Source organism: Ascidiella aspersa, chromosome 2, assembly GCF_963924565.1.
Source record: "Ascidiella aspersa chromosome 2, kaAscAspe10.2, whole genome shotgun sequence".
In the NCBI taxonomy this organism is placed as follows: Eukaryota; Metazoa; Chordata; class Ascidiacea; order Phlebobranchia; family Ascidiidae; genus Ascidiella; species Ascidiella aspersa.
This window is the reverse complement of record NC_139448.1, coordinates 20,372,399-20,605,931: the sequence shown is the minus strand read 5'-3', so window position 1 is coordinate 20,605,931 and position 233,533 is coordinate 20,372,399. Positions and strand designations below refer to the sequence as shown.

Here is a 233,533-nt window from a genome sequence, read left to right as displayed (position 1 = left end):
GGATTTTCGTTTTACAACGTTTGAAATTGAAGTCACTTCAACTAATAAAGCATAAATTTAATATTTTTTAGCTTAACTAAACAGGGGGGTTTCACCCCTAGGGGTTGTGCAAAGGATTAGCAAGGGGCGCAAAAGAATCACTTGGAAGGCCTGACCTGCAATCTACCACCAGTCCAACATGTTTATTTACCCTAAGTCAGTGGTTCTCAACCGGGGGTCCGCAAAACGTTTTCAGGGGGTCCGCAAAAACTTCTTAATATACCTTTAGTAAAATCATTAACGCTGGGAAACATGCCTAAACACAATTTTGGTAAATGATAAAATCACGCTGTAAAAATGTTGTAAATCGCATTGTGACGTAACAAATCGCATTGAGTGTGACGTAACACTTCCATTGTAATGTAACACAAATAGATTGTTAAATTAATGGCAGGATTATTACAGTTTCCATGTACTGGATTTGGAAAAGATGATATGCATTTATCTATTCTAGCATTATCGAAAACACAACCACGCATTTAAAGACTGCCTCGGAGATGCAGCAGCAGAAATCACATTAAAATAAACGTGTTATAAAGTAATTTGGTGTTGTCTGTTAATTTATTCAACATAAGGTACACTATAGACGGATATACTGAATTATTAAAATTATTAAGAACTATAAACGCAGATATTCCACCATAAAAATGTACGGGGTCCGCGACCATTTGAAAGCATCAAAAAGGGGCACGGGTACAAAAAGGTTGAGAACCACTGCCCTAAGTTTATTAGGATGATATTTGGGAAAAATGTTATCTTGCCTTTAGATAGGTGATGTATTAGTTTATTTCTGTCAACCTGTTATACACAATAACCTATTTAATGTTTTATTAGGCTAGTTTTTACTCACTTAAGCACATTACAAATTGCGACATACTGGAAGAGTACTTTTTAATGCAGCCGGAGTACAAATTATGACCTGCATTAATTACGGGCAGACAAAAAAAATTATTTTTGAGTGACAAAAATATTTATGGTTTCTGGTCAATTTTGGGTCACTGAATCCGAAAATAACATCCGGTTCTTTGAATTGGCTGTAGGTTTTAAGATACCGATTTTTCTCATTTTGGCTAGAGAAAACATTTTCTAACTTTAACATCTGCTAAAAAATATGAAAGCAACTATCAGTAACATTAATATTGTAAATGTTCCTTAACTAGTATGCCTTCTTAATTCGCAACCAGATACTCCAAACAGCTTCCATATTTTTGCCTAAAAGATGAATTTTGTTGTTAACTACAAAGACATAAGGGCTTTTGTTGAAAATGGAAGTGTCACAAAAAGTAGCTCAAGAATGACGCTTGTTTATGGACACAAATTGTTCTTGCGCCACATTTAAAGTGAGTTGGAGAATAATGTGATATAAGGGTGGCCACCTACAGATTACATGAGAGTTGGTGAAGCTAACATCATCAGTTAAGCTTTAGTTGCGAGAGAGAAAATAAACAGTCAATGACTGCACAACCAACTTGGTTTGATAAAGCAGTTTGTGAAAGCCTTAACTACAACTCGGGACTGCCTCATTATAAGCTCAAAGCAGGCATTTCTGATGGCCCTCAGATCCGCAAACTCACAAAAGATGTTTTGTGCAGACAGGCAAGGACTCTGCTGCTTGGCAATCGCTTTATTTAGTCAAACACGCAATTATTGGAAACATAAAAGCTAAAAATTACAAAGTATTGACGGAAGATATGCTTTCAAAGATTATGTGTGAAGCTGACTGTAAAGCTTACCATCTCTGCAGCCACTTAGATAAAAAAAGAATCTAAGTGAAGAGCACGCAGAAAGGTTCATTAAGGTCATGGAAGAGCGGTCAGGGACAGATGGAATGCCCACCTGATGGCTGACTTCTGTAGCAGTCTTCAAGTTACTGCCTGACCACATCACTTATAGTCTTACCAAAGAAATGTTTAAACATCCACTAATATTTTCGCACTATATTATTAAACATTCATACGTGTGTGTACAACTGTGACCACGCCCCCCATCCGAAATCAGTTGAACAATGAATAATTTTCCGGCAAGCAAGGACAGGCTGGAAAAACAACTATAGCCTGTGGTAAGGTTCGAACTCACGGCCGCAACCTTAGCAGGGCCGTCGCTCTATCATCTGTGCTAATCAGACCCACGGGGAGTAAGTCTAGAAACAATTAGAGAACCATTGCCTGCTGTATCCTGTTTGAACGGCCGAGGTCGTGAGTTCGCCACAGACTAGTTTGTTGCCTGCAGGAAAATCCGAAGTTAATCAACTGAATAACTCACTGCGTTAACGATTCGATATTTTATAGATTCGCATCAAAAATATACTAAGCTATAAACGCACTGGAAAAGTCAGATAAAGACTCATGAAAGTTGCAGCATTAAGAGAATATAAATAACAATATTTTCATATATTTGGCACATTTTGGAGCAAAATTAAGGAATATCTTAACAGTTAGACCAGGGGTGCCCAACCTTTTAGCTCTTGACGGCCGCATTGACAGTCTTTTTCTCACGGCCGCTAGTTGAATTTTTTAGGGATGACTCAAGAAGTTGTCAAATCGTGACGTCATAAGATAATTAATCTTAAAAATACGTTTTGTTGTCTAACGAACTCTTGGGAAAATATGGAACCGAAATGCAGATTCATCGCGCGAAGCGCGACAAAAATGCGTTTATTAGGTTTAGATTTGGCAAAACTTTTAATTCAATCTAAATGGGCTTAGGCACATAACAGAATCGCATATTGTTATAAACACAGGCATTTATGTTCTTAAACAAACAAAAAAATCGGATTTTATTTGTAATGCGGCGCAATATGCCATGATATACATAGCACCTTTGATATTAACATATTTATTTCAAAGGGACTAAAACAAAATAAATAAAACAGATAGAAGTTCGCACAAAAAAAAAGTATTTGCATAGAATTTTGCCAAAAAAAAAATTTTTAGGGGGCATGGCCAGGTGCTACCTCTAGTTTCAAAACAAAAACAAAAAACCTTCTAATTTTAGACCTGTCTCAAAATTCCAATTTCAGCATGAGGTGAAACGCAAGTTTGTATCAATGTATGGCCCCCAGCTACTGTCTGTGGTTTATGATTAGGGATGTTCAAAGTAGAATACCATGGTATTTTAGAATAATAGGTTTCGAATCTAGAATAACGAATCCAGAATATCGAATCCAGAATATCGAATCCAGAATATCGAATCCAGAATATCGAATCCAGAATATCGAATCCTAGTATAATTTTATTAAATTATTTAACCTCGATTTTGTTTGGGGAAGGGATTTTTTGCTAACATGTGTACATTATAATAAAAAAATCTCCCATATGTTTAACATTCTTAACAACTGTCATTTGAAGCAGTTGTGTAAACTGTAATACGTCCACTGTCCAGGTTGTTGCCAAAACTTATATTTTTGCCAATAGTGAGTACAATGCAACACCGAACACAGAACTCTTTAGCAATTCGGCCCTGTTTTTTCAAGCAATGTTGGGTTTTTGTGTTCTTTTTTTGACTAAAATGATCTGTTATGCAGTCAAATAATGTACTGCAAAGAATAAGTTACTATTGACATAACGAATACTTCACAATTACGCTGTGCATTACTGTATAACCTCGCTGAATATTGGCCTAAAGTTGACCTTAAGTAACCCTATTATCGCGAGACGCGGTAATTGGTCGCCCGAAAAAACGCTGACGCTACACTAACTGGTTACATTTAAAGCAATCACTATAAATTGGCGCCGCAGCGACAGGCCAACTTACCACACTTTTTGTACAATTAGGCGCGACGGTTGGCGGTAAAACGTTAAATTATATCGGTTCCAATTACCCGAAATAAACGGCAGAATTGGATTCGAATCCAAGGATTCGATATTCTACTTTGAACATCCCTATTTATGATTTATGATTTTTGTTTTTTGGTATTAACAAAATACAGAAATAATTTTGTGTGTGTGTGGCCATTTAATCCTCCATGTATTCTCTCTCAATTTGATCAATAACAGTTGAAGATGGACTTACACAATCTTATTCGTTTAAACATGGCTTTATATGACTACCTCTCAATCTGTCCCACAGTTTTGCCATAATTCCGTTCAAAAATTCGCATACCAAATGCCTGCTCTGTCGTTAAATATGTATCATCATTTCTTATTTCTTCTTTATGTGGCATCACCATTCAGATTGTTACACATATCATAGACTGATTTTTTAGTGGATCAATCAATCAAGGAAATCAAGTTTGATTTTAGCGCATAAGAAATCTGTTCACTGAGAATGTAGCGAAAGAACTTAGCTCACTGGTTTAACTGCACTCCCTACAATCCTAAAAAAATCTAATTTGCATTTAGCATATCAACCATTAACGCATGCCAGCACGGACAAGGCCGCCAACACAAGCTTATTAAAATATGTGTCAACGGCCGAACGATTATTCATCGACGGCCGCAGGTTGGACACCGTTGAGTTAGAGCCAAGGTCATTTTCCGATTCAGTGGCATCAAAATATCCCAAAACCGTTCCGTTGAAACCTTCTTGGCACCAACATGTGAGTTGACCAGTGTTATACCTCACCGGGAGCTTTCACCAGATTAGTCGACCAATGATGCAAGCAAGACAGGCTAGACAAACAACTAGCCTGGGTCGAGGTGTGAACTCGCGACCTACAGCCATACTGGGACTGTCGTTCTACCAACAAAGTTACACAGGCTCATAGGCTAGATAGTCGAGAAATCACCATTACACCTTTGCGTACTGCATATATAACACAAACAAATCTTATATTGAACCATATTAAGCCAATAAAATATACATAAACCTACGTGTACACTGTACAACAACTGTTATTTGGCACTTCTGAAGTGGTTTACGTGAAGTACACCACGAGCCTCCAACTGACTAACCAAATCAGTCGATCAATGATGCAAGAAAAGCAACTAGCTTGCGGTAGGATTCGAACTCACGACCTCCGCCTATCTCGAAACCGTCTCACTACCCACTGAGCTCGACAGGCTAAAAGGGGAGCAAGTCGAGTTCGTATATTATCAAAAAGGTGCGCAAGATGAATAAGGCACAGATCAAGATTGTCAGATAAGGAAGAGATGACGAGGGTTTTTTCACGCCGAACCGAGGTCGTGGCGAGGGTGTAAATAAGACCAAGAAAATTAAAAAAAAAACAGCAAACTTTGAATCGTAGAACGCAAACGTTCACCTGCAACAATGAAAATCTAAAGTTAAAAGTTCGCGACACTCAAACTATCCCACGTTCCAACAATTTCACACCCCAACCTAGGCCAACTATGCAGATTACTGGATGGAATAATCCAACTGAAGGTCGAATACCTCAAGCAAAATTCGATAACCCAACAGATCAGGAACCACAGACTCACTTTCATGGTGAACTAATTAGGACAATTCCAGCAACTACGCCTGCAAGCACGTCGGCTACATAAAGGAAGACTGTCCCGACAATATTCTTACATTTAAAGACAAATTTGAATGTTTATTAAAAAGCTAACAATATAGAAAATGGTCATTCGGGAATGTTTACTGCAAAAAATGATATTTTTAATTAACAACAGCGTATCCAGCCAAACTAAAAAAAACCTTACTTTGAACTGTCAGGTGTCTAACACATGCCATTACAAGCACAGAAAGAATTTGCTGAGTTATTAAGTGTTTTTTAGGATAAAAGCAAGAAAGGAGTACCCAACCAATTCTGAACTAGTTGTTAGGAAATGAAAATTTTGCGCAACATATTTGTGTGAAGCGACCCTCTTAAGATCGACAATCATCAAGTCGAAATGCCGTTTCCCTCTAAAACTGTGAAAGATGTTCTTTGTCCAGCAGTCAGGGGCGTATCCATAAATCCAAAAAGGGGTCCCAAATTTTTAATTTAGGAAGTTCCCCGTTTTTTCGTCAGAGGTTAATGAATAATGACTAGGGATGTTCAAAGTAGAATCCCAAGGTATTCTAGAATAATAGGTTTCGAATCTAGAATAACGAATCCAGAATAGCGAATCCTAGTATATTTTTATTAAATTATTTATCCTCAATTTTGTTTGGGGAAGGGATTAATCTTAAGCTACCCTACAGGGCCCACAATCACAGCAATAAATCGCCCAAACAATTTGCCAACATGTGTACATTATAAAAAATCTCCCATATGTTTAGCATTCTTAACAACTGTCATCTGAAGCCGTTCTGTAAACTGTAATATTTAAACTGTCCAGGTTGTTGCCAAAACTTTTTGCCAATAGTGAGTACAATGCAACACTGCACACAGAAGTCTTAAGCAATTCGGTCCTGTTTTTGAAAGGATTGTTGAGTCTTCTTAGTGCTTCTCTTTTGACTAGTCAAATGATGTACTGCAAAGAATACAAAGTTACTATTGATATAACGAATTCTTGACAATTACGTTGTGCATAACTGCATAACTTCGCTGAATATTGGCCTAAAGTTGACCTTAAGTAACCCCATAGCGCATTTTGTGGGCGGCCAGCACGTTTTGCAACGTAATATTACTTTTGCAACTTAACACATTTAGGGAATTTGCGAACTCCACACCAGACATTACATGTTAGCCTCTCGCCCAATAACGCTTGATTGACACTTAATTATTAGACGAACGTTATCGCGAGACGCGGTAATTGGTCGCCCAAAAAACGCTGACACTGCACTACCAGGTTACATTTAAAGCAAGCACTATAAATTGGTCGCCGCAGCGACAGGCCAACTTACCACACGCGTTTGTACAATTAGGCGCGACGGTCGGCGGTAAAACGTTAAATTATATCGGTTCCAATTACCCGAAATAAACGGCAGAATTGGATTCGAATTTCATCTGGATTCGAATCCAAGGATTCGATATTCTACTTTGAGCATCCCTAATAATGACGTCATAAAACAGTGACTGAAACAGTCAATAGCTAACACGTTCGTTGCGGGCATTCCTGCCAGGCACAAGTAGCATACCCGCTTAGTCTGCAATCGTTAACTTCAAGGGGAAACACTACACCAAGACCGTGAAAATGTGGTATTGATTTTGGTCGAATCGTGTTTTGACAACTAGCAGCGCAGTTTCTTATGTTCATGTACTGGAGTACGCTAAATTACAAGCACGTCCTACACCTGCAGTGGTCGGCAAACGTTTTTTGTCGCGGCCCAAAGTACTCTTTTCAGAGTTAATGAAGGCCGGCTACGATAACAGGGCGGATCCAAGATACTTGTTCTGAGTTGGAGGCATTAGAATGACGTTACAAAGTTACGTCATAAAACAATTGTTCTAAGAAAAACACTTGTTGTTCTCGAAGGAACTCGTGGAAGTTTTATAAATGTTACTCACAATACAATAGCAATACCATAATGTTAAATAAAAAAATACACTAACTAAATATATTTTGCTAAACAATGCATTTTGTAGGGAATCTAAGTCCACACAGCGCAAAAAAGGTGAAATACTACACGGCAAAACACAAGCTTGACAAGCACTCACAGGGCCACATTTGGCACGGGGAACTGAATCACGCTGAGACAATATAAAAGTTCTAAGCCCGACGAACTTATACAATACAATATATGCACAGCATTCAAGCGGCCAACAACTACACGATAAAACTGAATTAGTAACAGCCCATTAAAAATAGCTCTGCGCTCACGGTTTGCGACCACTGTCTTACACCCACGCTCGCATTGGCGTTTGTGTGCAAAATCACAACACTGAAAATAGTAATTGATTTTGTAATTCAGATTTTAATTGGTTTACAATATTTGAGAAAAAATTCGTTTTTGTTAATAGATATTACAACATCTATACGTTAGGTGATTTACTTGATTAAATATAACATATAATTTTGTATTTAGTTACAAAAAATGTGGTGGTACTGTTCAAGTAATACAATTTTATTTATTTATTTATATACTGAACACATACGTTGTTTCTCAGCTTCGGCTTGTTGCATATTCCGTCCGTGCCATCTTTCTGATGTGTTATTGTTTATCAATATCTCTGACCGCTTCATTGAGTTTAACTGGCGTTGCAATCGCCGTTTTTCTAATAGAAATAAGATAAATTAATTTTAAAATATAATAGAATAAATAAATAAATGTATTATTTCATTTTGAAAATAAGTGATTTTATTTCATTGAGTTTTAGTGGAGCAAATCATTTTTTTGTAAGCATAATTACTGACAAACAGGAAATTATTTTGAAAATAAATTTCGTCCATTAAATATTTTGTAATAAATTCATTCAAAAGAATGGTTGCTGGTATTTCCGCTAAATGCATTCTGTATCGAAACGCAAACAAATTTTAGGCACAGATTACTAGGCTGAAAAAAGTAAAAGACACCTCGAAACAGTCTTCTGCAGAGTTAAAAAATGCCACCTTTAGTGGAACAGTACCACCTTATTTGGATAACTTTATGTTTGATTATTTGGGCACTTTGTGCTTGTTCAAGCCAAAACTGCTGCACATCTTTGAACGAAATTAGTTAAAGCTATTTATCAGAGCTGATAATTGCATAACTATTAACTACAAATACAAATACAAATGAAACCTAAAAAAGTAACAGGCTTTTCTTTCCCAAAAAACTTTTCCTGTCTAGCCATTACCTAAGCTCGAGGGTCGCAACCATTTGGGTGAGTGAAAGATTTTAGGTATTCCACGAATTCATTATTTTCCCTACCTTAACAGTTTTATCCCTCACCCAAAAGTAGGTAAATGGAATACAAGACAACTCACATATATTAGTCAATTTATGAATACATTTTTATTTTACATTAACCTTTATGTAGTGACATTTTTAGGTTATTTAATATTAAAAGCAAGGGGTCTATTTTGTAGAATTATTTTACGTTGTTAAACCACTGCAAAGATATAGAATAGAATAACACCTGCTAGTAAACTGTTGGTACCTTACTGAATAATATTGGCAATGGATTGTTACCTTGCAACATAAAATCATTTAATAAACTAGAACAATATCTGCACCTGACATATGTCAATCACATGCACAATAACATTAAATTGACTCTTAAAAAAGATTATAAAGTGCATTGCAGTCAACAAGCAATAAATTGCCCCACAAAATACGTCAACCAATGTAATTAAACAATTTAAGTAAGAACTGTAAAAATAAATTTTAGAGGTTCTTATCTGATATAAATGGCAGATTCGTAAGGTATTTTTTTATCCTTGGTATTTGATTCTTAACAAACATGTCCTTTTACACTATTATATAACATAAACGAAAAACCCAACAGGATATATAATATTTAGGAGCTCAATTTTTTCAAGTTTCAATGTCTTAAAAAAATTTTGCTTATTTTAAGTAGAATTACTTTAAAAATTGTATTCACAGTATAGACATAAGACGACTTTTAAAAATATGTATTAAGAATTTTAAACAGAACAATAGATAATTTCCCTTATCTAGCATCAATTATTTATTATTAAAATGCATACCCCTGTTGACTAACTGGCAACCTTCATCAATTAGGTCAGTTGCCATATCATCAGATCCATCAATAAATCGTTGGAACCCAACGGCAGAAAGGCATCGCTGACCAACATGAAAATACGTCACAATGCACAACACACATACAAGAATTGGAAAATAAATGTTAAAACCATCAGATACGAAGGATATCACATCCAGGTGTCCCATAATCTGCAAATTAATTCAGTGGGATTATTATTGGTTTTTAAATCCAACTATTTACATCTTTTATAATAAATATAAAGTTTGCCCGCCAGACGATTGAAGCAATATGTTTTCCGGTCGGTCGATTGCATGACTGTGGTCTTAAAGACAGCTCCCTTTTAAGCTAGAAGCCAGCCGATAGGGTGCGGTCACAAAACGGTCACAGGTAAGCAATTTTTTTCTCTTTTTTAAGGTTTTTTTCTTACGTATATGATGCAGTTTGATGCCAGGATTATTTACTTGAATATTACACAAGTCGTAACAATTGCAGTTACAACATTTTTATGTTTGTTAGTAATTCTCGGCTGATAAGTGTCACAGGTTTTTGTCACTTAAAACTTGTGTGACACGCTTAGCCAAGTGTTGTGTGTAATCGTCGAGAACTCTTATGTAAGTAAAATTCAGTAGTGCTACCTAAGTTTACATAATACATAACTTGGAAAACTGGTTCCATAGCAGGGATTTATAAACAAAACAAATAGTATTAACATTGCCATGAAATGCAGAGATTGTTTTTACCAGCTAGATAACAGTTTGCTCACTTATAACTGCCTTAAATTTATGAAAGGCAAAAGTGAAGTAGTGTTTTGATTCAGTTAAATTCAACATTAACATATGTTGGTGAGGACAGTAACTTTTTTTATGTTTTTTTTTTATCTACGCATTTGGGATAACCACTGACAATTAGTTTAGTCTAATAAAAACTGTTATAGAATCATTGGATGCTTAAACAAGAATTTTAGCTAATTGTACATACTTTTGGTGTAAATCCGGACATTTTAGCCAAATTTTGAAACAATTTGTCAAGAAGGTTAACTTTTTTAATCCAATATACCCTTATGCTTTATACACCAAAGCAAAATTTGGGGTCGTATGAAAAGTAGGTTGTAACAACAAAAAGTTTAAAAACACTGTGTTAACACATAAAATGTTACTCACTTGGGTATATGAAGTTTCAACATCTAATCCTTGATTGATGTGGTTATCTAGATGGATAAGTCCGAGAAAATTCAAACACAAGGGAGCAGTAAGGCGGCATAACATCCTACACATAAAATGTTATTAAATGACCAGTTAGTAGGTAAATTTAAATATTTGTCTATCATCTACACTAGATAATCTGTATATAAGGTCAACTATGCAACGTACTTACATTCCAACAAACATAAGGCTTGTTTCATCAGTCTGATGGTGGCCAGCAATGTAGTAGTAATTAAAAAACTTAATTTGGAAAACAGTATAGTAGGCACACACACATAGGTAAGATATTGTTAAACAACAGACAAGCTGAAAAAAAAAATATTATTTATAGGTTAATTTTTTAGTTATTCAATCATCATTTTAAACTTTCTAATAAAATGAAAGCAAAATGTGTTTAATATTTTTTTGCATCAAGTATCTGATTTTTAAAATAAAATATTATTAAAACTTTCAAGGGTCAAGTAAACAAACTTTAATCAAGAGCATTTACATAACTGACATTCTTATAGTGGTCACTGGAATAATACATATCAAAAATTATAATCCAACTTGGACAATTCCTAAAAAAGTAATTTTAGGTAGAAATCATAGTTTAATAACATTCAACACTGGGGTACATAATCAGCTGTGGCATCAAGCAAATCACTCCTTGCATCGGTATAGATTTGTTCCTTGTTTATTAGTATTTTATCTAGCGCTAAAGTAGTGTGTATTGTGGCCCTGGGTATAATTTTGTGGTGTTGGAAGTCAACAATTTAAGAAAACTACAGTTGAAAATGGACCAATTCTGCATACAGGTATAGGTGTGCTGTGTTACTAAATCACAACTGAAACCACATAATGATGAAATTGTTATTCCAAAAGTTGATACCTATAGTTTCATGTGTCCAATAATTACATCAAGTTATGATTTAGATCACTTTGATAATAATTATCATTTCGAAACAGAGTAATAATATTTCCTTTAAACTTGAGTTATTTCTACCAATACAATATTTTATTTTTTTTTCTTATAGCTTTATACAAGAACTTAATCAAGTAAATAACAATTATGGTTAAGTTAACCTTAACACAAAATATTGATGAAACAGAGTCTTCTTGTAACAAAGCCCTTTTCATTAAACAGCCAAGTACAAATCAAGTTGTTTAGACTGCAAAATTAAATTCATGACACATGATGTTAACCAATATTAACACTATCTCAGGAGCTAAACAAGCCATCGTATAGACTTAACCTCTAAAAATGTGGTGTCACATCTGGTGAGCGCAGCTAGACCGACATTTTTAGGGTATAGTTGCATTGCTTGCAGTTTGTATTACATAGGCCTCATTGTTGCTTTTATCTAAGTAAGTGGCTATTAATTTAAATATGATGATTTAATATGTATAAAGTTGAACAAAAGTTTACCTCAATGTAAAAGTAGTCATGATTGTGTTTTGCCAAATTTACAAATATAGCAAAAAGAGATAAAACCGGATTTTGGTTAAAAAATGTGCATTCTGACCAAACTACCATCAGTGAAAACAAAGCTAAACAAACAGCGACAATCTTTTGAAGGAATGGTTGTATCTTACAATACCAATGCCATTCTATAAAACAAAAAAAGGAAAAGTAGTTATTATTAGATTTTCATTGCAATGTATGTTATATGATTAGGCCACTCACTCAATGCCCTACTTTTGCTGAAGCAGTTTTCACCATCATTTGGTGGAAACTCATCTTTCCACAGTCTAGAAAAAATAAATATATCAAAATATTAAAATGGAGAACCAAAACATTGGATAATGATTTATTTTTTTGGCTGTCATTTAACTTTTTTTACAAGTTATCTACCCTTCAATTTGATTTAAGTTTTTAGCAATTGTTTCCAAATGAAGTGCTCTTTCCATCAAAATCCTCCATTGCACATTAGTTCTGATTTTTGTATGTACAGCACGGATGACTTGCCTGAAAAAAAATGGAATTCAGATTTTGTAAATGAGCTGTTGGCCGAAAAAAATATTGTACATGATTGATGCGCAAACCTGTGGATTCTTACAAGAACTTTCTCAGATGGAAGATCACTTCTACTGCATCCATTTCCATATTCTTCAAAGTCATCCATACCTTGAACAACCCGCTCTTGAAAGTCATCTGGGCACTGATATTAAAACAAAGTGATTACAATTTTTTTTTTTTTTTAACCATTAGGACTTACCTTTGAAATAATAATATTGACATACTTTCTGGATGAATGATTGTATCTTACTATTTCAGAAATCTTTTTAACCTCCTATAAAATAAAATGTTATGTAAAAACAAATAATATTTTTTTAGTTTTGACAGTCTTGTCAAAGCATAAAAGACAGAAAATAAATGCAAATTGGTATATTCCAAAGTAATGTAAAATAAAAAGATAGTTGAACTCTGCATTGGAATTAGATAGGTCATATAAAAACATTGTGCTAAGGTGAACTCTAGGAAATTTTAAGAGACTGCAGCAATTTTATCTGCAAATATTTAAAAAAGACTAACTGCTAATTTTAAGGTGTGGTTACAGAAATAGGCTATAGTACGAAAAACAGTTTGCTTTACTTCCAAAAGATTTTGTAAAATACTGTGTGTGATGTATTTAAAGTAGAATAAACAAGTACATGGACAGCCTATTCAAGGCTGCTAATACAAAATATTGATTAGTAATTAATTTTTATTGTCCTCCTAAACTCAACAGACTTAAATATAAAGAACTTTTAATGAAATTGAAATTAGGTTAGAAAAAGAAGTCTGAAAAAATTGATTTTAAACTTTTGAGTCTCAATTGTCTTTTAAAATACTGTGCAATGTGTTTGTCATTGGATCATTCAAATTAACAAAATGTTTGGAGGTTGTGCTCTGGAATAAGGGTTAGGGTTAAGATCTTGCACTCGCCTGCTCGAAAACTGCGAATTGGAATATCATTTTATAGCAAGGCATTCTCAATATATTGACAAACAAGGTACCTTTGTTTTGGCCAATTACAAAACGAATTGTCAGATGAAAATAAAAGCATGAAAATGTACCCTCACAAATCTCAAAAATCTGTTGGCTTAACACACTCCATGCTAGTACTGATATCATCCAGATTATGTATAGGGATTGCTTTGCACTTAAACGAATCTACTGATGTGACCAGTTTAGCCCAGTTTATTGTATTAGTTACGTATATATCTAATGAAAAACCTTAGGAAGGTTTACTTATGCATGCGTCACTAAAAATACATGTGGGAGGAATGCAATTTTTTGCAAAAAGTGTTGCAAATTTGCCTCTTTCATTCATTTTTCCCAATGCATTATTTACAAAGAAATATTGTCTGCAAAATTAAACAATGTCTTCTTTCCAGCTGTAAAAATTGTGAAGTCAAAACATCCCCAGACTATGTGCCATTCTTGTTTATATGGAAGTGAGACGGCTATCAAGAAAGAATTATTACCTGCTTATCTACTAACATGGTATACCTGCTCCTCACAAAAAAAACTTCAAACTTGCTGCTCATCTAACAGACCCTGACTGGTTAACACCTTAAGCTATTGTACAAGATTAAAGTTTATAAAAAATAAGATTTAACATTGTGTCTGTCTAGTGCAGGGGTGACGAACCTATTTGCTGTTGCGGGCCACTTTGTCAATTACCGCTGAGTAAGCAGGCCGGACAACTTTTTACTCATACTATAAAACCTGTTAAAATCAAAGGCAAGCTGAGCTTGCACTCAACTAGTTACTACTGCATTGTACTGAAACAGCAACAGGCTCGTGGTGTTAAACTATTATTAGTTTATTTTATAACCCAACAATGAATAAAGAGTTGAATCCCGAATTGATGGTTACTGTATGGATTTACACTACAGTTTCCAGGGTTGCCAGATGGCAAAAGTAAAAAAAGCCAAACTTACCTAAAAAAAGACAAATCTACTACAAACTCTAACAAGCCTATGCTTTTCCTTAAATTAATAAAAAAATGAAACAAATAGTCTTGCTTGTAGATTGAACTTCTCTTTTTGAGGCAATTTTACTCAATTTTTTGTTCCTTTTTGTAAAATTTTCTTGAAAATGTTTTTTCTTTTTGTAAAGTTTTTTGGCAATTTTTGTCTTTCTTTTTTATGTTAGTTTGATCCCTTCTTAACATAACAATTATCATATTTTTGAATAAAACAAAAAAGCCTAAGCCAAATTTCATTTGGATTTTTTTTTTTAAATAAAATCCAAAGAGGTTCAAAAAAGCCTAAATATTTTAATTGGGCTTTAAAAAATCCTACCTGGCAACCCTGACAGTTTATACGATTCCTGCATAATATACGCGTTATTTAAACCGGCTATCAGCTTTAGATATCGCATCGCAAAGAGTAGAAGCGGGTCAAAGAAACTTCAAGATTGCCGTGGTCTCACCCGAATGCTTCGCAGGCCACACAAAATTCTTTCAATGGCCCGCGGGCCACGTGTTCGTCACCCCTGGTCTAGTGGAAAGCAGAAGTTGAACAGATTTGTTTTTAAAGCTGAATGACTATTTGAAATAAATGAGTTTCATTAAAAAGACCTTGGTAATAATTTCACTATACATCACCTTTCAAATGGTTTGATAAATACTTTCCAGAAAACACTGCAGCGAAGCGACACAACAGGATATTATAACCCTTTACTGTATTAAATACTACACATCTCTCATTAGAGTTTAGTAAAGCATTGAATAATTGGTTCAAGTAATTGACGTTTTAAAATGGCCTTTAAAACTAAAAACTTTGGCAGAGTTTTGGATTTCAGTTGAAAATATTATCCGCAGTTGTCAGCAGTTACAATATATGCTCTTTTGCCATTTGGAAAAAACTGCTTGTGTATGGTTACATTTTCGCCACTTGCATTTAAAATTAAAGCAAATACAGGTCTACAGTATGGCAGAATGCTGGTATACATATCATAATTTCAAGCTATATATATTAAAAATTTTTCCCAATTTAACCGATGAATTTTTTGCACGTTTTTCAATCTGATTTTCAGCTACATGTTTGCACACAAGTTAGCCCCAAAACAGCTTACCTATGTAACAGTGTTAGAGTAACAAAAGCAGACAAGTGTACCCCAGGCCCTAGTTTGTACTTTAGCATGCTTCTTATGTATTTGTTTATGTCCCAAAAATGTTGTGCTACAGTGCAACTTTTTGTTAATTCATTTACTTGTTAATACCCTTGTTTATCATATTGTTGTTTGAAGTACAGTACTGCATAAATGTCTTGGTGACGTTAACCAAACAGTTTTGATGTTTTTTGATTACCGGTTGAACACAAATTAGTTATATTTCGGGTTTATGCAAAACTCATCAAAATGCTTAGTTAATATTTTGTCATTTCGAAAAGAAAGACAACTACTAAAATGGCAAAGAAAAACAAGACGCTGGTTATTTAAAAAAAATGATGTGTAAATAGTTGAAATTCAACGTAATAACAATTGTAGAAAATAAACAAAGACCTAGTATATTATTGAAATAAAAAATGGGATAATTGCATATCACAAGTGAAAAAATACAGCAAATATTGTTCAATATGAAATGTTGACTTTTTTTGACAAGTCAAAAAATAATCGCCCACAAGAATTTTTTGTAAACAACTTTTTGACTACAACAAAGGCGCAATGTTCAAGTAAGATTTTGATACTGGATAGCAAAAACTTAAGGAATCATTAAGTTTTGAATAACTGCTGCAATTATCGTCGAAGTTATGTACTGTACATCGTATATGTGTGACTTTTTAATGTCTTGTCATATCTGCACAGACCACCTGTGCAGTCATCGCGGACCATAGTTTGGGAAACCCTGATCTATTGTGTACTAAATATCGAGCTCACTCTATTCACAATAAAAAATGAATCACAAGAACCAAAAAAACACTATTTTAGAGCTTTAACACATTATATTTTTTGGGTTGCGGTCAAAATAATTTGCACACCCTGGACTATAAAACTACACCTTTAGAAAGCGCATGTATAGAATTTTTTTCTATGTGTGGCGTATGGGGGTGGGTACATCATAAGATACACATTACTGTTGCAATCTTAGAAAAAATACATTGTGAGCTGTCTTTATTGACAATAGCAAATGTGCCATAAAAGGTACTGCAGAAAGTATTTATTTAAATAAAAATTAAATAATTCCATTTTATACAAAAAAATATTGATATAAAATACTGGTGTTTTATAAGCAAAAATATAATAATTTCCAACCTAATAAAACTGCAGTTAATATTACAGGTAAAAAGATTTACTACAGGATTGAATAATTTCTCATAAGAAAGAGTACTTGGGGAATTTTACGCCTGACATTAGAGTACACCGAAAGCCATCGAAGACTAATGATACTTAAGCATTAAGCAGTAATCGTTGGTCAAAAAGCAGTTTCAGAAGGGCAAAATCAGTTGTTAACACACATCTGTGTGTGCATTAATATTATTGACACTTAAAAAAAAAATGCTATGTAAATACAATTTCGCGCGAACTACCTATCTTTATTGTGTTTTAGTCCCTTTGGGGTAAATCCGCTAATATCGAAGGAACTATGTAAATTATAGCATGTTGCGCCTAATTTTTTGTTAAATTAGTACATAAATGCTGGTGTTTTAATTTTTTTTATGTGACAAGGCCATTTTGTTGAAATTTAAAATTTTGCCGAATTTAAACCCAATAAACGCATTTTTTAGACTCGTTTTAGTTCCATATTTTATGTCTTTCTAAGGATTCAATATTCTACTTTAAACATCCCTAGTATCCACCTAATTAAATCATTCAGTTGTCAATAATTTTTCGCACAATGATTAAGATTCCGACCATAGTTTTTACTTTTTTAATATATGAACCTAGAATTTACAAATTTACAGACATTCTATTTACTAGCAGCTTAATTATTACAAAATTTGAATACTTATGTGTGTTTTTCTATTGCAATCGCATAAAAATGTCACACTTTTTGTTTAACAGTTAGAAATAAATAAAATAACTTAACAATATGTACCTCTAAAACATCTTCAAGATCTTCAATGGCTTCCTGCTTTTCAGTGCTAAGTTTAGCAAGTTTAAAATAGGTGCTTGCTGTGGATCGTGTCAAGTTGGATGCATACCACATTCTTCGTGGAACCTCAACAAGGCCATATCCCAGAAGTAGCACAAGTAGAAACAAACCCCAGGTATTAGAGGCAGTAATAAGTATGACTTTTAGCTGAGCACTACAAATGACAATTTAGGCAGTAAATCGATAGTATTACATGATAGATAACCTATTGAGAATATTTGTAATATTGTACAAACATGAAAGTTGCCTTGGATAAAACAAAATGACAAACTAAGAGTAGTTTATTGAATCTTTAGGATAAAATCCGCAAGTATTAAACCTAAATCTTTAGTTCATATTGAGTGGAACTGCAAAGGGGTTTTCCCAAAACAAATCAAGCTCCATAGTTGTATAATATTAAGTAACAATAAAACATAATTGAGCAAAAAGGGAAATGACCTTATAGTATAATAGTGGGAATCGACAATTTCACAAAATATTAAAAATATAAATGTGATACTAACAAAGGTGAATCACCTTATAAAACATTACTTAAAAATTGGAGAAATTATTCAGAAAATAATGACTTAACCCCAAGTAACTTTGGAAGCAATAAGATCCCATGAAGTTACAAATATGGCCAACAGTAGATAGAAAGAAAACACCTAAATTTAAAAAAAAATTGTAACTAACAAATAAGCTATTCTATATATCCAGTTGTAAATTCAGTTTAAATTGAAAATACTTTGTTTTGTTACAAAACCTGTTTGTCGCTAGTATATTCAAGGGATTTTTTGAGTTTTAAATAATACTAACCAACCTAAAAAACTTTGTTTTGAGTGCTAAAGATATTTCAACAGATTCTCATAATTTTTTGGGCACTGAAATATAACATTCATTTCTTTGAATTAGCTCTAGTTTTGAGATATTGATATTTTTGAATTTAGGCTTTGCAAAATTTGTCACTTTTAACATCTCCAAAAAATGAAACAAAACTATCAGTAAAATGCATAATGTTGCATATTTTTAATCTTTCTTAACCAGTATGCATTCTTTATTTGCAACCAGATGCTCCAATACGTTTAATTGTAAGTGTTGAATCCCATTTATTTATGAATAAGGTAATGAAAACACACATTATTTAGTGCAGCCTGTATGGGTAGTTGTACTGCATTAAGTTTATCTTTGCGAGAGATATAATTTCCTCAGCTTTCTGTAAACTGTGCACCATCAAACAGTAAACCAGATGATGCGAGTGCAGTTGTAAGTCTTATTATTCTGATAAACAAGTCTTCAACTATCATCTGTCATCAATATCATATTTTGTAGCTATGTGTTAGTACACTAAAGAAAAAGACAGTAATCATAGTTTAATATGACAGTCTTTAGCCAGGAAAAAGAATAGCAGGAGGATCATTTGAGGTTATAACTACATTGAATATGATGAGTTACAAAGCTCTGCAAGTTTGTTTACAGTAGTCCTACTATTCATAGAGTAGTTCAGCTAAGACACGAAGGAGTGATATTTAAACAAAAGGAGTGATAACTGATATCATTAGGGATCTCAACTATTCAAAACAGCAGAAAGTTTGGCCTGACTTGACAAAAAGTTCTTGGAACTGGAGTTTCCAAAACATCAGACCGCTCAAGATAAAAAGTGCGGTTAGATGAGCAATTTGTGGTGCCTTGCCTAGAACTTGGGTCTGCTTCATTAAAGCTAGAAGCAGGCATTTTTAATGGCCAGGAGATCCCCAAACTTAGAAAAAATGGTTGTTTCATGCAGTCTATGACAGGCAAGGAGTCTACTGTTTGTTAATCATTTGTATTAGTCACACAAAAGTTTCTTGGAAACATAAAAGCTGATAAAACAAGAATTGGTAGAAAACATGCTTTTCAAGATCAAAGATTTGTGTGTTAAGATGACTATTTCAGACACTTTAATGTTTTTAGAAAAATGACTTGCCTGTAGTAAGGTTAAAACTAAGGACCTCCATAGCATATCAAAACTAACAGCAGGCTATAAAATAGTTGTATTTCAAGTCTTGCCTTACTTGCACAAAAATCCTTAATTTAATTAATTGATTTGGTTAGCCCCTTTTAAGGCTCACTGTATACACTACTTTAATATATGAAATGTAGTGCAATTGTTACTAAACGCAGTGTTCGCTTTTTGGGGCAAAAATGAGCCAAATTTAAAAAAACCAAGGTCATTTTCAGATTCAGTGGCATTAAAATAACCCAAAAGCTTTTTTAGCACCAAAATGTGTTGACCTGTGTAATCATTCTAAAGTTTAGAATCTAAACTAAATAAAATACAGAATGTGAACACTGATGTATAAAATTCAGAGAAATGCTAACAAGCGAAAAAATACTGCAAATACTGTTCAATACATTTGTTCTGTATCAGAGACACACAACTATATAAAGCAAAAACAAAGTTTGAGCTGAACCTTATGCAATAAACTAGTCCTGGGTGGTTAATTCTGTCGGCTCATGCCAACCGTATTGTTCTACTGAAGATCTAACTCAGTTAACATGTTGTTAAATATAATTCAAACTTAAATTTTTAACTGAACAGCAATTTCAAAAAGCTGACTATAAATGTTTTTTTTAATTTTGTAAACCATTTGTGAACATTTTCAATAGCTTTTGAATTAAACTAATTTGGAAAAATTTGGAACTAACATGTAAATTTTGACAAAAGTTTAACTTTTTTTGACAAGTAAAACATAATTGCCCTACTAATGACCCATAAAAGTTTGGCTACATCTCATTTTACCTGCTAAAGCGGGTACAAAAAAAAAACTAATACAAATTGGATTAACCACAATGACAAATACATAGTCAAGTGAAGGCCTTAAGCTAAAATTTACCAGCATTGTCCTGGCTTTAAAAAAAACCTATTACATGAAAAGATATGGCAAATATTTATATGTTTTTGTGTATGAAAGAATTTACATTTACTTAGGACAGGGACATCAATATGGCAGAATTCTGGCAACTTGGCGAATATGTCGGACAAAAAATCAGCCAGAAAACAGACATTGGAGCAAAAAAATGTAAAATTTACTCTTTTTTTGAAAGATCCATTTCACAAAAAAAAACTTGTTGTTCTTACACATTTTTTTAAGCATGAACAGAAAGAAACACTACAGTTGGCGGAAAGTGATTTTGTTGTGCCATTCTTAAAATCCCCCCGATACACTTGCACCCCACTTAAACAATGCTTAATGTCACAAAAAATTTTGCTTCTGCGGCGCAACACTTCAGTAACTATTTTTCCTGTTAAATACCTTGTTTATGCATAAACATGGCAAACTGAATACATTCGATAGGCTAACACAGCATTTAACTTCAGAGACGACACCAAAATTCAAAGAATTTTGGCCCAAAATGCTTGTCACCAGAAGGATGGCAGAGATTCTGAGAGATTTTGCCAGCCTGGTGGGCATTGTTTAACACTAAAGGTAGTTTCAATCACCCTTATTTTATTAGGCCCAAATAGGCTTACAGAAACTGAGTATTCTGATATAGGATATTTTAATTTAACCTTAAATATAAGCCCTGTAGCATTATAGTATTGTTAAAGGGATAAACCTCTGATATTATTAGACATCCCAAGTTATATGGTTATAAAAGTAGGATAGGTGTTACTCACAATTAAGGCAATTATTTTAACCTAAATATCGAAATTAACCCTGATGAGGTTAGCTGGAATCTGCTGCCGAAACATTGGTTTATACTGGGTTGACACCAGAAGAGCGATTTCTATCTATAGAAATAGGAGAGTTGCAAATTACGGCCTGGCAAAATCAAACACTGCTCAATACATTTGTCCAAAACATAGGTGCACAACTTTCTAAGGAAATAACAAAGTTCAAAATAAACGTATTGCAATAAACCAGGCCTGTGTGGGTAACTCTGCCACCTCGTGTATATATTATATTGTTCAAATGAAGACATAATACAGTTAAAATATAGTTGAATGTAATCTAAACCTAAATTTTGATAAAATTTTAAACAGAAGGATAGTTTTAAAAGGCCCAATATAGTTTTTATTGATTTAGTAAATGATTTAGGCTTCCAAAATTTTTGACAAATTTTGACCTAATGTGTAAATTAAAAAAATGAATTGCCCTACTCATAATAAAATGGCAATTTTGCAAAGACGTTACAAATTTGACCAAACACCAAAAATTTAAATTTGTCAGGTTGCATTTTCTATGAAATATGGGTCCACATAACGCTAGGCTGTGACATATTAAAAAGATGAAAATATTGCCTGGTGACTTTAGGGTAAAAATACCCTTTTGGCAAAACAAAGCATATTAGTAAAGATCTGTGAATTCAGGAAAATTAGTAATATTTAATTAGTAAAGTTTTGTATTTTAGCTAGTTAAAAGAAGCGAAAAATGTAGTTTGGGGATGATTATGGCATTGAGGTCTTTTTGCAGTATTAAACTTAGAGGTAAAATAATAATCTGTAAAATAATGATTTTCTTGAGTAATAGTTTTCTGATTTTAAATAGTTGTGTGAATCTGCCAATCTCATATATGAGACTCGGTGACCAACAAATTTTTTAGAATTTATTTTTGTGGATCTAAACAACATGACAATTGTTTTTGAATCCCCACTTTTGTTCACTCAAAGATTCATTTCGATTCATTCAATTTGTAACTCTGTTAGTCAAAACTTTAGTTATGTTGCCCAATGAGTTGCTTTCTTGTTGCATTCTTTCTCTATTAAATTATGTTTGGACATCCTAATTTAAATTTGTCTGAATGTCTTATTTTACTTAATGCTGTGCATGACTTCTCTTCTTCATTTTTTAGCTAATTTTTCTATATTCATATATTCTGCACCTATCCACATGTGCAGTATTTTTATCATTTTTTAAATTTTTCACAAGCTTTCTAACGTTTTTTTTTTTTTATTTCCATCAGTTCCATTTAGAGACAAAGACAGCTATGATATTCATCCGTTAGCTCTTATCCAAACTAAGGCTTGTCTTTAAACATATTTTTGCAATGTAACAAGTCGTGTTGCAATGCATTGTTTCATAAAAGCTTGACACATTGCTTCCCCACATGAATCTTAGCCAATCTGAAAACCAGAAACTGACGTCTGATGTGTGCCTGCCTATACAATAAATATGCTCTGAAGTTTACATCAACATACAAAGTAGTTTGTATCAACATACGAACAGCCGCAGGTTGTGCATGTTGTGTCCATCAGAATAGCCTGTTAGCTAGAGGTTTGTTAACTTTAATAACAGCTTTGTGAGTGTTGTAAGCAATATTTTTATACATGATTTTTGGAGCGAATGGTAAATCTATGCATTTACAGCTTGCTGATTAGTCATACAAAAAACAACTTTTTTCTCTTTCCTCCTTGGATTTAAAAAAAGATCTAGCACGCTTAGTGCTAGATCTTATTTGTAATAAATACAAAGTTTATGCCAGATAAAAAAGTAAAACTATAGAACTGTTAAAAAATGCAGAGTTACAATAAGTTAACTTACATGTCTAAGTTTAATTTTGGAGATGCAGCAACATAAATTAGAAGTCCACCAAAAATAAAAAGATAGGAACCATAGTAAAAGGCGTTTTCAAAAATAGCACGTTTCATTTTGCCGAGTGGAGTAAAATCACCAGCACAAACATATGATTGCATGAAAGGCAGCACAAGCCTAAACAAACAAGAAAAGCATTAAATAAGTGATGTTAACAGGGCTGGAGAGCCACAGTAAAACAACATTAGGTCCGGCTTCAGTACCGAAGCCACCAAACAAATATACAATGGCTCCAGCTCCAGAGCCACCAAATAGTCCATGCTCCCACTATGTCAGTTGTTCTCAACCTTTTTGTTCTCGCGACCCCCTTTAAGTTTTCGAACTTGCGCGACCCCCCAATTATAGTGTATGACAAATAAACCTGAGTAAATGAAAAACACATTTTAAAATTGGCAAAATTCAAAAGGGAAAAAATCTAGTTTAGAATTGGATCAAAATTTGGCAAAAATGTGCTATGAACAACAAGCTAAAGTTGCGGTTTGGGCCAGGGTAGCCAGAGATTAACATTTTAGGTCAAATAATATTTAGCATGAACCTAGTGCGAGACTAAAGGTAATAATCAATGGAGGTAACTGTCTTGGTGAGCAGCCAAAATTCCTTACAAATTTACAAAACGGTTAGTCGTTAACAGCAGTGCAATAAAAAAACTGTCTGTAAATTCTATTTCTCTTTCCCAAAACGGCAAGACCAAAATTCTATTACCGGTATTTTGTGGATGTTCCGGAAAAGGCTATTTAAAATGTTATGTACCGCTGAAAAGTAGAAATACTTTGCCTGTAAACTATTGTAAACCTAGCACAACTTTTATTGCTACTTGGCCTAAATTTCAATTTGGAACTAAAGCGCCCTATACTACACCTAACGCTTTAGTACTGCAGAAAATTATTGCAGAAATACGCATCAAAATCGAGCGAAGCGCGAACAATTAATCAATTCACGTTGTTAAAGTTGGTATAAACAAAGTTTGTAGGCCTTGTGAGCCCGTAGTTTTACTTCATCCCACAATGTTTCAATAAAAAATGAGGCCAAATTAGGACAGAAAGCTTACTGTCCTAATGATTTGCAAACAGTCGGACACAGCAGTTAAATTAGAACAATTTATTGTTTTTGGTTCAAAATTTTAGGCCTTCTGACAATCCTGGTTTTGAGCATCCATTCATTTTTATTAGACATCGTTTGACTGAAGCTAGGCTTGATTCATTAATTGAAAAGTGTAATGGTGACATTATAAACGCGACAGGTTCACTGCAGCCAAATCCGCACAAAGACAAATGTTAGACTGGCGGTTCTTTTGCACCTTCTATAGTGCTAAACTGTTAGTCCATATTGCCTAATTCTTATGATTATTTTCTTAATGAAATGGTACATGGCGACCCCCCAGACAGCCCTTTGCGATGACCAGGTTGAGAACCACTGCACTATGTAGATGTATTTTTTTAAGTTGCTTGAACATAGGCTTATTATATAAGTTACATTTGCCACATTGAACTGTTTAGTTTTCATTTGAGCAACTTAAAATTCTTTTGAGTTAGAGCAGATGAAATTTAATTGCATTGCTCTAGTCCTACACGTTTAAAAAATGGCTCCCACTGCATGAAAATATTAAAAATGGCTTCGGTTTAATAAAATTGGCCCCAGTTCTAGCTCCAGCAAAAATGCTTGGCTTCGAAGATTGGGGCCCCAACCCTTGATGTAAAACCATATTGAGATCAAATATTCCTTACCAAGTGAGAATTTGTGATGTCCAGTACACAATGTGCCACATAACTGGTAGAGTACTATTGGGCACATAACTCCATGGTTTCTCACACTCAACATCTTTACCTATAAATTATACCAATAGAACCTTGGTTAAAGAGAAGTTTAAGCAGGTTGTAAGTTTATTTCTTCAGTAGGGTATAAATTAAACTAAAATTTGCACACACTAATTTTGCAAAATTAGCCATTTCCCAAGTTAAATAACACTCGCAAAAATTGATTCCGATTTCATTGAATCCTAAGTCCCGCTCCAGACCGAACGTCCGGACCTTGTCCGGACCCCTCCTTTTGATTAGTGATATTATCATTTTTTGTTTGTTTTTGTCAGTTTTACTCACCGTCCGAAGCTGCATGTTTTTAAATGAAATTGGGTCACGCGTCTTAAGCTAATGCGAAACCAAAATCAAAACGCTGTTTTTCGTCTTTTGTTTGGTCGACCGTAAACGTTAGATAGTTTTTCTCTTTCGCCTTTCGTTATTCGTTCGGGTTGGCTAATCAGCAAGTGTGTGTTCGACAATTAATAATATAAATCAAGCGGTTTCAGTTTTTTTTTTCCCTCTGAAAATGTCGAGTTAGACGGTGCTGATGTTTCTCACTGTTAATTGTCTGCGTTAATATCAGATGTTGGTGTAAGACTAGGGTCGGCAACCTACTGTAATTCATCGGGCCCGTCGGCTCTTTGACAAACTATACACGAGTTCATTTCAAATACTTTTTGACTATTTTAACTACGTAAGTGCGAAAAATTTTGATCTTACTACGTCCGGCTTTTGTTAACGTTTTGATGCTGTATTTTGAACTAGAGATCAGCGCTTCTTTACCGTTGCGCCTAGGAAAGCTGCCAAGTGCGTAACATTTTTTATTTTCGGCAATGTAATAAAAACTTGCAAGAAATTTAAAAGAAATACCGTTATACAAAAAAAAATCGAGTTCGCTTCCCTCGCCAGGTGCGCCCAAACTTTAAACGGTTATTAAAAGCTGAACTAAATTAACTAACTATTAAAGTTATACCGTTTCTTCGAAGTAGTTTTATATGTCGCGCTAATCGAAAACACCCGGAAAAAAGGATCTCTGTAGTATTGCAGGTGGCGACAGACGTGCTTGTAATTTAGCCTAGTCCCGTACATGGATCTACCAAAATCAATCACACACATTTCACGGTCTTGATTTAGTTTTTCGCCTGAAGTTAACGATTGCACACTAAGCGGTTTCGCAGCTGGCGCCTGGCAGGATTGTCGATAACGCACTTGTTCGCTTTGCGTCAAAATGTTCGCTTTTGCTGGATGTTAATTGGCTGTTTCGGATGATTTTTTCTTGTTTATGATGTCATTACCATCGCTATTTTATGACGTCATATCCGTCACTATTTTATGACTTCATTAACGTTAGACGAAAAGTTGAAAATTCAGAACCCCCCCTTTTTGAATTTCTGGATACGCCCCTGGTTGTGTGTGATTGTTTTTATGACGTCATTATAAATCACTATTTTATGACGTCATACCCGTCACTAGTTTATGACGTCATTATTCATTAACGTTAGACAAAAAATAGGGAAATTCCCTAAGTTGAAAATTCATGACCCCCTTTTTGATTTTGTGGATACGCCCCTGGGTGGATACACAGCAATCCAACAAAATACATGTCATATAAATAATCCACACACAATATGTAGGTATACAATATTATATTGAACGTATTTCACCAATGCTATTCTACCTTTGCAAATTACGGTTTGCAGTCTTATTATTCTAGGGCAGTGGTTCTCAATGTGAGCGATTTGGCTCCCTTAGGGAGGAATTTTTAAATTTAGGGAGGAAATTAGTTCCAGGGAGGAATTGGGGAGAATAAATGGTTAAAAAAAAGAAGTTATTTAATCGATTATATCAGGGGTGTCCAACTCACACATGCCGGCGTGCCAATTTTTATCTTATAACTTCTTCCCGTGCCAAAGTTTCGTAACCAAACCAATTCTTTTTAATCATAAAAGCGCTTTTTTACCAAAAATAAGAACGTTTATTTAAACTTGAAAAAAACTGTGGTGTAGAAATGCGCATCACTACATCACAGTGTCTCTCGGTGATCTGACTTTTGTTTCTTCACACCAAGCTATATAAGTTATAGGAATGCTAGCCTTCACACAGTATAATGTTACAATATTGGTTGTTGTGATTTGGCAAAATAACAATTATAGTTTTTTGGGGGAAGGCCTTGCATGCCATTTTTTATTACGTCGCATGCAACATTTGGCATGCGTGCCGCTTGTTGGACACCCCTGGGTTATATGCAATAAGTAACGATTGGTATTGTTTAAGTCGGTTAGGCCCTTAATAGTATAAGTCTATTGTTTCTTCACAGATACATATTAGTATATTGTTTCGTCACAGTTACAACTATTTAAAAAATATAAACTAATGCAGGCATTTTTTCATAGTTTTAAAAATAATTCCTACGATATGTGTTTAAACAAACTTAACTTTTAAACGGTTAACGCAAACAAATTTTGTAACAAGTCTTAGCTTTTGGCACAGATTGTCTATTGTAGTTTAAATAAATTTTTTTCAAATGGTGGTCTTTTTTCTGTAGGTTTGTTTTTTGAATGTTTTGTCAGCAGGGTGCGCCAAAGTAATAAATGAAAAGGTAGTTAACTTTGTGTTTTATGCTGGGGAGGAATTGACAGTGTTCTTGCAAGGAAGGAATATGAAAAAAACTTTGAGAACCACTGGCATAGGGCATGTTGACCTCTGGACTCAAACTCCAGCCTCAAATCCAACTCTGAGTGCTTCGAGTCACAGATTAAAATCTCCACAGGTCTTAGAATTTAACATTTTGAGTTGGGTTTGATTTTTAGGGGTTATAAATCCCATTAGACTATATCGCAACTTCAACCTTATTATGTGGAAGTAGCACAACTGTTCTTCTTGTTGTAGCCATTTTACTAAATGTGAGTTAAACAGGGCTGTTATACACTCTATAATCTTTGGATTATTTGACAATTAAATGGCATATATTAACTAAAATATCTACACTCAAGAAACAAATATTTTAAAACACGGAAGGAATGACAATATTTTGGCCAGAAAAAAATTAAAAAACAACCCTACCATTGAATAAAAGCAGTGTTGTGGAGGTAATTTGTGTTGTGTTTACAGTATGATCTATAATACCACTGAAATTCCCAAACTCGTAACCATTAGATTGGTTACTCAAAATGCTACCAAGCGTTGAATTTACAGACTCCATATCTAAAACAAACATTATGTCTTGGCTATTTATTATTAAAATATAAGCAACTACAGGAGGAATGCATTATATGCATATACTCATAATTACCATTCTCTGTAACAGGTGCGAATGTTGCTGAACTTGTTTCATTGACACTAAAGTTTGATAAATTACCTTCTTCAGTAGCAGCAACTTGAATGGTTGTTATGCATTGTCTGTAAAATGTCTAAAAACTGGTTTGAAATTTATCAAAGAAACTTTCATGACTTAAATTACAGAAAGATAAAATATAAATATTTGTGTGTATACATATATAATATGTATATAGTCAAATAGGCTAATGCAAACTTTTTAGAATTAAATGCAGACCATCACCTATATATTACAATCAATAAACCATCCTCTTCAAACTAACTATTTAATCAAGGCTGGGGATGATTGAAGTAGCAAGTAAGATGTTTTAGGACAGGGGTACACAAATAGAGAGTGGCGACCAGTGGTGGGATTCAATTTTTTTGTCAAAAAAATAAGTCTATCACAAAAGTCATATTTTTCAGCCGGTTCTAACGTCAAATATTTCCAAATGGCAACCTGATTGTCATCAATTTCTTTATCTAACTTTTTTTTTCCTGCTGTCATCAGCAGAGTGGTTTCTTCTAAGCCATTTCTTGACCGATGGAGTGGCCTCCCATGAGCTAAACGGGAGACCAATTAGATTAATTTATCATAAGATTAGCTACATTCTCAACAGTAAGACGACTTCTTTTACCGGAATATATGATATTCATTTTTGAAAACCCTCTTTTTGCCCCTGCAGAACTAACCGCAATAGTACTGATAATATTTTTAGCTTTCTGTACACTTATAGGCCACCCGATCCGTCAGAAATCAGTGCAGTTCTAAGCAAAAAGGTCTACGACAATCAGTGCATTCAAAGGATCAAAAAGTCCGACTTTTAGACTTTGAGGTCTTGGACAATGCACTAATTTGCATTAACAAATGTGCATAAGAAGATTAAGTTTAACAATACTTGACCCAATCAAACCCAAACGCTAACCAGCGCCCTAACCCAAATAATGTGCGATAATTTAATACTTATAACGCTTCAGGCCCCAATACCTCAATTTGTGACGTAATAATCTTAAATACAATGGACGAGAAACCATCCGAGTTTGGGCTTTTTTCCCCAGCATTTAAAGAATTATTAAAATAACGCACATTATTTGGGTTAGGATTCGGGTTAGCGTTAGGGTTTAGGTGGGTCAAGTGTTATTAATCCTATCTCACATTTTTTGTTATCTTTTCTGATCTTTTAATGAATATTTTTAATTTATCTTCGCCGGGAGTTTACCTAAAGGTCTAAATCAGTGCATTGCCAGAACCTCAAGGTCTAAAAGTCTAGACTTTTCTGCCATTGGATGCCCTGATTGTCGTAGACCTTTTTACTTAGAAATGCACTGATTTCCAACGGATCGGGTGTATAGGCACCTCAGCCTTTTCGAGGTTGCTACAATTTTGCAAGACATTTTCCACAGTCTCGAAATTCATTAATACTGATTTCATGGTGAAAAAGTTTACTAAATTCTCTCAACTTTTCTTCCGCAGATAACCAAGGTACAACTACCTCCTTAATATACCAAGGATTGGGATCAAGAAAATTAATCAGATCATGAAATATATCATCTTGTTCATTGTTTTTTATATTAAGTTGTTGTAGTTCATCAGCCTCTTTTTCACATTTTCTGTTACTGCTTTAAGTTACTCTTGACGAGGAAGGCTAACAACAACTTTGTTATTTTCAACAAAATGAGGGCCGAATGCACCAACATGGATCAGATCAAACTAGGATCAGATCAAACTAAGATCAACTGATCCAAGTTTGATCCTTTGACGCACTTGGCATGCACCAAACTACGATCAGTTGAGCCGCGCTTGATCCGATCAAAGTGAATTATGGAAACGAGATTTCGGTGCTTTCCCCGTAGAATTTTTTTCTTACATCTTGTCAGCTAACAAAGTTAAAGTAAATATGCCCAGCTCAACAAATTTTAACGACTTCGAAAAGAATTTACTCATCCAACTAATTGACAATTATAAAAATGTCATAGAATGCAAAAAACTGACTGTGTAACAGCTGCTGCAAAAACTATGGCGTGGGAAAAACGTAGCGAGACCTTTAATGCCGAATCAACCAATACAAAACGGAATATAGGGCAGCTTCAGGTCCTCTGGAAAAACTTTAAATTGAGGGCTAAAAAGGAATCGGCTTTAGTCAGAAGAGAGCGATTCCTCACAGGTGGAGGGCCACCGCCCGCTGAAGATGCTCAGTTGCAAAAAGTTGAAGGTATGGTGATATTTTATATTAAAAGGCAACTTCAACCAAACACACCATTATACTATTTGTAGTGTTGAAGTTAGGGTATCTTATGATACAAAAACTTTCTGTTTAAATTAGGAAACTCTAAGCAAGATATATTATACTTTGTTGTAACAATATTGTTTAACTACAATATTTGAATTATTGGCCAACAATGAAGTATACTTATTTTACAAATAAAATTAACTATCAATTTGTTTTGTATTTGGCAGCAATGATATCAGGTCAAATTAGTCCTTCGAAAAACCAATTTAATGATGATTCAATACTCGATCTTACAGCGACAGACACTGAAGAACCATTAACTGTTCTTTACGTAGATCAAGGTATAAACTGCTTCACAAATTTTAGTTTGATATATTTTAGCTACAAGTCAAAAATACAGATTTTAGTGTGTTGTTAAGTTTTATTTTATTGCTAATAATAATTAGCTTTGTTTTGGATTAGATATACAGCAAAGCAGTTCAACATCAGTACAAGGCAGTCCACCAGTAAAAAGAGTGAAACAGTCAAAAAATATTATCGCTCAGAATGATATCAATGTACTAAAAAAGGAATTTTTAGAAACAGTTCTAAAACAAAAACAAGAAAGGCATCCTATGAAGATGAAAATTTTACAGCTAAAACTTGAAAGGAAACTCAGAAATCAAGCAGATGAGACTAAAGACCATTAGGATTTGAACATTTATGCGGAACTTTGGAATTAGTTACTAGTAAACATTTAAATTAACTCACCATTAAAATTTTGGTTATATGTAAAATATTTATGGTACTCTTGTTTGTAAGGTGTAACCACAACTTGATAGTCATTATTCACACAATACAGGGCAATGACTGTAAATTGTCGCCATAGCTAACAGGTAATGTGGATGATTCACTCAACTGATTTCATTTGTTAGCTATGGCCACAATTTACAGTTATGCCCTGCATTGTTCTATCATATTGTGGTCACAGCTTACAAATAAGAATACCATAAATATTTTACATAACAGAAATGTTAATATTGTCTAATTGCATGTTGCATTTTACCATTCGTCATGTTTTTAATATGTTTGCAGTTACTAGTAAAATATTACAAAAAATTGTCAATTATTTGTTGTCGAATAATATTTCCTGATACACTTGAGGCTTCATCAGTAAGGTCATTGTTGGGCAGATCATAGATTTCATCATTAGACAGGCCTACGTCCCCTCTTCTACGACAATAATTATGCAGACAAGCTGTTGCGATAATTATTGGTAAAGAATTCTCTAGTTTTGTGTGAACTGGTATTGTTAAACAACAAAATCGTTGCTTCCACACTACAAACATCCTTTCAAATATGTTTCTGGTTTTTATGTGTGCTTTATTATATAGTTTTCTTTATTACTAACAGGATTGCGCAATGGAGTCATCATGTAAGCGCGGCAAGGATAACCACCATCACCAAGCAAAAGTCCTTTAAATATATTATGTTCGAGTTGATAACAGATTGAGCTGTTGTCAAAAATTCTACTGTCATGTGTGGAGCCTGGCCATCTACATACAATGTTAGTAAACAACATATTCGGATCACAAATAGCTTGAAGATTTATACAAAAATAACCCTTTTGATTTCTGTAAACTTCTCCTCCAGGTGAAACTATGGGAATATGTGTGCAATCTATACAACCAATTACTCCTGGAAATCCTGCAACTTCCTTAAAACTACATTTTACTTGGTTTAAGCTCTCTAGTTCAAGTGAAATAAAGTTCCTTTTTCTGGAAGCTAAAGCAATTGACACCCTGTGTATGATACGGCATGTAGTAGACTGGTGAATTCCTACAAGATCACCATCACATCTCTGAAAGTGTCCAGTAGCATAATATCTTAAAGTGACCAGTAGCTGCAACATAGGGGGAATAAAACTGTTTCTTTTTGAATGATGCTCGAGGTCTAACGATATCGTAGCCAATAGGTCTACCACTGATTCTTTACTCAGCTGGTACCTATTGTAAAACTGAATACTGTCATATTCTTCAAATGGGTTGGACCTGTCAAGTATAACACGTTGTAGTGGTCTTTCTATTTCCTCTATTCTATAACATCAATTGCATTCATATTTAGTACTTTCTACAACAACTATTTCTGTAAATAAATAAACCTGTCACGTTTTAGGTCTGAATTCGTGTTTTGTTTAGAGGTTTTGTGATTTTTTGTAAAGGTTGGTGTATTTTCAAAGTTACTTACATATTTTACTAGGTCCGCAATTCAAATGATTTAGGTGTCTAATGTCGATGAATAAAAAACGTAAAAATCATTTTATATGTTTCATAAATGACAGTTTAGTGTTAGTTTACTGTTTAAAAGTTTAGTACTTGTGATTAGATTTCAAAAATACATTATTAGTCAATGTTAAGTCATTTGATCCTGCACTTAAACCTGCACCACCGAAGGTTTAACTTTCGGATCAAATACGCGTGTTTGATCGTGGTTTGATCGGCGATCAGGTTTGGTGCATACCAAAATAAAGATGATCCTAGTTTGATCGCTGACTCAGCAATATTTGATCTGATTGGGCTTTGATCCGGGTTGGTGCATTCGGCCCTGAATCTCCTTAAAATACTCTTGAGGCAACAATATCATTGATTTTTTTTTTCATAGGTTGCCTTGCTTTCTTTAAGCATTTCAAATACCTTAATGGTCCTTTTTATTAGTTGCTCAGCTTTTGTCAGTGTTAAATTTCTGGTTTGAAGAGCATCAGATAGTAAGGAAATTTCTTGAAGTCTATCTATCATTAGTGCCAAATTCTCAAAGAAATGCCTGTTGCAAAGACGTGCAGCCATGCCTGAAAATTTTGCTTCACTAGAAAAGTATTTGTACAATGCTGGATATGCACGCCACATGGCAAGCGCAGATCTTAAGACTGCAAGCAGCCCACCTTGGTCCTAGAACTCTACCTATCTTCACAATTTGTTGCCCAAGCATATTTTTAAAATAATTTAAAAAGTTGCATTTGTTTTTTGTTTGATTGGTGAAAAATCGTGTAGATTTTATCCATAAATATTTTGAAATGATTCACCTGTTTTATATCATTGACAGAATCTTCCAAAATAAGTTGCAAACAATGATTTAAGCAATGCCAAAGGATTGTGTTGGGATAATCATTTTAAAGTCTAGTGCCCACCCCGGAATTGCGACCAAGCATTACACTAGCTCCACCCCATCATGCAAACTCTTTAACAGAGACGCATAGATTTCTTCAGCTCCTTGTAATTCCAATTTGACCAAATCCAAGAAAATTATAGGTTGTGACCTCGCAATCTTCAATCTTCAAGAAAATTATAAGAACTGGTTTATTAGATATGGTTGATGCTACATCTCTGATGACACAAATTTTTAGGTTTTGTTTCATGATTTTGGTAAATATTTCACTTTTGATATACTTTGCTATGTGATCAACTATTTTACTGCAGTTTTCCTAGAATGAAGTCCAATACCCATATCAATCCATTTTTTATTTGAAGTTCAACCTCATCTTTAATATCAGAAAATGGCCTACATCTTTTGGCCAAACTGTAGACTGTATTAAAATCTCTGCAAGTCGAAGCAATATATCTCTCATTCATTTTATCAATGCTTTTCGAAATTGCATCACATACATAATACTCTTCTTGCTTTAAACATAGCTTAAATGTGCCTTTGATAAAAAGTGTTCCTTCATTTTTTTTCCGAGAGACGCTTGCATAATGGTTGTAGTCTTTCCTGAGGCTTCGACTCTGTAGTTTGCCCATTCAGTTGAAACTCAAATTCCTGTTATGTTCATACAGTCACATTTGGCACAATATTCACAACCAAGTTTCTTGTTACGAGCAATCAATCCATCATATTTCTTTAGAAAATTCTTGTATTGAATTGTATTCCAGCAGCCTGGCAGAGATGCTGCTGCCTCTGCATGATCTCTAGGTGATAGAGTAGTTGCATCTGTCTGATCTGCAGGTGACACAGTATCAACAGACATATCAGAAGCAACTGAGATTGCATTAGCATTATTCACAAAAAATAAATGTATAACATCTATTGCAATATCAGTCGCTTTTTCCACCGAGCTTTCAGTTCTTAGGATTTTACGCACGAAATTTAGTATATTTCTTTGTCTTTTCATTTTAGGGCTGTATCTATAAAAAACGTAGCTAGCGCATTTATCCTAACAACTAATGCTGAAATGTATTTTTTTAGGAAAAGGTTCTCTCACTCCAGGACTTGCTGACAACAGCTTCTTTCAGTATCACATTCTTTAAAACCAAACTATCTAACAACCTATTCTTGAGATTAAAGTAGTTGCAAGATTAGAATGCAATACCGGTTTCAGCGAATGTTGCGAACTGTGAACCGGCTGAATCCCATCACTGCTAACAGCCACACTAAAAAGCAGCAGGCGTCTCATGACTTACCAATGATGCAACAATTCAATTTTCAGACTAACAATCACATAAGGAAAATTGCTACAATTCCAAAAATTAACACAATGTATAACTGTTATACATGCGAACTTGACCATTGCATATTGAAAAAAAACATCAGCTACTTACCGTATTTTACGGACATAAGGCACAGTTTAAATCCTTTTTTTCCTCATAAATTGATCGTGCGCCTTATAAGCCGGTGCGCCTAATGTAAGAATCAAGCAGTGCTTTATTACCTACACTTAAAACCAGTACCGATAGACAAAAAAGAGGAGCGCGGAGAAAAAGTGGGAGGAGTATAAGAAAGAGCGGAGCGGTTTACCACGCGGCTGAAGTCTCGGCTTTTTTGTGGAGGCCTCAGGATGTTGCAGACGCCCGGGCACTTTGGATAAATTGATCGTGCACATTATAGCCTGGTGCGCCTTATATGTATGAACAAAAATCAAATCACAGCAATTTATTGACAGTGCGCCTTATGGTCCGTAAAATACGGTAGAATCAATGTTTTAGATAAGATGCAAAAATCCATTGATCAGTGACCAGTAGTGCTAACCGCTTCGCTGATCTCATAAAATTACGTGACACGATTCTATAGAACCTGTGCGAACTGGCTGAATCCCACCACTCGTAGCGACCCAAATTCGGAAGACGCAGTATTTTTGTCAATATTTGTTATAACGTCACATTGTGGTGACCATAAGTCATAATAAACTTGCTCGCGAAATTATTGAGAGCCACCTGAGTTTTAGGACCCCTAGATGATTTGGGTTGCTAATCATGTGACACCCCCTTTGAAACTATCCTGCTACGTGCCTCAGTACATTACAATACATACTAAACTAGTTAATCAAACATTTTTGGTCTTGAAAAGCATAATTCTTGTTACCAAATTAATTACCCTTGTTTGTTGAATATATAGGAAAAGGCTATTTGCCCAGCAACAAGGTTACAAACTTCAAGATTTGAAGTCACGGTACACATTCCATTTTCCAAAAAAAAGTCATCATGGACCCGAATTTAAAAATTTAAGTTTGATACATAGCGATAGCATAAGTTTTCAATTGAAAGTATATATATATCATTGTTTTAAGCCTAAGATCAAAACCATATCTTCCAATAGTATATAGCAATTGAAAAATGATCACTGGTAAGTAGACCCCCAAAGTACAAATACTGGTCATCATGTGACCATAGAATAGTGGAATACTAAATTTATGATATATAATCTTAAAAATAACTAAAGATAGACCTATATATCGGTTCACCGATAATATCGGCCGATATTTGGCTTCTACCGATATATCGGTATCGGTAAATGTAAGCCGATACTTTGGCCGATATTTAGTATGAAAATATGATATAAATTTTCCTGTAAAGCAAACAAACTACACATTTTTTAATGAAAAAAAATTGGGTTTTAGCATCACACCAAGTTAATATGCAAAATATTAGTTTAATAATTAATAAAGGTATATAATCTTAAACGTTAGTTGGATTTTATTTTCAATTAATTCAAATTTTGAACATTTATTTGGTATATAAAAAAATCAGTATCGGGTATCGGTTGACAAAGATGTAAAAAATCGGGTATCGGTATCGGTCCAAAAAAGTGATATCGGTCGACCCCTAAAAATAACCCATACCCAAATAATTTGCATTGATTTATTATTTATTTAAAACCTGAGGTAAAGCTTAAACTCGGATTGGCATAAAAGAAAGCACAGTTAGAAAGTACTACAAGAGTAGTTTTTCTTTCTAAGAGAGCTGATATGTCTACCTTTCCAATCATCAAAAAAAAATTCTAATTTTATTGTTTAATAAAAAAAACTATCTTATATTTTTTTTACTTTTTAATAAAACAATGTGGGGATGTAAAACAATAATATGGATCTTTTAATTAGTGGGCTACCCAATGGCAACCTAAAATAATATGCTGGTTGCTCCTTTTTATGAAGAAAATTCATCTCAACAGAAGTTCCCTTTATTTTACGCTCATTATAAAAAAAAATTTTCACCGCTTTTTGAACAGGTCTAAAATACTTGCCCAAGTCTACTTTTGTGGTCTGCCCTTGTTAGGTTCGAGGACACCTATTTTTTATAAAAAAAAAACATTTTCAGATGATATTTCAGCAGATATTTTGCCCATTTATAACTCTTTTTCCTGTTGGTTTACTAATTTTTTCTTGTATTTTTCTTGCAAAACCTGCATGTGATTTTATTTACCCAATATCCAGGTGTTTCTTTAAAGTGCTACTATTTGATGGCCTGCCTCATGACAACAGATGTAACATAATATCAGCTTGGAACTTTTTAATATACAAATTAAACTCCTGTTACCTCAAGTGACTAAAGCGTAGTATTACGACGAACAACATAATAAAGTAAAATATACAGTAATATTTACAACGGGATAAGACTGGACTGTTTGGTGTTAGGGATGCATAATGGATGGGGTTAAAATTTGGGTTAGGGCTGAAATTATTATAGGGGGTTAGGGATGAGTTAGTGGTTAAATATTAAGGTTTAACTGAAGCTATATAACTAAGAAAACTAAATTTCATAACATTAAGTCCGTTTCAATCCGATCTCAATTTTCTGCTGATGGTTAACGCAAATATTGTGTGGTATTTACAAAAATCTAGTTGGGGAATGCTTTATTTGTTTTAATTATTCCCAACCCAATATCACGCTTTGAAAGTCACACAGCTGAGAGTGTTTTTGAAAGTCACACAACTGAGACACTTTAAGGTGATCTGATTTCACTATATTGGTCTTTTAAAAAATATTAACTATTTTTTGTTTGTTTTTTACGGTACTTACTGAAAGGTAAGTTTTACTTACCGAAGATACATCCAGTGGTAATATAAAAACAATTATTAGACTGAAATACCATGCCACCAGGGTTGCCAAGGTGACTAATGGGTGTTGTTTAGAAATTCTTCCATAATGATGTAGTAACAACAAAGCAACAGTAAATACTATTATCAGTTCCAACGTTAGTGGTCCAACACTCATATTAGTAATTTTAAAAGCGTGTTAAACTATAAACTTTAAGCAAACAAATTTGCAAAAACAAAGTTAGCAAACAGAACTTTTTGCAAAATAATGGATCATGGCAATCTTGGTGCTGGTCCAGAATCCTACCACATTTTTGCCCAGGCGTTTATATTGCCAACATTATTTGGGTTAGGGTGCAATAAAAACTGCCCAAATTAGTGCCACAAAACAACAATTTCAAATATTTGCACCGTGGTCATTCTTGCGTTACCAACAACATATGCTGATATAAGGTGACCTTTGACCCCGTGACATATGGTGGAAAACAACTGGACAAAAATTTATGAACATGAAACAATTAAAGCGAGGCGTATTTACAATTTGAGGTTTTCATGAGAAAGCATAATAAAGCGGTTAAAGCTCACCTGAGTCAACTTTGTTCGACAAACGATTCTACTAAATAATTTAAAATAAATAAAGGCATTCACTGATTTAATCGTTTTTATATATAAATATTTGTAAATACTAGGGATGCTCAAAGTAGAATATCGAATCTTTGGATTCGAATCCAGATGGGATTCGAATCCAATTCTGCCGTTTATTTCGGGTAATTGGAACCGATATAATTTAATGTTTTACCGTCGATTGTTTGCGCCTAATTGTACAAACACGTGCGGTAAGTTGGCATGTCGCTGCGGCAACCAATTTATAGTGCTTGCTTTAATGTAACCTGGTAGTGCAGTGTCAGCGTTTTTTTCGGGCGACCAATTACTTCGCGTCTCGCGATAACATTCGACTAATAATTAAGTGTCAATCAAGCATTATTGGGCGAACGACTAACGTGTAATGTCAGGAGTGGAGTTCGCAATTTCCCTAAATACGTTAAGTTGCAAAAGTAACACGTGCTGACCATCGAGAAAATGCGCTATAGGGTTACTTAAGGTCAACTTTAGGCCAATATTCAGCGAGGTTATGCAGTTATGCCCAGCGTAAATTGTCAAGTATTTGTTATGTCAATAGTAACTTTGTATTCTTTGCAGTACATTATTTGACTGCATAACAGATCAATTAGTCAAAAAAGAAGCACTAAGACCCAACAATGCTTTTAAAAACTGTACCGAATTGCTAAAGAGTTCTGTGTGCAGTGTTGCATTGTACTCACTATTGGCAAAAATATAAGTTTTGGCAACAACCTGAACAGTGGACATGTATTACAGTTTACACAACTGCTTTCAATGACAGTTGTTAAGAATGTAAAACATTTTTTATTATAATGTACACATGTTAGCAAATTGTTTGGGCAATTTATTGCTGTGATTGTAGGCCCTGTAGGGTAGAAAAAGTTTAATCCATTCCCCAAACAAAATTGAGGTTAAATAATTTCATCAAAATATACTAGGATTCGTTATTCTGGATTTGTTATTCTAGATTCAAACCTATTATTCTAGAATACCTTGGTAGGCGCTGGTCTAGAATCCTACCACAACGCACATTATGTGGGTTAGGGTGCAGGTTAGCGTTTGGGTTAGGGTGGGTCAAGTTTTATTATTAAATAAAGACTATAATAATACTTGACCCACCCACACCCAAACTCTAACTCGCATCCTAACCCAAATATTGTGGGTTGATTTCATAACTGTGGTAGGATTCTAGACCAGCGCCCCTTGGTATTCTACTTTGAACACCCCTAGTAAATACCGCAAAAATACTGTCAGCCAAATATTAGGTTAATGATTAATTTCGCTGTTCCCATAACATTTTTGTGTTTAGAATAACACAGTTTTGCGAATTATGCATTTACCTGGTATGCGGAATAAGGTCTAAATAGGAATTTTAAAAACTCGTTTCATTACTGTAAAAAACAAGTGCTGGGATTCTAGACCAGCGCCCAGTTTTTCTCGATTTATTATTCGTGCACTCTGTCAAACAGATTGTGTGGCATAGTCAAAGAAAAGTATAACCGCTTTACACAAAGAAGAGTAAGGACATCCAACCAGACTTGGACAATTAGATAATTCTAGTTTCTCACTCAATGAGCAAAATGCGGTTAATTCTAATCTAGTTTGTGAATTGCTTGTGTGATACCAAGAGCTAGCCAACCTACAAAATCTTGCCCTATCTCATCCTACAATTTCAAAGGCAAAATAAACATATTTTTTCAGGATCTAGAAAAAAAAAAATTTACAACCACACTAATACAGGTCTATATTTTAGGAATATCAAAAAAAAAATATTAATATTCGCCGAATATTAAAATATAAAAATATTTGCCGACCGTTTAACCAACAAATTGGGGTAGACCTTATCACACCTATCCAACGATACTACACACGATGATACTGATATGGGGGATAAGGGTTAAAATCGACGATAACCGATATTTATATTTGGATTGGCTAGCTCTTTGTTTGTGTGATCTAATTTTAGTTTAATTTAATTCAGATTTTACCAAAAATGATACTTTGTCCAACACAATATTTAGTCTCTTAAGTCAAAACTAAAGAATTTAAATTAAACATACTGATAAAGAATAAATTGCGATTTAAACTTAATTGATTGTGAATAATTAAATGTAATTGTACTTCGAATTCTTGTTCAAAGAGGAATTCAGTATTCTAATCTAGTTTTGAAAAACTGAAACGATTTCATTTTAAAAAGGTAAATAGATCTAGTTGTTCAAGTCTGCGCATGCATTATCCACAACTGCATTCTGAAAACGAAAATTTAACCCCTATGCCAAACTAAGGCAGAAAATAAATGGGCGCTCTTTCACTATTGTACGTAAAAATTAATAAAAAAAAAATTTTCTTCAAATGCCGCATACCACAACACATATTGTTTGGGTTAGGGTGCGGGTTAGCGTTTCGTTGAGGGTGGGTCAAGTTATTATTAATAACAAACATAATATTACTTGGCCCACCCTCACCCAAACACTAACCCGCACCCTAACCCAAAAATTATGCGTTGTGGTATGCGGTATTATTATTTTTTTTTTTTTTTGCATAACTTTTCACGTACAATAGTGAAAGAGCGCCAAAAAATGTAACAAAATGTTCATCTACATTTTTCGTGTTAATTCCACTGATTTCAAAAGTACGACTTACAAAAAGTCTGACATAGTCTAGACAGGTACACCTACCCGTAACCTAGCGCTATCCAGCTAACAATTTCCCGACACGTAAACAAACAACCACTTTCATCCTGGCTGGAAGGAATTTTTTCATTTTTTGTTTTTTTTAAACTATTTGTGTTTAATGTTTCCCAATATTTTTTAAAATATTGAATGATGATGTAATAAGAACAATACAAACATTATATTTGTAAACCGATTTAATGATGTAATATATATAAATTATAAGGAATAATTCCAAACCAAGCAGTTTTTCAAGGTTTTGGCATGGCTAGTAGACATTCTCAACGTTTGTTCGGGACCTATTTCCTATTTTTGTAAGAAACTACTTTTCAGCAAAAAAATATAAATGTCAAAACTTTCCAAAAAATAGGTTTTTTGCTTTCGGCAGTTCTAGAAGAAATGTTTGCTAACCAAACGGCAAAGTGAAAAAAGTGACCCCACATTTGGTTACCCCAACATATAGAATTGTTCGGGACCATTGCAATTTCGGCGAAATAATTGTTTTGAAATTTTTTTTGACTTTACCGCTTGATCAACGAACATTTCTTCAAGAACTGCTGAAAGTTAAAAAAAATCTATTGTACAGAAAGTTTTCAAAAATTGCCTTCTTTATACGCAAAAATCGTATCTCGCCTCAAAATCGCCATATAAATCATTATATGGGCCGAAAATTTGATTTCGGGACACATCTTGTTTTTGTGCTGTTGTTATATGGGCCGAAAATTTATTTTCGGGACATATCTTGTTTTTCCCCGTCCGAAGCTTTGTAGAAAAAGTATACATCGTAGAATTCTCAAAATTTCAGACAAGACATAGAGTGGTATGTAGGTGTGCATAAAAGGTTTATGAGTCTATACCCCTAAGCACCTTCGATTAGGGGACAAAAAACCTAAAATACTGTGACGTCATCGTTCTAGCTCTCTGTAGCTATCGACTCCCATCTAGCGGTATAAAAACTCAATACAGAATTCGCTTATAGTGGCTTGCTTTGTTTAGCTCGCGAAGCGACAAGACGCCTGCTGCGCTTTATTGTCCCGCGGTGCGTCTTTCATTGAGCGCAGTGGCTCGTCTTAGTAAGTCATTGGCAAAAGTATAGTGTACCATAGGCGTTAAACCACTCGTCAAATTTGAATTTATTGTCGAAGTATTATATTGAATAGACAAGGCCATTTACTAAAGTTTCACCCATCGTAGAATGCAGAGAAGCATTGCGAGAAGCTACATTTATGTGGCGTTCATGAACTATGTCGCCAGATTGAATCATACGAACAAAAACTCGAAAGTTTTCACAAAGGTAAAGTTTTTAGGCGGAAAGTGCCTTTTTGTCCCTGTTTCTAGGAACGGGATTTTCATTTTGAGGCGGCGAAAAAGAAATTAAATGCAATGAGAATATTTTGTTAAAGTGAAATTTCCATATAATCTTTGCTAAACTTACGTAAATGAAAATGACGTAAATGAACAATTAGTAAAATAACTTATTGCTCCTACAAAACCACATATTTTAACGCCACGAAGTTAAATGCGAAATCTTGAGGTAGTGTAGACCTCTCTGTTAGCACATCTTTCTCATGTTGCTGCAACCAAACATATCAACACCTGGCCTGCACAACCTAAAATTGTTCAAGGGCGAAGCAAGCAAAAATAAAATTTCGCGGGCCGCATACTGAAGTTAAATTCTTTTCAAGGGATGGCTAAACAAATTAAAAAAAAAGTAAAAAATTACTTAATAATATTTAAAAGTCACCCTGGTAAATAAGCTATTTATCAAAACGCACTAACACTTAAAAAAATAATATGAACTAAAATAAAATAAAGTAAATACTGGGCCCTGAAAATATATTTGATCTCCGAAAAAATATACAACGACCTCACACCTGTCTAGTTCTTTTTTGGTTTCCTATGGCATGTTTCAGACCGATTTTTCAACACCAGGCCTACACAACTTAAAATTGTGTGTTGATATGTTGGATTGGAGTAACATACAAAACAGGTGCAAATAGCAAATATTCTCCAAATACGATTTTTTCAAATATTCTCCAAATCACATTTCATCGTATTGCCGCGGTAATACACAAATAGGTAAGGCCGTGAATAAACTTTCACCCCCGTGCAATTAACACAGGGAAGCATTGCGAGTAGGGATGTTCAAAGCAGAATATCGGCGACACTTTAAATGCGGCATCAGCGTTTTTTCGGGCGACCAATTACTTTGCGATAAGCTAGGTTGTATTTACCGCCGCAAATTTAAATGCGAAATCTTGAGGGAGTACACGCCTCTCTGTTAGCACCTGTTGTGCATGTTGCTCCAACCAACATACCAACATCAGGCCTAAACAACTAGCAAAACTTACGATTTAATAGTTTGCGTATTAGGCACATAACAGTGTTTTTCATATTGTTTAAATCTGCAGATTGATCGACAGATTCGGCGAGTCTGCGATGGCTTTTCGGTGTACTATTGATACGGAAGCCGTAATCGTTGGTCATAAAGCAACTTCCGAGGGGCTAGATCACAGATGTTAATAAACACATATGTTTGTGTGTGTCTTTCATTGATCGATACGGACTGATGATCCCCCAGTGTGAAGTTGCTTGTACTAAAAAAATGTACAAGTATTGGTGCATGGTTGTTTCTCGACTCGCTCCTCTCTGAGCCTGCATAGCTCAGTTGGTAGAGCGACGGTCCCGGCTTGACCGGAGGTCGTGAGTTCGAATCTCACTGCAGGCCAGTTGTTTTTCTGGCTTGCTCTGCTTGCATCATAGATCGACAGATTCGGCGAGTCTGCGATGGCTTTTCGGTGTACTATTAATTTGTTAAAGTTCGCCCCAAGGGATATGGTTTGGTGAAACCTTGTTGTCAGTTATGGACATGTTACTAGGTTCATTCAAGTCCCATTCTCCAGGGATAGCCGAAATTAGTTTTAAATATTCTAAATAATCCTTATTGTTGGTGGGAAAACTGTAATATTGTGCAAGGTTATCGTAGGACATATGGTGTCCTGCGTTGTTGATAAGATGCGCGTAATCCAATATACCAGCATTAATCATAGTTTTTATAAAAAAGGTATGTTTACGGTATCGAACCTGGTCGTTAATCAACAACGGTCTGCCGTTCTCTAGATTTGTAAACATTATAGCCTATTATTCAAATATTTGCAGTCCGCAATTGTTTTTCTGATAGTATGCAGTGGGATCAGTTTTCGGGCTTTTTAAGAGAGGCTTCCGCGAAGCCAACATTCTATTTCATTGTTGCTTTTACTATTTCTTTCCAGCCTTTTCCAATTTTTTTCCCTTATAACCAGGGTTGCCATCGACATGTACCCAAAAATAAGGGCAACCGAAAAATTAGATTAGCATTTAAAAAACGCTTTTGGAAATTCACTGTATTTATACGAGCCGTGTCATAACACATTCCATACTTTTTGCCAGAAACAATATGCTCCAGCAATTTATCAGGATTTATGGTTTGGTTTTTGGTCTACTCCTGCTAATGTTGCTTGAAGAACGCTATTTTAAGAATCTGACTTAAACGCGATCCACCAGGTGAAATGTGGCGATCGAACGATAGATCACGATCGAATTGTTGGCCACCCCATCTCATAGCTTTACTGATTTAACCACAGTGTCGACTGCACTGTATCCATTTCCCCATTACCAACAACTTCGCAAAAAATGCTGCCTTCGTCGCACTCTATACTGCTGTAGCCTAAACAGTAGTAACCTATCAAAGTCTTCAAATCTGCTGTATCACTGCCCTACCTATCTCACCACTAGTAAAATCCTGAGACATGTACGCCACGGGAGTACCTATCTTTTCATTTATGATGTCATAAAATCATTCCCAGTCTGGCGTTCGTGGAGTGCGGAGCGAAAAATGGCAAGCAGAGCAAGTTACGCTCAGGCAGTGAATAAAAATGCGGCCAGCTTTAAGGGGCCGAATTGCCTTAGTATGAGGACAGTTAATCAATTGAAAAGAGACGAAATTCTGGATCTTATAAAAAGTATGGATTATCCGCTGAAGAAATTGGTTGGGATTGCAGAAATGCGAGGCCAAAACGTTGACATAACTTGCACCAATAGACAAAATGTCTTGGAACTTTACACGAAGCTCTGCACAGCAGAATCAGTGAAATTTGTTAAACTATACGAAAATGACAAGATTGACATTGCAGTTGGCTGGGTGCCAATTCCTTTCCCCATTGAACTTATAGCAGAGGAAATATCGGCAAAATATGGAAAAGTTGAAAAGGTGACACACAGGATGTGATATATCATGGGCAAGTGTTTACCTGCAAGTATTGTGACGAGAAAGGTCACAAACAAGCAAATTGTTCCAAACGTCAAAAAGATTTTCCTAGGTTAGTCAAAAGACAAGAAGAGCCCAAGCAAGACAATGTACACGGACAGACAAACGATAAGGCAGTTGCACCCCAATCTAGCGCTGGCGCTAACAACGCTGATAGATCCACACTGTACAACAGCCGTAAGCAGCATTCTAAACGATGCTGAGAAGAACTCGCCGGACTTCAACTCTGAATCTAACGCCAACATCAAGTCAAGCACACCGAAGCTTATCAACAACTGGTCAAGGAAAAGTCTTCAACGAAGTCCGGACGAGCTTCCTAACAGCAAATCTATAAGCCTATGTGCGACCAGAATCTCGCTGACATGCCCTGGCTGCCAAGCTGAAGCTTTGGTTTCGGCTCAATCGAAAACTTTCGTTTGCTGGAGTTGTTCCAATAAGTATTCCGTAGCAATGAAGTGCTGCACGGACGAGTTATTTCTGGTAGAAGAGGGTAAAGAAACATGTCAATGTCCTTCATGCGAAGGGATATTGAGACGGATGCCGTGCTGCGAGGAGCTCCAGCCAGAATACAAGACGAAGGAAGATGTGCTTGAGTGCATACAATGCCAGAGGTACTCTGTTGTCTGTAATTGTTTTATTGTTAACCCGCTACCTAAGGTAACGATGTGTAAAGCGTGCAGTAATACCCATTGCAAGTATAAGAAAGTTAACTGTAGTTGCGGGAAGAAGCATTCCTGTCTTATGGGTCCCAATAAAGCGTTTAGATGTGATTGTGGCATGGAGTAGTGGGACATTGATATTGGTGTTGAACGCGTTTAAATACTATTTTTATGTCTTTAAATATTGTTTCACACAACGTTCGAGGTTTAAACATTGCGATGAAAAGAAAGTCGATTTTTTATTTTTTTACGTCGTAAAAAGTGTCACGTTGCCTTTTTGCAGGAAACTCCCAGTAGTGCTAAGCACGAAAAGTTATGGGGTATGGAAGCTTTTTGGGCGCACGGCACCTCAAGCAGTAGAGGGGTGGCCATACTAATTGACAAAAAAAGTCTTATACCATCTCAGGCACACAGGTAGACCAAGAAAGTCGATAGTACTTGTTAACGTTTACGCGCCGAACAAGGACGATCCAGATTTTTTTGCCAATTTATTCGCTGTACTTGACAGGTTTTCCGACGCCCCCATAATCATGGGAGGTGACTTTAATCTAGTTTTGTACAATGTCCTAGACCAAAACGGAAGTAAAAAACATCGTAACCGAAAACCAAGAGAAAGTCTTTTGCAATGACATATTACAAACTTACAGACATTTTTCGCCACAAATTTCCAACTGTTAAAAAGTTCTCAAGAATTCAAAAACTACCAGCGGCATCATCGCGTTTAGATTTTTTTTACTTGGCAGAACTCTCGTCGAAAACGTTACAAGTGTAGACGTAGTTCCCGGCATAATGTCCGACCACAATATGGTAGCTCTAGGAACTGACATTAACCAAGCACCACGCGGCAGAGGCTACTGGAAATTTAATACATCACTATTAAATGACCAGCGTTACAAGGATAAAATAAGAAAGGTAATCACTTATTATAAAGAAGAAAACCATATAGACGAAACCGATCCTCACGTTAGATGGGACGCCTTGAAAGCAGTGGTTCGGGGGGAAACTATAAGATACTCGGCCGAACTAAAACGAAGGTCAAATATTAAGCAAAACGATTTGGAAAAACTGATTGGGGAGACGCAAGACGCTATTTAAAAAAATTATAAAACAGAATTAGGCACCTTGCACGAAAAATTGTCCAAATTTAAATCGGAACTTGACCAACTAATGCTGCGCCAAACCAAAAGCGCTGTAACGCGAACCCATTGAACACAAAACGTTTTTAATATATTTTTCAAATCGTCTTAAACTCGCACTCGTCTTGGTCTTATTTTGGTCTCAAGAAGGTCTAAAATCGTAACGGTAATAAACGTGTGTTGAAAGACGTTTAATAAACGTATTTGAAAAAAACGCATTTAAGCAGCGACATAAACGTCTTTAAAACATCTTTGAATCGTCTAAAACTTATTTTCGCCTTGTTCTTCTTTACGTCTTTATAAAATCGTTAAGGTAAAACACGTTTAGAAAACGGTTTAGATAAGATGTCTTTTTGAGGGCTTACTGTTTAACTGGTCTAAAACTAAACGGTAACAAACGTCTATTAAAACATGTTTAGTAGACGTTCTAGAAAATACCTTCTCAAGCGGCTACAAAACATCTTGGTTGTCTTAAATTCGTTAATGTCATGTACTTGTTTACTGGCCTGTATAGATAGTTTAGAAACAAGTGTAATGAGCATAATTTATAAAACATTGTCTACAATAACTGCCCGAAAAACAAGTAGTACAGTTAAGTTTTAGGAGTTCAGCGGGTAAATGAGAACACGGGCCATTGGAAACAAAAAATATTAGGACCTGAAGATGTTTTGCAGCCAAGTGAAAAGGTGTATTTCCAAACGATATACTAAAGTGTTTCAAAAACGTTTTTTACAGTCTGTCGATGCTGAAGTTTTCTCAAATTCAACTAATAAAGGACATTTTCAGTATATTGCATGCTTTCACCGTACACACCAAACTATAAAGCAACTAGAAAATAAAACAAAAAATTGAAAATATTAAGGTTCAGTTTTATTTTTTAAATCACTTTTTACAGTTGTATTTTAAAGTATGTGTTCTTCGTGAAGGGCAACTGAATGACTTGATCAATATTTCCGTAAGTAGTAGATGAAGAGCTTGTGGAAACTGTAAAGATATAGAAAACTTAAATGTCTTTCTAAAAAAAAAAACATTTTCTTAAATAATTATAAGACAGAAAAAAAGTTAAGGACGGAAACAGTATGAAATATAACCTACTTCTATAACTACAGAAGAGAATTAGTAGTTTTTTGTAAGGGTGTCATTATGATTATCCTGAATTTCTTACCTCTCACCAATTTTTATGATGGGATATAATTTAAAATGTTTTCAACGGAGGGACTAAAAGCATGTATAAACCTATTTTAATAAAGGATGTGGATCAGTATTTAAATGCCTCTAGATATATATGTTATAAATAAACACAATGTTTTGGTCTAAATTAATATTTTTTATCTATGATGAGATTATATACCAAAATTAGTTATTGCGAGGAAGTCCTAAAATCGAGCCAGACTTGTAGTGATTTTTGTAATTTAAAATTAGAAAAAAAAACAGATGATTCGATTTCTGCTGTCCAGCCATGTAAACAAAAGATTGAGCCAAACAGAGGCCTAGTATTGTTTTGGAACATTTTAGTAAGTGTGCTACCAATTTTTCAACACATCCAATCAAATTGTTTATACCACTGTGTTTATTTCTGTGCTGCTTTCGAACAGTTGGTTTCTCGGGGTCACTTGTTTTACGTATTCAAGATTTTCTTTTTGACTAATCTGTCTCAAAATATATGTTTCTCATGTGGACCCCTGTTCAAAATAATTGCCACCCCTGCTATATCCAAACCAATGAAAAGTTTCAGGTAGAGAAGGGCCAGGCACTTTTTACTAAGCTATTATCATTTTGTCTGGGCTAATAGAAGTAAACCTGTTTAAAAATATAATTTAATTCTTGTTTTATTTGAATTTATATGAATCAATTTATTACCAATTGCTACATTGCCCTTTAGTGTTAATGATTTTCAAGTTTTGATTGTAAAGTAAATTGTGTGCTATGCTAATTGCTTTACTACCATCTACCATGCCTTATTAAATGCCCTTTTTTACTAAAAAGTAGGCCACAAGGTAAAAAAGGTCAGGGTGAAATTTGGTTATTCAAAAGTTGCCGCAACCTTTAAAAAAGGTTGACAAGCACTGTTGTGTTAGGTACCAGGCAAATTAAAAAATTGTGGTTAGGACTAGGGGTGTTCAAAATAAAATATTGAATCCTTGTATTTAAATCCAAATGGGATCCGTGTGTAGTTCTGCTGTTTATTTTGGGTAATTGAAACTGATATAATAAATGTTTTACCGCTGATGGTTGCCCCTTGCCCCTAATTGTATATACGCAAGTGGCAAGTTTAGACAAAGACCTGTCGCTTCTGGCGACCAATTCCTTTGCGTCTCGAAATAACCTACACCTAATAGTTAAGCGTCAATCAAGCGAAATTTGGCAAGCGACTAACGTGTGGGAGTTCGCAATTTCCTTAACTATGTTAAGTTGCAAAAGTAATATTTCATTATAAAACATGCTGGGCTTGGACAAAATGAGCTACAGGGTTAAATATGGCAGAATGTTTGAGACTTGACGACTATGTCGGCCGAAGAATGAACCAGAAAACCAAAGAAAATCAAGCAAAAATTTTTATTAAAAAAATAGATCCATTTCACAAAAAAAAAATTATTAACTAAAAACTTATTCACATTTTTAACCGCATATATTTTCGAAATGCTGAACATGTAGGAACATTATGCACTACAATTGGCAGGAATTAATTTTGTTGTGCCATTCTTAAGAAGGGCGAATCACATTGTTTAGTCATGAAAAGCTTGTGTTAGGCATACTTTAAAAAGTACTCAATTTCGATTATGATTGCAGTTTTACTTTGATTTGACAAGTATATACACCTATATTCAGGTAAAAATACAATAAAGTTGTTATTCCCATTAAATAGACAGAAGACATTAACATGGGGGATGTACATGTAGTACAGTTTACACAACTGCTTGAAAATGAAAGTTGTTAAAAATGTTAAACATTTCAGAGATTATATTTTTTTCATTAGAATATACACATGTTAGTAGGGATGTTCAAAGTAAAATCCAAAGATATTCTAGAATAATATATTTCGAATCTAGAATGATGAATCCAGAATATGAAATCCTAGTATATTTTTAATTAACTATTTACCTTCTATTTTTTTTGGTGGAATATTCCTAAATATATATATATATATACTCCTTAATGAAAAACAGCACTTCAGGTTCCATAGGCGCCGAACGTGGGTGTGCAGAGCGTTTTTAGTTGCCCTGGATTTCAGCCAAGGTGTCAACACGCCCTGGAATTTGACCAAGTTGGACTTGTAAATAGTGTGCAATTTCAACTTTAAAAAAATTTTAATGAAGAATTTAAGATACGCCATACCAGTTACACAGTTTAGGTTCACCAAAATAATGTGCGAAACTTACAGCGTGGTCGTTTGGTCCTATGACCATTACCTGTATATTTTTTAGGTATTTCAACAACGTAAATGCATTTTTTGATCCTTGCGCAAGTTTTATTAATGCATCTGCATACCCTGATACTACAGTCTACTCTACAACCACCTAAGTTTTGACAACTTTGAATATCTTATTGAATTCAACGGATTATTCTTATTTTAATTTGACCAACTTTAATCAGTTAGTTAAAATTACTATGGGGCCGCCAAGACATTTTAGGTTTAGAATTGACACAAATCTAGAAAAATATTGCCAACACACTGATTTGTGTGATAACACACAAAAAAAAAAACTTGCAGGCAATTAAAAAATAATACAGGTAGACCACAAAAGTTTTGCAGGCGTTTTGCTCGCCACTTTTTAGGTATTTAACTTACTACAAACGTGATCTATCAATAAGCCGGTCAAATAATATGCTCCAAAGAATACAAAGTAACTACATTAGTAGCCGCTCGCCTAATAGCATTTGATTGAAACCTAATGAATAAAGCGAAAGTTATCAGCAAGAATTTGGATGCCTGAAAAAACGCTGACGCCGGGTTACATTTAAAGCAAGCACAATAGTTCTTTCACCACCGCTACATGCCCTAATCCAAACTGACCACTCGCAGTTGTACAATTAGGTGCGATCTTCCGCGGTAAAACAAAAAATTATATCGGTTTTCACTACCCGATATAAATGTCAAAATTACATAGAAAAATGTCAAAATTACATAGGATCCATGATTCTACTTTGAACAATGTTCAATGAACATCCCTACCTACATGTTAGAAAGTTAGCAAATTGTTTTGGGATTTGTTGCTGTAACTGTAGGCCCTGTACGGTACATTAGATTAATCTCTCCCCCAAACAAAATCAAAGTTAAATAATTTAAAAAATATATACTAGGATATTCTGGATTCATAAACCTTAACTTCTAAAATCCCCTGTGATTCTACTTTGAACTCTCCTAATAAGGACTAAAATTGGCTAGAATCCTACCACATTAAAATAATAATTTAATTTAAATCAACTAACATTATTCCGGAACTAGCATTTGGGTAAAGTAGGTCAAAGTATTATTAGATTTATTCTCTCAGTTTGCAATTTCAATTTTGATGACTAACAGTACCTAAAAATGTGGTAGGATCCTAGACCAGCGCCCTAAAATCAAACATAATAAAGGTTTATAACGGCCACAGAAAAGACATGTAACTTACCAGTCATGGTTTCTCAGGAAGCATTTACCATCATTGGCAAATTAACAGATGAACAACATTTCTAGAAAAACATAATCCATTACGAGAAAAAAGAAATCATTTTAAATTAGACGATAATAAATAAATAATAACTTACATTTTTTGTTAGAGTTGTTTTAAACAAGGATTTGGATTTTTCCTGCAACAGTTTGAGAAAGTTAACTAACGCCCAGGCCCAGGGTTGCCAGCAACAATTTATAGAAAAACCTAGACAATCATTCAAAAAAACCTAGATTTTGCAAAATAAACCTATAAAAGTTATATTTAGTACTCTATCATGAAGTTTTTCTCCCTTCTTAGCTTTCCAATGTTAACTATGAAGTAATTACCGTACATCATTTATTCATCACCACTGGCTTTATGTACATACATTAATTAGCTTCCAGACATAACACAGCTAAATAAATATGCTGTTGCTACCAGGCATAGTATATTTAAAATAGGTTCCTCTGGCATTATTATTTAATTATAATAATATGCTTAACCAATCCAAACCCAAACGCTGACTGGCACTGCTGTTTTGAATAAAAACCAGGGCTGCCACTCTCAAAATTAAAAAAACACTAGATTGGACCATAAAAAAACACTAGATCCGGAGAAAAACCACTAGATTGTTATCGCGACAACATATTGCCATTTTTATGTTGATTTAACATCTCCAGACGTTTAATCAATGTAAAAACAGACTATTTTTCAAGTCTATGTGCCATAATTGCGTTATTAAAGCTACTATTTGCTAATTATACACAACAAAAGCTCTGCTTTTTTTACTGTTTTTTGTTGAATATTAAGGCACCTACTTAAAAAAATGTAGCAACAGTGGTTTTGAGTTTGGCAGTATTATCCTTTTATGCTTAACAATGTCTTTGTACGGTACATTAAACGCCACTTGTGTTTGGTTGTTTTAACTTTATATAGCAAGCTTGGCATATTGCTGTATATCTATCAGTCTTGTCCGGTTTCAGTCAGGCTTTAAATTGTCATTATTCAACTAATTCACGGTAAAACATTTGGCGATAAAAACTTGTTTTTTCGTGGCGAAGTTACGTCACACTCCGACTATGATATCAATTGATCTGTAAAGTACAATAAAAGGGCCAATCGCAAAGATTGGGTTTGCCCTTTGCCCTGGGGGTGGTTCTATTCACTATAAATGAATATAACTGACCCTGGGGGTCCTAGCCAGTGATTGCCAAAAAATCCTCCCTAGTGGTCGACTTTTTGAAAAAGGAATTTTAATTTGCCAGCTAATTTATCAGCTTTACCTATATACCCTACCTAGACCTGCTCCTTCCTCTCACTCCCCTCTTCTCCCTTTAGCACCTTTGGTTGGCAAGCGGTGATTAAATAGGCCCAGACCCTACAGTGCAGCACTACAGCTGTACAAACTTATAAATATAGTCTGCTGCCCGACACTAACAGTAATCAGTATAGAAACTTGTTATTAACAAGCATCGAACCATCGACGATCACCAAACATGATCAGGCTTTTACATTTGATTTAAAAAAGGGAATTTTTCATTCACTTTACCATTTTAACAATGGAAGCCGGGAAATAACTTAAAGTTTATTACTCCATTTCAAGGTTATAAAAACCACCAGATTCTCCAAGAAAACCACTAAACCACTAGATTATTTCAAAAACCACTAGGAGTGGCAGCCCTGATAAAAACTGACTGATTTTTTTGAATAAAAAGCGCAAAATCCGTCAAAACAAATTACGTGTTGCGTGACGGATTTTATTAGTTTAAGGACTAAACCAAAGATATTTAAACCAACTAAAGTTTCACGAAACCTTTTAAAAAAGATAGGCTACTGCTGTTATTATATTGCTTCATATTGGCAATGTGTACGCCTCTTGTCAAGATTTTTTTAGGATGTTAATTTAAAATTTTAATTTTGGTTTATGAAAATCTTTACATTTTGCCTACGTTAAAAGTTTTAAATTACAAGTTTTACATTAGTTTGAAAACGAATGTTTGAAACTAGTTGTCTTGAAACGTTTATTAAAAATAGAGACGTGTACTTGGTTTCTAAACCACGTTTGTAGTTTAAATTTATACGTTTTTAAAATTTCGTTTTCAACACGCTTAAATAACGTTTTAGAAAGGCAAAGCGAAAACCCTTTTTCTCCAAACAAATACGTTTTAAAAATGGTTTAAACAAAACGTTTTTGAGACGTTGTTTTTTTAACGTTTAATCAACTTTTTTTCGATGCTATATGGAAACCTCTTTATTTAGGTTGCATTTACTCGTTTTTTACCGGTTTTATAAAAAAACGTTTTGTAGGTAAACGAATATTATACAACGTGTAGACATCTTCTTGAGACCAAGAAATATTTCAAATTTTCTGCATTTTTAAAGACGACGCAAAACGTTTTAAAGACGTCAAATTCAAACCAAAAACGTGATTTCCAGTTTCAAACCAAAATAAAACGTCTTTCTGCCAAGACGTGTTCAATGGGGTAGGGCTCGCTGGGCCGAGGAGGGCAAGAAAAATACAAAATACTTTTTAAACTTAGAAAAAAGACATTGCGAAAAGAAGGGTATTAACAGACTGTTGGTCGACAATAAAATGATAACTGACCAAAACAACATTTTGGGCGACCTAGTCGGATTTTACAAGCAACTCTATAAACAAAACGGAAATTTATTAAACAAAACCTCAATCGCTTCAAAATTAAAAACACCAGATCTCCCAAAAATTAAGGCAGAACAATCAAAAATATTAGAAGCGGAAACAACAGAAGCGGAATTCTTCACTGCTCTCTGCAACATGGGTAAAAATAAACCCCCTGGGCTAGACGGTTTTCCAGCATAGTTCTATATAAAATTTTGGGACAATATCAAATGCCTCTATTTGGCAGCTTGGCGACATACTGTAAATACGGGTAGACTGTCACCTTCGCAGTCAGAAGCAGTAGTAACTTTACTTCCAAAAGCTAATAAAGACCATCTTGAACCGGGAAATTTTAGACCAATAACGTAATTAAATGTACAAAATTGCATCAAAAGTAGTTAACACCCGAGTCCGAAGTGTATTAAACGACATTATCTCGCCTGCGCAAAATGGTTTTATTCCGAAACGATACATAGGCACTAATATTCGTCTTTTGTTCGATATTATCGACTGCGCCGACCATTACAATATACCTGGCGCGATACTGTCCTTAGATATGTTCAAGGCCTTTGACACGGTGAATTGGGACTTCATATATGCAGCCTTAGCTGCTTTCGGGTTCGGTCATGAGATTATTAAATTAATCGAATGTTTTTATCAAAATCCGTCGTGCGTAATTGTCAATAACAACTTTCTATCACAATCGTTCAACGTTGAACGTGGCGTACGCCAGGGAGATCCTCTCTCTCCAACTTTATTTGTTCTGTGCATTGAATGCCTTGCCGCTGCTTTAAGACAGGGCCTTAACAACGGCATCACGATAAATGGCAAAGAATTTAAAGTGTCCCTATTTGCTGACGACACCACAGTTTTTTAATCGGGTAGTGATCACGATTTTACAGAAGTCTTTAGGATAATCGAAGACTTCGGCGAAATGTCAGGCTGCAAAGTAAATATGTCTAAATCAAATGCGTTTTTCATCGGGACAAATCGTAAAAAACAGTCACAAACCCATGGAACAAAGGGGGCCATTAGGCACTATCAAATACTTAGGCGTTGAAATTCCCACTGGCCCGAGTAACGACGCCGATCTAATTGAAAAAACTTCACACCACTTCTGAAAAAAATTCAAATAGTATCAAATATTTGGTCCGCAAGGGGTCTCTCGCTCCTCGGAAAAACAACAGTTATTAAGAGCTTCATGATCCCAATTTTAACCTTTAAAATCAGTGTTGTCCCGGTTAGTGTACCCAAATGCTTTATCTTCCAAGTTAAACGAATCCTCTTTACATTTTTATGGGGGTCCAAATGGGAGAGGGTGAAAAGAGAGACTTTGAGTGTGAGTATTGCAAATGGGGGGACAGGCATGATCAATATAGATAATTACTTGTTAGCCTTACATACAAAATGGATCTATACACTACTCGACGAAAACGCGGAAGCGGATTGGAAACAAATCGAAGGCCCCTTTATCCAAGGCAACAGATTGGAAGCGCTTCTGAATGGGAACATAGGAACAAACAATGCAATTACAAGGCTTATACTCCCCATGCGAACATTACGTTGCGCAATAACGGCGTGCAAACAACTCCTGGAAATCATAGATACAAAGTCAAACAGCCGTCCGCTTTGGCTAAACAAAAAAGTAAAGTACCACTCAAATGTTTTTTTCATGCCATCACTTATAGATTCCAATATAATTTTTCACCAGGATTTATTTATTATAAACGGACAATACCTACAATATGACGCATTGGTAAATAAATTTAACTTTACTCCTAACAACACAGATTTGGCCAATTCATAAAATTAATATCGAGTCTCCCGGAAGACTGGGATTCGGGTAGCGCAACAACGTCCCGATCGTATAGAACCCAAACATTAAAAGTATTTATCCAGCAGTATAACTCCACCAAATCGGTTTACGAAAAAATACAAACATCAATCCTCTTTCCTCCAAAAGCTGAATTAGAATGGCACCGGACCTTAAGTTGCGGGAGTGCACGTCTGCCATGGGAAAAAAATTACCGCAACCTCTACAATTCAACAATCGAAAACAAACTAAGAAGCTTTCAGATAAAGTTTAACTTGGGCGCAATTGTTACAAATGACTCCCTTTATTCGTTTGGTAAAACCGAATCTAACCAATGTACTTTTTGCAAAAAGGCAACGGAAACCCTGTACCACTTGTTTTATTTGTGTCCTGTTACGTGTCTATACTGGGAAAACATGAGTGCGTGGTTAAGTACTAAACTACGAATATCGTGTGTTTTTTCCCGCGAGCAATTACTCTTTAGAGTGCACAAAAATGAACCGTGCAAAACATTTGTGAATTTTGTCCTTTTATGCCCGCGATATGTTATTTATCAATGTAAATATGCCGAAGCTGTCCCGACTATGTTACGCTTTCTTATGATGTTGTCTTCTGTGCGAACTTCCGAGCGATATTCGGCTTTAAAAAGAGGAAGTATGACAAAACACAAAAGTAAATGGTCGTTAGCTGCTTGAGAGCTTTACTATTTTGATTTGTTTTTCTTGTCCGTTTTTTTCGCTATTTATTTTCTTAATAAAAAAAAAAAAAAAAAAAAAATGATGTCATAAAATCTCAGCGCAAAAGCATGATTTTAGAATATTATTCACACCGGTTACCAGAGAAGAACGATCGAATTTCTGTAGTTGTTAAAATTAAGGCAAAATAATGACGCAAGTCGAAAATAAGGACATTTCTTAAAAATAAGGACATTTAGGTTGTAAGACCTGGCCCTTCAAAATAAGACCAAATCTTAGAAATAAGGACGGTATGGCAACCCTGCTTATAACTGTCATCGAATAGTTTTCTTACCCATTTCATTCCTAGCTCAAGGATGTAGGCATCCACATCGATCATGTTTGCGCCACCTTGACCAACGCCAGCGCACAATTTTGTTCGTTTTATCCTCTCGCATTTAGAGCCCCAAATAAATTAAAACAGTTTTGTTTTAAGTTTGCGCAGGAAGTTTTCTGGAAGATTGATCGGGATGACGCTCACCTTATAAATTAGTGTTTGGATAACCAAGCTTTGAAGGATACACATTCGTCCTAGAAGGGTGAGCCCTCGTGACGACCATACATTTAGTATTGTACCTATATTGCTTGAAAAAGTGCTCCAATTTGCCTGGCAAACAGAATGTACTTGCACGAATGTTAAGCTTACGTGTGCTGGTAGACGCTATATACAAGGCGGAGTGAACAAAAGAAGGGAAAAATTTAAAAGGCACTGGCCTAGAATCCTACTCAGCGTTGAGACAATTATTAAAGCAATGCACAAGTGTACAAGCTGTACTGATCTATCTGCATATGTTTCTTATTTTCCGGCATTTTTTTAACCAATTCTTGTATTGTATAATTTTGGTTCTTGAGACTCTCTTTTCAGCTGCAGATAATATTGTTTATTTCTTCCCACATTGCCATCGATTTTAAATAGTTTAATTTTCCTCAATTAGATTTAAAAGCAGGTCTAGAATCCTACCACAGCGTTGAGACAGTTATTAAGGCAACGTACACTATTTGGGTGAGGGTGGGTATTACTATTTAATAACATTGCTTAACCTACCTAAACCCACCCTAACCCAAATAATGTTTTCTGCGGTAGGATTCTAGAAGCGCCTTCATTTTCCTTACGATAAAAATAAGACTAACAACCACACTAGATATACTTTGGCAGCCTAATCAGTGCAAGATTTGCTGTTCTCCCCTCAAACACTAGCAACTACATTTCACTTCGGAAATACTAAAGGTATACTTCACACTTTGCTGTGGTAACTGTTAAAGTTAAACTTCTTGCTCAATTTAGGCCGTCAGAAAAATATACAGATTAAGCGGCGAACGGATTGAAAACCACTTCTTTTGACGGATTAAGAAACGAGAACTTGATCCAAATGGATTCGAATCCGGCCTAAACGTGCATATAAACAGGCATTATTATTGCGTGTTCATCTGGACGAGATTTAACGACATTACTGCTGACCGCTTTGCAAAACGTGGCAACCGCAAACCGTGATTTGTAAATTTCAACACATCTTCGTTGCGTTGTTATTAATTGTTATAGAATTAAAATCAGGTAAAATTTTTTTTCAGGAATTCAAAAATCGCAACCTCCTCCTGGATCCGACCCTCCCTAACAGCCCAGTGACACCGCCTTAATTACCCGTAGCATCTGTTATCTGTACAACCAGATAAATTTTATTTAATTATACTAAGCCTAACAGTGGCGTAGCCAGCCGAAAATTTTTGGGGGGGCCAAAAAGTTGGAATGTTTTGTTTAGCTTTTGCCATTGTGTTAACTGCCATAACGAACACAAGTATAACATTGTTAGCAAACCGTTTCGAGCAGCAACTGACTGAGTGTTAACGCCAATGCTTTGGAGTCGGTTAAAAATAACCCGAGTCCGACTCCGGCCAAAAAAATAAACCCGAGTCCGACTCCCGAGTCCCGAGTCCGACTCCGGTCAAATGTGCGATTTTGTCGAGCCCCGAGTCCGGCCCGGGACTCTACAGCCTGTATTTCACCAATTTACGTAACTAAAATAACGCGGATATTCAGAAAACTACTTAATGGAAAATATTCCACCATATGCTATTTCGCCTTTACAATTTTCATTTGGCGACCGCTTCAGTTTTAAAATTCGGTACTGCGCATGCGCATTTCGGACTCGGGACTCGGGTAGTTTTGTAACGTCTTTCTCGAGTCCTGAGTCCGACTCCAGCAAAAACAAACCGACTCCTCGAGTCCCGAGTCCGACTCCGCAGCCCTGGTTAACGCAATACTCAAAAAACAGCCAAAGAGTAAAAACTGTCTAAAAGTAGTAAAACTACATTATTGTATAACAAACGTTATATTAACTGCATCGTTTGGCACGTAACAATGTACGACAACTAAAGGTATGGCATGCCAGTGATCGACTGTTGTGGTACCGTATTTTTCATAAATGCTAAAAAAAACAAGTTATCAACGGTAAAATATTTATAAATTTTTTTGGGGGGGGCAATGGCCCCTCAGCAAAAATCCGGTAGCAAAAGAGCGGCGCCGGTCAGACTAGGGCAGTGGTTCTCAACCTTTTTGTACCCGTGGCCCCTTTTTGATGCCGTCAAATAGTCGCGGACCCCTTACATTTTCTGGTGTAATGTGTGCGTTTAGTTCTTTTCAATAGTTCAGTATATCTGTGTAGGGCACCGTATGTTGCGTAAAGAAACAGAAAACATCAGATTGCTTTAATATGACACGTTTATTTCAATATGATCTTTGCGAACGATAGCATAAAGTTAAACCGAAGTCTAGTGCATGTGAACTGTTGGAATGCTGCCGTTCATTTTACAATCTATTTGTGTTCAGTGGTTCTCAACCGCTGGTCCGAGTCAACTTTCCTACAGGTCCGCCAAATAAATTACAATTTTATATCTCAATTGCAAAATGCAAGATTTTGAAAGCTGCTTGTCCATTAAATTTAGAACTTCGCCAGTTCCGTATTGTGCACCATTGTGACGTAACATAGAGTTATATGACTATATTAAGCTTTATCGTACGCCACAATGCTGCAAGAGTTGTGCTAAACTATTTAAAAGTAGGCAACTCGTTTAAGTCTTAAACTTTAAGACCAGTTGTATGTGAAAAACTTTAAAAGAACCACGTTTAACACGTAAGTCGTAAGATATCAAAAAGACGGCAGCAAACAGCTCACTATTTGAAGTTTCCGTTATTTTCATTTAAGTTGCATACTTTGTCCTAATTACATTTTGAGTTGATTCTGATTATTGAAGGTCCATCGGTCCGCACAATTTGTTTTCAAATTTTTAAGCTAAAAAAAGTTGAGAACCACTGTGTTAGATCACAATCGAAGTGTTACGTCATACTCAATACGCTTTACAACATGTTATAATGTGATTTTATCACTTACCAAGAACGTGATTAAGCACATATCCCAGCTTTAATTAACAAGATGTATTTTGAAGTTTTTGCGGACCCCCTGAAATCGTTTTGTGGACCACCAGGGGTCCGTGGACCCCCGGTTGAGAACCACTGAACTAGGGTGTCCAAACGTATAGTCACCAAAACGGCCGATGCCAGACCGATGTCCCCGATCTTCCTATACCCTCTACCGACAGGTTCGGGCGTTCTTTTGCTTTAGTTATTGTTGCTTTTTAGGTCTTATTGTGTTTTCCCCAGCCGTCTCCTATTCTGCTTGAAGGACGTTATGAAAATTCGGAGAAAAAAATTAAATCGTAACAACCGTGCTAAGAAATACCAGCTTAAATATATCGGCAAGACTGAAACCGTCATAAAAAGAGCCACATCTGGCTCACGATCCATAGGTTTCCCCATCCTAAAACATAGTAAATTTCTAAACGGCACCTACCACCACCAGCGTAACACAGGATATACTTAACAGAAGCACATGTTTAGCCCTCCTAAAAGAATTGCTTATTGGCATAATCCAGAAGTTAAAATCCTATGCGTATTTCATGGACTTGGACTTCGCATTTTAGTACAGGGCCTTTGTATTCTAAAGTGTTTATAATGTTACGGACAAAATAACAATGTTTATAAAGGTTTTCTATATTTCCCATAAGTTAATTTCCTTGTGTATTTTGACGTGGCTTTGGCACAGCCAGCCGAAATTTTTTTGGGGTAGGAAAAAGTTTAAACTATTTTGTTTAGCTTTTGCCATTGTATTAACTGCCGTAACGAACACAAATACCAATGCTAACAAACCGTTTCGAGCAGCAACTCACTGAGTGTTAACGCAATACTCAAAAACCATTCAAAGAGCAAAAACTGACTAAAAGTAGTAAAGTATAGCAAACGTAATATTAACTATATCGTTTGTGATGTAACAATGCTTGACAATTGAAGGTGTGACATGCCTGTGATCGACTGTTGTGGTAATGCTCATAAATGCTACAAAAAAATTAGTAAAATACTATAAATTCTTTTTTAAGGGGGCATGGCCCCTGTGGCCACGCCTATGTTAGCATCGGCTCAGTCTAGTACTCTAGTTGTTTATAATTGTGCTAGTAGTGTTAGCTAATTGGAATTAAGTTGATTTCTAGTTACGGTAAGTGTTTTAGTTACATTTTGTTTGTTGTTATTCTTTAAATGTTTAGAGTTTTAGTCGATTAAACCAACACCGTAATGCTAAATACCTAGGTACCGTGAACTTCAGAAATCTCAACGAGTCCTCAACTGTAAACTCTTGTAAGCCTATGCGTGACTACTTGTAAATTTTTGGACGTCAGATGTAAATCAAACTTCCATTATTTAGGAACACTAAACACGGATCTGTTCATAACCTTCAGTAGAAAGAGAGTGGCCCAAATAATAGATAAAAGATTCATTCTTTTATTTCCATACGTTTCGGCAAGTGCTTATGCCATCTTCAGTGCGGTAATATAAGGCTGAGATAAAAGCGAATCATTATATAGAGTAGACCAGAGTGGTCCAAACCCAGGCCCATTTGGTTGTGGCCCACGAAGCACTGTTGAATTATTGGAATACGTACCGTTGAGGGTTTATTCAAAGAAAGCTAAACAACGAACAGTAAGCATACTGCAATTGTTTGGTTATGATTACATTTTTCCGGTTATACCATGTAAAACAGTTTCCTATCGCTCACCAAATTCGGATCCAGGGTGTGGCAAGAACGCTTAATTTTTGGTATGTGTTATAGACCGGTTTGAGAGAAGCCGCAGTGTGTCCTAGTAACTTCTAAAGTGATGTTTTGCGAACTTATAAGTTATATTTGCGTTTTAAAGTAAATGTACGATAAAATATATCGCTCTGCTCGAAAGTATTGTTTTACAGATTTTCACTGTTACTTTAGGCTAAACGCCCTGACCCTTTCCAAGATGCAATTTAAACCAAATCGAAGTGGTTAATAAAACCTTTTTGCGCAAAACGATAACGTCTTTGTAATTTAGCGATTGTGTAGTATGCAACATATCTCTCTCAAAATTTTAGTGAGATACGCACAAGGTTTACTTACGCGAACATTTTACGCTTATAAAATGCAGTCTTCTAAATAAATTTTTTTGTTAAATACGTAAATTTTTCGCGCTTCGCGCGCAGCATTTTCCCCAGTCTCATAACATTCGATTTCATTTGCGCACAACTTTGACGATAGAAGCAAGTTTCTTGAGTTTATATGTCTTTCAAAGTTTTACTTTGTGACGTCATTTTTAAACTTTTTATGCCACGGCCAAACGGAAATCGTTGATCCGCTCCTGGCACACATGTAGCCTACTTTATGTGGCCCGCAAAGAATATGCAATAAATATCGTGACCTGCGATGCAGTCAACCTTGAACCACCCTGATATAGACGATCGGGCGTTTTTTGTTTGTTTTTCCTTTAATCAACAAGAAGCGTATGTGAAGATCAAGAAAAGAACAATGCTAATTGAGGTAATTAAAATAAACTGACGCAATGCAAAACTAAGGAGACAGAGAGTCAATATTTTTATATTCAACAGTTCGAAGATATGTGAACTGGATTTCTATGGATTGAAACCACAAATTTAAGTTGCATACACGAATCTAGCATAAACAAAAGATTAGTAAAATAAATATTCTCATCGTTGCGTAACAAATATTATAAGTCTAATTGTTTCTCGTTATACTGGATTAAGTAATGCAACATCTTTTTTTAACTAGAATTGATCAACTCCCAGAGACTATCCATCATGTATTTCGGAAGATCAAAGTACACCTTATCCGCCGGAAAACTTTTGTAAATTTCGTAGAGTTCATTGGATGTCAAATTCTCTGGTGTTGGGGAGCTATGCCAAACCGTCAAAGAATACCTTTTCAGCATACAAAATGTTGTTTTAGGATATTACTTTTTGTTACAGGTTCGCTGTTCAAATAAAAGTGGATACGTTAAAATCTTCAAGGTTTGACAAATGTCACAAACTTAACGTTATACTGTCGGTGCCATATTATGTTATCACAAAGATTTTATTCCTAGGCTCTTAGTACAGTAGATTCAGTTAAAGTCATAAGCATGTGTTATTGATACAATAATACCTGTTTGATTTTGATAACAGCCATTGGAGAGCTGAAACGGAAGCCTTTGCAATTGAGGCTCTCACTGGAAAAGTTATAGCCTGGCGAAGAGGTAGACAATAATAATACATTTCCTCCACCATGGTTTGCGTATATTGCTGATTACCACCAGGTACGTAAGCTAAACCAAATATTAATTTACTTGGTTACCGTAAATAGCAAAAACAATTCGATATATATCAGAAACAATAACTATATACACCAGTAAATTTATGCGACATGCCAATATAAAACATTTATATAAAGTTCAGCTTTGATTGTATTTTAACAACGATATATTGGCCTATAAAACATCTTAAACAATAAAAAAAATAAAATGAACTCCAAATATCTCAGTAATCAGTGGCGGGTCCAGATGGTTGAGTACTTTCGAAAAATGTTCAGCTCAAAGATGTACGTATCATAGCACTTAGCGCCTTGCCAGCTTAACCTAATTTTTTCACGCGAAAGTTTGCCATCTTGGAGATATAAACATGGTATTGGCAGTATAATGGATCTATTCGAACTCTATATTTTTCCATTTTTGAGCAATATATGAAAGTTCGTATGGCCACACTACAACCCTTTTCAATATACATTAAATGAGCGATTTTATTTGGCATTTCGCGCAACCTTTAGTGAGTTCTCTTTAATTTAATTCGATGTAGTTTCAGTTGCCGATTCGGGCACATTTTTTACCGGCCACTGCAGGTTACCTATTCTATGCCGTCGTTATGTCTTGGCCCCGTATCGGAAAGAAGAATACTAGACCCACCATGGTTAGTTTATCATACATATAAGCTACCAGTAGTCCACCCTGGCGAGAGCGTTGCATGTGGAAAGTGACTTGTGACAGAAGAAAAGAAACGCGTAGCATTTACAGGAGTTTGTCCAAATGAACCGGGACCAGATAGCACATCTGCATTAAGCCATATTGGGAAGTCAAGAAAGCTCTTCATGTTATTCAAAACGATCATAGATGCAATAGCGACATCAATAGACTTAAAATCGAGCTTCACCCCCTTTGATTTGTTGCTCGTAACTACCTGCAAATAGGATATAAAATAAATAGGTAGTTTAAATAGTTTATTTTGTAAATACGTTTTTATGGTAGCGTTTTCTTCGTTTTTACTTGCTACTTTATCTTTATATAGCAATTTAGTGATATTGGCTGTGAAATGTTATTTATGTTTGCTGCAACGCAACACATTTTGCACTTTTTGAGTAACGAGCAATTTACAAAATTGGACGTCAAACTGCGACATACAAATCACTTTAGTGAGGTTCGTACGTCCAGTTAAATAGCAAAATATACTTTCGTTAAGCTGAATGTATTTTGTCGTTTCTAGGACCTAGGTTAAGTTTGCAAATACTGTAATTTCAAGAAATGTCACGGGTTTTCGTTACCGTAATTACATGTGACACGCTTAGCCAAGTGTTGTATGCTATAGTTGAGTATTAGGTTCATAGGTTGTACCATTTCAGAAACAACACACAACATTGCAATTCGGTTGCATGTTAAAACTGCCACAACTGTTCTAAATTTTTTGGATGTTTCACAGTCACGCAGATAAATGCGTTAATTTGTAACACGCCATCCATTAAATCAGTGGTCGGCAAACTGTGGGCCGTAGAGCCATTTTTAGTGGGCCGCGACCTACTTTTGAATTAATTAGTGTAATCATGTAGTTGTGGGCCGCGTGATAGCCGTACATTCATTGCACTTTATTTTAAAATTTTGCGTGGCAGAGAAATTTTAAATTAGTTTAGCTTGGAAAGGCCCACGTGCCAAATATGGTACCTGAAAACCTATAAAACTATATATTTTCCAACTTTAACTATATGAGAACGCGTATGTTCTTTGTTTTATAGTAGGCTATGTTTTACATTATGGTATGCAAGAGTTTTGGGCATCAAAGGCGCCGTGTACTACTTCAAATAAAATATTCTCTATTCGACACTGTTTTGTAGTGTTTTTACGTAGTGGGCCTTTGATAGCTATGAAAAGGGTACTTTTGGGCCGCGACAAAAAAAGTTTGCCGACCACTGCATTAAATGCTGCTTCCACACAAGTTAAAAATGTCACCCCATTTGTGGGAAAGCATTTAGTTAACCCATTTCAGGCACAATAAGCAAAAAAATAGTCAAGGGACGACCAACATATATGCTAACAATTAACGATTAAAGAAAAATGTTTTATTTCAAAAAATTGAAATGTTTACCACTTTACACACTATTTAGAACTCAAGCCAGGATACTACGCTATCCGTAACATGTTACCTTTTTAAATCATCGGCAATAACACGCGGCTCAAGCAAATTACGCAAAGTACAACATAATATGGCACAGTTTTAATGGGCCAGCTTGATGGAATCTTACATTTTGTTTAAGCTATGCTTGAGAATGATTGGGTCCGGGGAATACGAATTTGTTATGGACACAGCGCCTTTGCCAACATGTACGGCCTAAAATTGTTGCTGCTTTCACGAGGGCCGCATCCTACTTTAATCTTAGAGGGTATTTACCCGACTCATTTTTTTATGTATTCCGTCTTTCATGGTAAACATCAATAAATATAAAAGAAATAGGTTTTATTTTATTTGTACCCAATGTGTCACGTATCCTTGTAAATGAAAACATTTTCTAATTGTAACCAAATACAAGCATTATTTTTGCGCTACGTGCCTCGCCAATTATTTGAGTACAATTTGACCCAATTAAAATACCATGAAACATTTAAGTGCGCACCCGATGAAGAGTAATAAATGCTTGAAAGCCACGCGTTTTTATTTTAAAATTGTTAGTGGAAATTTATTACGGCCCGCCGAAAGCTTCCTGGGTTTGGTTTGGCCCGCGACAAGGAAAAGGTTGCCGACCCCTGACTTAGACAAATCACCCTTAAAAATATAGTGCCCTGAAAAACACCACCTGACAAAATATAAAACAACCGCAACCCCGCTAATTTAATTAGTTGCATTAAATTGTTTTGTATCAGGTCTACATTAAGTTTATTTGCAGTGTTAAATATGCGTCACGGATTGACGTTTCTAAAAAATGGCAAGCCTAGCCATAGCCTACATGTTTTGTCGCACACGACAACACTTTCATTGCACAGCAAACATACTGCTTTCTTGCCGACTTGAATGAAAAAGTACCGGTTCTTGGGCATCCAATCCTTGTTAAATTTGCAACTTACGTTTCTTGGCAAAATCCAAGGGAAAATGTTAATTGCAAATTTTTTTTTAAAAGCCTGAAACTGTAAGAACAAGGTATGGGACGATCCGGGCCATGGGATGGCATCGGCCGTTTTGGTGTCGATTTTTGGGCGTACTAGTTTGAAGGGCGCCGCTTTGGCCTCTGATTTTCTGGCCCTGTTTGGTTTTATTGGTGGGTAAGGGTTGACAATGACATTATTAGGAAAGTCAGTGATGTACTTAGGGATGGGGCTTAGGGTTAGGAAAAACGTTTTATAGGCCTGATTCTGGTCATTTAGGTCTTATTCCGACGGATTTATAACTTATTTCGATTTAGACGGCATTAGGCTACGACTATTAGGTATTAGTCCTATTTTGATCTTATTTAGAACTGGGTTTTAGTTTTATTTCCGAACTGCGTGACGTTAATGTTATTTCGATCTTACGGCTGGAGTCCTCTAATTTTAACCCGAAACAAATAACCAAAAAATATCTAACAATCACTACTATTTGACGTACGTAGTGAGAAAGCAGTGGGGGATTGCGGCAGACTGTTGCCGCGGGCCACATTATCACGTAACACCGGAAACTGTCTGCGGGCCGCTCAAAATCCCATCGCGGGCCGGAACCGTTGCCCGCCCCTGGTGTAAAGCAAGGGTCGGCAAACTACGGCCCGCCAATTTAATTGATCCGGCCCGCCGCCTCTTTGACAAACTATACACGAGTCCATTTTAAAAACTTTTTGAATATTTTAACTACGTAAGTGCGAAAATGTTATTTTAGCTACGTAAGTGCGAAAAATTTTCGCGCTTTGCGCAAATGATCTTTCTACGTCCGGTTCGTTTACGTTTTGAGGCTGTCTTTTCAACTAGATCAGCGTTTCTTTACTGTTGCGCCATGGAATGTTGCCAAGTGCGTCGCGGACAAACGGAAAACGTATTCAAAAATATTGGGCATATTAACCTTTTTCTAATTTTTATTTTCGGCAATGTAATAAAAACTTGAAATGCCGGTATAACAAAAAAAACTCGCGCTCGCTTTCGGACATAAAAGGTTAATAAACACTAAACTAGATTAACTATTAAGGTTATCGCGTTTCCTCAAAGTAGTTTTATTACAGTTTTCATTAGTATATGGATTAAAACGTCTGAACTCAAATTTTACCCAAACAAAGGCTTTTTTCGCTTTGTGCAAACACTTTACTGCCTCCTTAAATGTAATTAAACACATTTTTAGGTAAAATAAAAGATCCGAGTTCCACCTGATTAAAATTTTTTCTAACATTTTAATACCACAATTCTTAGTTAATATTTTGTGCGGCCCGCAGAGACCTTTCTGATTTTGGTTTTGGCCCGCGACTAGAAAAAGGTTGCCGACTCCTGGTTTAAGACTATTGTTACCATAAGAAAAAATAGATTGTGATGAAATTGGGTTTACGTAAACTTCAGGGACGTGCAGTCAAGAAAAGCAGGTGAGACAAAACATCTCGCAAGCAAGAGTTACACCAAAGGGTTGGCTAACACAGAATAAATCTTATTTGCTAAAGTAGTAAACATTACACGTATTTAGGTACCTTAATCTATACGAACAATATTTTTATAAAATGAACATCACAAAAAGTCGTTACAGGTCAAAGGCTAACAGACGAAAATCTTAGTATGCAGTTGAGAGTTGCCATATCGACAGTTCGTCCTATTATCAAGCGCTTAGTAAAACAAAAATGTTTCCCCATTTCTCATTGAGTAAAAAATTTCATTAAATGTTTATTTGTTATTTTTTATTATTTCATAATACAATATTGCGTTAAATAATTTCAGCTGTATGGTTCAAATGGATTTTGATTAGTTTCTTTTGATGAACAATTGTTTATGATTTTAACTGGTTTTATAGTGTGAGTAACAAGTTGAGCGGCCTGTTACTCAGCAGTAACCAACAAATTGGCCGGCGAAAGCAAATAGGTTCGTCACCACTGCTCATGGTGATTCAATCCTGCGCAAACGAACTTTTTTATTTTCTTTTTAAATATTTTCAATTCAACCATATGTAACTGAATTACTGCATGATAAGGTTTTCACGTGGCTTCAACCATGGATTATTTCATCATAACCTGGATTATTTCATCATAAGTGGTTTTATGAACGTTTTGATGGCAGCCAGCTACATAGCCATAGCCAACTACAGTAGCTGCTAAGACTGGTGCAAGCTTTTAGTCATCAAACAATAAAGCCACGCTGTTATAAAGGAAAAAATTCAGTTTCACCAATCACACTAAAATCAATCAATCATTGTTTTATAGAACTGTGTACTACATCTGGTTGTCTGTGTCTTTTTCTATTTCATGCATATCAGAAAAAGTACAATGTTTGAGGGAAAACTCAGATTTGGGTCGCGCTTAAAAAAGTGTGAGAACCACTACCCTAAGAAGCATTGATTGAAATACCTCTCCTCGCGAAAAGGGTCTTCGTGCATTGTTTAATTTAGTATCTAAGCCAGGGATGTCCAACCTTTTAGCAGAATGGCCACTTTAAAAATTTCGATGGGCCGCAAAATCTCTCAAATTAAAGGGGTGACGTCATAAGTTGCGTCATACCGTGACGTCATAAAACAACCTAACTTATAAACTCCCGTTCTTCGAGAGTGAACTTATGCGCAAATATGCGAAAATTTAAGTTTTCACGTGTTTGGGCTGACATATTTCCTTAAAACGGTCCGGAAAAACACACATTCAGAAAATCAAACATCTTAATTAGCAATGACGGGTGCACAAAGTGCTCGATGGATGTTGAAATGCGACATTAGACTCGATTATAAAAAAACACAAGATTATGCCTACATCAAATACTGCGCGATCTTCACGTTTTGATGATATTCGAAACAACTGTTTTTAATAAAGGTTACTGAAAGTGAGAATTAGTGGTGGGCCGCACGTAAATATCAGACGGGCCGCAATTCGGCCCGCGGGCCGCAGGTTGGACATCCCTGATCTAAGCTGAGAGATTTTGTAAAACTAAACTTTTAATCTAAATTTGAAGTCATAAATAAACGCAGACCTGTTCCAGATTTAAAAGGTTTGCATCAGACGACTGGACCAAAAAAAAATAACACAAAACTCTCAAAGAGCCCCCACTCAAAATTTATAAATTAAATACTCATAATAATACTCAAATAATAATTTGTTTTGTAGAATAATTATGTGCAGTACAACAACAGTGGATCACGGGCATGGCACACCTTCAATTGTCATGCACAGTTACGTCGTAAACGATGCATTACGTTTGCTGAACTTATTCATGTAGTTCGATACGGCAGTTCATACAATGGCAAAAGCTGAACAAAAAAAAGTTCAAACTTTTTGACCCCCAGAATTTTATGATGGCTACGCTACTGGTGGCTGTGGTTAAAAAAAATCGCCTTTTCTACTTTTCCTGTTTCTTGTTTTCAATTTTCTAATGAACGTGAAAGCATGCTGTTATTTTTTTATTTTTATGAGTAGGCTACGATACCGTTTTTGTGTTTGTTTTTTAAGAAAGATGACAAACGTGACTTGAAAATATTAGTGCCTCAACATCTAGAAACCTCACCGCACGTCCCTGTATATTGCAGATGATTTATTTTGAATTAGAATATGGGTTATTTTAGAATACATTTTTACAAACATGGATTTTTTGCGTCTTATAAAAGTTCTACCTAAACCAAGGGTCAAATTTTGCTTTGTATTGTATTTTAGTCCGGTTCGAGAGATTATTTTAGCATTAAGTCAAACGTTTGATATTATTCTCTTATAAAGTATTACATATACTTAATCTAAATAAACTCATTTTTTGAATGTGGTTTTCTGTCTGTTAAATATCGAAATAAAACCTCTTCAAATGTATTCAAATTGCCATTTTAGGCGCGTTTAGTCTCCCAAAATGCAATATTTAGCCATACAGCTATTGGGTTGTTTGTACGCAATATATACAACTATATGTGCGATTTCGTTGTTTGTTTTATGCTTAACGCAGTCCGCAGCCTGTATGCCGTGAGACCATCTGTGCCATGAGACCAAGGCGGTGTTCCCGCAGTTTTATAATTGTTGTGTTTTACGGTAAGTTTTAATTAAAATAAGTAGGACAAAAACATACACCAAAGCAGGGGTTTGAAACTTTGAATGTATGCAATAATTTATAAACATGATGTTTAAAACCTATTTTAACCTAGGCTACGTTCATGCCGAAAGCCATATGTCGACTCCAAGGCGATTTATAGCACGTTTAACCTTTACAAGAAATGTTTGAAATATGTATACTTGGGCGTAAACAGAAACTATTCATCTATGAACCATTGTAAAATTATTCAAGTTTTTGTCCTTTTGTTTAACCTCTTTTCGCATTGCATAAATTACACGGTCTGACATTTTTGTTTGTTTCTAGGTTTTACTAAATATTTTCTGATCTATTCTATGACTAGATAATTTTGAAAATCACATTTTTTAACTTTGCTTTTGTGGTTAAGAGAATGAATTCTTTGAATTGCGTAGTTTCTTTGATAATCTAGTAAAATCGCACTTTAAGTTTTGTTCTCGAAGGGTTGCAATTATTCTGCAAATTTATTGTGCTTTGTCTTTGGGCAAAACCGTTAGCATGTGTGAAACAACGAAAGCATGTGTGAAACAACGAAAGTATATATTGTCATGCCAGTTGGCGCAGATGGAGAGAAGCATCTTTATCGATTGTTCAGTTGAGAACAGTGAGATATAAAGTTTGCTAAAAGAAGAAAAGGCAGAAACCATCAATCATCAATGAATTTTGCAACTGCTCTGCTTGACAGATCCATCTAAACATTATTCCAAAAAATGTGTATCCAGGCATTACTTCTTGAAATAGTAAATTGCCATCCTTCTCTTGGTTGTCTGTAATTACAGCCCCTATTCAAGGACATCAGATTGTGAAGATAACTTACAGTTTAATTAGAGCAAAAAAAAACTATTTTCCCATATAGAAATAATGATTTGATTGGGTTGGGATGTTGATCTTTGTTCTTCAAAAATGTCACCCTTCTATTAACTTTAAAGTAGTGTCAGTTCTACAGGTAAATTCTCATAAAAAATACGGTTGATTGTTGATCAGTCTCCAGGCTGGATTTACTAAATTTTCACGTTACCTCTGCCTTTGGAATAGTAGGGAAAATTGCACACTACCATAAACGAATTTGGCCAAAACGAATCAAAAAAGCTATAAATGGGACCTATATTTATCCCATCAACATTTGATGCCGCTGTTGCACATAAAAAGTGATTTCTCTAACAATTTGTTAAAGAACTGGAAAAGAATTTGTATGCATTGCAAATTTATTTCTTAAGATTGTTGCAGCAAACACAAAGGGTTTTTGATGGCCCACCGTTAAAAAAACATACTGAATTGCAGGGCCGGATTAACCATTAGGCTACTAAGGCTATAGCCTTAGGCAATGTAAAAATTCGTCCCTCAATTTTTTTTAAGGTTAAATTTTTGTAGGGCTTTTGCTAACTGTAAGGCGTGAAAAATGTATTTTTAAATATACATTGTAACACACTATGAGTCTATGATACCTAATGGAACCGGGGAAAATGCTATTTGTCGAGTTTTACAAAATATTTTTGGATGATTAGGGTAGCAACCGAAAGGGCTTACTGAAAGTTACTCCTATGCTAAAAAAGCAACTGAAAGAAGAAGCATAGGCCTACCTTCCGAGTAATGTAACAGTTTTAGACGATTTTTGCACGAGACAAAATGGACCCCACTAATAAAAGATAATTTAATTGCCTTGTTGTGTGGAAATGCAGGATCAAGGATTTTTGTTAAATCAGCGCATAAAAAAAGAGATATTGTCACAAGTTGCGTCACAATGTGACGTTGTATTTCCGTCAATTGTATATATGGCGCCTCATAGGTTGCAAGTATTTTTTATAAAATTAGGCCAAAACACAAACCCAAAAAAGCATTATGCGTAAGTTGCATTGCATCAATATGTAAGTTACATGGTTAGTCAGTGTTCACTCCAAGGTGCACAACTGCGCAATTACGCAGCCACATCAGACAAATTGCGCAGTAAAATTTTCCGTTTGTGCACTTACATCATTCTCAAATTAAAACCAACATATCTTCACTTTTCTGTCACAACAGTTTAAGCATTTTCATTTTTTGTTGATGTTTGTAGCTAAAAGCAAGTAAACAAATCAAATCCGCATTGACGGTTGTGACGTAATACATGTTTTGCTGTAAATTCCTTTGTCTAATCGTTTTTTATTATCCATGTTGTTTATTTTTTATCTCACGTGGAATTAAATGTCTACCGAGGAAAACTAAGCTAAAATGAAAAAAAGAGTTTAGAAGAGTGCTGAACAGAGCAGTGGAGTTTTGGCAATAATTCGGGATCATGAAACCGAAATGCATTTTTGGGGACGTATATTTTTAACACAACCGCAATTTTCACGTGTTTTCTGTGCAGATACAGCGGTGGGGTCGGTCAATGGACCTCACAAATTGACAAAATCATCTTGATAAATACAAATGGGCAAATATTTCGCGATTCTTGATTGTGTGCTAAAGGCATCACATATCCTATATCTTGTTAAATTGGACGTTTTATCAATTTAACCCAATAATCGAATACATACTATTTCGCGATATATCCTTGAAATTTTTCGCGCGAAGCGGTTCACTCCAGCATGACGTCACAACTCGTATTTTACATAGTTGAGTTATACAATCGTCGAGATTTTTATGAAAAAAATTAACATTTTGTAAATAAAACGTTGCTTTCAATTTTTTTTGATACTTTAATAATGGACTACTTGTTTTTAATGCGTCACGAAACTTAGATTTATTACGAGTTACAATTTAATAATTATTCTCTATATTTGATGACCAACATTTTTAGGTTGAACGGAACTATTATTGTATCCGAACCGGAACGTTATAAACCGGTTTTGAAAATAAATATAGTCGAACAGGAGCTGAACCGGCACTTTTTAATTGCTCCGAACCGAAACCGGAACTGAACCAGATTCCGAAAAAATCTTTGAACCCGAACCGAACCTGAGCCGGAAAAGTCAAACAGTTCGACTCCCTGATTTAAACCCAATTCCAGTTGTACATTCAAGTTTCTTGAGAATATTTGTTTCATGACGTCACGTTTTGTGACGTCATCTCTATAGTTTTCACGAATCGCCCACATACAAAAGCATTGATCTGCAGCGGGCCCCTGCCAACCCAGCCTCAAAATATTATTGAGCAGTAGGCACAACAAAAACTAATTGCGCAGTAGAAAATTTCTTAAAGGGAACACTGTAAATAGGCCGTTCACAAACAGCCTTTTATTTCCCTTATGCCCTCAACTCCAGTATTAAAACAAATTTCCATCGATTTTTTTTACAACAGATCTTGCCATCATTGTGTGGCCTTCCTGCAAAACTGATCTAAACATAAATAATGATATATCAGGTAATTTTATTACATTTCCAAACTGTCATACTATGCATCGCATGAAAACCGATTTTTTTTAAACTAGAAACTTGAAAAGTCCAACTGTTTCAGATGAATAAACAGGCTCGTAACTGCAAGTATTTTAGCAAAAAAGGTAACTTCGCATTTACTGGAAATTTAGAACAAACAAATAGATTTACTGTGTTATCCTTATATCAACATCCCTAAAACACATTTTCTCCTCTCCCTGGTTTGTCCAAAATCGAATCTGCCTAATTTTTGGCCGCAAACGTTTTTTAAGACGACAGTAACAGTTCAGTAAACAAATATTGGCGCTGGTAATTTTGGTTAACGAAAAAAGTGAGGGGTCAGTTTTGCCCCGCTTTACCCTAGTTACATTTAATACATGTTTTTATGTTATATTTGTGTTATTTTGCAGTAAACATTTTTAATTTTTCATGTATGTATTCTTATTACTTTTTGTAGTTTGGTTTGTAAAATTAGGCCCTTCTCTAGTAATCAGTTTTAGGCCTACAGTACCCTTAATCCGGACCTGCTGACATGCAGAAAGTTAGATTACACATTTTCGCACTAAATCTGCGTTTTGAACAATTTATTCTTGAATCACAAAAGAAAAAGTTATATGTAATTACACTGGTTTTCTACAGTTTTTAGACCAACCAATCAGGAAATGACACTTAAAAGCTGGGACAAAAATGTGTTACACAGTGTTATTCTTCGCTGCTGCGTTTCTAGAATAAAGGCTAAATAATACAAAAACAAATTATTAGGTTTTATATTCTAAATCAGTTAAAAGCCCCAAGTAATCCTCTCTACATGAGCGTGTTAGCTGACCCGTGTCAGAAAGCGCGCGAATGTCTACAAAAGCGCGGGAAAAGGCATTGATCTACATGAAGCACATTATGCGAGTAAACTTCAAAATGGCGGAAACCCAGCGAAGTTTAATCCATGTTAATCTTGAACTCCTAGGCACCAATTATCAGATTTTGTTGTTATTCATCATTAATCTGTAGCGATATGTCTATTTTTGTAATTACATCTTCAAGGATACTTTATTATGCAGTACTATTTTCAATAAACCTAATTCAAATGGTCAAATTGTGTGGATAACTGTTAATTATTTTCTGCAAATAATATTAATAATACCCATTACCTAATGTGTCCAATGTCCATATACCTATTATAGCCTAATATGTATATATAGCCTATATATTGAAATATTGGTGAAAATATATTTAATAGATAACTGTATATAAGTAGGATGAAATGAATTATAATTTTAACAACAAATCGCAAAGTAAACGCCAACCCAAGAGATAGAAATTTTCCTAACACACTTATTAAGCGACTAACCTACCTCTTAAGGGCTCTGCACACCAGACGCGGTTGACGGTGACGGCTGGCGATAAGCGGCGGCAACGGTTGATCGCGTTTCTTCCGCGCAACGTTTGACGCAAAAACGGCGTTCACACCAGCTGTGCGTTTGGCGACGCGGCGACGAAGTGTTTTTGTCTTGCAACACCCCATCCGTCAGAAATCAGTGCAGTTTTAAGCAAAAAGGTCTACGACAATCAGTGCATTCAAAGGATCAAAAAGTCCGACTTCTATACTTTGAGGTCTTGGACAATGCACTAATTTGCATTAACAAATATGCATAAGAAGATTAAGTTTAACAATACTTGACCCAACCAAACCCAAACGCTAACCCAGCATTTAAAGAATTATTAAAATAACGCACATTATTTGGGTTAGGATTCGGGTTAGCGTTAGGGTTTAGGTGGGTCAAGTGTTATTAATCCTGTCTCATATTTTTTGTTATCTTTTCTGAACTTTTAATGAATATTTTTAATTTATCTTCGCCGGGAGTTTACCTAAAGGTCCAAATCAGTGCATTGCCAGGACCTCAAGGTCTAAAAGTCTTTTTCTGCCATTGGATGCCCTTGATTGTCGTAGACCTTTTTGCTTAGAAATGCACTGATTTCAAACGGATCGGGTGCTTGCAAACACAGCGGGATAGGAAATGGATCATCTTGTACCGAACAAAGGCTTTGCCAAAGTCAAAAGGGCACGAAAAGTAACGGCTCATAAGGCAAAATGCTGTTATCCACAGAATGTAAATGATGCATAATGTTTGTGTTATATTTTTCTTGTTCTGCATTACCTTTGCTACATATGAACCTAGTTCTTTTCATTCACTGTTTTGTTAAATTTGTTTTTGTACTTATTCAATAAAACAAACAAAGCTTTTGCACATTTTCATGTTTGATAAGCCAGAAACAGCATAAACATTGGCTAATAATACAGAACAAAAAATATAATGAGGTAACAGAACACCATGAGTACACACAATTAACACTTGGAATATAAAAAAAGTACAAAAAAAGCAAATACAAATACAAGACACTATACATTGCACAAAAATGTTTGATACAGGATAGAAAAGAGAAAATACAAAGAGGTAACAAAACACCAGGAGTATATGAAATTGAAAACAACTAGACTGTACAAAAGTGCACATAAGCATACAAAAAGTGCAAGGCAATTGAAGCATAAGCTTTTTCTTCAGGCAACTTTCTAAGGCTTGATGCCACAAATTGTCCAAAGTGAACTCCTCATTTTGTTGCCCTGTATTTGCTGCTCGGATTTCCCCTCTGATTTCTCCCATGGTTGTATATGTTAAGTTGAATTGATTGAAACCAAACAAATATAAAAATACCATCTTCTGGTGTAGCTTCATCTTGTGTTAAATCAATAATTGGACTGGAGGTTTGGGGAAAGTTGCCAACACTAACAGTCCTATGAGAAACCACAGTTGTTAACAGAGCACATTTAAAAAAATTCTATTAATTTAAAAACTCACTCACACTTTATGCCTCAAATGCTCTTGCAAAAATTTAAGAGCCTCATAGTGCTCCAACACTGGTAGATTTGCAGCAGCAGCACCACTTTTTTGTGCATTTTTATTCTTCCTCTTTTCTTTAGCAAAGCGGTCTCTCAAACTCTTAAAAGTTTATTTAAACAAAAGTCTACAACACAACACCAAAATAATTAAATCAAACCAACATTATTGCACCTTTCATCGTGTCTTTCATTCTTTTTGCGACACTTTTTTAAAAAAAATATTAGGGAAAGACAAACTGTACCCTTACCATAAATAAATATTACATAAACCTTCTATCCTCAAGCAAACTAACTTAAAACTACGAAATTGTCAGGTTCTGCACACAGCTCAAGTCTGCAAGTAGTGCGGCTGACGGAAAAGTTAAATCTGATTTAACTTTGCCGTCAGCCGTATCAAGCGAAAAAATCACGCCGTCACGGCATGACGCCGTCTGGTGTGAATACCCCGTCGCTTGCCGTCGAACGCAAAAACGCGCCACTTACCGCCAACCGCGTCTGGTGTGAATCTTGCTTTACGAGCGTGCTAGACTTAGCGTGCTAGACTTAGCGCGCTTTAGCACGATAAAAAACAGTCAAGCGAGGCGACGTCGCCGTGCGTCATTTTAAGTGTGTCAGACAAGCGCGCTAGCTCACTTATTTTGCTCATGTAGAGAGGCCTAATGTCTTCTAACCCGCTATCACAGGAAAGTTAATCTTTCGACTTTGAGCGGCTTAAGGTATTTTAGGTGGGCCTACAGCAAAAAAGGGGTAAAGGACTGTAATACGCCATTTTTTGCGCCTTTGGCACATTCAATCATGAAACGTTCTTGACTTAGGCTGCCTTGTATATTTGCTCTTGTGTCCATGGTCAATTCACAGATGTTTAGTGAGTGTGCTGCCGAACTTTTTTTATATCTGTCAGTGTGCTGCAAGTAAAAAAGGTATCGCACTGACTTTAAGCCTCGTTCTTAATTCAAAGTTTGGCGATTAATTCAGTGTTTTCGACACTAGCAAAGTTTTGGCCTTTTGAGAACGGTTTACTGTCTGTCCCAAGAATAATGTAAACCAGTGCTCGAGTATGCAATAATTGATTTTTGAATTGTTTAAGACAGTGGTTATCAACCTTTTTCTTCTCATGGACCCTTTTAACTTCTATTTAAAAATCAATTATCCCCCTAAGAACATAATCACCTGCAAATATACTTTTAAATATTTTAACAAGATAATTAATCTATTTAAAATTGCAAGATTTTGATTCGCTATATTAGGTCAAAATTATTAGTAATAAACTTAGCTGAATGATATTTAGGAGAAAATAATGTAAGCTATAGCAGTAAATAACATACAATAGAGGAGCACACATTGCAATAAAAAAACTGTATATACTTTAGTCATGGGTGTTTTCTCGTTTCAAAAAAGGCCTGTACTGTTTAGTTTTGTAGTGGGCTCTGCTTTATTTTTGGTTATATTGTATGGCTTCGCACATCTTGATTTAGAAGGCAACATGACGTATTGGGCAAAAAGATAAGCCCGCTGCTTGATAGAATGAATAATTTGACAACTTTAAGATGATTTCAAACAAGTTGTAAGAGTATTGATACGGCAGAGCCACAGCTGTTGGAAATTTTAGTTTGGCCAAAAGGTCAAGCTAAATGACATTGGCATTGTGCATGAAAACACACACAATCGTGCTTGCCCCAATATTTTTTTACAAAACAGAAAAAAAAAAAAAAAAAAAAAAACACAAATATACTATTTTATACACAAATATAAAATTTCCCCCTTGAAACCATAAAATTGTACCTAGGGTCCCCCAGTTGAACAACTCTGTCGTAATTGTTAAAAAGCGAAACAAAAATGTAAAGTGATTAGTCTATATTTGGAAACCTATTTTTCAATTTGGCATGCTTAGTTTAATAAATGTAAGTAAAAGCAATTGAAAGCACCATTCAAATGCATATTGCGATTTCACTGTGTTTTGTAATGGGGTAGGCCTATATATCAAAGATGCTTATTTATAAGGTGACAGCGTTCGGCAATCCTATACTGTGTATATTTTCTTTGTTGCAGTCTTTAGGTTAAATGTCAAAATTGTGGTGTTAATTAAAGATTAAAATAACTTTGTAACCTTGTGTATGACATATGTCTATCATTTTTTTAGATTTAATATTTTACTATTAATTTTAATTAAATCTACTCAAATCATATAAAACTGTCATTCCCTTGGTACTAACTATTTGTTTGAGAAAAAAAATTTATCATTTACATTTTCTTTAAGAGTCCTAGTAACATTTTTTTTTTACATTTTTAGTTCCAACGCAAAAAAGTTCAAAACAACATGAACCTAAATAGTTATTTACTTCAGACAACAACGGCATGTACCTAAATAATTATTTGTTTGAGCGTCATGACAAAAATAATAATAATTAAAACAATTAGGTGCAAACCAAATTTGGGCAACATATTATACATATATATAAATATATATATATATGTCCATATTCTTAAACGTTACAATATATTTTCAGAATTTGTAAGAGGTTTTATATGCTTTGCAACAGAAAAAAATGTGAAAAGTACTTGCCATTGTTAACCAATCTTCTAAGGTCAAATTGCTGGAATAGGCCTCTAAAACGTCATGTGCCATTACAGGATAAGTTGCATTGATATCTGAAGTAGATTCTTGATAGAGTCTTACATCAGCTTCCAACATATTAATCTCATCATCTAAATGTACAGTAAAGTGCATTTTTTTCTGGAAAACTTTCTGTAACCATGGCTATTTGTCAACAGCCTTAATATATAAATTGTTTTAAAAATAACATAAAAAAACGTAAAAGTCCTCTGCTGAGATCTCTTTCACGTAAAAGTCCTTTGCTGAGATCTCTTTCGCTTTATTTTTTTAAACTATAGTGAAAAAATGTATCAGGTGTCTGAATGTAAACTTATAAGCGAGATGAGACTTGTCTGGTAAGAACAGCGTAGTTATAGGCCCTTAAACAATAGAATTAAAAAACGTTAGGAAACACTGGACTACACAATAAATTCAATAACAAAACTATTTGAAAACATATCACAACACCAGTACTTTCCAATTTATTTGTTGTCGCATCCCCTATTCAGTTTTTAAAACCCTACACAACATCCCAATTTTGTGTATTACACACAATCCAGAATAGAAGCAGATTTAATTTGGAAAAATATTCACATTTCTAGACAAACTTAGCAAGAATGTGTGGATTTACACCATAAGCGTGCAAATAGTTAAAAGTTACGTCAAACCGAAAATACATTGTGCACTTCCAGGGGCGTATCCAGAAAGTCAAAAAGAGGTTCCCGAATTTTGAACTTCCCCTTTTTTTTCCGTCTGACGTTAAGAACAAGGAGGCCATAAAATAGTGACGGGAAGTGTTTTTTTTAAGGTGTTTTGGGGGACCGAAACGGCCGCCCAAATTTCTCCAGTGGATTCCCAAAATTTGGACTTAAAAGTAATGGTTGTTTCTCGCTATGTCTTGTCGATAATACGAATATAGCCTACGATCAATAGTTCATGTCCGGAAAAAAGAATAAGTGGAGGTACAGCTAACAGATTCAGATTCAATTTATTTTTGTGCATGTTTGCAAACATCGAAAAAACAAAATAACAGCTGAATCAAAGAGTTATTCACAAAAGAAGTGCAACTCGATACTCGTCAATGTTTATTTCTGATTTATGGCGCATAATGATCAGTTTTACGTGTGGAAACATAACAAGCAGAAGCCAACAAGCACACTTTGTTTGATTGTGCAGCAAACTTGTTTGGCGGCCGTGTTGGGCAGGCTGTTTGGTCGCTGTCACAATCATTTAAGCTGTGCCTTGTCGAATAATTCATTTTATGTTGCGTTGATTGTATGTAGTTTAAATGCCTAGGTTTGTACTGCATCTTTAGAGATTAATGTTTGTCCTAAAGTAACCTTTGAAATCAGAAATAACATAATAATTGCTTTTCTTGCGAAACCTAGATTCAAGTTAATTCAATTCCTTCTGGACTCTTCTCTGGCTTAAACTGAATATTATGAAGCTTATGATGTCATAAACGTATTTACTCAACCTGACGTTTAGTTTTAACAATTGTTTGTGACGTAACTTAACCGAAGCTTCTCGTAGGTGGGAGAATATTTTTGGCATTATATAAGGCGGCATATTTTGAGTATAAAAGAGAGGAAGGACAGAAATTAAGAAATACATTGAAGTGCTGACAGTTGCTATCAAATTTTAATGCGTTATTTGCAAGTGTTATTGTAGATTACAATGCCCTTTTTGCCAGTTCTCTGAAGATTTTGATCAGCGATCTCAGAAGTAGAACTATTCAGTAGTTAATTGATTAGCGATCTCTTTCCTGGTAAAAGAAAAGGAAGACCTGACAGTCGCTATCTTAAGCATTTTTGAGATAGAAAGATTGTTTTTGCGATTAAATTTAGAATAGGCTATTTCTTAAATACTCTTTAAGTTTTTGTGAGTTATTTCAGGTGAAAATGTCGCAGCGTAAATGCTTATCCTCTGATAAACCTAACAATCGAAGTATAAAGCAGTTCTTTTCTGGTAAACCGAAAACACGTACTGCTGCTCTAACCCCCGAAATCGCATCTGCCATCAGCACCACTAGTTCTGATTGTGTTTTACTTAATGACCGCAATTCTGCTGAAAATGTTCAAGAGCAGTCGACTCTTCCTGTTGCATCGTCAACGACTGTTCCAGCTGCACCATCCAACAAGATATTTCAATCGTGGATTAAACTGAAAGGTTTTGATGATGCTCTATGAATGAACGTGTTCACCCTCCATGCTGAGGGAGGCATAATATGTTTGCTTTGGGCCAAGGTAAGTTTGCTGATGTTTACACCAGCGTACCCGCCAGACCTCAGCGTCCCTCTCGTCTGGATATGCATCTGAGCTCGAAGCAACACCAGCAAGCAGTTAAACTGGAACAGAACCAACGTGTCTCGCTCTTTCACACAAAGTATCAAGATTGTGTATTAACTAAATCCAAAACAGTGGCTGAGAGAGTACACCTAATTTACTGGGTACTGAAAGAGGAAGTAGCGAATCGAAAAGTTGCTTCCTTGCAAACACTGGTTGACCGCATTGGTCACAATGACCGGCTTTGTGACCGGCGACATACCAGTTCAACAGCAGTGACGGAGTTTATTTTGCTCATCTCCGACCATCTGACTGATCGCATCGTTGCTGATGTCAAGCAAAGCCTATGCTGGACTACCATGGTCGACGAGACAACCGATATTGCTACTTTGCAGCAATATATTACATTTGTTCAGTACGTCAATAAAAAGGGATGCCAGGCAACTCAATTTTTGGATATCCGTTGGATAGACACTCACGGGGCAATTGCTGCCAACCTATTCCGACTCTGGAAAGATATCGCTGCTGACTACAGTCTTTATGTGGGTAAACATGTCACTATTGCATGCGACGGAGCTGCTGCAATGATAGGCTGCCGAAATTCCCTCTCACAGAAATTGACTGCACAAAATCCGATTACCTACACAGTGCACTGCCATGCGCATTGCTTAGCCTTGGCATGTATGGACACAGTAAAGGAGCTACAACACATCCAGGATTGCGAACGTGGCTTAGTCCAGACATGGAAGTCAATTTTGCCGCTCAAGACCGCAAAACTACAAGAAATGCAAACTGTTGATGTTGATTCGTCTGCGCAAAAATTAGTTAAAGCCTGCCGTACTCGCTGGCTATCTCATGGTCAGGCTGTAATCGCAATGAAAGCAGAACTGCCTGCTGTACATGCTACACTCCCATATTTTGCTACCGAGAAGAAAGATTGCACAGCAGTTGGTATTCTTCATTTAATTTGCTCCAAAGCTTTCTTTTCTCCCTTTACTTGCTGAATGCTGCTTTGGTCCATCTCAACAAGTTATCGTTGTTGTTTCAAAAAGGTAGTTTTCACTTTTCTCACATACAGTCGGCACTTTCAATATGCAAAAAAGAGATTAGGAGCATTGCCAATTCAGATCAGGTTTTAAACAGATTAATGTTGCATTTGCAGATATTGCAGTGTGCGAAATACTCGCCCTTTAAGCTTCGTTTGATTCCTTTGAATTCCCTCTCATTATCGTCACGAAAAACGTTTTTACGCTTGCTCATTTTAACTTATCAGAATCTAAAACTATTCGTGTAATGTAATTCAGATAAATTTATTTATCATTTATAGCTTTGCTGCTTAATCTAGGTGTCGATCGACTACACTGCCTTGCACTCATTTCCCCATTAACAACTGTCACAAATTAGTATCTAACGCTGGTATTTAACGTGGTTGTTTATGACTAACTGTCCGTATTACATCACAATGCCCCAAAAGTGGAGTGATGTTTTCTGTGTTAAAGCAGAGCTTTCGATATAAAAAGGTGACAAGGTTAAAAATAAGACAAAATAAGGACGCAAGTCGAAAATAAGGACATTTCTTATAAATAAGGACATTTAAGTTTTCTAAGATCTGTCCCTTCAAAATAAGGACAAATCTTATAAATAAGGACGGTATGTCAACCCTGTCTATGGTGTAAGATTAAATAAAAAAACACATAAAAAGTTCGCGCAAAGGCAAAAATAAAAAAATTTTTTGTGCAATTTTGGGAATAACCTAATTGCATTACAAATATATATGGAGTCAAGCATGAGTGAATTGAATACACACTGACACTTTTCATGAAAAAATGATAATATTAGGATATCTCATCGTTGTTTTAACTGTTATAAAGATTGTATAGTAACGAAAAGTTAAAGAATGCCGCGATTTTTTAAATTATTTTATTAGTGTGAAGCAAGCTAAAAAGCTTGGGAACACTGCCTTACACGCATAGACGTCTAGTCGTCTATTCATAAATAAATCTAGAGAGGTGTTTGTCAGAAAATTTAGCGCTCTGTCTACACCTCACGCTAAATTAAAAGCAATTCTATTCCAGGCCACAAGTGGCACCAAATTATATTTTCTATATACAGATGTAAAGTCATGTTTTTGCCTGTTACTTCGCTTGGTGTATCAAAAATAAGAGACCGAAAAAAAATCATAAGGATAGATCATAGATGTTGTACGCTACACGTATGTATAATTGTGTATGTATCTTTCATACTTAAAAATATGAACAACTTTTATTCAGTATGTTTACAACTTTATCAAAGGCGAAGAGTTTAATTACTTAATCAAAGCTGATGATAACGGTCAATAAAGTTCTACAAGCAATTAGGCAACTGACAACATGCATGTTTATGTTGGAGTAGTGTTAACAATCCACAAAGTGTTCCTTCTTTTATGTGAAAAATGTACCACATGACCTTACCTGGTTTTATAAATATGATTCAAATAAGCATGTAAAGCTAGCACCAAGGTATATGTCTAGTCCAGTAAGTCCCAACATGAGTTTAGTTTTAGACTGAAAAACTGAAATAAATCAATCCAGAATTATTTATAATGCTTTGTTAAAGTTATATCACGAATTAATGGGATGTCAATATGCCATTGTTGCATCTTAAGCGCACGATACCATTTTTGTTTGTCATAAAAAAGTCTTAATGTCGCAAATAAACCTTTAACCATAACTTAGTTAAGTACTTGTTCTTTCTTTTGGCGTAAATCCGGGCATTTTTGCCAAATTGTATATGATTGAAATCTGGTTTATATGTAGCACCCCAAAATTTGGCGGGTCTCATAAACTGGGAGGGGATCGTGACAACACAAAGGTTGGGAACCACTGGTCTATCTTTAACATAGGACTATTTAGGAAGCGGAAACTGTATTTTGCTTCTTAAATGTAGCTATTTACCTGCCTTTGTAGCTCATTTAGTAGAGTGACGTTCGTGTTTGGCCAAACGTGTGTTTTCGAACCTTATCGCATATAAATTTTACTACTTATTTTAACATTTTTTTACTACTTATTTTTAACCTTTTACAAGTTTATTTAATAAAACTGTCCGAAGACTGTCTAAGAGAAACAACAGAGAAAGAATTACCATTTAGGGCTCCGTTTAGGATATCGACGTCATTAACTCGATGAGCCCATTTTACTTGTATGGCTTCTCTCTGGTAAATTCTGAAGTAATCCAACACATTTCCGCCAGTATAGAATGTTTTGGGATAGGTATTCAATTCTAAAATAAAATTTACATTAATTGCAGGAATCAGATAATTTTTAGTTATATTAAAATCCCATTAATATACTACCAATTATAGCAAATTTTGGACCAGTTATAACAATTTAGAGAATCAGGTTTGACTTAAATTGAAGTATATAGACTAAAAGTACTTCTCCAAAAGCATTACGACACACAAATTTTCATAAATAAATTAATTTTAAAGAACAGTTGAGTAATGAAATATTTTTTGTGGTTACATTATTGTAGGCCAAATTGGCAGCAGTTCGCAAAACTTTTCAGCAACCCGGCAAATATTCTCATTTGTAAATTAAAACTGTGGCTTCCAAAGATAGAAGTTGTCAGTGGCGTCTACTTGTCATTAATAGTATCACCCCAAGTGATATACTCAAAGATTCCACAAAACATAAAAAAAGTTTGACAATTACTGTACTAAAATCAATGCAATACATGATCACAACCAGGGAGTCAAACCGTTTGACTTTCCGGTTCAGGTTCGGTTCGGGTTCAAGGATTTTTTCGAAATACAGTTCAGTTCTGGTTACAATCGGAGTAATTTAAAAATTCTGGTTCAGCTCCGGTTCGACCATCGTTATTTCAAAACCGGTTCATAAAGTTCCAGTTCGGATACAATATAAGTTGCGTTAAATCTAAAAATGTGGGTCAAAAAATGTAGATCTTTGAACAGTAAGTCATAATTAAAGTTACGTGACTTAAAAACAGCAACTGATTATTGAAATATCTAAAAAATAAAAAAATAAACGTTTTTCAATCAATATTAAAACTCGTTCATAAAATTTTAAACATGGCATAACTTGAGTCTTTAAAATACAAGTTAAGACGTCATGCTGGAGCGAACCGCTTTTATTGACATAACCGTTTTTTTTTTATTAAGTGTGCCGCGAATCTTTTTAAATGAGAGTATTTGTATTTCCAATAGGCATACACGCAAGCATTTTAGACTTAAATACGCACTCGCTTCTCCACGGGCGCGCGAGTGAAAAATAAATTTTAATGTTTTCAACTTAAAAATGTTTGACGTGGTTAGCTGTTGGGTATTTAATCCTTTTTAATAGTAACCAATTTTCAGTTTTAAGTGAGATTTTACTTACGTTGGAATAAATATGGTACTGGGATTACGTAAAAAGTTCATCACATGTTATAATTCATGTTAGCAAATGTGTGCAACGTTTCAAGTAAAGACTTAAGTTTAACAATTCGCAAAATATCGCGTTTGTTGTCGCAGTACGTCAAAGATAGTCCAAGTTCAATGTGTCCGCGCAAAACTTTTTTTCAAGCGAAATTACCCGCCTGAACATAAAAAAATGAAATGAAGTATATTTCCTTAATAAAGTACAATTTTAATGGTTCCAACTAAAGACTATTTTGTTTAGGAACTTATTGATGTCTGTTACCACATAAAGTTTAGGAAGAGTTCGCAAAATTACGAAGAACTAAATTTAGTACCGGTATGATATCAGGATTACGAAAAAAGCACATCACATGTTATAATTTATGTTAACAAACGTATGCAATTATCCAAGTAAAGACTTAAGTTTAACAATGCCAAATTTAGACAGAGTTTGCAAAATATCACTTTGTTGTCGCAGTTTTAATAGTAAGCAATTTATATTTTCAACGGGTTTGTCTGGCGTTGCACGCAGCTTAATTTGACGTTTAAAGCATAGGTTTAGCAAACAATTTTTTTTTTATTATTTATTTTCTAATTTTTTAAATGTTTTTATACATACTTAAATAAAAGAATAAACATCAGGAAACCTGCACGGACATCCAACAACAAACGTGTTTAACCACGCATTACTTGGCAGAGTTCGCAAAATATTGCATTTATTGCAGCATTTTAACAGTAGGCATTTGTTTTTTCAATGAGGATTTTTCCCATGTTTGAAGCAGATTAGCACCGGGATTACGTATATCACGCTATCAAGCGGGTCTAAACAATTGCTGCTACAACCTAAAGTTTTACGTCTGAAAGTTATTCTCAATTGACAAATGTTATGGGGTTTCGTTACTAAAAAAACATGTATGACATGCTTATCCAAATGTTATGTGTGATATAGTCGATTATTTAGTCATACCATTTCAAAAACATCACACAGCATTGTACTTTGTTTGCATGTTAAATACAAAGGGCGCCCGTGTGACTTCTCGCAAAACATCTTGACGTATATGGGTAAAACGTGCCCAAACATTTATAGGGCAATAACCTGTAAAAATCAAGTCAAGCACATTGCCTTGGTAATAAAATTTCATGTGGCAAAATTTATACTTTATGTTTAATAGCTTTTTACAGTTTGTTTAACCACGTAAATAAAGCTTAAGCTCGCAAAACATTGCGTTTATTGCAGCGTTTTCCGTAACATTCTTTCATAAGACATCAGGACACTTCACAGACAACGTACAGCAACCCTAACCGAGTATAAACTGCGCAACATTTGGAATAAGTTTGCAAGATATCGCGTTTATTTCAGCTGTTCGAACACTAAGCAAATTTACTTTTCAAATGTTTTTTTTTTTCGTTGGATGCAGTATGGTACCTACCAGGAACACGTATTTGCTTAAATTTCGCGAAATTTAAACAATTGGTGCTACGACTTTCTTACGTTTGTTAGTAATTTTTGATCGACATATGTCACAGGTTTTTGTTACGTAAAATATGCGAGACGTGTTTAGCCATGGTTGTCTGTTTAGTAGCTCCATTTTAAAAAACACACATCATTGCAATTTTGTTTGATGTTAAATAGTATGTTTAGTAGCTCCATTTGAAAAAAAAACACACATCGTTGCAATTTGGTTTTAAGTTAAATATATATTTTTAAATTATCGGCTATAACATGCGGCTTCAGGAAAAAGGTTATACAATGCTGGTAACACGTGATTAGTGATTAAATAGTGAGAGCGCGTTCGCGCCTTTCCTTTAGTTGCCTATTTCAGACACAAAACTGATTTTTAAACGTTAAGTTTTCATTTTTACACTATTTTAATCAAATGCAAAAATAATGGGAGTTGACGGAGACCAAGAATTAAATCTTTAGAGCCACGCAGATAAGTTACACAATTAAATACGCCATTACATTAATGCTGTCACACAGGTTGTGGGGTGTTACACTGATTGTGGGGAAGCATTAGGTTAACATTTTTGTTAGACACAAGATATGACATGATTTGAACCACATCACAATCATCACATGATTTCAAATTTCTATTTAGTGACACATAAATGACACTACAAAAAATATGTTTGCATTATCTAAGCCTCTTACGAAGTTCTTACGCTATCCGTAACATTACTTTTTGGGTATATTCCGATTACCACATTTATCTTCCATAATCATTGGGTATAACATGAGGCCAGCAGTAGCAACGTAATGTGCAATAGTGATAAAGAGCCCACAGTATGATGGATTGTTTCATTTTGTCAAATCAGACAAAATTCAGGTATACTTCGTACATTATGATGATTATTGTGGTGTAATTCATTTTTACCCAAATTACTGATAAATATTATATTTAACCTGGGCAACGCCAGGTATTTTGTCTAGTTAATAATATTGAGACACTTAATTATAGTTTGTCGTGTGTTAAGGGCGATTGTAAAGTTACTCTATTGTTGTTCTGTTAAAAGTGTGCTGCGAAATAGTTAAGTGTGCCGCAAGCCAAAAAAGTTTTGGAAATTGTGCTTTGGTGTCTCGTAGGGTTTAATATATAACCTTATGTACACTATTGAGAGATTGTTAACGGGCTGTTCCTTAAAACTGGCACGTTACTCTTATTCGCAGTGAAACATGTCACAACAAAAGGAATTCTGTATTCGTAAGACTGCTACCTGATCATCATTAAATCATTAATACATAACACAAGATCAGCATATCTAAAAAGTATTTTTTGCCAAAGGCTACAACAAACATTATATTTCAGTTAAGTAAAAATATATAATGATAAACTTCCAAATAAAACAAGGGATTGGGGCATATGTAGCTTTAATAAAAAAGTAAAACAGATGTAATTTTTAAAGTAGAACGCAAAGGATGCACACGTGTATACCTGACAAACGTTTGTAAACAATTCACCACACTCCTGGCTATTTGCTTTCCAATTGCAATAGTTGAAATGATTTATTACTGGGCGATTATTTTTGAACTTGGAAAAAAAGTTAACTTTGTCATAATTTACACAATAGGTCAGATTTGGTTTAAGTCAAAATCGTTACACAAAAAGCAGAAATATCATTTACCAAAAAAGTCTACGACAATTAGTGCATCCAAAGGATCAAAAAGTCTGACTTTTAGATTTTGAGGTCTTGGACAAAGCACTAATTTGACTTTTTGCACAAGAAGATTAACCACCGAAAACTTTTTTGAATTTATATAGCAATTTTCCGTGACAACAGTGTACTTTAGAGTATGTTAAGTAATCTGCCATATTCAGGTCACCGCAACTGAATACAAGTGTTATGGAGTGATCACGCAAAGTGTTTTTCTCTAATGTAAAAGCGGCATTAAAAAACAATGTACGCCAATCCCGTCGCCAAATCATTCTCTGGAAGAGGTGCAATGATAAACTGTCTCCAAGGAAGAAAAAGTCCTAATACGTTTAACGGTTATAGGCAATAACACAAAAAACGGTTGACGCAGGACACAATAGCCTGTTCACATGGCCACTTCAAAGCACTTCCCCATATTAGCTGCTTGCTAACTACCTTTTTTAGCAACTATGCTATAGTTGTGCATCAACCAGCGTTTCGCCGTTAACTTACATTTAACTAAGTTGCATGGTCCATTTTTCATCACAGCGATGATCCTCTTTAACATATTTTGTTTTACCATTTGTGTAACCATAGAATACTAATTGCATGGAAGGCTCACTGGGTCTCATCACGCATGAGTAACACTGACACGATTTGTTAAGAACACGGGTTTCGGCGGCAATTACAGGTAGAGTATTTATGTCGTATGTTGACCTGTGTATTATTTTCGCGTTTTTGTGTACTTTTAGCGTTTCAGTTAATGCACAAACTTTTCTAATTCTATCCATGTTTATTTTCTCAGTTTAATAAATTTAACATGTCAAGTATTGGACTGACAAGTGAGGTAATAGCCGTACTGCTGAACGTTCCCCAAGAAGTGGAATTACAACCACTAATCAAGCCAACACCAGAAGCAACCATCAGTTTAGTGTTCCTGCCGGGAAAGATTCAGCTTTCCTTCTAGCATATTATGAAGTAACTACGGATTGGTTGCAGTTATTTTTAAGATAAAATCAACCGGGTCGTATAATATCACAATATCCGAAATTTTGCTGGAATGCTGATAAGTTATTTTTAAATTTACCATAATTGGAAGCTGCACAGCCACTTTTACATTTAATCAATGAAATTGTCAAAACTAAAGAAGATACAGCTTTACAATCCTATTTAGTATATGTTGCTGGATACCAAAAAGACTTGCATCCAATTATTCAAGTTTTATGTGCACCTGAAAATGAAAGAACATCGAATTCAGCCTTTCTTTTCGGGTTGGAAAAAGAAAATTACCATCTAAATATGCCGAGAGTGTGTGCTCATATTGTTTAATTATATGTATTTTAATTTTAGCATAGAATGCAACAAAAAAGCTGATAAAATAAATTTTAATAAAGTAATAATTGACATACTGTCAAGTAGTCGTTTTAGCAAGTTTAATGAAACTCTGAGTGAAATGGCTAAATGTGATTATGAACGGAGCGAAGCGGTGACTGTTTTCATGGTTATGCTGTTTACAAGGGTTTTGGGACACAGTTTTGGTAAAAAGTTTTTGAAAATGTTTTTAAAAAGGTTAATAGGCAATCTGCAGGTTTACAAGAAATATGCCAACAAAATAAGAAAGAGGCATGTAAAATAATATAAATATAAAAAAATATATTTAAATCTTTATTATAACAGTTTATTTGCACATAAATGTTTGTCTATTTATTCATGACATATGTCTTGATTGTTGTTTTATCGTTAATGCATTATTAGCATTTGTTAGTTGGCCATAAGGGATCATTATAATAGTTAAATTATTTAATTTCAGCCCATTAACAGCAATTCATTTCTTATTTGTTACATCAAGTAATAAAAGAACACCAAATTATTATTCAATTTGCATATTATTTGGGGGGAAGTGGATCTTCACAAAGTATTATCCAGGCATTTTTAATCTCATGTGTTGTATTACCGCCTTTCCTTATTATTTTTCTATCTATTACATGCTTTACACCAAGGGTCTCAAACTCAAATCGCTCTGAGGGCCAAATGAGGACGTGTAAAATGCCAAAATGCCGAAGGGCCGCAATTCACAATGAAAGGTCAACCAACAAAAACACAATAAAATATAAATACAAGTAGGCTGATGATTTAGGCTATTTTTTTCATGTTCTGGCTACTTAACTGGCAGCGTTTTTCATGATTACGGGCCTCGATATTGGGCATCAACTTTTCTGCGGAAACCAATCTCCGAGTTGCTTGCAGATCTGGACTGCTTAACATTGGCCAAGAAACTTCTTTGTTTGCAAAATTCTCGTTTTAGTTATTTTTGACACCTACTTTGCCCTGGTAAGCATCATATTTATCGCGGTGCATTGTTTCACCTGATTCGATTTGTTTTCAACGATTGTAGCGTTCGTATTAGGATAATTCGGGGCTTTGAAGCGTCTGTGTTAGAACATGTGTTAGAAATTAGACGCTTTAAGCGGACCGTATAAGAACAGGATACAGGCGAACAGCGAATGCGCAGACTAATCATGCATAACGAAACGTTGCCAAGCGATGCAGACTACAGATTTTTTTATCTTGTACAGTTTTGGATATTAGAAATGCAGAAATGTTTATAACTGTACCAAGTTAATGCGATGTTTATAATTTTACCCAGTAAATAGAAGGTTAAAAGCTTTTATTGTTGCTAAAGCCTACCTTAGCGAACATTATTTGGGTTAGGGTGCCGGTTAGCGTGTCGGTTTGGGTATAGGTTAAGCAATACTAATAATAATAATACTTGAACCACCCTTACCCCAGCCTGGAAAGTATAACAGAACACGCGGGTACAATGCCGAAAAAATTCGGGTGACTAGGTGCAACAAAGTTAAAAAAGGGCGCTGGTCTAGAATCCTACCACATTATTAAATCAACGCACAATATTAGGGTTAGGGGCGGCGAGAGTTAGTGTTTGGATGTGGGTGGGTCAAGGATTCTTATATTTATTTTTAACCCTAACCAAAATAATGTGCGTTGTAGTAGGACTTTAGACCAGCACGAAAAAAGTGCATCTTTGGTCTGCTTTCAAATTTTCAGACTTCCACGTTATGATTTTTTCATGCACTCTGTATTGCATACATTGCACTGCAAACATAATAGGGTGCACAAACGTTTTACATGTTTAGGGTGCAGTTCAGATTTTTTTTCTGGGTGCACTTGTCATACTTTCCACAGTGGCCCCCACCCAAACAGTCCAGCGCCAATACTTTTATTGTTGATAAAGCTAATAATGCTGTTTCTGGCTATTGACTTTCATTCCGAAGTTTTATTAGTTAAAATACAATATTATTTACATTTACAATGCTAGAAAATATTAGTTGTAGCTAATTTACTTCATTATAATAAACTTCGTTAGCAAATAGAGGAATCAGGTGGCACTGTATAAAGACAAATTGTATTTGATTCTCGACAAGCTTTCGCACAACCGTGCTTCATCAGGTCAAATTTATTCTCGACAAGCTTTCGCACAACGTGCTTCATCAGGTCAAATTGATTCTCGACAAGCTTTCGCACAACCGTGCTTTATCAGGTCAAAATGATATACAATTTGTCTTTATACAGTGCCACCTGATTCCTCTATTTAGAATTAGACAAATACGGCCATATACAAAGATTAGTTAGCAAAATATATGCCAAGGAATATTAAATTAGATAAGAAGACCTTTGTTTTGCAACTTATTTTCTAAAATTTGGTCACCATTATAATGTAAAGTAAGTCCTAGGTAGTATACATGTTTCAAATATTATAAATTGAAGCCAATATTTTGGTGTTAAATTCAACTTTAACAATTGGCTATTGTTGTGGTGCATATTGCATCTAGTTTGCATTCTGTGGCAGATGCATACCAAATATTTTTAAAGCAATTTGTGTGCACACCTCAATAACTAAATTGCACACTTCAGAAAAGGTTGTGTTGCAGTAGGATTTCAAACTTCAGTTCTGCCAAAATATGTCTGCACATCTGGAAAGTTGGTGATGTATGTCAGATATCTGTGCATCGCACATTCTTTGAATCACATTTTAGTGTAAATTTCAAATTTGTGGCATAAAAATCTTAAGGTCCGAAAATATGTTACTTCCTTCTGTTCATGGTAGTCTGAAGGCATACAACCAAACTAATAAAAACTCATGAATATTATTAGCTGTAAAAGTGTTGTAGTGATCTCAAGTTGACAAAAAATAGCTGCTGCATAAGGTTGCGAAGTTGTAGCGAATAGTGCCCACTAAATTTAAATTTCATATTTCACTACTTTAATTGACCTTACTTTTTAACATTTTTGCATTCTTAACTTTTTCCATTAAGGTCATATACAAGTCATGATTTTAAATAAAATTTTGAACTTAAGTTGTTTATTATCTATAAGCTGCTTTAAGTTTAATATTACAGAATTTAATTAAATATTATCATGCCTGGCCAAATTAATTTATATTTTTGTTTTTCATTATTAAAAATGTTTTTAGCATTTTATATAATTCCTAGATGTAATATTTCAGTCAACCCCCAAAATTAAGGACTTTGTAAGGTGAAAGTGCAAGTAAAAAGATGTCTCTGAAAGTGTTAAGTAACCTTTAAATCATTGGAAAAGCTCTCTGCATCAAGTCTACACCCATTTGACAAAGAAACAGCTTCAGTTTCCATCCCCACTAACAAACCTTTGTGCACGGAAGTTAGAGAAAAGGTAATTTCCATTTTGTGTGTTGTGCATTCCAAAACATTAATGTTTACCAGCACTTCCCAACCCGTGGCCAATGGTTTCCAGGTACCAAACTCGAAAATGTTTTTTCAATTATCTTTTATAACGACTTGGCTAATTTAGTCCACAGTTATTAAAACATGTAACCAATAAACAAGGCCTATTTAATAAAAACATGCAAGTAGTTCAGGAGAAATATATGTATATCTAACATTTTTAGTATTGTCTAGTGTCGACAAGGCAGTCCAATCATCTAACAAGGAGAAACAACTAGCGATGAACTCGTGGTGCCTATGTGCAAAAATCATACAGTGATGAAGAAAAGGACAAACATTTAAATGTGTAATTATTCTAGACCGGTGGTTACTGTATAGTTACCCCGCATCATTTTACACAATCGTTCGTGATCGCCGCTTAAAACTGACCTGCATGATTTATGTCTCATTTTGAAGGTGGTGACTCCTAGTTTATATCGTTAAAATTTGAACTTGTTGGCTCAACAGTTAAGGGTTAATATCGCTGAATATTAATATTCATATTTTTGAATATTCATTTTTTTTCAATATTTTTCGCTAAAAGTGTGATTGCTGGAAAGGTGTAACCAATACAAGGACTGTGTAAAAATTTCAACTCTGTATCGTCACAACTTTCGGAGATATTGCCCAAAACCTATTCCAGCGCGCCAAGTTCGTGCAGGTTTAAAACTGCACATGGTAAAATAAACAGATTTGGAAAATCATATCCAAAATGGCCCATTGATTGAGTTATAGTTCCTAACAGGCCGTTTAAAATACCCGGAATGCGATAATTTATTGAAAGATTTTATGGACTACGTATGCTACATTTATTACGCACCACATTGTGCAATTTTGGAAAAACATATAAATAGTTTCCTACTTTAGTACACTCTGATTATGTTTTTGTGTCTTGTTTTTATCTATTAGTGCTTTAAATGTGAGTTTAATAAAATAAAAAACAACGGTTATGTGTTCCAGTGTTGGTTGACTACAAAAACTAAGTCCACTTACAAATAACAGTATTTTTGTTAGCTGATTTTTACGCGTTTTGCGTTTCGTCCTTAGTATTAAAAAAAGAGGCCGAACAGTGTATTAAAATAAATAATTTTATTAATTACTAAATTCAAATTATGTCCGTGTTGGGTCGTTCCTTGTTCTACAATTGACGATTAAAAATCAAGCAATATATCCACCGCACAACGCAGTAAATCAAAACGTGAATTGAGCACACATTTTCGTAGTGGTTTATCGTGATATTTATTGATTCGATCTATATTTGCCCCTATGATTTCGTTGTATCTGGTAGGACTCCAATGGTCCAGCCACAAGATCGAAATATATATTTCGGAATAAAACAAAAATCGGACTAGGACCTAACACTCGTAATAATAACGTATAAACGGAATATGTCCTAAATGCGTCGGAATAAGATTTAACTTGCAAGAAAGAACCAAGTCTATACAAAATTTCACCTAACCCCGCCTGTAGGTACATCACAAACCCTTCTAATAATTTCAACTCTGAAAACAATTTTCTAACCCTAAACAGGGCCTACAATCGATGCCAAAACAGCGGAGCCTTAACGGCGCCGTTCCATCTAGGGTGTCCAAGCGTCGACACCAAAACAACCGATGGCCCTGATCGTCCCATACACTCTCTTTCCAGTTTCAGACGTTATTTTGGCCATCAAACGCCCTGTTTCGATGAATTTAGGACTTTCCGGCGGGTATGTGTGTTATTCAGGCGGTTTAGATCTTATTCTGTCGTGGGTATTAGGCCTACTGCGTATTTGGCTTTATTATGTCGTTGGTTTTGCTTTGTAGTTATTATTGTATGTTCCCATCTGATTCCTATAAAACTGTCTTAAATGGTGCCAAGGTGTAATGACTGTTAGCGATGGATACAATCGTGTTTATACTCTTAATAGCTTACGTTACAACATGTTGGTCACCTCGGACAAACTTTCGACGTCAACCTGGTTTTAAAATGGCCATATTTCTGAAAAAAATCCATCTCTTAAGGTTTTAATACTGTTAGCACTGCTGTATTGAGGCATTGTTTTAACTACGTGTGGCGAAACGAAACTAAACAATTATGGTTTGTTCAATGAGAACATGTTATTAACTTGCGTCTAAAAATATTGTTGTTCACAAGATTTGTCAAAAGGTAAAAAGCTTAGTATTAATGCACATTTCAACATACTAAACCATGCCTATTAAAGATTTTCATCCTGGCAGCTGCACAGCCGACGTTTTTAATTCCAGCTTAAAAAGTTTTAGATTTCCAGCTTAAAAGCACTGTAGTATAAAGTGACTTATGAATGCGTATAATGCGCCCTTATACTGCAGTGCTTTTAAGCTGGAAATCTAAAACTTACCCATTTATGGAAGAAAATTCATACGTCTAGTTAAACAGAAGATAAGCACTTTTTATTACGAGGTTAAATTCAGAAACACTTCTGTACGAATCAGTAGTTTAATGAAACGATTGTGCGAAAAGTCAGCTTTGCGACCTTTAACGCACAGTCCAATTACTGCTAAACGAAAAGAGTTACACGATCAGTTGTTTTACCAAACATCGCAGTATATACGTCTTTTACAAATGTGTAAGTTTTAATTTTCCAACTTGAAAAATTATTCTGTACTAAGCGCGCATCATAAGCATTTATAATGCACGATCCTGTGCGAAAAGTTAGCTTTGCGACCTTTAACGCGCAATCAAATTTCTTCCAAACGAAAAGAGTTAAACGAACAGTTGTTTTACGAAACATCTCAGTTTATACGTCTTTTACAAATGTGTAATTTTTAATTTTCCAACTTGAAAAATTATTCTGTACTAAGCGCGCATCATAAGCATTTATAATGCACGATCCTGTGCGAAAAGTTAGCTTTGCGACCTTTAACGCGCAATCAAATTTCTTCCAAACGAAAAGAGTTAAACGAACAGTTGTTTTACCAAACATCTCAGTTTATACGTCTTTTACAAATGTGTAATTTTTAATTTTCCAACTTGAAAAATGCTTCTGTACTAAGCGCGCTTCATAAGCATTTATAACGCAGGACCCTGTGCGAAAAGTCAGCTTTGCGAACTTTAACATGCAATCAAATTACTGCCAAACGAAAAGAGTTAAACGAACAGTTGTTTTACCAAACATCTCATTTGATATGTCTCCCACAAATGTGTAAGTTTTGATATTCCAACTTGAAAAATTCTCCTGTACTAAGCGCGCATCATAAGCATTTATAATGCACTACTATGTGCAAAAAGTCAGCTTTGCGACCTTCAACGCGCAATCAAATTACTGCCAAACGAAAAGAGTTAAACGAACAGTTGTTTTACGAAACATCTCAGTTTATATGTATTTTACAAATGTGTAATTTTTAATTTTCCAACTTGAAAAATGCTTCTCTACTAAGCGCGCTTCATAAGCATTTATAAGGCACGACCCTGTGCGAAAAGTCAGCTTTGCGAACTTTAACATGCAATCAAATTACTGCCAAACGAAAAGAGTTAAACGAACAGGTGTTTTACGAAACATCTCAGTTTATATGTTTTTCACAAATGTGTGATTTTTCAATTTCCAACTTGAAAAATGCTTCTGTACTAAGCGCGCTTCATAAGCATTTATAAGGCACGACCCTGTGCGAAAAGTCAGCTTTGCGAACTTTAACATGCAATCAAATTACTGCCAAACGAAAAGAGTTAAACGAACAGTTGTTTTACGAAACATCTCAGTTTATATGTATTTTACAAATGTGTAATTTTTTATTTTCAAACTTGAAAAATGCTTCTGTACTAAGCGCGCTTCATAAGCATTTATGAGGCACGACCCTGTGCGAAAAGTCAGCCTAGCGAACTTTAACCCGCAATCAAATTACTGTCAAACGAAAAGAGTTGAACGAACTGTTGTTTTACCAAACATCTCAGTTTATATTTCTCCCACAAATGGGTTATTTTAATTTTCCAACTTGAAAAACTTTTCTGTACTTAGCGCGGATCAAAGGCATTTAAAAGGTACAACCGTGGGAAAGTTAGCTTTGCAACAGTCAGCGCAAAATTAAAATTACGGACAAGGTACGAAATGTAAACAAACAGTTTTTGCACAAGTATCATTGTGTTTATATCTTCTACAAATGTAAAAGTAACTCATTTTTAACCGAAGTACACTTTGGGTACTGGTATACTCAAGACGTGTACATGAGAATTAAAACAGCCACAGGCTCTCGCAGACAATTGTCGGCTGTGCAGCTGCCAGGATGAAAATCTTTAATAGGCATGGTTTAGTATGTTCAAATGTGCATTAATACTAAGCTTTTTAACTTTTGACAAATATTGTGAACAATTTTTAGACGCAAGTCAATAATATGTTCTCATTGAGCAAACCATAATTGTTTAGTTTCGTTTCGTCACACGTAGTTAAAACAATGCCTCAATACAGCAGTGCTAACAGTATTAAAACCTAAAGAGATGGATTTTTTCAGGCATATGGCCATAGTATGAAGACCAACGACATAATAAAGCCAAATACGCAGTAGGCCTAATTTCCACGACAGAATAAGATCTAAATCGCCTGAATAACACACATACCCGCCGGAAAGTCCTAAATTCATTAAAACAGGGCGTTTGATGGCCAAAATAACGTCTGAAACTGTAGGGAGAGGGTATGGGACGATCAGGGGCCATCGGCTGTTTTGGTATCGACGCTTGGGCACCCTAGATGGAACGGCGCCGTTAAGGCTCCGCTGTTTTGGCATCGATTGTAGGCCCTGTTTAGGGTTAGACAATTGTTTTCAGAGTTGAAATTATTAGAAGGGTTTGTGATGTACCTACGGGCGGGGTTAGGTGAAATTTTGTGTAGGCTTGGTTCTTTCTTGCAAGTTAAGTCTTATTCCGACGTATTTAGGACATATTCCGTTTATACGTTATTACGATTATAAGGTCCTAGTCCGATTTTTGTTTTATTCCGAAATATATATTTCGATCTTGTGGCTGGACCATTGGAGTCCTACCAGATACAACGAAATCATAGGGGCAAATATAGATCGAATCAATAAATATCACGATACACCACTACAAAAATGTGTGCTCAATTCACGTTTTGATTTACTGCGTTGTGCGGTGGATATATTGCTTGATTTTTAATCGTCAATTGTAGAACAAGGAACGACCCAACACGGACATAATTTGAATGTAGTAATTAAAAAAATTATTTATTTTAATACACTGTTCGGCCTCTTTTTTTAATACAAAGGACGAAACGCAAAATGCGTAAAAATCAGCTAACAAAAATACTGTTATTTGTAAGTGGACTTAGTTTTTGTAGTCAACCAACACTGGAACACATAACCGTTGTTTTTTATTTTATTAAACTCACATTTAAAGCACTAATAGCTAAAAACAAGGCACAAAAACATAATCAGAGTGTAGTAAAGCAGGAAACTATTTATATGTTTTTCCAAAATTGCACAATGTGGTGCGTAATAAATGTAGCATACGTAGTCCATAAAATCTTTCAATAAATTATCGCATTTCGGGTATTTTAAACGGCCTGTTAGGAACTATAACTCAATCAATGGGCCATTTTGGATATGATTTTCCAAATCTGTTTATTTTACCATGTGCAGTTTTAAGCGGCGATCACGAACGATTGTGTAAAATGATGCGGGGTAACTATACAGTAACCACCGGTCTAGAATAATTACACATTTAAATGTTTGTCCTTTTCTTCATCACTGTATGATTTTTTGCACATAGGCACCACGAGTTCATCGCTAGTTGTTTCTCCTTGTTAGATGATTGGACTGCCTTGTCCACACTAGACAATACTAAAAATGTTAGATATACATATATTTCTCCTGAACTACTTGCATGTTTTTATTAAATAGGCCTTGTTTATTGGTTACATATTTTAATAACTGTGGACTAAATTAGCCAAGTCGTTATAAAAGATAATTGAAAAAACATTTTCGAGTTTGGTACCTGGAAACCATTGCCCACGGGTTGGGAAGTGCTGGTAAACATTAATGTTTTGGAATGCACAACACACAAAATGGAAATTACCTTTTCTCTAACTTCCGTGCACAAAGGTTTGTTAGTGGGGATGGAAACTGAAGCTGTTTCTTTGTCAAATGGGTGTAGACTTGATGCAGAGAGATTTTCCAATGATTTAAAGGTTACTTAACACTTTCAGAGACATCTTTTTACTTGCACTTTCACCTTACAAAGTCCTTAATTTTGGGGGTTGACTGAAATATTACATCTAGGAATTATATAAAATGCTAAAAACATTTTTAATAATGAAAAACAAAAATATAAATTAATTTGGCCAGGCATGATAATATTTAATTAAATTCTGTAATATTAAACTTAAAGCAGCTTATAGATAATAAACAACTTAAGTTCAAAATTTTATTTAAAATCATGACTTGTATATGACCTTAATGGAAAAAGTTAAGAATGCAAAAATGTTAAAAAGTAAGGTCAATTAAGGTAGTGAAATATGAAATTTAAATTTATTAGGCACTATTCGCTACAACTTCGCAACTTTATGCAGCAGCTATTTTTGATCAACTTGAGATCACTACAACACTTTTACAGCTAATAATATTCATGAGTTTTTATTAGTTTGGTTGTATGCCTTCAGACCACCATGAACAGAAGGAAGTAACATATTTTCGGACCTTAAGATTTTTATGCCACAAATTTGAAATTTACACTAAAATGTGATTCAAAGAATGTGCGATGCACAGATATCTGACATACATCACCAACTTTCCAGATGTGCAGACATATTTTGGCAGAACTGAAGTTTGAAATCCTACTGCAACACAACCTTTTCTGAAGTGTGCAATTTAGTTATTGAGGTGTGCACACAAATTGCTTTAAAAATATTTGGTATGCATCTGCCACAGAATGCAAACTAGATGCAATATGCACCATAACAATAGCCAATTGTTAAAGTTAAATTTAACACCAAAATATTGGCTTCAATTTATAATATTTGTAACATGTATACTACCTAGGACTTACTTTACATTATAATGGTGACCAAATTTTAGAAAATAAGTTGCAAAACAAAGGTCTTCTTATCTAATTTAATATTCCTTGGCATATATTTTGCTAACTAATCTTTGTATATGGCCGTATTTGTCTAATTCTAAATAGAGGAATCAGGTGGCACTGTATAAAGACAAATTGTATATCATTTTGACCTGATAAAGCACGGTTGTGCGAAAGCTTGTCGAGAATCAATTTGACCTGATGAAGCACGTTGTGCGAAAGCTTGTCGAGAATAAATTTGACCTGATGAAGCACGGTTGTGCGAAAGCTTGTCGAGAATCAAATACAATTTGTCTTTATACAGTGCCACCTGATTCCTCTATTTGCTAACGAAGTTTATTATAATGAAGTAAATTAGCTACAACTAATATTTTCTAGCATTGTAAATGTAAATAATATTGTATTTTAACTAATAAAACTTCGGAATGAAAGTCAATAGCCAGAAACAGCATTATTAGCTTTATCAACAATAAAAGTATTGGCGCTGGACTGTTTGGGTGGGGGCCACTGTGGAAAGTATGACAAGTGCACCCAGAAAAAAAATCTGAACTGCACCCTAAACATGTAAAACGTTCGTGCACCCTATTATGTTTGCAGTGCAATGTATGCAATACAGAGTGCATGAGAAAATCATAACGTGGAAGAAAATTTGAAAGCAGACCAAAGATGCACTTTTTTCGTGCTGGTCTAAAGTCCTACCACAACGCACATTATTTTGGTTAGGGTTAAAAATAAATATAAGAATCCTTGACCCACCCACATCCAAACACTAACTCTCGCCGCCCCTAACCCTAATATTGTGCGTTGATTTAATAATGTGGTAGGATTCTAGACCAGCGCCCTTTTTTAACTTTGTTGCACCTAGTCACCCGAATTTTTTCGGCATTGTACCCGCGTGTTCTGTTATACTTTCCAGGCTGAGGTAAGGGTGGTTCAAGTATTATTATTATTAGTATTGCTTAACCTATACCCAAACCGACACGCTAACCCGCAACCTAACCCAAATAATGTTCGCTAAGGTAGGCTTTAGCAACAATAAAAGCTTTTAACCTTCTATTTACTGGGTAAAATTATAAACATCGCATTAACTTGGTACAGTTATAAACATTTCTGCATTTCTAATATCCAAAACTGTACAAGATAAAAAAATCTGTAGTCTGCATCGCTTGGCAACGTTTCGTTATGCATGATTAGTCTGCGCATTCGCTGTTCGCCTGTATCCTGTTCTTATACGGTCCGCTTAAAGCGTCTAATTTCTAACACATGTTCTAACACAGACGCTTCAAAGCCCCGAATTATCCTAATACGAACGCAACAAGCGTTGAAAACAAATCGAATCGGGTGATTGTTTTCAAAGTGCTGACGCATGTTTACTCCTTGATCACAGTTATATTTCGCTGGCAAATAGAGTAATGATTAGTATCTCTCTGACCGCGGTGACAAAATATAACTCCTCCCACCTATCTTGAAAAACTTTCCTTTCATCTGTGATTTTACTTATTTCCAAAGCAGAAGACAAGGTTGCTTTTTAAGCTATAGCTTAATTCAATAGTAGGCTAGGCTACACCTCGACAACCAATTTGAACATTGTGACCAAATCCACGAACACCTGACTGGAGCAATTTACAACGTTATTGTGACAACTTTACAGATGTGAATAGGCAATGTGACGTAATAGTAGATCTTTCACCTCATAAATGGTAGTGTTTGAAGGAGATGTGATAGTGAAGTTAGATGTTTAGTTTCAGGTTTTTGGGGCATTTTAACTTTTCAAATCTGAAAAAAGATGCGTGGCACTTGAATATTGTCAAATACTTGAAAATTCAAAATTTGAACACGGGCCGCACAAAATAATCTCGCGAGACGCATGCGGCCCGGGGGCCGCGTATTTGAGACCCTTGCTTTACAGTTACACCGACACCTGGTGAATATCCAGATTTCTTGCCCGGTAGCCAAGTTGCCTCTAAATAAAACACTATTTGATATTTGCTCTACGGTAAATATACTTTTAAAGCTTGGTAATAATTCTTACAATGTTTCCAAAAAATGCTTCCAAAACATCCTGGGAAAAACTATGTAGGCACACATGACCAATCTGTTTTAAAAGACGCTTATTAAGCAGAATAAAATTTATTTTAATCTGATTAGTGGTGAACACTAGTCCTTCCAATGTGGGCTTTTCGCCTTTGTAGTGTTTTTCTATATTTTTCTTTAATTAAAAATAGCTGTAAAAGTGCCTGCTATAGCTTTAAGCAAATTAATATAAACAACCTTCCAAGAACCTAGTTTTTGAATAAAAACATTTTCTAACCATTCCAAATTTTCATCTCCCACATCTTTTATTGGACACTTCACTCCACAATTTACAATAGCAAACCATCTGTAAATATTATATTATTTTTAATATATATATATATATATATATATATATATTTAACTTATTTTTAAATTGTAGCAAAATAACTGCTCAAAACCAAAATTAGATACGTTGAACTCCAGCCATAAAGACCGAGATAAGAACAACACCAATGTCAAAATAAAACACAATTCGGAATAAGGCTAAAATAGGACTAATACCTAATGGTATTAGTACCGTCTAAATCGGAATAAGTCCTACATCCGTCGAAATAAGACCTATATGCTCATAATCAGGCCTATACAATACTTTAACCAAACCCCACCCCCAAGTACATCACTAACTCTCCTAATAATTTCAACACTAACCCATTTTGTAACCCCACCAATAACCCCAAACAGGACCAAAAGTTATTTGGGCCATTTAGGCCTTCTTTCGATAAATTTAGGCCTTATTCCGATGAATTTGGCCGTATTCCGATGGATTTAGGCCTTCTTTCGATGAATTTAGGCCTTATTACAATAAATTTAGGCCTTATTCCGACAGATTTAGGTCTTATTCAGAGTCAGACGATTTTGATCTTATGCTGTACTGGATATTACTGCGTATTTGACTGTATTATGTCGAAGGTCTTAATAGTATGGTTTTATAGATTTTTCTGCATTAGATATTGTTCCTTTTTAAGTCCTATTGTGTGTTCCCAGATTCGTTACCGAACAGGTGTAGGTGACCGCGATGATACGTATGCATTTTATACGATCGTTAGTTCTATGGAGAGGCCTTTACGATGGTAAAAGCCTAATATGATCTTAATTAGTAGATAAAATTAGTTCTGAACGTCAGTGATGAAAACCCAATACACAATACAACAAATTTTGATGCCAAAGGTTGTTTACATTCACGACCGAAGTAAGTGTCGTTCATGCGGAACGGTATGCAAATAAGGCAGTGAGCCTTCTATGTAATTAGTATTCTATGGTGTAACCGCGTGTTATTTATAGCAAAAGCGATTTAAAGCATTCTTTCCACTCGGATACTTCTGTAGCCCCCATCCGAAAAAAAACTTTGTGCGGAGTCCTATGTACATCCTGAAGTTACTTTTTTAACTTTATTTAATCAACGGGAGATTTTCATCTAAAACGGAAAAAAGGCCACAGTTATACCGTTGTGCAAGTCCGTGGTAAATGTGAAAAATCACGGACCGTTTCCTTGATGCCTTTCCCTGTCAACCAATGCTGGAGTGCCTCAAAGTTGAATTTTAGTCTCTTTTTACTTTCAGTATTTGTTAATGATATTTCCGTTAATCTTATTCCAACTTAAATATCACTTTTTGTAGATGAACAGCTTAATTCACACTATTGTTTTAAATGCCCGTTTGATCTGCATAAAACGTTAACCAATGATCTAAAGGTTCTTCAAAAATAGGCATCAATCTCGGTGGTTAATTTTATTCCGGACATTAAAAACATCTGTGCTTACAATAATAAAAACAGACTCTGCCATCCTACAATTACGTTTAAACGTTAAATATTACCTGAAGCCGAAGAGAGGTTCATGCTTTTTTATATTGTTCTTTAAGTTAATTCATCATATTGGTCTTACTTAGGCTACTAGAGTCATACATATACCGTAATACCGTACCTAAGTTGATTAAATGTAGCATTACCAATAACAATGCCTGTTATTTAATCTAACATCCTAATGATGCATGACTCATTACTTGTAAGGCGATGCGAACAGTCTTCCGGGGTTTTACGAGCTGCATCATCAGTATTAATCTTTTTTATTTAATATTGAACGCCAGTTTTTCTATAAATAAGTTAATACGCATCACCTATACAGAAATAACCCTAAAACCACTTCGGTTCTTTGCTTGTTGAAACTCGATCACAGTCCTTCGAACGTATCTAACACACTGTTTAGAATTGTTTCTTGCGAATCTACTAATACACTTGTGTTTGGGTGTCACTTTTAATCATTCAAAGCAGGGGCGGATCTAGGGGGGGGGGCGATATGGCCATGGCCCCCCCCCAAACTAAAAAATAGGTACATTTTTTTTACTTAATAGGCAGCTTATTTTCGCGGTTCCCTAGGTAGTATGGCCTATTTTCGCCAAAATAAGACATATTTTTAAGCTTTGTAGTGGTCTACGAGCTTATGGCGCCATATAATGAATATTTCAATAAAATGGTAAATTTCGCGGCGTTTTTTAGATTTGCAGAGACGGCTTAAGTGACCGTACGCTGACCTCGACTATATAATAACTAACTTATATCCAAGTACAATTAAAAGCTTTTTTGTTGTTAATGCAAATCTGTATCAGAACCAGCCTGCCAATATACTTCATCCGGCCCGCCGCCTCTTTGACAAATTAGACACGAGTCCATTTTAAATACTTTTTGACTATTTTAAGTGTGTAAATGCAAAAAATTTTCGCGATTCGCGCTAATGATCTTTATACATCCAGTGTGTTTACGTTTTGATGCTCTTTTTGAACTAGATCAGCGCTTCTTTACTGTTGCGCCGTGGAAAGCTGCCAAGTGCGTCGCGGACAAACGAAAAACGTATTCAAACATAATCGACAAATATTTTTTAACCATTTTTTTTTAAATGTAACAAAAACAAGAAATTTAAAAGAAATACCGGTATACCAAAAAAATCGCGCTCGCTTCGCTCGCCAGGTCTGCCCCACATGGTTAACAAGCACTAAAATTGATTAACTAAAAAATTTATCGCGTTTTCTCAAGGTAGTTTTATTATACTTTTTTAATAGTAGTAGGGGGATGACGACGTGTGGACTCGAATTTTAAACCAAGTATACGCTTTTTTAGCGAATTTGCGCCAAGACTTTACTGCCTCCTTAAAAGTAATTATAAACACGTTTTTAAAGTGAAAAAAATCCGAGGCCCACCTGATTCACAATTGTTATAAAGTTGTAATAACACAAAATCTCATTTAACATATGTTGTGCGGCCCGCAGAGACCTTTCTGAGTTTGGTTTTAGCCCGCGACTACTACACAAAGGTTACCGGCCCTTGTGTAAGGATTTGAATAACCTATCCAATGTTAGGATTAACTCTGCATAGAGTTTTGCTCATTTCGTCAACCTTATTTGGCAAAAACCAACTACAGTAAAGAGAGAAGTGTCATGAAAGAACCACAGCTGACCGAAGCAGACAACGCTATGGTTTTATTGCGACGTGACCTCGGCGCTTTTTCGGAAGCATGTGCGGTTGCTCTCGCCTTTTCGGGAAAAAGCAAGATGTGTAGACAATAAACATGGTAGCGTCTTTCAGCGATATTCTTCATACCGGGTCAAACTAGGAAACCGGCCCACTGTAGAGGCTAACCTTATTACTTTTTCGTGCTTTCAAATGGTCTGTTTTTCGCGTTATTTTGCAGGAGTTAGTTTATTCGGCCAGCCGATGTTATTTTTACCTGAATTATGAGGTCACGCAATGGTATACTTTTGTGACGTCATATCTGAAAAAAAATTTCATGGCCCTCCCCAAACTGAAATCCTAGATCCGCGCCTCATTCAGAGGTCCGTATTAATTATTAATTCTCTCAATTCGTACTATTTTAGTCAAAATTTAAGTTATGTTGCAATCTCAGACGTTTACTCGCTGTAATGGTGTAACTACAAAATGTAGTCTTCAGTCGTAAGACTGCCGCCAAACTGTCGTTAAATATATAATAAAAAAAAGGAAAATTTGCTAAAAAAAATCGCTAAAAAAAAGTTGAGTTATGTTGCAAAAAATTTAAGTTACTCGCTGTAAATGGTGTAACTACAAAATATAGTCTTCAGTCGAAAGAATGCCGCCAAACTGTCGTTACTCGATAAATATATAATAAAAAAAATGAAAATTTGCCAAAAAAATCGCTGTGTCAGAAATCTCTTTATCGACCCCTATAGGGGTTCGATCGAATTTTGGTTAAGAACCATTGAGACACTTTCATGTTGAGTTGTGAGCTACCAGCCATCTTTTTTCACCTACGGCACACCAACAGAGCTAAAAAAAATTTGGCGGCACCTACAAAAATATATGAAGATCAACAATACACAAAAAGGCAAACATAGGCAGCCCATAGATAAAAGAGCGATTAATGATTGAACGCGCCGGAATTTTGATGTAGGCCTATTACATTTTGTTATGTTTTGATTTTGCTATTTTATGGTCTTCCTAAAACAGGAGTCGGAAACCTTTTTAGCCAAGGGAGCCAAAAAAGCCCAATATTCTTGGTTGTACTTCCATGAGAGCCATATAATATTTTTTAACATCTAGCAAAAAATAGCAAACTGAGCAGGGCCGTTTATTTTGTTCTCATTTAAAGGGCAGAACATGCTATGCAACAAAATTGAATTATATAAGTTTGTACAACTTTGATTACAAAGTTTCGTTGAAAAAATAGGGTTTTTTGGATATTAAGAGACACCTTCAAACGGGATAACAGTCTATAAAAACAAATATAATTCGTGCGAAGCGCCGAAAATTTGCTACTATGTGCAAAAAAATGTAATATAGGGTTAGGAAAGCTGCCGTGGCCGGATCCAGTTGTAGTTGAGATCATGCTAAGAAATAATGGCTTAGATTTTTCTGCAAGCAAAATTTCTTCATCAAAAGAGCCATATGGCGTCACAAAAAGAGCCATATATGGCTCGCGAGCCATAGGTTCCCGACCCCTGTCCTAAATATCTTAAGAAGGCCAATAAGGGACTCCAGCCATAAAACGAAAGTAAAACAACACTATACCTCGAGGTAAAACACAGTTCGCAATAAGACCAAAATAATATCTAATTGTTGTAATAACGTCTAAATCGGAAAGTCCCGTGGGAATAAGACCTATAGCTAGAATAAGCCCTATACAATATTTTGCCTGACCTTAAACCCCACCCCTAATTCCATCACTAACTTCACCTATCTCCAACCATACCTTAATTTCTAACCCAACCCATAACCCACCAATAACACCAAACAGGTGCAAAGAAGCCAATGCATATTCAAACTAAAGGAGTCGAAACGTCCAAACCAAATCATCCGATGCCAGACCAATGGTCCCCGGTCGTCTAATACACTCTCCATACAGTTCAAGCGTTATTTTGTCCATTTAGGCCGTACTCCCATGAACTTAGGACTTATTCGACTGATCATAATTATTTGAATAGTGTCCTTTTGCCGCGGCACACCGGTTGCGGAGCACTGAGCTACAATACAATTGCGATACTGTAAAGACGTTACAGACATTCGAGACTGGCGCTCCTGGAGCACGGAGCAAATTGAGCGAAAAAGTTAGCTATGCACCAGGGCTGCGGAGTCGGAGTCGGACTCGGGACTCGACGGAGTCGGTTTGTTTTGCCGAAGTCGGACTCGGGACTCGGGTAAGACCACGTAAAACTACCCGAGTCCCGAGTCCGACGTGCGCATGCGCAGTATCAAATTTTAAAACTGTTAAGGCGACAAAATGTAAGTTGTAAAAGTGTAATAGCAAATGGTGAAATATTTTTAAACCATGTAATAATGCGCGCGGGTGGATCAATTATGACATTAATATGAGTGGATTGCGAAAAATCCACCTTAATTTAGTTGCGTAAGTGGTTAAAATAGAGGCTGTAGAGTAGGGCTACCATATTTTCAGCACCTTAAAAAGGACATTTTCTTGCCTGCAGGTAAAACGAAAGTAGAATTGTTACGTTTGAGAAAAACGTGCCATATTTAAGTATTGCATTCAGCTTCGAAATTAACACGTCCTTTTCTGAAACACGGATACTTCTCGCGTAGCTCATCAGTAAACAGAGTTTTCCTTTTCAGCATTATAATGTATAGCTTATATTTTGCTTTGTTGTTGTCTAAATTTAAAGAAAGCGTCTGTTGAGAACCACCTGATTCCATGGACAAATGGTTCTTAATCTTTTTCAGTCGTGTCCCCCTTGGTAATTTTCCCATGCCTTGCGCCCCCCTCTCTACGAAAAGCACTTCGTCATTTTTAATTAAATATCACTGAGACAACTCGATAATAGTGAAGTTTGTTGTCGGTCGCGCAAAGCGCGAAAAAAATTGAGTTTAATTGGGCGCTAAACTGTAAATTCAGGAGGCTTTTAGCATTGGACACACAATAAATTGCTCGTGCACGAGATGATTTTGACAAACGTGTCGTGAGGCATTCACTCCACAGTTGTAAGGCTGTGATGTCAGCGCAAATAAAAATGTAAGCGCAAAAATTAAACTTTGGCCAATCTTTAACTTTCTTAAAGAAAAAATCTTTAATATTGTCCTTTTGCAGGAAACGCACTCCTCAGTAAGGGAAGAAAAATTACGAGAAATGGAGTGGGGATTTAAAATATTATGGGCACATGGCTCTACTCGCAGTAAAGGGGTTGCCATTCTATTAGACAAAAAATACCTCGATGTCGATTAAGGAGCTATAAATAGACCCCGAAGGTGGGGCACGTGTTTAGTTGTTGAACTCCTGACTCAATTTTAAGTTGACTTGAAAGTTGCACACGAAACATCAAAAGCTCTTAGTCGGTAATTATAGTCGTGCGCTCTATACAATGCTCTAAAGCAGTAATCCGTGGGGAGTCCATTAAACATAGCGCCAAAGTAAAACCAGCAAACCGCAGTCAACAGCAATATCTAGAACGGGCGATAGAAGGCATTGAACGGGAATTAACGCTGACAAATCAAGCCAACATGGCTCAAAGCTATAAGCTGGCCAATTTAAAACTGGAGTTAGATAACTTGATTGGAACGCTTACACAAGGTGCAATTACTAGAAGCAGAGCGCGCTGGGCAGAAAAAGGGTTAAAAAAACACAAAGTCCTTTCTAAACTTAGAGAAACGCCACATCAAAAAAAATCAATCAACCGCCTAAAAGTGGGTGATCAAATTCAAACAGATCCAAAGAATATTCTGAAAGAACTGGCCAATTTTTTGAAAGTCTATACAAACGATGCGATGCCAAATATACTAAGACACAAATTAACGTAGGCTACACTTATCGACACACAATCTGCCGCGGCTAGACGCAATACAGAAAGAATCGTCCGAGCGCCCAATCACGCTTGAGGAAATTCTAGCGGCAATAACCACTATGCCGAGGAATAAGTCCCCGGGCATTCCACCATAGACACTCGAGGAGTGCACATCTAAATGGAGAAGGCGAGTACGAGCTATGCACAAGCGGCAGTAAAAAGCGCAGGGAGTGCGCTGAAAAGGCCAAACTGTCTAAGTTTTAAATCTGAAAGAATGCTTAAACGAGACGAGTTATGGCAGTTATTGAAAGATGCTGATTTTCCTATCAGTAAAGTACTTGGAATTGCAGAAATGAAAGGAACGCAGGTGGATGTGACCTGCACAAGTCGACAAAACGTCTTAGAAATACAAAGTAAGCTGGCTGGAATATCCTACATTAAAAATGTTCGACTTTATAAGAGTGACCTTATCAACGTGGGAATTGGCTGGGTTCCAATACCGTTTCAAAATGACAAAATCGCAGAAACATTGAGTCAACATGATGGAGAAGTTAAAAAAATGATACACAAAAAAGACAAGGTTGGATTGCTATCGGGAATGCGTATAGCCACTATGAACAAGACAGACTTGTCGGAAAACCCGATTCCAAGCTACATAAGAGTTAATAGCTTTGAATTTTCGTAAATTATCATGGACAACAATTTACATGCAAGTATTGGTGACGCTGGACACAAGCAAGCGAATTTCTCCGAAAGGAAAAATGATTTTCCGGAATTACAAAGAAATAATGGCGGAAGAGTGGAGAACGAAACTAGGCCAAACCTTATCAGAACCAGTTCACCTGCGGCGCCGCCAGACTACGCAACCAGCTACTGATAAGAAGTTGCCAAGCAATGGAAGAGAAGTGGGGAGAGATAAGACAAACAACCAGGATACCCCAAGCAACATTGAAATTCCAGAAAACAACTCCGACAACGAAAATGCACTGTCCACATGGTTTTCACCGGGCCGTGCTAGCATTGAGCATACTGGTAAACCAATCATAAATCGCCCGAATCCTAAAAAGAGAGTTCGAGGAAGTCCCGAATTGCTACCAAACAGCAAATCACAAAGCATGTGTGAAACGCCGATCTCACTCGTATGCCCAGAATGCCACACCGAAAGTTGCCTGGCACAAGAAGCAACCCAATTCTATTGCTACAAGTGCAAACATGAGTTCAGCATATCCAAAGCATGCTGCGACCATGAAACTACAATTTTGGTGCCTACCCAGGAAGAGGCTATCAGCTGCCCGAAATGCACAGCGGTGATGCGTTGGATGCCCTGCTGCAAACAATTTCAACCGGAGTTTGTGACGAAGGACAACATATTTGAATGCGTACAATGTAACAGGTACTCAATTGCATGTGTGTGCAATACATTTAATTCAGTTCCGAATCTCGCAATGAGCAAAAAGTGCTCCAATAGCTCATGTAACTATAAATTAATCAACTGTAGTTGCGGGAAAAAATCCAACGAATGTATCGAACCAAGTAAACCATTTCGGTGCCCATGCGGACTCGAATATGACGGTGACATAGAACATGGGGCGGAACAGAAATGATAGCCCGATTGTATTTGTATTATTTTTGTGAATCTCTTTTTGTTTTTTGTCTTTTTTTTTTGCCTAATGTCTATTGCTATTGCGTCATTAAACGTTGCGGGAATCCGTGATCCGTCCAAACGGAAATCTATCTTTAAGTATATTAGAGACAACAAATACCATATAACCTTAATACAGGAAACACATTGTACCCTTGGGGATGAGATACTTTGGCAAATGGAATGGGGAGGAGAAATTGTTTGGTCACATGGTACAAATCGCAGCAAGGGAGTAGTCATTTTATTTTCCAAAAACTTAACGTATTCTATTAATCAACTGACAGCTGACCCAAGCGGGAGGTATCTCATATTAACCATTAAACTTTAAAAGTCACGGGCCCCCGCATACAAACAAAAGATCACGGGCCACTGCGCAGGCTCACATGAATTCATTCGAATTGTATGATGCTTTTCGCCATGTGCATGGGGTAAAAAGAAAGTACTCGAGAATTCAAACAAAACCAATGGCAGCGTCTCGTATAGACTTCTTTCTAACCTCAAAATCACTATTGACCAACATTATAGACGCCAACATTGTCACAGGTATTATGTCTGACCATAAAATTGTAACGTTGACTTTAAAGCTAGCACCAAATGAACACGGTAAGGGGTACTGGAAGTTCAACACGCGCTTGTTGAATAACAAACAATAAACTGACCTAATTAAAAAAACTATTAACGACTACGTAATAACCAACCCGGCAAATCACGTCAATACTCATGTTAGATGGGATGCCCTTAAAGCTGTCCTTCGCGGCGTTTCGGTTGAATTTAGTGCTAGATTGAAAAAAGAAAACACTGCTCCCCAGAATGAACTGGAGAGAAATATTGAAGCGCTCGAACACGAAATAAGTCGCGCCAACAGCCCTGCTGACCCGAGGCTTGCAGTTAAATTAAAACAATATAAATGTAGATTGAATCAACTATAGTAAAAAAACAAACAAAGGGGCGATAATTAGAAGCAGAGCGCGTTGGGCCGAAAAGGGTGTCTTAATTTAGAAAAACGTCACGCGGTTAAAAATCAATCAACCGTCTTAAAAAGGATGACCACGTCTATACAGACCAAAAAGCAATATTAACAGAATTATCGAGCTTTTTTGGAGACCTATACAAAAGACGCAATACGAAATGCGTCCAATCACAAATCGATCTTAACCTGTCAAACCTGAACCTCCCGAAATTAAACGCTTCCCAGCTAGAAAAGACCGAAGAGCCTATCTCAACGGCCGATATTAAGTCTGCAATTAACACAATGCCAAAAAATAAGTCACCGGGTCTCGATGGACTGCCGGTTGAATTTTACCATACGTTTTGGCCAGATATAAAATCTCTGTTTTTCGAAGCTTGGGTCTACACTGAGAATATCGGTCAATTTAGCCAGAGTCAGGCACAAGGGGTCGTGACCTTACCGAAACCACAGAAAGACCCCTTACTTACAACCAATTACCGCCCTATTTCGTTATTAAACGCTGATTATAAAATAATGTTTAAAGTTATTAACAGCAGAATTAAAACATATATTGAACTCTTGACTAACCAAGACCAAAATGGTTTTATGAAGGGGGGTACATAGGCGATAATCTCCGTATCCTTTTTGACATCATGGACTCCTGCAGTTTTTTTGAAATTCCAGGAGCGGTACTTAGCTTGGACATTTACAAAGCGTTTGATACAATAAGTTGGGATTTTATTTATTCTGCTCTAAACGCGTTTGGGTTTGGGAATAAATTAATAAACTGGATAAAATGTTGCTACTTTCGTCCAACTTGCAGAATAACAAATAACAATTTGTTATCAGAAAAGATTATAATAGAACGAAGGGTTAAACAGGGTGATCCCCTATCACCAACACTATTTTTACTATGTACCGGTATAGAATGTCTGGCAAAGGCACTGCGCGATGATGCCTTTCAAGGAATAAAACTTAACAACACCGAATTTAAAGTGTCGCTCCTCGCTGATGACACGTTAATATTTCTCAGAGGCGGCCAAATTGATTTTGATCGGGTATTTCGTGTTATTAATCTGTTTACTGAAATGTCAGGTTGCGCAGTTAACATGGAAACATCCCTTGCGTTCTTTGTATGTCCTAAACGGTTAAGTGAACATAAACCCTATGCAGACAAAGGTCTGGCAAGGCCTAACACGTGATTCCGCTATCTCGGTGTAGAAATTCCAATCAGAGATAGTAAACAGTTGTTTTCACTGAACTTCGGAAATTTTATTGGAAAGGTTAATACAATTTTAAACATATGGTCGTCCCGCGGTCTAACTCTCTTGGGTCGTATATGTATTTTAAAAAGCCTTGTAATACCAACGTTAATTTACAAATGTAGTGTGCTACCAATTATCTTGCCGAATACTTTTGTTCGTCAATTAAAAAACAAATTATTTCAATTTATCTGGGGCTCCAGCTGGGAAAGAGTAAAAAGGAACAAACTGACAAGCATAAAACTAGGAGGTGCAAATATGTTAGATGTCGATTTGTATATTTTAACCTTAAACCTTAAATGGGCAGCTAAATTTTTGGATGTTAAGTACACAGACCCTTGGAAACTTTTAGAAAAAATGAGTTATCTATAATGCAGCTAGAGTGCTGGGTTCGAGGCAACCTGGGAATAAACTCAAAACAAAGCGAAAAAATTGTCCCCCTGCGAACAATACGAAAAATAATATTTGACCTCACAGCCATAATCCAAATTGTCCATTCAACTAAAACGCACGTCAGCAGGTCACTGTGGGTGTCAAAGAGCGTTAAATTTAAAAGCCAAACATTTTACTTGAAGCCTCTCATCGATGCGGGAATACATGAACACTCAGACTTACTCGATTCGGAGGAAGAATACCTTAAGTATGACCAATTGGCAATAAAATACGACTTTAAACCGAATAACGAAGACTTCAAATCCTTAATTAAAATGATTGCTGCCTTACCACCCGAATGGGACCATACTGACGACATTTCGAAACCTAAAGTGTGTTTAGTTAGCAAATGTGCGGAGCTGTTTCAAATATGTGACACTCCAAAGGCTCTTTACAATAAAATTAAGAAGTATGCATCGGTTCCCCCGGAAAAGCAACAAAAAAATTGGGAGCGGGACTTATGCCTTTCTCCAAATACAACTCCTTGGCAAAAACTGTATTTTAATGTCTATAATTCAACAATTGAAACCAAGCCACGCTCTTTTCAAATACAACTTAACCTACGTGCGATAGTAACAAACGAAGCATTGCACTCCTTTGGGAAAACCGACTCCGACCAATGTGTTTTCTGTCGAAATGCCCCTGAAACTATTTCGCACGTATTTTATTATTGTCTTCATATTGAAAGCTATTGGGAAAAAATAACATCTTGGATTTCTTCAAAACTTTTAATTTCATTGCAAAACGACCCTGTAACTCTCCTGTTTGGAACTGGTGTTGACAACGATTTGTTGAATTGCTTTACTGTTATGTGCGCGCTTCGTTATATACCGTTCTAAGTATATGCAAAGACATTACCGACGCTTTCCACGTTTGTTTTTATGATCAAGTCTGTAAAACGAGTATATATGTGCTTTAAATTCAGAAAATCTCGCAATGCATAAAGTTAAGTGCTATTTTTTATTCTCGTCAGTCTTTCTATTTTGTTGTTTCAGTGTAATAAACAAATAAAATAAAATAAAAAAATAAAGAGAATAAGTCCCCGGGCCTTGATGGATTGCCGGTAGAATTTTATCCGAATTTTTGGCATGAGATAAAAACATTGATTTACGATGCTTGGATGTATACTCAAGAAACCGGTAAATTAAGTCAAAGTCAAGCGCAAGGTGTGGTAACGTTGATCCCCAAGCCACATAAAGACCCTTCGCTGATAACTAATCACCACCCAATCTCTTTACTTAATGTGGACTATAAAATTATGTCAAAAGGTATCAACAACAGAATTAAAGCCATTATCGAGTTCCTATAATCAGGCGAGACCAAAATGGGTTGATGAAGGGTAGATATATTGGAGATTGCCGGATATTATCGATTACCCCGATTTGTATAAAATTCCGGGTTCCATACTTTCTTTGGACATTTACAAAGCGTTTTGACACCGTTGGTTGGGATTTTATTTACGCAGCATTAGAAAATTTCAGCTTTGGAAAGAACCTAATAAACTGGATAAAATGTTGTTATGCGGATCCTACCTGTAAAATAACCAACAACAACTTTATGTCGCGCAAGTTTAAAATCGAAAGAGGTGTCAGGCAAGGCGACCCATTATCTCTGTTGTGTTTCTAACCTTTGTTTGCCTTGCAAGAATAGTAACAGAGTCCAAGTAAGCAAATGGTTTAATTCGAAAGGGGCTAATACAAAAAGGGCACGAGCATTTATAGGCGAGTAGTCGCGTAATTAACATTGCGATACAATCAGAGCGCAACACAATAAATCATTACAGACACGTGACTAGAGCACGCGGCTCATGGGCCGCGGGCAACCTCTCGCAGTAAAACCACGTGAACACTCCATGACAATCTCCGACGCTTTTTTTGCTATGTATCGAATGTCTAGCAACGGCGTTGCGAAAAGACGAATTTGTAGGACTAAAACTGAATGACGACGAATTTAAAGTATCTCTACTCGCTGATGATACGTTAATCTTTTTAAGGGGCGAACAAACTGAACGAATATTTGTTGTGCTAGATAAATTTGGAGACATGCCCGGATGTAAAATTAATATGCAAAAATAGCTTGCATTCCACGTAGGAGCCAATGGTTCTTCGACAGAAAAACCTTACGCGAACAAAGGCCTCGAGTGGCCGGAACACTCATTTAAATAGGTATAAAAATTCGACTAAAAAAAACAAAGGAACTGTTTACGCTTAACTTTGGTGAAGTTATAAATAAAATTAGTGCAGTTTTAAAAACTCTTCTGGGACAAATTTGTATACTAAAAAGCTTAGTAATTCCCACACTAATTTACAAAGTTAGTGTTCTTTCGGTCAACTTGCCCGAATCATGGTTGCGTTAAGGTAAAACGAAATTATTTCAGTTTATATGGGGGTCTAGATGGGAGAGAGCGAACGAAATTATGCGCAAATACTGAACACGGAGGAGCAAATATCTTGGACTTTTATGCATACATCATGTCGCTGAATATTAAATGGGTGTCAAAACTTTTTGACGACGAGCTGGCTGCGAGGAGACTTGTATATATATCGTAAATCAAACACTTAATAAAGAATACTTAAAATATATCGTAAATCAAACACTTGATAAAAAATACTTAATGTTCGTCATATGCCAAACAACTTAATATTGAAAAATATATAAGCTTCATGGCGATACAGCTTTTCCCTAGAAAAAATCCGTGCCGTATGATTGTTTTCATCACGCGTCTTTTTATTGCTGGCGCAATTTAAATAGGTCATGGCGATCGCACAGCCTCGCTTTGTACTTTGGTACAAAGCTATAGGCAAGCTACATTAATGAAATCAAATATTAGATTTAATGGCACGTTAAGCACACTAACCCGTATATTTATTATTTTCATATTTAAAAAAATAAAATAATGCCAAATAGGCGGAACAAATGTTAAGTTAGGAAACCATGACTTAAGTATAATTTTGTTTATTGTGATCTGTTACGGCCATATATGCTAACTTGTTAAATATTTGACGAAATCGATGGACGCAATCATAGCCTACATAAAACAACCGCTCAGTGCTTTAAAATAACAATACCTCTCTCCACAACATCTCATCACATCAACCTAAATGGCTTAGCTTTAACTTTGCAAGAATGCATCGAATTAAACACGTCTGACAATCAACGTGTTAAATATAGTGTTTAATCGCCAACATGTTTAAAATCGTTAACTGTGCTTAAAATCTCCCAATAATCGTTGTTAAACACGTCAAAATATCAGGTGTTTAGTATAAAATCGGTCAGGTGTTTAGAATTTAAACATCAAAATGCAAATTAAACACAAAGGTGTTTAAGTGTTTAGATTTTAAACGTGCTTAGACCGTTTTGGTGTTTAAATTTAAACACCGTTCTGACAGTGTAGTGTTCTTCCGGTCAACTTTCCCGAATCATGGTTGCGTAAAGGTAAAACGAAATTATTTCAGTTTATATGATGGTCTAGATGGGATAGAGCGAACGAAATTATGCGCAAATACTGAACACGGAGGAGCAAATATGTTGGACATTTACGCATACATCATGTCGCTGGATATGGGAGTCAAAACTTTTTGACGACGAGTATAATGCACCGTGGAAAACGCTTGAAAAGGGTGTTCTAACGGACAAAGAGATCGAATGCTGGCTGCGAGGAGACTTGTCTGCCACATCGCGGCAATGTTCTAAACCAGAGGTTCCCAACGTGGGCGGTACCATCCCCTTGTGGGCGTTGGCGAGTTACAAGGGGGCGTTTTGGGTCTGTTTCTAATTTGAGGGCGCTGAATGCACATAAGGGGGCGTTACATAAAAGTACTTATAGGCTAAATTTTATAAAAAGTTCACATAAAAATAGTAACAAACAGGACTGTAGGTAACTTTTAACCTTAAATGGCAACTTTTGTACTGCGAACTTGTAGTAGTTTTCCGACCATTGTTACGTAATAATTGACTTTCTTATGTAAAGTTGTTGGTTGTTGTTGCGTTTCACCGTTTTATACGCGGCAAAATGTTTGTATATTTAAAGCAGGGGTCGCCAACTTACGGCCCGCCACCTCTTTGACAACTTGACACGAGTCCATTTTAAATACTTTTTGACGATTTTAACAAAGTACGGGCAAAAAATTTTCGCGCTTCGCGCCAATGATCTTTCTACGTCCAGTTTGTTTACGTTTTAATGCTGTCTTTGGAATAGATTAGCGCTTTTTTACGGTTGCGGACAAAAGGAAAACGTATTCAAAAGTATTAGACATATATTTTTAAACATTTTTTGATTTTTTTTCGGCAATGTAATTAATACTAGCACGAAATTTAAAATAAATGTTGGTATACCCCCAAAATATTGCGCTCGCTTCGCTCGCCAGGTGCGCCAGGGCTTAAAGAGCTTAAACACTGAATTACACTATCTATAAACACTAAGGTTATCGCGTTTCCTCAAACTAGCTTTATTACACTTTTCATTAGTAGTATGGATGAAAAAAATCCGAGGTCCGCCTGATTCACAGTTGTTCTAACATTCCAATAACACAATTCTTAGTTAACATTTTGTGCGGCCCACAGAGACCTTTCTGAGTTTGATTGGTGCCCGTGACAAGAAAAGGTTGCCGACCCCTGATAGTATTGGTGCAGAAAGTTGAATATTTTCTCGTAATGACATAACCTGGTGAATTAATGTATCCATAAATTCCTATAGTGAATGTATGTTAGACAACCTAAAATATTACGGACAGCTTATCGAAACAAAAGTGCAGACAATATGATGTTAGACAACGATTAATGTGATACTTTACTGTAAAGCAAGATGAGGGGGGCGATATGAAATAATATTTAGCCCAAGGGGGCACTAGTGTCAAAAAGGTTGGGAAACACTGTTCTAAACTAATACCTTTACGCACTACTAGAAAAGCAATATCAGACTGTAGGAAGTATATGACCATAACACAATTGCAAACACTTAAGGTCCATGCCCCATGGGTAAACAAAAACGTCCGACTCAAGACAGAAACGTTTTATTTAAAGCCACTTATCAATGCGGGAGTTATTGACCACAATGATCTTCTAAACGTCTCGGGGCACTGTATGACCTATGATCAACTGGCAGTTAAGTACAAATTCCACCCAAACAATATAGATTTTAAAACCTTTATTAAAATGATGCTGCTCTCCCACCCGAGTGAGACCACTCCGGTAGGCTCCCCAGCCGATAAGCTAATCACCACTTTAAGTCCACCACTCCCGTTTCCTCAATGTACTTTTATTTCACTTGTTATATGTAGTATGGATGTCGACGTGCGAACTAGAATTTTAAACCAAACAAACGTTTTTTTCCGCTTTGCGCCAACAATTTACTGCCTTCTTATATGAAATTAAACACGTTTTTAAGTGTCAAAAAGAGTACGAGGCCCGCCTGAATAAAACTTGTTCTAACATTTTAATAACACAATTCGGAGTTAGCATTTTGTGCGGCCCGCAGAGACCTTTCTGAGTTTCGTTTTGGCCCGTGACTAGAAAAAGGTTGCCGACCCATGCTATAGGGTAAAGCTTACGATCAGGTAGAAAATGTTAACAAAAGTGCGTCATATTTATCTTGTTTACTTTAAGGCAGGGTGGTCCAAACCCAGGCCCGCGGGCCACATGTGGCCCGCGACATCATTGTTCGTGGCCCGCGAAGCAATGTTGAATTATTGCAATGCGTATACCTACGAGGGTTTATTAAAATAAATCGAAGTGACCAACGAACAGTAAGCATACTACAATTGTTTGGTTATGATAACATTTTTCCGGTTATACCATGAATAAACCAGTTTCCTATCGCTCACGAAATTCGAAACCAGGGGGTGGCATAAATGCCTAATTTTTGGTATGTGTTAGACCGGTTTGAGAGAAGCCGCAGTGCGTCCTATAAGGAACTTTCCTTCTAAATGGCTGCTTTGCCAACTTATAAGTTATATTTGCGTCTTAAAGCAAATGTACGAAAAAATATATATTGCGCTGCTAAGAAAGTACTGTTCTATAGGTTTTCACTGTGAATTAGGCTAAAGGTCCTGATCCTTTCCAAGATACAAATTCAACTAAATTGACCTGGTTTATAAATCTTTTTGCGAGAAATGATAACGCCTTCTACGCTTATATAACGCAGTCTTCTAAATGAAAATTTTTGTCAAATACGCAAAATTTTCGCGCTTCGCGCGCAATATTTTCCCCAGTCTCATAAAAATTTTTTTTTCGATTTTGTTTGCGCACAAGTTCGACGATAAAAGCAAGTTTCTGGAACTTATATGTCTTTCGATGTTACTTTGTGACGTCATCTTGAAACATTTTATGAACCGACCAAACGAAAAACGTTAAACCGCTCCTTGTACGCATGTAGGCTACTTTACGTGGCCCGCAAAGAATTTGCAAGAAATATTGTGGCCCGCGACGCAGTCAACCTTGGACCACCCTGCTTTAAGGTATTTAAAAAATGTAATTTCATTAGGGCCGGTATAATTTTAATGCTTTGTTCACATTTATTAAAACGATAAACATTGGTGAGAAATTGCTTCACACATAAATTTATCTCATTAGAATGTATTTTTTGTGCAGTTCTTAAAATTTGTAATTAATATTAATTCTAGCCGCTTTTATGTAAATTATCCACTGATCACCGGCAAATAGTCGCCAATATAGTCGTCACAATAATATAATCAATAAGACTTTTTGAAAGGCTTTTCATATCCCATGGTATCTATAAATTACAAAAGAACTTCGTATATACAATTCTTAGAGTTGAAAAAGTTTTTTGTTTAAGGCTATTTTTGGTAAGAGAAACACTTAGAAATGTGGGATAAAAGAGTCACAAAGCAATACAGCAGACAGAGATATTTCGTCACCTTCCAAAAAGTGTAACTGCGCCTTTGTAGGTTATATATTTGTTCTAAAGTCCTGCCAAGGTAGTTTATTGCACTATTTTTACATTTTTACAATATCAAACTTAGAACGAAACTAATGCATTAAATTTGATCGCCAGTTGTAAATATAGTAACTTATAATATGGTTATACCGGTAATGTCTAACATAGGCAAATGATTTAGTAAAGAATAACGAATAGCGCTTAAAAACCCTTGGTACCGTACGTTAATCTCGCTATGTACGAATTTATTAAGCACGGAATATTTAAATACTTCTACCCAACGCAGCGTTTTTAAAGTAAAAGCGCCAGGTATAACAAAATAATTACAAAATTTTCCATTGATAAGCTACATGCAACACAAGTTACCTATTGCTTCATGTACAGGGTCCATCAACCAATTGTAGGCATCGTAAAATACTCTTGAAATGTCGAAATTATCTCGGACAAAAATGATGTCTGCGGTGTCAACGGGGTCCCCATTTCCAGTCCAAATCGTTAAAGAAAATCTGTGTAATAAAAGTAGGCTATCTATTCGCCCTCGAAAAAATCACAATTTATGTCAGTGACGATGACTAAACCAACTAAGTTCTACTATTGCAATTTATTTAAAAAAACATTTTATCAGTTGAACGAAACGTCATTCCGGGTTCTAGATACGCAGATACCTATATTACTAAAATACAGATTGCCAGAATTATATTTAAACAACAAATTTTGAAAATTAATTTTTTTTTATGGAAAAATCAAATTGGCAAACAGAAGATGTATTTCGCATTGTATATCTACCACTCTCCACCAAGCCAATGTTGCACAAATAAGCAACCTGCTTAATATTTAATATCAAATAGCCCCACAAGAGGATGTTATGAGGGCTATAGGCGCGTTTTTAGGGGTTTAAAAAACTAAGAAACTAAGAAAGAAATGCGTTTTATAATTATAAGGGAGATTTAATTTTAAAATGGAAGGGTACTAGAAGTTTTATTATTTATCTTTAGGTTAAAACTAGAATTGTTTTTATTATAAAATATTTATATCTATTTTGAGTCGTTGGGGTCCAAACTTAAAAAATAAAATTAATACAAAATTTAATTTTGATTGAAGTGTTATGAAAAAGTAAATATTGTAGAAACAATAAGTTGGGTTGACCAAATATTAAATATAAAAGGCATAAAAGTCATAAATTCGCCACATTATATTTTATTTTTACCAAGGCGATAAAGTTAATTCGATTTTTACGGTCATGCATTAGGATTGTTTTAATAAGAATTAGACAAACATTACATAAAAAATTATAACAAAGCAAAAATATAATAGGCCTACTATAGCATTTTTGGTTAGTAAAAATATAGCGCCCTTTACTAGATCATGTCGAGAACATATAATGAATGTCATTAAACCGAGTCATTTTGCCATAATATTTACAAAGGAATAAGTTAAACCATAACTGCTACGAGGCATCAGATGAAGACATAACGCTTATTAGACTAACTAACAGGATACGCTGTATTTCGCGTTTCGCCTACTCTGTCTTGTCCTGTATAATTATATTTTGTGTTCGACACGATTAGATAACGATGTTTTTATGGTGTATTTATTAGCTTGCATTTCGGCCAACGATCGTCTTATTTGGGCAGTTTTCTGTATTTATAGCTTGGACTAGTTGGGTAGGTCTAATTCCCTTTAAATTACAGGGTACATGCATTTATTGTAGACCCACAAAAATGTACCTAATGTTTAATTTTTTCAACTCGGTATATTATGTTACTTCTCTTTGCTATCTGACACATGTTACAAAACAATGTGCGTTTTCATCTCACAACTTAATTTTATGACAAAAATTCCTTAAACCTATAAATTTCACACTGGAACCACAATACTTCACTATATCTTATAGTTTTGTAGGGGCGACGAAATTGCCATTTTTCTAGTTTTTATTATTTATAGATATTTTTTTACCCTATGGATATTTTATAAATGAATAGTTTTAGTCTGATTTTGTTTTGTAAGCGTTTTGGTATTGGCCGTTTTTCGTTGTTGATCATTTGAGGATTTTTCTTGCAACGTACAATACACTTAACGTTCACAAACCTGTTACTCTGCTCCAGTAACCAGATGAATTTATCCCAAGATGATCGCACAAAGATAGCTCTTGCAGGAAAGGTGACACTTTGGTGGGATTTTTTTGCTAAAGAATACATTTCATCAATGGCTTCCCACGAGTATCCTTCATTATCACCCAATATCCTGTAAATAAAAATGATAAAGATAGCAAATGTAGTACTATTTGTTTGCGAGGAAGCATTATATTTGCTGCAATACAGTAACCTTGGTAAAACCGGCTTAACAAAGAGTTTAATCTTGAAGCGACATTACGTTTGCTAGTAAACGTGCGATTCGACATAGAACAGGACATTAAAGTTTGGGTTTAAGCAAAAAAAACAAGCCATAAAACATTTTAAAGGGAACACACAATGGGACCTACAAAGTAACAGTATCTCAAGCGGAATTATCTATATAGACGAAATACCCAGCGTTGTAGGGTATTTAGCTGTATCGGTGATGATATACTTTACAGTTGGTAAAACATGAAAAATAAGAACATTTATTTTTACACTTGTATTATTTTTTATACAAATGGAAAAATTGTGACATAATTTCCAATTTATCGATTATATAAGTTATGAGATATTATTTATGTGAAGAGTAACATACAAAACAAAAAATAACAAAAAAGTACAAATTCAACAGGTATTTGATAAATGGTTCATGTCGAAATTGGTTATTCTAAAGAAATAAATTCGAAACATTAATTGCTACGATTGGCAATTAGGAATGTCTTATAATTAAATAGACGACAACGGAGAGTGGCTGAAAACTCCTTATATTTCAAACTGGTGTATTACGTTGCTTTGTTTTACGGGCTTAATTCAAACGGCCTACGTAACACAACCGTGATCGAATCACTAACAAACATACACTTTAAATGGTGTAGCAGTAATTATTTGACCTGCGTGAAATACCTAATCCCGGTACCATACGGCTTTCAACGTAAGGAAAACAATATAGTAACCCTATCTTAAGCCAAAAAGATTAACCGGGGAAGTGTTTCTCAACTGATTTGTGTCATTTTGGGTCTATATATCAAGCAAAAAAGCACAACTCAGATGACATAGAAAAACCGCCATTTTGGATTTTAAAATTGCCTTTATGATGATTTGATGTCAACTCACCAAGCCATGTAAAAAGAAAATTTTACACAAATCAGCTGAGAAGCACTCGACCATCGCGCCATGAGTTCATTCCATACTTCGACACGGAATTGATTGGGATAATTATAAAATTAGAGGCTAGGAAACGCACTATTACAAAAGACGGTTCGTTGAATTATTCCGGATTGACAAATGTCCTAACACCATGAACAAAAAGGATACGTGGTATCCGGCTATCTACTCGTCGTACTTCGGCATCAAATCTTTGTTAAAATTTACGTTTCCCGGCAAAATACAAGGAATAATATTGATGTTAACTCTAAATCTAAATTTGAAACACACAATAAAATTTAAAAATCAACAATACCTAAAGCAGAAAAATCAATAATACCATGGTATTAACACCAACGACATAATAAAGCCAAACACGCAGTAATATCTACAATAGAATAATAACTACATCGTATAAATAAGACACCAATCTGTCGAAATAAGTCCTAAATTCTTTGGAATAAGGCCTCTATGACCAAAATCACGCCTGAAACTGTGGGGAGATTTCTGTATTGGACGATGGGGGCCATGGCATTGGCCGCTTTGGTTTTAAATTTTGGGCGCCCTGGTTTGAAGCCCCTGTTTTGGCACCTGATTTTCTGACCATGTTTGGGGTTATTGGTGGCTGGTGGGTAATGAGTGGGGTTAGAAAATGAGTTAGGGTTGAAATTATTAGTGGAGTTAGTGATGTACTTGGGGGTGAGGTTTGGGGTTAGGTAAAATGTTTTATAAGCCTGATTCTGGTCATTTAGGTCTTATTCCGACGGGTTTATGACTTATTCCGATTTAAACGGTTATACGACTATTTGATATTAGTCCTATTTTGGTCTTATTCCGTACCGGTACTGCGTGTTAGTTTTATTTCCGAACTGTGTGATGTTGATGTTGTTCTTACTTCGATGTTATGGCTGGAGTCCTTTAATTTTAACCCAAAGCAAAACTAAAGAATAACTAACAATCACTATTATTTGACGTAGTAAGAAAGTAATTGGGGATTGCGGTAGACTGTGGCCGCGGGACACATTATTATGTAAAACCGGAAACTGTCTGCGGGCCACTCAAAATCTTATTGCGGGCGCAAAATCCTATTGCGACCGGCCCGCGGGCCGTATGTTGCCCGCCTCTGCCTTTTTAAGCGACGTCTGGATTTATTAATTTTAATCTAGAGTCTTTTTTATTTTATACTTTTGGTAAATAAGATGGCCAACGCACTCTCGTTTTATTTATTAACCCTGATGAGGCCAGCTGGTATCTGCTGCCGAAACTTCGGTTTATACTTTGTTCACACCAGAAGAGAGATTTCTATCTATTGTTATCAAAGAGTAAATGTTTCTTTACAACCTAAAGTATTTTTTTTCACGTGATATAAAGGCCTCCAAGTTCCAACGCAATAATATCGCTACCGTTTCCTAGGGTTTTTGGCTTGATTGACATTGGCTTTCGCAGTAAAACGGACTATCCTGCCTTCAAATCAGACCCCTTAGTTACACCACTGCATAAAAGTAAAGCCACCCTTTGTACCACTAGCAACCGCAGACAGAGTCAAGATATTACCTGTACCAGGTGGTCCATCCAAGCGATAAAGTGACATTTGGATAAATTCTATTAACCTCTTCCAAGAAAAGTTTCGCGTTAATTGGCTTATCTTTACTATTCGGTCCCGGAACCACATCAGCATTTATCCACACTGGTTGATGAAGATCAGTAGTGAAAGAACTGCACAATGTTTTACGAATGTTAACAGGTAAAAATACATGTTCGGTTTAACTGTAAAACTTGGCTTAAAATTAGCACCTATTTCTATTTTAGATATCACATCCTTTCTTATTTATTTACAAAATGTGATTTGCATGTATATAGAACTTTTAACAATTGACCATGCGTAATTCTTTTCTCAACGAGTTGGTTATAAACGTAATAGGCTCCAAACATAGAAAATCTATTTATATAAGGAGGCAGTATTGCTTTATCAAGACTAAACCTTTACAATACTTCAGTAACTTCAGTAATGCTTAAACAGCACTGCGAGCAGTCTTTGTCGAAACAAAAGCGTACTGGTGATATTGAAGTGTACCGTAATGGAAACTAATCTGACAATGTTGTTATTGGCAGAGTCAACTTGATGCATCAATTAATTATGTAACATTATAATATACGGTCGTTCTCGCAAATCTATGACTTATATAAGCATGGAAGTATGTCTACAGATCGTATGTCAAAATCGAATAGGCTACAATACTACCAAGAAAAACTCTCATATTGTAAAATGAAGTTGCATTTTATGTAAAAAACTCCATTGATTGACTTAACACAATGCTTGATTGTTTCTTGTGTTTTGTGATAACTATAGGGCCATTTTTATTTTAACCTAAAAAAATTTTTTTAACTTTATTTTTATCAAATTTTAACTTTATTTTAACCTAACGAAATTGCTTGTTTGTAGAGGCCACAGTTCTTCCTTGAATTGATGCCAGTTACCCAAACATAATATTCTGTCAATTTCAGACCCAAACGTAATATTTTGTCGCAAAGTCAAGTTCTTTTATGGATTATAAAAAGTGCATGGGGTTTTTTGGCGATAGATTTAGCTTGCTTAGGCATTTTTGTATTACAGAATGTCAGTAGGCTATTCCTAAAATTCAAATTGTTGATTTTCGAAAAGACCACGTTTATGAAGATAAAGAGTTTTATAAGAATTATTTAAATACGTAACAATAAATAAAAAAATGGACAATTTGCGATAAAAGTTATTGCTGATCCAAGTGGGCATTGTGACATTTTTCCTGCTTTGATGGGTTAATATGGATTAATTGAGTCGCAGTTCCTGATTTACAATGCTTCCACGACGATTTTTACAAAAAATGCTCTTAAGAAACACAAAAACTTTGTAAAAAGCCATAATTTGACAAATTTTGACTTTAATAAAAAAAATTAACTTTATTGTAAATTTTAACTTTATTTTAACCTATAAACTTCTTAGAAACAGTCCCCTAGGTGCTGAAAACAACTTTATTCTTTGATTCGTGGACAGACGAGGTCCTTAAAAAAAATTTTATTGACTTTTGCGGGCCCTAGAGTTATAACATTGTTGGACTAATCGCTGATTTTCCCATATCCTTTAGGACAGTGGTTCCCAAACTTTTTAGTCAACCCTTAAAAAAAAATATATCAAGCTAACGGATCCCTAACTTAAACTAACCATACCGAACTACGGGACTGTTGTCGTGTTTTTTTAAAAGGATCACGAATATTTTGTTAAACTTTATCACGGTTTAGGTCAATTAGAAAATGATTTTGAATCCATACTTCATGTTGAAAGCTACTATATTAAACCTTCAAATGAGGACTATGAAACATCACATATGAAGAAAATAATAATTTGCCAGAATTTTTTTGATTCTCATCAACAGGAAATGTTTTTTGGCAATTAGCGTTTAGAATAACGAAATAAATAACATGAATAACGAAATAAATAATTGGAGACACCTGATAGATGGTATATCGTGCAAACCCGGGTCATTTGTCCAAATAAATTTATAAAAAAAAGATTTGACGAAAAAATGTGGGGTGCTAAAGAAGCACTAAAGGCAGACTCGAAATAAGCGCTAAAATTGCATCTAAAATAAAGTGCTTGCATTTTCATTTCAAACACGACAATTTTGTTGACAAGCGTAATTAAATCAGTTTAATAAAAATCTAATTCATATGAAGTTCAAGTTAGGTGACACACAAACCGCGACGCTTAGATCACATCCCACAAAATTATAATATAGCATCATACCGCAATGTGTTGAGAGCTGGGGTTATTACTTCCGTAGTTTTGATGTCCATTTTAATAGCTTTACTAGAAGACGTTAAAGCCGCGAACCATTCTTCGAGAGTGATGTCACTTTGTATTTGCGGCGGGTGAGCCATGATAGGTTGTTGCGTAACAGGTGAGAGAATAATATCTGCCTCCAAGACATGATAGTCCCCTGTAAGAAAACGACATTAATAAGAAAAAAAGAAGAAGCGAATAGGTAATTTTATTTTATTTTGAATAGGATTGTAATGTCTGCGAATGGCACTTGTTATATATCGGCCTTACAAATTTCAAACTAAGGGGCTTCGTTTTATTAGATAAACATTTTTTTAGCCAATATTCTAATATGTGCAGGAACTACAACCTTGTCCAAACAAAATCTGGATCGGTCACTGAGCTAGATTGGGCCAGTATAGTACAGGCGTCTGGCACTTTTTTCGCTAAGGAATCGATAAAATCTGTCTGTCAACTTTCGAAGCTTTGTCCATATCTAACAACCACAAAAAAGCATTTGCTATTGGTTAGCAAAACTTTGCATAGAGCATATGTACAGTGTTGTACACAAGCGTTTTTAGGAATCTATTTGTAAGCGCAAGTTTATTCGAACTAAATAATATCAGGCATTTATTCGCAATTAAAGCGGTTCCCATTTGGACGGCTCAAGAGTCAAGCAGGAGTAGTGTCGCCCTTCTGCGGCCTTCAAGCATAGTTGCTCCTCATCTACTGGCCTATACGCTCATGTAAAAATTGCACTAAACATGTATTAGCAAGAGCCTCAATCTTAAATAACATGCAAAACCGGGGTCATTTAATATTACTAATCTGTCACCACCCGAACCAAACGCTAACCAAAAAAAATTGAATATTTAAAAAATTATATGAACGCTGGGAGAACAATCCATCATAATGCTAATAAAGAAACTGCTTTTTCTTAAAAAGAAAAAAAAAGGCGTCAAATACTGTATTTGTCAAAAGTTACTTTTGTTGGGTACTAGACGAAATACCCGGCGTTGCGCAGGATGAATATTAATAGAATATTTACGAGTTTATTTCTGACTTGCCTATTACTATTTATCACGTCCGTGTAAATTTTGCTAGCCTCGTGGATAGCCAATGATGATAAAAAATGTGGCAATTCACAGTAACCAAAAAGCGATATTACGGATAGTGTGACATCTTCTTCAGAGGCCTAAATAATGCTAAAAATGTATTTTTAAATAGCATAACATTTTTACTTACTTCTAAACGTTGCACTATATGGCGCTATACATTCGGCCATGTGATGTTTTTTTGCGCATTTTGAGGTCGGAGAACATGAAGCCTACATTGTAAAACAGAAAAGCCTCCCGTCGACCCTTGACTATTTGCCGCTGATTGTTTCTAAAATGGTTTAACTTAACGCTTCCAAACAATAAGAGTAAAACCGCTGCAATAAACGAGATATTTCGTGAACTCTGCTTGGTTAAAAACCCTGCAAAAATCAATTAAGGTTTGGCCTAAATCATTATCAAACTATTCTTCAGGTAGGTTTGAAATACGATATCCGAGTATGTTTCCCAATGCCAAACAAAATATGTTATTAATACGACCTATGTGGTAGCAGCAATTGTTTGACCTGCGTGATATCCAAGCAAACACGTAATTCCGGTACCAAACGGCGTCCAACGTAAGAAAATTCGTAATCCATTCCAAAGTGAAAATTGCTTACTTTCAACCGCCGCAATAAATGCAAAATTTTGAGGAGTTTGCCTACGTTTTTCGTGGTTAAACACACTGTAAGAAACCACAATGCTTTGGCCTGAATCACTATCAAATCGGTAGATTTGTCGTACTTGCGACGACGCTCGCTTGAGTCGCGCGCTCATTCCCCCGTCTCTAGCCAACAGAAAACAAAAACTTATTTTTTTTCTTTCTATTAACGAATATGACAAATGCGCAACATTGCCCCGTCTGGGAACAAGCAACAAATATCTAAAGCAGAATATCTATAATAACATAGTATTAAGACCAACGACATAACAACGCAGTAATATCCACGAGAATAAGATCTAAATCGTCTGAATAAGACCTAACCCTTTAGGAATAAGTCTTCGTTAATCGAAATAAGGCCTTAATGGTCAAACTCACGTATGTAACTGTAGGGAGAGGGTGTGGGACAATCGGGGTCATTGGTCTAGGACAGTGGTTTTCAACCTGGGGGTCGCGACCCCCAAGGGGGTCGCAAAGGGCTGTCTGGGGGGTTCGCCATGTACAATTTCATTAAGGAAATAATCATAAGAATTAGGCAATATGAACTAACAGTTTAGCAGTATAGAAGGAGCAAAAGAACCGCCGGTCTAACATTTGTCTTTGTGCGGCTTTTGCTGCAGTGAACCTGTCGCGTTTATGACGTCACCATTACACTTTTCAATTGGAGAATCAAGCCTAGCTTCAGTCAAACGATGTCTAATAAAAATGAATGGAAAAACCCAGGATTGCCAGAAGGCCTAAAATCTGAATCAAAAACAATAAATTGTTCTAATTTAACTGCTGTGTCCGACGGTTTGCAAATCATTAGGACAGTAAGCTTTCTGTCCTAATTTGACCGAATTGATTTGAAACATTGTGGGATGAAGTGAAACCACGGGCTCACGAGGCCTACAAACTTTGTTTATACCAACTTTAACAACGTGAATTGAAAAATTGTTCGCGATTTTGATGCGTATTTCTGCAATAATTTTCTGCAGTACTAAAGCGTCAGGTGTAGTATAGGGCGCTTTTAGTTCCAAATTGAAATTTAGGCCAAGTAACAATAAAATTTGTGATAGGTTTACAATAGGTTACAGGAAAAGTATTTCTACTTTTCAGCGGTATCATAACATTTTAAATAGCCTTTTCCAAAACATCCACAGAATAGCCTACCGGTAATAAAATGTTGGTCTTGCCGTTTTGGCAAAGAGAAATAGAATTTACAGACAGATTGCACTGCTGTTAACGACTAACCGTTTTGTAAATTTGTAAAGAATTTTGGCTGCTCACCAAGAACAGTAACCTCCATTGATTCACTGGTCGACATGATTTTTATTTTCTGGCTAAAATGGTGACTTCTAAGATAATTCGCGTACGCTGATTACGAATATGAAGTCGCTTTTTTTCTATCACGTCAAGATTTTTTATAATTTGTGATTTAAAATTTTGCATTGCACTACTAATAGCAGCCTGTTTTACGAAGTATTTCTTGCTGTTGGGTCATAGTTGTTATTGTCATAGCCATTATACATCATTGTGACGTCATAATAATTTTATTGTGAGTAAACCAGGCTACATACAAGCACAAGTTGGCAAAATAGCAGCACCTGCACATAACATTATGCCAGCTTGTGCGTATATATAGGCCGGGTTTACTCTCGTTTCTACTAGAGTTGTTACTTAACCAGCGAAGATTTTTTTTTGTTTTGTATCTTGCCTGATTTTGTTTGTTTCTTGCAGCAAAAACTCGAATAGATGAAATTTTTAGCCCGGTTACAAGAAGATTGTCAGGAACAATCTAGTCTTCGTTCTTCTAGTGTTGGTGTTAACTTTTGTTTAGGCTGCTGCTCGAGTTTTATAAGAAAAATGTCATCTAAACGAAGAAGCTGTATTAATGACCCATACATATGCGGAAGCGCATATTGCTACATATGCGGAAGCTATGTTCCATCTGTTCAACGGCAGAATATAACACCTTTTGTCAAAAATGTCTATTATGCCTATTTCGGTGTAAAATTAGGGGACCAAGACAAGCCGTGGGCCCCGCACAAAGTGTGTCGTACTTGTGTGTCGTCATTAAGGCAGTGGAGCATTGGAAAACTAAAATCTTTAGCATTTGGTGTGCCAATGGTTTGGAGAGAGCCGAATGGACATGGAAAAGAATGTTACTTTTGCTCATGTGTTGTTTTTGGATTCAATGTCAAAAATAAGCATAAAATTCAATACCCTAATTTGCCTTGTGCTATACGACCGATTCCTCATGGGCCAGATGTCCCAATTCCATTGCCTCCAAAAGTTTTAGGCCTACAAACAGCTGAAGAAGATTCTCTCAGCGAAGAGACTTTGTCTGAAGAATGTTCCGAGTATGAGTGTGATGATGATCAGCAGCCCAAGTTCAATCAAGCGGAACTAAATGACTTTGTCAGAGATTTAAATTTGCCAAAAGAGTCTGCTCTTATTGCGGGTTCCAGATTAAAAGCCAAACGTATGCTTAGCACCGATGCCAATTTTGCTTGGTATAAGCATCGTGAGAGTGAATACACACGCTTCTATGCCTCCGAACCCTCTTTAGTCTATTGTGTGGATGTTCAAGGTCTTATAGAGAAATTGGGAACAGTGTATATTCCCAGTGACTGGCGCCTCTTTATTGATGCATCAAAGTCAAGCTTAAAAGCTGTATTGTTGCACAATACAAATCAATTTGCTTCTATCCCTGTAGCTCATTCAACTAGCATGAAGGAGTCTTACGGAAATATGAAACTTTTGCTTTCAAAGTTGCAATATAGCACTCATACATGGAAAGTATGCGTTGATTTTAAAGTCCTAAATATGCTACTGGGTCAACAATCTGGATTTACAAAGTACCCTTGTTTTATGTGTGAATGGGACAGCCGAGATAAGATAAATCATTGGATTGAACGTAAGTGGCCGTTGAGGGAGTATCTTACACCAGGCTATAAAATGTTGTACAGCCCGCTCTTATCGACAGATCTAATGTTATACTTCCACCATTACATATTAAACTGGGTCTCATGAAACAGTTTGTAAAAGCTCTTAACAAAGCAGGTGCAGGTTTTAAATACATTCGGGAAAAGTTTCCTCACTTAAGTGCCGAGAAAGTTAAACAAGGTGTATTTGTTGGACCTGAAATCAGAACTCCCACCAAAAACCCCCAATTTCTTACTAGCATGACGGATGTGGAAAAAAAACATGGCTCTCTTTTACAGAAGTTGTGTTTAAATTTCTTGGAAATACTAAAGACCTGGATTACCAAAATATTGTAGAAAACATGTTGGTTTCTTATCAAGCACTTGGGTGTCTAATGAGTTTAAAGGTTCATTTTCTACACGCACATTTGGACAATTTTCCTAAAAACTAGGGTGACATGAGTGAGGAGCAAGGTGAACGTTTTCACCAGGACATCAAAACCATGGAAACGCGGTCAAGGGCGATGGCATGTAACGATGATGGCGGACTACTGTTGGTGCCTGAAACGTGACTGCGAGAATAGTGAGGCTGCGAGAAAAGCTAAAAGAAGAAAATTCATGCCAAAGACCAATAAGAAATAATAAAGAAAAGTTGTTTAAATGAAAAGTTTATTGGGTAAATAAACATGATCATGTGCTATTGGGGTCTAAGGTTTAGGTTTTGAGGGTTAAGGTTTAAGCTAAACACAATCTCAAATTCAATTGAGTAAGTTAAGCACCTTGTAGGCTGTGTTTCGTTTCACATACGGAGCTCTTGACATGTAATAGAGGCACAAACACCCTTAATACAACCGTTTTTGAGTAAAATTTTCATTCAATTTTTGCAAAAAAGTGTGACGTGATGGGTAAATTCTGACTGCAAATTCGGAATCAGCATAGTCAAATTAGGTAAACTCAGAAAATTATTTGAAAAAAAATTAAAAAAAAGTTTAAAAATGTCGCCTAGTGTTACCTTTAGTCTCGCACTAGGTTCATGCTAAATATTATTTGACCTAAAATGTCAATTTCTGGCAACCCTGGCTCAATCCGTAACTTTAGCTTGTTATGCATAGCAGGTTTTAGCCAAATTTTGATACAATCCTAAACTAGATTTTCTCCCTTTTGAATTTGGCCAAATTTAAAATGTGTTTTTCATTTACTCGGGTTTATATATCATACACTATAATTGGGGGGTCGCGTAAGTTATCGAAAACTTAAGGGGGGGTCGCGAGAACAAAAAGGTTGAGAACCACTGGTCTAGGACAAGGGTTCCCAAACTTTTTGGTCTGAGGCCCAAATGACTATTAATAGCGATTCGTGGCTCACCCTGTGCTTTGAAGATGTTGAGCAACATCGGTCTTAAGCGCTTCATCCAACTCGGAACCGCGAACTCCGAAAAAAAACAAGCCCAAATTCGCTTGAAAAACAAGGTTGGCAACATTGCTACTCACTCACTTTGAACTGCTATCTCCAACACAGTAGCTAAAATATATTGTCAGGAGGCAATAACCTTCCTTGTGAAATAATTATAGTTTGTCAAAGACCAAGCTAATGCTACTGACGTAACGCATATTCGTTGAAATTTCTCGATAGATGCATCGAGCATTTCTTTAATATTCAACACCAAGTCGAAAAAGAGTCCACAGTAGAACGCAAAGGAAACTCATCACGTTATTTATTGATGAGGCGTCCATACATCACCATATTCATCGTGAGATACGTACTTCGCTCTACTGAAGGTAAAGTTTGGTCTTGATTTGACAACTAAAATGGCTTAATCGTTTCTAATAAATAAAGGATCGCCAAGAACATTTGCAGCGAGTTAGTTTCGTTAACAAATTAACTTGTTAAAGTGGTGTTTCCTACATTGACCAAACCCAACGAAATCTTTTATCGAGAGTCAAAGAACACAAAGTTGGTGAAAAATCAAGAGGTTTGTGTTTATGTTGTGTGGCATTCAGACCATAAGGTTTCTTTTTGCAAACCTGATGTGCTCGGAGGGGCTTAAGACGTGTTTAGATTACGGCTACTCGAGTCGTTATCTATCAAAGACTGTAGCCCTGAATTGAACGTTGGCACCTTATCAACACCGCTTTACCTGTTAAACACCTGATGGTGTTAATTAATTCCCCGACTATAAAAACTCAAAATGATAACAATTGTGTTCCACCTTTTATATGTAATGCTTTGATTTACTTCTCAGTCACATTAACTGAAAATGATACAAGTTCGTATCGAAACTTACTTACCTGACGGTGGTCTTTAACCGGATCACTGTGGGGTGACGTCCTGTCATTTTTTCCCCAGGTAACACAGGTTTTTTTTTCGGGTAGTAAAATTATTACTTACTAGTACCGACACCTTGTTTTTTAAATTAGTTATATTTTGAAATACAAGTTGTTGCCGTATTGGTTTCCGACATGGACGTCAAGTTAAGGTGCTTACCGCCCTAACACAATGATACGTTTTCCAAATAAACCTACATTTTATGTTGATGCGTACAGAAATTAGTCAACCATATATTAAGCATTTAATTTCACCCGACGTGGAATATAATGACTTACACTCAGATAGCCTAAATATTTAATAAACTATAAAAATTTTAAGCGAAAATAAAAATCATCTTGGCAAATGATATCGTAAAGACCACTAGGCTATTCGTTAACCGGATTAAAAAACACACACATTTCTTGATTTTTTTCACACATTCCTTGATATAAAAAAAAGGAAGTGTTAATTATACCACAAATAAATATGACCCTCTTCACTGGGCATTCAGTGACGTACACTATTTAGATTTTAGAAGAAGAAAGTTAGCACCCCTGAAAAAACAAATGGCGGCGTGCTGGTACAGTAAACACGACTGAGTGGCCTTATCGCCTTGTAATGTAATGGTATATAATAACTTTTTTTATCACCCTCTAATGCTTTAGTTACTTCTTCTTGGCTGTTGGCTCCGTGGTAGAACACAAGTTTAATACCATCTCCACGAGCTTCTTTAAAATAATCTAGAAGATTGGCTTCTGTATTTTCGTGCACTGTTGTTGTATCTATTGTAGTATCTGTAAAGAACCCATGAAGAAATTAGTTTTAATATAATAATTCGTAAAAATATAGAAAAAAGTAAATAGAAATTGGCGTTTGGTATATTTATGTTCTAGCAGCAAAATTTCGCATATCATGTTGTTAAATGTAGCCTACTTATATCTTACCAAGCGGCTGCATGGTTGTCGAAACGTTTTCTTCGGTCTCAATGCATTTAACGCTAGCATAATAATTTATTATGCTATATAGCATTCCCACCGCGACACCAAGGGATAGCAATAAGACTATAACTCCCAATATTGCCTTGAACAATTTATAATGTTTGATATTTGTCATTTTCCTAAACCATCAGATGACTAAAAAAATAGCACTTACTGCAGGTCTTTTTCATTTGAAAGGCGTGTTTGATTGCAGCGTTTTACCATGTTAATGTTTAACATGAAAGCATATTTATCTTGGCAACCACGTAACAATTTTTGGTAATCTGAAACATTTTTTCCCTAAATGAATCAGCCTTAATAGCTTTATCTTAACGTGACAGGGTCAACATAGCAATCATAGCACGCGTTCCGATATTTACAATTTTCTGTTAACGAATATAAGCACATTCACGCAGTGTTTTAATCAAATAAACATCGCATTATGATGTATGTTTGCTTAGAGAGAAAGTGTTGACGTCATGGGTTAATCGTTATCTAAAAGGCAGAGATGATTTTTTAGGATATTCAGTGCCTGAAAAAGTGTAGTAATATCTCGAGTCAATACATAGAAAAATACTATTCCGGAATATGGTATCGCCTTATTATACAAACGCGTGTAAGCCGTGTAGGTAACAAAAGGTTCTCTCAAAACAACAAGATTGTTTCTCTCGGTGCTGGACATCTGCTTACAGTAGCCCCAGGCATAAGCGAAATGCTCACACTAAAACTTATCAAAACCATTGCAGTTGTATCGCCAGATGTTTTCGGCTTTGGCAACAAAAGTTTACTATTGAAGGGCAGTGTAGTTCAGAAGTTTTTAAGGATGTTGGTTGCGTATTATGTTGTTGATATTGTTGCTTGTAGTTTAACAGTTAAAAAGCTTAGACAGAGAACCAGCTGGTACAGCATACTTACAAACGACCCCAGTTGTTGATAGTGCTAGTTAACGTACACCAGTGGCAAAATGTAAGAGCAACTTACTTTGAATTTTTACTAGTTTTGGTTTCTTGTACAAGGTATTTAAAATCTAAAATAAAAAACATTTGGGCGCGCCTTTGCTTTCTTGACTCAGTAAAATGATACATTTTGTCGTTGACTCAACTGTGCACCAAATCAACTTAAAGGTCATAACTGCTTAAATTTTTGGTACATATGTTCTAGTTAAAATGTTAGATTTTCCAGGGATTGCGTTTGTTGTTGCTTTCTACTTGGTAAACGTAGTGGTCCACGGCACTAACAAAAAGGAAAATGACAATTCTTGGCGCTGTAATAAGGTTGCAAAAACATGCAGAACCGTTTCTTTATTTTGTGGAAAACGAATTGTTACCGTGTGCTGAAAAAGTAATATTAATGATCACAAAATGGCCAACATCTTTCTAGGTTCGACTATGGTTTAAATTAAAATCAAACTAATGGTGACATTATGAATACAATTGTTATTGCTGCGCCAACGTTATTAACAGAAAATATTTGACTGTTGCATGTCAAAGTGCTTTTATTTCTGAGATATAATTTAGACTACATTTTTGTATTTTTGTTTTTTACAAGGTAACAAATATCACCCACCATTGACTTATTAAAGCAAAAATAAAAAATAGACGAGAAACCAAAAGCAACCAAAGTCACATGAAAAGATTCAATGGCGCATATTTGGGAAAAAGATTCATTGGCGCGCATATTTTTCGATGTTGCATATATGAGCATAAAGTGCCATGTGGCTATCCCATAAACTGTATTTTTTGCCCAAACTTAACGTTTCTTGCATGTCTTACCACATTTTGAATTGTTTAAAGGCGCCGTGCGTCTCATCACACCACCTAAAGTGAAAGTTTTGGCATATAAACAATAAACTTTCGCTTTGCGTGAATCCATAACATCTTTGTTATAAAGCTTTTATATTGAAAGTGACGCCACATCGACCTTAACAAAGCAAACGAGCTGTGTATAGTGTTCTAAAGTCTTCTTCTTTATGACGCCACGTTTGACGTAACTTTGTGACGTAATTTTTGAAACTTTTTTATAATCTCCAAAACAAAAATCCTAGATCCTCGCAATACCTCGTGTTATAGTCGATAAATTAAAATATATATATGTTGTGTAATTTAACATTCAACCGAAAAGTAAGATTTCGTATTGTGTCAAAAATGTGGCGAGTAAATAGTTTCTCAGAATTAAATAGAATGCGACCCTTGTGGAAGCAGTAACACTAGATATGAAAAAAAAACCTTATTGGATGCAGCAACATTATTAAAAAGTATAGCAAAGGCGATGATCGTCCTGAACAGATACATTTTTCCTGTGGCAGATCACTCTCGGGAAGGTTCAGTATTATTAAGTGCTAAAGCAAACGGCCTCCAAAGTAACGAAATTCCGTCATTTTTATACTTTTCGGGAATCACTTAAACGTTAGGACAGGGCATAACATTTTTACTGATGACTAAACGTTTCACTACGCGGCGCTACACGTTCAGTAAATAAATAGTTCAAAACATGTGACGTGTATTTTGCATTTCGCGGTTATCGGAAACATGGAGCTTAAATTGTTAAACAGCAAAGGCTCTGGTCGTCACTTGACTGTTTGTCGCTAAATATGCCTGAAATGGGTTGACTAAATTCTTTCTCACAATTAGATTCACACCTTACAGCAGTGATTCTCACCTTTTTGTACTCGTGGCCCCTTCATGATCCTTTGAAATAGCCGCGGAGCCCTTTCATTTTTTCAATGTGTTCGCTTAGTTCTTTTTAGTAATTCAGTATATCTGCCTATAGTGCACCTTATATTGAGTAAAGTATCAGACAACACTAAATTACCTAACACATGTTTATTTTAATGTAATTTCTGCTGCTGTATCTCCGAAGCAAGTTTTTAAAAGCGTGGTTTTGTTTTTGATAATGCTAGGCCAGCGGTTCTTAACCTATGGGTAATTGGGTAATTTCAGGATAGCAGGTGGGTAATCAGCTGAACCTGAATATCTAGAATTATGGTTGTAACAAACAGTGTCACAGCTGTAAGTGATAAGTTGCTTTATTACTTACCCTTTTTTGATGTTTTGAGTCCTTTTAAATTTTAAAACAACCAAACAAGCACAAAGATATTTTATCATTTTTACAATGATCATTTTTGTGGCCGGTATTACGTATTTTATTTTTATGTGACGTAATAGTATGATTTTTCTTGTATCCGCTTACGGCTAGCCTAGCTATTTATTTATAATCAAAAAAAAAAAGTTTGAACTTTTTTGTTTATCTTTTGTCATTGTATTAACTGCCGTAACGAATACAAATAACAATGTTGGCAACTGATTGAGTTTACGCAATACTCAAAAACCATTCAAAGAGCAAAAACTGTCTAAAAGTAGTAAAACTGCATTAATGTATAGCAAACGTAGTATTATCTACATCGTTTGTGACGTTACAGTGCATGACACTTGAACGTGTGGCATGCCCGTGATCGACGTGTGGCATGCCCGTGATCGATTATTAAATAATAATACTAGACTCACCCAAACACTAAGACACCCTAAACAAAATATTGTACGTTGCTTTAATAATTATTTCGACGCTATGGTAGGATTCTAGACCAGCGCCGAAAAAAAAATTTACATTCAGTTTTTAATGATATTTTTGTGTTACTTCCAATATCCACAGTCACAAAAGCACAATAAGGCAACATAATTAAACTACTTCCAAAGCAAACCAGTAAAAGCAAAGTAAGTTTATTTTTTTGAGTGAACCCATGGAGTGACATTCTCAGCATGGCAAAAAACTAACCTCACAAAAAAATTATTGTGAGCCAGGCGAATAGCCAATGAAGTGTTTTAAATTCATTAGGGTACAAATACACAATCGGGGATATTAGCCTAAAGTAAATAATGCCACCCACCACCATAACCATACGATAAACCCAACCCTAACCTAATTCATTGCAGTTAACTATGGATATATGCGTAACTAAGCAATCCGAGCAAATAACCATTTCCAAATTTTTTTATTAACAAAATCTTACTTGTAACAATAATTCAGCTAACACAGCGTTGTCATGACAACTGTAACAAGTGCTCGTTCAAAACAAACTGTAGTAGCGCTATGTTTTTGATATGCTCTATTATTTTTTATTATCGCTTATGTTTAAATTTATATAATGCTTAAATTTTGTGTTTTCTAACAGTTACCGCGATTTAAAAGGTGCCTGACTTTGTGATCTCACGCAGGGTGGTGGCCCGCGACATCATTGTTCGTGGCCCGCGAAGCACTGTTGAATTATTGCAATGCGTACTGTTGAGGGTTTAATCAAAGAAATCTAAGTGACCAACGAACAGTAAGCATACTGCTATTGTTTGGTTATGATTACATATTTTCGGTTATATCATTAAATAAACCGGTTTCCTATTCACCAAATTCGGATCCAGGGGGTGGCAAGAACGCCTAATTTTTGGTATGTGTTTGACCGATTTGAGAGAAGCCGTTGTGCGTTCTATAAAAAGGAACTTTTTAAAATGCTGTTTTGCGAACTTCTAAGTTAAAAGTTCAGCACAAATTGATCTGGTTAATAAAACCTTTTTTTTTGTAATTTTGCGATGGTGTATTGGTGTAGTATACAACAACTCTCTAAAAATTTTAGTAACATACGCACGGTTTCATGAACATTCTACGCTTATTACGCATAAATGCAGTCTTCTAAATGAAAAGTTTTATCATTTTTCCCAGTCTCATAACACTCGATTTCATTTGCGCACAAGTTTGAATTAGCAGCAAGCTTTTCTGGAGCTTATATGTTTTGACGATGCATTGTGACGTCATTTTTAAACATGTCATGTCCCGATCAAACGAAAATCGTTGATCCGCTCGTGGTACGCATGCAGCCTACTTTATGTGGCCCGCAAAGAATATGCAAAAAATATTGTGGCCCGCGATGCAGTCAACCTTGGACCACCCTGATCTAACGTATGGCCCGCCAATAAATATCATCCGGCCTGCCACCTTTTTACAAATTATAGTTACGAGTTTATTTCCCATATTTTTGGGTTACGGTGAACGTAAAAAAAATTGAACGGTGAACGTAAAAAAATTTCCGCTTCGCGCGAATCTTTTGGTTCATCTCCTTTATAGGTGAATTTTTTTTTTCTAACCAAAAAAAGGGTGCATTTACTTGTGATCATATGACGCCTTGTGGACTTCAATTTAAGCAAAACAAACGCATTTTTTATTTACCTGTTCTTAAGCAATGTGCACCAGGCATCGCTAGAGGTGAGGAATATAAAAACACCAAGAAAACTATTTCTTCATAAAATAACGAATTAAAGAAACAAAATGCATATGAAATGCCTCGATAAGTCGGTTGGTAGTCTCACTCATATTTGTAATGCGTTACGCACTTCAAACGGCAGTGAACATTTAACATTTATTTATTTTTTCACAACTTTCGCAGGGGATTTTTTCTTTTTAGTTATTGTCATGGACGTTATACAAGTTCATAAAAAAGAATTACATTTTATGAAAAGTATTACATTTATTTTGCTGATGTTCATTATTTGTGAAATCCAAGCACTGGACGTCAATAAAACTGCTGGAAAAAACTTGAGCTCGGAAATTCTTGTCGAATCAGGAGAAAATGTAACCATCGATTGCATTATTTCTAATGATCAGCTTCTCATGCTGCGTTCATTTACACATTACATGATTAATGTCACGTGGAAGTGGCGGCCAGAGGTAATGTTTTGGGCCGTTAAGTTACAACTAACTTTCGGAAGAAAGGCCCCTTATGGGGTCTATTGTTAAATCTTTTTTCATGCTGTCCAATGCTTTACATAAAATAATGCTTGTGAAGTTAAGTTCCTAAAAATAAGCTTTTGCGATTTAAAAGTTTTTATAGCCACTTACATTAGGCTAAGTCTATTTATGATGTTTTGTGCTACTTTTGAGTATGCACTTTTGCCACCAATTTAGCCTATGTTTAGTCAGAATAATCTGACGCAGTTGATTGAGACTAACGTGTGTACACGGGAAAATCTAGGAGTTACGCCCAAACTTTTTTTGCCAACTTCATCCCGTTTTTCGAAAGTATTTTTCTTACACTGTTTTTATGCGAAAAAAGTAATAAGAGCTATTTTCAAAATCAATATGAAAAACATCATGATATAGAACAGGGATGGCGAACCACTATCCCGCGAAATGTTATCAATCATTTTCATGAAAGAATAAATGTAAAAAAACAGTTCTTCGTTAGATAGCATTATACTGTTTAAACAGGGCTTCCCATCTGTGGGTCGGCAAAAGTGTATTAGGGTGACAAGTATAGGCCTACATTAACTGCCTTTCAACAAATGCGTGCCGAGAGCTGACAACTAAAAGCATTTTGTTTATCGCTGTAAAACGTAAAGATTGGCGATCAAATTAAGAATTTGCAGACAAAAAATTCTAAAAACCCTGGTTAAACCGATAAGCAGTGTTGTAATGACTTAAGTCACTGTTTTTAAATAACTTGACTTGACTTAAGTCATTTGGGCAAAATGACTTGACTTGACTTGAGTCTTTCGGATAAATGGTTTGACTTGACTTAAGTCTTTTGAACAAAAGATTTGGGTTGAAATAAAGCATTTCTTTAAGTATTTTTGTTATAAACTTGAGCTATTTGTCCAAATTTTTGCACAAAAAACAAATTGCTTGCTATATGTTCCGTTTTCCTTATTTTTTAGTTCAGTCATTGCTCATGATCATACGAGTTTAAAAATTCTAATAGTTTAAAGTTTTATTTTTATGACATCGACATGGCTTGAAGTTGACATGCTCTAATTATGACTTGACTGGGACTTGACTTGCGCAACTGATGACTAGGACTTGACTTGTTATTTATTCGAAAAGACTTGACTTGGACGTTATTTTGCAAATAACTTGACTGGGACTTAAGTCATTTCAAAATGACTTGTTTACAGCACTGGCAATAAGCCATGCTAAAAAGCTTTCTACTGAACTCCTGTAATCCCATAAAAAATGCTGCAACATTTGTTAACTATTAAGCTTCTTAATATTTGTGGGAATCCGAACTTGGAAATTATACAAAAATTACTAACCCAGACAATAGCCTAACACTTAGCCTAAAACGACGCAAAAGCAGAGTTTCGCATAAAATTAGCAAATAATTATGACCCACTTGAGCATTTTGTAAGGATTAAGGTCATGTTTGTGACCCGCGAAATGAAAAGGTTCGCCAACACTGATATAGAACATTGTACAAAGATCATTTTAAATGCGTTACGCCACCTTCGAGTTTTGTAAGCTTGAACCAACTCGCTTTATATTTTGTCAGTGGATATGATTTTAAGGGTAGCCGATATGTATTGTGCAAGTGGGTTGTTTCCAATCAACCAGAGTATATAATTATATCAGTTTATCACAGTACATTTCACCTTTCGATTTGTTGATTGTGACTATAAATATTGCGTCTACTACTATTCCTTTTTTGTTTTGTGCAAGCAAACACATATTCAGCCACATAATTTTAACTTATCAACATTGGCTTGCGGGCCTCGTGCAATATCAAAATTTCCAAGTTTCCAATCAGGGTAGAAGATTAAAAGAACTGGTTAAGCAGTTTGTTCGCATGGTAGCCTAAAGCCCTACGTCTGAGAAGAGTTTTTTTTTAATTGTCTCTTTTTCTCGTAATTGGTCTGTTTTTTGAGAAAGTTTTGCCGTTTTTAATTTTTGCTTTTGGTCACCTTGCACACCCACAAAATACTGGCAGCCGACCATAGACTCATGGGTAGTGCGACGATTTTTGACTTGAAAATACATGTAAAATTTGTCAAAATTGTTTCAAGTAAAAATCGTTGACAAAATTAACAAACACTGTAATGAATTTTTAAAAATTGTCGTACAGTTTAACATTTTATTGAAATTTTGTTTCGAATTAGGATCCAACAACATTTTAACTGTATTATATCTTCATTGTATTTATGGACTCCAGCCATAGACCTACAAGAACAACATCAAAGTTGGATTGAAACACAGTTCGGAATAAGACCAACACAGGATTACTATATAATAGTTGTAATAACGTTTCGAAAATAGCCTAAGTCTTAAATCCGTCGGAAACGACCTAAATTGTCATAATCGGGCCTATGCAACCTTTTACTTAACCCTAAACCCTACCCATAAGTACATCACTAACTCACTTAACAAGATTAACCATCAATTTCTAACCCCTACCATAGCCCTAACGGCGCCGGTAAAAATAAGGCGTCCAAACATCAATACGAAAACGGCCGATGCCAGACCGACGGCCAATACCCCCTACCTACAGTTTCAGTCGTTATTTTGGGCATTAAGCCTTAATTGGATGTTTGGGACGTATTCCGACATGGTTAAGTAATATTCAGACGATTTAGATATTATTCCGTCGTGAATATTACTGTGTATTTGGCTTTATTACGTCGTTGGTCTTAATACAATGGTATTAAAGATTATTCTGACTTAGATATTGTTGCCTTGTAGGTATGATTGTTTGCTTCCGTAGAAATATACAGTATATGCGAGCCGGCAGAATCAACCACACAAGCTTGGTGTATAGCATTAGGTTCCGAATAAACTTCGTTAAATTATTGCTTCAAATAGTTTTTAAAGTAAACTTTTTGCATTAATTCTTCTGAAAACCGTACCCTTGGAAAAAATGAAAATAACAAACAAGTAAAAACCTTGGGAACACAGCGGCACACCCGGCACGGTCACACGGCAAAAAGGGACCGGATTAAAAACAAAATAGTTACCGGAAGAGCTTCTTTCCAGTATATGCCTGGTAGCAATAGCGTATTTAGTGCTCTTATTTGGTTTAATTTAGTACTTTTTTTCTAAAACAATGCTCCGCCAATCTAACAATTTTTTTTTAATTTTGCAAATCTCTTGACTCGGACTTTTTTTGGATGGACTTATTTCAACACCTGCTGTTTTTAGCATAAACATCTGAACTGGACCAAACTACAAGATAAAGACGGTTGGCAGAAAAAGTTCTACAAACCTCGTCAAAAGTTAAATAACAATATACTAACATCCTTGGAACTTCGCAATGTCACTGTGGAAAATGGTGGTGTTTATGGCTGTTTTCTCGATAATACGGAAATACCAGTCTACCATGTCAACATTAAAGTTACCAGCATGAAAAGTAAGTTAGGAAAGATTTAAATTTGTGCACTCTTTACGGTATTTTATCTATTTTAGAACTTATAAGTAGGAACACAGTAGCGTTGCTGCTTGGTTTGTTAATTTTTACTTCTTTTGACGATCGTTTTACTGTTAACATCACACACGCTTGGCTTGCCTAACACAGGTCCAGCAACATACCGCATCTCATGCAAAACCAACGGCATGCTAACTGTTATGAAATGCTGTGTCACTGGCGGAGAGGATACATTTCTAAACACGACGTTTTTTGCTCGGTATAGCCTAAGGTATTTTTTAACTTGATACTTCTTTCTGTTTCTAAAATCAACATTTTTATTGTACCTTATGTTGTTAACATAGACATTATAACAACGATTTTAGGCTATATGGTCTTGAATCAAGCAGAATATAATAAAGGGTTTTCTCTGAAGCTTATATGGATGACATTCGTCATTCTAATTTGCACACAGCGGGCGGTTAATGTTAAATAAGGTCTTGGCTAAAAGAACAGAAAATATAACGGACAATTTAAAATATTTTATTATGGATAATGCAAATGACTTCAAAATAGTGTAATTGGAAACACTCCAAAGCGAAAGATTTTTATTTCCTCTAACATCCGAATTTGGCAGCAACAAGCTTCATCACAAAACCCATCTATACAAACTACTATATCTATTAAAATCAAGTAGGGGGTGAAAAACCAGAGGCGATAAGAAACGATTGGTTCAAGTGTTTTTTGGGGGGAGGTTGTGAAAGAGGTGTGCAACAGTTTTTAATTGATGTAAAATTCGAACATACAAAGTTGACACAGGCTACATTGTTTATAAAACGTAGTGGAAATCCCTGAAACTGTAAAAATAGGCATCGCATTTGTGGCACCTGTCAATCATGCTACACAATATTTAAATAAACTTCGATAGATATAACAAATTAAAAGACTAAAACCTTAGTTATGTAGTAATATCATTAGTCAGGCGGAATGATGACAAAAATCCCATGATTACGTAAAAAAAAAACATTCGATAGAATGGCTAAACGGACTGCATCGCAAAGGCTCTGCGGAAACAAAAATAGGTGCTGTTAACCGGAGTCTGGCCCGCAGCCATGTTGCACGCCTCTGGGTTCGGCATATGCCTTTACACTGTCTCAAACAAACCAAATTTCCCTTAAGTTCAATGCACAAAACTTGTATTGGCTAGTCTAGTTGCTTAAAAAATCTGTATTGAATGCCCTTCTTTTGAAAGAACTAAACTTAAACTGTGTGACACTTGTCGCGTATTCAGAAATTAGATTTAAAAATATAGCTAATAGCCTTGGTTATCTGCTATAATTCTACTAATACGGCTGTTGAAACTACGACGCTCAAACGTCGAAACCACACCATCGATGGTTAAAATGTAACCTAAAACCGTGTAAACTAATTAATATAAAAACCCGCCTCAAACAGTAAAATCCTAAAGGTTTTCTATAAATCTCTAGCGGCACCACTCAAAATATTTCACTATAATTCTACCTTTTCTGCTTAGTATTGTCTTAAAAAAACTATTGACCTCTACTATTGTGTGTTTATATGTTGTTCAGTGTTTTTTAAAGTGTGCGATATCGAGAAAAACCTTGGCGGGGGCGATAGCGCATACTCCAAATCAGGGTGATCTAAAAACAAAAGGCATCATTATCCGTGGCTTGTGGAGCAATTAAGTGGCTCCAGACGATTTTTACCCCTAACACAATTGCTATCAAAACAAAGAAATCGCCTTCCCATTAGAAAACGGGTTGATTTGCTGTTATACCTGATTCCTGACGAAAAATGACTCCAAATAGTAAAAAGCTGGTTATATACCAAGGTCATTTATATTATTACCGTAGCACCATTTCCCATGATCTTAGGTGGATCCCGGAGTGGGGATGCACCAAGTCACCCCACCCCCTGTAACTACATTTTTTCCAACTTATGTAAACACATAGTAACTTACTATATTTTTGTCCGTCCAATGAAAATCTATTGAGCTCGTCATTTAATTGGATTTCAGCTACATATTTGCGCAGGACTTTTCTAGAAACAACACGTGTTTTAAAGATTAGTTATTTTATGACGTAAAATGGGGGAGGTGCAGATGATTAACAAATTGTTCTAAAGCGCATCAGTGCAGAAAACGATGATAACCACTGTCGTGGTTGGTCAGTTAAATATCGAAGATTTTTTATATACCGGTATTTTGTAAAAATAAGAACCACTCTACCATCAAATAAACACAATATTACTGGATGTCGAACGCTAAAAATAGCTCAAAAAAATCTTTGACTTGCTTATTAAATACAAAATACAAAACATTGAACTACTTGAACATCGTGCTTTGGGTATAATAATCTATCAACGCAGGTAACACGTAAACTTTTGACCTAAAAAAACTGTACCCACTTTCATGCGCTTGGATGACGAGAAAATATTGGCAATAGTACAAAAATACAACTGGGGCGAAAAAAACAATCCTGGACAAATTGAGGACGAAATTACTATTAGTCTAGTCTAAGCCAGAAACGAACACCCATCCATTAGTGTCCCAACCCCAACATCATTCTTTCTTCACCTCTAATTACTTATAGGTCACGGCTTCAAAATCTATGGTATATCACATCTATTCGTAAACTAGTGCATTTTCTTACTAGTACAACTCTGAGTTACAGCACTCGTTAATTCTATACGCGAACTCACTATTTATTATTAGCCTATGTTTGTGAATGCATATTCTCTATATATTTCGATTGGAAAAAAGTTAAAGATAAATGATAAAATAACAATAAAATGTAGAAGTACTTTCTGATATCTTCGCCAAAAAAATACAAAGATTTTATAAATATTCTGACTATTTAAAAACTACTTACGCCTGTCTTATGACACTTAAAAACAATCAGCATTGAGTCATATAGCTTGGAAAACAATGATAGCCTATGCTTTACATGACAGTTTTTTGCTAGAAAATCCCAGCTCGTAACCATCATGGTTGATGACCGATGCTTTAACGTTGACGTGTTTCGATACGCCAATAAAGACCTTCATTTAACACTAACTGCACTGAATGCAATCGGCAAATCGGTGACCAACTTCACCCTTAAACCGTCGACAAATGGTAGTAAAACAACTAATTTGCATGTTAGGTCGTTTAATTAAGACCATAGAAAAAATGTTTTTTAATTATTGCACCTATGCTATGTTTAATTTAATACATTAATTCAATATAATCACATATTTGTTTTCTTACAGCAAAAAATCCACATTAGGTGCCCAGCAGGGGCGATCCACGATTTTTGTTAGGGTAAAGACGTTTCCTTAGCATAATCTTGATGCTATTAGCACATGTTCGATATTCGCAAATTGCTCGATATAATGGCATATACCAAAGTAAAATTCATTTTCGAGGCCATTGATCCCACCTCTGTACAGAAACCACGTAAAACATGTTTGCGCGAATCGCTAAGAAAACGAGTGGGTTTATCCTATTATACTGTCAGGTAAGATAAATGTTCATAAGATACTGTTTTACGGTACTCTAGATCAGTGGTTCCCAACGCATGGATCGCGACCCAGAGTTGGGTCGCCTGATTATTTTTGGGGGTCGCTTGTTTTTCAGGCATATTGTATCTTTTCACAAAACTGGAAATCCTAATCAGAAAATATGAAAACTAAACAGCGAAACCGGCTGGAAGTTAGAGCTGACATGCGTGACTCTATATCAGGGGCGGGCAACTTCCCAGTCGGCGGGCCTGATATGGGAAAATAAAGTACTTGGCGGGCCGGATTCCTAATCGATAAATGAAGTCGCATAATGACAGCTAATGTTGTAGTCTTTAAACACGGCAACACTTTCATTGCACAGCAAACATAGGCTACTGCTTTCTTGCCGATCTGAGTGAAAAAGTACTTCGGCATCCAATCCTTGTTAAATTTGCAACTTTACGTTTCTTGGCAAAATCCAAGGGAAAATATTGATTGTAAATTCTAAATCTAATTTAAGAACACAAGATAAGACCAAGACCTGAAGCAGAACAATCAATAAAACCATAGTATTAACACCAACATAATAAAGCCAAACACGCAGTAATATCTACGACAGAATAAGAACTGCATCGTCTGAATAAGACATAAATCTGTCAAAAAGGCCTAAATGACCAAAACAACGCCTGAAACTGTAGGGAGAGGGTATGTGAAGATCGGGGGCCATGTGTATAATGGCATTGTTCGTTTTGGTGTCGAATATTGGGCGCCTTACTTCATAAGGGCGCAGTTATGGCACCTGATTTTCTGGCCCTCTTTGGGGTTATTGGTGGGTAATGGGTTAGGGTTGAAATTATTAGGGGAGTTAGTGATTAACTTACGGGCGGGGTTTAGGGTTAGTTAAACTGTTTTATAGGCCTAAATGTGGCCATTTAGGTCTTATTCCGACGGGTTTGTGACTTATTCCGATTAAGATTATACTACGACTATTAGGTATTAGCCTTATCTTATTCGGAACTGTGTGGTATTCCGACGTTAATGTTGTTCTTATTTCGATCTTATGGCTGGAGACCTATAATTTTAACCCAAGACAAAGAACCAAAGAATAACTAATATTCACTGTTATTTGACGTAGTAAGCAAGTAGTAGGAGATTGCGGCAGACTGTTGCCGCGGGCCACATTATTGTAAAACGGGAAACTGTCTGCGGGCCGCTCAAAATTCCGTCGCGGGCCGGATCCAGCCCGCGGGCCGTATGTTGCCCGCCCCTGCTCTATATGCTCAAGCAAAATTACGCCTCGATTTCAAAAACTCACTTAGAGCAAGCGAGCACAACCATCTCATTAGTAAATTAATAAACATATCATTTTCGGAAAAAGTAACTGCTTTTGTAGTGCAAATTGTTTGCAACGCAATCTTGTATTTGCTTGAGTCGCAAGATTATACCAAATTAATTTTTTTTTAAATGGGTCGCCTTACAAACTTGTTGGGAACCACTGCTCTAGATGTTGGGTTTACATTGACAAACATAGCATTCATTCGCGCAAAACGCTAACAATATGGGCGATCTAAACCTATTTTCCAGGAACGAGGTTAAACACTGATGCGCGCATTGTGAAGAGTCAATGTAAAAAATAGGCAAAAACATAGTTTGGTGGGTCACTAGGGGATGGCACTATCCTGGATACGCCCCTGATTACAGTCATAATGCCCCAATCATTCTAATAAATATAATATCTTAATATTTGTAATTCTCACGAGGATTACCCTTTTCATTACCAGTTACCTAACTTATGTAAAAACGTCGTTTGTAATGCATGATTGCAGTGATTTTGTAATTGTTTAGGCAAAAAGAACAAGGGTTGATTCGCCATTCGACGTTCACTAAAGCATTTGAAGAAAATACAAATGTGGCGCAATGCAAGCAACACCTATTGCCTTTCGGAAATATGTCATCTATTTGTTGCCCAATCATCATAACTTTAAATGATTTAGACAACTCTACGGATAGTCCTTCAGCGTACTTGATTGCAATCATGGGTCAAAATAAACTTGGTTTATTCAAACTCGTGGATATTTCCGAGTACCCATTTATGTGGGGTAATTACAGACGGACTATGATCATGCAAAAATGTGTATTGTCATACAAAAGCTTAATGGTTAATCGTTTAACCCAATAACCCAACTTTTTGACTAAATTTTTTTCAAATAAAATAAAAAAGTGTGCAAATTACAAACTGCATGTTTAGCTATATGTGTGTTACATGGTCTAGGAATGCATGTTGTTTGTTGTTGTACAAAGCACCTTTTTATAGTGCAAATTAACCTAATCAGTAGGGCTACCATATTTTCCGCCCCTAAAATATGTTTCCTAGCACAGCCGTTGGTTGTATGTAATACAAATAAATAAATAAAACTAGTTTTGACTATTTTTATACCGGTGTTTTGATGAGTCGTGATGATATAAGTCAAATGACTTGACAATGACTGGAGTCTAGTCACCTCTTTTTAAATAACTAGACTCAATTTTTTCTTTTGACATGGCTTAAGTTAATTTGCAAACGACTTGACTCCGATTTAACTTGTGTATAACACTGTTTATAACATGTTAGTCGAAACGATTTTAAAACGCGGCTTTCAGGTAACCTTTTGATTCTAAAAACGCCATTTCAAAATGTGACTAATTACACGACCAAAAAGGAGAACGTATGTAGCCCCACGAAATGAACTCTTTAATCAGGCCTAATTCATTTGTTATTAAATACTGCTCGTAGGGTTAAACGGAAAATTTTAATTTATAAGAAATGCACCGCGATCGGCTAATCAGAATATGCTAACTTATTATTCGCTCAATAAGACTTTCTAATTCGTAGTGACAACGGATCCACCGAATGACGTTCGGCTTACAAAGTATGGCAGGAATCAAGGTCGTTCAACCAAGATTCTAATTAGTTGGTCCAAACCAAAGGTCAACCCAGTATTGATGCTTGAGTACAAAATCCGCTATCGTGAATCCTCTGCCGTACAAGGCGAAAGCTGGCATGTGAGTTACTAAAATTCAGATTACTTTTCTCCTAATCAATTTTAGCCCTTAAGAATTCGTACTGAACAACTATCCCGGGTCACATTGAGAACCTTTAAAGATTCGATAAGTGCCGGACCAAGTGTGGTCCCAGGGTGTCGATTTTTGTATTTCTTAACTTTACACGATTATATGGTAAAATATTTTCTCGAATGGGTTATCGTTTTCGCAATTGAGAAAAAAAGTAAGTTTTCAATTATTAAAGTAAACTGCTGAAAGATCAAATGTTCAGCTGCCAGCTGAAGATTTGATCATTTAAAAAAAAACATTTAGATCTTGAAGCCTTACCAACCTCTATACAATGCTTCATTAGACATCTTTCGAAGTGTGTGTAATACAGAAGTATTTTTTTTGCAAATCCATATATTTCTTAATAGACAAGTATATAAAGGGCTGTTTTTCACATTATTACCTTTGCTAGCGACTTTAAGCCAAATTGTAAACCACTTGTTCTAATGTGAACGTGAACATAAAAAGTAAGTTGTTGATACACACAAATACAATATACAGGGGTATAACACATTGATTCTTAACTCTCCCTAGCTCTAAATTAAAATTCATGCCAATTTATTATGACACAACTTGAATTATTTTGGTGTTCGAATGCTGCTTGTTAACGGCTGCAACTTACCAGAATGTAAGTTTTGTGTTCGGCAAAACTAAATCTAGTGTTTGTCTATTTCTAACCGCACGAGAACAGTTCACATAAAGCTTTATTGTTATATGTATGTCAAAGATTATTCCATAAATTTTAGAATATGTAAGGGAAGTAAGGTTAATTAGTTTACGTTAATTATGGTGCCTCGCACTAGAGCAGGGTGGTCCAAACCCAGGCCCGCCGGCCACATGTGGGACATCATTGTTCATGGCCCGCGAAGCACTGTTGAATTATTGTAATGCGTATAGTAGAGGGTTTAATCAAAGAAATATATGTGACCAACGATCAGCAAGCATACTGCAATTGTTTGGTTATGATTACATTTTTTCCGGTTACACTATTAAATAAACCAGATTGCTATATCGCTTATCAAGTTCGAATCCAGGGGGTTACAAAGAACGCCTAATTTTTGTGATGTATTAGACCGGTTTGAAAGTCACACTACGTCCTATATGGGACTTTTTAAAATGACTGTTTTGCGAACTTATAAGTTATATTTGTTTTCCGGCTTTAATATGAGCATAGCATAAAAATACAGCCCAATATAAATTACCATTTCTGCCACTTCAAAGTAAATGAACGATAAAATATGCCGCGCTTCTGGAAAGTATTGTTTTACAGCAGTGGTTCTCAACCAGGGTGCCCTGGCACTCTATAGGCTGCCATTTTTGACGCTGAAGGATGCCAAAATATTTCAAATTCTTTAGGATTTAAATTTTTGCTCTATTAGTAAGCTACTTAAAACGATTTTTTGTGTACGATAAAAATTTCAAAAATGGGTTTTGTCAACCTTGTTGCAAAGGTGCTGTTGCAGTCTCGTTTATTGTAACGTTACAATTACCCACTCAGCAAAAATACGAGCAAGGGTCTCGCGAACTATTTAAAATTTTCGTAATGTGCCGCAAGCCAAAAAAGGTTGCGAAATACTGTTTTACAGGTTTTTACTATGACTAAAGGCTGACGCTCTCCGTGATGCAATTTTAGCCAGATTAATCTAGTTAAAATAATTATACGCTTATAAATGCAGTAAGCTTCTTCTAAATTCAAATCTTGTCAAATACGCAATTTTTTTCGCGCTTCGCGCGCACCTGTTTGCCAGTCTCGTTGTCACTCGATTCCATTTGCGCACAAGTTCAACCATAGTAGCAAGTTTGTTGACCTTATTTGTCCTTCGACGTTACTTTTTGACGATGCTTTGCGGCGTCATCGTAAAACTTTTCATAGCCCGACCAAACGAAAATGTAGCCTGCTTTATGTGGCTCGCCAAGAGAATGCAACAAATATTGTGGCCCGCGATGCTGTCAACCTTAGACAACCCTGCACTAGAGTATGCGAAAAAATTATTTGCCTAGAAATGACTGAATTTCATACTTAGATTTTCAGAGTACTAGTAACCCTGTATAACACTATATTCCTTTGTAAATGTTGTTTAATATTACCGAAACTATAGTTGTCTCAGTAAAGAATCGTTACTTCGAAAATTGATTACCGGCCCGCAAGTGTCGAAAGTTTAAAATCATTGCTAAAACATATTGCATCACTTTAAGAAGTTCTATTTTAGGGCCTGTAATTAATTTAGCAAAAAGCTTTACTGTATAACAGATTGAATATCGAATCAGTAAAACCTCTCGCATTATCGGGAACTTGCGAAGCGGCACCGCTTATGATGTGCAAGTGGCATCCGGGCCAGGATGGCAAGGTCGATTTCGGGGCACTTACGGTGACTGGAGTAATGTAACATCCTTTTCGACTGATCCAGACGGTAAGCTTAAGTTTTCCGTTTTGTTATTTCGAAAAGTTTCAAACATTTACGAACTTTGCGGCTAATATTCAAGTCCAATGGCATTCCCATAACTGTAAATGGATGCCAGGATTTTTTTTCTCGCAATGATGTCTATACGATTAATATTGAAAAAGGATGTCAACAAAACACTTAACATTTTTCTATTTTTTGTTTTTAGTTCCAATGACTGAGTTTCGATTCCGCAGCATTGCAGTCAAACGGTCAAGTTCAAGCTGCCAAATTCAGGTGACATGGTTTCCTTACAAGGGTTATGGAAGTAGTGGATTCTTTTACCAGCTCAATATCGGTCACTTCAAACAGGTTTTTTATTGTATTTCGGCTGAATTATTTTTTTAAGTTTGTTTAAGCTGTTAATTTCCGTTTCTTTGGTTTTTTAGTCCATGCATGCGTATAGTATTGAATAGGGCATGTATGCGCATAGTATAGGGCAGTGCTCCGCAACCGGTATGCCGTGAGAGCATGTCAGGGGAGCCGCGTCATTTTCGGGAAAGTGTTACTGGCGATTTTAAGGGTACATTTTATTAACCAGTCGAATTAACGCGAAACATGTATAACTCATCAAGGCAGATATTTTATCCTTATACAATAATCCAGGTGTAATTTTATGTACTTTCCATTATATTTAAATTTTGTTGAACCTATATATGTTGTTACGTTCTATCGCCAGGAATCAAATTTCAAATACTTTTTAACTAACTTACCTACCAGTAAACAGTTAAAATACAACAATTGATTTCAAACTTTACACCAAACTGAAAAATGGGATTAACCATACGCTCGAAACCAATAAAATATCATTGTAATTGTAATATTGATGTTTTGTGAGTGTATAAATTAATCTTGGCAGCTGTTTCGAAAAATAAAATAGGTCAAAAAAATACAAAGCCCCAAAGTCAGGTTTCATTTTTGGAATATAGGGCCTATTGTTCAAAGCCAATATAATACTGTTCATTTTTAGGAAGTCAGCAAAAACGCTTAATCAAAGTATAAAACAATTTAATACGTACAATGCCGTCTACAAGGCGAATAAAAGTACTTGGGCCTACCATTGAAGTAACCGTTGCATTTTCTTAACGGTATGTTCAATTGTGTTCCTCCAGTATGAGCCGAGTCTCATAGCTACCGGATTTTAAAACACTGGCACACGTGTCGTTCTATACCGCGTTTGATTGGCATATTATACTTTTATGTTTAAACAGCAGGTGTTCTTGATCCAAAACACTTATATGAACTGGAAGAAATTTGACTGTAATTTAACCAAAATAAATATAACTGGCTCAATTTGCAACACACTCGGATGTTCGAAATCAAAAAGAGAGTTGGTTACTTTTAGAGAACGTAAGTGAACCTAGCAGAATACCTAACCTATTTTTTTTATTCACAAAATGTCAAGCATCTTTTTGCAAGTTATAGAGGTCAGTGTTGGAAGTCGAATGACTTGAGTAAATTACTTAATTTTAAATAAGTCTAAAACAAATGACTTTATCTAGTTTTAGGAAAAACAACTTGAACTGTTCTCACCTTAGCCGTAAAACTGTTCACTTGCTTTGTTTTGATAATTGTAATTGATATGAAAAAAATAAACGTTATGTTTAAGATGTTAATCCAATTAAACACGTCAATGTCGCCGTTGATAATGGAAACGTCACTGTGACATGGGAAACGCCATCACAATTAACCCCTGATGAAAACTGCAACGTACATCTATGTAAAGTTTCAAGGTATATTTATGTTTTTCTTTGTGATATTGGGATAAGAGCAAGATGGTATACGTTCCTGTAAAAACACAATGATTAAAATTGTTGTAATGTTACATCATAAGGTCGTCGTACTCCTTTGTCGAAACCATGAAACACACTCTTTCAAATGACTTCAACCGGGGTGATGCTTCCAAAAGGGCCTGCGAAATGAACGAAGGAAAAAAATATCAAGTCCCCTGTAGCAATGGCGAGCTTTTGATATTTGGACTAAATCAACCTCCCTGCATTGTATACTTGGTGAAGGTTTTGCGCAAATATCACCATCGGATGCAGACGATATATGTATTGTCGGACCCAAGCTTTTTGACACAAAGTAAGAAGTGAATGAGTTTATTGCTAATGTTATTATGCGTCATATCAAATGCGGTACCCAGCCCCTAGGTCTAGGACAGGGGTGCAAAACCTGCGGTCAAGTTGAGCCGTGCACGTGTTTGAGAAAACACAAGTGTTGGCGGCCGTACGTTGATTCAAACTTTTTGTCCACTTTAATCGGAAATTTAATATAAGTACGCAGGGTTAAGTGATAGGCAAGGCAGACATCAGGCCCCAGTTGCTGGTCTAGATTGGCTGAGATAAAGCGATTCGGATAGATTTACTTTACTTTCACCAAAGTTATACTTATAGGAGCGTAGTCCAACTACAGGCCTGCGGGCCAAATGAATATTTTAGGATTTTGTATGTTTTGCTTTTGACATGACAAAGTTTTTAGCATTAAGGAGCCGTGCTATAGTTTCATCTTTTTATATGTTCACGGCGTGAAATTCTGTAGATTCAGATTCTAAACTATATTTTTTTTAATTATTATAATGCATTTTATACCGTTTGCGCTTCTATATGACGTCTGCAAAATTGCCATTATTGTTGTATCGTACCTAACACTTATCCGACATTTAAAACAAGATAGTCTGTGTTTTTTGCGTTTCGCACGATTTTTTTTTTACATCATTTTAGGGTAGTCATTCAGATGTGCAGTGCCAATCTTTCTATTATCCCAAAGCGTCAAGTGTATTTCTAAGGCAGGGGGTCTCTAATTTTTTTTAGCTACATAGCCTACCCTTTCGACGTATCTGCGTATATGGCGTACCCCTTAAAACTTGATTTTAAGTGTTGTAATCCATAACTTGGTTTACCTGCAATAAGTATAAACTTTGGCCGAAAAAACTTTCGACCCGATAGCACCGAATTTACCAAATAATCTTGGCTTACATAATCACCATGGCAGTGGATAAACTGAAATTCGCGACAGTTGCTTGTAGTTGCGTTGAGTACCACTGCAAAGCAATGTAAAAGTTCATTTCTTACGATCAAACCATAATGACTCGCATAGGCGAGAAAATAATTGTCAAAATAAAACCTTGGCTTATGAACACTATTAAATGATTTGTAATGTTGCAATGCTTAATAATTAAATTAAAGTTGCCAGAAACACAATAATGTGCTCGCTACTTATAATACCTAGACGCTTTCAGCCTGTGTATACCCAGAAGTGTTAACTATAAGTCTTGCTCGTAGATTGGTTTCCCAATCGCTTAAAAATACACTCGGTCACTCGTGTTTACCTTCCCACTTTTTTATAACGAACGCCAAACGCCCTGCAGTAAACATCACGCCGATTTAAGGGCATTGTGACGTAATAGAAACGGCTAGTCGTAGCCAACAACAACAACACGCAAGGAAATAATATTAAGTACAACCATAGATACTAATTTGTGACAAAAATCAAAGCCAAAAAATTAAAATAAACCGTCCTACTCTTCCTACTCTAACTCGGCGCACAGTTTTCAAGGCCTTCAAATGTGCGGGCATTCTGAAAGAATGCGCACAGTTTTGCGCACTTTGTGCAAAAACAGCTTGCATCTCATTCTTGCAGATTGCACAACCCTCATGCGCTGGCCGATTATTGAGAATGCTTCTGCCGATATTGAAAAGCATTTATACCGACTATTTTAGTGGATCCTAACTTTTTCGATGTCGTTACCCCTGAAAAGAAGTTAATGAATTTCAAATACACTATTATTAAAATTATAAGTCATTATAGTACTTATAATCAACGTATGTAAAGGTTCTAAGACTTTGCGTCGTTTTATTGTTTGGCAAAATGATTTTGTTTCGTATCTGAACTGAAGTGCGTTAGTGGAAATGGAGTGATTAGAGATACTATTATCCCCTGATAAGTGCATTCGAAAACATTGTCACGAAAAATCCGCACCAAAATGGTTTTCTGATACAAAAAAGCAATCAATTAATATCTACTATAGCAAATTTATTTCATTGGATACGGCGCAAATCCAACAAAACTTACCGAAGTGGTCCCCCTGGCTACACAGCATGCCTGCGGAGTCGGACTCGGGATTTGAGTAATACTAGGTAAAAACACTCGGAGTGCGCATGCAAATTCTGAAACTGATAAGGCAGCAAACTGTAAATTGTTAAGGTTGAATAGCATATGGTGACATATTTTTCCATTTGGACTGAGTTTGCAAAATATCGCGTTTATTGCAGCGGTTTGAACATTAAACAAATTTACTTTTTAAACGGGATTTTTTTTCGTTGGATGCAGTATGCTATATACCGGGATTACGGATTTGCTTAAATTTCGCGCAAATTAAACAATTGGTGCTACGACTTTTTTACGTTTGTGAGTAATTTTTGATTGACATATGGGTTTTCGTTACGTAAAATATAAAATATGCGAGACGTCTTTAGCCAAGGTTGTGTGTTTAGTAGCTCCATTTAAAAAACACACACAACGTTGTAATTTGGTTTGATGTTAAATGTATTTTTTGAAATTATCGGCTATAACATGTGGCTTCAGGAAAAATATTATAAAAAGCTGGTAACACTTGATTAGTGATTAAATGGTCAGAGCGCGTTCGCGCCTTACCTTTAGTGACCTATTTCAGACACAACTGCTTTTTATACGTTAATTTTACACTGTTTTAACAAAAATGCAAAAATTAATGGCAATTTACGGAGACCAAGAATTAGATCTTTAGAGCCACGCAGATAAGTCAGATAATTAAACACGCCATTCCATTAATGCCGCTTTCACAAAGGCTGTGGTTACGTGTTACTCTGATTCTTGGAAAGCATTAGGTTAACCTTTTTTTAGGCACACGGTATGACATGATTTGAAACACATCACATGATTTGAAATTTCTATTTAGTGACACGCAGTGCAAACGTTTAGGCATAATCAAATTTGTTGACATTATAAAAATATGTTTGCATTAATTATGCCTCTTAGGAAGTTCTTACGCTATCCGTAACATTACTTTTTGGGTATATTCTGATTATCACATTTATCTTCCATATTCATGTTATATAATAACATGAGGCCAGCAATTTAACATGTAACAACGTAAGGTGCAATAGTGATAAACAGGCCACATTATGTTAGATTGTTTCAAATTTGTTTAAACTTTTGAACAGACAAAATTCAGGTAGACTTCGTACATTATGGTAATTGTTGTGGTGTAATTAAATCTTAACCAGTTGAAATAACTGGTAAATATTCTATTTAACCTGGGCAACGCCGGGTATTTCGTCTAGTGGAGTGGTTCTCAACCTTTTGTGCTTCGTGGCCCCCTTTAAAAGGCTCTCAACCCTCGTGGCCCCCTGCTTATAAAAATACCAAGTATTTTGTTTAACGTATTTTACTAGTTTTACTTCTTCACGTTAATAACAAATACAGCCACTAATCAACGAATAAATGCACTTACTACAAATTGTACAACTAAGTCATTTTCATTTGAATTAACTTAGTTAGTCATTACAAATATTGTTCTTCGTCGCCGCCAAAGTATTTTTTATATTCGACTATGTTTTGTACTGAGCCAAGCGATGTCACTACATTCGTCGAGATGATTTCTCGATTTTGGTTTTATTAATACGTTACTATTAGCCTACTTGACAAATAAGCTGTACATGAACCGCTGAATGTTGCCCTAGGAAATTGCAAAACCGTTGCACCTGGCACTGCGCACTAGTTGCTCGCCTGACAGCATTTCGGACACGTAATGATACGGCAAGGGTAGCATCAAGTAATAATTGGCCGCCTTAAAAAACGCTGACACCGCACTGCATGGCTATTGGCTACGTATGAAGCACAACAGTAATTGTTTCGCCACAACGAAAGGCGTTTAACCAAACTTGCCACTGCCGAACGACCAATTAGGCGTAATTTTATACGAATAAAAAACAAAAAAAATCAATACCACAAAATTAAGTTAAAACACAAAATTAAGTTAACTGGTAAATTTTGAAAATATTGACGCTTTGGTTTTCGCAATATCTAGCTAGAGAGTTATGCCCGTGGCCCCCCAATGACCGCTCCGTGGCCCCCAGGGGGGCCGAGGGCCACGGTTGAGAAACCCTGGTCTAGTGTTAGATAAATAGAAAATGCATAGCATATAGTGTGTTGTTTTTGCATTTTGCGGTGGTCGTAAAACATGCTGTTGTGAAACAGCAAAGGCGTTGGTTGTGTTTGAATTAAAATGCTTTAACTAAATGCTTTCTCACAAAAGGAGTAGCACATTATAAGGATTTGGCCTGCGTGGAAGCGGCATTTATTCAACTTGCATGGTATAAATCAACTGTCTGCGTGACTGCAAAAAATTGAATCCTAAAAAAAAAAAAATGTTTGCAGTGGTAATCTATGTTCCGATCAGTGGAGCTGAATACAGAGCTAAAAATTGTTCAAAAAGTGAAAAAACGATTGTTCAGAGGGTAAGCGGAATGATTTATAACCACGGTTACCATTTGGTGCGTATTTCTAAGATTTGTGCTTATTTTGGGGTACATTGTCTTAGAAAATACTAAAGTGCATATTTTCTAAAGTTTGTACTTAGTTTGTCTTATTTCAGTTTCGGGGACAGTTCAAGTTTCGGGGGCAGTTTAAGTCTTTCTAAACTAAAATTCACATGAAAATTTCACCGGGATTACATAGTTGCTTTAAAGAAGACGCCATTGATTAATTGTCGCTTTCACACAGGTAGTTTACATATCTCGTTATACTGGTATTCTGGAAAAATAATTTTCATTTTACACACAATCAGCTGCTAAAAGCATACCGACGACCAGCTACCAGTGCCATTGCTGTTTTACTAATATAAGCTATCCGATCATTGCGAAATACCCCCAAAAAACATATTATGAAATTTATTTTGCCGAACGTGTAGCTCCACGTAGTGCAACGATAATGTAAATTAAAATGTTTTATCTCTTTACACCAGGGGTGTCCAACTCGAACATGCCGACGTGCCAATTTTTATCTTATAACTTCTTCCCGTGCCAGAGTTTAGCAACTATTTTTTTCTAATATTAAAAGCGCTTTCATACAAAAAATAAAAACGGTATAATGTTGTAATATCAGAAGTAATTGTTTGTAGTCCTAATTGCTGGGATTGTTTTGTATAGTGAATAAACAATGACAATTGGCTGTATAACAAATTTAGCTTTTTTGACAATTGGCTGTAATTTGGGGGGGGCTTGTGTGCCATTATTTATTAGGTGGCGTGCCACATTTGGCACGCGTGCCTCATGTTGGACACCCCTGCTTTACACACTATTTTCGCACTATAGCCAGAATATTACGCTGTAACATTACGTTTTAGTAACATGGTAAATTTGCTTTTTTAAATCATTGTCAATAACACGCGGCTCAAGCAAGTGACGCAGGGTACAACATAATATGTAATAGTTATTAAAAAGCCACAGTTTGATGAAATCTTACATTTTGTTTAACCTATACTCGAGAGTGATTTGACCCGGGCAATACTCATTTCTTATGGACACTGCGCTCTTTCCAATACACGTAGTATATTGTTTCTGCTTTCACAAGGTTCGCATTCTACTTTCATTGTGAGAAAGTATTTACTCCACCCATTTTGTACACAATACGAAACATTATACTTTCGGTTACATGTTAAATTACACATTTATTTACACTGACACGGAAATGGTATACACCGTGATATGCGGTCGTGATCAACAGCTTGATGTTTTCATACAATTTTAACCACGCAAAATCGGAGCATTACACGAATGCACATAATACATCGCGCTTATTGCAAAAGGCTGCATATTATCGTTACAAGTAAATACCCTATTTAACCTGAACACGCCGGGTATTTCGTTTAGTATAATAAATATAATCAATCAGCAATGTTGTGGATTGGGTGCTTAAGGATACGACACGTGTGGTAGCAGCAATTATTTGAACTCTTATAACCCGGAAGAATAATCCCGTTGGAAAATTATAAATGCTTTCTGGTAAAACCGCTGCAATAAGGATATTTTTTCGAATTTTACCTAAATTTTGCGTCGTTGGACATACTGCAAGAATCCTTTCAAGCATGAAAGTATTATTTTTTACCAGCGATGAACTTAACTTGATTTTATGGTCATACAGATAGTTGCGCTAACCATGGTGGAAACAGTTTTGCGGGTTTTGCGTTGTTTAAAATGTGCCACTTACATACTGGAAAGACACACAGTGCGCGCGCCTGTGGAGAAGCGAGCGCACAGTGTAATTTCGCCCATCCTGTTCTTCGGCAAGCGTTTTCCTGAAAAACGGGTAAAAAATTGAAAAACACTACTCTTTTAAATAAGTGAGTTTTCTGAAAATCTTTGTGCAGAAACTTATTTTTTTAAACGTGTACCATAATCAGCAGCACGTAGGCCTAATAGGTTGGTTGGTGTTCCTCATAGGGTAAATGAGTCAAGGATTTAAACGTTAAATAGGCATTCTGAAAGAAAACAGTGTATACTGTACGGTAAGAAAGTATAGCATTCTCACGCGCCATATTGGTTTGATTGATTTTTTTTTAGACGTAAGCTAAATAACAAGTGTTGCCAGTTATATCTTTCGTTTATGATAGCCCAAAAAACTAACGATGACACTTTTCAATCCCTTGATACAACCCAGAAGTGAATAGTATTGCAAATGTTAGGTAAACTTTAATAACAATCAAATTGTGCAGGTTACTATAAAACAAATCTTTATATGTAATGGTTCTACAAAATATTTTTATTATATATATATATTTATGTAATGTTTCTAGAAAAACTTTTTTGTTCGTTTAGGTTATTCTGGACAGTACCGAAATATTTCGTTATCAGCGTCAAATTTTTTGGGAAATGTACAGCAAAGTATTTTATTGAAGTGGAATGGTAGTTTGCCTTGTCAACTCAATCATATGTTTGCAGTGGTAATGTATGTTCCGATCAGTGGAGCTGAATACAGAGCTAAAAATTGTTCAAAAAGTGAAAAAACGATTGTTCAGAGGGTAAGCGGAATGATTTATAACCACGGTTACCATTTGGTGCTTATTTCTAAAATTTGTGCTTATTTCGGGGTGCATTGTCTTAGAAAATACTAAAGTGCATATTTTCTAAAGTTCGTTCTTAGTTTGTCTTATTTTAGTTTCGGGGACAGTTTAAATGAGAAGCGAAAACTTTATTTAACTCTCATTTCATTATTATCTTACTTTTTTTAAGTTATTTGAACAAACGCTGATATGTTTCTACCACGTAAAACCACTGAGTTGGTTGTTTGTGCTTTGTGACCTTGTAATCTCTTTTTTGGTAATTTATTTTTTTCTTCCACCTAATTTCAACCACTTATATTAATGTTAGGTATAAATACGCCCTTTATAATATATTATTCGAAACTTTCAGTTTTGAATCTGGAAACTCAATAATTTCGCTAGAAGAATTATATAAAACCTTGCACTACTAAATTACGGTAAGTAAAGTACTACGGCATAACCAGGTGGGAACCCGACCATGCCTCCCCCCAAAATATTTTTCGCCAACTCTTCGCCAATGCGATTAGGCTTGATTTGAGCTACATTTTGCGCACGAGTTCGTTCGAGAACAACAAGTTTTTTGAAATTATTATTATGACGTCACGGCGTGATTCAGTTTGTGACGTCACCTCTAAAAAGTTTCGGCCGCCCCCCTAAAAAAAACGTCGCCCTTGGTCACCACAGAGTCGCGTGCAGATGGTAACCCTGTTTTTATAGCAAGGGTGGTCAACCCGGCGTCTGCGAGCAGCATGCGGTTCTCTGCCAGGTTTTTTTACGTATGGAATTAGTGCTTTCTTTAATTTCATTGTCGGTTCGGACTCCTATTACTTTTTGTAAAATTCTGTCACTAGTTTTTAGAAACTTGGACAACGTGATGTCTTATATTTTACAAATCCATTACTGTGACTAACAAATGTAGCCAACTGTTCGCATGCCTACTGTTAATTTGCAGCTGCTTTTAAAATAGTTGTAACTGGAAAAGTCCATGAGTAAGGAACAAACGAATTGATGTTTGTTTCTGCCAACCAATAAGGTTTGGCCCTGTGCCGTTAGCAAAGTGAGAAGTGCAGCTATAGGTATCCGACTCGTTGACCACCTCATAATAGGATTATCATTTTGGTAGGAGTTATCTAAGAAAGACCCGCACCAAAAATATTTTTTTGCATGTCGATATCATTTCAAAAATCAAGTCATTGGTAGAGGCATCGCAATTTGGGAGATAACATATAGTTACAAAATAACTACACTTTAGAAATCTAAAAGTTGTGCGAACATTTGATGGATGACATATCTATATATGGCTTTACAAAAACACATTTAAAAAGTTTGTTGTGTGTTACTAACAGACGTTTGAAACTTTAGGTAGATTAATTTGGCAAAGCATTAGGTAGATTAATTTGGCAAAGTCGGACTCGAATGGTTCGAAATCGACTTCGCAGCCCTGATTTAAACAAACTAAAAGTTGTAATATTAATTCTATTCTTCTTTAACAAAAAGTAACGCGAACCTTGACGCATCTTTCATTTTTGTAGATTTGCTCTTCTTTGAATCGTACCGCGAAAAAAAGTGAGGAGACTGTTAAAGGTCTATACGGTGGAACGACTTATAATTTTGGACTAGCGTATTGTTGTCAACTTAGAAACACGTGTTTTCCAGCTTCAAACATAATTACTTTTACCACAGCAGTCCGTGGTAAGTAAATAACCCAAACACAACATCATTAGGTTAACTTATGCTAAAGGTAAGACAATAAAGATTACCTATTTTGTATAGCCCCATCAGTACCTGTTAATGTTTCTTGGAGGTTTGACAATCCCAAAATAATTGAGTGGTTGAAGCCAGAACATCCGAACGGGCCCTTGGATGGATACCATGTTCAGTACAGGATTTATTCGATCAATAAGAATGCGAGTGAAATTTGGAATGCTACTGTTGATCGAAATTATTTTGAAATGCCACATTCGTGTAAACAATTAGCAAAATTCGGTTATTTGCTGCGAATATCAGCATTTAATTATGGTGCAAACCAAACAAGGTTGATGGGATGCTATGTTGGTTTTAGCGGAATCGACTGCCCCTTTTTTCATGGTGGGTTACATATACCAATATTCTCTTAAATTTTTAGTGTTACCTTTTTTGTTCATAAAAATCTTAATGAGTGGTACCATATAATATACTAACAAATCTCATATTCTAAAAATTTCTGTTCTCGTAACCTATCCAACTGGATTCACATCATACCGAAATACATCCTTATATCAAGCATTGATACTTGGGTACTATTTTTTGTGAAAAATCTAATCAATATATACACGAAGAAGTAATAATCCAAACTGGTTTACTGGGTTTTATAATCAAATTACGTAAGCCCTTAAGAGCGCATAATTTGGCGGGCTGCGTTTCAATGCGAAGGAAACAACATTGCAAATCTGAAATTCTACTTAACACTCATGTTGCCATGTAAAATGAAGAGTGTTGTAATGACTTAAGTCAATGACTTGATTTAAATGCACTTAAGTCACGGTTTTCAAATGACTTGACTTGACTTAAGTCGTTTAGGCAAAATGACTTGACTTAAGTCTTTTGGGCAAATGACTTGACTTGACTTAAGAATTTTAGACAAATGACCTGGGTTGAAACTAAGTGTGCTTGGGTCGAAACTATAAGTGTGTCATAAAACATTTTTTCGTAAAATTGGGTTATTTATGCTAATTTTTGCTCATAAAACAATTTGCTTGCCCTCTATTGCCCTTTTGGTATTTTTTTATTAAGATATTGCTCATAATCGTACGAATTCACCTAATTTTTATAGCTTAACATGTAAGTTTTACGACACGGACTTGACTTTGAATTAACCTGCTTTATTTATGGTTGACTGGGACTTGACTCGTTTATAATTAAAAAAAACTTGACTTATTACTTGACTAGGACTTAAGTCATATCAAAATGACTTGTTTATAACGCTAAAAATGAATAATTGATTATAAAACTCCACTACACATACTCGTTGCAGATACAGGCTAAAGACAAATTATCCCACGAATTCCTAACTGGTCATTTCCAAATTGTTTTACCTTTCAGAGGAAAATACAACTAACTTGTATCATCTTCTTTTAAACGAATTTTAAATTAACTCGTCTGCTGTAATGCTAAAATTATTTAATCGCCACATAAATTAAATATTTAAATTCTTTATTTATAAATAATTTTAAATAACCTTCATTTAAATTGATCAATTTAAGTTATTGTATTGTCAAATTCACGGTATATTACTAACAGATGACAAGCCCAACGACTACGAGCATTTGGAAGCACTCATAATTGGAATAACACTCTGTGTTTTCGTAATGGTAATTTCTGCTGTATTGTGTCACTTCTGCCGCAAGCGAATTAAGCAAGCTATTCGCAAAACATTGTGGCCACCAGTACCTGAACCCAAGCTGATGGTTACTTTTAATGCCAATCCGAGCAATAACGAGGAAAGTGATGCTCTGCAGTATTTGCCAGTGGACCAAAATGATTACTACAGAACTCCAAACAGGTATTACAAATATTTTGTGAAGCATTTATTCTTTTCTAAATATCTGGTTGAATTTTTTAAAATACCCAAGTGCACAGTAATATTTAGCCATATTTACCCCTAACTGTCGAGCTAACAAGTCCACGTTTGAACAATATAAACTAGAGGACACACTCTTTAATTAGCCTTCCTGGCATCGACGTTGGGGATCCGTAGTTGCGGCGCTGAATGGGTGCTCTTGCTCAACAAGTGGCATCACTGTAGCAAAATTTTAAACAGTGCGCCGCGAGATGCCCCCATGTGTCGAGTGCGTCGCATAGTGATTTATTTTCTTATTTACAGCAATTTGATTATAACTTTCTTTAACAAATTAATAAATAAATGGCTTTTGTGAACGATCGCAATTCCAACAAACCTTTCGAAGGCGTCGCAAGAAAAAAAATTTGAGTACCTCTGCATTACAACCTAGGTTTGGGATAAAATATCACACTGGCTACCCGATGAAACAACGCTGGGTATTTCGTCTAAAAAACACAATCAATAAGGTTTTTATTGTTTTGTTTGTAACTAGAAGAAATTTAAGGTATATGCAACGTGAAACTTATTCTGACCCATGTGAATGTGGCAGTTAGTGAATTGGTGTTTTCCAAAACAGTTATACTTGTAGGCCCAAATTATACTTGTTAGGCCTATATCTGTACAACGTTAAGCTATCAAAAGCAACAGTAGTATAGGCTACCCTTGTTTGTACATAACTCTGATTTTCAATAGTGGGCATACACTTTACTACTATAGCACCACGAGATAAGCTGCAATTGTTTTTTCTCTTGTTTTTATTTGCAAAACTGCGAAATTATATTACAGGACTGTTGTTGTAAATAAATGGTTGTTATGTACCAATAAACAGGTTGTTATGTACCAATAAACAACAGCTCGTTGACGTGGTGAACAATAGTGTAAAACAGATTTTTCATAAAGTTTTCATAATGATTTAAATTTTGGATTTCGGTAAATTTTAAAAGATGCACGAAAATGAACCTAAAATAGTGGAGATAATAAAAGCCAAACATGCGAATCCATTACAATAAAAAGTGAGATTTGTTACAATAAATTAGTTCGGGTTGACTGGTTGGCATGTCTTTATATGTAAGCTGTGATGGATCATCCAAAAACGTTGCAAGAAAAAATATATAAAAGTTTAAAAAACACTATTTTAAACTTTAGCGCAATAGTATGGTTAAAAGCGCAAGATTGAGAATAGTGTGTTCTATAAGATGCGCTTTTGCGGTCCCAGGGGCGTATCCAAAAGAGAAGTCCTGAATTTTTAACGTAGGTAATTTTCCTCATTTTCCGTCTGACGTTAATGATGACATCATAAAATAATAATGGTAATGAGGTCATAAATAGGTTAAAACCTATCAGAAACAGCCAATTAACGTCCTGTGAAAGCCAATCTTAAGACGCAAAGTGAACACATTTAGTGTACAATAGTTAACTTTAGTTGAAAACCTAAACCAAGACCGTGAAATATGTGAAATTGATTTTGATACATTTACAACTCCAATATTAGGACTACGCTACACTAATTACAAGCACACCATTCGCCACCTGCAATACAAAACTAAGATATTTCCACAGGTGTTATTATGCCACGATTAATCGCAACATCTGCTCGAAGCTGTGTGCAAGTCAGCTAAATTGAGTTGTAGATTTCTAGATGTAAATTAAGTGCCATTCCAGAAAATATGATTTTATTTTGACACAACTTATTCGTGTGCATGGAGCCTTTGAAAATTGCTTCAAATGGTATAAAGCAGTGCTTGTCAACTTTTTTCGGAATGGTACACCCTTTTTACGTTTACTTAAAACTCATACACCCCAGTCCACGCAATACACCGAATCTGCAGTAATCCTAATCGGAAAAAGGTTAAGCAGAGCTGCAAGTATAGAAAATACATAGCATATCTTTATGGTCGTGGTAATTATACACTAATTGGACCTTTAGGTAAACTCCCGGCATAGATAAATTAAAAATATTCGCTGAAAGTGTTCACAAAAGATAAGAAAATGTGAGATAGAATTAATGATACTCGACCTACCTGAACTCAAACGCTAACATTTAACAATTATTAGAAGGCTGGGGATAAAGCCCAAACTCTGGGGGCAGAAGATGTCACACATATCTGTTTTAAAATGCAAAGCTTAATTAAGATTTAGAAGGGGACGTGAAGCATTAAGAACAAACAAAAATAGTACATTGATATATTGGCGTTTATCAAGTTGAAGGACGCTTTGACCTAAAAGTTAACATTAAAATACGAAAAAAATTTCACACAAAAAAACTTACAATGTTTTTTTTTCAAATTTTAAAGACGGAATACTTCCGATGCGCCAAAAATATTTGGCTAAGTTTGTTCAATTTCGTTAGAGAGAGTGCCACAGCAGAGACGCTTTTTGTATGTAAAGTTGCAGAAAATATACGAGAAAGACAGAAGAGATTCAATTTCAGTTTTAGTATTTAAAAAGACTAAAAATCGAATTTGGTGGGGTCATGAAAGATGCGTCCCTGGAAATAGTGTTTACGATATAACCAAACATGTAGAAACTCGTCCTTGTTTTCGCTTATTTTAAAGAAAATAAGTCACGGGCCGGATTAAACTGCTTGGCGTGACGGTTGCCCAAGTCTGCTCTAGTGTGTCACACATTTTTATTTCATATCCTTAAGTTACTATTTTGTGCAGGCAAACCTTAATCGTGTACAGCAAAAACTGCAGATGCTTACTTTACCATCGTTTACGTTTAAGTCGTTTATGTCAAATAGCCACGAAGTCACGTCAAAACAATAGGTTACTACAGGTCAATATAATAGGAATACTACCTCACAATGGTCAGTGAGAGGCGGCAAAGTAACGCAACTGCTATCAGATATCTATAGTCATCGGCCTATTGTCATGCGTTATCTGGTACACCCTGTACACCCCAGCATAGTGGTACACCCTTTAAAAATTCTGGTACACCCTGGGGTGTACGATACACCCGGTTGACAAGAACTGGTATAAAGTACTAAAAACCTTTAAACGTTAGCCAAACCGCTAAAATATTTTGGATTTATATTGTAGCCCAAAATAAAAAGGTGGTTAGGAGAAATAACCTAGAGCCAAATAACAACACTGTATAGTAGTGGTTCTTGCCATTGCGAATTGCCTCCACCCACCTCGTAAATCGATATACAATTGTTAGCAAATATGATTACCACCCCCTCTGAACCAGAAGGTTCGTGTTCAAATCACGTCTCAGCGAGTTCTGTGAAACGACACCAGTTGCCTCGTGCGCCACACGCTAGCTAACCAAAAAACACACGAAAAAGGTAATTGGAAACACGTACGTAATAAGGCTCAAGACACGCTTCAGTTAACATGCTGCGGTGGTTACAATATGTGTATTTTTTAGGACATAAAACCTCCAAAAAGATTTTGTGCTAAACAATGTAGAAACAGTAATAGCAAAACTAAAAATACATGATTTGCATTGTGTGAAAAAAATTTGCCGGTTTAATGATAAAGTTGGCAAAAAGAGTTTGTACAGGTATAGAAATAGTTCCAACTGCCAAATCCAATTGCATAACTTGCCCATTATGCCCAACCCATGTGCATAACTTACAACTATACCATATCGTTCTGACTAAACATAGCCCAAATCGGTCGTAAAAAGTAGCAATTGTACTCTAAAACCTAGAAACTATTAAAAATATAAGTACAAAGATCACAAATGACAAAACCATGAACTGTTGTTTCAGTTAAAACAGAATAAACACCGAATGAAACAATTGACACTACAAAATATAAATATTGAAGAAGAACTCACGCACCCTAAGAATTGCTTGCAGCCCCCAATTAAGAACCACTGCTGTACAGTGTGTATTGTGAGTAGGGGCGGAAAACCGGGACCTGTGAGCCACTTTATGAACTTTCGCCCGTAACTTTTGCGTTTCTAACCCGTTATTGCCAATAATTGGACAAATGGTGCTTTAGAGCTTTAGGTTGACTGTGTTGAAGTTTTAAATGGTTTACATTCAAACCTTTTAAATGAGAAACTGAAACGTCGGGGTCTTTAAAATGGCCCAAGGGACCATCATAGTCGGGTCCGTTGAACCACGATGAAGGGACCCTTGAGACACGTTATTTAAAGGTTAATTCTTCTTCAAAACCAAGTCAAACAGCACATTGCTTTAAAATGGTATATTTAATAGACGAAAAACAACATTTCAAATAACAATACAAGTTTTCATTTGGAAGCAGCATTGGTACTCGGAAAGTTGCACAGAATATCTTTCATTGAGGACTCAACAAATCCGCTTTTATTGTCCTTACCTAAAAATATACTTTAAAACCACCATCTTTATCATTAACAAATGACCTACATAAAAATGCACACTTTTATTATCTTTATACTTATACACAACAACATAACTATTAATTTTTGCAGTTGAAGAAACTGTTATCATCCTTAACTTTACGTTTTTGCTGCAATTTTTTTGTATCAGACTTGTGGTTCTTACAGGCATAGTAGTAGATAAATAAAGCCTTTAAACACATCTTTTTTTATCTGAAGAGGGGGCATTTTTTGGCTTGAAACAGCAAACTAAAAATCAGGCTCTTGAAATCCAACTTGGCAATTAGACATTTGGAAACATCTTATGGTGAAAATAGTTGTATTTGCAAGAGATTCCATGTCAATGTTTGTAAATGTCTATAAAATTTATTAAATAAAGTTTTTTATCAAAACCAAAACTATCAACAGCTCAAAAAGAAAATAATGGGTAAAAACTTGATGATTAGACCAGGGGTGTCCAACCTTTCAGCTCTTGACGGCCGCTTTGACAGTCTTATTTTCCTCACGGCCGCAAGTTAAATGTTTTTAGGGATGACTCAAAAAGTTGTCAAATCGGGACGTTATAGCATAATTAATCTTGACGTTTTGTCTAACGAACTCTTGGTAAAATATGGAACCTTAAAGCAGATTGATCGCCCGAAGCGCGAAAAAAAATGCGTTTATTAAGTTTAGATTTGGCAAAAGTTTTAATTCAATCGAATTGGGCTGAGGCCCATAAAATAATCGCATATTGTTATAAACACAAGCATTTATGTAAGAATTGGATTTTAATAGTAATGCGGTCCAATATGCCATGATATAAATAGCACTTTTGATATTAACGGATTTAGTTCAAAGGGACTAAAATACAATAAAGACAGATAAAAAATAGCGCATTGCCAACACATGCTTATTAAAATACGTGTTAACGGCCGCACAATTATTCATCGACGGCCACATGCGGCCGTACGGCCGCTGGTTGGACACCGTTGGATTAGACCAATAAACAAACTAAACAGCTAAATTTATTCCAACATAGCCATTTGGAACAAAATTCTATTTTAATAATAAAAAAAGTCCTAATTGTGGTATTTTTTACATTTTCTTACCTGCATTGTGACATTTTAAAAGCAACTTGATGTTATCCCTTTAGGCTTGTGTCTTTAACATATATTGAGACAGGGTTCTTTGGTCAACAGAGTGATATTCTGCTTACAATCTTATTGATTAAAATTTATCATTAGCATCTTTGGCAGCAAGCTTCATAAAACCTGCTACAAAGCCATTATAACATGCTTGAAAGAGCTAACTAAGTTGGTGGCGCTAAAGTGTTAAAATAGTAAAGTTATTGGGGGTGGCTCATCGGTCCGGCCTGTCAAATATTTAGGTCACTGGGACTAAATAAAAGAGATAAAAAAATAAGCTTAATATTACTGAGAAAAATAACAGATTAGGTAATTCGAATAAAAGAATAGCATGCCAATCACGGCTAGTTAAATAAATGCATACATGGATAGCAACTAAATCTGCTCACTGTTTTTTTCCCTTTAGTGATAACATTCATTTTAATCATGAATTGGTTGATGAATTACACAATGAACAACTTGAATCTTTGTTACTGGGGAGCAATGATTTACAGAATATCCAAGATAATAGCGAACAAAGACAAAACTTACTGCATGGAAAAGGTAAGACTATATTGTTTATAAATTTTTAGCATTTGTATTCCTAAGTCCATTTTATTATATATTTGGAATCAAAACAGTATTTTTCAATGTTCGCAACTAAATAAGCTAATTGAATATGTATTTTTCAACAGTGGAACACTGACCATTGTACTATCTGACTATTAATTATACAGTGGACAAACTGTCCTAAAGCATTTTAGGACCCCAGCTATAAGACCGAGATAGAACAACACCAACGTCAGAAAAAAACACAATTCGGAATAAGGCCAAAATAGGACTAACACCTAGGCTAATGGAGTACCGGTATTGGTATTAGATAGATCAGGTGTCCGCAAATAGGGGGTCGCGACCACAATTTGGGTCGCAGGATCATTCAGTTTGGGTCGCGAAAGCCTGAAAATATTTTAATAACAGTCTATATTTGGAATATTTTTAATTATTTCCATTAGTACACTGAATCCTATTGAAGAGAACCGCCTTTACTTTGAGCGCGACTAGTTTTGTCACGCGGAAAATATATACACTAAGACCCGTAAAATGTTGCGAGATCTTCGTTCGATCCAGGTGAGTGAAAAAGCGCTTGCATTCCAACACTATTTAGGGCTTAAGGCCATTCACGAAACACCAAACTGATCTGCTGAGCCGGAATATGGGTTTGCTTCCTAGCATGTGTTTTAAAAAAACTCTTTGTCACAACTTTTTTGTCCGTTTTGTGTAATAAAGCGTCGTGCGCACGTTATTCTCTTAGATTTAAAATATGCAAACTTAAAAAATACATATTGTTAGTCAAATTATTTTTTTACATTTGAAAAATTATCATATCTCACAAAAATATGGCATCAAAACGCCCTGGATTTGACGAAGTTGCACTTTTAATTAGTGTGCAAACTCCCCTACTGAGTATACTATATATATTAAATGTACGCCCCAGTAGCACAGTTTAGACCAGGGGTGGGCAATTATTTTTAACCGCGGGCCGCATGAGAAACTCAAAATGATGTGACGGGCCGGATCAAAAATAGAATCTAAAATACACGCAATATGACGTCATACTCTGACGGAATAAAATAATTAAGCTAACGAACTTGTTATTACGTTTGAAATTGTGCAAAAATGTGCAATTTTAGTCAAATTTAAAGGAGGCCACATGACGTCGCGCGAAGCGCGAAAAAATTGCGACTATATTCGTTTTAAAATGCAAACTTTAATTTAGATTTAGCCGGCGCATGGAGAACAGGTAAAACGCATTGAGCACAGATAAAAAATATCTATTGCTTTATATATTGACGTTTATTAAGTTGGTTGACCCAAAAATTAAGATTAAAATACGTAAAAATTTCGCACATAAAATAATTTTCTGTTTTTTTGAGGCTGTAAGTTACCAATGTGTCACCTGCGATACAACGGCCATACTGCAAAGACGATATAAATCGAAAGAAACACACAAAATAGCATTAACTAAATTAGGTTGACAAAAGTGAATCAGTATATTTCAGATTTAAGAAAACGGTCTATATTTCGTTCATATCTTAAAGACGGAATCCTGTTAACCGAAGCGCAGAAATATATAAATATTAGGCTAAGTTTGTTAAACTTTAGTTGGGAAGTGTAACAGTGCATAGGACGCTATTTGTCTGTAAAGTTGCAAAAAATCGCGTGGCACATACGAGAAAGACGGAAGAGAAAACTATTTCCGTTAAGGATTTGAAACAGGCTAAAAATGTATTTTGGCGGGGTCATGACTAGATTCGTCCCTGAAAAAAGTGTTTACGGTACAACCAAACATGTAGAAACTCACCCTTGTTTTCGCTTAGCCTATGTATTTCAAGGAAAATACGCCGCGGGCCGGATTAAACTGCTCGGTGGGCCGGATCCGGCCCGCGGGCCGAACTTCTATTAATGTAGGTAGGTCAAGCTTAGCCTAATAATTTTTTGTTTTGTTTGGAGTTAAAAGCTTTGTTGTAATATTATGTGACTATGCATTCAGTCATCAAATAAGCCTTAAAAAGACAAACTGTGAATTTGCTTTTATAAGTTGTCAACATGTTTTACCCATGTTAAACACTTTAAAACACAAACTGTTGTTCATAACCCTAAATCTCTTGCTTTCGACATAGGCTTAACATTTAAACACTACTCTGCATTTTGCAAGTTTTATTACAGTAAGAGTTTTTAGACAAAATCTAAGTATCAACTGGTATATCCCCAAAGAATTCGCACTCACTTCGCTCAACCGGTAGCCTATATAGGTATGGTATAATTTTAATTGATAAAGGTTATGTAACACTGTTATACTTTCCGACTTTGTTTTTAAGATTTCTTTCAGCATTGGAGTATATTGTTCAGTGACAAACAACGTGTAGGGCAGGCCATTTCTTTATTATGATCATATAGATTGCAACTATATCATCCACCTTTGATGTAAATTGTAGGTCCGATTTGCAAAAGAACAATTTGTAATGACGATATCCCAAGAGATTTTTGAAAGGTGGTCACCTATTAGTCTGTGCCCCTGAGATTATCGTCTAACATTTTCTTTTTTGGACAACAGCACTAAAATGCAAACATGCTTCCCGCAAATACTTTTTACAGTTGTGCGTGTCGTTATGCAGTTAGGTTGCAAAACTGTAAGTAGGTTTAGTGGTGGTGCTTGTGAGTCCGTCATACCAGCTTTTAAAGTTCCATGGGAATTTGTTTCACGGTGTTAAACTACCATGTTCCAAACAATTGGTATTGAATGTTGCGCATTGGATAGAAGTTGTACACGTATGTGTGTGTATCTTTCATTGAATGCAATGTATTGATATAAAACTTAAAAAAAAACATATCTTTGGCTAATTTTTAAATACTAAACTAAACTATATTTTTAAAAATAGGCTATTTAAAAAATAATCGGTAGCAAAGTTTATGCTCCATACTATCGGCACTTCATTTAAACATTTTTTATTTCACCAACAGCGAAGTGTAACAGTTTAACGACTTTTAGATGTAATTTAAATTTCGCATCGGTTATTGTGGCACTTCAAATCACATAGTGCAGGGGTGTTCAAATTATTTCTGCCATGATCCACCACAGCCAAACCTGACAACATGATGATCCACCAAATACGAATAGTAAACATATTGGACACGCTTTAATTGTTGTGGTGCTTTATTTATGTAAATGTACCGTACAAAATATTGATAACTTTTAAAAACCCAAAAGTGAAGTGTGCTATACAGCACCAAGATTTTAGTGAGAAAAATGATAGGTTGGTTTAGACCACGGTCGGCAACCTTTTTCTAGTCGCGGGCCAAAACCAAACTCAGAAAGGTCTTTGTGCGCCGCACAAAATGTTAACTGAGAAAAATTGTGTTTTTTCACTTGAAAAAAACTTGTTTAATTACATTGAAGAAGGCCGTAAATGTTGGCGCACAGCGCGAAAAAAAGCGTTGTTTGGTTTAAAATTGGAGCCCAAACGTTGTTATCCATACTACAAATGAAAAATGTAATAAAATAGTTTGAAGAAACGCGATAACTTCCAGGCGCACATGGCGAGCGAAGCGAGCGCGATTTTTTAGGTATACCAGCATTTCTTTTAAATTTCTGGCAAGTTTTTATTACATTGCCGAAAATAAAAATGTTAAAAATATAATACGTTTTCCGTTAACGGTAAAGAAGCGCTGATCTAATTCAAAAGATCGCATCAAAACGTAAACAAGTTGGACGTAGAAAGATCATTCGCGCGAAGCGGGAAAATTTTTCGCACTTACGTAGTTAAAATAGTCAAAAAGTATTTAAAATGGACTCGTATCCAGTTTGTCAAAGAGGCGGCGGACCAAATAAATTACATTGGCGGGGTGCATCCAGCCCGCGGGCCGTAGGTTGCCGACCCCTGTTTTAGACTTTAGGTCTTACAATAGCATCGAATTGGGGCTTTCTGTCGCTTATTGATATCCTCAAACGCTCACAAAGATTAGCATTTGGGAGTCTCCCTCGATGCTTGATTTTTTACAAAATTCATCAACACTGGCAATTGGTATTCACATGAAAACACTGTAGAAAGTTCATTTTTTTAAGACTGCATTGGAAGATCCGGAACCGGATCGCGATCCGCCATTTGAACATGACTGACATAGTGTATTATGCGCAATTGAAATCACGTGACAATCGGACATAAGTTAGTTACTGAGATGAACTGTTGCATTTTTCTCGTGTTAAGTAGATAATTTTGCAGAGTCTCAGGCACGTAATCGACATTTTAAGCGTCTCAATACACAAGTGTATTAATTTTGTCGGACTTTGCCTGGTTTCCTGGGTAGGGTTTAAACCCCACCCACAGCCTCCTACTTTTATAGGTTTGGTGATTGTTTGGTGTTTGCCTCGTTCCCCATGGGGTGGAAGGTAGATGGTACATTCCTCCACGATGTGGTCCGCAGTTTGGTGGTGGGCACCACATATTCAAGCCGGATTGTGGGTCAAGCCCCACTGCAGCATCGACGCTCCGAAACAGCCGACTCCAGTGCGGAGGCGGTTAAGATTAACCCACTGTCGCCGTGGGTCAAGGCCTGTTACTTCATAAGGGCTGTCTATGTAGCGATGTAATCTTGTTTGTGGTGCTGACCACCTCTCCGTCCACCGGTTCTTTACCCAGGTGTCCTTGGTCATGCCATCTCTGACGACCTGTAACATCGTCTTTCTTTGCCTGTGTAGCGAATAAGTGCCCCGATGTTAGGCGCTGACGGCTAGTATTCTCTGTGACAACTTTGTGCAGTAGATGCTCTTCAGTGCAGAGCGCTTTTCTACAGAGGGCTAGGGTCGCTCCCTCTTGGCGGATGTCAGGCGGTGCTATGCCGGCCAGCACGGGCAGCTACTCGGTTGGCGTGGCACGTAGGCAGCCAGATATGACGCGCAACGCACTATTATGGGTAGTGTCCACCTTCTTTGCGTCGCTACTTCGGTACCACACAGGGGCACAGTGCTCAGCGGAGGATAGAACCAGAGCCTGGACAGATATACGCATCACTTTAGTTGATGCTCCCCTTGCAGTACCGGCTAGGCGGCGTGTGAGCGCGATGCGAGCGGTTGCCTTCGCCCTGACGCTGTCGACGTGATGCTTGAACGTCAGCGTTCTGTCAAGCTTGACCCCAAGGTATGTGGGGGTAATATTATGCTGACACAACGTGTTGTTGACTCGGATGTTTGTAGTACGCTTGGCTTCCCTGTTTTTAGGTGGAACATTGTGTCCATAGTTTTCCTCATGCTTAATTTTAGCCTCCAGTTCTTGAAGTAGGATGACAGGACCCCCATGTCTGCGGTGAGACCTTCTTCGTCTTCGCCCCATGTTGGTTTGCTGAGTAGTATTGCAAGGTCATACGTATAGCCATAGTTATTCGACTGGATGTTAAATAACATAGGAGCAAGGACGAAACCTTGCAGTACGCCATTCCTCAGCTTTCGAGTCCTACTGGCCGTCACTTGTGTGGAGCTGAAAGCTACGGTTACTCAGCATGTCTAAGATGAAGCTGGCCATGTGCATATGTGAGATCATCTCCAGAAGCTTTAGGTGAAGACCACTACCAAACGGTGTCATACGCAGCCGTGAGGTCGGTGAACACGGCTCCGACTTTTTCACCATCCTCGACCCATTATCTATATCTTGGCACAGTAGGGGCACCGGTCTGTGGTAGATCTACTACTGCGAAAACCCGCTTGCTTCTTGGGCTATTGTGGATCGATAATAGGATTTAGGTGCGTGTGGACAAGTCGCTCTAACATCTTGTAAGGCACACACAGTAGCGATACAGGGCGATAACTCTTCGGGTCGCCTTTTGGTTTGTTTGGCTTCGACAAAGCTATTCCCTTCGCCCTACGCCAGATCTTGGGTAACCTGCCAGTACGAAGACAGGTCGAGAAGAAAGAGATTAGCCATTAGGACATTTTCCTTCCTTGGTGTTTTATAAACTCTGGATGTATTCCATCGATGCCTGGTGATTTGATCACTTTAACTTGTTTGGTGGCTTCCGCAATTTCTTCAACGGTGTCGATTGAAAGGTTGGAGTTACAGGTTGGGGACGCACGAATTTCTTTGATCTTGACATTGATGCTTCTGCTGAAGGACCTGTCTACATTAGGGCAACGGTTGTTGCTGAGAAGTTAGGTGGCAATCGCATTGGCCGGGATAGGGAATTTACTTGGGTTTTGCCGACCCTCCAGTTAGCCTGTTGACTGTTTGCCAAGCTCTACGACTGGAATGAGTTAAGTCTATTGACTTCACTGTTTCACTCCATCTCTCCCCCCTGTTCGTTTAGTTTCTCGATCATGGATGTATTCCGCCTCGTTTTATGTGCGAAGTAATTGCTCGCATACTTCGTCCAGCCTATAGCTGCTACGAAAGTTGCGCGGGATGTTAGTCTGTTAGCAGCGTTGCAGAAGGTGTTATAGGCGCAGTTGATGTCGACTGAGTTCGGGGACGGCAAGCCAGCAGCTATCGCATCGAGCTGTTGACTGAATCTTTTCCAATTAGCTTTGCGAAAATTCCAACGCCTCACGGGATTCTGTTCGATAGGCTGGACTAACGCTGGGATTAGAATCAGCGATGGACGATGGTGAGAATGTGGGAATCTATCCAGGACGCGCCTCTCCGGCAGTGGCTCACCGGCGCAGCTCTTACAAAACGCCAGGTCGGGATTGGTGTCGGTGTTTAAGCGCGCGGAGTGGAATGTGGGTAGCTCTTTGGATTGAAAATAGAGTGGCGTCAATAGATGAAGCCCATTCAATAAGGGTATCGCCGTCTGCATTGGTTACGCTGTAACCCCAGTCAGTGTGATGGCAGTTGAAGTCGCCGGCGTAGAGCGCTGGTGCGGTGACATCTGGAAGTGAGTCGAGATACAGTCGGCTGGGTGGTGGCTTGTATATATTGACGTTGACGATGGTAGTGTCTTGTACCTTGGTTGTCAGCCACTTCACAGTTGTGTTGTCATCAGACTGCGCCATCGCTGATCAAGGTATTACATTCCTGATAAAGGTTGCGATGCCATGGTGCTTGTCCAGTGTGAATCCGGCCAGGTTGAAACCCGCGTATCTTCAGGACGCTAGAGTTGGTAGTATGCGTTTCCTGCAGGGAAATGATCGCAACTTTGTTGTTGGCGATCGTGACAATTTGAGGTAAACAATAATGTTTAATATTACGGAACTGCTTTAAAACAGATTCTCTCCACAAGTGGGCTCTAAAACTCTTTTAGATAGGCTGTAATTTTTTTGTGAGCTATTTGGTTTTGGTTAGAGCAAATAAAACGCACGAATTGCTCAACTATACAAATATATTTTTTTACCGACCGATCCGATATGAATTGACTCATTACTGAGGTCAAATATGCAAAACTTATAAAACTAAAAAGTGCAAAGACAATTTTTTTTTCACGGTTGATCTTGAAAAATCCTATATTCTAGTAGTGAGAGTGACTTGCACTATTAGAGTGAGATTGATTTTCTTAACAACGTTTTGCACAAAACAGTTAAAAATTCGGAAAAGCTGATCCCCCAAAATTTTTGGTTACTTGAACTCAGCCAGTCTTAACATTACGATGGGCCAACAAAAACCTGACAAAACAAAAATGTATTGAAGCATAAATAAAAATTTAAATATATATTCCTTTCAGATTCTACTTGGGAGAGGGTAAACAACTCATGTTTGTCCAGGCCAATTTGGACAGCAGCCTGTTTAGCACCCAATGTAGCCCAACAACCAGTCACACAAAACAATTCTCGAACATTACATGATGACGAGTCCGACTTTACCACATATAGTATTGTCTCAACCGTGCCGTCGCCACTAGACAAAATATCAGAGAGCCAATGGACAGAGACGTGCAAATTTAGAAGATCATTGACATCTTCACTGCACGTGCAGGCCGATGATCCACATCAAACTACCAATCAACAACGCTTGACAAGATCTTCCAGTGATAGCCAACTAATAAACTATAACAGTTTGCTGTACTTAAGGTATACTAGCATTGGAGATGTAAATTTAGTAAGTATTTAAAAAAGACCATGGTAGGATATTGGCTATTGAATTTTAAGGTACAGCACTGAACAACAAGAGAACTTGCAGTCTAGTTCAACCTTCACCAACTCTTATAACCACTCCGAAACACCTCAATATCAGGTTTGTGAATATCAAAAGAAGATTCTTGTGTGTTGCGTAACTTCGGTTTTTGAACATAAATATTGAACATTGTTTTAAACTTTTTTGATTCTCATTGTTTAATTTGGCTAAGGTGTCTATTTGTCTTCGGTCATGGATGTCCAACCATGGGACGCATTTGCCACTCTAAATATTTAAATTTCATTAAAAATGACTGCAAAAACCATGGGCGGACCCAGCAATTTTAGATGTTGGTTGTGAGCATGATTTATACAATGGTTTAATGGCACCTTTGGCTGGCATAAAAATATTTAAGTGAAACCGTCAAAAACAAGCTATAACATACAGAAAAAATGGATATATTCCGCTGCATAAAACAAGACTATTACAAAATGCTTAACTTAAACAGTTTTTAGTAGATTTTTTAAAACTGGATTGTTGTGATCGAATTGACTTTGTCAATTCTTTTTAAGCTTGGCATTTTTTGATTTTGTAACCAGGCGCTGAACTTTCAAAATTCTACTTTCAAAGGCGTTTTTTTTAAAGAAATCGGTCATGTCATATCAATGCTTCGGTTTATATATTTGGAGACGTTGCGATGCTTTCGCAGTTGTTATACCTCCAATTATTTTTCATTTTTTATTTTATTTTATAAACGCTAATATTTAAATTGTATTTTATACTTTGTCCATTTTTAATGTAATTTCAACTAAAAAAATAACTGTAATGTTTTCGTTACCAAAAAAGGGAGGTATACACTATACCAGAGGTTCCCAACGTGGGCGGTACCGCCCCCTTGTGGGCGTTGGCGAGTTACATGGGGGCGTTTTGAGTCTATTCATAATTTGGGTGGCGCTGAACGCACATAAGGGGGCGTTACATAACAGTACTTATATCAAATTTTTTATAAAAAGTTCACATAAAAATAGTAACAAACAGCACTGTAGGACATAGGTAACTTTTAACCTTAAATGGCAACTTCCGTACTGCGAACTGTAGTAGTTTCCCGACCATTGTTACGTAATAATTGGCTTTCTTATGTAAAGCTGTTGGTTGCTGTTGCGTTTCACCGTTTTATACGCGGCAAAATGTTTCTATATTTAAAGCAGGGGTCGCCAACCTACGGCCCTCGACCCGCCGCCTCTTTGACAACTAGACACGAGTCCATTTTAAATACTTTTTGACTATTTTAACTTAGTACGGGTGAAAAATTTTCGCGCTTCGCGCGAGTTATGTTTCTACGTCCAGTTTGTTTACGTTTTGATGCTGTCTTTGGACTAGATCAGCGCTTCTTTACCATTGGGACGTGGAAGGCTGCCAAGTGTGTCGCGGACAAACGAAAAACGTTTTCAAAAATATTAGACATATATTTTTTAACATTTTTTTATTTTTTGGCCAATGTAATAAAAACTATAGCAGGAAATTTAAAAGAAATGCCGTTATACCCCCCAAAAAATCGCGCTCGCTTTGCTCGCCAGGTGCGCCACGACTTCAAAAGATTAACAAACACTATGACACTTCTCATTAGTAGTTTGGATGAAAAAATCCCTGATTCACAGTTGTTCTAACATTTTTCTAAGTTAGCATTTTGTGCGGCCCACAGGGACATTTATGAGTTTGGTTGCGGCCCGCGACTAGAAAAGGATTTAAAGTCTTGGTGCAGAAAGATATGAAATTTTCCTGGTAATAAGTAGGCCTATAACATAACCTGGTGAAATAATGTATGTATAAATTCCAATAGTGAATGTATGTTAAACAGCCTTAACTATGACTGACAACTTATCGATACGAAAGTAAAGACAATATGGTGTTAGACAACGATTAATATAATACTTTACTGTAACGCAAGATTAGGGGGCGATATGAAATAATATTGAGCCCAAGGGGGCACTATTGCAAAAAAGGTTTGGAAACACTGCACTATACAGTAAATTCAATTATAGTGTCATACAACTCACCCATCTGCAATACAGGTTTGGAAATGTTTGACTATATCGGTGATCGGCAAACTTCTAAAGAGCTATTGAAGGCCTACAATGTAGACATCATGAAATCATTACTACAAGATGGGCTTATTTAAAAAAAGCCTGATTGCTGGACAAGATATCTCGCATTAAGTAAATGTGTAAAAATTTTGACTAAAAATCTTGGGTATTTCTCTGTTATGGGTCTTTTGCTTTTTAGCCAAACTTAAAATTATGGACGTTCTGAAATTTTAAACGAATATTAATAACTTATCCCTGAACAATTGGTCGATTAATATCTTACTTTGAAGAGTACACTTGTAGGTATAACCCTATGTAAGTAACTTAGGGTAGATTTTTAATTTTATGAATAGTAATATTCATAAATATGAATATTAATATTTTAATATTATTTGATAAATGTCTGATTGCTGGCTAAGTTGGGTTGCTTTGAGTAATGTGTAAAAATTTATAATCTATATCTTGTTTACTTCCGGAGATATTTACGTGACGAAATTTCGAGCTGCAAAATTCCCTTTGGTCACAAATAGCCCAGCGCGTCATTTTTCAGTTCGGTTCCCTTTATAGATTAGCAGATGTTCCAGCTCATTAGTAAAACCACAGTATCAATATGGCATGCTTTTAAAGGTGGTAAGCACGGTATATGCTGATATAAGTATCTGGGGGACATTCAGTGCGCGCGGTCAAGTAAGGCTACCGGAATTCGAAGAAGCCCAATAAGCATGCGATTGAAAAAGCAAATGGATTGTAAAGAGAGGATTCTTGAGTTAGCAGTCATAGCTCGTCTAGCCTAGTCAAAGGGTTGTAGGCCTTCGGTCTTAAATCTACCATGTTTCATTCAAGCGGTTAGGTGTTGACTCGTACAATCCAATACAATGGAGGCTGTTTCTGGATAGCTCTAATTTCTCAGAAGAAGCCTCAAATGCATATCTTCATGGAGTAGTTCCCATTGACCACTCTGTGTATGGGAGAAACGTACAATGGCATAAAATAAGTCATCAACTTCTTTAAGTATCACGAGCACACAATCATTTGTGTAGATCTCAAAATGGTCAGGTTTCTCCTTGGCAAACAAAGAGGTTTTACAAAGTATCCCTGCTAAATTTGTATGTGGGACAGCGGAGATCGACAGAAACACTGGACCCAGAAGGAGTGACCCATCAGTCAAACGTTGGAGTCAGGCATGCCTAACATTGTGCACAACCCAATCTTAACCGAGAAAAAATGGTGAAAAACTTTCTGGTTAACCAAAAAACAAAAAACAAAAAACTTTCTGGTTAACCAAAAAACAGATAACTACCAAGTTCTGGTTAGGACAATGCTGTTAGCTGTTCGTTACCTTGGGGACAACATGAGCATCAAGCTCCTTTTTTCTCAAATGTTACCTTGATTAATTCCCCGATTACCGGGACTGCTAGCGATGAACAAGGTAAGCGTTTTCATCAGGACCTCATGATCATGGAGGATCGCTACCAGGGGAGATGGGACAGATTAGCCTACTGCTGGAGCATCACGCAAAATTGTCCTGATAACGCCAAATAATTTTTTCATGTGAAATATTATTCATCAACTTGTTTTGTGACTGTTTGTGAGCAACTTATTCATACTAGTCACCGCATGCAGCCTTTAGGGGAGCTAAATTGCTAAAAATCTGTAGCTTTTAGAATAAAAATAACTGCATTTTAAGGGCACGTGTCGCTGCCAATGCAACAACAATTTTGTTCCCCAGTGTTACCTTTCTATTTTTTGTTTTGCCGCATGATTAAAAGAACGGTGATTTAAAATATAAAATTACAAAATTTAAAAAAATCTAAAAAACTAATTATCATTTATTAAGTTTTACCAGTTTTATAGAAAAAAAAAAAATATTTTAGCAACAACAAAATTCTTCTTTCATCATTTAATCTATTATTTACCAACATTTTGAACTATAATGATGTTTGATATTGTATACTTTAGAAACAACAAAAGTTGCACAAACATATACATAAGTTTTTATTAGTTAACAAAAATGTAGAGACTGGGGTGAACAATAACAGAGCTGCATACAACCGCACATTTAATTAACAATGCTTAACGCTAGTGGGTGCGCATTTGCGCGTTTGCACATGTACGGTGGCTGTTGAGATGCAGCATTATACGCAGTTAGTCTCGAAAAATATATAGGATGACGTCAAATACTGTGCGTTGTGTACGTTTTGGTGATATTGTAACATTCCAAAAAAAATACTTTAAGTGTCAATAAATTTGGGCCGCACCAAAATATTAGGCGGGCCGCGGGTCGGACATTCCTGGTCTATGTATTCTGTAATTATTTTTTCGTTAAACATTAAAATCCTTCGATGTTAACTTTGATCTGTGTTATATTTAATTTGTTTCAGTGAAATTAACAAAGTGTCTTACATTTTTAGTGTGATCAACGAGATTCAAGTGTAGAAAATCGCTGCTCTGCTTCATGTACTGATGGTCAGTATTCCTCATTTTCATTTACGGGAATTGAAGATGAATGCTATGTTCTCGCTCCATCTACAGTGTTATTAAGTCGTTCGAGGTCCATATCCCAGGATTCTATAGATCAGATTTACACTATGGTTCGTAAAAAGTCCGATGTTGTCGGAGACGACATGTCCTTAAATCAAGGTGTAGATTACGTTACCATGGACCAAGCTTTAGATATGAAAGAAGGCAGATCAACACCTTCGTCTTCTAACAGCTTCCATTTATTACCAACACTGGATTCCGACATGTTGTCTACAGAAGTACGCAATTAAGTCAGCATATTTGTTTTATTTGAATAGCTTACCAATCTAAAACTAGCAGAAGTGTAACGTTCGATTAATTTAAGTTTGTAAAATGTTTTTACTGTAGTATTTAGACCAACGACGTAATAAAGTCAAATACGCAGTATTATCCAGTGCCAAATAAAATCATAAATCGTCTTAATAAGACCCAAACTAGGCCCAAATGGACAATAAAAACGCCAAATGGGAAGATTGGGGCCATTTTTTAATTTGGCACCATACATTGATTTAATAAATAATTTGTTTTAAGAAACAATTGTTTTAGGTCCAAAAAAAGGGCGTTTTTTTATAATTTACCTTTTACACTAAGATTTCAATCAGGACTTCATGAACCCAAGGGCCTATTGCCCCAGTTACAAAAACCATGGCTAAAGACGTAAAATCATCATTTAGTCATTCAGATAGTTAAAGTTAAACAAATTAGAACTCAGGGGGTGCATGTGGCCCGTGCTCACCTTGGATATGTCCTTGATCCTGATCTATGATCAATTCGTCCATGATGTTATTTTAATTGTGATTTTTTTGCTGTTAGCCTACTACATTAGTTTACTTTATTCATTTTTTTCACAATCAGCGTTTTGAGTGACCACGATTCTTAGTAACTAAAATTCACATATGGCTTATAAAGTACACTTCCCATATAAAATACACTACGCATGGATATGCCACTGGTGCAAATTGTAGCTAACTGTTTATAGTACGTTTATATTAATTATGCTCGCCGGCGTCACCTCAAAACTATAAATGTTTTAACAGAATAACTTACAGCCTAATACAGAATATGTCTCAACGGCAAAAGATTACCAAGTTTATGAAAAATTTGTACACCCATTGTATCTTGGCCCCTGACTTAACAAGTGATTTTCGTACATTGAGCGATGTACTGTTTTGCTGTAGGTAAACCATTCTTCATTTGTGTCACTTGATGAATGTAACCAGCAGCAGCAATCAGAATCGCCCCTGCTTGTGAACTCAGCAGAGAACGAGATGGCGTACGTCACCATGAACGAAGCAACACTTTTAGAAGGCGAAATATGATATATTGAAAGTTCATAATCTGGCTATGTATTTTAAATTTTAACTAAACTCTAAGATAGTCTAAATGTTTATTCGAGAGAACAAACAATTTCGTTTGAGAAATTTATTCGTAGTTGTTCATATAGTTTATTAAAGAACGCTAGCATAAAGAGATTTTGGTGATATCTTCTGTTTAGGCCCATTAAAAATAAATAAGGGCTTGCGTAACAGGCCTTGCCAATCAACTTTTTTGTGAACTTTAACAATGCCCCTTAAAAACAATTTTGCGCCTTGCGCGAATCTTTTAGACTTTTTGTTCTATTTTAAGTACATTTGCTCTTCGTGCATTGCATGAATACGATTGTCATTCTAGATAAACAATAAAAGTATTCCTGCTCTTTAAGTATTTTTCTTACTCGTTTAATATGTGACGACAGGCTAGCGTCAGGGGTCTTTTTTGCACTGCGCTATATCAGGGTTCAGCACACATTTTTTTCATAAAAGGCCGGATTGCTGGGACTAGCGGAAATTTAGTAAAATTCGTTTTTACCGCGTTTGACTTAATTATTACAAAACGAAGGAAAGATGAAACAATTAGTTATTATTAGGGCGAATATTTTTTGACTTGTCAAAAAAAGTCAAAATTTTGTCAAAATTTACACGTTAGATCAAAATTTGTCAATATTTTTGTAAGTTAAAATCATATAAAATTCACATAAATCGCTTACAAAATTAAAAAAAAAAATAAAGTCAGCTTTTCGAAATTGGTCGTTCGGTTATTTTGAAATTTATCTTTCATTTTATAAAAAAAAAAAATTAGTTTTGATATAAGTTAAAAGTCATTTTAACCGTATTATATCTTTATTAGAGCAATATACGGTATAAAAAACGCAATATACGGTATAAAATATATTTCTAACAGGTCAAAAATTTCACAAATATGTTCGCAAAATAGTAACTTCACCTTTATTAGAACTTTAGTAACCAACGCATACTTTTACTATTCTATCCGTACATCAACAATCAACATTTTCCAAAACACATTTTTTGTAAAAACAAACTTTGCAAAATATATATTACTAGACGAAATACCCGGCGTTGCCCAGGTTAAAAAGAATATTTACCGGTTATTCGTAAGATCTTCGTAAATGACATAAATAATGCAAACATATTTTTTTAAATGTCATAACAAATTTGCTTGTGCCTAAACGTTTGAACTGAGTGTCACTAAATAGAAATTTCAAATCATGTGATGTGAAGTTGGTTAACTATAGCGCACAACACTTGGCTAAGCATGCAATACATCTTTTAAGTAACGAAAACCCGTGACATTTGTCACTTGAGAATAACTTCCAAACGTAAAACTTTAGGTTGCAGCAGCAATTGCTTAGACTTGCTTAATAGCGTCCTGTTTAAGCAAATACGTAATCCCGGTGCTAAACTGCGTCAAACGTGAGAAAAATTCTCATTGAAAAAAACAAATGCTTACTGTAAACTATACTGCAATAAACGCAATATTTCGCGAACTCTGCTAAGTATTGCATGGGTAAACACATTGTAAGAAGTCATTAGGATTTGGCCTCAATCACTATCGCTAACAAACGGCTTAAAAATAAAAATTCAATTCTTCGTAAATTTGTGAACTCTACCTAAATTTTACGCGTAAACAGGCATCAATAAGTTCCTAAACATAATAGTCTTAGTTGGAAACATTAAAATTTCACTTTATGAAGGAAATGTACTTAAAAATATATTTTTTTATTTCCCGGCAGGTAAATTAAACTTGGACTATCTTTTACTTACTGCGACAACAAACGCGATATTTTGCGAACTCTGCCTAAATTTGGCATTGTTAAACTTGAGTCTTTACTTGGAACGTTGCACACGTTTGTTAGCATAGTTTATAACAGTGGTTCTCAACCGGGGGTCCACAAAAACTTCTAAATATACCTATATTAAATTAACTAACGCTGAGGCTTGGGATACATGCTTAAACACAATCTTGGTAACACTGTACCATGTTGTAAATCGCATTGAGTGTGACGTAACATTTCCATTGTGATGTAACACAAATATATTGTAAAATGACTGGGCGAACATCTTGCCACACACACACACACACATCTCACAAACTTTCTCTTTTATTATGTAGATATATTAAACATAACTTTTATTTATGTTTTTTTTACAATTTTTTTTAACCTAAAAAGTTAAAACGTTGCGAAGTTTGTAAGCTAGTATATAGGCTATTATGTAAGTTGTTAAAGAAAAAAATTAGTGAACGTCCGAACGCCGAAAAGGCGTTGTGTGTTAGCTGGGTAGGCTATATGTAACCAAAAAGCCATGTTTTGTGTTGTGTTTAAAAAACATGCACTAACACTAAATAACCATCATGAATTTATAGCATAATAAACAGGGAAGACGCGATGGTTTCATTTCAATCAAAGCCATCAAGCTTTTGCCGCTTTATCATTAATAGACCACATGTTGTATCATGAGCGCCCGCAGGGGGGGGGCACTTGCCCCCCCCCTGGAATTTCAAAATGTGATTATTAGTATTATTTGTAAGTGTAATATGTTATTACTTATGAAGGTTAAAAATAATATACACTATCCATTGCCCCCAGTGGCGTATCCAGTGGGGGCGGCAGTTCTTACCACCCATTTTTGTAAGTGATATTATCGCTTTTGCTTCGTTTTTGTCATGGTTTAGCAAACTGTTCGAAGCGGCGTGCTTTTTAAGTAATTGGGTCACGCGTCTTAATCTAATGCGAAGCCAAAATCGAGCGCAAAACGCCGTTTTTCGTCTTTAGTTTGGTCGACCGTAAACGCTGGATAGTTTTTCTCTTTCGTTATTTGTTTAAGTCAGTGGTTCTCAACCTTTTTTCTTTCGTGGCCCATTTACCTTGCAAAAAAATTCTGTGGCCCAATAGAATTTTTATGAAAGAAAAAACTTTAAAATAGGTTTAGAACAAAACACAGCAGAACATATTTCAAAACAGATTATTTAATCAACCATGCATTAGTGAGATACTTGCGGCTGAACAAAAAATTTACATTTCTTTTTAATTCCTCCCAAACCATTATTCCTTTAAAATGAAATATAATGACGCAAATGAAACTTTTCAAAATGGTCTGTGGCCCACCTCAAATGTTCTCATGGCCCCCACTGGTTGAGAAGCGCTGGTTTAGGTTGACTGATTAGTGATTAGCAAGTATTCGACAATTGACAACGCTAAGTCAAACCTTATTTATTTTTTTCTCGCTAAAAAAACGTCAAGTTATACGCAGTATGTTTCTCGCTGTTCGGTCTCTGCGCATATATCCGATGTTGGTGTAACATCGACATTTGTTTAAATGAAGCAGATTCTTAAAAGGCGGTATAATATAAATGGTGACTGTCGTGCGCGTTTTAATGTATACATTTTTAAGTAATGATAGTTAACGCAAAATTATGCTCTTTATGCATACTCTAAGACCACGTGCTAAGGTGCAATGGACACGACTTATTTCCTCTCAACCAAAGCTTGTAATTTAGCTGACTTGGCACACAGCTCGGCGCAGATGTTGCGCCAATCGTGGCATAATAACAGCCGGTAAAAACGATCTTCGTTTAGTATTGCACGTGGTAAAGACGTGCTTGTAATTTAGCGCTTGTTCCGTTCATGGAACTTGAAAACTGCGCTGCTGATAGTCGAATTATGTATGATTCTACCACAATTAAACACTCATATTTCACGGTCTTGGTTTTTTTTTTGCCTAAAGTTAACAATTGTACACCGTGATTCGCAGCTGGCGCCTGACAGGATTGTTAACGCACGTGCTCGCTTTTGCTGGACGTATTTGGTGTTTCTGGGTTTTTTTCTATCACGTCTTGCAATCACCATTCTATGACGTCATACTTTCACTTTTTTAATGACGTCATTATTCATTAACATCAGGCGAAAAATAGGGGAATTCCCTAAGTTGAAAATTCAGGACCCCTGATTGCCCCCCCCCCTGGAAAATTTTCTGCGGGCGCCCCTGTGTTGTATAATCCTCCATGTGTAAGTTTGCTTTGGCCATTAACAAAAAATATTGTGTCATGTCAACATCTTCACAAATTACAATGTTGTGTGATGTTTTGAAATGTATCGCCCAAATACTAAAGCACGCAACTCTTGGTCCGGCATGTCACACATATTTTACGTAACGAAACCACGGACCTAAATCGAATGATTAAGTTGAGTGAACATGTGCCTTGTTTGTGAGTAGATCAATAAATCGTTTTATTTATGCTGCAAACGAGTTAAGAACTATCTTCGTTCTGTGCTATCCACTTTTAAGGGAAACACACAATAAACCCTAAAAAGCAACAATACCTAAAACAGAAAAATCTGTAACCCATAGTATTAAGACCAATGACAATAAAGCTAAATGTTTGGGGTTATTGGTGGGTAATGGGTGGGGTTAGAAAATGGGTAGGGGTTAAAATTATTAGGGGAGTTAGTGATGTATGTTGGCGTTGGGTTTGAGGTTAGGTAAAGTGTTGTTTAGGCCTGATTGTGGCCATTGAGGTCTTATTCTGACGGGTTTTGGACTTATTTCAATTTAAACCAGGGGTGGGCAATTATTTTTTACCCCGGACCGTATGAGAAACTTAAATGTTGTGACGGGCCGGGTGAAAAATAGGATATCAAATACACGCAATACGACGTCAAACTCTGACGCTATAAAATAAATAAGCTAGCAAACTTTTCATTACGTTTGGAGTTGGATGAAAATATGCAATTTAAGTCGAATTTAAAGAAATAGCGACAAGAAAAATTTGAACCTAATTTTAATTTTTTAATGCAAACTTTAATTCATATTTAGAGGTGGACGTGACGCATAGAGCACAGATAAACAACGTCGTATATTGCTTGACATATTCGCGATTATTAAGTTGTTGGGCGCGTTGACATAAAAGTTTAGGGTAAAATACGTAAAAATTTCGCACGAAAAAAAATACAATGTTTTTGTTTTCTTTTTCAGGCTTGTTACCTATGTTGCAAAAAAGGCGGTATAAATCGGAAGAAACACATAGCATGGCATTAAGTAAAGTAGGTTGACAAAATTTGAAACGTTATTTAGAAAACGGGCGAAATACATTTGACCGAAGCGCAAAAAATATATAAAGATTAGGCTGAGTTTGTTAAATTTTCGTTGAAGAGAATCCCAAAAAATCGCGCGAAACATACGAGAAAGACAGAAGAAACTAGACGGGGGTGCGGTTGTTGTAGATTTTGTCAGGGGGTATATTTTCAGCGCTTAGTGTTTATTTTTAGTTTTTTTTAGTTTTTTTTTTAAATTGATTTTATTTTTTATTTTTATTTTTTTCAATTGTTTTTTTTTCATATTCATTTTTAAATTTTTATTTTTTATATTTTATTTTATACTTTTTATTTTTTAATATTTTGTATTTTGTATTGTGTATTTTATATTATATATTTCATATTTTGTTTTTCATTTTCCTTAACTTGTTTCTGCAAGCAAAAACAGATATGGGCCGAAAACTTCCCCACTTTGATGCGATAGGGGTTCAAATATGGCGTAGAATTTGGGGAATGATCGAAACATATATTTGATAAATAGAATTTACGTAGATAATGCGTATGGTCATTTTATTAAATTTTGACCAGCTTACGTGTTTGAAAAGCAAATATTATTATTCTCCTAAAGACTTAAAATGGTTTAACGCCTATGGTTTGCAATACTTTTGCAAACTTTTACTCGGTAATTTTTTACCATGGCTTGGTCCGAGCAATCACTGTTAAAACAGGCTTTAAATCTGTAGTTTCAAACAATATGAAACACACTATTATGTGCCTAATACGCAAACTATTAAATCGAAAGTTTTGCTAGTTGTTTAGGCCTGATATTGGTATGTTGGTTGGAGCAACATGCACAACAGGTGCTAACAGAAAGGCGTACACTGCCTTAAGATTTCGCATTTAAATTTGCGGCGGTAAATACACCCTATTGACACTTCATTATTAGGCGAAGCTTATCGCAAAGTAATTGGTCGCCCCAAAAAATGCTGACGCCGCATTTAAAGCAAGCATTATAAATGTGTCGCCGATATTCTGCTTTGAACATCCCTACTCGAAATGCTTCTCTGCTTTAATTGTACGGTGGGTGAAACTTTGTTCACGGCCTTACCTCTTTTTGTATTACCGCGACAATACGATGAAATACAATTTGAAGAATATTTGAAAAAATCGTATTTGGAGAATATGTGCTATTTGCACCTGTATAGTATGTTACTCCAATCCAACATATCAACACACAATTTTAATATAAATCAAAAAACAGCTCCTCTGGTAAGTGTAATTGTTAACCAACGTTTCGGCAAACTATACAAGCCGCCTTCGTCAGGGTGATTGACACTGAACGCTCGTACAATAAATGGAAAGGAAAAAAAGCAGAAATAAACGCGAGCAACAAAACGATAAGAAAATAATTAGCGACTGCCTCTAGGCCTTCAGCAGGTGCTTGTAGCATGCAGAAAGCATCACGTCAGTTTTGACGTTCATGGTGTTACCCTTCTTATGAATATTCCACGATTCCAAAAATAATCTTTTCCTGTAGTCTGATTCTCGTGCTATTATTGAACGTTAAACGTTGGTTAACAATTACACTTACCAGAGGAGCTGTTTTTTTATTTACATTACCATGCCTGGTAGCAACAGTTTATACACAATTTTAAGTTGTGTAGGCCTGGTGTTGATATGTTGGATTGGAGTTGCCACCAGATTTCGCATTTAAATTTGCGGCGGTAAAATAAGTTGTTTCTTAAGACCATTAAGTAATTTTACTAAAGAGAAGCCTCTTTTTAAAATGCAAGTCGCACGAGCCCAGTTTTGGACCTGCCACTTCGCACAATGAAAGTCTCACGCGCGGGACAATAAAGCGCAGCAGGCGGTGAGTCGCTTCGTCACTTCACAAGCTGGACAAAGCAAGCGAATATGAACGAATTCTGTATGAAAGTTTTTCTGCTGCTAGATGGCAGTCGTTAGCTACAAAGAGCTAAAACGCAATATTTCAGGTTTTTGCCCCCCAAGCAAAGGCCCCTGGGGGTGCAGCCTCATAAACTTATACAAAGCACCTACATACCACTCTACGCCATGTCTAAAAATTTGAAGGTTCTACGATGTATGCTTTTTCTATAAAGCTTCGGACAAAAATCGGTCTGAAACATACCATAGGAAACCAAAAAAGACTAGACGGGGGTGCGGTTGTTGTATATTTTGTCAGGGGGTATATTTTCAGGGCTTAGTGTTTATTTTCAATTTTTACTTTATTTTATTTTTTTTATTTTATTTTATTTATTTATTTTTTTTAATATTTTGTATTGTGTACTTTATATTATATATTTTGTTTTTTATTTTCCTTAACTTGTTTCTGCAAGCAAAAACAGATATGGGCCGAAAACGTCCCCACTTAACTTATGCCTTTGATGCGAAAGGGGTTCAAATATGGCGTAGAATTTGGGGAATGATCGAAACATATATTTGATAAATAGAATTTACGTAGATAATGCGTATGGTCATTTTATTAAATTTTGACCAGCTTACGTGTTTGAAAAGCAAATATTATTATTCTCTTAAAGACTAAAAATGGTTTAACGCCTATGGTTTGCTATACTTTTTCAAACTTTTACTCGGTAATTTTTTACCATGGCTTGGGCCGAGCAATCACTGTTAAAACAGGCTTTAAATCTGTAGTTTTAAACAATATGAAAAACACTATTATGTTCTCAATACGCAAACTATTAAATCGAAAGTTTTGCTAGATGTTTAGGCCTGATGTTGGTAGTATGCTGGTTGGAGCAAGATGCACGACAGGTGCTAACAGAGAGGCGTAGACTGCCTTAAGATTTCGCATTTAAACTTGCGGCGGTAAATACACCCTATTGACACTTAATTATGAGGCGAAGATTATCGCGAAGTAATTGGTCGCCCGAAAAAAAAACTAACGCCGCATTGAAAGCAAGCATTATAAATGAGTCGCCGATATTCTGCTTTGAACATCTCTACTCGCAATGCTTCCCTCCGTTAATTGTACGGTGGGTGAAACTTTATTCACGGCCTTACCTCTTTGTGTATTACTGCGACAATACGATGAAATACGATTTGGAGAATATTGGAAAAATCGTATTTGGAGAATATTTGCTATTTGCACCTGTATAGTATGTTACTCCAATCCAACATATCAACACACAATTTTTAGTTGTGTAGGCCTGGTGTTGATATGTTGGATTAGAGTTGCCAAGAGATTTCGCATTTAAATTTGCGGCGGTAAAATAAGTTGTTTCTTAACAGCATTAAGTAATTTTACTAAAGAGAAGCCTCGTTTTAAAATGCAAGTCGCACGAGCCCAGTTTAGGACGTGCCACTTCGCACAATAAAAGTCTCACGCGCGGGACAATGAAGCAGCAGGCGGTGAGTCGCTTCATCACTTCACAAGCTGGACAAAGCAAGCGAATATGAACGAATTCTGTATGAAAGTTTTTCTGCTGCTAGTTGGTAGTCGTTAGCTACAAAGTGCTAAAACGCAATATTTCAGGTTTTTGCCCCCCAAGCAAAGGCCCCTGGGGGTGCAGCCTCATAAACTTTTACAAAGCACTTACATACCACTCTACGCTATGTCTGAAAATTTGAAGTTTCTACGATGTCTACTTTTTCTATAAAGCTTCGGACAAAAATCGGTCTGAAACATACCATAGGAAACCATAGGAAACCATAGGAAACCATAGGAAACCATAGGAAACCATAGGAAACCATAGGAAACCATAGGAAACCATAGGAAACCATAGGAAACCATAGGAAACCAAAAAAGAATAACGGCAAAAACAAGACATGTCCCGAAAATAAATTTTCGGCCCATATAATTCGCGTGAAGCCCCAAAACAATCTCCATTTTACTATTTAAAACAGGCTAACCGCGGGCCGGATTAAATTGCTTTGGCGGCCGTTACGCGGGCCGCCGTATGTTGCCCAGGTCTGATTTAGACCGTACTACGAATATTAGGTATTAGTCCTATTTTGGTCTTATTAAGAAGTGTGTTTTATTCCGACGTTGATGTTGTTCTTATTTCGGTCTTATGGCTGTAGTCCCCTCGCAAATATAGATATATTGTTAGAGGTTTAAATGTCGATGACATCATTCATACGGTTGGTTCACACTAGACGCGTGGCGTTAACGTAAACGCTTAAAGGAAACGCTTTCGGTTGGGCCAGTTAAACTATTTCAACTTTGACGCTTTCAGTTAGGAGCGAGGAAAAAGTGTAACTAGAGCGATAGTGTTTAGCGCCAGACGCTAACGCTAGAAGCAAAGCGCGTTTAGTGAACCAAACCTATACGTATGCTAGCTGTGAGGCTAGGAAAATGCAGTTTTAAATATATGCTACATTGTAATAGGGAAGATGTGGGATTAGTGGATCAGACGATATTTTTTACTCTTTCTATTTAAAATGGATATTTGAAGTTTGGCTGTGGTATCGAGATGCAACGCTGTCTACGAGTTTTCGAACAAGACGGAAATCTGTGGAAGATTTGAGACAATAAAATAATTTTTGAAGCAAAAATGTAAAATTCTGTCATCTAATAGAATTTGTATTTAGTTCTAGAAGTGCTTATGGAATGTGGTTTAATTGGAAAAATTCTCATTGCATTTTAGTTGGGTGATGGCAAATAGTACACCTGAAAAGCTAGTCTAAGTTTCAACTCGGGCTTCACAACCCGGTGGGGACAAGTTGATCGCTAAATCAGCAATAATGTTCGCCTACCGAGTAAACAAATCACAGAGATAAGCAAATTTCTAAACATGTTCTATACGAGGTCTCTAAACCTTAAAGTTGGTGGCAGCCTTCAATATATTAACGACCACCATGCAATCATTAACTCGATAATGATATCGTCAAAATAGCTTCTAAGGGGCATAGTACCGACATAGTAATTTCCCAATAACCTTTGGTTGCTAGAATTATAAATTAAACTGCAAGACCATGTGTAAATAGTATTAAAAATAAATTAGCAAATAATGCAGATAAAAATTACAATTGTATTGAAGAACTATGCTTGAGTTCTTCTCGACAAGATGTTGTGAACCAATGGTTAACTTGAGTAGCATTTCTTCCATGCAAAATAAATAATTTTCTCTTCTTAGATATTGAGTTAAATGCTGTGGTACAGACCTGGGCAACATACGGCCAGCCAAGTAATTTAGTCCGGCCCGCGGCTTATTTTCCTAACTACCTAAAAATACATCTATAGGCTATAAGCTAAGCGAAAACAAGGGCGAGTTTTTACATGTTGGGTTGTATCCTAAACATTTTTTTCAGGGACAGATCTAGTCATGACCGTGCCAAATTCGATTTTAGCCTGTTTTAAATAGCCTACTAAAACGAAAATTGTAATCTCTTCCGTCTTTATCGTATGTTCCGCGCGATTTTTTTTACATCTTTACAGATAAATAGCGTCTTATACACTGTAGCACTCTCTCCAACGAAAGTTTAACAAACTTAGCCTGATGTTTACATATTTTTGCGCTTTGGTCAAAACTATTCCAACTTTAAAATATGAATAAAATATCGACCGTTTTCTAAACTCTGAAATATAGGGGAAATGTGGGTAAAGCGGACCTCCTAAGACCTATTATGACAGGGTTCACCCCCTCTTTTGAAAAATGAATGTTTATCGTATTCTACCAAAAGTGGCACACTACATCTCTATTTACACGTGAATATTTGTTTGAAAAGGGTACCCGTTAAAATCTTACCGCCTGTTTTTCAAACCCCTTGAAAGTCCACTTTACCCCGACATGTAGGGGCAAAGTGAACCAGCGTCTAGAACGATATTTTAAAACGCTATTTGACCAAAATATAGAATATACCTACACCAAAAGAAACGTTTAGCACGAACTTTTATTTATATACAGAACACAGTTAATATGACATCTTTGACTACACCATTCACAATTTACAAATAAAATTCGCACACAAAGTTGCGATCCTCTTTACTCCATCCACTGCATGCTTCATGTGCCCATCGTTTACATTGGGAACACTGAACCATCGCCAGTGCAAGAAAGAAAATATAATTCGTTGCAGTAAAAACACTCTGGGTCTTCTGTTAAAGAACGTTTGCACGAAGCTTGCTTCCTTCGTTTTGTAACTTGCTTGGATGCAGTCTTTACACTTTTCTTTTGTCTTCTCACGAATAACTGCTTAGATACGGGCGACTTAGATGCTGCCAAAATGTTCTTGTAGGGAGAACTTGTAAGCACGGTGGCACATCCTCTTTTGCGTGATTTCTGTTTTTTCTTGATATGCCTTTGGGACTGGAAAGATATCTACTGGCCTTTGATGTGCGAAGCCTGAATCTACTTCATGTGAGTTTGGGGGAATATCGTTGCTGTTGGTATTATGATTACTAACAGATATCGGTAGGGTAATATCTGTGGTTTCAGCTGTAGCATAGTGAGCATCAATAAACACATCCGGATTGAAAGGATATATTCCACATTTTTTGAAGCCATTTACAGCATTGGTAGGCGTCGCTGCTCTGAGATAAGCGTTTCCAAACATTTCTCCAATTTGAAACTGTGTCACAACCCGACCTGGATAGGTACGCAAGAATTTTTCAATTTCCTGGGAGTAATAGGCATTCAATGGCCCCATAAAAGAAACGTCAATTAAGGGGCTGCAGTTTATGGCTGCAATTGCCATTTTAATAAAGTCCAGGTTTTTTGTATGAGTCATGTGTCCATCCAAAATTAGCAATAGAGGGTCCTCTTCTGAAGGCTTACTGAAGGATAGGAAGTGCTTGAACCATAATGTAAAAATATCCTTTTGCATCCAGCCTGATGGATGACAGGCAAATGCTGTTCCAGGGGGGGGGGGGGGGGGGGCAATTTCGGGCTTCGTTCGTTGGCGGGGAAATATTATAAACGGTGGGACATAGTTGCCTCCTGCAGACATGCATATAACTGCTGTGCAGAATACGCCCCTTTCTGCAGATGTTCAGGACGTTCTGGACCTTTTCGGCTTCTTGTGATTTCGAAAACGTTGATCGAAATGCCTGATATCTTTTTATTATCAACCGCTGCCACATTTGTTCTTTTTACTCTTCGGATTAGGGTTGTTTTGGGTACATTAAATGTCTTACTTGCACCAGCGTAGCCCATGGTTTTCGATTCCACAGCCCTAATTGCATTCTTCATGTTATGTTCATTCCAACTATGTTGGTTGTTTTTTCTTTGGTAGTTGCGTGGCATTGCTGAACAAATCTGTAAAATCAAAAAGGTATAAATAATCCAGGGGCAAACTCCAAAGTTTTCCCAATATTAAACAATAATGTGCTTACAAAAACATTGTAATAAAAATTTTGCTAAAAAATTCAAATTGCCATTACTTTATTTTATGCACCTAGGTACTGGTTATCAACACACATAATTATCTGCATGTGCTACTACAGTTAGCAGTTAACACGTTCATTTATTTAAAACCCTTACCTTATATCAGGGGTGACGAACACGTCGCCCGAGAAAGAATTTTGTGTAGCCCGCGAAGCATTCCGGTGAGGACAAGGCAGTCTTAAGGTTTCTTTGACCCGCTTCTACTCTTTGCGATGCGATATCAAAAGCTGATAGCCGAATTAAATAACGCGTATATCAGCGGTTCTCCACCGGGGGGCGCGCCCCCCCGGCCAAGCAATTCTTAAGGGGGCGCGGCTTTACTTAATTATTTAATCTTCTTCCGTGATTTTAATGGTTTCGTTTAGGTTATGCACCATTTCTACAGATGTACAAACTCTGTTTTTTTCCCTACTTTACCTTTGAAACTGCCCAAAATATATATGATAACTTATATATTATAACAGGCTAGCAACAGGGGGACTCTTTTTTGCGCAAATCTATAACGTTTTTTGTAATATTGCCGTTATATTGTGTGTCGTTACATCTTTTAAAAAATGAGAACGTAATGTTTAATTTTTGCGCTTGACTTTTTGCGCTCCACATCACAGCCTTACAGCTTGTGGAGTCAATTTCCTCACAACACGTTTTGCAAAATTAGCTCGATAAAAATCAATGTGTCGAGCACAGCAATTTGTTGTGTGCCCAATGCTAAAAGCCTCCTAAACTGCTATTTAGCCAATTCAAGGAAATCAAAACCTAATTTTTTTCGAGCTTCGCGCGACCAGCAATACGCTTAACTATTTTCATATTGTCTCAGTGATATTAATCATAAAATGCCGAATTGCTTTTCGTAGGGGCATAGAAAAAATACAAAAGGGGGGCGCGGCTGAAAAAAGGTTAAGAACCACTGGCGTATATAATGCAGGGATTGTAAAAACTGTTATGTAAATCCATACAGTAACCATCAATTCAGGATTCAACTGTTTATTCATTGTTGTGTTATAACTTATACTAATAATAATTAAATTTAACACCATGAGCCTGTTGCTGCTTCAGTACATTGCAGTAGTAACTATAGTTGAGCGTAAGCTTAGCTTGCCATTGAACATTTTTTATGATTTTAACAGGTTTTATAGCATGAGTTAAAAGCTGTGTGGCCCGCTTACTCAGCGGTAACTGACAAAGTGGCCCGCGACAGCAAATAGGTTCGTCACCCCTGCCGTAGATCAAGGCATCTAAAAATCAACTTTTAAAGCTCAGCACGTTTCTTCGAAAAATTGAAACTGTAATGGCGTCCTAGACGCGCATTGTCACGCTTCATTACATATTATTATATGCGCTTGGTGGCGCAATATTTAAATAAAATATAGCGAAATTCCACTTTGCCCCGGTAGTCCGCTTTACCCACATTTCCCCTACCGATTTACATTTTGCCAATCTAATTTAGGTAATTCCGTGTTGTGTGTTTCTCCCGATTTATATAGCCTATGCAAAATGGCCGTTGTACCACAAGTAACACAATGGTAAATTAAAGCCTCCAAAAGCCAAAAAAAAACACATTGTAGCCTAAGCTTTTTGTGCGAATTTTTTACGTATTTTAATATCAACTTATGGGTCAAAGGCAAGCGCCCCACAACTTGGTAAACGCCCATATATCATGCAATGTACATTTTCATCTGTGCTCAATGGTCACGTTCCCCTCTAAATCCAAAGTTGTTTTCCCTAGTAAATAGCCTTAGGCCTACAGTACCCTTAATCCGGCCCTGGGCTGGTAGGGCAATATGTTAGAAAACCTTTTCTATCAAGCAATTCAGCATGTTTCATGGCTACAGTAATTTTTTGGCAATATTTACACAGTCTCGCCTAAAAGTATTGTTAAAAGTATAAGCAACTAACTCGAAATGCAAAAAAAGAGGACATTTGTGCATTTTTGAACGTCCTCGGAGGACCATTCACTTTTCTTGACAAAAGAGGACATATGGCAGGCCTAACATATTAGACTTAAAATCTTTTAATTTGAAATTTTTATTCGTCTGCAACAAAATTGTGACATAACAAACAACTTTAATGTACTACATAGATGCTGATAAATGACTGCATTGCCAAACCAATGTTTGGCTAAAGAAAGCCACATATATCAAATATATTTTGCATAATATCATAGTTTATTATTTGAGCGCCATTACATTAAACGATGTTTATATTGACATGAAAACACTGCTTGTATGATGGAAATCATTCTACAGTAAAAGTAACAATGTGACCACACGAATTTTGTAGCTCGGAAAGATAATATTCGGAAACTGGGCGCGAGTTTCGCTCAATTGTGCCAAGGAGGAGCGGCAAGAACACAGTGACACTTTTTCAGCGGTACCTTTAGGTGTCACCCTAAGCCAGGGGTTCTTTTTTTACCGCGGACCCCTAAAATTTTCTTTTATGTCGCGTGGACCACTGTGGGCCAAAAAATTGAAAAAATATGTCATAAATTGAAACCACAGTACAAATACACTTTATAAATTTGCTGATTTTGGTCCAAAAATGTGAAAGTGAAATGGAGTATAATACATTCAGTGTAAAACCGTTTTCTTTTTAATTAAATTGTTTTCTTTAATAAATTGATTACTTCTTAAATATACACTAATATTTTAAGTAGACCTTCATGAACCCCCTAAAACTAGATCACGGATCCCCAAGGGGTCTATGGACCCCGGTTTAAGAACCCCTGCTGTTACAGCGAGAAACGTTGTTTAATTTCTATGTTGATGACGTCACAATGTTACCGTTTTTCTCTTCTAGTTTCTCAAATGTTGCTAGCAAAAAGCACATGGCGCAAGTTCTTAACTTTTAGTTGCTAACTGTAAATTGGGTATTTCTGTACTAGTTAGTTGTATTGACTAGTCGTATTAAGCTTAGAATTTGTAAGAAGTTAATAATATTACGTTTAGTGTTTGTTTAGTAATTGATTACAAACTTTAAATTGCAACTGAAATCTAGCCGTGACTGATTATATCCAAGTTAATCCTGGATCCCTAACAAGTTGGTACGTACATTTATTGTGGCTACATTTCCTTGTCGTCAATATAAAAGTAAAAAGCCATTTGATTAGGATTAATATTTGTTTGTGCTAAGTTACGAATATCTTGATTTCTGTTGATGCTATACTGTAAATGCCCGTCTGCCATAGCCGTGTATGACGTCATAATCGCATTTCGTTGTGTTGATTTTTCGTTCTGTTTAACAGAGAACCGTCACCGTTCAAGACTGTGTGGCAACTATAGGCAGTGCTGGCGGGGACGCGTTCCAACAAAAAACACCCATGCAACGGTTGATGTAGGCCAGGCTACATAGGTCGCTTAGGTGCAGCCACGACCGTTACATTGAAGTTCTCAACTTTTCTGGAGGACTAACGTGAGAACATTGATGTTCTCAACTTTTCTGGAGGACTAACGTGAGAACATTGAAGTTTAATTGACTGTTTCAACATGGTTGTAAATAAGGCAACGCTTAATGAAATCGTTAAGCAGCTTAATTTATCGTACAAAGAAGCCGAGGAATTAATGGTTGACTTTAATAAGGTCGACCAGTTAAACAAAAAGCTGTCGTTAATTGCTGAGTTGTACGAAGAGTATCTGGAATCACATTACGCTTATGTTAATGCCACAAAAAATAAGAAACATAAAGAATGCGCTAAGAAAGAACTGTCCAGCATGAAGAGTGGAAAAGAAGAATTTGACGAGCGTATTAAGCAGTGGTTTGCTAAAGTTAAAGAGAGAGAGGAGGTGCAGTCACAAGTCTAACCACAGTCATTCTTCAAGGTCATCTAGGCCCACAACGCATATGTCTCATGCTAGTTCCAGGTCTAGCACCAAACGCACTGAAGCTGCTGTTCGCAAAGAAAAGGCAGCGCTTAGAAGAAAGCAGTTGGAGGAAGAGCAAAAAAGAGAAGCTGAACTTGAACAAATAAAACGACAAAGGGAAGATGAACTCGAGCAACTGAAAAAAGGAAAATAAAGACAACTTTAACTCCTAAGGGCAGACCACGAGCTGCAAGTCGCGACGGTTGAAGCCGATATTTGGGAGGCGCGATCGGTCACAGGTTCACACGTGTCTCGTCATCGGGATACCGTCCGATTTGCGACAGATGTTTCCCCGTGCTCCCAAGTGGAAGCTGATATGGGAGTTCCTGTAAAAACAATTCCGGAGTCAAATAACGTCGTGCCATCGCAACGAGAACCTCAAGCAAGTTGGGAGGAACTGTCGCGTCCTCAGGGTATATGCCAAGCGTCGCCTAACCCTGTGTCTACCAGTACGGCTGAACAGAAGCCGCAGGTTAGTGAATTTATGCATTTTGCTTCTCTTCTCCAAGATGGTATGGATGTGCCAAAGCCAGACTTGTTAAATTTTGATGGAAATCCTCTACAATATACACGATTTATTACGACCTTTGACGAACATATCGCCAGTCGCGCCATGACTGATGGAAAGAAATTAAGCTACCTTATACAGTTTTGCACTGGCGAAGCTAAACGCCTAATATCGTTCTGTTCTGTACTCGATGCTAGTACTGGGTACAAAAAGGCTCGACAAGTGTTACACGATAATTATGGTCGCCCATTTATCATTGTCCGTACCTACGTTGAACGATTAACAGTTGGTCCAAGTTTGAAGCCTGACGATATTGATGGGTTACAGAAGCTTGCACGTAATTTGGAGGAATGTAATGTGACACTGTCTCATTTAGGTTACTTTGCTGACATAAATAACTTCGAACATTTGCTCAGTATTGCTAAACGTTTGCCATTTAGCATGCAGCAACGATGGAAAAGACACGCCGGAAAAATCGAGCTTGTCGGTACCGAGCCGCAGTTTCAGCATTTAGTGGAATTTGTGCAGAATGAAGCGTCGATTTCGCACACGCTGTTTAGTAGAATGATGAGTAAAAAAAGAGAGCATGCTCCACAGAGAAGCGCCGCAGTGAAGCCCCAGACGAGAGCTCTTCGAGCGACGGCACACGCCACCAGCGTCACCACCACAAAACTGGGTGAGAGACAACCTGGTCGAATGGGAAAGCCAGGTGACTACTGTCCTGTATGTAATCGCGCACATGAGTTAGTACGTTGCTACGACTTTAAACGAATGCCATTGAATGAACGCCTAAATGTATTGCGACGAGCAACGCTTTGTGACAACTGTTTTTGTCGAGGTCACATTGCAAGAGGTTGTAATAAGGAGGGTTCATGCTCAGTGGAAGGATGTCGTCGCAAGCACCACACGCTCTTGCATCGCGATTACATCAGAAACGCCAGCTTTCCACCGAGGAATAATCAGAACCAGAGGCCAGTAGAACCGCCAAGGGAAGACGATGAAAAGCCGGCCGTCACTTCAACATCGTGTGCCGCCAAGGCATCAGTACGTCCACAGGTTGGTCAACGGGTGTATATGAATATTGTTCCTGTAAAAGTAGTAGGCAATAATGGGCACGAGACCGAGACGTACGCCTTCGTGGACTCTGGTTCTAACTCCACGATGTGCGACAGGCGTCTTCTCGAGCTACTTAAAATAAACGGCGAGGAAATCGAGTACTCGCTTTCTACTGTGAACGGAAGGTCTATGTCAAAGGACGGTGCAGTCGTCAAGCTAGCCGTCAAGTCCATAGACGGAGAAAATACTGTCAATTTGCCTTGTGTGATTACAGTTGAAAGTCTACCTGTTGCGCCCAACAGATGCGATAAAAAATGGTCACACTTAAAGGGGATAGAATTTGCGAAAGCATCTAACGACGAAGTGCTACTTCTAATTGGTTTAGACGTGCCCGAGGTGTTTTGGGTCGAAGAGGACCGAAGAGGGAAACGAGGTGAGCCAAGCGCTATAAAGACGGTGCTCGGTTGGTCACTGTTTGGTCCCGCTTCGTCTCAGTCCAGTGATCTCGGTGTGCATCACGTTAAAGTCAACCACGTAAATTTGTCATGCGATTTGCTGCACGAGCAAGTCAAGAAGATGTGGGAAACGGAGGTCAAGGATTCCAGTTTGATTCCCGGCGTAGGGATGTCTAAGGACGACAAGTACGCTCTCAAGCTGATGAATGACTCGGTGAAACTGAAGGACCGTCACTACCAGTTGCGGTTGCCATGGCGCGCAGGCTCACCGAACCTGCCGAACAACCGCATACAAGCGATGCAAAGACTATAGGATACCTAAAGCGCCGTTTGAGCAAAGGCGACTCCCTTTGCAGGAAATACAAGGAGACAATCGAAGCGTATGTGCGCAATGGCTACGCTCGCCGTGTCGATAAGGAGCCTGTGAATGACCAAGTATGGTACCTGCCGCATCACCCCGTTCTCCATCCGCAAAAACCGGGAAAGGTGAGGGTAGTGTTCGATTGCGCTGCAAAGTACCGCAACACGTCATTGAATGATCAACTGCTACATGGACCCGATTTAATGAACGGCCTCGTAGGTGTACTGCTAAGATTCCGCCAAGAGAAAATTGCATTAGTTGCTGACGTAGAAGCGATGTTCCACCAAGTGAGGGTCGATCCAGTGGACATCAACTGCTTACGGTTTGTTTGGTGGCCAGACGGCGATACGACTAAAGAGCCTGTTGACTACCAAATGTTGGTTCACCTGTTTGGCGCAACGTTGTCGCCATGCTGCGCTAGTTTCTGTCTTCGACGGACCGCAGACGATAATAGCAAGGATTTCGCCCCTGAAACTGTTGCAACAGTCCATGAAAACTTCTATGTCGCCGACTGCCTAAAGTCTGTTGCAACTCCTAATGAGGCAACAAAACTAATCAAAGAACTACGCGAATTGCTTCAGCGCGGTGGTTTTAATTTACGAAAATGGTTAAGCAATTTCGAAGAGATTTTGGACGCCGTTCCAGTAGGCGACACAGCTAAGTCGTCGTTTCCGTTAAACGCCGAAGTGGAAAGAGTACTTGGAGTAAGCTGGAATTTTCGGTCTGATGCCTTCCAGTTTGACGTTACTTTAAAGCAGAAACCTGTCACGAGAAGGGGTATATTGTCTGTTACCAGTTCCCTGTTTGATCCTATGGGATTTGTGGCACCTGTGGTGTTGCAGGCCAGAATGCTGCTGCAAGAGCTGTGTAAGCAAAAGCTGGGATGGGACGAAGAAGTGCCGGACGACATTGCTAGTGCGTGGCACCAGTGGGTCTCTGAGTTGCCAAATTTATCCAGCGTACAAATTCCCAGATGTTTGAAACCAAACGACGTCGAAACAATTAAGTGCTACGACTTACACCATTTCGCGGATGCTTCATCATACGGTTATGGAACAGTGTCGTATTTAAGAGTCGTTGACTACGAAGAAAGAGTACACTGCACTATTCTGTTCGCTAAAGCACGCCTAGCTCCACTGAAAACCGTTTCAATACCGAGGCTGGAGTTGACTGCAGCTACTCTTGCTGTGAAAATGGACCAGGTTTTACGAAAGGAATTGAATCTGAAAATTCAAAAGTCTGTGTTTTGGACCGACTCAACGTCCGTTTTGCGGTGCATCAACAACAAAACGAAGCGTTTCCCTACCTTTGTAGCGAATCGGCTCACGAAGATAGACGATGGTTCGGATGCATTGCAATGGAGACACGTGCCAACAAAACTCAATCCAGCCGATGACGCGTCCCGGGGGTTGAGTGTTAAGGCCCTCATGGAAAGAGACCGCTGGTTCAAAGGTCCGCCGTTTGTGTATCAGGTTGAAACCCAGTGGCCGTCTAGTCCGCTATACGCCGATGAACTACCTGACGAATTTGTGAAGAAGCCACCGTCAGATGTGAAAGTCCACTTCGTTTCACACAATCCCAACTGTTTAGATACGCTGCTACATCGTTACTCGTCATGGACGAGGTTGAAAAAGGCCGTAGCTTGGTTGCTGCGTTTCGTAAATTACATACGAAAAAAGAAATCGAAGTTTGCATCATTGTTGACTGTACCTGAACTTAAGACTGCCGAACGCGCAGTGATCAAGTACGTGCAAAAACAAAACTTCCCAGAAGAAATCCGGGTTTTGTCACAGTGTCAAAAGGAGCGCGGCGCTGGTAAGCGCGCGCTAAAGAAAATGACCTTGCAAAAACTGAACCCGATGTTGGTCGAAGGCGTTTTGCGCGTTGGAGGGCGCCTTAATTACGCTCCGGTGTCATACGATCTGAAGCATCCTGTGATACTGCCACACAAACACCACGTAACGGACTTGATTATTGAGGATCACCACCAAACAGTTCGCCACTCTGGCATGGGCCTAACATGGAACTTGCTGCGCCAAAGATATTAGGTCGTTCGCGAAGGAGTTGCTGTACGACGAGTGCTTGGAAAATGCATTTTCTGCCGCCGACGAAATGCGCCCAGCGGACAACAGAAGATGGCCGATTTACCGCGTGAGCGCATTACGCCTCACCATCCGCCATTTTCATTTGTGGGCGTCGACTATTTTGGTCCGCTCATGGTTAAACAAGGCCGTAGCGAAGTCAAACGCTACGGGTGCTTGTTTACTTGCTTAACGATACGTGCGGTTCACATTGAGATCGCACACTCAATGACAACTGACTCGTTTATTGACGCGCTTCGCAGATTTATCGGTCGCCGAGGTAAACCCAAAAAGATTTTTAGCGACAACGGAACCAACTTCGTGGGGGCCGAGCGCGTTCTCCGCAAATCATTGCAGGACTGGAATCAATCTCAGATAATTGACAATCTGCGACAGAGCAACGTCGAATGGGCATTCAACCCGCCCGCCGCCAGTCACATGGGCGGTGTCTGGGAAAGGCAAATTCGCTCAGTGCGCAAGATTCTGAATGTTTTGATGGCTGGCCAACAGCCTGGTGACGAGACCCTCAACACGTTTATGGTGGAAGTAGAAGCGATTCTAAACTCGCGCCCGCTTACACCAGTCACGATAGATCCGGAAAGCGACGAGCCGCTAACGCCGAATCATTTGGTGTTGCTCGGTCGCTGCGATACGCTGCCTCCAGGCGTCTTCGATGAGAAGGACAACTACGTGCGGCGGCGATGGCGCCAGGTGCAATACCTGGCAAATCAATTCTGGCTGAGATGGGTTGCCGAGTACTTGCCGACATTGCAAATGCGGCAAAAATGGACTGTCCAGGAGCGCAACTTCGTGCGCGATGATCTCGTTCTCCTTGCGGACAACTCGGTTCCGCGGGGCCAATGGCTCACTGGGAGAGTCGTGGAAACCTATCCCGACGCAAAAAGGGATCGGTTCGGAGTGTGTTGGTGAAAACCAAAAATGGGACACTTAAAAGGCCAATTGCTAAATTGTGCCTCATTTCCGCTGCGTAACGTCGCGATTTCTGCGTTGCTATGTAAATTGTAAATACGCCTGTTCTTGTTGTTCTCGCTGTTTAGTAATTGGGTTAAGATGTGCTCTAGTTCGGATACGCACATCGGGGCCGGGAATGTTACAGCGAGAAACGTTGTTTAATTTCTATGTTGATGACGTCACAATGTTACCGTTTTTCTCTTCTAGTTTCTCAAATGTTGCTAGCAAAAAGCACATGGCGCAAGTTCTTAACTTTTAGTTGCTAACTGTAAATTGGGTATTTCTGTACTAGTTAGTTGTATTGACTAGTCGTATTAAGCTTAGAATTTGTAAGAAGTTAATAATATTACGTTTATTGTTTGTTTAGTAATTGATTACAAACTTTAAATTGCAACTGAAATTTAGCCGTGACTGATTATATCCAAGTTAATCCTGGATCCCTAACAAGTTGGTACGTACATTTATTGTGGCTATATTTCCTTGTCGTCAATATAAAAGTAAAAAGCCATTTGATTAGGATTAATATTTGTTTGTGCTAAGTTACGAATATCTTGATTTCTGTTGATGTTATACTGTAAATGCCCGTCTGCCATAGCCGTGTATGACGTCATAATCGCATTTCGTTGTGTTGATTTTTCGTTCTGTTTAACAGAGAACCGTCACCGTTCAAGACTGTGTGGCAACTATAGGCAGTGCTGGCGGGGACGCGCCCTAAGCGGATTCGACTGTAATATGTAAATTATTGTATGACCCACTTTTAATGATTAAGGTTTCGTTCGTGGCCCACGCTATAAAATGTTTCGTCATCCATACTGTAGTATAGGTATAGCCTAATATGTTTAATAATAATACTAATGACTTCAAAGTAGCCTACACTTCTTAATACGTAGCTGGTAAACTATGGATAGTTCGACCATCCATAAATATACTAACCCGTAAACTATTTATTGACAAATAATCGTGAAAGTGCGATATATTTGAAAAAACAAAAAGAGAAAGTCAGCATAGCTGCTATATTATAACATAGGGTAGGACAAGCGAGGGGGTAAAAAATTCGAGGGACATTTAAAATAACGACGTTTAGTGTCCTTCTAAGGTGCACAACTGCGCAGGCACACCAGACAATTTGCGCACTTCCATCATACGTCAATTAAAAACTAAAAAATCTCTCACATTTTTGGCCACAACAATTTTGAGCATTTTGCATTTGCCATACTTTTAATGATGCTTGTAGCTTAATCCAAGTCAACAAATTAACAATGCATTGTCGATTGTGATGTCGTATATGTCTCTGTTGTAAATTACTTTGCCTAATCGGTTTTCATCATCCATGCTGTTTGTTTTTTTATCTCACGTGGAGGTAAATGTTTACAAACGAAAACCAAGTAAAAACAAAAAATGAGTTTAGAAGAGTGCTGAACACAGCAGTGGAGTGTTCGACAATAATTCGCGTTCATGAAACAGGAATGCATTTTGGTAGTATCTTTCTAGCACAATTGCATTTTATCGCCCATGAACACATCATCCGGCCTACTAAAGTTAAAACTTTGGTCAAATTAAATTAGATAAAAATTAGGGTGGCTTACAGAAAACATTTTTAGTACAACATTTATTTTTCCATAGGCTAGCACAGCGTGAACTCACAGCTTTTCAAAAAGTGCAATTTCTGTCCAGTATATCGAGTAAAAGATTTTTTTCGCATATTGCGCCAATCGATAGCCTTTTTGTAATATGATCATTATATTGTATTGCAGGTCACACCTCTCTATCTTGAAATTTATCAGAATAGACGCACTGTGTTTTTCGGGTTAAAAGTGCGAATTTTTATGTGATTTCTGTGAGCCAAATACAGCTGTTGTGTCAATGGTCCAACAAATTGGCAAAATCATCTTGATATATGTATTAAACTCTTTTCATGATGTATTCCTCAAAATTTCACGACTCCCATAAAAACATTGATCTGCCCGGGCCCCGCCTACTCAGCCTTAAAATATTCTTGCTCACTAAATAATATTTGCTCAGTAGAAAAGTTTCGTAGAGGGAACACTGACGACGTCCCTTTACGGTGCCGTCGTTACGCCCCGAAGGTGCCTCGAGCTTCAATTCAAAGTCCGGGTGCAAGTCAGCTAATCCGAAGAAACCTAATCATTTAAAGGAAATAGAGTTAACTTGACCAGGTAACACTCATACCTTGCGTTTTTATAGTTAAACCATAAATCAATGAAATCATAAATAAAAAAACAAATGCAACTTTACCGACAGTGACTTGTACTAAATAATGACGTGCGAATTTCATTCTAATTGTTTTAACTACTAAACATAAAATTACAAACGGAAATCATGCCAACACAAACCTGACGACCACAGTCTATTTGCACCTCGTCTTCTTTTATGTTTAGTTGCAGGAACTTTTCCTCTTTTCTAAAAAAAAATGTAAACTTACAGTTAAATATTAGATTATTAAAAAAATGCAAAGGTTTCCAATCACATTACAGCGAACTACCTAACGAGAATCCTGGTAGGGGTGACGCAACTTATTAATTATTATTGGGGGTGCCGTAAGTCAGAAAATTTTGAAAACCAACAACAACGACACACATATGCCCTCAAAAGAAGGTGTTGACCTATTTGTTTACACTGCTAGGTTATCCTATCAAAATTTAAACGTTACCTGATTATATATTTTTTCACAAGGTCTACTAATAACGATTTGTTGTGTATGAATGTTTAAAACAACGCGACAGCAGCCCCTCAAACGTGCACAACGCAGTATTCCCTTATCACCCTGGAAAGCTATAATAACGTTCAATTGAAGTAGATCGGTTCTTGTCGAAATAAGTGTAACTTGATCCCTTAAAGCCGCATTCCATGAACTGCATAGCACGGACGGCTCCGCCCCGCGCATCTACGGCTTACCAAAAATCCACAAAGAAGGCATCCCTCTGCGACCAATTGTTTCGTTTGTTGGTTCTCCAACCTACAACCTTGCGAAGTACCTAGGGAAAGTTATTTCTCCGCTCGTGGGCAATACAGAATGGACTGTTTCGAACTCGTCCAAGTTTGTTCAAGAGATAGCACAGTTGCCGCCCCTGTCCTACGAAGAGGTAATGGTATCGTATGACGTCGTGTCACTTTTTACATGTGTTCCTGTGGAGTTGGCAATGAACATCGCGTCATCCAGGATTATAAACGACTATAGCCTTAAAGACAGAACACCATGGCTCCTGTTGGATATTGTGGACGGTTTGCGGATTTGCTTGGAGCAATCATTTTTAACATTCAGGGGAAGCTTTTACCAGAAGGTTCAAGGCACAGCGATGGGTTCCCCGGTCTCTGTGGTTGTCGCGAACATGACAATGGAAGCGCTTGAGGAAAAAGCCTTATCAACATTTGCCTACCCATCAAGATTCTGGCGGCGATATGTTGACGACATTTTTTGTGTCATTGATAATAACAAGGTTGAGGCATTTCTACGGCATCTCAACGAGGCGCAACCAGGCATTCTGTTTACCATGGAGCTTTAATCGGTAAACTGTCTTCCATTTTTAGATGTTCAGGTCACAAGAACGATGACGGTGTCTTGTACTCCAAAGTGTACCACAAGCCAACGAGTACCGACAGGTATCTCAATTTTCGATCTCATCACCCCACATACCAGAAAAGAGGGGTGGTTCGTTCCCTGAAAGATCGGGCACGACGCTTGTGCACACTTAACGACGACTGCGAGGCGGAACTGGCGAACGTTCGCAAAGCCTTGAAATATAATGGCTACCCCAATTGGATTCTCCGTGATCGACGGGCAACTTGTCCCAAACAGGTGACTCATCCAAAAACAGAGGGTTTTGTGACACTTCCGTACATACCAAAACTGACGGATATTCTGCGGCGTATGTTGCGTGACTTTGGTGTAGCGGTGGGCGTCCAACCTGCCAATACTCTCCGCAAGCTACTGAGTCACCCGAAAGATCCAATCAACACCTTTGAACAACGAGGTGTTGTGTATTCTATTCCCTGCGCCGAATGTCCGTTAATATATATCGGGGAGACTGGAAGGTCACTTAACACCCGACGAAAAGAACATCAACGGGATGTTGCCAACAGTGACGAGAAGAAGTCGGCCCTCTCCAATCACGCGGTGTCACAGGGCCACCGCATTGATTTTAATGCGGCGTCTGTTGTGGCCCGAGAATCTGACTACAGGAAAAGACTATTTCTTGAGTCATGGATTATTCACCAACGGGGCAACACAATGAACATCAAAACGGACGTGATGCTTTCAGCGTGCTACAGGCACCTGCTTAAAGATTAGAGGCCCAATCATTCGTTATCGCGTGTTGTTGTCGTTGCGTTGTGACGTGTTGCGTTCCATTCTTTTTTTCCTTTGTTTATCGTGCACTGTACTAGTCGCATTCAGTGTTATTTACTCTGATGAAGACGACCTGTATAGGACGTCGAAACGTCGGAATAAAAATTACATTTGCCAGAAGAGCTCTACAAACTTGATCCCTTAAAGTTTTGAAAAAAAGTCCACGTAGGAAGGGATTTTATAGAGGGGTATATTAAAACATTAGGTACCTATATGTGTGTAGTACTAAATTCTTAATAATTGACCGCTTTTACTGTTTCAGTGCTTAACCGGCATGGCATTTTAAGTCTGGAAATATGAGCCATTTTGGGGCAGATCCTCGTAATTTATTCGATCTATACAATTTTTTGGTAGGCAGCTTGGCATGTACGTTCTGTACGCACTCAAGCAGAGCAATATCAAAATATGCTATACGGGTTTTGCTGCGGTAGGTTTACTGACGGAGGACACAAATAAAGTGATATCTTGTAAATGGTGTCCAATTGTTTACAGTTTTCCATGAAGCAAGACAAGCAAAGATTGTGGATGTATTTATCTGTCCCCTTCTGTCTCGTGTGTGAATCATCTATTTTTTATATTAATATTACGCAGATTAATTCTTTCTCACTAAAAATAGTACAAAGTACCTTGGAAATAAAATCCATCACATTGCCTAGCTTACATTACAGACAAAACAGCTATTTAGTTATAGCTAAAAATATAATCGTGATTTACTATGTAGCTAACTTTAATTTCGAGAAGTTTTACGTTTAACACAAATTTACAAAATAGGTCACATAATGTATATGGTTAATTGATCATACTCCGTCTATATGAGTGATCCGCAACGTTTTTTTAGCAGCACACTACAATTTTTGGCTGGACACCTACAAAAAATACAACTAAACGACATAGAGACATAGACGAATACCAAGCAGACTTGGACAACTAGATTTATTTTAGCTTTTTAAAATTAGATTAGAATTAAAATTAGAGCATTTTTGTTTTTTCAAATTAGATTAGAATTAGAATTACCGAATTCCTAAAAAAACAAATTTCAACTAGAATTTTAACTAGAATCGCATACAACCAATTTAAAAAAATGTGTGTGTTATTTTTTATACGTTTTTATGCTTTTTAGACTGTAAAAATTACATACAACTCGTTCCAACCAAAGAGTTTTAATTAAAATTCTGTGTTTTAACTGAGTGACTAAAAATGCCGTTGGACAAAGTAGCAGTTTTGGAAAAATCCGAATTAGATTAGAACTAGAATTAGAGCACACAGGCAATTCATAAATTAGATTAGAATTAGAATTAGCCGCATTTTGCTCTAATTCAATGAATTAGAAAACTAGAATTATCTAGTTGTCCAAGTCTGATACCAAGGCAGCGAAGAGCGAGGAAACACTGTGATTGGTACAAAAAAGTGACGTTCCGCCTCCCTTATATTTAATAATGCTGTGAAGCTAAATCAATTTTCTTCTCCCTGCGATGGGAAAGGCATAAAGAGAAACTGTTTAACACCCACATTCTGGAGGGTATGATGTATTTTCAATTACCGCCAAGTTAGCATTACTGGAACCTCAATATAGTATCTCGCCAGGAAAAACACCTGAAGCAACGAGAAAGGAGAAAAAATATTTAAACATGAAAATAATATTTCAGAAACAAAGCTCTATTATTACTATATCCGCTTTCGATCAGACACATTTAAAAGGGAATACATACGCCCACGTTCACTTGACTGGGACTTGATTTGGCCAACCGATGACTTACACTGGGACTTGACTTGTTATTTTTGCAAAAGACTTGACTTGGACTTAAGTTATTTTTTAAATGACTTGACTGGGACTTGAGTTATTTCAATACTACTTGTTTACAACACCGGTAAAAACTGTTTAATACATTTAGCGAAATTAGAGATACACAACTATTTAAAGCAAGAACAAAGTTGGCGATAAACCAGGCGTGCAAAACTAATTCTGCGGGCTTGCGTATACCGTATATTTCTTGAAGATGTAATACAGTTAAAATGTTGTTCAGTCTAATTCAAAAGTTAATTTGATAGAATAATAAACCGAACGACAATTCCAAATAGCTCACTAAAGTTTTTGTTAATTTTGTAAACGATTTCTGTGTATTTTGTAAACGATTTTGACTTGAAATAATTTTGATAAATGTAACGAGTAAATTTTGACAAAATTGACTTTTTTAACTAGTCAAAAAATAATCGCCCTAATTTATAATCAACTGGAAACTATACCTACTACGCAATATAAGCAGCTAACATATTATCTGCCCTGTAGTCCTACTTTTGTGAAAGAAATTTTTAACAGCACATAACTCCAACATAAATAAATCCTTCAGAGGACTACCTCAGTGATTAAATTATTATTATAAATAAAGTTGCACAAAAGACGACCGGCCTAGAGAAATTAATTATGAATGCATAATTATTATAATATAGACCAGTACTATGCAATCGTTTTCACTCACAGCACACTAACTGAGTCAAAAAGTCGGCTGCACACCAACAAAATATATGTCAGGGAGCAACTAAAGAAACGTTTTATATCAAATAAGGCAAATTTGCAAAAAATATTACATTCCTTTTACTTTAAAAAATTGGGTTTAACAAACCTCCTAAAAATCTTTGTAATCTATTACGAAATCGGATCAGTGGACATTGTGGAATTTGGTTCGGAAAATGAAATCTGACAATTATGCTTTCTACTTTTTTCCTTAATTATCGGATCAGTGGACATTGTGGAATTTGGTTCGGAAAATGAAATCTGACAATTATGCTTTCTACTTTTTTCCTTAATTTAGAACCGGTAGACAAGAATGTTAAATACTATGTAACCGGAGGTGATAATAATAACGATCAAACTACCAGAAGTTACATGGATATTACATGGATTTTAAGTGTATGAATAGTCTCCTTTTTCACTTGGTATAAAGATTAAAAAACATGTTTAGTTGTATATTTTAGACACGCTAATTGCCACGAAGCTTATTTTTTTTAAACTATAGGCTATTTTGAAATATGACTTTTGTTTTGACGATTGAATTTATCAAATATGAAAGTTATGAATAATACCGAACTTTATAGAAGTTAAAATTGCCTGCCTTGATGCACAGTACTTCGTATTAAGTCCATACTGAATAATGAAATGTACCTTCGAAAATATCGCAAGTGATAAACCAGGGGTGGGCAAACCACCGCTGGCGGGTCTGGTCCAGCCCGTCACCACTTTTATAAACTGGGCACCAGGCCATTCCTTACTTTTGGTCTATTTCAACTACGTGAATCCAAAACTTCGCGCATATCTTGTTTATGCATCTAGTAGGTTTGTGTTTTGAGCAGGGCTGCGGAGTCGGACTCGGGACTCAACGGAGTCGGTTTATTTGCTGGAGTAGACTACGTAAAACTACTCGATCCGGAATCCGATTTGCGCATGCGCATTACCTAATTTCGAAACTGATAAAGCAGAAAACTGGTAATTACAAATAGCAAATTGTAGCATATTTTCCAACTATGTATTGTGCTTTGTGGGTGGATGAATTATATGACATCCCTCTAGAATGGATTGCTTGAGATCCATTTTTTAGTTACTTAAACGGGTCAAATACAGGCTGTGGAGTCGTAGCCAGACTCGGGACTCTTGAGAAATCGCACATTTTGCCTGAGTCGGACTCGGGTTGTTTTTAACTGACTCGGCAGCCCTGGTTTTAAGTATATATATTTTTGGAAGTTTCACCAACTTATTATACCTGAATGCATTTTATTGCGCTTCAATTGCAAATATTGGTCTGCCTTAATTAACAGTCCTTACGTTTTGGGGTAAGCTGTATTAGAAAGGATGAAATGTAGTTTAATAGTTTCACTAAAAAACAATTACAATGTAATATATTGTTACCCTTGAGATACGTTATAATGACACATTGAAACTACCTTAATTAACAAATGATATAACCAACCTTTGACACTGGTCTCCCGAGTCAATTTCGATAGCGGGGCGAATATGCCCTTGCTTGAGTGACATGTAAAATAACGTACCCCACCAATGCTGCCATCATTGCGACCACGGCCTCCTTCATTTAATTCAACGCCGCACCACGTACCTATTGGAGTTAAAACAATATCACCATATAACATTGTTATTAAATGCGAAAGAACATAATTTGGTACAATTATTCCACAACAAAAAATATCCCAATGAGTATATTCTGTTTTGTAAATGTGGCTCACACGTCACACACACCAAAACCATAAACTAGATGAGTTCACCATTATTATTAATTTAGTCAGTGATAGATAGTTCAGAGGGTTGTTTAATTATTTTTTGTCCTGGCTTACATTTAAAAAGAATAACATGACAATGGTCAATAACAAAATTGTTGTTTATGAAACTTTATTTAATACTTAATTATTTAGTTTTATTTTTTATTTTCTTGTTTCTGCATGCAAAACAAGATGAGTAAAAGGGTAGTGTTAAAATGTTACGATCTTAACGGCACCCAAATGAGTGTGACATGGTAGCGTAGAATTGTTGGCATGGGTAAATACAGAAATCGACCAGACAGTGTATAAGTCTAACACAACAGTATTGCAGAGTCACATTCATTTGTCATTTAAACCTCATTTTTCAGCACTTAATTTTTGGATATCCCGGGCACGCTTTCCAGATTGGACAGCAACAGGTATATATTCACAATTGTATATCGCTTAACGGAAGTCGCTGTTTAAAAATTATTACAGCTTGACTTCAGTCTTCTGGAAAAATGCCTTGACTTAAACTTTTTATTATTTTTCATTAAATGCAAGTGAAATATTTCGGATATAAATTTCTGCTTGTAAAACCACTTGCTTGGTTAATGTTGTGATTTGTTGTTTACAATAAAAATATAGCCCAGGAATAAACAAGTTTACGAGTTTAATTTATTTTTGAATGCTGACTTGGGGTTGACTTGCTCTTTTTTATGAAATAATTGACTGGATGTAACTTTTTTGCATAGGAAAAGACCTGGATTGCTTTTTTCAAAATAATTAATAAAATGATTTTATTTTGATAATTACATCAAAATTTACAACCCTACGTTTTTTTTCTATTAAGAAGTAAAATAAATAAAACTAACAGTTTTCTCCAAAAAATAATTTCATTGTGACCCTCCTGTTACCAAACATTTTGTCTTGAAGTTTTAATTTTAGATCCAATGATTATTAAGTCTTAATACATGTTGAAAGTATTCAACTAACTCTTCAATGACATTACAGCTGTAAAATAAAGTATAGGCCAGGGCCAATACATTCCAAAGCATTTGTGCTTTTAAAAGGTAAAATAACCATGTTTTATTAAGCATAACAGATGGTTGTTCGACCTTTAAGAAATTGTATCAATGTCAAATAGCACCAAGGCGATGCTGCAAATTGCCTACCTGCTGCAAATTGAGTACTTCCAATATATCTAATTATTCCAGGTTTAGCACCAGCTACGATCACCCGTTCTCCAATTTCAAAATCACTTTTATCATCCAACCTATATTTATCTACAAAAAAAGTTGTAAAGCTTTGGATAATACTTTTAGTGCACAAACCTGTCTAAACACCACTTTATACTTTGCACTTATCCAGTTATCAAATTAAGAATAGGCAACTATTTACAACATGCTATTAATACACAAAACCTTTTTTCAAAATTCGTTCTTTCTGTTTGTGTTGTTTATCAGTTTCAGATTCAAGGCACAGGTGAGATTTTGGAACAAACATACCATATTTATCCTTGCATCTATTCAAAATAATTTAATATGAGACTTACATATGTTAAACAAGAACTATGCCCTATTTTCTTCACTGTCAAGTATAAACAAGTAAACCAACCAATGGCGGATACACCTTTACTTAGATGGTGTGCTATTAAAGTTGCAATGTAAGTTATTCTAGGGTATAATCAAAAATGTAATTTAGTTATGATTTTCCACCTAAAATATGACTTTCCACCAATGCTTCCATTGTTACTTCCATCAGGAGAGTCAAGCTCTACCCCACCCCAGTCAACAGTAGAGGTCGGCATTTTTCCGAGATACCGCAAAACACCTAAATCAACCACATGATTGAAATGAAAGTTAAATTAAATAAAATATATTTTTGCCTAAAAAATTCTGCAACAATTACATTTTACTAACCCTCTACATCTAACGAGCAATGCAATGCACATGCCAAAGTAAATAAGAGACTATTGTACAATGTACATGCTTAACCATTAGGCCTTAAAGCAGTGGATCCCAACCGGTGGTATGCGTACCACTAGTGGTACACAAAGGTTTTTCAGGTGGTACGTGAGTAGCTACCGTTTTTTTTCACAAAACCCTGGATTCAAAACTTTATATATAAATATATATATATTGTTTTTTAATTTTCCGCGAAGCCCATTCTTATTGTTCCGTAACGTTTCAAAACAATTCGATCTTCAAAATACAGGCCATGTCAATTGTCGACAAGGAGCTCAGTTTGCTTTGTAAAGCGTAACGCTGTGGGACAGTGGGCGTTAATTATGTCAAGTGATTGTTCTTGATAGATATAAAGTACTGTTTTTTAGCTATAAATAGCGTTGAATAATGCTAGTTGTATAAGCTAAAAATAGATAAAAATATGATTCAATCAAAAGAGTTGTTCTTTAAGAAGTGGTACGTGTGACACTACAGAGCGTTTAAGTCAGGGGTTCCCAACCTTTTTACATTCTCGTACCACTTCGACGCTCTGTACTGCCACGCGTAGCACTTCTTGCAGAACAACTAATTTGTTCGAGATTAAACCATAAAACAGTAATGCTATCTATCAAGAGCAATCATTTTACATATTTGACGCCCGTCGCCCACTGTCCCACAGCGTTGTAAGGCTTTTCAAAGCAACTGCTGTGCTCCTTGTTGACAATTGACATGGCCTGTATTTTGAAGATCGTAACGAGAACGACATGGATAGTTACCTAAAAATGAATGGACTTCGGATTTTTTTTTTTGTAAACAAAACCAGATGAACAAAACATAAAATTGTGAATCCAGGTTTTTGTGAAAAAAACGAAAGCTACTTGCATACCACCTGAAAAACCTTTGCATACCACAGGTTAGGAACCCCTGGTCTAAGTGGTACGAGATCGTAAAAAGGTTGGGAATCCCTGCCTTAACGGATAAGGAAAAAGAGCAGCCTTGTACCAGTAGTGGGTATGTAGAAAGGCCCTACTTATTTTTTTTTTCTTAAAAATTATTGTCGTTATCATATACAAAATATGCAAGAGTAAATTAAAATGTACTTTTTTTAATTTTAAACTTTTTTTAACAATTTTTTTCATGTATTTAGAGAAAAAGGGGGTAGGGATGACTGAAGGCTGAAAACAATAGACTGAATGACAGTTCTCAAAAAGATTTATTTGACCAACCACTACAATGGTAGTTTGGTGTCTCGTTGAGACAGTACAAAAGAAGTGGCGATGTTACAATACACATCACTTTTCCATTATTTAGCCCTCTGACAAAGATTTTACCCTATCCATAGCATTTCAATATAATGGTCCAAGCTTTACAAAGTCTAGCTCTTTTTCACAAATCCTTCTACATGGGCTGTATCTTTATAGTGATTAAGAAGCCCTGTTAACAGGTTAAAGGCTTTTATGAAAAACAGTCACAATGTAGTCTCCCATTTCCCAACTTTAATTTAAAAGTTCAAAAAACGGAATTTTAGGGCTTGTTTTAAAAAAATGCCCCGGTTCCACCTTGTTGGCAGAAAAATAAGTAGACAATTGGATAATATAAAAAATACACATGGCACAATTAGCAAAAAAATATCACAAAATGGAGTTGATTTTCTTGGTTAAAATATTCTGTTGTATTGTCAAACCAGAAACCGGAAAAAACTGTTATAACTACATATTTATATTTTAAATCCATAGTAAACTGTCTGACAAACTATTAACCACAATTCGTACACCCCTGTTAAAAAAATTGGTAGGATTACATTAAGCATGAAGTGGCAAAGACATTTTTAAAGGTACACCAGCAGCTTTCAGGTCATATGCATAGTTTGGTAAATCAAGTGTAATTTTTATTGCAGCTGCTGTAAGTTATATTGAACTTTGACAATTTAAATCAACCTAAAATCAGCAATTAGCACTGAGATTTTTTTTATATTGACTTAAAATAATTTTGAAAACAGGTGGTACACAGCTAGATCAAAAAACTGTTATGTGACCAGAAAGCTAAAGAACCACTTAGTTTACCGAATACAACTTACATAATTTAACAAATCAAGACAAATAGTCTATTTATACAATATTATTGTTATTGCCTGCTTTCACATTAGTGAGGGTCTTCTTTAAACCACAAAGTGCACATTTACTGTTTATATATATATATATTTTGTTTATAGCTCCCTATTTCATTGTTTAACTTAAAGTATGTCTGCTAAACATAAAAATAAGGGTAATGCATTGTATTTTCAGTTACCTGCAAGGTTATCTTGTTTTTCTGATAAGATTTGAACTCGACATCCCAAATTTAACATACCATTCACACATGTCGATGTGGTTTTTGTTTTGCTGTATCTTTTTCTGCATATTACATATCAAAGAAATTTTGAACAACACAAATGTTTCTCCCACTCTTGGAATAAAACACCCTACAATTTATCTAAAAGTTATTTTAAATTTATTCATTTATTTACATCTTGTTTGTAACTTTGTCAGTGGCATGACAAAAAAAATATTAGACACCCTAAAAAAATATTTACACATTTTAACTCACAGGAGATCTTTAAAGTGATTGGCCTTCCTTTTCTGCTCGGGTGTAGTAAAATGTGTTGGAATGCAATCTTCAGGAAGCCTTCCAAAATCATCTCTGACATTAATGCAAGCACAATTCTGTTGAATGGTATAACAAGGTATTAAAGGTAAGTTTTTACTTTTCAAACCAACCTGATGTTTTGCTTGTATTTCTATGGCACATATCATTATAAAGGTTTATTAAAGTTATAAAGTAAATACAAAAAGTAATCAATTACTACAGACATAAAAAAACATAAAAACTTCCCAAGGCATAAGCACTTTAAAAAAAAATTTTAGCTGTGACTGAAAAATAATTGCACAAGTTTTTGAAGCCAGTTATTTTGATAGCTTTCACAGTTGGAAACGATTGTGTTTTACCTGCGGCTGGTAAAATGCCTGAAACAATACATGGAAAAAAGCATTATGATGAACACGCAAAATTACCTTATCTAATGACACTATCTGCAGAAAAATTGCTAAGATTAGTGATAATTGATTGCAGCAGCTGATCTTAAGACTTGGGAAAATACTGAAGCTTTGATAAAGCCAGAAAAATATTTAATTGATTTTCTGACGTCTTTTAAAAATTCATGACAGACATGAAGAAATATTCGATAAAGTCTATGAAGTTTTTTCAGCTGTAGTATACCATGGGAAAATTGAGTTGGGTGTCTGGATGGACCAGGAACAATGATTGACAAGCATACTGTACCAAGGTTGAAAGAACAGGCAAATGAACAAGAAACAGGGAGGCACTTATATCAAAACAAATGTCACTGGAACCGAATCCTTCCAATGACCATGATTTACAAAGACAAGCATGCCGAAAATCCGATAGCTATTAAGAGGCTACATTATACAAAGGATTTCAAAGATAAACTTGGCATATTCTTAGCTGATCAGCAGTCAGCACTTATATTAGTAAACTGTGATTTTGTTGATTGTTAAATGCGACTTGTCTTTTTTAGGGAAATTTAATGATTTAAACATGCTTATTTAAGACAAAAATGAGGCACACATGTGAATTCTTATACTCCATAAAGTGCAACTCTTGTTATATTAAACTATAAATGCTGCTATTTTGGCCTATATGAAAATCGTTTTTTTAGGCCTAATGCGTAACATACCAGGCAGATTCTAGCCAGCCTTCATACCATGGCAGAATCTTGCCAGCCTTCTGGTGACAAGCATTTTTGGCCTAATTTTTTGTTTTTTTTTTTGGTTGCGCCCCTTAACTCAAATGATGTGTTCGTCTAAGGCAGTGCTTCTCAACCTTTTTTTGTGGCGACTCAAATAATAAACGTAAATTAATAGCGATGCTGAAGCAACCCAATTTTTTTCTCAACTTTTTGTAAGCATAAGTGAACTACACACAAATAAGACAATCGAATATAAACATAAAAGTTTCAATTTAATTAACGTGAGTCTTGACTTTGTATTGTTTCTAAAACTTTGTCAAAATTTGGAGCAATCTTGCTCAGTGCCAATCTCATGTCATCTTCGGGCTGAAGACAGTTTCTATTCTTTGTTTTGATGTCAGTAAGCGTAGAAAACCCGCTCTCACACAAACAGGTGGTAACAAATGGCAAGAGAGCTCTCACTGCGTGTGTGCCAACAATACTTTTTTCGTTTTTGATTTTTGACTAAAATTGGCCAAAAGTTTTTTGCTTTAATCTATTCATCAATGATCTGTCGCCCTGAACATCAATGAATTCCTTTTCAAATCCAGTAATGCTTAGGTAGCTTTCAGGCAAGGCGTCAACACTTATAAAAAAGGATTGCGCACCCATTCCAAATCATTTGCATTTTTAGGGATAATCGAATCAAATTCTTGTATCAACAAAGCTAAATGCCTGACTATAACAAGCTGGACATCATCAAAGCAAACCTCTTCCATATCTTCCAGAAACTGATTAAAAACAGGAAATGATGCTGTTTTTTGAGACTCTATCTTCCTTTTCCATAACTTCAGCTTTTTCCCAAAAGCAATCAGTTTTTCAGATACATCGACCAACATTATGTTTGGACCTTGCAAAGATTGATTCAACACATTCAACTGAGAAAAGATATCAGAAAGATATGCTACAAACAAAAGTCACTTTTGATCAGCAAATTTTTCTATCAAATCATGCTTCTTCTTAATCAAAAATTCCAAAATCTCCTTGTGCAGAGTAACAAATCTCTCTAATACTTTACCGCTAGATAGCCACCTCACATCAGAAAAGTATATTAGGTGTTGGAATTCAGCATCAAAATCTTCGCATAGTTTTTCAAACAGTCATGAATTCAAATACTTTGCCTTTATGAAGTTGACGATGTGGATTACATCCAGCATAACATTTCCTAGTTCAATTGAAAGCCCGTGAGATGCTAAATTTTCTCGGTGAACGAAGCAGTGATTGATTTTTACATTAGAATAGCATAATCGGTAATGTCAGTACTTTCGTCAACTTGTAGGCTAAACTCTTGACCTCGGTTTATAGAAGAAATCAACTGTTCTTTGACATTTGTTGACAAAGAAGTAATGTGCCTTCAAACCGTGTCATTAGATATTGGGACTATATCTAACTTCTTTGCTACGTCATCACCGGACATTATGCGCACCTTGTCGATGGCTGCTGGCTTTATCAAATGCTGTCCATGAGGTTTTTTCGAACATGTGATGTGCCAATCTACTAAGCAAGACGCCATATTGCTTGCTTCAAAGTGCATATAAAAGGGTTGCTGACAGAATCGACTCTTTGCCGCTTCAAGCTTTGCTCTCTTCTTTCAAAAAAAACCTATTTTTACCGGAAAGATTATTGTGCTTAGCATTCAAATGACGCTTTAGTTTATTGTCTTTGAGGGATTCATTGCTTAGTACTTCACTGCAGATTACACACTGTGGTTTAACGATACCTTTGTCAACTAGGTATGTAAATCCGTAAGTATTATCAGGTTTATACTTTCTCTTAGTTGCCATTACTAGAACTGAAAAACTAAGTTAAAATATTTAGCCTTGACTAGAACGTAGCTAATCTAAAGTGTCACATGTTAAGTATATAAGTTAAATTATTTAGCCGAACGTAGCTTATCTAAAGTCTCATGGTTCAAGTAAATAAGTTAAACTGTTTAGCCTGGACTGGAACGTAGCTAGTCTAAAGTCTCACAGCAATCTTCACAATGCTTCTTCTCTTGTGGTTTCGCCAACAATGCACTATTATGACGTCAACAAACAGTCAATAAGCAATGAATAGAATAAGGTACTAAGTTATCAAACGGTTTTGTGTAGACGAGTTTAATTGGCGACGGCGACCCAAAACCAACCGAATGGCGACCCATTTTTGGGTCGCGACCCAGGGGTTGAGAAGCACTGGTCTAAGGAATGTATTAACCTTGCCATGTTTAGGCAATAAACAAGACTATTACCAAGTAAATAGTTAACAAAAAGTTGCGGCAAAGGCGCAAAATTTTTTGTGACATAAGATGAGACTATCGTGATTGCTTTTTTAATTCAATAAAGGAGTAGTTGGCAAATCAAAGTAAAACTGCAAACACACAACAGTTCTACGATCAAAATTTAGTAATTTTTAAACTAATAAACAATCTACATCAGGGGCGGGCAACATACGGCCCTCGGGCCGGTGATTGTTAGGTATTCTTTAGTTCTTTATTTTGGGTTAAAACTAGAGAACTGCAGTCATACAATCGAACTGAGAACAACATCAACGTTGGAATGAGACCAAAATAGGACTAATACCTAATAATCGTAAAAACTTTTAAATTGGAATAAGCTTAAGACCTGAATGACCGGAATCAGATCTATAAATCATTTTACCTAACCCTGAACCCCACCTCTAAGTCTAACTCCCCTAATAATTTTAACCCTAACCCAATTTCTAACCTTACCCATTACCCACCAATAACCCCGGAGGGCCAAAAAGTCAGGTGCCAAAGCGGCGTCCTTCAAACAAGTGCGCCTAAAATTCAACATCATGACGGCCGATCGTCCCAGGTCCCATACCAACTTCCTACAGTTTCAGGTTATTTAGGCCTTATTCCGAAAGATTTATGTCTTATTCAGACGATTAAGTTCTTCCTCTGTCGTGAGTATTACTGCATATTAGGCTTTAATACTATATGGTATTATTGATTTTTCTGCTTTAGGTATTGTTGCTTTTTAGGTCTTGTTGTGTGTTCCCAAATTAGATTTAGAATTTACATCAATATTTTCCCTTAGAGAGTGTCGCAAATTTAACAAGGATTGGATGCCCAAGTACTTTTCACAACATTAGCCACCATTATGCGACAAAACATGCAGGCTATGGCAGTACGATTATTGTATCAATTCAGTAATCCGGCCCGCCAAGTACTTAATTATACCATATCAGGCGCACCAACTGGAGAAGTTGCCCGCCCCTGATCTACATGCTTAAAATGGCTTTTCCCCACTAAAACAACGTGCTTCATACTGCCGTTCTTTCAGAATGGCATAAAAAATTAATTCCTGTTAATTGAAGTGCATAATGCTCCTACATATTCAACATTTCATAATATATTTGATTGAATATGTGTGGAAACAAGCACAAGTTTTTTTTGGTAAAATTGATCTAAATCTTTCAAAAAAAAATTTTTTATTTATTTTTTTTTTTTTGGGACCAATTTCTTCGGTTTTTTGGCTGATTCTTCGGCGACATAGTCACCATCATTCTGCCATACTGTAACATACCATTTAATTCAGAAAGTTTTGCTAATAAAAGCCTAATCAACACACTTTTCTCGGGCTTCGCTTGATTAGACTGGATTCATCTGCAATTTGTAACTTTTGGATGTCAGCCCTAACAATTTTGATGCACTTCTACAAACAAAAATCCTGCACCCCCTTGGTCTCAAGTCTCAACAGATATCAACCCTGCTTATAGGTAGGATAAAAAATTACACCCAACATGCAAACATTTTAGATGTATAATTTACAAGCAAAAAAGCTATTAAGCTATAAAAACATTTTAAGCAAGCCATATTAAGCTCTACTAATCAATAAAAAGGACAAACCTGAAGCAAAATTTCGGCAGTACTACAGCTTAAGAATTTTGCTGCAATATGTAGACTCGTTCCATAATGAAAGCTCCCACATAAACTATCAATTGCAACTGTTGGCCAAACTTCAGATGTTTTTAGCAACAAAATAGCAGCTTGAGGTAGGTCAAAATACGCAACAATATGTAATGCATTCATATCAGTGTAAAGTGTGCGTTGATTACCATCAGCTCCATTGCAGAGCAAGCGTTTGACCACACTTATGGCTTGTTTTCCTATTGAACAAAAAATAATTAATTATGTTAAAAAAAACTCTTTTTTCAACTTTTCCTACAAAAAATACAATACATATTTGCAACCTGATATAGTAGTAGCTCTAATAGCATAATGAAGTAAAGTCATTCCAGTAGTTGAGTCTACATCATTAGTTCCAATTCCACGCCTAAGCATCTTAAAATAAATATAATATGTCATCAAAAATAAACTCATTTATTGGAACAATTAAAGAAAACACTGCATAAGATATTTTATGGCAAGGATATTAATATGTAAGAGCATTTTGGGTTGCAAGATTTTCCATTGTCATACCATTCTATTAATTCCGTGCCAGGTGTTTTGTTGCTGCACTCTATGAGTCTACTGCCCTGCAGCATGCATGCCTTAAGCACGCGTTGGTGTTTTGCTAGTGTCCTTAACGGCGCAGTAATTATTGGTTTACGTTGGAATGGTGATTGCCTTTTTACTATAACGGTGCTTGTTTTTCGTTCATTTGTACTACTTTACTTCTATGCCCATGATTAATAAACCTTCTACGCATACAACAACTATGTTAATATTTTCATGAATTTTGTCGCATTAAAACAAGGTTTAAAACCTCTTGACTATACTGCATGTTTATTTCTCATGGGTACCTTAAGCAGTTTAGTGTCCCAATTTTTTCATTAAGTACAATCAGTACCCTAGGATAAAAATTAAATAAAATACTTTGCGAAACATTGTTGAACAAACCAAATTTGTAATATTTTGCAAATGATGGAAAATAAAAACATGAAATAGCTTGCAGCAAGAATGTATCCGTTGTCAAGCTTTTCTGGGGTTAACAGGTTTTATTGACAGTTTTGTGTTCCAAGACTTGAATTACTTTCAAATATTTAGTTTAGTTTTTTTAATTATAATAGATAAGATAATGACTTTGGGTTTATTCATTGTTGTGTTATAAATTATACTAATAATAATTGAATTTAACACCATGAGCCTGTTGCTGCTTCAGTACATTGCAGTAGTAACTAGTTGAGCAAAAGCTTAGCTTGCCATTGAATATTTTTTATGATTTTAACAGGTTTTATAGCATGAGTTAAAAGCTGTGTGGCCTGCTTACTCAGCGGTAACTGACAAAGTGGCCCGCGACAGCAAATAGGTTCGTCACCCAAAAGTGGCCCGCGACAGCAAATAGGTTTGTTTAAAACAATGGTCGATATATTATTGTCCCACATGATTAATAAGCTATTATATTAACAGCAAAATTGGTAAAATGTTTAAACAAACTTCAACGTACTTCATCAGCAATTATACCAAAGTGTTTACAAGTAGGGCCAAGAAATTGTCTTGCCATGGCAAATAGTTGAGAAGTTGATGTAGACTTGTCAGACATTAAACGTTTTCCTTCCCCAATGCTAGGATCAAGAAAAACCAAATCAGCCTGAGAATTATCTTCCTATAATAGAACAATAAATAACATTTTTAAAAGTTCATTGTATTGCATTGCACTCACCACAAAAAATGAAGTTTGGGCAACAGTCTGGTGTTTCTATTACGTTTTATGTGTTTTTTCGAGTAGGTGTGCACAAATATTTAAACAGCTGCTTTAAATGTCATTTGTTTAAAATGTTAATCATTTATTATTAATAACTGAAACTATAGCAATGCCATGCCAAATAATTATTAAATGATAGTATCAGCATTTCATCATAAAATGCAAAACAAGTTTTACACAGCATGAAATTCTTATTTATAGACTGTTTAACAACACACATAGTGCAACTATTTAGGTGAAGAACTTTTTTTAACGAGTAATTGGAACTGACACAATTCCTTCATTGTTTTACAGCGGAAGGTTGTGACGCTCGCGCCTAATTGTACATGCGCGAGTGGCAAGTTCGGATAAAGATTGCTGTGGAGACACATTCATAGTGCTTACTTTAAATGCAGCCATGTAGTGCAAAGTCAGCGTGTTTTCGGGTTATCAATTACTTTGCGATAACCTTCACCTAAACACTGCATGTCAATCAAATGTATCGTTAACCTGTCTTGTGGTTTCTATACATAAACATTAGTTTTTATAGAAGTTTAGTCATTTATTTTCATGCATGGTTTAACAAATTAATGGTAACCATAAATCAGTTTACGCTACAAATCTCCCATGCACCGGAGGTTCTGTGCTGCGCGACACCCTATAGTTGGTCGTTTCAATTTTTCAAGGGTGTCCCGCAATGGTTTCGCTTTGCATCTTAACATATTTGCAATTAAAATATCCCATACCCTTTACCTGTGGCAGTTTCAGGCTTTTATTTATGCATTTAGGCCTTATTCGGATTAGTTTAGGCTGTATTTCTGGCAGACATATGTTAGCTATGTGGTTTTGCAATTAACTGCTATCAATATAGAGCAGGCGTGGGGAACTTCTCCTGTCGGCGGCCCCGATATTAAAACTAAAGTAATTGGCTGGCCGGATTCCTGAATCAATACATTAATCGTAAAGTACTACCAAACGGCAGCACTTTTATTACACAGCGAACATACTGTTTTCTTGCCAACTTGAGTGAGCATCCAACCCTTGTTCAATTCGCAAAAAAATATTTATTGTAAATTCGAAATCTAATTTTAATCCAAAACAAAGTTCTAATCTAAAAACACAAAGAACTATAGAATAACTAACAATCACTATTATTTGACGTGGTAAGTAAGTAGGGGGGGGATTGTTGAATACTTTAGCCGCTGGCCACATTATATATTTGTTTTCTTTTTTTACGTCTTGTCGTCCTTCCTATGTAGTTTATATAAGATTCATTCCTTACAACATTTTTTAATGCGAATAGAACCACTATCAGGGGGCAGCTGACTCGATGTACCTAACGGTCTTTCGCTGACCCCTGGGAACTCAGAACCATAATTTTTGTAGTTGTGTGTTTCTATTATTTTTTATTTTTGTGTTCGATGTTCCGAATAAATACATCTGATGTAAGACTGGTAACTGTCTGCGGGACGCTCTAAATCCCATCTCGCGTCAGACCTGGCTATCAGGATAGTATGTTGTCCGCCCTTGATATAGAGTATATTATGATTTCCCCTTTCCCAAAAATTAATAAAAATGTACTAAAAATTGGTATTCTGGATTTGTTATTCTAGATTCTATGCTTAACATTCTATAATCCCCGGAGATTTTACTTTGAACATCCCTATTCACTAGTGACTTATGCGCCGTTCATCTGTTCAAAACCAAGTCATGTTTTTACATGCTATTGTGCCATTTCTTGAAAGTATTAACAGTTTACAATCAGAACTTCCATTTGTATGTTAAATTATATTCAGCAGTTTTTACACAGATATTAAAAGCATCAAACTGCACATCAAGTATTTGGTTTCCTGATATAGCATATGTAAGTCATGTTAATATGACAAAGTGGGGTTGTTAACAGAGTTCAACCGATATCCCTTTTTTGGACCCATACGGATACCCGATTTTTAACAATTTTGTCAACCGCTACCGATTTTTTTATATACCTAGGAATTCAAAAACTTGAATTAAATGAAAATAAAATCCAAATAATGTTTAGTTTACATACCTCTATTAATTATTAAACTATTATTTAGCATATTAACTTTGTGTGATGCTAAAATCAAAAAAATTTTGTTCCAAAAATGAATAAGTTGTTTGTTGTACATGAAAATTCTATCATCTTCTTGTACTAAAATATCGGCCAAAGTATCTGCCTACATTTACCGATATATCGGTAGAAGTCAAATATTGGCCGATATTATCGGTCCATCTCTAGTTGTTCATGATCCATAACAAAGTAGGATGTACTAATGCAATAATCTTACAAGACCATATGGAATAGGAAGGTCTGTAGTTGGATGAATACGAATAGGTTCTAATTTTTCATCGTCCAGTACTTTGTAGCAGTAATCAGCAGTAGTTCCAGAGTTGTCATTTTTTGTTTGTGATAATCCAAAATCCAATAGCCTATCCATTTATGAGTATATTACAACAAGCATGGAATGTTCTTACTACTTTAAGAGAAAGTAAATGTATTATTAGACCAAAAAATAAAAATTTGATATATCCCAAGTACTAAAAATTTGATAAAAAATAGTGTTAAGCACACAAAATTTGCTATGCTTACACAAATAGATTCACAAATTGGTTTTGCAACCTTTGGTAAGCTTCTTTCAAAACATGGCAAACACAAAGTGCTATAATACAACATACCTAATAGAAAAATAGTAGGTTAAATAGGAAGCAGCTCCAAAGTTCACACCTTTGGAATCACTAGGCAAATATCTGTACAATCGATTTTTGAAAAAAATATAGAAAAAATATCTTTCGTTTGTGGCATTTTAAGTAGATTTACAGCGATTAAGTATAGCATTTTTTCACATAATTGGGGTCTTTAAAAAGTTTTTTTGGTAAAAATTCTAAATTGCATGAGTTAGTGATGATATTATTTCACTAAGTGGTGTTTCAAGCAGATTCACAGTGATTTTTAAGAAAATTAAGGAAAGAAAAAAATGTTACAGCCTGTCAAACTTGGAGTATGTGCAAAAATTTCATACTTAAAAAATCATTTTGTTGCTGGGTAGAGGTGAATTTCGGCGTTGGCTGCGAATTTATGTTCTGACAATTTTTTTCTCCAATGATTCAACCTGGCCTTCACACTACATTGTGTTAACAAAATACTTTTATGTATACATTTGGACATGCATATTCATCTGCAATACAGTGATTTTCATTATACACTTAGTTAAGGATAAATTTTCATTCCTAAAGGCCTTTAACTTATGTATGCTATAAGCGAGGGTTTCCCAAACTGTGGTCTGTGACGACTGCACAGATGGTCTGTGGCAATATGACGAGAAATTGAAAAGTCACACATATATGTTGTACACTACATACCCTTTCAAAGACAATTGCTGCACATATACACAACTTAATGAGTTTAAAAGCTTTTGCTATCCAGTATCGTAAATCTTACTCGTTGCGCCTTTGTTGTACATAGTCAAAAAGTTTTTACAAAAATTCTCATATTCCTCGTCTAGCCATTCGGAAAATACTTTGTGGACTCTGACTTATAAGTTTGCCTTTCGCAAATAACTCTGGGAATTAATGATTTATGCAGAAAGAAGCAATCGCATTCGTCCCATTGATGTTGTCAGTTATGTAAATAAATAAAATACGGCTTTATTTATTTTTTGCTTTGTATTGCGGTCCGCGCAAATGCAGATTAACAAATAGTGGTCCGTGGTCCAAAAAAAGTTTATGAAACCCTGCTATCACATTTTTTTCGATCAGTTGTTGTTCGTAATGCACAATTTTTTAATAACGGTAAAATGTTTAATTTAGAGAATTTTATAGGTATTGTTTTTGTTGTCGTAGAACTTTAGATTGCAAACCTTTTTTTTAATGTGAAGTGCCTTAAAACTAATAACATAGTATCTCGCTGTTTCCTTGAATTATATTGTTGCTATTGTAACGACTTTAAAAGGGAACTTCCCCGAACTTGCAAATCTTACCGGTCGAGTAAAGAAAAATAAAAAGGTTACGTTTATGCTTTATAAATAAATAAATGTTCATCTGTCTGCATACAACGTATATTTATATATTTTT

General features: G+C 36.2%; 6 protein-coding genes, 2 long non-coding RNA genes, 1 other non-coding gene and 5 pseudogenes across 17 annotated transcripts in view; 8 read left to right on the top strand and 6 right to left on the bottom strand.

Annotated features, from left to right (window-relative positions):
* The window catches only part of LOC146164283 (G-protein coupled receptor-associated protein LMBRD2-like), a 39,955-nt gene extending 1,515 nt beyond the window's left edge, over positions 1 to 38,440 (bottom strand). For 2 of the 5 annotated variants that reach the window (XR_014494585.1, XM_083382793.1), the window contains exons 1-15: positions 37,958 to 38,440; positions 28,421 to 28,538; positions 28,192 to 28,332; positions 25,057 to 25,156; positions 23,282 to 23,449; positions 17,724 to 17,934; positions 12,912 to 12,986; positions 12,739 to 12,854; positions 12,548 to 12,661; positions 12,380 to 12,444; positions 12,122 to 12,303; positions 10,886 to 11,019; positions 10,672 to 10,777; positions 9,495 to 9,699; positions 7,961 to 8,080 (exon numbers count right to left, since the gene is read on the bottom strand). Coding sequence is in view for 4 of the 5 variants with exons in the window: in XM_083382793.1 (XP_083238919.1) it covers positions 7,961 to 8,080; positions 9,495 to 9,699; positions 10,672 to 10,777; positions 10,886 to 11,019; positions 12,122 to 12,303; positions 12,380 to 12,444; positions 12,548 to 12,661; positions 12,739 to 12,854; positions 12,912 to 12,986; positions 17,724 to 17,934; positions 23,282 to 23,449; positions 25,057 to 25,156; positions 28,192 to 28,332; positions 28,421 to 28,538; positions 37,958 to 38,131 (2,029 nt within the window). In the remaining variant the exon portion in view is untranslated. Of the gene's footprint in view, positions 1 to 3,516; positions 3,532 to 7,956; positions 8,081 to 9,494; positions 9,700 to 10,671; positions 10,778 to 10,885; positions 11,020 to 12,121; positions 12,304 to 12,379; positions 12,445 to 12,547; positions 12,662 to 12,738; positions 12,855 to 12,911; positions 12,987 to 17,723; positions 17,935 to 23,281; positions 23,450 to 25,056; positions 25,157 to 28,191; positions 28,333 to 28,420; positions 28,539 to 37,957 lie in introns of all 5 variants that reach the window. The other 3 variants (XM_083382795.1, XM_083382794.1, XM_083382796.1) reach the window with 3 other exon arrangements.
* LOC146164284 (E3 SUMO-protein ligase KIAA1586-like) lies at positions 29,818 to 36,659 on the bottom strand (annotated as a pseudogene).
* Positions 38,441 to 43,899: 5,459 nt separating the features above from the next.
* On the top strand, positions 43,900 to 43,974 carry Trnaa-ggc (transfer RNA alanine (anticodon GGC)). Its single transcript has one exon. It is a non-coding gene; the product is annotated as a tRNA-Ala (tRNA).
* A 4,153-nt stretch (positions 43,975 to 48,127) lies between these two features.
* Positions 48,128 to 52,243, bottom strand: LOC146164281 (uncharacterized). Its single transcript, XR_014494613.1, has 3 exons — positions 52,097 to 52,243; positions 51,961 to 52,021; positions 48,128 to 48,331 (listed from the first exon to the last, which is right to left on the bottom strand). It is a non-coding gene; the product is annotated as an uncharacterized LOC146164281 (long non-coding RNA).
* Positions 52,244 to 63,199: 10,956 nt separating this feature from the next.
* On the bottom strand, positions 63,200 to 136,948 carry LOC146164277 (protein FAM151A-like). Its single transcript, XM_083380702.1, has 11 exons — positions 136,936 to 136,948; positions 136,642 to 136,785; positions 129,009 to 129,201; positions 126,782 to 126,943; positions 124,056 to 124,211; positions 122,334 to 122,473; positions 85,253 to 85,390; positions 79,818 to 79,960; positions 64,499 to 64,739; positions 63,676 to 63,835; positions 63,200 to 63,452 (listed from the first exon to the last, which is right to left on the bottom strand). The coding sequence occupies exons 1-11, from the start codon at positions 136,946 to 136,948 to the stop codon at positions 63,296 to 63,298; spliced, it is 1,647 nt and encodes a 548-aa protein (XP_083236828.1). The 3' UTR covers positions 63,200 to 63,295.
* On the bottom strand, positions 99,734 to 100,732 carry LOC146164280 (uncharacterized). Its single transcript, XR_014494602.1, has 2 exons — positions 100,460 to 100,732; positions 99,734 to 100,214 (listed from the first exon to the last, which is right to left on the bottom strand). It is a non-coding gene; the product is annotated as an uncharacterized LOC146164280 (long non-coding RNA).
* Positions 110,966 to 112,640, top strand: LOC146164279 (uncharacterized; annotated as a pseudogene).
* LOC146164278 (uncharacterized) lies at positions 133,790 to 134,326 on the top strand (annotated as a pseudogene).
* Positions 136,949 to 142,355: 5,407 nt separating the features above from the next.
* On the top strand, positions 142,356 to 188,130 carry LOC146164276 (uncharacterized). 3 transcript variants are annotated; one of them, XM_083382429.1, is made up of 19 exons: positions 142,356 to 142,677; positions 145,915 to 146,122; positions 146,288 to 146,396; positions 151,463 to 151,716; positions 152,490 to 152,659; positions 154,959 to 155,118; positions 155,318 to 155,460; positions 156,360 to 156,498; positions 156,758 to 156,881; positions 156,983 to 157,233; positions 164,007 to 164,209; positions 165,763 to 165,922; positions 166,004 to 166,318; positions 167,510 to 167,771; positions 173,673 to 173,809; positions 181,451 to 181,796; positions 181,875 to 181,959; positions 186,335 to 186,682; positions 187,622 to 188,130. In XM_083382429.1, the coding sequence occupies exons 1-19, from the start codon at positions 142,423 to 142,425 to the stop codon at positions 187,760 to 187,762; spliced, it is 3,810 nt and encodes a 1,269-aa protein (XP_083238555.1). In that variant the 5' UTR covers positions 142,356 to 142,422; the 3' UTR covers positions 187,763 to 188,130. The 3 variants fall into 3 exon arrangements, with proteins under 3 accessions (XP_083238555.1, XP_083238554.1, XP_083238553.1); XM_083382428.1 differs by having other exon boundaries at positions 146,288 to 146,408; positions 156,363 to 156,498; XM_083382427.1 differs by having other exon boundaries at positions 146,288 to 146,408.
* Positions 188,131 to 204,353: 16,223 nt separating this feature from the next.
* On the top strand, positions 204,354 to 205,504 carry LOC146164275 (uncharacterized). The gene is made up of 2 exons (XM_083380701.1): positions 204,354 to 205,398; positions 205,446 to 205,504. Exons 1-2 carry the CDS (start codon positions 204,354 to 204,356, stop codon positions 205,502 to 205,504), a joined length of 1,104 nt encoding a protein of 367 aa, XP_083236827.1.
* A 115-nt stretch (positions 205,505 to 205,619) lies between these two features.
* Positions 205,620 to 208,465, top strand: LOC146164274 (uncharacterized; annotated as a pseudogene).
* Positions 208,466 to 208,726: 261 nt separating this feature from the next.
* LOC146164273 (uncharacterized) lies at positions 208,727 to 209,428 on the top strand. Its single transcript, XM_083380700.1, has one exon. The coding sequence runs from the start codon at positions 208,727 to 208,729 to the stop codon at positions 209,426 to 209,428; it is 702 nt and encodes a 233-aa protein (XP_083236826.1).
* A 1,177-nt stretch (positions 209,429 to 210,605) lies between these two features.
* LOC146164271 (CAP-Gly domain-containing linker protein 3-like) lies at positions 210,606 to 231,930 on the bottom strand. 3 transcript variants are annotated; one of them, XM_083382430.1, is made up of 12 exons: positions 231,751 to 231,930; positions 229,205 to 229,363; positions 228,009 to 228,099; positions 227,665 to 227,924; positions 222,614 to 222,729; positions 222,317 to 222,420; positions 219,800 to 219,914; positions 219,506 to 219,606; positions 219,257 to 219,367; positions 217,799 to 217,942; positions 211,825 to 211,891; positions 210,606 to 211,611 (listed from the first exon to the last, which is right to left on the bottom strand). In XM_083382430.1, exons 1-11 carry the CDS (start codon positions 231,898 to 231,900, stop codon positions 211,866 to 211,868), a joined length of 1,377 nt encoding a protein of 458 aa, XP_083238556.1. In that variant the 5' UTR covers positions 231,901 to 231,930; the 3' UTR covers positions 210,606 to 211,611; positions 211,825 to 211,865. The 3 variants fall into 3 exon arrangements, with proteins under 3 accessions (XP_083238556.1, XP_083238558.1, XP_083238559.1); XM_083382432.1 differs by having other exon boundaries at positions 229,205 to 229,322; positions 231,751 to 231,840; XM_083382433.1 differs by lacking the exon at positions 231,751 to 231,930 and adding an exon at positions 231,492 to 231,521.
* Positions 212,788 to 213,779, top strand: LOC146164272 (uncharacterized; annotated as a pseudogene).
* Positions 231,931 to 233,533: the final 1,603 nt, after the last annotated feature.

Bases quoted from the DNA above. Each gene is read 5' to 3' on its own strand.
- LOC146164271 (XM_083382430.1), bottom strand. From the start codon at position 231,900: ATGGATAGGCTATTGGATTTTGGATTATCACAAACAAAAAATGACAAC. The intron at 229,364-231,750 runs GTAAGATTATTG...GTTCTATTATAG, and splicing joins TTCCTATTCCATATGGTCTT to GAAGATAATTCTCAGGCTGA. The intron at 222,421-222,613 runs GTGAGTTAAAAT...TGTAATATGCAG, and splicing joins AATCACTTTAAAGATCTCCT to AAAAAGATACAGCAAAACAA.
- LOC146164276 (XM_083382427.1), top strand. From the start codon at position 142,423: ATGGACGTTATACAAGTTCATAAAAAAGAATTACATTTTATGAAAAGT. The intron at 167,772-173,672 runs GTATTACAAATA...TTTTCCCTTTAG, and splicing joins TACTACAGAACTCCAAACAG to TGATAACATTCATTTTAATC. The intron at 181,960-186,334 runs GTTTGTGAATAT...TTACATTTTTAG, and splicing joins CCGAAACACCTCAATATCAG to TGTGATCAACGAGATTCAAG.
- LOC146164273 (XM_083380700.1), top strand. From the start codon at position 208,727: ATGACAACTGACTCGTTTATTGACGCGCTTCGCAGATTTATCGGTCGC.
- LOC146164275 (XM_083380701.1), top strand. From the start codon at position 204,354: ATGGGAGTTCCTGTAAAAACAATTCCGGAGTCAAATAACGTCGTGCCA. The intron at 205,399-205,445 runs GTTGTAATAAGG...TGTCGTCGCAAG, and splicing joins TCGAGGTCACATTGCAAGAG to CACCACACGCTCTTGCATCG.
- LOC146164277 (XM_083380702.1), bottom strand. The intron at 85,391-122,333 runs GTAACTTGTGTT...ATTTTATTTTAG, and splicing joins CCCTGTACATGAAGCAATAG to AATTGAATACCTATCCCAAA. The intron at 64,740-79,817 runs GCAAGTACTTTT...TCCTATTTGCAG, and splicing joins TAGAAGATTGGTTAACAATG to GTAGTTACGAGCAACAAATC.